The sequence below is a fragment of the Strongylocentrotus purpuratus genome, unplaced genomic scaffold (assembly GCF_000002235.5).
Source record: "Strongylocentrotus purpuratus isolate Spur 01 unplaced genomic scaffold, Spur_5.0 spur5_scaffold_6, whole genome shotgun sequence".
Lineage (NCBI taxonomy): Eukaryota > Metazoa > Echinodermata > Echinoidea > Camarodonta > Strongylocentrotidae > Strongylocentrotus > Strongylocentrotus purpuratus.
The window spans coordinates 60,581,664-60,843,650 of NW_022145612.1; the positions used below are offsets into that span (position 1 = coordinate 60,581,664).

The 261,987-nt window shown below is 37.0% G+C and overlaps 13 protein-coding genes and 1 long non-coding RNA gene across 24 annotated transcripts; 9 read left to right on the plus strand and 5 right to left on the minus strand.

The window, feature by feature from the left end:
• Window positions 1-224: 224 nt before the first annotated feature.
• Window positions 225-46,466, minus strand: LOC115919354 (ras-related protein Rap-1A). 2 transcript variants are annotated; one of them, XM_030972906.1, is made up of 8 exons: window positions 46,338-46,466; window positions 42,291-42,395; window positions 38,159-38,227; window positions 23,980-24,036; window positions 8,742-8,882; window positions 6,852-6,949; window positions 4,556-4,668; window positions 225-2,851 (listed from the first exon to the last, which is right to left on the minus strand). In XM_030972906.1, the coding sequence occupies exons 2-8, from the start codon at window positions 42,345-42,347 to the stop codon at window positions 2,835-2,837; spliced, it is 552 nt and encodes a 183-aa protein (XP_030828766.1). In that variant the 5' UTR covers window positions 42,348-42,395; window positions 46,338-46,466; the 3' UTR covers window positions 225-2,834. The 2 variants fall into 2 exon arrangements, with proteins under 2 accessions (XP_030828766.1, XP_030828765.1); XM_030972905.1 differs by lacking the exon at window positions 225-2,851 and having other exon boundaries at window positions 3,348-4,668.
• Window positions 10,647-22,642, plus strand: LOC105445810 (uncharacterized protein PB18E9.04c-like). 5 transcript variants are annotated; one of them, XM_030972902.1, is made up of 7 exons: window positions 10,647-10,826; window positions 12,241-13,270; window positions 13,688-13,828; window positions 14,085-14,225; window positions 14,482-14,622; window positions 14,879-15,019; window positions 16,055-22,642. In XM_030972902.1, the coding sequence occupies exon 7, from the start codon at window positions 16,216-16,218 to the stop codon at window positions 21,472-21,474; it is 5,259 nt and encodes a 1,752-aa protein (XP_030828762.1). In that variant the 5' UTR covers window positions 10,647-10,826; window positions 12,241-13,270; window positions 13,688-13,828; window positions 14,085-14,225; window positions 14,482-14,622; window positions 14,879-15,019; window positions 16,055-16,215; the 3' UTR covers window positions 21,475-22,642. The 5 variants fall into 5 exon arrangements, with proteins under 5 accessions (XP_030828762.1, XP_030828763.1, XP_030828759.1 ...); XM_030972903.1 differs by having other exon boundaries at window positions 10,650-10,826; XM_030972899.1 differs by lacking the exon at window positions 10,647-10,826 and having other exon boundaries at window positions 12,157-13,270.
• Window positions 46,467-57,568: 11,102 nt separating the features above from the next.
• LOC105439088 (glutamine--tRNA ligase) lies at window positions 57,569-87,225 on the plus strand. The gene is made up of 20 exons (XM_030973586.1): window positions 57,569-57,773; window positions 58,882-59,032; window positions 59,461-59,570; window positions 70,240-70,315; window positions 71,338-71,456; window positions 73,522-73,693; window positions 74,628-74,713; window positions 75,418-75,504; window positions 76,033-76,211; window positions 78,139-78,247; window positions 79,058-79,188; window positions 80,362-80,454; window positions 80,881-81,018; window positions 81,352-81,439; window positions 81,971-82,114; window positions 82,749-82,853; window positions 83,514-83,734; window positions 84,672-84,738; window positions 85,208-85,333; window positions 85,849-87,225. Exons 1-20 carry the CDS (start codon window positions 57,660-57,662, stop codon window positions 85,897-85,899), a joined length of 2,367 nt encoding a protein of 788 aa, XP_030829446.1. The 5' UTR covers window positions 57,569-57,659; the 3' UTR covers window positions 85,900-87,225.
• On the plus strand, window positions 59,733-65,582 carry LOC115919526. The gene is made up of 5 exons (XM_030973588.1): window positions 59,733-60,471; window positions 61,549-61,691; window positions 61,954-62,022; window positions 62,644-62,739; window positions 63,541-65,582. Exons 3-5 carry the CDS (start codon window positions 61,964-61,966, stop codon window positions 63,803-63,805), a joined length of 420 nt encoding a protein of 139 aa, XP_030829448.1. The 5' UTR covers window positions 59,733-60,471; window positions 61,549-61,691; window positions 61,954-61,963; the 3' UTR covers window positions 63,806-65,582.
• Window positions 87,226-92,647: 5,422 nt separating the features above from the next.
• LOC115929959 (dual specificity tyrosine-phosphorylation-regulated kinase 2-like) lies at window positions 92,648-96,860 on the plus strand. Its single transcript, XM_031000155.1, has one exon. It carries the CDS (start codon window positions 92,850-92,852, stop codon window positions 94,533-94,535), a length of 1,686 nt encoding a protein of 561 aa, XP_030856015.1. The 5' UTR covers window positions 92,648-92,849; the 3' UTR covers window positions 94,536-96,860.
• A 21,713-nt stretch (window positions 96,861-118,573) lies between these two features.
• LOC115918277 (F-box/LRR-repeat protein 5-like) lies at window positions 118,574-129,732 on the minus strand. The gene is made up of 9 exons (XM_030972261.1): window positions 129,601-129,732; window positions 128,316-128,462; window positions 127,261-127,455; window positions 126,084-126,207; window positions 124,453-124,701; window positions 123,714-124,006; window positions 123,280-123,362; window positions 122,206-122,730; window positions 118,574-120,622 (listed from the first exon to the last, which is right to left on the minus strand). The coding sequence occupies exons 1-9, from the start codon at window positions 129,694-129,696 to the stop codon at window positions 120,394-120,396; spliced, it is 1,941 nt and encodes a 646-aa protein (XP_030828121.1). The 5' UTR covers window positions 129,697-129,732; the 3' UTR covers window positions 118,574-120,393.
• Window positions 129,733-134,303: 4,571 nt separating this feature from the next.
• LOC115919230 (protein ATP6V1FNB-like) lies at window positions 134,304-136,653 on the plus strand. Its single transcript, XM_030972503.1, has one exon. It carries the CDS (start codon window positions 134,457-134,459, stop codon window positions 135,021-135,023), a length of 567 nt encoding a protein of 188 aa, XP_030828363.1. The 5' UTR covers window positions 134,304-134,456; the 3' UTR covers window positions 135,024-136,653.
• Window positions 136,654-137,586: 933 nt separating this feature from the next.
• On the minus strand, window positions 137,587-192,274 carry LOC594379 (trichohyalin). 6 transcript variants are annotated; one of them, XM_030973084.1, is made up of 55 exons: window positions 191,895-192,084; window positions 190,513-190,717; window positions 189,698-189,844; window positions 188,801-189,073; window positions 188,250-188,335; window positions 187,702-187,874; window positions 187,373-187,462; window positions 186,732-186,935; window positions 185,576-185,816; window positions 184,981-185,167; window positions 184,166-184,377; window positions 183,337-183,460; window positions 181,848-182,005; window positions 180,998-181,169; window positions 180,308-180,437; window positions 179,240-179,489; window positions 178,817-178,935; window positions 178,410-178,613; window positions 177,644-177,843; window positions 176,839-176,964; window positions 176,036-176,192; window positions 175,552-175,692; window positions 174,468-174,756; window positions 173,906-174,050; window positions 172,947-173,121; window positions 172,123-172,310; window positions 171,238-171,432; window positions 170,407-170,644; window positions 169,388-169,503; window positions 168,839-169,011; window positions 168,363-168,570; window positions 167,364-167,525; window positions 166,454-166,612; window positions 165,717-165,899; window positions 165,196-165,358; window positions 164,361-164,551; window positions 163,597-163,817; window positions 162,736-162,923; window positions 160,274-160,303; window positions 159,272-159,411; window positions 158,393-158,585; window positions 157,838-157,980; window positions 156,565-156,693; window positions 155,356-155,575; window positions 154,694-154,767; window positions 154,164-154,293; window positions 152,938-152,943; window positions 151,252-151,334; window positions 150,646-150,831; window positions 149,852-149,989; window positions 149,242-149,259; window positions 144,721-144,867; window positions 143,855-143,959; window positions 143,190-143,417; window positions 137,587-139,729 (listed from the first exon to the last, which is right to left on the minus strand). In XM_030973084.1, the coding sequence occupies exons 2-55, from the start codon at window positions 190,639-190,641 to the stop codon at window positions 139,448-139,450; spliced, it is 8,769 nt and encodes a 2,922-aa protein (XP_030828944.1). In that variant the 5' UTR covers window positions 190,642-190,717; window positions 191,895-192,084; the 3' UTR covers window positions 137,587-139,447. The 6 variants fall into 6 exon arrangements, with proteins under 6 accessions (XP_030828944.1, XP_030828948.1, XP_030828947.1 ...); XM_030973088.1 differs by lacking the exon at window positions 156,565-156,693 and having other exon boundaries at window positions 191,895-192,274; XM_030973087.1 differs by lacking the exon at window positions 160,274-160,303.
• Window positions 192,275-192,414: 140 nt separating this feature from the next.
• Window positions 192,415-193,867, plus strand: LOC105439084 (UPF0739 protein C1orf74 homolog). The gene has a single exon (XM_011667638.2). The coding sequence runs from the start codon at window positions 192,520-192,522 to the stop codon at window positions 193,567-193,569; it is 1,050 nt and encodes a 349-aa protein (XP_011665940.2). The 5' UTR covers window positions 192,415-192,519; the 3' UTR covers window positions 193,570-193,867.
• Window positions 193,868-194,449: 582 nt separating this feature from the next.
• Window positions 194,450-201,052, minus strand: LOC755636 (mesencephalic astrocyte-derived neurotrophic factor homolog). The gene is made up of 4 exons (XM_031000234.1): window positions 200,898-201,052; window positions 199,539-199,663; window positions 198,956-199,097; window positions 194,450-197,068 (listed from the first exon to the last, which is right to left on the minus strand). The coding sequence occupies exons 1-4, from the start codon at window positions 200,998-201,000 to the stop codon at window positions 196,890-196,892; spliced, it is 549 nt and encodes a 182-aa protein (XP_030856094.1). The 5' UTR covers window positions 201,001-201,052; the 3' UTR covers window positions 194,450-196,889.
• Window positions 201,053-201,220: 168 nt separating this feature from the next.
• LOC588149 (heat shock 70 kDa protein 14) lies at window positions 201,221-216,214 on the plus strand. The gene is made up of 13 exons (XM_031000233.1): window positions 201,221-201,317; window positions 204,492-204,572; window positions 205,550-205,787; window positions 206,217-206,307; window positions 207,372-207,476; window positions 207,981-208,142; window positions 208,708-208,863; window positions 209,523-209,625; window positions 210,101-210,229; window positions 211,050-211,139; window positions 211,719-211,892; window positions 212,567-212,637; window positions 213,538-216,214. Exons 1-13 carry the CDS (start codon window positions 201,243-201,245, stop codon window positions 213,644-213,646), a joined length of 1,584 nt encoding a protein of 527 aa, XP_030856093.1. The 5' UTR covers window positions 201,221-201,242; the 3' UTR covers window positions 213,647-216,214.
• A 3,684-nt stretch (window positions 216,215-219,898) lies between these two features.
• Window positions 219,899-231,829, minus strand: LOC105439335 (monocarboxylate transporter 5-like). The gene is made up of 6 exons (XM_031000107.1): window positions 231,655-231,829; window positions 225,371-225,667; window positions 224,553-224,944; window positions 222,268-222,493; window positions 221,001-221,141; window positions 219,899-220,326 (listed from the first exon to the last, which is right to left on the minus strand). Exons 1-6 carry the CDS (start codon window positions 231,827-231,829, stop codon window positions 220,118-220,120), a joined length of 1,440 nt encoding a protein of 479 aa, XP_030855967.1. The 3' UTR covers window positions 219,899-220,117.
• Window positions 227,093-229,680, plus strand: LOC105438463. Its single transcript, XR_970972.2, has 2 exons — window positions 227,093-227,927; window positions 228,988-229,680. It is a non-coding gene; the product is annotated as an uncharacterized LOC105438463 (long non-coding RNA).
• A 9,884-nt stretch (window positions 231,830-241,713) lies between the features above and the next one.
• Window positions 241,714-256,516, plus strand: LOC115918304 (amidase-like). Its single transcript, XM_030972844.1, has 12 exons — window positions 241,714-241,986; window positions 244,314-244,411; window positions 245,340-245,476; window positions 246,310-246,482; window positions 246,975-247,114; window positions 249,966-250,166; window positions 250,548-250,622; window positions 250,955-251,120; window positions 252,934-252,993; window positions 253,527-253,627; window positions 254,260-254,446; window positions 255,047-256,516. Exons 1-12 carry the CDS (start codon window positions 241,845-241,847, stop codon window positions 255,241-255,243), a joined length of 1,677 nt encoding a protein of 558 aa, XP_030828704.1. The 5' UTR covers window positions 241,714-241,844; the 3' UTR covers window positions 255,244-256,516.
• The last annotated feature ends 5,471 nt before the right edge of the window (window positions 256,517-261,987 follow it).

The window sequence follows — 261,987 nt, forward strand, 5'->3', positions numbered from 1 at the left end:
ATAATGCATTTATATTCATAAGTGACATCAATATCAGTATTATTGACAAGAGAGGGTTTTAGAAGGAGACCTAACCCTTGTTCCAGCGATATTTGCTCTTATTTTGTCAAAAATTAGTGAGGTTTAGTGAGGAGTGTTTGGTCTTGGGATGAAGTTGGGAATTTTCAAAATGTGCATGTTGCGAAGAAGTTAATGAAGCATGAATTAAACAAAAGACAAATTTGTATACTGTACAGTAAAGCATATTTTATTGATTTGGGCTTCCTCACAATGCAAGCCCTGACAACCAACATAAAAATTATTTAAATGGCATCACAATTTACAAACATACAAATGCAAGAAAAGCCTACTGCATGATGATCACTAAAATAATTGTAATAACTACTGATAAAACTCATCAAGTAAAGAAATGAAATTACAATAAAATAGAAGAGATATTTATTTATAAAATTTTAACGCAAGGCAATTCTTATCAACATACATGTACAAAATTTGTGTATCTTTTCCTATTGAACTATGAACTGATATCAGAGTATGTTGGATTGAGCTTCATGACAACTTCTCTCTTTTATAAGGGATCATGCATGTCATCAAACATTGAGATTTTTTAAGACAGTGATATTCTGAAGAAGAAAAAAGTAGCTCAGCTATTAAAAGTTTGTGTAAGGTCATTATCTTGGATACAGAGTCACTAGTGCAAGTACAAAATAAAAAACCTTTCAAATATATAACAATAACTGTGTTATTCATGACAGTATTTATATAATATTGGATGGCTTTGAGTGTGATACAAGAATATATTGCTCGAGCTATGACAATATTTGATGAGTCAAAGATGAGTCTAATATTGTCTTAGCGAGAGCAATATATTTTTGTATCACACGAAAACAAAGCCATACAATATTATTATTCTGACTAGCGAAATAACAAAATTTGACTTACCTCGGTAAATATGGCTTTGTTTTCGTATGATATCGATATCAATAGTTGAAGTTCCCGGATGACTGAGCAATACGAAAACGATATTGATCTGTCATCCAGGTACTGCGCTAAAGATATTGAATACACTGATTTATTGTACCACTTGGAAGCCTTATATAAATAATAATGTTATATATTATATGTGTATAAAGAAGAGATGCATCTTCTTGCACATGTTGTATCATCTCGGCTTGTTACAAAGGATATGGAGTATCAGATAGAATTGCTGCAACAAGCAGGCCTACATGGTGTACAGAGATAAAGCTACAACCTTTTAAGACTTTAAGTTGTCACAAAAGACAGCTCTGGTTTTGCAAATGAACCCTTAAACCTCTCCAATATTTACAAGAAATTTTTTCAAAGATAACGCAAGAACATGCACATGAATGAACTCTACATTTTATAGCGAAAATACATGTAGGTACACTGAGATTTGCACTGAGATTTGCACTCAAGTATATGGTAGTTATTTTTTGGGTTTTGAAACCTTCTTTATTTCTATTATTATTCTGCTCCCTGCTCAAGCACTGATGGTTATATCCATGATAAAAACAAAATTTAAACTGATCAAATTACAGCAAAGCTCACAAATCACAGCATTTCAAGTCCTTGCCATATTTCCCTACTCCAAAATACCATGAACCAACTGAGGTGGCTACACAATGAACCAAGTATCACAGTAAAAACACAATTACCCCATATTTTTATTGGCAAGCTTAACATCACAGATTTATCCTCGCATAATTTTTTTAAAGCTGCTCTGCTAGTTCAAGACAATATTTCCATCATTTTCTGAGGTGTTGGCTATTTCTGAACAGTTTGATACCAACAATTTTTTTTCATTATTCCTTGATGCATGAGTGCAAATTCATCATAATTGCCTGACAAACTCTAAGCTCTTTTTTCGTGATAATATTTCTGTTTGTTGAGCTGTGAGAGGTTTGGATAACAGATAAAAATACAATCATATTTTGCAACAATATTGGCTTTTACAATGAATGTTTACCTGTAAAATGTTTGTAAATTATGCAAACAAGTCTAGTATTAGATGTTAAAATATCGATTGCTTATACTACTTGTCTACAAAGTATAATAAAAACAGTTGTAACTGACTTACGTATATCAATAATAATTAAGATTATAACAAAGTATACATATATCACAGTTCCAGATAAATAAGACCTATAGCAATTTAAATAATGCAAAATTCATTAAGAGACATATTTAATTACAATTGGAAGAGCATGCAGACGTATAGGTTTCTAAAATGCACAAACACTGCTACATGTACATCAATTTAGGGATGAGTAAATAGTGTGTTTTATCAACGCTATTGTAAGAGTTATATTGTGATATGCTTTGTGTTGAGCTGCCCAGTAATAAACTAGGAATACCATTTGTTACCATCCCCAAAGTATACATACTTTTGTTAGTACATCAGAGAATTGAATAGACTTCACAGACTTGTGATCATTTGAAAGCTAGAATGTGCTATCGTACCTACACTTTAATCCCTCTTATCTGAATTACAAATAATCATCAATCACCCCTCCTCCCCCCAAAAGAGATTTCTTTTTATAAAGGGGAATATGTGCAGATGGGGATGTGGGGGTTAGTGGGGGTCAGTGGGGGTCAGTGAGGGTCAGTGGATGGCCATGGGGAAAAGAGAATTCCCTCTTTCCTACTCAAAGCTTTTAAAAAAGGGGTGTGTGAAGGGAAAGTTAGTAAACTTCTATTCTACCAGTTGACTATATTACTTGCATATTACCACAGAGGATATAACTGAATGCAGAGATCATCATGCATCATTTATTCTTCATGCAACACTGACAGCCAGCAGATAGAGAAAAAAGTCACAGAATCAAACAAGCTGTTAGAAAAGGAGAAGAAAAGAAATTTATAATTTACCTAAATTGATAGAAATGTATGTGTAAAGTATTGTAATTGTTATGTTAAACAAAAATGTATGTGAGTTTGATTATTTTGTTTTAATGAATACACCTGTTAAGGGTGAAAGAAGAAGAAAAATCAAACAATATGCACACAAATTAGCAAGAACATAGAGTTGACCATAGCATGCCGAGAGATAAAGTTGTGACATACGAACACATACACAGTCATAGGTGAAATCATGGGGTGCCAAACATTTCCATCCTCTATACAATCTGCATGGGAGGGAACTATTTGAGGCTCTGTGAATTGACTGACCAATGAGAAGCAACCTCCTGTGACATAACTACCGCTCCCAACCAGCTATGGAGTTGACTAAAAGCTTATTCAGACATGATGCATAACAAACACCACTGCAGGGAAGCTGAATGAGGTAACGGTAAGCATACTATGCTATGCATTTCTCTATCTTACAACACAGATCAGTGAGAAGTGACTGCGTTAAGGGGCTATTGTTGAGTACCGGTAAAGGCGTTCCCCCCCCCCCCTCCCCATTCCTTCTTAATCCTCTTCCCCGAGATATTGCCACATTAAATTAGTTTACAAAGTTTTGCTGCAGTCATCTTTTTAGGTGGTTTACCAAATCATGTCTGATCAAGGGTTTACAAATGATTGAGCATAAAACACACACTCCTTGATATGTCAATTACAGTTTTGAAAAATGGTCTATCTTGTATCACTTCTATACATCTACAATGTAGTGAACAAGAGATACCGTACATACTATATTCTAAGCAATTACATGTACCAAAATGTGTACAAATTTAACTTTACAAAACACAGCAGAGTTGAAGGCTTTTGCTTGTTTTTGTTTTTTCCGAACATAGAAAAAATTACCCCAGTAATACTGGTCCCATGTACAATAACACATCACTTACGAAAATCTCCTTTACACTTTTTTTTCTTCAGTTCCCTGGGCAATTTCCTCTTTTACTTAATCTACTCTTCCCCCAGCACTCTCCCAATGTCTTCTCTACCTGCTGTTATCAAAGCTTACATCACAAATGCGTGAAAAGTTCATTCCTCTTTACAAGATGAGGGTTATTACACACACATTTCCTCTTGCAGCTCAGCTCAGCTCTTTGCTATCACTTGATCTCTGCTTCCAGCAACATTATAATGGCATTTGAAAAGGGGGAATCTTGTTACATCGTTGTCCCCTAATGTTTGCATCTGCAAGAATATACCCTGGATATCCTTTAGAGATTTCAGAGCTACAAATTTTCAAAAGCCTTTTACGGTTCTACAACAAGTAAGCACCGTTGATTCGTAAATGCCAACTTACAACTACAAAAACATGAGATAAATTTGTTCATTGTGAAGAATTCAGTTTTTATGAAGTAGAATTTGATATCAACTTTTCTGCTCCATACACATATGGAGAGCGAGCATGAATCGCCACAAGGGCTACCTGTAAGATGAAAAGTGTATATTGCATGTTCCATTTTCACAGAGTCACCCTATGAGCTGTACAGAATTTGCCATATCCACAAAGCCAATGGGTCGCTTTAAGCTCTCTAACAAAATCCTCATCTCATTTTAGCCCCTTTCTCATCCCACCAAACATATCTTTTAACCCAAATCAACCTTAATTACACAATTATGCATTTCTTTGACTCCTTGCCTCTTTTGGGCTTCTTCCGCGACTCCGGTGTTAGACGGTTGATCTGTCGGACTAGGTCGTAGAAGAGGTCATTGACGTTGATCTTAGCTTTAGCTGAGGTCTCCAAGAATGTACTGCACATGATTAGGGAAAAGCACAAATTGTAGAAAAAGAACATGATTTAATAATCAAGTACCGGTACTAGTATACTAGACACATTTTAAAATCAATGTTGGACAGAGAGAGAGAGAGATCACACAACAGTAATAGGTATTGTATTGTAAGAAGTTGATGAAAGCCTTCCCTGACATGCCATAATGTCGTGAGTGTCGGGAGTGTCGTGGTCGAGTGGTTTAAGGCGCTTGACTGGGGATGCGAAGGTCGAGAGTTCGAATCCCTACACGGCACTAATATCCTTTGGCAAGACATTAACCTGCACATGCTACTCTCCACCCAGGTGTCAAATGGGTACCCGGTAGGATGCGGCCGTCATTGTTGGTCAAACAGCTCGTGAGCGTCAAGTAACGCCCGGCTGGAATGCTCCCCAGGGAGTGGAGATTGTGCACACATTATGTGCAGGCAAGCACTGAATCCAATGACCGGGGTAATAGTATATTTGTAAAGCGCTTAGAGACATTTGTATTAAGCGCTATATAAAAATTAAATATTATTATTATTATATCATAATATTAAGTCTACTCTAAATCCACAAAGGAGGTTTAATTTTATACTGTGACCAGTCTAAGTCATAGTTTAAACTTCCATTGAGACCTAAACAGTATACTAAGGAGGTTTATCTTAAACCATGGTCCATGGTTTAAGATAAACCTCCTATTGTGAATTTGGCTATTATGCGCATGATTAATGACAAGTATTTTTAGTTGATTCAAATTGTGATATCTTATTGGGCTACGCTAGTAATCGCTGAGAAATTCTGCAAATCAAAAGTGTATCAAGTCATCAGACAACTAGACTTTCTATTCTTCAGGTGTTTGAAAGTCATGTGCCTATTTTGTAAACATACATAACTGGAGGAATGCAGCAAATCAACACCAAGGAGCCTCTGTTTACATCATCATTTTGCACATTGACCTCAAAACCTAATCAGTTCATCTCCCCCCTCTGACGCATAACAGTACTATCGCATCTCAAAATCATCCCTATAATGATTCTAAGATACCGTGAGAAAATGTTAGAGCAATGTTTCAGACCTACATGTACATCCGCGAGTACAACCTGACAACAAATTATGGCACTTCCTATTGCGTAGACTAGATAGTCTTGGATAGGTTTTGTTTCATACATGTATTCGTAGGATCACTGTTATCATTACTCATTACACAACAATAGCATAATGGTTGTGTCATTTACTTGGTTTGCAAAAGGCAAGGACATTAAAATGTACCCCTTCTTTTGTTAAATGACATTGTGTACAGTATTTGTAAAATAGTAGATGCATATTTTCCCTGCATACCCCACCTAGCAGGCATATCCTTGATACAATGATTACCCCATTAAGTCACAGCTGTGGTTTACACCGTGACTTATTACTGTTGGTGAACATAGAACAATCTTTGATTCTGGGCTTGTGCCAATAAGGGTTCAGTGCAATGAGTAGAGGGGTGTACTGCCAACATGCAGAACTTTATAAACCACCCTTGTTAATAGTTTTTTTGAGATATCCTAAAAAGTCTTGTCCTCTGGAGAATGGCAGCTGCATGCAAACATTACCAAAAGCATAATAGAAGTATACTCAAGGCTCTACATGACCAGCAACCCAATGGCAGAAAACCTTTAAAAATTCAACATGACCCCCAAATATTAAACAAGGGTCCATTAAAAAAAAAAAATAGCCACAAAATTGCCCCCCTGACATAAAATTTAAATGTGGAGTATTGGACAACTCAACAGACTTTAGCTGGAGTTTTGTATAACGGAATATATGCATGTTTACTAGAATACAGTATGAACAATACCCAGACTGAGAAATGCAGACAGCCAATCACCAAATAACACATTACTCTCAATGTTGTAGGTTCCTATATGACTATTGGTGAATAAAATGGAAATACATGATTAATGAAAGTTAAAGTGATGTTTGAGTAGACTAGCCAATACCGGTACACCCATATGTGAACACACTACAGTGTAGAACAGAACCAATATCTGACTTGGGTTCTGCGTTGAGGTTTTTAATGCTATCCTTCATTTTCTTCATACTCTTCAACCATTAACCCATACATGTCAGGTGATTTTCTACATGCTAGCTGTACACACTGGTCCAATGATTGTTTTAGATGATGATGAGTCTACTTACCAGCCGTTGAACTGCCTTGCTAAGCTAGCTCCTTGATCCTTGCCTACTACTCTCTCGTCTTCCAAGTCACATTTGTTGCCTACGAGTACCATGGGAACCTGAAAGGGAGGGGGCAGGGAGGGAGAACAAGAGAAGATACGTGTTACAGCACACATCTATCCCAAGAGACCCATGTTTATTTCCCTGGCTTTAGCCAAGCTTTATAAAGCATTTCTCCCTACCTGATACTGACCATTAATTACACTTAGGTTGAGAGTAGCAACCGTACAGTGTAGATTAATGTCTTGACACAGAATATTAGTGCCATAACGCATGCTTGAACCGCAAACAAATCTTAACAAATTATTTCAATCACCTGTAACGGATAATTGTATTTCAATATTCAGAATGCAAATTGCATACCGGTAAATTAATTTTTGTTAGGTAGGACAAACAGTATGGCTTGCCCTACCTAACAACACGCAACATATGCAATTTGCATTCTGACTATTGAAATACAATTATTCGCAACAGGTGAATGAAATAATTTGTAACAAGGCACTTAACAAAGATTTGTGCATTAAAATTTGAGTACATTACAAAATGGCCTATTGCCTTATTGATATAAATGGATATCATAAATGGTTGACCCTTTCAGTGCTATAAAATCAATTGATAAACACAAAAATCTTGCACTTTAAAAAAATTCTTAACAAGTTCATTAATTGTGAAGTTAGATATAGAATACTTCATATCAAGATGAATGGTCGATTTAAAAAAAAAAATCATTCTTGTGAGACAGGTTTGTAAACTTGGTATAGCATGACCTCCATGTATCTCACACGTACATGCATGAGCTAGCAAGTCTTTCCTTCAGCAATGTAATAAAATACTAAAAATACATTCAAATGCTTGATTTGTTTATAATCAAATATTTTCCAGCAGGAGCCAAGCTCTCACATGGCCCTCATAATCTCTTATTACAAGCTTTATATTATAGGATAAGTGCTGTACCTGCATTATTCTCCACAAGGTCATATTGTATAGTGCATCAAAAGTTTAGCCGAATGCATTCAGGTAAACAGCTATTAGTCTGCACAGACAGGCTTTATGCAGGGGCTGTAGAAATGGGGGGGGGGGTGCAACCCACAAGACCCGTACAATACTGCAGCATTACAATAAAATCATGTTCTTTGCATGCTCAGCCCTCTTCTCCCTTTTAAAAATGCTTTGCTAATCCCATTCCCTTTCCACAATCAACATTGATATACCCCGTAAAGGTACCCCAGAAAGGAAGGGTGTATCTCTGCTCCATTGAATCTGTGTTGTACTAAGTCTGCAGAGGGTATTTCTATTACAAAAATATAGGCCTTTATGTTAACTCTACAGTGTCTAGACAAGCATAGGTAATAGTTTTTATATCCCATTCAATTCATAAAAGATTTAATCCTCTTTAATAGCAGTTACAGAGAGGTTTCATAACATAAATAATTTATAAGCTATGTGCCAGATCATTTATTTACACCAAGGTACATGTACACTGTAACTGACAAATTGGAATAACTATACAACAATAAACAGTTACCAGTATTACCATGTTCTAAGAAAACCTTTCTTTTTGCTTACATAACTTTACAATGCTACTATACCAAGGAATAGAGTCCCCTGGTCTCTAGACTGTAGCACACATTTTCTGTCAGCCTGTACAGTAAATCTAGATCATTGTATCAAAAAAATAATAAAAAGCATTAAATATATGATCTTTTGATTCAAGAGGTACATTGTGATTCCTCTGAAAAAGATAACATTTGAGGAAGATAGTAAATATACACTGGGACTTTCTAAAAAAAAGAAAAGATCAACCAATCCCTCAGCTTGAGCACTGCTGAAGAGATACTGTTAGGTACTCACGTTATCTGTGTCTTTGACACGAAGGATCTGCTCTCGTAAATCATGGAGATCATTGAAGGTAGACTGCGCTGTGATGGAGTACACAAGGACGAAGCCCTGGCCATTCTTCATGTACAGATCTCTCATGGCTGTAAATTGTTCCTGGAGAGAAGAAGATGTAAAAAGTAAAAAAAATTATCATAAGGTAAAATGAGCATGGTTTGAGAATAAAAGGGGCTTCCCCCTACTTTTTAATTCAACCTTTAACATGATGTCCAAATCATATACCGTAAGTAATAAAAAAAACAATAGGCTACCAAAATTTACAAATTAGTCAAAGTTCTGAAATGTGAACATTAAAACAAAAATTGATGTATATAATGTGATTACTCACCTAACAACCCCCGTTTTTGTTAATTAATGAAGGGGGGGGGGGGGGAGGGTCATTAAATGTTCACACAAACATGTTTTCTCTATTTTCTACCACATTGTTGATATATTTCTGGAAGCCTGCAAGTACATGTACATGAAATCAGTGACATACGTGGCTTGGGTGCTTTTACAAGGCAATATAAGCCAAGGACCACCAATAGAATCTCTCTCTCATTATACTGTATGAAAGGCAGGCAGGCAGACAGGCAGGCTTGATAAGGACAACATCTATTCATTTCCACAAATTAAAGCATTCAATAAAGAGATTGGGAGACCTTCAGTCCCTATTAGTAATTGTACTTTTTCTTTCTTTCTCAATGCATAATCCTTCAAGCCTTAGTAGCCTTTTTAATATTGATTTATTAGGACAGTTGTCTAAATACAAAAAAAAAGTTGGTTTCTTTGGCTGAGTGATCTGAATTATATTAAGTTCTTGATAGTGTTCCTAGAAGTTGGCCTGTTACGTGTACTAATACAGCTACATGTAGATATAGTTTGTAACCAAGGACCCATGTTGGTTGTTTTCATTGCAAAGTCTGAATGAACTGTTCAGGCTGTAGACTACCACACCATGCATTACAGGTGCGCTTGCCTTTTGTAAACCTAGCTTAGGATTCACTCAAGAGTCAAGACACAAATAGTTTATCTTTTAAACATTGTCTTTTATTTCAAATTTTCAATCGCCCGAGTTACTGTTATTCTGGCTCTGAACAGACAATAAACTTCATATCAAATATGACTCTTTGCTTGCGGATAAACAGCAACATCGGTCAACACTTCAGGGTAAAATCATTGCAAAAATGCTGGTACTTCTATCCATGCACTTTTCATCACATACTTTCAATATGTACTTTTTGTTTTTTGTACATGTAGTTAATACCTATTTTTGGCATGATTTTTGTGGTTGGCAATTCAAAGGTTACTGACAAATACATACCCATCTTCTCCAGAACTATATTTGTTTTAATGATTTGGTACATGTAGTTCAGATGATAATTATTTATTTTGTGTGTGTGTCATTTCCCCCAATGTTTTTTTAAAGCTAAAATTAGAAAAGTATTTGCTTTTGATTAAAATGGTTTCTCAATCACTGCTCAACCATATTCTCACCACCACCAAATAAATAATACAAATACCATGATGAAATAATCTGGTGTGACCAACAATAATACTGATTTCAAGGTTGGCAGCCTTTTATTCATATTTTACTTTTCAACAACCCCCAAAAGTACAAAACAAAAAACAAAGTCAGGAAACGAGTAGCAATATATAGCAATACATGTCCAACACACATCCGCTTGATCTGATGGTGTTCATCCTATATGTACATTACATGTTTGTAGGTCCATGCACCATTGAAGTTGCATGTGGGCGGGTGTGAGTTTGTTACAAGAGGAGAGCCTACGGTTAATGGATATCCGATATCCTTTACTTCCTTTTCATAATAGCCATTTGACTTTCTTTTTCAACAAACAGAAAAAAATATTACCTTAACCAGTCAGGCCGCTGCACGCTCGCTAATGAGCATATCGTGCGAGCGTTATCGTGCGAAGGAAACAGCTCGATGAATAATATCCACAAACGAGAAGTTACGAGATCGTGCGAGAATTCTGGAAGGGATGACGTAGACTCCATTTTCTCGCGCATGCTCAGTTTTTGAGCAGCCATGTTTGGGTAAGTCGAACTCCAGAAAATTTCCTTTCAAATGATATAAAATTTTGATATATTTCCGCGAAATTTACGGTTTTACAGCATCATACAATGAGGTCAAATTTTGAGAAGTTTTCGTTCCTAGTTTTGTAACTAAATTTTGTTTTCGTGAACCTGACCCGTTCGAAAATAGAAAAAGATCATTTGATGTCGATATGTGTTCAGCAATGTCTGAAATTGCCAAATCAGTTGTCCAATTTGAGGTTCCTCAACAGGAAATTAGTGAATTCTGCTTCCAAAATTCACGAGAAAATCATGTTTTCACCGGAAATACGTACTCGAATTTCGGTAAACTGGCGCGAAATGGTCTAAATATAGTAAAACGCGCGAATGTTCCGCGACGTTGGAGCGTTGGGCTCAGTGCATACCGATCATACAGTATTGTCCCACATATAGATTTCCATGGTGTTATTTTGTGCAATTGTTTATCAACTGATCAAAGACCGAAACTATTTAATTTTTTGTTGAATTTCAGTTTCCTCATGTGGTCAGGCATAAAATAGGGCTGGGATTCTTAGTAATAACGTTTTTAGATTGGATTCCAAAAAGAATTTGATCTAGGGAGTAGGGTCTAGACTTCTATGAACTCTTAAAAGCTGCCCCCATACAATTCACCCACAGTGCTAATCCCTATTGTGTCAGCCACTAATCTCCTGTGTGCAAAGTTAATTTAGGGTAGACTCTAGGTTCAATTAGCGTGTGTACTTATGCACGAAAATGTGTCTGTGGCACGCGAGTGAATGAGAGTTTATGTGTGCATGGCAAGCCACCAGAAACCTGATTACCTGAGCGTGGCACGCCAGCGCATGCACAGAACAGTGTTCTTTGCACGATATGAGCAGGGATATGTGAGATCTAGACATCTAGCACTTTTTTTTACTAGGTCTAGATTGGAGTCAATGCATCGTATTGACCTTTAGCATTGCTTTACGTGTTAATAGGCAGCATTTGAATACATGAATAGTCAATACACTCGTAACACACACATGCCCACAATCATGCTGATGCGGCTGATCGGCAAGTTTGGTAGTGGACTCGCATTTTGAATTTTTAAATTATGCTTTCTTACATCGGAAAGTTGACAAAATTGTATTTTCCTGCTATTTATGTGTCATCAATTGTCTCTAAAGTGATGATTTAGAGTGAAAACAGTTTAGTTTTGTACAGTGGTGTTTGAAATGTTGAGAATCAATAGCACAGCTTTTAATACAGAGCCAGCTACATGTATGTGTGTTCTAGACTCTGATCAGTCTATACTCTAGAATTATTGAAAATCCACTGGCAGTTCACATACTTGTGATAACTAGACTAGAATCTAAATTGAACGTACAGGTAGATCTAATAATTTATATATTTTTCTCTTTTTTTTTCATTACAGCTGTTCTCCATCGGGTCATCAAACTCAAAGACAAAGCGTCGTTTTTTTTGGAGATTCAATTCTACGCAATTTGGAGAAGAATTTATTAACATTTGACATACCTTATCGAGCTACAGTTTACTGCTATCCAGGAGCCACAATCGCAAGTTTGAGAGAGAGCATTAGAAAAGAATTCGGGAATACTTTTGAGCATAGTACTTCACATGTTGTAATCCATATTGGAACTAATAATCTATCACGTCTTCTGTGGGAACGAGAACGGAAACATTTGACATATTTATATAGTACACTCACAGAGATATTTCGTTCTGCTTCAATTTGCTTTTCTTGTATTCTACCCCGCTGGGACTCTGATGAACTTCATTCTTTTTCAACTATTTTTAATGCTGGCCTTAAAGAACTTTGCTCGTCATTACCAAACTGTGCTTATTTAGATTCAACCGACGACTTCCTTGATAGTGTTTTGTTTTGTGCAGATGGAATTCATTTGAACGGACCTGGAAAATCTTTATTGTCCTCCATTTTTCATTATTTTTTGTTGAATCGTTTTAATTGTCTCCAGTCATCAAAAGAGAGTTCGCATACAAGAGTTTTTTGGACACCTCCGGAACTGAAGAAGTTGTATACCCCTCAAAAGGAAAAAAAAAAGAATGATCAGTGCCAGTGGAAGGAAACAAATTTAAATCTTGTACTATATTTACGTCGAGAAAAGCGGTCTACCTATTTCAACTTTGACAGACCAAGCAGGAAAAAGAAGAAATGTAAAAGACCTAAGGAAGGAGAGGAGGGTTTCCTGCACCCTAGATACACGGCAAAACGATCTCCAACACCACCCGAGCTGCCACCACATCAATATATCCCAGAAAAAATAAGAACATACATCCCGTATAGAGCCCTCACTTATAACAATGTATTCCAACTATCATCGTGTCATCTACCATCACCTGTAAAACCCTATATTAGGTGGAAACTGAGCAAAAAGCGTGCAAGGAGTGGGAGGAAAACCCAATTAAAAAAACGTAGGAGAAAGGTATGTTTACATGCAATCAACAATTCAAACATAAAAGGATATTATAAACATATGCTAGCGATTGATTGTCACTGACCTAAAAAATGAAAAGAAAGTTCCAGTTCAAGATAGTAAACAAAATATTTGGATGCCAGGTAATTGAAAACAGTAATCAGGTACATGTAATCAGCCAAACACTGATATGCCTCCATGGTACAAATGCATTTAAAAAGTATGTTGTGATTAATTTATTTCTATTTCTTTTACACGAACACATATTTATCTAAATAAAAGTTAATGACAAATGACAATCTGATTTGTGAAATGGGATTCCATGTTTTGCCCAGAGATAGAGTTGAGGAAATCACCTGGAATGTTTGATTTATTTCTTGTATTCATTCTTTGTTAATTGTTTTTGTTTTTGTTTTTTGGTTCCAGGCGCAGAGATGTACACAGGCCCTCATAGAAGTTGTACGAAATCCCCCCACAGGCTTCACAACCAGTCATGTGACCCCTAGCCCTCCTCTTCCAATTGATCGCCCCCCTGATCTTGAACGCAAGATGCAACATGGAAACAAGGTAAGTTGTGATTTAATTTATTCCATTTACATGGAAATTTGTTTCCCTAAAGAGCAGTCAGTGAAATTTCTGATTGGTGAAAAAACTTCCGTTTATGTTCTCCCATAGGATAAAGTAGTAATTACTCTCATTTCCTCTTCTAAGACATGATTAGGATATCTTGATGCATAACTGTTTAATGTCATGTAGATTACTTTGTATATTAAAACTACCAGCATTGTTCATTCACTGTCTAATGTTGATAATTTTGTTCCAGGTGCGGAGCTGTACACAGTCGTCCTTCCTACAACATGTAGAAGATCCCCCCACAGGCTTCACAACCAGTCATGTGACCCCTAGCCCTCCTCCAACTGATCGCCCCCCTGATCTTGAACTCAAGATGCAACCTGGAAACAAAGTAAGTTGTGATTTAATTTATTCCATTTACATGGAAATTTGTTTCCCTAAAGAGCAGTCGGTGAAATTTCTGATTGGTGAAAAAACTTCCGTTTATGTTCTGCCATAGGATAAAGTAGTAATTGCTCTCATTTCCTCTTCTAAGACATGATTAGGATATCTTGATGCATAACTGTTTAATGTCATGTAGATTACTTTGTATATTAAAATAACCAGCATTGTTCATTCACTGTCCAATGTTGATAATTTTGTTCCAGGTGCGGAGCTGTACACAGTCGTCCTTCCTACAACATGTAGAAGATCCCCCCACAGGCTTCACAACCAGTCATGTGACCCCTAGCCCTCCTCCAACTGATCGCCCCCCTGATCTTGACCTCAAGATGCAACCTGGAAACAAAGTAAGTTGTGATTTAATTTATTCCATTTACATGGAAATTTGTTTCCCTAAAGAGCAGTCGGTGAAATTTCTGATTGGTGAAAAAACTTCCGTTTATGTTCTGCCATAGGATAAAGTAGTAATTGCTCTCATTTCCTCTTCTAAGACATGATTAGGATATCTTGATGCATAACTGCTTAATGTCATGTAGATTACTTTGTATATTAAAACAACCAGCATTGTTCATTCACTGTCCAATGTTGATAATTTTGTTCCAGGTGCGGAGCTGTACACAGTCGTCCTTCCTACAACATGTAGAAGATCCCCCCACAGGCTTCACAACCAGTCATGTGACCCCTAGCCCTCCTCCAACTGATCGCCCCCCTGATCTTGAACGCAAGATGCAACCTGGAAAAAAAGTAAGATGTGATTTGATTTATTATATGTACATGTAAATTATAAAGTGATTTCTCAAAGTAAACTCAAATTAAACTCATTTCGAATCACATTTTATTGTTTATTCTCTGAAAAAACAGGATCCTGTTGCATTTAAAGATAAACTCCAGTACTGGTAAAAAAAAAAACAATTAATTCTCACAGAATCAAACGAAACTTACACTGAATGTTCAAGATTACAAATAAATGACATGTGCCAAACAATTTTGGAAGAAAATGTATACTGGCTGAGTAATGAGCATAGAAAGACAAGGAAATCAAGGTAGTACTAGCCCCGACACCATGTGTGTTGTCCCATATATAGCTTTCTATGTTACTTTACCAAGACTCGGTCAAATTTATTATGATTTTGATGACTCCAGAACCTTGCAGTGCACACCAATACTTACATGCTACATCATCAACTGTTTCCGATCCTTTCACACCTTTTCTTTCACAATGCAATCGCATTACCAGTACTAAAGTTTCTCTTTAAGTTACCATTTATTCAGTAATTCTCATCAATGGAAACCACCATTGTAACATTATGGACTTTGTGATAGCATGTTGTTTTGTGAATGTTGACATGACATGAGCAGAGCGAGGGACTGCACATGCTCGAGAACGGCTCAGCTATCGACTTCCCTAGAAATAAATAAATCAAATCAAAAATCAAAACATGTATCGCAGCACCTCACTCCATTTGAGTGACATTATTAAATAGAAATCTTCTTCCTCAAGAACGAATAAGTGAATTCATAACATAAAAATCTTCATTTTGTTCCATCACTGGTATATAAACAGTGTTCCTAGGTTGTAATCTAACCAAAGCATTGTGAAAATACAGGAGAATATTTTTTTTTGAACTGATATTAATCATGCTTCTTGACTTATGAATGTCAACTGTTTGTTAAGTTAACTTTTGAAGTTTCAAGATGATTAATTAACTGCAAGATAATCAATTAACTTTTTAATGATATATTAAGTCAGTTTTCCTTTGACTCTTATCATATTTTCAGGTTAAGCATTGTGATGTTATCACCATGAGGGATGAAGTAAAAACATCAGCCTGTACATCGCTGCTGGGGTGAAGGATAAGTTGTCTCCTTGCCAGAAAGTTTCATGTGGACCTTGTAAAATTTGCAATAAATCATCGCCTCAATATTATCATTTATGTTCTATGAAATCTAATGCCCTTGTGGCTATCATTACGGAACGTAACACCGATATTCAAATGACAGACTGTATTTGTAGTGGTTGCAGAACAAAATATGTTAGAAAATTGAAAAACCCAAAATACACTCCACAAAAGACACGTAAAAAAGAAAGAAGTATATGTTTTCTGTTCCATTATGACCGTTGTGTTGATAAGTCATTAAGAGAAAGTGAATGTGAATTAGAATCATTCAATGCTGCATTTTCTGTAGAATGTACTTCACTTCCACGTACTATACCTTTATGCATGAAACATAGATCTGAATTGACACATTTTGAGCAATCTAGAAGTTATCGTTCCTGTTCTGTCTGTGAAGCATTACTGACTTCTGATGACAAAACATACACCTGTAAAGATATTCCTGAAAGTGAATTGAAAAGATTGTGTGATATAAATGAAGACTTTTCAGGAACACAAGGTCACCATATATGTAGACCATGCTACATGTATCGTATAAAGAAAAGTAGTGCTAATAAAATGTCACTTAAAAGTATGGAAAGTTCGCTTCAGAGCCATGTGCTTGCATCAGATTCGGACGAAGACTTGTTACTCAAAATTCTAAATGATGTTTATTTGTATATATGTAGACTGTGTCTTGAGGATGGTTATTTTTTATTCATAACTGTTTATGAATATTTTTCTGATCTTGTCTTGAAAATATGTTGTGATGCGCTGCAGTATGACCGTGTAAGTAAAAGTCCAATATTTGTAAAGGGTAAGATTATACACCAGTTTGGCGAGCTTTTGATTGTACATAGAGATGCTCGTAGGAGAGGAACATTTTTTTACAGTGCAGAGATGTCTCATGATGATGTTATACGTTCATGGCATATTTTAGTTTCTAAATTGAGATCATTACAAATTGACAAGAATAGTGCCCAAGATGTGCCCGACAGACCATCCTTTTCCTCTCAGTTTAGTTCATCTTCAGAGGTGAACATGCAGCTCCGAAATGTTGTCAATAACGGAAATGAATTTCTCCGTAAACAGGCGAAACACTTTACATCGGAATATATAACTAATCCTTTATCTGTCACTGATTTTAACTTTGAGACTGCCTTATCTAATTTTCATCCATTTTTATGGAACCTAGTTAGCATTATCACAGCAACTTTAGAAGAACTGCAGTATTTTCGACAATCTTCAATTCAGTTAGACACTGAATTCATACAGTTTCCATCTGAAGACACACAAGCAGGTTCCAAAAGAAAGCAGCGTAGAATTGCATGTTTATTTCTTTTACAATTTATAATGAATGATGAGAATTATTATCCACTTCATATCATTGTTGCCAATTGTGTTAAGAAACTGTCCCATTCGTCAAAACTACTTAAAATTCTGAATCATGTAGGTTTTGCATGTTCGGAGAGCACACTTGACAGATTTCTGCAAGTAGTCCATGACAGGCGTGTTGAGAGCGGTCCTCTTTCACATTTAAATCCATATGCAGTCACATTTGTTTCTATTGATAACATAGATGTGCTAACTCCTTTTGCGCCTGTCACCATTGATAAATCAAGGAGTTGGCACGGTACATCTGTAATGGCACAACAACCCAAACCCAGTACTATCCATTGGCACGAGAACGAAAAGCTTTCAGATATTAATCCTGTCAGACCATCCGTTATTGATGAAGCTGGTACCAGTTCTGCTACAAAAAAAAAACCAGTTGTCAGAAGAAGATTAGCACAGCTTGACTCTCTTGATATTCCAGGTCCATCTTTTTTTCAACCCCCTCGTTTCAAAACCTCAATAAGGTCCCAGCTTTCTCTTGAACATTTTTCATTTTCTGCACAAGATTCTAAACAGGAGAAAGATATGTACGAGAAAGCTCTCATATATACTTTGGAAAGATATTTTTATGTCTTAGAGAATAAATCTTCTGACCTACCCAGTTTCAAATGCAAGTTGGCATTGGAAGGCAAACAAGACATAGAACATTCAGAGTTTTCCTACATGTATGTACTAGATGAGAAGGCAGACTGTCCAGACACTTTAAAGCGTACACTTGGCCTTCTGTATGAAACCTTTAAAATCAATCGGTCGTTGAATCATTTAGTCATTGCTGGTGATGGCGCAACTGTACGTCTTCTGTTGAACTTGAAGTTAGAGTATGGAGATACACTTGATTGGGTCATACCCTTTTTGGGAGACTGGCACATCCTTAAGAATTTTCAAGAGGTCCTTATGAAAATCTATTGGGATGCTGGTTTGAAGGATGTGGCCAGGTTAACCCACAAGCAAGCAACATTGAAAAGCCTGGGCAACTGTACAAATTTCAAACGCACTCACAGATTTCTCTTACAAATATATGAGGCTATTTTTATGTTGCAAGTTTCTAGTTTCCTGTCATATAGGAGTGACAATGATATTGATTTTACTAAAGATATCTTTTTGGAGAAAGTGAAAGATGTTCTAGCTCATGTACATATAGATATCAATGCTGGCAAATATGTAGATTGTGATAAGTTTTTGGAAGCACAGCAGGTATTTATCACACAGTTTGTTCAACCAATGCAGGACGAGTTTGTTTTATTTTGTCATGAAATGTCGGAAAAGTTTGAAACATTCAGGTTTTGGAACCAATTTTTAGTTAAAGATTGCCTATGTTATATCAATCAGTGGTTAGCAATACGTACAGGAAACTGGAATTTAAAATTATCAGCGCTTAAATCAATGGTACCGCTATTCACTGCATTTGATAGGCAAAATTATTCAAAATTGATTCCACTTCATTTACGTCAGTTATATTCTTTACCCGAATACATCTTAGATCATTTTGAGAGGGGTGCTTTTGTGTCAAGTCTCACTGGAAAGGAATTTTCTCTGCTTGCATTAGATGAGACTCATGAGACCACAATTAATAAAGATGTTAAGACTTCATTTTCACAACATTTGCCTCAACATGTAGAAAAAATTAGTGCAACATTACAGTGTCAGGCCAAAATGGTGAAAAATCTTGAAGAGCAAACGGGTATTAATAGAAAAGATATGTTTCAACGTGACCTCCAGAAATCTGTCATTAATGCTGAATTTGCCAATGTCAAAGCATACTTTCAAGTTTTGTGCAATACCACAATGTTTTCTCCTGTTCAGGAAAGTAATCTATATCATGTATTTACTAATGTTTCTGCCCAACCAGCACAGCAGAAATGTCTTCTTGAGTTCAGGCAATTAGGACAAGATGCTTATGATGCCCTATGCAAAATTCAAATGCTGAATGACCCGTCAGTCAAGAAAACAGTTATAAGAAAGTTTAGGTTGAAAACTTTTGCGAAAGAAAAAATAAGAGCTAAGAAAATTAATGACTTAGAAAAAGAAAAACGTCTAATTACACTGTGCTACAAAAGAACTATTGCCTTTTCAGAGGAAAGGCGAGTGCCAATATCAAATTTGGGACAGTTCGTTGAAAAGCCTCGTGCAATTTGCTTGCCTAATGGACTTCCCTACAAAGGAGCTAAATCTGTTGTGTATGATCAATTCGAAAAACGGTATTCTTCAAAGTATGAAATAGTCAGCAATTCCTGTGCCTTTCATGACGGTGATATTAGTGCTATAATCGAGGGAATGAATATAATTTATTCTTCCCCATTGAAACAATTCAAAACATTCAAAGAATATGCAAACTTTTTAGCACGTAGGTGGATATACTCTTTTTTTCGAAAGGGGTACAAAGAAGTTCGTATTCTTTTTGATCAATGCAATACCCAGGGTATATCTCCTAAAGGTGTGGAGAGAGGCAGACGTGACGAGGGGAAGGATAGTGGTGATACTGATGCTTATGAAACAATAACTGATGATAGTCCTTTGCCTGGAAACTGGATGAATTTTCTGAAAAATAGACAAAACAAGCATATGCTTTGTAGGTACTTATCTCGTGCATTTGTTGACATTGCTCCTCAGTATTTTCAGGATTCTAAGCAGTCATTCATTACATCAGGAGGGTTCCATGTTGGGCAACAAATTAATCATGAGTGGACTGGGATCATAGTTAATGAAAATGGGGCAGATGTACATGAAATTTTCCATAATCATGAAGAAAGCGATACACAAATTTGGCTTCATGTAGATAATACAACTTGTAACAAAATTCTAATTTATTCGATAGATAGGGACATAGGGATTATCGGTCTTCCTCTTAATTTTGGCGATAAGGAAATAATAATTCAATTCAGGGCTAGGGCAGGTGCAGAGAAGTTCCTTAATCTGAATACATTGAAGTCAGCCTGTTCATTGGATCCAGACCTTGGTCTTGTTGTTACAAATGATATAGACGTTAGTAAATGCATACAAACCCTTTATATTTGTTCAGGCTGTGATTTTGTATCTTACTTTGCACATCTTGGTAAGGGAGCATTTTTTAAGTCATTTTTTCAATATGCCTCTTTCATAACAGGGCATCAAACACCCAGTACACCCGGAAACCTAACTAATACAATATTCGAAACAGATTCCCATTTAGGCCTTTTAAGCTTTTATCGTCTTATCTTGTGTATTTATTTTAATGCAAACAGAGCTTGTCTTCATAATTACAACTCTCCGATTGATCTTTTTAACAGTACGAGTGCTGATTCTGTTGAAGAAGAGCACTCTAAAGCATTAGATATTGTTAGAAAGGCATCGTGGAAAGGTACATATGAAGATCAGCTCTTGCCCTCTGATGAGGCTCTACGGTTACATTGGCTACGAAGCTGTTGGGTGAGCACTGTGTGGAGTACAGTTAGAAAACAAGAATTTGATTACCCTGACATTTCAAAATATGGATTTAAAGTGACTCATAATGATGGAGACGTGGGTGTAGAATTTGAATGGGATTCAATTGAAAATATGCAACGTATAAAAGAAAATGTATTGTACCTCACACGTGGTTGCAATTGTTCTAAAAGTAAATGTAGTAACCGTCAATGTAAATGTAGAAAAGTTAATAATCTTTGTGGTCCAGGGTGTAGATGTAAAAATTGTGAAAACATAACACATATTCCTCCTGTAGATACTGTAGATACTGATGAAGATATAGATGATGAAGATAATGATGACAATGATGATAATGATGATAATGATGATAATGATGATAATGATGTTAATGATGTTAATGATGTTAATGATGTTAATGATGAAGACATGTACATGTATAATGTATATGATAGTGATGATGGCAACGAGAACAACATCTTACCAGAGTCTGAGAATCCAGAAACTGAATATTTGATGCATATAGCATAACCTTGTTTACAATTGTTTTGTAGCGAGGTTTACAGCTCTGAGCTTGTCTCAAGAATTGTATATATAGACTGGAAGGTACTGAATGCCTGTAGAGGTGAGGTCATGTTCTTGTATTTTTGTCATTTATATTTTTTTTATGTAGCAAGTTACTTTTTCTTGCCATGAACGATATGTTTCACAGTATGAATAGATCACTCAGGAATCGTTGACATGTATGATTGTCTTGTAAATAAAAAGGTTTATGGGTTTTTCTCTGAAGTAATGCATGTAGACTCATACTCGATCCTCACAGTGCTAGTAGATATTCATGCATTTATAGGTGAGCTCATGTTGTGTTTTTTTAGTAGTATGATGCCAAATATTATTTTGTTGGTCTTGCCAATATCTGAGCATTATGATCGTTTTGTAGTGCAGAAAAAATGCAATACATACATGTACATAAACAAAGGTCATGAGAGGCTTTCATTTTTACTTAACTGAACCTGTTTCATTAGGTGATACAGCTACAATGTATCGCATGTGTCAGTGATCTTGCTCAAATTATTATTCTTGTGCTTGCCATTGATTTTTGTATCTGTATGTAAAAATGTAATATATGAGTTTATACTTATCTTCTGTAACTTTAACTTTGAATCATGTGTGTGATAAAAAGATTATGCATGAGAATGTTGCTACTACCGGTAGTGATCATGTTCACCTTGCGGCCTGTGTTCTTTCAGCATTTCTTTCTTTTGCTAAATATAGAGTTATTGCTAAGTATAGAAAACCACTTACCAGTATGTATTCATCATATGTATGAATGCAACCATGCAAACAAGTGTTATGCACAATACTTTTTATCTGATTTAATGCTATATTTTGTTTGTATTACATATTATATTCTTGTTTTTGTTATAATGGTTTATGTTGAACACTTACTGTATTCCTTGTACAGTCTTTCTAATATTATGGCAAAATGTAGCATGTACATTCATGTTATAACATTCATTGATAACTCAGGATTTTTGTATTTTCAGTGCATTATTGCCTTAAACTAGCCAGTACTTTGTGTGTGTGGACTAGCTTATGAATAATCATTTCTGTAAACACATGTATTTTTTTTAACCTTGCCAAGCTGTCTCTTGTATTCAAAGAGAAATAAAAAAATAAAAAAATTGTTCAAAAGAAAGATCCTGTTTCATGTTTGTGTATTATGCGTGAACTGTATGACTGATCAGAGGACTGTGTTCCTTTATACTTGAATATTTCTTTGCCCTCCGTTAGACCTTCATTATATGTAGGATAAGAATGAGTCGACACCCTAGCTCATATACAAAATGGATCGACTTTTCCTTCAGACAATTAAGGTATTTGGTCTTCGGTGAAGTCGTATAATTTCGTTACACAAATTTGTATGGGTGGGCGCATACTATTCTTCAAATTGAAATTTCTTGAAACGAACACTAAATTTTCCAAAATCAAACGTATCACTGCCCATAGTTAATCTTAGTAATCGATAAATACCAAGATAATTACATGAAATAGGGTTAAAATGTTGAAATAACGCCATTATTCGTGCCTAGAAAACAAACCGCGAAGTCACAAGTTCGTTCACCTTTGACGAATGGTCGTTCGGTAGGTGATCGGAAATCTTCGTATTCATGTATCTTCTTAATGTGAAACTATTTTTTAAAACCGTGAACTTGACCCGTTCGAATCATCAAATAACCTGATCTTCTCACCATACAAAGAATGATGTCTAAACTCTCCAAAAATATAAAGATTGATGAGGTTCCTACTCGTGTTATACGTTTTTTATGCATTCACTTTCATCATAAACTCGATGAAAATACGGAAAAAGTAAGCTTGTACTTGACAGGAAATATTTCATAAGGTAATGGAGTCCAGTTTATTTCTAATTCAGATTAATGAAAGAGCAGTTTCTTGTCTTCAATTTGACATATCGTTTATGCTAAATGATTAGCAAGAAACCATTTTGTGTAGGTGGAAACAAGTCGGTGTTTTCAAGCTCGTGTGCTCATTACGTATTCATATTGACCGCTGGGCTTGCATACGAGTACGATAAATACGGGCGGTTTTCGGGCAGTGGCGTACTGACTGTAACGTGACTGGATATATGACCTATCTTTCAGAGGGTTTTTTTTCCTTTTAAGGATTTGGAAATGAATGTTATACTAGGAAGCAAAAAGTTTGAAAGTTGTCATAGTCAAATCATGGTTCTTTTTTTTATGGTTGCTTTTTATTAGGATAGAATTATAAAAACAGCTCTAGTACAGTGTATGTATATTAATATACAAAATACATTCGACCTTCGTGAATAGCAGTCAATCTTTCAAATTCCTGACTTCATCCTTGGACCAAACACTAACCCTAATCCTAACCTTAAACCTTCTCCAATCAACAACAATAACTCTAATCCTCTTTGAAAAATAGATTCCATAATGAACATCAGATAACCCTATGGATCATGATTTATTTGCATGTTTGTTGCTACTTTTAACTTACTGTGCCTGCTGTGTCCAAGATCTCCAGCATGCATTGTTGTCCGTCCACCTCAACTTGCTAAAAGATAAAAAGAAGGGGAAAAAAAGGGAAAAAAAATAGGGTAAAATTTTGCATTCTGTACCTGTTAATAATCAAAAGATGTAAGCTGAACTGAGAACATAATAAACTTAAACTTCTATTATTTTGATGAAAAATGTCAAAATATATGCAAAATTTGCACATATTTCATTAAAGGTAAAGACCAGTTATGGTCATGCGATTGCATTGTGAAAGAAACGTTGTGGAATCGATCAGAAAAGGTTGATCATCTAGCATCTAGCATCTGCAAGGTTCTGGAATCATCAAAATGATAAGAAATTTGGCCCATTTTTCGTAAAGTTACAAGCACTATACACAGAAAGATGTATATGGGACTACCCTATATCCCTCACAGACCATGGAGAGAAACAAATTTACCAAATATATGAATTAGTAGGTGGTTTCCCAGCAAATTTTTTATCATCATGTATTAGTCAAAACATATTCTTTCACATGATTGGTAATGAGAGCTTCCATTTCATTTTTTGAAATTGGGGCGTTTCCAGTACTGGTCTTTACCTTTAAATAACTGATAACATCTAAATTGTTGTGATGAAATTAACCTGATAAAACCAGTATTGTGTTATCTGTTGAATCATTACTTCAAAATGAGGAATATGTGTATTCCTATTTCATTAAAAAAATGCACACCTCACTTCTAAACTCATTGACTATGGACTTCCCTCCATTCCATTAGCTTAAACCGGGAATGGGTTCAAATTTAACACAAAATTGATTTCAACCCCCCCCCTTCATTTCTTTTACTGATGATGTATGTGGGACATTTACCTTTATACTATGTACGTATATGTACAGTTAAAAACTGAATTATTCATACCCTTGTTGGTTTTTGTGTTTTTTGTAACTCATGAATGAAAGGTGAACCCACTGAATGAGGGCCTTTGTTGACATCTTGTACATGTAAGCTTTATTATGTAACATTATCAAGAAACATAAATCAATTTTTCACATACTTAAAAAGTTAAAAAATTGCAAAACTTGGTAAGGGCATGAATAATTTAGTTGCTAACTGTATGTATCTTGCTGCGCATAAAACACTGACATTATACTACTGTACAGGGTGTATGCATAAACACAAAATACTTGGAACATGTACCGGTAATACAAAAAAAGGTATTTAAAATTTTGAATCCACAGTTCATAGCACTGGGCCATTGGCGTCGATCCTTACATTTACCTATTGTTCAGGGGGGGGGATGAATGAATAGATCATCCCGATGAACGATAACACATTAATTAGTTGGTCCTTCCTGCTTTGTGACTGCTATACCCTTTTATAAATAAAGATTTATGAGTTTCCCCTTAAACTTCCTTCATCCCTCTCTCTTATCCTTTATATCCCTCTCCACTCTCTTGGCACTAGGGGAAGTTGCATCAATTATCCATTTCCTTTCTGTTCTATCCCCATTCTATGGTTCAACAAAGTGTTGAGATCCTTTCAGTGGAATACATGCCCTCATCTGAGATCAAAGCCTTGAATTATAACATTAACTCCACTCTGTTCTCAAGTAGTCTGGCTTCAAGGCAGAAATAATGTTTCTTATTTTCAGTGATAATGTGATGAGTATGGTGTACTATGGACTGTCTATTAACACAGCATGTACATGTACATTTAAGAAAGGTACATGTAGGCCCTATGATATGTGTATACAGAGAAAGGGGTTCATCTACTAAAAAAGGGGTAAAAAAGGGTAAAAAAAGGATCATTCAGCCTTAAATTCAAGCTAACTCTATGAAAGTGGCTTGATTGTATATGTACAAGTTACAACTGTTATCATTATTATTTGAAAAAGCCACAACAGTGTTTTCAATATGTACGAGTTCTGTCTACCTGCACGTTATCAATCATTACATGTATATGTATACATATTAGTGATTCAGATTCACCCACAAAACAGAATTGCATGATTGCAACATACATGTATTACAGCAACAAAATACATGTACAATGTAGACCCAGTGAAAAAATGCCAACATATGCATCCACATATCTGATACATATCAACTTTCTTTCCAACAACACATTTTATCCAAGTATCACATATCATTTCAGGGAAATCAATATGGTTTCATACATGCATATATGTAGACGGAAAGCACTCAAGTTTATCTTGAATTATAACTTCAACAACTTTACTTCCTTGGAAAAAATCACAAGAACCTGACTATCTTCCGTAATGAAATGGAACCACAAACCACTATGCATGCAGCAAAGGTCCTGCATTTGCTTTCACAGCTCTTATTGATAATTCAATACAGGTACCGGTATATTAAAATTAGAGATAAATTTCTTTAAAGGACAATGTTAAAAAGGAAGGAGAGAGAGAGAGAGAGAGAGAGAGAGAGAGGGAGCGATTCAACAGAATGAATATGTGTTTATATTATAAACACATTATAACCCTTTTGAAACTACACATTTTATTCAATAACTTTTTATTCCTCCACAATCACATTTGATATGAAACCAAATGTACAAGTACTTGTACTTCACAAACTCTAGTTTAGTTTTTACTCGTGGGTATTTTCACTTGATTAAAAATTCACACTCAAGTGCTAAAAGATAGCATCAAATTACATGTTCATCATTCTATCTTACAGTTTCAAAGTATTTTCAAGCAAAACCATTTGTTTAGACAAACACATTAAATTAAAGTACATGAATAATGAAGAAAGTCAGGTGTATGTATGATAACAATATATACAATTTGTATTATCTATTTATTTAATTACTACTTCTCACTTAAAATTAGAGGATATTGAAATGAATAATGGATTCCTCCAGGACCCACTGCAACCCTCATCATTTCATGAGAAGGCACCATGATGTATGGGTGTGGAGTAGGGGATTTCTCTTTTTTTTCCTTGGAATATCAATTCCATACTTGAACAGAAAGAAGAAAGTGTGCAATTGCTTACACTTGTATTTTCCACCCAGCCCCCTTCTCTTGTTTCTATTAATTTTTCCATTTATGGTTGTAGCCTTTCTTTGAAACATAGGCCTTAGAATAGTGGGACGGGGGAGGGGGGGGGGGGTCAAGTTAAATGACTTAAATCTAATAAGGCCCACCTAGTCGGACTATGCAATTTAAACTGAACATAAATCCATTGAAATTCATGTTCACTGTATAAAGCCCCTTTGTCCAATAAACATCACATACAATATATACATGTACATGTACATGTAGTTAGTAACAAAAAAAAAGAGGACTTTATCTATAAATTCAAAAGAAACAGAAATGCACAGTCAGAAGCCAGAGCTGACTGAGCTGAGAGAGCAGGTACATGGAAGTGCAAAATAAACGTAGATCTAAATACCAGCACAAGTACTACTAAGTGCCTAACCAGTAACAAGTAACAAAATATGCACATATGCCATATCCCTATATAAATGCGTACAATGGATACGTGCAGGCTTCCATATACCTGTACTAGGAAACACAAGCAGTACTTTAGCATATCCATGTCCAAGCACTTAGTACATGTATGTACAGTACATGTACATGTAGGCTAAATCCATGTAGGCCTACAATAATAACTTACATGCAATCATACTGTACATGTACGTAATTACATAACTGAAACATATTATGCTTTGGTGTATGTACATGTACAAATCAATGAAATATGAATAAATAGCTGTATGATGTGTGCACATACAGTACAACTGTACATGGAGAAAAACATTCATTGCATATGTAGATAGCAGTACACATGCATGGAGGCTTTTCTATGAAAGTTGTAATCTTCCCAATACAGGGTGTATGAAGTAGCACATGTATAATCAAAGTGAAAATGAAAAATACCACCTTATACAATACATGTATGAGTTCAGGAGAAAGGAGAAGACCTAGGGCGCGTTCATGCTTGATTTTGACGGCCAGAATCAGGCATCTGTTACGCGTTTAGTTTAAAACACGCTTGCGTTCATGCTCACTTTTGTAGAATCACCGAAAAACGGCGATCACGATCGCCGATCGTAAACTCACAAAAAGATGCGTTTACAATTTGTAAACGCGTTTAAATGGGGTCAACGCACTGACCTCTAGTGGGTCTACGTAGCATGCACAGTGAAGGTTTGCGAATCTAGCTGGAAGACCAATTAAGGCCACACACGCAGAATTGCCTGGGGAGCCAGAGAAGTAAGCATGAACACTACATCGTGGAACTGCGATCACGATGAGCGTTTACGATGAGCGTTTCAGATCGCTCATTCTGCCTTCAAAATTTAAGCATGAACGCAGCCCTAGTCAAGTATTTTTCTTGCAGACAAAGCTCAAGTATTTCAGGCATGTGGGGTGGGCTGACCCATAGAGCAATTATTCTGAGTCACACACAAGATGCTATGGCACCAACAACACAACACTCTGACTATTAAATGTCTTGGTCAAGAAAGGCTAAGATATGTTTCAATCACAACTTTAATTCTGAAATTATATCTATATTGCTCCACTAAAGGCACTGAATGAATAAAAAGTACATGTACTGTACATTATTGTTTTCTAGACAAAAAGACAGATTCTGATGGTGTTTTGGTCCAGAAAGACTACAGGTAAATTATGAAAATGACAATGCTTTGAACACCGAATTAAACTAACAATGTACATGTACATGAGCATTGTTTCTGGACAAAGAGACTCTCAGATTTTGACGAAGCAATGTCGCACTTGTTTGACCTAAATGTGTATGCATCATTGCTATCACTTTCGCATGATTAATTACACAGCATGTTACGAGACACACACACACATCCCCAGTGTTGTGTTGTAGTACGCATTTCAATTTGGATAAGTACCGCATGCAAGAATTTTGTGATAACAAACTAATTGAAGTGTATCAACTACGTTAGACAGACTACAAAGAATACTGAGTAAAAATATAAAACACATTAATTACACAGGCGAATAAACAGTAAAAAGAACATCTACTGTTGGAAATTTACATGAAAATTACCAGTGTAAATAAGGCCCTTTTTGTTTATAAGAGCTATTTCATGATTTGAAAAGTCAGATTTTCCTTGTTGCCATTTTCACATATTTATATATAATGCTTGTTGTTTTCTATTGCTTGTTTTTGTTGAAGGTGGGGGTGGTTGTTGTGGTAGCATTATTGTTGTTACAGTATTTAAAATTGAGCTCTTTTACAGCTTTCAGAAGTAAATTGCTCACACCTCCTGAGCATTGTTTTTTCCATTAGGTATCACAAGTCACAATCAATAGATGGGACGGTGATGTTCTGGTGGTCAGTCACTAAGGACTGATTCCACCACAGTTGGGCAATTTCTAAATTACCAAACATTGACATAGTGCTCACTAAAAGTAAATATTTGTTTTATTCAAAATCAACTCCTGATCCTGGCCCCTTGTTGTATTGTAGTGCACAATGACATGTTTAGTTCATTCATGACTAACTCTTGCTACTTTCGCAGAGTGTGAAGGGGGTCCCGTTGCATAATAATCAACACAGGCATGACATTTCAGCACGCTTGGTGGGTCAGATGGTATCATGACTCACCGCAAAGCATGCTTCATTCATCTGTAAAATGACTGTCATCTAAATTGGCAACTTGACAGGGGCTTTAATACCAAGAGATACCAAGGTTACAGCTCAGGCCATCACTGACATGAACAATGGTAGCATACATGTAGTAAACACTACAATATCAATTTGGATTCCGGTATATGATATTCTTGTAGGTAGGCCTACACATGCCACACAGGAAGCAGGATGCTACTGTGGTATATATTATGACAGAGGTTATTTCCAAGAAATACCATATCTTGATGTATACACTGTATATAGCCATATCACTGTTTAAAAGAAGCTATGGTGTACATTACTGTCTCAACACTGTTAAACATATTTGACTAAACGTCACTACATTCATAGAGCCTGTCATGTCAACAATAGGCATATGATCATGAAATACGTAGACCTACAATGTACATTCTTTCTACATGTACATATAGTACAGTATGTACACATCAACATTCACAGAAATTACAAGGTATTTCAAGAGAAATTTGTTCAATGTTACCATTCATTACCAGTAAGAACAAGAATTTTGCTTCAGTTGCTACAAACATCTAGAAGCCTAGGAATATTACATAATTACAAGGAATTCCAGAAGCCATACTTTTGTCAACTAATTGTACCATCTTGCTTAACCATAAGCTTTCGTGGACTGTTTTTTTAAAATGAAATGAAAATATCTTAAAGAAATGCAAGAGAAGAAAAAGAATGCCTTATATAATCATTTTTTTAAATTATGAAACAATATGTCTTTTATGTATATTTTGTTATCTGTATTATACATGTATCTGCATGTGAAATGTGAAACCAATAAACTCAAACTCAAATGCTGTCCTAGGCATTTCTAATTATCTTCTATTCTTCTATTGTTTTTTTAATTTATTTCTATTGCCCTATGAAACCCATGTTCATCTCCATGTACCCTGTGTTGATGGTACGAAGCCCATTGATTCACCATTCCAACTAGTGTACAGTATGCAAGTACTACAACATATAAACACTGCATCGCAGGATATCAGACTTGTACAATAGTGCACTTGAGTCTGGAAGACCAGCTACATGTACATGCAGGCAGGTGCTGTTGCTATTATAAATGATGTCCGCATCCAACATACATTATAAATGCTTGCTAATTAAATGCACTAATTGCTCTGGGACTGCCTGCATGCAGAACCATTAGCGCATTCTACCATAGACAAATTGAATCAGATTGCAAGAGATGGAAAACAGCCATGTGATATGTTTTTCTCCTGTTTTATCAGAATCAATTAGAAAAGATCTTATCTGAGGAGGCTATGAAGCCGCTAAGGAGAAAAGCATCTTTCTTAATGCTCTTGATAGTATCTCCAATTTCCATGGCAAAACATCTACATCTAGGCCTATTTATTTGGGTATATTTTCAGATGTAACATCTACGGACTGATGTATCGGTCAAAATCATAATGAAGAGAGAGATGGAGCATCGTTTTAGTCCAAATATGAAACAGTTTGTATTCACTCAATGAAAAATAGACCTGCCTTAATTTACCTTTTTATTGATAATTTTATTGATAATTCTGGAGCAGTTCTAAACTGTACATTCAAGAAGAAAGAAAGAAGAAAGGGTATGGAATGGATTGATACTTTTTTGTTACTTCAAATTCTTTATATTTATAGCCAATTCATCCTTGAAATACTTCCAAATTGTGATCGAAATCTGCACAAGTCAATTGTTGTTGTATGTATATATCACAAAACCATGACTCACTCACTGACTTCATCCTTTGTGTAATTGATGTGAGCCATTTGAGTATTGCCCTTGTAAAATGGAGAAAAAAATCTTTCATTTGTTGAATTTAATCTATTGTTTGATGACTAATATCAGACAAAGTTTCAAACCATGCTACAATTGTTAAACAATAAAGAGATAAAAATATAATGTAAAATTAGAAGAATGGGGAAATGCAGGTGGGGTTAAAATCAATTCATCAAACTTTATGAGGGAAATTGTATTGTTTTGAGATTTTAGTTGAGTTCCTGATCATGTTATTTCATTCACTTCCTCCTCTTTCCATTAAATTCCATTATATGCATAATTTGAATTTCCAGCATTAATTTCTCTTGTTTTACATCTTTTTCTGCCTCATCCAGTCTCATTACACAAATGTCATAGCGACCCTAAGGGATGAAACGAGGAGAGAAATTAACTCCTTGCCCTGGAGTGAACCAGGCATTTGGTCAACACTCTCCAAACAGCCAGAATTGCGCTAACTTGATGTGTCAATCCAGAGGCTGTTTTGAGAGTGAGTTCATTGATTTTGACCACACATTGGCCGAGAGCATCTTGTCTCCTGACAGACGAGGGCCTGGCTTTTAAATTTTTCTCCGATGTGGATGTGGAGTGCTGACCTGTTGCTCTAAGGTGTTGCTCTAAGGCAATAGAAGGTACAGATAGACCATTCCAAATTTGCATTTTGTCTGGTAAATAAGAGCCAGAAGGGCATGAGCTCGTATCAAAGGGTAACACTCTTCTGGCTCTCAGCAGACCATTTCATGTAATTTCATATATTATAATGTAGAATATCTCTGTACCTATCTTATATTCCTTCCCTCCCTCTCCCCCCCCCCCCCCCCCCCCCCCTTCTCTAATCCTCCATTTAATTTGAATTCGGCGTAAATATTCAAAAATGAATGATACATGCCATAAAAACTAAAACAACAACAACTCTGTCTAAAGTACAGAGCCTATAGCAGTATGCATCAGCATAGTCTCGAAGTGCAGACACTGTTCTGCACAGCGACTAGGGGTTTGTGCCTGCAAACTACAGTAGGACATGTCTATAAATCAGGGACCCAATTTATCATTCCACAAAGGCCTCAAATGATCTTGAAATGAAGGCAAATTACATCTTGATCAGCTGCTCTAATGGGAATCAACAAGGACAAGATCTTGTGAGAGAGATGGGCTTCATGAGCTCATTGAGCTGCATTTACACTGCACACAAAAATCATCAATTTTTCTCACATTCCGGTGTTTCGTAAGGACCAAAAAATGAATTTCAAAAATCCACCTCTTGAGTGTGTTTTTTTTAAAACTCCGGAAGAAATGTTGTCGTTCCAGATTTGCGTCCACTCTCGAAACATCTGTGAATGATTTCTGTTTTTCATCACATGAACCTCCTCGCTTCTGTGCGCTCTCATGCATATTGGACACATAGACTCACACTGATTTGTCAATTTTGGTGACAAAATCTTCATCTTTATCATCAAATAATCTCTACTCAGTCTTGTTTATTATCTCAAGCATACGAGTCTCCCAAGATATACCCGGTAGTCTCCAGCAGGAAGAAACAAAAGGCCACCGGGAAGAGAGACGATTCAGATCCAATATCATCTGCTGGAGCCAGACAGGCATTAACCGTATAGGAATATATGAGTTAACATCCTTCTGGCTCCAAACAGACAATATTGCTTGTCCAAAGCCAGCCTCTCCAATTTCCCTCCCTCCTACGCCTATCCCTAAAACAACCATCTGTCACAGCCCATCCTCTCTCACCTCACAAGAGCCTGCCACCTCAGCAGGCTTCAGAAAGAGAACACAAATGATATTTCATATCAATATTGGATAGGCAGCTATTGGTTACTATCCTCTAGCAGTCTCAACTTTCAGACACGATGGCTTCTGGATTTCTACAAACAAACAACCTGTGAATCTATCACCCAATTTTCAGATATAATTCAAAAGGATATCAGAATTTTCCTCTTTTTGTATTTTTGTTTGTTTGTTGTTGTTGTGGCATGAACTCGGATCCAGAGTTTCATTGCACAAAAATTGCATTTTATTTGAATGTACATGTACAATTTATCTTTATACAAACACAGAATACTTGTAGTTGGGCATAGGCCATTTATTAAAACCGCCCCTCTCATTTCTATTTTAGACTTGCATTTAGGAAGGATGGATATGCACAGAAAGCTGATAAATAATATACTTTCGCAGATTTTTTGCAGAATGGAAAGTGTACCACAGACTACTCGAATAACCTGATCTGTGTGTAGAAAAAAAGAAATTAAGTCATCACTGAAAAAGTCTGATATTTTCAGCGGGTCTTGAAGCACCAGACTAATGGAGGGTGTACATCCCCTGGTGATATTGCATTTTTAGCACAGAGTGTGGGGTGGAGAGAAAGTATACAGCAAAATCCTGTATGTCTGCAAATAACAAAGTTTGTAAACATGCAATAACTGGGTGTGCCCAGTCAAATAGAGGTCAACTCCAAAAATATCAACCAACAAAATAATTCAACATTTGTTTGTTTGCCTTGGGGTACAAACTTGAAATATTTGAAAACCATACTGTAACATGAAACCAAAGGTAGAATGTAAGGCTAATGGTTACTTTCGAAAATACAGAATCCTAAAAAATATCTGTTTTTCAGCGGCCAGCGGCATGGTGCACATTGTAGGACTGCTGCACCCTACAAAAACACCCGCATCAGTCAAGGTGCTAAATAGAGGAGGGGGCATGGGAGGGGGCAAGCCATGAAAAGATAAATACTTCCAGGGATATCCTTCACTTCATCAATTAATTAAGACAAATTTACTCCAATCAGTCTTACAGGGTTGCAGGAGACAAGGAGGCGGAATGAATGACGTCAAAGATTATTTTAAGAGAACATTTATCATCTGCATCGTTCATGATGGAGTGGAAAACACTTGGACAGATTAATCAGTCATCTCCTGAATTAGTAAACTCCAATCTTGGCAGAAATGGATGAAAGTGGCTGATGGCCGGGTTGGCCTTTTGCAAGGAGTGAACATCTCCTTGATATAACTTCAGATGAAGTCAAATACATCAAGGGGGATCATTTCATGATTTTGGAGGAAAACTTTAATAGGAAAACTTTCAGAGGCTCATAAAAGGAAGATCCTTTTGGTAATTACCATAGGGGATCAAAACTTTTGCTTCTAATATAATGTATAGGAGAAAACAAAACTGAACAAAATATTTACGATTAAATGTACCGTACATGCATAAAAGCCAAAGAGTATGCGATGCAATAAATATACAAATTACTCCTATCTTATATGGCAAGATATTACCTATTTTGATAGTTTCCCTTCCCACAATCATTTCAAGAGGTATTTTGCCCTCTGCTTTGTGGACTTTCAACCAATGTACATGTACATGTACATGTACTGTATGTCTGGAAACTGATAATCTTCAGGAAAAAAGGCCCAAAATTAAAGTAGATTCATGTGCAGAGAGTTAAAGGAGCATTCCCTCAGGTACATGCATATACCGGTAATGCCTTTCATATGGTCTGATCAACACATCCATTTTTCTAGTTTATGCAGCTATGCATTTTTGTATTAAATAAGCTTTTATGCTGAAATGTGTGATATGGAATAAATTTCCCCAGACCCTGTATGCTTAAGTGTTATTATCATGAAGCAAACATGTTTATTTGAAAGTAATAAAACATACATATAGACCTACATATTGCTACAAGGAGACAACATGATAGTCTACAAGAGATCTTGCCTGGATGGACAGTCAGTATGACGTGTCCTTCCATATCTCTCTTCTCTCTCAACACCAGCCATGTAATCGATATCACAGCTTTAAATAGTATCTTCGAATAAATTGCATCCACACATGTGTGAGATGCCTCGCGCTTCTCTTTGATGTGATATGCTACATGTAGCTGTACGGTTAAAGTGTTTTTGTTTTTGTTTTTCAAGAAAAAGATGGGTGTAATGGTAGTTTTACATTGTTTACTTAAATTCTAGTGATCACCAAGTAGTTATCAGTCATATAAAAAGTATATGAACTCAGATCTACTAAATACAATGTACATGTAAAGACAATGGGGAGAAAAACCACAGACAAAATAATGTACATGTACCATCTTGAATTTGATCAAGCATATGCCCGCATATGCTGTACATGTAGATGCATGTACAACTGTTCATGTAACTGTTCTACCTTTTATAGATCTGCAAATAACTTTGCAGCATGTCAACAAAAATTATCTGACATACAGTATAAGCCCTAGATATTTCCTAACAATCACTTACTCAATATAATTACTCAATAATATTACTCAATAAAATTGCACCTACTAGTACCGGTACATGTAAGTGCAATAGTGCATGCATGTATATTCTTCCCTTGAACAAATTGTTCAAATGTTGTGGGTCAGGAGCTCAAACACACCTTCTTGTTTCTCCTTTTCCTCTCAAAAGCTGCTCTTTGTTCATTCACGGTCATTTATTTCAATTTTTGACACTCCAGCAACAAAAAAAAACCAAACCAGAATGACCTTGGCAATTGGCATTGTGTCATTATTTGTCAAATGATAACACCTTGGCTTTCAAACTGAGATATACATTTTGGGTGTTTTTTCTTATTAAAATACTTTCCTGGTTGAATTTCCATGACCACCTACATGTACACTGTACATTGAATAATGAATAGCTTCTTAGTGAAAAAGATAGCAACCATAAAAACCTAATGAAAAACAAGAAAATCAGTCTACACTTTAATGGGCCAAAAAAAAAAATTCATTTGGTTGTCCTTCACCGCCCGCTCGTCATTTTCTAGTCGCTCATATTTTTTTTTTTTAAATTCATTTTTTGGGGGGAGGGGGGATCAATTTTAAACGCCTAACATACCATTTTATGCATTTTTACCAATATTTTTGCCGCTCTGATCTTCTGATCCAATCAAAGCCCCAAGCCCAACTTACAGGGTTAACCTCAACAGTATCCAAATATGTAATTCATTTTTTTAGATGTAGTGCAATATTTAAACTACATGTACATGTACTTACATTGTAGGTATGTACATGTAGAGTTATAATAATAATAATAATAATAATAATAATAATAATAATAATAATAAAAACTTTACTTATAAAGCGCTTACCACTGAAGTCTCTAAGCGCTATAACAATGTATTTGCCAACATCTCTTTTTTAGGGTGGCAGTGAGACTGCGGTACAATCACAGGCAACGGGACGGGATTTATTCAACCTCATGATCAATTTTAGATTCTGTTATTGATATTCTCGGGGCTCAGGCAAATGTCTGCTTCAACCGCAATGAATGATGAAATTGATATTACATTTTTTGCTTTGCTGCTGCCTCTTTTCTTTGATGCAACCATGCCATCCAGACGGGCCTTAGGATCTCCTTCACTGGTGGAGTAAACAACCTCAAGTGCTACATGGCACATTTTTATTATAGGCCTGTTTTCATCAGCTCGACTTGGCCAAATAGCCCACTATTTCTGAATCGGGAAAATTAGCCTGATCATGAAATAGCAGGCTATGTGGCAGGTGAAGAGACAAGTAGCGGGCTATTTGCTCAGGAAATCTTCACAAGATATCTTGGGCGAGTTTGCAAAATAGCCTGCTATTTGTCCTGTCTGTCTTTACCAGCCCGAAGATTTGCACTATGCGTGAACACTGAGCAAATTTCTCTAGCTCGAGTTTCGAGCTGATGAAGACACAATTTATAACTTCGAGCTAATTTCCCGAATCAGATATAGCGGGCTATTCGGCCAACTTGAGCTGATGAGGACAGGCTTTATGGGTATTTTATGTTGGTTTTTATGAAAGCACTGATAAAAACATTCACTCTAAGCACTCAAGGCTATATAACAAGCATAAACACAGACTGCCATGACAAAGTCTGTGATGATATATGAAATTTAAGTGAGCAGACATCTACGGTATGTACATGTACATCAATGACCATGTACATATATGTTTTCTAATTGTATTTATGTTTTGTTTAAATTGAACCTAGCTGCTGAACATTCTAAAGAAGAGTTGATTTTAATTTGAATGAGAATATGTTAGACATAATTCAAAATTGTTCATTTACATTTGAAGCAGTGCAAATAGCATAGTGGCACATGTTGATAGACTACCGTAATTAACGTTGTATAAACCGCCCTCGTGTATTAACCGCACCCCTCTTTTTCGCCCTAAAAAAAAAAAAATTAAAAAAAAAAGTTTTTTTTTTTTTTTCTTCTTTTTTTGGCAGACTTTTTTTTTTGCCGACTTTTTTTTTGCTGACTTAAAAAACGGTAGAGGACCTAGGATAGAACCTTGTGGTACGCCGTGTAATAGAAGAAAAATTGGAGGAATTATTTTTATCAACTACATATTGAAATCTATCAGAAAGATTACTTTCAAACCAAGATGACAGACAAATTTGAATGTTGTTCTAGTTTCAGAGTGCCAGGCATAGCACCAGGTGGAGGGCCATAAATCGAAACTTAAAAAAAAAAAAAAAAAAAAAAATTGGTGTACTGTGTATAAACCGCACCCCCGACTTTGAATTTTTTTCGGCGGCAAAAAGGTGCGGTTAATACACCGTTAATTACGGTAGAAACTATCTATCGAGAAAGAAATTGAAAAGTCAAAGATTTATACTTAAATGGCCATTTCAATTTTCAAAGCCTCTTGCTATTTGATGATAGTGGAAATATTTATTTGTACAACACATGCAGATAAATCATTTTAGTAACAACAGAAAACAAACAATGAGTTTGACTTACCTTTCTGTAACTGTCTTCGATTGTGGGGTCATATTTTTCAACAAAGATTCCTTGAACGAATTGTACTGTCTGCAAGAAACAAATAGAAAAATAAAAAAATGTTATTGTAAGGTGATATGATATGTATTATTGTCTTGTTCATCTTCTTGCGTCACTACTCCCTTTTCCAGTGCTGGCCGGGATGGAGGATTTAGCCTTGGCGTTGAATCTTTAAAGTCGACCTGTCACTTTAAGAAGGGGGAAGGATAAGATTACTGCTAAGTTTTGTTGAACAATACCATCAAGAGCTTCAAAACAACCATAAGATTTCCTGTTAAAGTTTGGATTTAGATTTTAGAAGGATACTTTCAAATCTAGGACAGAACAATGCTGCATCAATAATCAGAATTGTTTTTCTCATCCTTTCCGACATATAAATTCTACATGTTTTAATCAATACTAAACTGAAAGTTGTTTGGCATGTATTTGCTGACTGAAGAGCTAGTTTATAAGCACATCAAGTTCTCAAGTTTACTTTTTATTACAAAAATAGAAATCATCACATCAACATAAATTTGGCCAGCATGCCATTCCGTTTCATAACAGATGTCTGTACCAATGCTGCGTGTACAGTAGTGTACTAATTTCTATATTTCAAAATCACATTTTTTATTCCCACTCCACCCATACAAAGCCCCCAATACTTCTTTCTTTTTATTCATAATAATTCTTGGAAAACACCCACTTCATATTTAAGTATACTGGTAAATACATTTTCTCTTTGTAGTAGTTTGTGACAAAACATGAAGTGAATTTACGATCATCATTCAAATTCCAAAGTACATTCCACTGATTCCAGAACCATTACTGCACAATACTTCCCATCAAGCAAGCTGTAGCCAGGCTACATTGTAATCAAATAAATAGTGAGTGGTGAAATATGTTGTATGGACATACAGGTATGGTAGACTGAATCAGTTTACAGGTTCTATGATAGTAGTCCATCTACCAAATGTGACTTTTGGTGTTGGAGATAGGGGTCAACATTGACATGGCACTGTATATGTAATTGTAAACATACATTTATGAAGTAAGCCAACATGTACAAACTGTACACATAAAGGCCTTTTGCTACACTGTGCATGTACAATACATACTGTATGTAAATGGAGCCAATTGAATTTTATTATGTAGGCCTACATGCACAAGTACTACTACAAGTGCATTTTTGTAGCTACATGTACATGTTCATGTACATAAAATGTATACATGTGTGTGTACAGTATGTGTGATTGTGTGGCAGTAAACATGAACAATATACTGTACATGTTTACAATGGAAGGGGGTGGGGTAGTGAGTACTTCAATTTTTTTTCTTCTTTCTTACTCAACACCCCTGCCCCCCCCCCTTCCCTGTTGAGCCAAAAAAAATTGCATGCGATCTCCCTCGTAGCATTTCCCCAAAGTTGACAGCCCTGCATACATGTACATGTACATGTACAATGTATGACGTACTACATGTGTCGGCTAAGCCTTATCTTTGCAACAATAAGACCTCTCCCACACAAAGCCTTTGGAATTACACACAAAACCACTCGGATATCTGAGATTTAACAGATTCAACATGTGATTATAAAAGCTAAAATAAGCAGCTTGAATTATTCATGTGAATTATTCATGTGGATTAGCCCAGTTAATTATAAAATTTACAGTGCTTCTGTTACCTCACAATGTACATGTAAGTAGGTGTCATCTTTTATACCATGTGCATTTCCAATAGGTTTCTATCTACAGAATGAGAATTTAGAGTTAGCCTTCATTTCAATTTGATTTATGTTAATTGTTATTTTTTTTTGGAAAAGACAGATGAGGGTTTCCATCACTTTGCCCCCAGAAACTCTTTAAACAATGCACAAAAATAGAGCCAAATAGGCCTGCAAAAGATGCAGATGATCTAACCATGAATTTTTAATTTTTGGGGGGCCAAATGCAATTGATTGATGACTGATCTAATTTATATGCAAAAACAAATAATATTACTTTATACCCTGTTGATAATGTATATTGAATAACATTCTTAAACACAATACACATGACATGATGCTATATTAAGTCTAAATGTCTATTTTGATTTCTATGAAAAATTAGATACCACATTTTTGTGATGTCATGAACCTACTGTATGTACACATGTAGGCCAATGAGTGCACAAGAGGAAATAAAACAATTGCAGCAACCTATTAATTGCTTATAAACTATATTATGTACAATGTATGAACAGGCTATGATGGTTGATTGCTTGAACATTCTTTATTATCAAAAATACCGGTAGTAGTGCACTTGTACCAATATCCACACATCTTGCATGAATTATATATTATGTAGACCAAACATGACAAAAATCTTGTTTTTTCCAATACCACTGTTTTAATACCAGCACTCCTGTGATTGTGAATACATGCTGTACAGATCTACATACCGGTAGTAGATTTTAGATTACATGTAAGAGAATGAATATGTGAAATGAAAACCTAACAGTCACACAATGCTGTCCCGGTGTTTGGCAGGCTACCGTAATGCTGAGGTGTGATGGACAGGAAAGCTAGGGTAGATTGATTTCGGATTAGTATTTATCAGGGTCACTCACACTACTGTGGATAGGTTGGGTGTGGAAGGTTGATGAAAAGCTTATTCTCTTGGACATGACAAACAAACTTGATGCATTTCTTTGGTTTTGAGAAATCAATGCTGTCAGGGTTAAAGGTACAAATGCTGCCTGGGTCAATGGACTTAATAAAACTCTAGGTCTATGCCCGTATATGCCAGTATGTACATGTAGTAAACAAGTGAAAGCTCCATTGTATAGGCCTACATGTACGTAACGTAACACAATGAATGACCCCTGTTGCATGATTTGGGCTGACCAATTGCATGTAGACTTTCATGACAAAATGTGAACATTTTACAATTACAAAAAACGGCATGGCTTTTTATACCAAATGTAGAGAAAATGAGAAATACATGTAGACGTACATGTAATGTAGGTCATGCAGTCCACATGTATTGACGTTGCCAACTTGTTGGCTGAGCAGGAAACAGAAAATGCACTACGTGTACTGGGCATGCATGTACACAAAGGCCAACCTACATGTACACTTGATACATACAGTATAACACTGCATTTGCACAGTGGGCCAGAAATATGATCTGCCAAACAGGTAAATCTTTTCCACAATGTGAACATGCAAGTAAGATTGTTGCTTGAGCAATAGCTGTTATTTGCCTGAATATGATTCATTGGTTTAACATTATAATAAAAGAAGAAGCATCTCTTTTAAATGTGGGCTGATTGAAAATGAAAGTTAAATATTTAGTAAACCTACTCATCAAAAACAGTTTCTGCACTAAGACCGGCAAAACAAAAGCTCCCACTTTAGCTAAATGGAAAGGATTATGGACATGCGTGAGAGGTTTCTCACTACAAGCCGGTCCTCCCACACACACAAGTAGGTCTTGGAGGGTATGTGTCATTGTGATTCTATGCGCACTCACAGGGGTGATTCACCAGCTTTAGAAATTATACTGGAATGTAGTTGAAAGGGAAAGCATTGTTTATGGGGGCTACTGACAGCATTGTTCACTTTGTGTACTGTCTCCAAGTGTAGTGTCCTCATACGTCATTTGTTATGTTCTTTTTTCAACAGGTATCATATGACAAAATACAAAATTTGCATAAAATACATTGTTCACCAATGAAACCCTAAAATGGCAAATAAGTTTTCAATTCAATTTTAAACGTTTAGCAAGAAGGACGATTTTGAAGAAGGTATGTCCAGTGCCATGCAAGTGCTGAGTAAATAGTTGTCCATGATTGTTAATAAATAGCTAAAATGGAGTGTCTAAAATTGAATTTGCACATCCATGATACAGGATAATGGCTACCAGATGGTACATGTATTAAGCCTATGGGATTAGGAGGATTATATTGTAAATACTGGTAGTTAAAAACAATATCGCTAATTCACTATATGATTTGGAAGAAATGATGAATCCATTGAAATATATTACCATTCTACAAACTCAATGATAAACGTGTAATCTACACGATCCAGTAATAACTGGCAAAGGAGGAAATAATTTCAATTTCAACTTACCAAAGCACTCTTGCCCACACCACCAGAGCCCAAAACCACAAGCTTGTATTCCCTCATTGTGTGTGAAAATTAGATGCTATGTCTAGGAAATTAGACCAATTAGACCTGAAAAGAAAAGAAAAGAAAAATTATGTTAATTAAACAATAAAACATTACATAAATAAATAAATACAGTTTCTGTAGGCCTACAAATAGCTATAAATGGAGCCATCTGAAAGAACATTTCAGAACAGTAAAAAAAATTTAAAAAAATGAAAACCTTGCTCATTGGTAACGGCATTGTTTAACAACGTTTCCAGTTTTACAAATCTGAGACGTATGGCCCTTCGTGTGTATTAGTGTCTGTGATATTGTGTTATAAATATTGAAGCCTTGAAAAAATTGTGCTTCAAAATGATCATGAAGTGCTTCAAAAAAGTAAAAATCTTTGAGGGACAAGTTTTACCATACCGGTACTCATTTACCCCATTAGACTGTAGTGTAATAAATAATAAAAACCGTTAGGAACACAGTTTTTGAAATTTCAAATTTCGATCATAAATATCATGATGATCAGACAGGTGATCTGCTTGTAAAAGTCATGGGATCTCTGACTGAACTAAAGGTTTATAATTATGATTGCAGCATGAGCTAAATCCAAGATTTTAAATAGAATCTGAGATGAAGATACCCAATCCCTTTAAGTATGTACCATATACCGGTACATGTACATACAGTATTACAAGTACATGTAGGTAGGCCTGCATGTACATATATACATTAATTAGTAATCTCTCCAAGACCCTGAAATCCTGTTTTATTGTAATGATGGCCTACTGAACTGCAGCCGCATAAACATGCTGGTATGATATCTGGATAATCTTACAAGCGTGGGCAATGTACCTCTCACACAAAGTATACTTGTTGTTTTTTCCTGTTTACAGGAGCTCTTTTTGAAATTGTAAATTTAAGAGTGATGTTCCCCCATCATGATGTTGTATTCGGTTTTTTTGTATGTGTGTTTGTTTGTTTGTTCTTTGTTTTTCATTACCGGAAGCCTACTGTTATTTTACAAGGACATTTCCACGAAAAGATTATATTTTACTGCTATTTAGGTGTTATCAATTGTCACTTAAGTACCGATTTTGAGTGAACTCAGTTCACTTGAGTTTTGTACAGTGGTGTTTGAAATGTTGAGAATCAACAGAGGTCGTTGTTTCGCCGAGCGATGATTTTTGCTTGGTTTAGATTTTCTCTTTTTTTCTTTTTTTGCTCTTATAAGCTACTATACACCGATTCGGTTTGGGGGTTTTATGTACCTGCCCGCCGGTGGCGGCGCTATAACTGGGGGGCTTCTCCGATCCAGCTGACAGTACAGAGAGCTCGAGAGCGGTTACTAGCTAGCGGAGCAGCGACCCTGGCCGGCCTGGGCGAGGTTCGGTATAGGTATAGCATACCCGTTGCAATGTAAGCTAGCTAGCTGCAGTCAGACGCCCCCCAGTTATGGCGTCACCTTATGAGGGCGCACTTCCACCAGAAGTCGCCCGAATCGGTGTATAGGTTAGGTTCGGCACTGTCGCCATGTTCTTCAGTCAGCACAGAACGCAGTCAGAAATGTAGTCAAGTTTGACTAGTTTCACAGTTAACCCGTCAGTTGTCATAGAAGTATTCCCGACGAAGTTTTGTCCCGCCACAGAAGTGAGTGTTTAGATTAATATAAACGGGAATGTGAACTCTTAAAACGGAAAATAAGATAGATTCAAGTTGAACTGTAAAACGGACTCTAAAGAACTGTAATTAACTCATTTGCATAATGCACGTGTGGCATTAATTCCAAGATTGCTGCACCTAAAATGGCCGCGCTCATGACACGTACTTTTCGTCATGTATTTTTCCAGTTAAATGATAATTGTCAAAACAGAATTACAATATTAGGCAAATATTGTTTTATGTCATTTATAGAGTAAACAGTGTATATATGTAGAAGTCCTAAAGATAAAGGATGTTTATATTTGTGCATGCTAGAATCTTGGATTTTATGCAGTTTGTTTGGGTGACAAAAGTTGGTCTGTGGAATTTGATTTAGCTTGCTTAAAAGTTGCAAGACACCATTTATTGACTTGGTGAAAGGTTAAGCTTTGCACCTCTGGCATGGTATTTAGAGTCAGAATTGAAGACGGTGTTTAATCATTTTTAAGAGTTAATAATGTAACTTGAAAGGCTTGCTGTAGTGATTACAGATTACAGGAGTAGATTACAGATGTAAATTACAGGTGTAAATTACAAGTTATGCCAGATAGTTTACTTTGTATTGAAGTGTAATCTCTAGATTATTACTGGGAAGTTTTATGCAAGTCAGATATTTAAGTTTAATTCATCAAACAGATTTAAATTGTATGAAGTCATTTTATAAGACAGTTTTTCTTAGGCGAGCATAAATATGCAAATTAAGCGCCTGTCAAAGTCAGTCGAAGGTCATATAGTATATTTAAAGTGACAATCCATTGTTGAGGTTTTTAGAAGGAATTTAAACTATGAAGATAGATTAAAATTATCAAGCTTGTGTATGGATGCAAGATAAAGATGTTTACAGTTATTTTGGTTCATGCAAATTGACAGTAATCTGTTTAAAGGGAAGTCAGGTTGGTTTGAGAAACTCTGAAAGTATGAGTATTTGAAAGTAATGCATATTAGAAAATGCATAAGGTTTTGTAACCATTGGTTACTCTGGATTTTTGTTAGTTAAAGGACGAGGTCAAGATTGACAGTTTATAGAACAAAAGCAAATGTGTTTAAATGAATCTTTATAGATACAGTTACTTGGTTTGTTCAGATAATTTGGATTATATATTGCATTCTTGTGTAACATGAATGATACTAAATCTGTCATTGTTATTTTATCTGTCTTTACAGATTGAATAAATAAGCTTCACAGCTTAATATCTCCATTTATGGCTGGACTCTCCGACTTCATTTTTCCCTTTCTTCAACTATTCAGTCGTCTTCAACAGTTCTTAATACACAAAAAGTATACTAATGCTGCTACTTTGTATGAATGTGTGGGCAAATCTGTGGATTAATTTCTTGACCAAAGATGCGAGTGCTGGCTGTATTGTAGGTACATGGATTCTCCACAATAACAAAGACAAAATATATGAAAATGCAATTTCAGAACACTAGATCTAGTGATATGAACAAAGGTAAACTAAAGGTTTAGGATCCCTTCTTTATTGGCATAGACCCCTGCCTGGATTGACTCAGATTTGTCTACACTGTCTCAAATTCAAAATGTGCCAACAAGAAATTAAAAAAAACATTAAAAAAAGTGTTCTAACAATCTACATTTTAATTTTGATTCAATCGTTTGTGTCAAAATCATCCTAGAACGCAAAGTTGGCATTGGCATTGCCATTGGCACACAACTCCACAAGTACAAGACTTAGCTTAATCCCTTACAATTAACCTACTTAATAACACCATAACATTCTGCACCACCACACAATTTCAGAAGATTCACAATGTCGAGGCAAGGTGACAGTCCACACATTTTCAATCAATGTGAACATCAATCAATTTTCTTTGCATCATCATTCATGAAATTTTGAGTTTGACACAATTCACAAGACACGCTTTTTCTGAATTCTGTTCCGATTAGATTTAGACTCTAGAATTTAGATTTCTTATTTCTCTTGTTTTTACTGTGTCCAAATTAAAACTAATCTCCAAACTTAAAAATATCGAGATCATTTTGAAATACAATTGTGATGTGCATGACTGCATGTAATCATATTCTCCAGTCTCAAGAACAAAAAGTCCACATCTGATCATGCACCATATTAAATCGGTCTATCAACATGATCAAAAACGAGCGGAAATGCTTTGCAACTCTCGCCAGAGCTATGGGATATAGATAGCGTGTCGAGGGTGTTCTGCGACTGGAGAGAGCATTTCGGCCCACCATTCAAAATGCAGTCAATAAGAAACAATAATTCAAGCGATTGCAACATATTCTTTAATCATGATTTCATTAAATGTACTACAAATATTAAAATCTACGTAAATACTTACTACTATTAGCACAAAATAGGAAAGATTTGTAACAAAAATCGGTACTTTTCAGGCTAGTTCTGTCGACAGCGCATACATGTACTGGCCAATGCACAGGGCGAGGTCGAAATTATGACCGGCTGAGCTGATGACGTCACATTATTTCGACCGTAAATATTTTTGAAGGCGCTCGTGCTAAAACGGCGACACCCTCTAGTGCTTGAAGATGTATATGCCGACATGACATCGGCAACCATAGTTTTTTCATCTATCAAAAATTTATCAAATTTTTCTTTTTCTTCCGGGGATACTGTCTTGAGATTTTGCCACGAATATAAAATATGAGTGACTTCTCCTCAGCTCAGGGGCGAAAGGTAAAAGTTAACGTTTCGTTCCTTAGGAATTAAAGAGCCCATTTAGAATATAAGGGTCTAGGCCGAATAATATAGGAATATCTGTAGATGACGGTTTTTCATAAATGCGTAGCAGTCTTTGTTTTCCCCTCTCAGGCTCTGAAAAAAAATGTTATCCAAGCAGATCAAAAGCATTTACAATTTTGTTATCACATGCATGACAAAAAAGAAAAGAAAAAAAGAAAGAAAAAAAGAGTAATTTCTTTTTCATTTTGCAATATATCACTGGCGTACTGGTGGGGGGCTAGGGGGGGCGCCAGCCCCCCCTAATAAAATTGAATCATGACTTATTTTCAATTCCATATAGAAGTGATGTATAAATGTTCGTGATATCACATTCTGTTGCAAACTGACACATTCCCAAATGGCCAGGAAGAGCATATGTTTTGTTATAGACACTAAGGGGCCGTGGCCACTAACAGTAACACTAGTAAAAAAAAAATCCTTTCCAGAAGCAACTGTGACAAGCACTGCCGGGCGTTCCATACTTACATCATGTAACACTGCACATGTACCCAGTGGCGGATCTAGCCGGCGGGAAGAGGGGGGGGGGGGCCCAATCCGTGAGAAAATATTAGTTGCGACTCTTTTTTGATGTTGTTGACCCGTCAGCCCCCCCCCCCCTCCGTGGATCCACGCCTGCAGAGGAGCCAGTCGTCGACAAGGGGGGGGGGGTGGGGGAGGGGGAGCCAAATCTTAATACAAAATTTAGCGCCGACTCAGCCGGCCAGCGAATAAGCGGGGGGGGGGGGGAGCGCTTCTTTTTTTTTCTTTTTTTTGATCGAGTATTTGAGGAAAAATTTAGCGCCGAATCAGCCGGTCAGTGAATAATTTTTTTTTTGGGGGGGGAGGGGCGCTTTTGTTTTTTGTTTTAAAAAAGGTTAACTTTACGTTATTATCCTATTTTTTTAATCTTTTTTTTTTGGGGGGGGGGGGGGACTGAATTGAGACAAGAACACGATACAACGAATCGTCTTCTTTCTCTGATAATTTAATGAAACGTGAAAGCTCCCGCGCTTCGCGCGGGATGGGCGAATATGAATTCAGACAAGGATTAAGAGTAATAGTTTAATGAAACGTCAGAGTTTCCGCGCTGCGCGCGAGATGGGCGAAAATGAATTCAGACAAGGATTAAGAGTCGGAACCGGTACAATGAATCGTCTTCTTTCTCTAATAATTTAATGAAGTGTCTAAGCTTCCGCGCTTTGCGCGGGATGGGCGAAGATGAATTCAGACAAGGATTAAGAGTAATAATTTATTAAGACGTCAAAGCTTCCGCGCTTCGCGCGAGATGGGCGAAAATGAATTCAGACAAGGATTAAGAGTAATAGTTTAATGAAACGTTAGAGTTTCCGCGCTTCACGCGAGATGGGCGAAAATGAATTCAGACAAGGATTAAGAGTCGGAACCGGTACAATGAATCGTCTTCTTTCTCTAATAATTTAATGAAGTGTCTAAGCTTCCGCGCTTTGCGCGGGATGGGCGAAGATGAATTCAGACAAGGATTAAGAGTAATAATTTATTAAGACGTCAAAGCTTCCGCGCTTCGCGCGAGATGGGCGAAAATGAATTCAGACAAGGATTAAGAGTAATAGTTTAATGAAACGTTAGAGTTTCCGCGCTTCACGCGAGATGGGCGAAAATGAATTCAGACAAGGATTAAGAGTCGGAACCGGTACAATGAATCGTCTTCTTTCTCTAATAATTTAATGAAGTGTCAAAGCTTCCGCGCTTCGCGCGAGATGGGCGAAAATGATTTCAGACAAGGATTAAGAGTCGGAACCGGTACAATGAATCGTCTTCTTTCTCTAATAATTTAATGAAGTGTCTAAGCTTCCGCGATTCGCGCGGGAGGGGGAAAACTAAATTCAGATAATAACACGATACAACGAATCGTCTTCTTTCTCTAATAATTTAATGAAACGTGGAAGCTTCCGCGCTTCGCGCGGGATGGGCGAAAATGAATTCAGACAAGGATTAAGAGTAATAATTTATTAAGACGTCAAAGCTTCCGCGCTTCGCGCGAGATGGGCGAAAATGAATTCAGACAAGGATTAAGAGTAATAATTTATTGAAACGTTAAAACTACCGCGCTTCGCGCGGTAGGGGGGGGGGACTGGATCCAAACAAGAATTAAGAGTCGAGAACGGTACAACGGATCGTCTTCTTTCTCTAATAATTTAATGAAGTGTCAAAGTTTCCGCGCTTCGCGCGGGAGGGGGGAGATAGAAAAATAACTTAGTTCCTGGCCCCGGGTTTATAGGGTTAAATTTGTAGACATTTGGATATTGGCTATAATATATTTGTCGGTAATTGGTTGCTCGTTTTGTCGGTAATTGGTGGCCTCTACTCCCCTCCCCACTCCCCCATTGATAAAGATCTAGCGACGCCCCTGATAACGACACAGTTTATACACTCGAGAAAATGTTTGCAAATACTACTGATGAAGTACCGGACCACCGTGTTTGTGCATTGTGCGGCATCAATTAAAGCATATACAACGTCTCAAGACGTGACAGATCACTTTTCTCTAACTTCTAACCAATCAGAAGGCCTCGTTTTTTCTCCAAGAAGTGCTGGTGGACATTATGCGCCAAATGTGGTTCTCAAATTGCAAAAGATCCCTACTATTGGAAGGGGTAGGAGAAAGCAATTTTACGTCATATTGCTCCAGGAAGTGCCTGAAAATGCGTCTAATTTGGCTCTAAAATTGCAAATGCTTCTTACTCTGGGAGGGGGCCAGAACCCCCTCCCAGACCCACCCCCGCTTGGTCGCTCCGCTCCCTCGCCGCTAAAGCCCTGTTCTGTCGCTTCATCGTTTTTCATATATTTAACCCCATGCCATTTTATGCCCCCACCCCCCGGTAAGAAATTCCTGGATTCGCCACTGATGCCCATACCCCTTGAGCTTCGGGGGCTCCGCCCCCCTTGACCCCCGCCGGGGCTTTGCCCCTCGACCCCACTTTGCGAAACGTTCAGCGGAGCCTGCATGTTAGAGTGGGGTGCTGCGGATTTTTTTTTTGTCAGCCCCCCCAAACGTTTTTGCTCATTACGCCACTGCAATATATCTTTAACTTTCAGATGCCCCTCATCACTATTTTCATCTAGGTTTGATGAAATGTTGAAAACAATTCTCCGCCCATGGCCCATACCATACCAGGTGCAGGGGCGGTGGAGCGACGGAGCGGAAGACTGAAAGAACCTTTGGTAAATAACAATCATCTATAAATGCGAGTGAGCGTAGCGAGCGAACTTTAGGAAGTTGCTCTTAGTCGCTTGACAGTAGGGGCGCCTTTAATGATAAGAGATGAATATTCAGGGGCCCGTCTTAGGGCCCCTGGTGGGGGTCCAGAGGCCGGAGCCCCCGGAAGCTCAGGGGATTAGGCATTTAATTACGGTCAGAAGAGCATCCAAGAGCTCCCCTTGGGCCCTTGGTGTCCGAAAGTTATACATGTAGGGGTTTTAGATATGACGGTTAAATGAGCATCCATGGGCCTGCCTTGGGGACCTTGCGGCCCAGGGGTGGAACCCCCGTAATTCAGGGGTTTTAGGTATTTAAATACGATTAGATGAGCATTCAGGGGCCGTCTTAAGGCCCCTGGTGTCCAGGGGGCAGAGCTCCGGAAGCTCAGGGGTTTTAGGCATGTCATGTCGGTCAGATGAGCATAATTTATTTGGGTCAATGTCGCTATTCATAAGGACCGCTATTCATAAGGTCCGCTATTCATAAGGTCAACTATTCATAAGGACCGCTATTCATAAGGTCCGCTATTCATAATTGGAGAAAAGGGTCATTATTCATAAGGGTCATTATTCAGAAGGACCGCTATTCATAATCAAAGAAGAGGGTCGGTATTCATAATAGGAGAAGAGGGTCGCTATTCATAATACCACGCGAGGGTCGCTATTCATAAGGGTCCCTATTCATAATATTACAAAAGGGTCGGTATTCATAACACAGAAAGAGGGTCGCTATTCATAATACGAAATGAGGGTCGCTATTCATAATACGATGTGAGGGTCGCTATTCATAACAGGAGAAGAGGGTCGCTATTAATAAAAGAGTAGAGGGTTGCTATTCATAATACAAAATGAGGGTCGCTATTCATAATACGAAATGAGGTTCGCTATTTATAATAGGAGTAGGGGGTCGATATTCATAAAAGGAGTAGAGGGTCGCTATTCATAATAGGAAATGAGGGTCGCTATTCATAATAGGAGAAGAGGGTCGCTATTCATAATAGGAGTAGGGGTCGCTATTCATAATAGGAGAAGAGGGTCGCTATTCATAATAGGAGTACAGGGTTGCTATTCATAATACAAAATGAGGGTCGCTATTCATAATAAGAAATGAGGGTCGCTATTCATAATAGGAGAAGAGGGTCGCTATTAATAAAAGAGTAGAGGGTTGCTATTCATACTACAAAATGAAGGTCGCTATATATTCATAATACGAAATTAGGGTCGCTATTCATAATAGGAGAAGAGGGTCGCTATTCATAATAGGAGTAGGGGATCGCTATTCATAATGGGAAAGGTCTCTATTCATAATACGACATGAGGGTCGCTATTCATAATACCGAAAAAGTCAAAATGACATAAGCAATAAACTAAATGTTAATAAGAAAGCGACATACTGGATAGAGGACACCCCATGGCTACAGCATAGGCCGGGGGGGGGGGGGGGGGTAGGCCACATGGTCCCAAACATTTGAAGAAAATATTTATTGAAAACTCACATTTCTGAAGAAAGAAAGGCATGCCTAAATAATGAACGTTTCCCATCATTTCGGTCACCAGCCCCCCCCCCCCCCCCCTATTGGAAAATTCTTGATCCGCGCTGGGGCGTACTGATGGGGGGGGGGGGGGGCTTGGTAGGTAGATACTAGGCTTATGGTCAGGTCCAATCCCGCTCAATAGTTTGTAGGTCCATAAGTCCTAATACAAATTACTTTCTACAAAAAAATTATTGTCGTATAAACAATTACTAGTTTCTTAAATAGCAAGCTAAAATGGATAATGGGCCTGCTTGGCGTACTTAATATTTCAGTGGCGTAGCCTGGATAAGATCAGTCGGGGGCAGGGTGGTGGGGCAAGATTTCCAACAAGGAGGACAATTTACGATAGGACTACACGTGTGTTAAGTTTTACTTTTATTTTTCCTCACCACATGAGCTCTATATAATTATCAAAGATAACAGATAAAATATAACTACTTTAAAAAGAGACAACTTTTCAGGGTTATATGACGCCCCCCCCCTACAGGACCAGGAACGTAGCCACGGGGGGGGGGGGCAACTATTAAGAATAGCGATCCTATACTTCTATTATGAATAGCGAACCTCATTTCTTTTGATGAATATCGACCTTCATTTCGTATTATGAATAGCGACCCTCTTCTCCTATTATGAAAAGCGACCCTCTTCTCCTATTATGAATAGCGAACCTCATTTCGTATTATGAATAGCGACCCCTTACTCCTATTATGAATAGCGACCCTCTTCTCCTATTATGAATAGCGACCCTCTCCTCCTATAATGAATAACGACCCTCATTTCTTATTATGAATAGCGACCCTCATTTCGTATTATGAATAGCGACCCTCATTTCGTATTATGAATAGCGACCCTCTTCTCCTATTATGAATAGCGACCCTCTTCTCTTATTATGAATAGCGACCCTCTTCTCCTATTATGAATAGCGACCCCTTACTCCTATTATGAATAGCGACCCTCTTCTCCTATTATGAATAGCGACCCTCTCCTCCTATAATGAATAGCGACCCTCATTTCTTATTATGAATAGCGACCCTCATTTCGTATTATGAATAGCGACCCTCATTTCGTATTATGAATAGCGACCCTCTTCTCCTATTATGAATAGCGACCCTCTTCTCCTATTATGAATAGCGACCCTCTTCTCCTATTATGAATAGCGACCCTCTTCTCTTATTATGAATAGCGACCCTCATTTCTTATTATGAATAGCGACCCTCTTCTCCTATTATGAATAGCGACCCTCTTCTCCTATTATGAATAGCGACCCTCATTTCGTATTATGAATAGCGACCCTCTTCCCGTGTTATGAATAGCGACCCTTATAAGTAATGAACCTTATTTCGTATTATGAATAGCGACCCTCTCGTCGTATTATGATTAGTGACCCTGATTTCATATTATGAATAGCGGTCCTTATGATTAATGACCCTTATTATGAATTATGAATAGCGACCCTCATCTCACGTTATGAATAGCGGTCCTTATGATTAACGAACCTTATTTCTTTATGAATAGCGACCCTCTTTTGCCATTATGAATAGCGGACCAGGAAGTACGGGAATTTACACGTTATGAATAACGGTCCTTATGAATAGCGGACCTTATGAATAGCGGTCCTTATGAATAGCGAATAGATCCCATTTATTTTAGCATACGTTATTTGAGACATATATAGGTCACTATAATTGGCGTGGGCTCCATGGGGCTGAGCCCCATGAAGCTCAGGGGTTTTAAGCATGTAATATGGGTCAGATGAGCATATTTTGATACCTTATTTGTGACACTGGCAGGTTACTGATTGGCGAGGATCCAGGGGCTGAGCCCCCGGAAGCTTATGGGTTTTGGGTAGTTTGATTACGGTTAGATGAGCATAATTATGTTAGTACCTCATTTTGTTACACTGGAAGGCCAACCATTCTTTATTTCTCTCTTTCTTCAATTTTCTCCTTAACATACTTTTTCAAGGCTTAAACTCTTCAGTCCTGCTGTTATGCAGGCCCTGACTTGAAGGCTTCTAAATTAGCATATTTTTAGCCTAACTGTAAATTGGGGAATATGTAATTTTCCAACAAACGCATACAAAAGTATAATTTCCAAATGAACTAAGAGAAAAAAATCGGGAAAATCATTAAACAACATTTGTGAATCGTCTTGTATCGAGTTAAAAAGAAAAAACAGGTTTGGTAGCTGACGACTCCCAGCTTAGTTGTTTACAGACTGGAAAGGATAGAATGGGACTGTAGAAAGTGAATAAAACGAGGAAAGTAAAATTGGAAATATAAACCTGGCAATACGGGACTCATAAAGCCCAACTGCACTACCTATAGCTACTTGCGCCCTATATACAGCAAACAATTATTAATCGGTGCCTGTTGGTCCCCCATGATCCCTTTTTCTTTTCTTAATAATACTGAGAGCATATTTGATGAGATAACCACCTGTCAGTGACCTTGCAGGGAGGTCTAATCCCCCAGGCCGAACTAGTGCAAACAAGCATTAAATGTAGTTTTGAAATGGGACATGGCTTAACCAGTATTTGCCATGCCATACACCCTCTTCAAATAACTCGATCAATAACTGAATTTGTAACATGTTTCTAGTTCTTTTAGTGTGATTATAATTTACAAAGAATCGTTACATATTGTAATATTTGTATCGACGTGTGAAATATGGAATCAATAAGCTGAAACTGAAACTTGTTTCCCACTAAAAAGAAGGAAACAATTCGTTTTTCATGTTAACAAATTGCAATTGGTATTAAAAGTCGTATGGCGTAAATTTCTGGTATTTTATTTCCTTCTCTTCCAGGAATTACAAAAAAGTTTATTCCTTTCCAACATTAACAGTCACGCAATGTGATTTTACTGATGTGTTTAGTGAGAAATCATTGAAAGAAATGCCAAGAAAATTATGATATATGTAATATATCATTTTATATAGGCGTGGTCACACGATGTGACCCTTTCAACATAGGTCTATGGATATGTTAAAGTAACTCGTTATGTTATTCAACTTCAGTAGTAACAATTTTAAGAGCATTTAATTCAAATTTTTGTAGTGGTATTTTTATTAAATAATCCGATGAAATTATAGTTTTTCATTTGCTATGCACTACACTGCCATTTTGAAGAGAGGGTCAAAAAAATAGTTGTGGTTGTGGATATGGTTATGTTGTAGTCGTTGGTCAGGTGAATCCGTTTATGAACATCATTCGTTCTGAGCCAAGTATACGCCTGGTACAGGGTAACCTCGCTGGTCATACGGACCGCTATTCGTAAGGACCGCTATTCGTGAGGACCGCTATTCATAAATACTCTTACCGGTATTCATAACACGAAACTATATGCGTTATAGACCGCTTTTCATAAAACGCAAAGGGGGTCTATATGCATAAAAGGAAGGGGGGTATTCATAATTTATACAGGGGTCGTATTGTGAATAGCGACCCTCTTTTTGTGTTATAAATAGGGACCCCTATTAATAAAGACCCCGACTGTGTATTATGAATAGCAACCGTCTTCTCATATTGTGAATAGCACCCTCTTCCCCGGTCCTCTTCTTTGATTAGATGACTGTATAGTTAGATGACCTCTTCTATGAATAGTGGTCCCTATGAATAATGGTCCCAAGGGTCAGCCCCCCCCCACCCCCGCATCGTGTATAATCTAGGTGGTGACATGATGTGTTTTTTTAAAAACATTTTTTTCTCTATGGTTTTCAGTTCAAGTGTTTCAGCATTTCGCCCCTCTATAACTTAAACTCCTTATTTTATAATATTATTCGTTTGACCCTTAGGTAATGCGAAGTTATGAAATCCTATACATATCCATGATTTATTAACCTATACTGCCATTTTCATGTTTCATCTGTCTAATAAACTTCTTTCAAAAATGTGATGATTATTTTATTTTACTTCGAATTGTTCAATTCATAATTACAAAACTAGAATTGCTCAAAATATCCATTTCCCTTTAAACCGCGTATCAACAACTCAGAATTGATTTTTTGATATTTTCGCACAATGTATAATATGTATACTTGTTAAGGGGTCATTTTCAATAAACCAATTAATGCTTTACATCATCCCGCCACAATTATTTATATTTATATGTAATTGATCTGTAATTTGTTTTTAAAGTGGAAATAAATTAAATTGTATTGTTTTCCTAACAGGGCGTACCTATCCTGCCAAATGGACGAATTAACCCCAGGGTTGGGGCAGTTTCACCCTTTTGTCGTAATACTTTATGATTCGTTTTTGTGACCCCAGTAAGAATGGGATATATTTTGACTAGACATTATCTATGCTTGATACATGCAAAAGCTTATGCTTATGAAATGGCGGCTCTAGAAGAGTTGATGGTGAAGGCGGCACCAACATATAAGGAGCATCTACAAAGGAAAACCTATATACACTGTGATTACATTAATCAGGTATCAGGGATGATTTCAATGTTTATTTCTCTCTTTACATGATCTAAGATACTCGTTGATCTTCGGAGTAGTTGCTACAACCGGCCGTGTCAGACACGTTGCCCCGGGTGCGAGATAGGGCTCTTGTAGCGTGCCCCCAATCGAAACAATTATACAATAACAATTAACATTACAAGATCAGTATCTAAGATACTGCACTTATCAGAAGGGTAAGGGGCACTTATTACAAAAGAAAAGGGCACTTGTTAAAGTAAAATGAGCACCTCTACAAATTTGAAAAGTTGGCACCTTTCTTATGTAAACAAAAAAAAAGGGGTGGGGCCCTTTAGGGGTATCTAAAGCAAGCAGGCTAAAAATCGCACTCAACCTGACTAACTTATAAACTCTTGTAACTCTTGGATTTTGTGCACAAATTCGGCTCCTTTTCTAATCTCCCGATGAGGTCCATCCGTGTTTTCCCCCTGATGTATTCAATGCTTAGCCTCAATAATATTTGCTGACAGGCGGGCTATGCGGCGGCCATACCACGCGCGGATGCAGGGGGGCCGAGCGGGTCTTGCCCCCCCCCCCCAGCAAAAAAAAAGAGAAGCGACAGAGAGAGAAGGAAAAGAAGGGGCAGGGGAAAGAGGAGAGAAAGAAAGAAGAGGAAGAAGAAACTGGAAAAGGGGGAAGAAGGAGATCGGGGGGGGGGGGGGAAGGGCCTAATTGTCTCCCAGGCTGTTGCCCCCCCTCCAATCACAAAAAGGGAAGGAAAGGGAAAGGAAGAAAAAAAAGGAAAAGAGGAGATAAAGGGAAGGAAAAAAAAGAGGAAGAAGAAAAGAAAAGAAGGAGGATATCCGTTTTCCCGCCAACAAGTTGTGGATCGGTGGGGGCAAAAGGCCCTTGCCTCCCCCACCCATGTCTCGTGATGTCAACTGCCTATAGGCTACCTCTTCTTCCCCTACGCCCCCCCCCCCCCCCCCACCACCGGCTTTAATTGGCTTTTGATCCATGACTTCATCCCATCCCATGGTCAACATTCACGCGCAAAGGGCCCAACCCCGGCCGCGTTATTTTTTTATGCGGCACAGATTGGGGCATGGTGCGTGTTGAGCCTATGGGAAGTACGTTCTTTCCCTTCTGAATAATGTCTGCACGTACGTGAGACTAGGCATGTTCGCTAGCGCATTAGCGCTGCGAAGAAGTTTGAATATCCATCGCGAACTATGTGTTTAGATAACATTCCTCTTCGTTTAAGTTTATTAAGTTTTATTGACTAATTATTGTGATGTTCTTCTTATTGACGTGCTGCCTCCTCTTCAGATTTCCAATTGCATTTTAATTGTTGATGTAATGATTTTTCATACGGTAGTTGATTACATGTAACACTATTAAAAACAGACCTCTACTACTAGTACGCACACGACCACTATTAGTCTGTAAATCAAGACCCCTTTTTAAAAAAAGCCCCAATCTGTGCCGCATAAAAAAATAACGCACCCCGGCCCCACTAATACTGTCTACGTAGGTAATTAAAAGATCAGTGGCTCCCATAGAGGTATGGTGGCTCCACCCTTAGATGGAGACTGTGCTCTTATCTTTAAAATACATGCCGGCTGGGCGTACACAGTTACGCTATTGAGAAACGAGTTCATTTTTTAATGTACAAACGTGTTGTTTCTTTCTCGTCGAAGATTGCTGATTATGAGTGATCGTGTGCTACGCTTTTAACGATCAGAATGGCAGATGCGTTGATAAATCTCTTTGTTGCTGCTGGCTTAAGTGCTCAAAAGGCAAAGGAAACAGCTAAAAATGAAATTTTGGCGAAAGAGTTTAAGAACAACATTGAAAAGGTAAATGTTTTGGATGAAAATGTGTTTCCAAGAAACGAACACTCCGCATTCAGAGACGTGCGGCAGCACGTTCATAATATATATGCATTGTGTTTAGTCTGTGCACAGTATATTTTGTTTTACACTTGCAGTTGGCAATTTTGTTGCATCATTTTTGTATTTTGATTTTTGTTTCTCTATTTGATCTATTCTTTCTAGATATGCATGAACATTAAACTGCTTGTTTAACCTGTTAGGTATTAGATTTAATAATAGGTGTATGATGAAACTTCACCCCAATCTGAATATGATGCAAGAACAAGTCGAGATAAGAAAATGACAATTGAAGTTTGTTTTCCCAAATGGCCACTCTTTTAACAACTGATGAGCCATGGACAGTGTACGGGATCGTGGAACTGGAGGGAAACATTCTGCAGTTTTCATGGCATGTCAATCCTTTTAGACTGCAGTCATCAATTTTTTTAGATTTTGATATTTTTAAAATCATACTTGCATTGTAGGTCTATTTGTAGTTGCATGTGTACACATTTGCTTTCGGATCATGCCAACTCGGCCTCGCTGTAAAAACGGTGTAAAAACGGTGTAAAAACGGTCAGTTTTTGCAGGTTTAGGTGTAGGGTTAGGGTAAAATGACCACAAAATGATTGTTCTTACAGCGAGGCCGAGTTCGCCCAAGGTCCGATTTAGCCCAGATTCTTTGCATTTTGCTGCATTCCACTCAATATGAAGAAAAAAGATATTGTGAGCAGACTGAAAGCAATTAATTGCTGAAAGTAAATCCTTGTAAATACTGAAGGGAAACTTTCTCCCGATTCTGGTGAAATTTGGCTATTTAATCCCCCACCCCCATGTGCGTGGGGCAAGGGTTGCTGTCTGTGTATGAGGAAGGTTGACATACATGTACATGTATATACCAGAAAGTTATTTGTCTAATTTGTGAGGTAAGCATTGTTTTCTTTGTTATTTTATATGATTCAATAAAGGATATGGATTTGATCTAATTATTTGCCTGAGTTTCTATTCTTCATTATTTGTTATTACTTTCATTATAATTTTTTGATAAAAGACTAAAGACTAGAATATTTTCATACTTCATATTTATTCTCAGGCCAAGCAAGCCAACGGCGGAGGAGAATTAGACAAGACTGTTGGTAATCTACTATACCATGTTAGCACCAGGCTAAAGGATAAGAAGAGAACAGATTTCATCATCGGCTACATTACCTCCAAAAAGATCAACTCAGAACCGCAGCTCACAGGTTGGTTTCATAGCAAAATTTACTTTAAAATCACAATTTTTTGCTAGCTGTGATCTCCTTTTTAATGGGGGAGGGGGCAGGATTATCAGTAAGGCATTGACAATTAAAACACTATTTAATCTTTTTTTTCTGTTAATAAATATATGTTTAATAAGGAATTGAATACACCCAGACTGAGACCGTTATTTCTTTTTGCATTGACTAATTGATTACCATATAAGGATAATAAGGTCAAGGAGAGAGAAAAACAAATAAGAAAGGAGTTCATAATCCTGCAGATGAAAATACGCACACCCAAAACTGTAGGATTATAGGTTATATAAAATGTCTCTTCAAACACTGTTCTGTTTCCATAACTTATACTCTTTGTGTTTTAGATGTTACTGTCTGCACCATGTTTGATGTTATTTATGTGGTTCTCATTACAGCTGCCTTAGAGTATCTGAAGTCTCATCCATTGGACCCTATCAATGTAGCTGAGTTAGAGAAGGCTTGTGGAGTAGGAGTAGTCGTAGACCCAGAGGATATTGAGGATGAGGTAGGCAGCTCATTACTATACATACATTCATTGTTTTGTGTCATGAGAAGCAGAGCCCAATTCGCGTGCAGGAATCTGTCAAAAACATTTTGAAATTGTTACAATTTAATTGTTTTAATAAATGCTTACAAATTTAAACTTTAAAGGTATAGTTGAGTATTGGTAATTTCCAAAGTGCCCCTCCAAAACAAATTTGGTTTATTTCAGTACCATATGAAAGATCATCGAAAAAAACATGGGAGATGATAATAATTCCAAATCAAATGCTCTAATTGTTGTGCAATTTGCTTTCAAAACATTATATAAAAGTGTTTGACGTCCGGACATCACTTTTGACTTTCGACGGTTTATTTTTTGAATTTACGTGTTTAGCTCCCTCTATGTCATTTAACAACCAGCGTATTTACAACGAGTGTTTGAGTTCGTTGGTACTACAGGTAGCTAGCAGGCGGGTATCCGACCGCGCGCTAGTAATACAGTACAGCTGATCAATTCCAATACGCTGCTTTCACGTAAAGTATAACACACACAGCTCATATCAGATTATCACCGGCGCCGATCGAACGCTAGACAGCTACAGACAAGCTTTGATTGAAATACGATAACGAGATCGAGATTGGAAAAGGAGCTCGAGGTCACGGACGATGGCCGACTCGGACTCAGCTAGTGCTAAGCCTAAGGACAAGGCTAAGGCTACGCTAAATCGGAATAAGACTAAGTAAGACGGTAAGAGGAAGGAGAGAAACAAGCAATGGCAGCTCGACCATCCGGCCCAGAGGAGGCGCGGGAGTGGCTGTGAACAAGGCCAGGGTACGGCGGAGAAACTTCGCGAGCTGCAGGCGGCCTTCTCGTTGCCGAGTCTAGACTAGAGGATGCAATAGACATGCCAGCTCACTGAGAGGTAAGTTGAAATGATATACGCCCCACTGCATTGGGTAGGCCTACCGTTTTAATTTGATCTAGTCTAGAGACTAGATGCATGGAATCGGCAAATTTAAGAAATTACGTTTTGTTATCTCTTGCCTTGGATTTTTAATTCAGATTTCATGAATCATATGATATTGATAGTCTAGTCTAGCCTAGGTCTACAGTAGACCGAAAGCTTCAGTCTCTATATCGTCGGTTGTTCCACTGAGACTACGTCTGGCTCCACTAGACCTCCGGATGAATTTGGTTCAAATGAAAATATTGGAAGCATATGCGATCCTACAATATTCAGTGAACGTTGTCGCGTTGAAATCGAGTCTAAAGTGATGAAATTGTAAATAATAATCTCTTTATGGGGTATACTATAACTCTCTCTCAAGGTCAATATATTAATTCAGCTATACAACAAGCTACAATTGACCGATTGGCTATTACCTTTTTGAAATTATATATCACAACTACATATTCCGGGATTTTCATGGTAGCAGCTACCGTTGTACGACCGTAGGCGCTATTTTAAATTTATCAAAATTTACCGGGAGCACAGGTAAATTTTTATATTCAATTTTTTTCGAAAGCAGGAGTGTTTTAGGAGCTAAATTTTGTAGTGCTTATAATACTTCCACAGGGGCATCCAAATATATCAAAATTGTAAAGAATCACTATCCACCCAATTTTCAAAATTTCCCAAAACTTTGTAATAGACCCTACCTTTAATGTCCCTCGTTACAACTGCAGTTTTCTTTGTAATGATGACGTGCAGGGCTAGTCAACCGGGTAAACATCCTGCTCTTTTTAAAAGTCGACAAGGTTATACTATAGCTTGCTTGAGATGTGACTGTCTCATCTATATTTATCTCTACCAAAGAGTGTCTCAACTTCACATACATGACAGAGAACCAATGCATCAGTTATTAGTCATGCAAATTCCAAATCTGGCTAGCTGTGATAATTATTAGAGAATGCCATCTTCAAAATAATTTCTTTTGGTGATTTAAAATCTGAATGTTTTTTACTTTGTGAATGACTTTCGTTTCTTCACTTTTTACAGATATGAAGAACAGACAACACAATCCATCCCCAGCGAAGAAATTCCAAGCAGCAGTAGGGGAATTAGCAGGTGAATAGTACAAGTCACCTTTGACCGCAAATTCATGGAGAACTTGGCCTACTCTGCTGATTTGCTCGCTTCAGGTAGGATTCTGTATACATGTACGAAAGGCTCTGTAAATTGAGAGGAATTTAATGAGAATGCGTTCATTACGTACATGTTTGCAAGATTGAGCTCTTTTTCGGTTATGACCTATAAAATTGGGACATATCAGCAGGTCAAGATAATGCATCTTATTTGCTCATGTGTATGACATGGGATTTTCAATATTGATTTTGTGGTATGAAAATAATGAAATGCCCTATCATTTATATCAGTTTTTATTTTGTTTTCATAATTCCTTAGGCACACCAGCATGCTCGAGTGTTTCCACAACCATATACTGATATATGCTTCCAAGCGGTATTCCTTTGAGTAAGTATTTTTAGTATCATTTTGTATGTTTGAAGTAAGATTGTGGAAAAGTTGAAACATATCATTACAGTACGGTTACAGTTACAATATCATATTTTGAAGCAAATAGCAAAGTTAATGAGAAATTATGAATGACATCTATATAAATGCTGAAATCACTTTTGGATGCATGCAGAGTCTTGAAACAGCAGACTTTGTATCGTACTTGTGTCGGTACCTGATGTTAAGTCAAGTTGGAGTGGTTGTAGCAGGGAAATGTAACTACCTTTAATTAAGAGTCAATAATTTACAACACAAATCCAGAACTGAAGTGAATGGCTCGTATTCACAAAGGAGGTTTGTACAAACCATGGTTTGGCCAAGGTTTACATCTATGGAATGCCATTTGTAAACTGATGGAGAAGGAATGTAAACTCCATACTTGTTAACAATGTTAATTTACAATTTACGGTATGCGAGCAGCATTCCATAGATGTAAACCATCGTCAAACCATGGTTTGTACAAACCTCCTACAAACCTCCTTTGTGACTACGGGCCAATGAGTCTGAGATTTGTCTAAAGCATTTACTATTCATTCATCATGGTAGTGGTAATACCAATTGTTTGTCTTATCCATCCAGCTACCCAGCAAACCGGGCAAGGAATTTGCTTGCGGTCATCGACTACATGGCACACAAGGACAGGCCCGACCAGATTGATGAACAAGGCAATACAAAGTGAGTGGAAATTAGAAAGAAAGAAAAAAAGGTTTTCTTTTCTTTCTTGTTTTTCCTATTTTTATTTGTACATTTTTTTTTAGATGGACAAGGCAATCCAAAGTGGGTGGAGTAAAAAAAAAAAAACATGATTTTTTGTTTTCCCTGTGTAGTTGGACAGGGCAATCCGAATTGGCAGTTCTTTCCCATGAAATTTATCAATTTTGGGGAAATTATTAAATATCTAATTGTCCTTCCTGGGAACGCCCCTTTTAAATCGCCAAAATATGACGTCATCTAAAGAAGTTGTCCCTGTACACGACGCACATCTAAATTATGTAGATGACGGACTGTAAGCTGATGGTTTGTCAATCATGCTGCTGATTTTGGACCCTAAATGCGGACTTGGATTCAGTGTAATAATATACTTGGTGTGTAATGCAAGGTTCTGGAGTCATCAAAATCATCATAAATTTGGCAGAGTTTTGGTAAAGTAACAATCACTTACACAGAAAGATGTATATGGGACAACACACATGGTGTCGGCCTGTCGGGGCTAGTACTACCCTGATTTCCTTATCTTTCTATGCTCATTACTCAGCCAGTATACATTTTCTTCCAAAATTGTTTGGCACATGACATTTATTTGTAATCTTGAACATTCAGTGTAAGTTTCGTTAGATTCTGTGAGAATTCATTTTCTTTTTTTACCAGAACTCAAGTTTATCTTTAAGAGATATGAATCATTTCCAATTGACAAGAATGAGTGTGCATATAATGCAACTTGTTACATTTTGCATGTTCTTTTATTTTATGATACAGATATGTTGCAGTATGGTCAAAGCGTGCCAACAACTACGTGGCCCGGAAGGAGAAGGTCCCCAAGACCTACCCCTACATGTATGTACAAGGACTCATCGGTGCGATACTGGAACGCAGAGAACAGGACCAAGGACCACTGTTCTCGAAGGCTGTTCTGCTCCCTGATGACCCTAGACACACAAGGCCCCGGCTTGCACCATTTCCTCCACCACAAGTTGATGTGATCCTAGCCAGGAGACTAGGCCGATTAGAGAAATCCATGTAATCCTCTGTAGTGAACATTTGGGATTGTCTGACTTGAGAACTGCTTTTTTTCGAGCAGAGACTAAGGGATCCAAATGGCGTCCTTCCGTCCATCCTCCGTGACTGTACACAAATTTGAATGAAGTCTAATGTGAAATCTTACCTGCAAAAATCAATTAGGGTTGCTAACTTTCCAACCCTGCATCTGTTTGTAACCATACTTGATTGGTAGATGCCCTTTATTGGCCTCCATGATATTCTGGAGTTGAAGGTCACATAAGTAGGTCAAAGGTCAAATGAGGTTCATTGTTGCATGATTGCATGCAAGACTCTTAATCGCCTCGATTTAATTTGTCCATGTGGCATGTTTTTAGGCTATCTTGAGGATTGGTTGGAACTTAACATTTTGGACTCATTTGGTTGCTAATGATTTTGTGGTCCGGAGGTGAAAGATTGCATGGCTTAGCATTACGAGCATGTATTCTTGATATGTCAGAGACCCTTTGACAAAATACCACCAAACTTGATACTAGAGTGTCCCTGGGGATCATGGGGATGTGGTTATCTGGAGAAAAAAAATCACATAACACATGATATACATGTACCAGAAATAAATTGTTATTGTTGCTAGATTAGCCACCATGCTTGGCACTTGTATATTGTATTACAATAAGAGGTTGGCAAGTTTACAAATGGAAGAAATGTAGGAATATAAAAGACAAATTGTGACATCAGTGTATAAAAGCTCTATGTGATTTATACAATTCATAATTTGTGATAAAATCAGTGCTTGCTCATGTGGAAATGGTGGATATTTCAATTTGTATCTATTTGGCAACCTATATTCCTTGAAGAAGTTACGGTAGTAATTATAAAATTTACAGCCAAGAGGTCAAACCATGAGTCAACAATGTGTTTGGTTTTAGTGACTGTGCATGTAACTGAGGTGACAGTCGATCATGAAAAAGACTATACTTCGGAACCTGTTGAAAATCAACATGGACAGAAGAAAGATTTGTAGAATATCTTATTGTAAATAGTCTTCATTTTTTGTTTAATGCAATCAATGTGACTAAAATAATGCAAGCGAAAAAGAGAAATGATCACAAGACAGCAAAACAGTTGGTTTCATGCATCATTTGAATCAATGAACGTGAATCAGCTCAACGCCAAAGTATTGCGGTTCAAGGTTATACCATCAAGAGATATGCTGCCTGTAACTACTTTGTAGTTTGAAAGGGTGTATAAAGGAATAAGGATACAGTTGGGCAGGCGAGTCTTTCTGTTGGTCTATTGTAAAAAACTGGGTCAAATTTTTTCCAATTTTTTTGCAAATTGTAATAAAACTTGGTATACCGATTGACCCGAGGGTGTGCAAGACACATTTGTTGTGTCTGTCTGTTAAGGTACCTCCATGGTAACCAAGCTTTGCACAAAGAATACAATTTTGTTTTAATAATCTTGTGGAGCATATTCTTTCCAAGTTTTAGCAATTTTATAGTTTTGGTATCTTTGATGAGGCATTATAATAACAGTATAAAACTCAATGCATGTGCAGTGTGTAAAATAAGTATGTGAGCAAACTATTGGAAGTAGTTTGATCGATTCATATGAAACTCAGTACACACAACGCAGAATTGTCTTTTGTGTGCGTATAGGACATGACCAGTTTTGAAATGTCTGTGCTATTTTTTTGAAAAACCTTATGTTGGATGTTAATCACTTGAGGTGATATTCATAGTCGAGCATTAGGGAAGATGAAAGACATATATGTACCTAACTATACTTAATTTTGTGCTGAAACTGATATGATTCAGGATTTGAGATCGATATGGAGTATGTATACATGTATACTCGTACACATTAAGGAAAAGAATCACTCAGACAATTTTTAAAGCATTTATATATAAAGTAAGATGTGAAACTTAAAAGATAAAACCAGTTATGGTCATGCGACTGCATTGTGAAAGGATTGTTGTGGAATCGATCAGAAAAGGTTGATCATCTAGCATATAAGTCTTGGTGTGTACTGCAAGGTTCTAGAATCATCGAAATGATAAAAAAATTGGCCCAGTCTTGGTAAAGTTACAAGCACTGTACACAGAAAGATGTATATGGGACTACGCACAAGTGCGCGACACATGCGTTATATCTATCAAGTCCAAATAGATATAATAATTTACCAAATATATCAATTAGTAGGCAGTTTCTCGGCAAAATTTGTATGATCACGTACTAGTCAAAACATTATATTTGTCAAGCGCGTAGAAACATTACTGTTATAGATACTTTTCTTTGGTAAACTTATCTACACATTGCCTATAGAGTATGTCAAGTTTTTATGAAAGACACAAGATAAGATGTATATAAATAAGCAGTAACTAATAAGTAACAAGACATGGTGGTATACAAATAAAGTATATTGCTCCTTCTTAATGACGACGGTTAAAGTTGTCATAGCGATAGATGCTAAATAAAAATGTGCCTTTTTTAATACACATGATCTGTTTGTATGCAATGGTTGAAATCAACATCACGTTTAAATATTGCCTTCAGTACAGCAATTATAATTTGTATTCATCTCAATAATGTTGTGTAAATTTAACTGTTAGTTATGGCCGAATAAAGCTTTCAATGTACACCATAAAAATATGTTATGTATCTTCATTTTAGCATTACTATAATTATATTAAAATCTTATGTCTTTACACATTTACAAGTTATCACGTACTGACGTAGGTCATGCAATACACAGGCACTGTAGAACACAACTTATTTACAAGAAGTTACAATCACTTTTTTTTTTAAACTTTACAATTGCATGCAGTACCAAAATAAGAATACTGAAAAACACTGCATTATGGACAAGTATGAATCAAGTAAGATGTTAAATTAATTCACTACTGTTATTCATTATAGTATACTGATGCAACAATTTTTAATATTTTTTTAAATTTATTTCTTTTTATTTCTCCACTTTCCCTTTAGCCATGTAACTTCATGGTGTTATATATGTTAAAGGTGTCGCTCTGGACCTATAACATATGATAAGACAAAAAATCCACCAGTTATTTCTGATTTCTATCAAATTTTTAGATTTTGTGTTGTTGTTGTTGTTTGGTATTATCGGCGTTTCATTCTTTTTTAGAATATTTACGCCTTTCACTTTATTTCTTTTTTTTCTTCTATTTTTGGTACTATTTGTCAATTCATATTCATCTCTTTTTTTTTGGATAATATAATCTCAGATCTACTGGTCCATGAAAACCCCTCACCGCAATTGGCACCTTCCTGCCAGACCGGCGCGGTACATTGCGCAATCTTCTCGGCCATCATTGGCCTAGGCAACTCTGGTGCCGGTGAGAGGATTCTGGGGTAGATCTTTTGAGTCTCTTGTTTGGGGTTTACCGTCCTCAATCCGTCTTTACTCTTTCTTACCTTTTCTCTTCTAGTATTTTTCCATTTTGTAAAACCTTATTTTTCTATCAAAGTGGGTATCAACATCTTAGGGCATTTGGTTGTCGTGCGATATGTGCCAAAAAAAAAATGTGGATTTAGTAATTCCTTTTTGAATGAAACATGGATTTAGCTTCTTTTGGAATTGAATGGATTTAGCTCCTTTTGGAATGAAACTGTAATAATGTTGTTTACTTTCTTTTCGAAAGGTTATATTTATGTGTGATTTCACTATTATTATTTAAAAGGAAATCATATGGAAAACTTACGCGCATCTGCTCTGCGCCTCGTCGCTTATCCTGTTAAGCACGGGGAACGTACACCAAAAAAGCCATGTTTTGATATAATTGCTGGTATTACGGGAAAATGGAATTTTTAAAAAAAAATCTTCGGACGGTTTCTTATAATTTGAAATGTCGTCTTAAAAATGATACTAAATTTGGGATTATTCTTTCAGGGGAAACGGTTGCACTTTTCCCCTAAAAGTTTTGACTTTTTCAGCCTGCCTATGGAGATTGCACTGTTTTTCCCCTTTTTTGTCGGGTTTCGCTCAGTCAACCAGTCGGCAAATCTTACACGAGTGAGGTATAAAAAATCTTCGGACGGATTCAGAAACCTTGACATCCCACCTTTACGTTGGTATAACGATTGTTTTCATTTGTGGAGGGGAAACGGTGGCAATTTTCCAACAAATAAAAGGTAGCTTTTCATAGTAAACCAAGGTGACTGGGATAGTGTAGCGCTATAGCTACTCACAACGAGTGCGCCCGTACCGTACAAACAATGCACAGTTATAGCTTTCGTGCAATCGCTGTAGAGGTCAGTGTGTGTATTTAACGCAGTGCGTACAGAGTGTGTGCGTTGCGCTCAAAATCTCGGAGACCGCATTACGCGCATCATGTCTATACATGCGCACCCGAATGGGTCATTGCACTCCAACTAGAGGGAAGTCAGTATAATCATTGGCAAAGGGAATGAGTTCGATTTCGTCTACGGTGTAATGGCAAGCCTCTGCTGGTGTAGTCTACCGTAATTTTGCATTTATTTAACTATAGGTGAGTTTCATTTCTAATTCTAGTTTGTTAGTGTAAGTAAGTAGTCAACGAGAGCAAGCGCTCGCACCCCTGCTTTGTCGCATTGAACTAGTCCGATCAGTGTACTTTCACGCAAGAGTGCACTTGAGCGCGCTCTCCGAGTTCGTTAAATTAAAGCGGTTGTTTAGTGCTGTATTCTTTTATGCGCGTTTAGGGCTAAAAGTTTTCCATATGTAGGTTTGCTGCTAAATTTGAATAAAATTTCAGTGACTTTATTGAGAAAATATGATTTATTTTTTATTTTTTAGGTACGTCATGTTTCATTCCAAAAGGAGCTAAATCCACGAAAATAAAAAATCAAAAAATTTAGTAAACATCAGAAAAGCCGAAGGGAAGATTTTTTCTTATCATTATTGGCAGATAATCAGGTCCATGCAGGGTGACACCTTTAACATATATAACAACATGAAGGTATACATGGCTAAAGGGAAAGTGGAGAAATAAAAAAGGCAATTTACTCAGAAGTACCCAAAGTGGATTTGGCTCCTTTTGGAATGAAACTCTTCACATATTATAAAAGGAAGACAAGTAATATAAAAGGAAAAACGAAGGCCCACGTCATTTACATAGAAGGTAGGTGGACAGATAACCTCGATGTTTTTAATCTAATTTCATCTGGGAGATCATTCCACAGCTTTGTTCCTACAAACGAAATACAAAATTGCCCTTGCGTTGTCTCACATATTGGTTGATAGATAGAGCATGGACCCTTCTAGTAGGGTCCATGGATAGAGTAAGCCACTTTCTTTACACTGTAGAAGTAATCAACTGGGTCATACGACGTACAATACATACACATACACTACTACTAGGTCGAGCGTACTCGCACTACATACACATACAGTATTCGCATATCGCGCTCAAAAACAATAGCGCTACCAGTACCACAGGCCTCGCATACCATAATGTGTACAATATAAATCAGTCAGCGCGCTATAGACATGGTTCGGATATTACTTGCACGCCCATATCCGATCGTCGTCTTGGCGAAAATTCACGGTGTGCTGCCGCTTGACCGAGAGGTGGCGCTATACAATTACACTGAACACGCCTCGAAAGTAAAATTTTTGATAAATAAAATCATTTGCAGTCGAACAGGTTTTTTGCATATAAATTCACTCTAATGTAATATTTCGGATTTATATCTTCAATGATGCATTCTTAGACATTTATTGTATGTTTTTTATGTTTAGATCATAGTTTCGTTCGCTAATGTGAGTATTGACCAACACTCAACTATTCCTTTAAAGATAGTCACAAAAGTTTTTTTTGGACAAAAAAAAACACGAAACAAACTAAAAAAAAAGCAAAAAAAAACCAGACAAACAAACGAAACAAAACAAAAAGGTCTTGAAAATGATTTTGAATTGAGCTTTAGCCACCATAATTTTTGTTGGTGACAAAAGGGTTTGTATTTGAGTAGACAAATCATACTTGGAATTATTGATAAAGACCAATAAGGGTTTGTGCCACTTGCAATTCCCCAGTCACAGGAGGACTTTTGAACAAATACGTTGCACAGTCCCAGCTCAAAAAATGTAGTATGTGACGATAATAAACAACATACTGCCAGTTTCTTCTGTGATTGTTGTAAAAGCTTTATACTGTCATGCAAAATGTTTACTTTTCCTATTGATATCTTCATAAAATAGGCAAAATGAGATGTTCACTTTTCAAAAGTTACCCTTTCAATTGTATTTTTTTTCAATGATTTAAAAATTATATGAATGTAAAGATGTTTTCATGTGTATCATTTGAAAGTTTGGGTACATTGTTCTGTTCATTTGGGAAGCCCTAAATGTAATGCTTGCATTCATCCTTCCCTTTTCCTCACCCGGCACTCTGCTCATATCCACTCCTCCCCATCTTTCTGTCTCTCACATCATTCAAACCCTTTGTGTTATAGGTAGAACAAGCAATTGGCAACCACAAAGAAGGACTTATGGAGAAGAGGTATCATTACAACATGGGTCCGGTTATCAGTAAGTCATTTTCTTGATAATCTTCTTATTCTTAAATTTTCTTTGAAACTAATCAACCTTATTCCTTCACCCTTCACCCTAAGGCCTCATTCACAATGGTTGCTGTAAACCAAATTGAAAACATAAAAAATAAAAATGAAAGTACATGAGCTTAGCACTTCACATTTCTGTATCCTTTAACTCATGGACAAGTGAGTACACATCACTTAGGGGCTTTTGTTACAAATCATCACATCTCCCAGAGTATATCAAATTTTAGATTTCATTTGAAGCATGAGATTGTATGGTTGTGTACGCTCCAGAGATTAAGAAACTCATACATTCTTTATCAAATATCCAAGTAGGACATAGTTAAACTTGTTTAGGTTATTTAAATATCATTATCGTGATAAGCACTTGAAAAATTGAAAGGTAACCTTATACAATCAGACATTTGTGATAGCAAACATCTCAAACATAAGTGGGCCTTGTCTTATTGAGAGTTGTGATTGATTGAAATCAATCACAACTTGAAATTAATCGCAACTCCTGTCTCTTAGGCCGTAAAAAAAAAAGATGTTGTATTGCCATTTGCGACCGGCCCAAAAATCTTGAAATCTATGGTTGGCTTTTTAAAAAAGTTTTTTGTTTTACCGTGTTTTAGAGAAATAAATGTATTAAAGCATTCAAAACTGAGAAATATCAGCCCTAAGAGGGAATAACAAAAAAAAAATTTCTGACCGACCGACCGACCGACCGACCCATGTTTTGGCACCTAAAAGGCAATATGATTAAGTTTAAAGTCAGAATGATTTGAATCAATCTTGACTCTTTCTAATACAGGGCCCAGTAGTGAAATATTTTGGGTCAGCACCTGGCACTTGTAAAATATTTTGACACTTTGGGGGTCAGGAGTAAAATAATGAGGGGGGGGGGGGGGGGTGTTGTTGTCTATGTGAACCCGACCCATGTCCAACTTTGCACTTACTTTACCCAATGTGTAGGAGCCTTCATTTCATATAATGTATGTTTGTTTATTTCAGGTGAAGTTCGTCAGAAGCTAAAGTGGGCTGATGGCAAGGCCATCAAGACAGAGATGGACATGCAAGTAACCATTCTTCTTGGACCAAAAACAGAGGCAGACATGGTGAAACCAAGCAAGGTAATGACAAAAAAACAACTTAGATTCCTTGAAACTGCATAGAAACTGGTAAACAAGGGGTTTCTCATGTTATGATGTTTAAACTACCCATAGGGCAGTGGCTTGTTGCCCTTTGTTATTTAGTCCTTGAAAGGTTCCATTTTCAAGGACAGAAGAACCGACATTCTGATCAACTGATTGACATGATGTGTGTGTTAACAATATTCATTTCAATATTCAAAATATAAATATGGGTGAATAACAAAAAAGTACAAAAGATGTAATAGTTGAAGATATACCTTATCGGAGAGGGTAAAATAAATGACGTTGAAATCTAATTGCCTATTTTTTCATAAGATTAAAGGCCTGGTCACTCATCAACAATAATGATAATGATAACAATAAACTCAGTCTATGTAGAAAATATATGATGATAATGATAACGATAACAATGAATTAACTGATGTTCACTTATCTATTCTAATAGCCTTCACCATCGTTTTCTCAGACCTAGTACCTGATGAGTGATATGTGACCAGCCTTAAAGAAGCTGAGCGAAGGTTTCAAAAGGCTTTTAACCTTAATAATGTTGGTATCATTGCAAAGTTAATGTTACAATCTTTCTAATGGTTCATATTTAGTTTTCAAAAATTGTCACAGATTTGACTTATCTGCTTTTAAAAGTGGTGAAATTACTACCCGATTTTTCCGCCCTTGATCGGCCCATTATTGTGACGTACGATTTGTGACGTAGGAGGTTGGGCACATGAGCGAGAGTGCGATCCTCAAGCTCTCACACAACTCTCGCCTGCATGCATTATACGTATACAAACGCCACTCAAACGCTAAATATCTGATCAAAATGTCCGAGCTCAAAGAAGAGGTTTTACTCAATTTAGAATTCGAAGTTGATGAGCACAGCTCCACAACAGTGGTACTGGTAGTGATAGTGATGATGATGATGATGGGGATGTAGGAGAGATGGAAGAAAGAGAACAATGCGGAGAAGACGGCGTCGGTGCTGGTGCAGGTCAAGTGATAGCATATCAGCGCGAGCTGCCGCTCAGCTCCCCCCCGGCCCCGCTCAACTGGCGATCGACCTGTCATGACTGGGCGAGACATTTTCTAATTTTTCGGGATGTGTGGGGCTTTTTGGCAAATTTCACGGATAATTAAACAAAGATGATTAGATGTGAGATTATATTTGGCGAAAATCAATTACAAATATGCACCATTCATAAATAGAACTGCAGCTGCAGGACATCATACAAATGCAAAAGGACGCTCGCGATTCACTCATCATGGTCTCCGTTTATAATCAACAGCAATCACTATCACGCCAAGGCATGATGACCAAACAAATACAAAAATCTCAGCAAATTACACGGAAGGGTATTTGGACAAATCGAATTGCACGATTCACCCCTCGTATTTATATATTACATAAATTTGCTTAATATTATATGTAATTACATGATTTCTAGAGATTGTTATTCCACTTTCTGGTCAGGATATGAAGCATGCAAAATCTGGATAATGTATACGTATAGCTATGCAAAATACCGCACGCGAGCTGTGCGAGAGGCGAGCTTGAGGCCTAGAACTGCAATCGTGCCCAACCAGGGACGTCATAATCGGCCTACTGCGGGAACAAAATGTTCAAGCCAGGAATTGAAGTTCTGAGAAGGTTCTTGGAAAAAGCTTCTTACCGCGTTTCATTTATATTTACAAGACTTTAGAGCAGAATGTGTGTCTTCATATTGGTCTACGCAATCCGGACATGTATAATTTGCCCATTTTGAGTGATTATGTGAAATTTCTTCGCCTAGATACTTTAAACAAGATAATTTTGTGATTATTTTCATTGATTAAAGCCGGTCTGCACTAGTTTGGCCAAGAGGGATTAGGCCAACCCAGCGTGGTCACTGACAGGTGGTTATCTCATTGAATCAGCTCTCAATTGACATAAAAAAAAGGGGATCATGGGGGACCAGCAGTCACCAATTAAGAATTGTTTGCTATATAGAGGGCGCAAGTAGCTATAAGTAGTGCAGTGGGGCTTTAAAATCTCTTTACTCCTATGTAGGATGGAAAGAAAGAAAAATCTGGTGGTGAAGCCAAAGGCAAATCCGCCAAGAAGTCCAAAGAGGAACAGAGAAAGTCTGAACCTGAGAAGGATTTAGAATCTCCAGCTGAACCTAAGTCATTCTCCTCTATCAGTCAGCTGATGGGTGATGCTGTCAGGTTTCACAAGCCAGGTGGGTTACTTTCTAGGCATTTCTGCTCCTTAGGAGAACATCTTAAATCTTCTCTTGTTGACTGATCCTTGTGGTGTTGCTTGAAATCTTTGTTCCATCAAAGAACAGAAAATTGATGGAAAGTCAGCATTAATGATCAAACACTGAAATTAAATTGTATGAATATCAGTCTGTACATTTATGTACTGAAATATTTGCAGAGAATAAGATGATATTGTGTATTCTGTAGTAAATCATTCTGTTTTGAAAAATTATAAAAAGTCAAAAGGGGACCCATCATGAAAAAGAAATGAAACTATATTCATTAGTAGAATATATGTTCATAATAAGAAGAAGTTACCCCCTAAAACATCTGTATGAGACATTCATATTGTGAAGGTTTAAGCAGAAAAAAAAAGGGAAAATTGATTCATATCAAGGCCCACATTGTTATTTATTCTGAGCTAACTTCTGTACTTATGCATGTGTACGATTGCATCAACACGTCTACTAGTATTTATAGGTGTAATTTCTCTTTTCCAAAGTAACATTTGAAACTGAAAACAAAAATCAGATCACTTTACTTTCTGGTGCTTATTCATCTCATTTAATTGCTTATTTATTTTCAAATTTACCACTTCAAGATTACTCTCTGTTTTATTGACAAGCCCCCCCCCCCCCCCCCCCTTCCCTCACAAAAAAATTTACTAAGATTATTTGATATTTTCATACATTCAGAGAGTGCTATCAGATTCCAGGTCAATTCAAACAATTTTATTTTGAAAATCATAAAATGATACAACTTAGTGTAACAGGTTCTTCAACATGGGCTCCACCGACAGTTGCTTCATAGTCCATTCCCTGTGCTAACCACAGTCCTAACTTCAACCCTGGACTCGAATGTCGGCTCCGCATCTTTTAACTTGCAATATATTTACATGATTTTGCTTACCAGGAGATAATTACAAGACTGATGGCTATGTGATCACATCCAAGACCATGGAACTACTTCAACAGCACTTGAAACTCACTGGAGGCCAGGTATAGTCATCATTCTCAAGTTTGAAATTTTGGGAAGCACGAATGCCTGTTTGAAACTTTACAACCTGACTAAAACCATTTTGAGTAGGAATGAAAACGGCAAAGCTGTCAACTTGCAGGGTTCTTGCCTGTGCATATTATCCTTGGTTGATTGGTTCAAATCCCAAAATGCAGGGAAGTACAGGGAAAAGATACCCAGAGCAAATTCTCCCAAAAATGGTAAAGGGTAATGAATATGTCAATGCAGAATTTGATCCCCTCAGTTTGCTGCAAGACCTTTCCTTTCCAATTTGATCAAGGGTAAACAACTTCATGTTGAGAAAGCTGCCAACCACTAGGAATTATTCATAGAGAATTAAAACAATATTTGAGGAAGTACATATTTGCCTAAAATGTGGATCGTGGAAATCTGATTTTCATATATTTCATATACATGTACATAAAGCGTTTTGCTATCACTGAGACATTCACATCAATGTTCATGATATCACATTGCTGTTCCTGTACTGTCTATGTATTCATTGCATATAAAAGTGAACTAAAAAGCCTGTGTCCCCATTCTGTACATGGACTGTATCCCTCATTCAGCAGTCCTATCAAGAGCAACCCCTTCATTATATGCTGTATTCAATGCATTTTAACTCAGAGATTTTTAACAAGATATGAGAGGCCATCATGATAACTATGTTGTATTTCTCTTCTAGGTTCGCACTCGCTTTCCTCCAGAACCCAATGGTATTCTTCACATTGGACACGCAAAGGCCATCAACTTCAACTTTGGTTATGCAAGGGTAAGAAAAATATGTATAATTTATATTTCTTTACTACATTTTCCCTCTTTCTCTCTCACCTCTCTCTTTCTATCAAATTATGGAGTCGGTTTCTGTTCATCAGTCATTCTTTGATCTAATGATATGTACGTACTGCTGTGTTAGCATCAGACAGTGTTTTGAATTGCCATATAGCTGATGATATGATTGGATGAAAACAACTCTATTAATCTATAACAAGAAACTTTTGTGACATGACACTTTTCTAAATTGTAAACAACAGCAAGAAACTGCAAAATGACAAAAATTCAGTGTTGTGTCAGTTTTTATTTGATTATTTCATGGTATGATACTTTTAGGAATCTTAACTTCTTGTGAAACTTGCAAATATTTCATGCACATATGCTTCTGGATTTACAGTGATAACTCCCAATCTCTTTGGTATTGACAAGTACATCACTGATTACGAATGACTTATGAGGGATGTATTGCACAAGGTATTTGGAAACCTTAACTATTTCTGGTTGACTTTCTGTTTGGATCCCAAAGGCGATGGGAGGCATCACTTTCCTGCGCTACGATGACACCAACCCCGAGAAAGAGGAGGAGAAGTTCTTCACGGCCATCTACGACATGGTGACCTGGCTTGGTTACACACCTTACAAGGTCACGCATGCATCAGACTACTTCCAGAATCTCTATGAGCTGGCTGTGGAGCTCATCAAAAGGTACTTATCTCAAGCTATTCTTCAACCTTGTTCAGGCAAGATGGAGTAAACTGCCTGAAAACAAAATGGCAAGTGGGGTGAAATTAAGTACTTGAGCACAGCAAGGATCCAAAGTGTTGCAAAAATAGAAGAGTGTGCCACAATACACTCATTTCATTTTTTTCTTCTTTGCTGCACCCTCTTTCTTAGGTAGTCCACTGCATACATGTGAACTAGACTTTTATGTTGAATGTGATGGGTTGCATGTGACATGAGATGCCAAGGATGGTTCTACAGATGGAAATATTTTATAAGAAAATAAGGAATGTAGCATTAATGTGTATTCTTGTCTTTTCTGACAAAAAAAGAAGTCGGGACTTTTTGGAGGATATGAAATCAAATTTGCTCAATATCAACTCTACATGAGACAGAGCCCTGTCTGTCATCTCATATAGAACATGATTTAATAATTCTATTGAAAAAACACCAATTATTTGTATGTAACAGCATTTTATGATTGTAAGGCTTATCAGATACCCCATATCCTGCAGTGATACTTTTCATTGACTTGCAAATTTAATGAAAACTAGGCTAATAGTAAATACACAACATTTATAAGGCACTTAATACGGTTGTTTTGAAGCGCACTATTGTCTGTCTACAAGTTACCAACCAAAACTTATAATGATCACACAAATTATAAATCTGTTCTTTTTTCAAAAAATGATGTATATATAATCATAAAATGAGATCAAACATACAAGGAATTAGAAATAGTATGATGTGCACCTCATTTGACCGACTCTCAACCGAGCCCGTGTAGAATATTATTCATGAATTACAAGGTGCGTTCGCAGCAACTGGTCAAGGGAATGAATATTATGGATATGGGCTGAACCTGGAATGCGGGATAAGTCCTTTGATAAGTCAAAGATGTGTATCCTGTCACAAAGTTGTGTAGGCAACATGATGCCTGGCTTTGATCATGGATAGGTCCATGCTTTGATCACCAAGCATGCCTGAGGAAAGAAGCGCTTTTTGTCTTGTTCTCTCATTACCGGGTTTTGGAGCTTGTTACAAATCCCTATTTCCTGTTGGGTACTTGTTTTAATTAAGGAAATTAATGAAAATGAAACGTTGAACACGGGAAGTCCTTCGTTGATCATACCCACCAACAAGGAAGTATCCTGTCCTGTAGTTATCCTGTAGGTAACAAGGATGTAAGATAACCAAACCCCCTGTAGACAGAAGGGCCTGTGTCTTGTATGTATGTGATGCATTGTATGCCCTGGATGGGATTTCAATTAACATCCTGTTCATTTTCACTGGGTTGACTCATAGGCAGACAAAAGCCTCTTGTGTGTGCCTTTAATGAAGGATTAATCAACTATCCTCACTTTCCTTAATATGGGTCATATTATGTAAATTCCCTGAGATCAATGAAATTTCCTTTAAAGGCTAAATCTTAATCCAACTTAGAACAAGTTTGTGACCTTTAGTGGCTGTATGTTTAGTGGATGCATTTGAACTGAAGCAGTTCTTTACCTTCACTTAAGAATAAATGAATTTATATTAATAATAAATGATTTTCATGAATCAAGTGATTGATTAATATGTTTAAATTAGAAAGATGAAACTTTTGATTGAAATTCATATTTGGAAGATTGATGATGAATTTCATTAAAAAAGAAATTTGAGATAGGCAGAAATTATTATAAGGAAAAAAATGGCTGCATTAATAGTTTCACTACCCATTTGCATTCAGTTCAGAAGTCCACAACAATATTTCAATCATTCAATTGGGATGTCAGTACATGAAATATTGCAGCTAATAAGATTTCATCTCATATGCAATCCTTCTGTGCTGTTTTTGTATTGTTTATTTCAATGTTTGTATTTTATTCAGTTCAAATTCCATTGATGTAATATTATCTTGTCCATTTTGTAGCAATCTTGCGTATGCGTGTCATATGAAGTCAGAGGACTTGAAAGGCTTCAATGTACAAGATTCACCATGGAGGGATAGACCAATAGAAGAAAGCCTGAGACTCTTTGAGGTAAGTTTGATTATATCCCCACATCTTTAGTTTACAGCTGGGATCAATAGAAATAGTGAAATCATAAAAGCTTGAGTTTTCCAAATAAACAATTTATTTGACGCAAATTTCACCCTCCTCATATGTGTTAATAGATTAATTTAGAATATGAAATAAATGAAGTACATGATCTGACTTAAACATAATTGATTTCTGAAGAAGTCTGATGAGGACAAAAGCATAATTAGATAGCCTTCATCATCCTTTGCTTGCATCATAATTTCACACTATGGTCTCTACTTTGCAAAGAAAGCAAATAGGACAAGTAAACCCATATGTTATCATTTGTATATATATTTTATTATGTTGCTAGAAATGCAAAGTAAGAAAATTAGTTAATAAAGATGGGGTATTTAAAAAAAAGATCTCCTTATATTCTTGAACAGAAAAATGCATGCATAAGGGGAAAGCAAATTATGTTTTCCCCATTTAGTACAACAGTCCAGTCCATATCACACATTGACTTCAGTCATAAAACTCTCCATTTAGGTGTACAACATTACTATCCTTGTCCAGTCCTCCATTCCTAAAGTTTGATCACTTACTAACCTTTTCTTCATCTATGACACTGAGACAAACAAAAGTAGCAAAATCCAATCAAATTTATGTATTTAACATTGGTATCAGAATGTAATTTGGTTTTAAACCAAAATTTGGTTGATAAAAAGAAACATGAAGATAAAATGGAAATCTGAATAATTACATGGGGGAGGGAGAATACTAGGAAGCTAAGATATCAGTTCTAAATGTATTTATAAATTATTTCACCAGGATATGAAGAAAGGCAAGTTTGAAGAAGGCGAGGTAACACTTCGCATGAAGACTACTCTAGAGGAGGGTAAGAAGGATCCAGTGGCCTACCGCATCAAGTATACTCCCCATCACAGGTCCAAAGACCAATGGTTAGTACTCTATGGATGTATAAAGGGGAAGTCCACCCTGAAATTAAGTTAATTTTAATAGGAGTAGAAAAATGAGAGAAACAAGTCAGTGAAAGTTTGAGCAAATTCCGATTAAAAATAGGGAAGTTAGGATTTTCGAAGTTGTGATCAATCAAACACAAATTGGCAACTCTATGACGTATCATGCGAGCTCAACTTCCATTTGCTCAGTACTAAAAAAATCTAAAATTTTCATTTTCCCTCAAGAAAAATTTCAACCATACATGCACCCTAAATATAATAATTGCAAATATGTTTCTATACTCCCCCTGCAAGGAACAAATATATATTCCGTCATCAATAACGAAGAAAACATGATTTTATGGAATATTATGCACAAAGCAAATGAAGGAGAGCTCGTATAATAAGTCACAGAGTTGCCAATTTGTATTTGATTGATCACAACTTCAATAATTCATAACTTTCTTATTTTCATTCAGAATTTGCTCAAACTTTCACTCACCTGATTTTCTTATTATTCTGCCTCTATCGAAACAAACTTATTTTGGGGGTGGACTTTCCCTTTAATCATATGAAAGGCTCTTATAGGTCTTAACAACATTCATGTTGTATTATAATTGTGAAAGCCATGTTTGAAATATTTGTGGAATTCAGTACCGGTAAATGTTTTTGAATCGCTACACTAATTTGTTCCCCACTTCCTCCTTTCCTTTCCCCTTCTTATCTTTTTCCCCCACTCTTTCTCTCTCTCTCTCTATCTCTCTTTCATTCTTTCTTTCTCTCTCAGCTTATCTCCCTCTTGAGTAGTTTCATTAGGGATTTTGAGACTAAATCTCTACAAAATCCTGTTCAACAGGAAATTTATCCTATTGTATTTTGAATATTTATTGTGCAATTACGCTATGGACATTTAATAGGTCTTGCTATGTTTCTATTAGTTCATTAATTCTTTATCGCTTTGTAATGCATTACTCTGAACCATCCATCCAATGATTCCACCTGTGAGATGAAAGCAGTCCAGGGAACAGGTCAAAAACATTTATCAATAGCTTTTAACCTCGGGCAAACACGCCAGAATTCTTTTTAAACTGTCTTCTGGAACAATCATTTCAAGCTCTTTGGTCATCTATACCTTTTGAGATCATTAATTTATCATCCGTTGCCTTCTGACAGGTGTATATACCCAACATACGACTACACCCATTGTCTATGCGACTCTATTGAGCACATCACCCATTCACTATGCACTAAGGAGTTTCAGTCCAGGTAAGATCCTCTTTACAATCGGGTCGAGTAGCTCTCTCCTTGGGCAACTTCATTTTGAAAGAGCCGATAAACGTTGGAATATTGAAAAATATTTGAGCTGTCCATTACTTTATAGTCTGGTTAATAATGTTTATTATCTCTCTATATTTGTTTTTGTAAATTTGTATTATTATGTGTAAATATATGGCAAGGATGGATGAAACAAACTAATTGTGTAACAAAGTCCCTAAAGCTTAGTAACAAATATGTGGATGATTATATACAGAAATTTAAAGAGCATTATGATAATTTATTTGCCATGATGTAATTTTTAGGCAATTTGTGGTGTCATGTTCGAATGAGGCAAATGAAAGTTGTCAAATTGAATTCTGTCAGCCCAGTGCTTTTTAATATTGAGCTCTGTTTATGTGCTGCCATTCCTTTCAGACGCTCTTCCTACTACTGGTTATGCAACGCTGTGGATTTGTACTGTCCTGTACAGTGGGAGTATGGTCGGCTTAACATGCACTATACTGTCGTCTCTAAGAGGAAGATTGGCAAGCTTATTTCAGCCGGCATTGTCAGGTTGGTTTCAGAATTCTGTAACTTCATCCAAGATTTTCTTTCAGACACTAGAAGATTGATTAAGAGGCCGAACGAGTGAACTTTCATATTCATTTTCATATTGGCTAAATTTTTCTTTCATTATTTGTAGATCAACAACATTTTTGTCACATATTTCCATGAAATGCATTCACTTGTAAATATTATGCAATATATGATTTCAAGATGTGCATCATTGAATAGAAGTACAAGGTTTTATTATCACCTTGGACATTAGATGAGTAGCAAAATTCATTGGTTTTTATAAAGGAATGAATTAACTGTGTATTCTGATTTCCTTGGTTGTTTTTCCAGAGACTGGGATGATCCAAGGTTGTTCACCCTAACAGCACTCAAACGCAGAGGCTTCCCACCTGAAGCTATCAATATGTTCTGTGCAAAGGTATGTAGCTTGTCATGGGACTTTTTTTTGGGGGGGGGGGTGGGGTGTTACAACCAGATTCTCATGAGCTTAGGCATCATGAGTTTGACCATCTATTCATAGATTTTAACTGTTGAATGTTTGAAGTTGTGATGCATGACTAAGAACATAAGACATTTGTCAAACATGTTTTTGTGTTTTCCTCTTTTCTTCATACAATAGAGTTATGTATAAGGTGATAAAGTGTGCATCTGAGTATACACAAAGTACTTAAAATCTGCAATACCAAATGCATATTTTGACTGTTTATCTCTTTAATACCAATGGCTTTCCTGGAGAGGTAGCCGTTGCTTTCCTAGAGCATTGGTCCACTTTAATCATGTAGTAGACACAGAGATGTACTATTTACATTCCATGATGTAGTTGGTTTCTTTAAAGAGGAGATTGGGTGTTACAATATGAAACAGTTTTATTTTGAGAAATGTCAGAGAAGACGCAATTATACGCATCTACTTGTTACTTACCTGTGATATTTGTCTGCTTGTTCTGTAGATTGGAGTGACCATGTCGAAGGTGGCCTTTGACCCCAGTATGCTGGAGGCCTGTGTGAGGGAGGTTCTGAACAACACTGCTAAGAGGGTGATGGCTGTTCTTGATCCCATCAAAGTCACCATATCAAACTTCCCTGAAGCCAAGGTATGCACTCACTGAAATGCCGTTACATTATTAGCATTGCAAGACACAAAGACTAGACATTTCTGAAGAAGGCTATCTTAACCTACAGTTCAAAAGATGGTTTAAGCCTCCAAAGTGGAATAAAATTAGCAGAACTAAGTCTATATAAGCATGATATTGCTCTCCAATTGGAAACGAGGAAAGGACTTGATGTCCTTTGAAGGCATAAACTGGGGTTAAGATAATACTTGAACTGGTCTCCCTATTTTAGTTTCTCACATTCTGTGATCAAAGTGAGTGACCTTGCTTCTCTGTAGCACATGCAACATTATACCATCAAACTATGATAAATAAAAGCGCAAATGTGAGAATTACCCATTTGCTGTGGAATTTCATGTGAAACATTCTAAAAGTCAACATTTTCTTATTACATGTATTTATGATAGTCAGATGTCACATAGGTAGAAAGAAAAAGAATATTGGGGATTAATGAATCTAGCTTAATATCTGCAAAGTAATTTACTTGTTTCCTCTTATGACTCTTCTATAAATCCATATAAATGTACCGGTAATTCAAAAGACATACCATTCACTTTATTTTGTGGAGTTTGCCAAGCCTTAACAAATTCATGCATTCTCCTTTGTTTACTTGCAGGCTCGCTTACTGGATGTACCCAACATCCCACATGATCCCTCTCAAGGAACTCACTCCATCCCGTTCTCTTCTGTGATCTACATCGAGCGATCAGACTTCCAACAGGTAAGAATCCAACCCCTACATCTCTGCCATTTGTGACAGTCCAAGCAAGACCCATTAAGGCATGTAGCATGAAGTGGTAAACTGCTTCAAGAAAACAGCTGTGGCAAAATAAAAAGATTCAATTTTATGTTGCACTTCATATTTGTGTGAGTCTTACAGCACATAGATGTGTTCAGTAAAGTTTAGTAGAACGGATATCACTCCGTATTTGTTAAAGTTTTTATAAATAATTGGAACTGGTTGTTTTAGACATTACTTGGCATAGTCACTGTCTAATATTTGTCAAGTTTTGTACCATCAACTTTATTTTGGTTATTTCTTACAGAAACAACAATAACAGATGATTATAGAACATTACATGAAACAAAGTGTTACCGGTAGTTATATCAGGAACCTTTTTCAGAAACTGACAATAATTTTGAAATTTTAAAAGCTTTTCATCTTGTTTATGTTTGAAAGTGATTTGTCACAATGAATAAAGGGATCGAATGCGAACTATACAATACTATATATATTGACTTTATTAGTTGCAATATTTTTTCTTCAAATAGAAAGCCAGAAAATCACTAGTTTGCACATGAAATGTCACTTTTATCATAGGGGATGTATGAATTAGCACATTTAAATAATGTAATGTAATTTTTACCTGTTGAAAATCAGAAAGCAGAGAAGGGCTACAGACGGTTGACTCCTTCCCAGCCTGTTGGTCTGAAATACACCGGCAATGTCCTTAGTGTGGAATCAGTGGTGTGTGATAACAGGGGAGAAGTGACTGAGCTCAAGGCTAGGATTACACCCCTTGAAGAGACCAGTAAACCCAAGGCATTCATTCACTGGGTGTCCAATCCCATCCCATGTGAAGTCCGCATCTATGAAAGACTGTAAGTTCAAAAGATAGCTTGTTGCTGAGTGCAGTGTGCCTTGTACATGTAACATTTGCTCTGGCAACATTGTTTCATCAAACAGTTGTCAGGGCTATTTGAACATAGGTTTAAGGTTAAGGTAGGGGTTGGGATCGGGTAAAGCTTTAGTCCAGTGGTGGGGTTTGGAATTTATTAAGTTTTAAAACTTGATCGCCGAGGAATTGTTGAAGCAAGTGCAAGCGTCGTACAATTGTATTCACTATGAACATGACAGACAATGAAAGCGGACAAAATATACAGTTCCTCAGGTAGACAAAGGGACATCCCTTCACTGCTATTATGTAAAAATGTGTAGAACAGGTGTCACATGCATATTCACCTGTTCTACACATTTTTACATAATAGCAGTGAAGGAATGTTCCTTTGTCTATCTGAGGAACTGTATATTTTGTCCGCTTTCATTGTCTGTCATGTTCATAGTGATTTGAGATGTAACTTTGGGTTCTTCTTTTCAATTTAACTGATGATTGGTCAGCCAAACTTATGTTCATCTAGTGTGTGTGTTCTTCAGGAGAGTTTGTATTTAACCATGTCTCACTTTCTCCCTGCATAATGAAATGTATACATGGCAATCTGCAGTTGATAATATTATCTATTGTCCATATCTCTGTTCATGTATGATATCAGGACCCCGTCTTATACTGTGTTGCAATAATCTGAATCAGTCACAACTCTTGTTTATCAGAAATGGGCAATGTAAGTTTGCAATTAATTTGAGAATTACTCATCACTGTGAATCACTTGAAACTCTTGTGTACGATGGCCCGGATCTTCTACTCAATGCTCCTTTTTTTTTTTTATTCAAAGCTGTTATTTTTATTATCTGACTACCTATTCAAAATCGGTGTTGTGTTTTTCTTGCATTTATATTAGATATTTGACTATTAATTTCTAGATTCAGGCATAAGAACCCTGAGGACCCAGAAGAAGTTCCAGGAGGTTTCATCACAGATTGCAATAAGGTAAATATATCTATAGAGAGGAAATGACTTTCGGACTTCAAGTTTTTACAAGTAGTGTATTTGACATATTACCCGGCCTTTGCAATTTACACACATATCATTGTAAATTCTGAATGTGAAAATTTACTAATTCTTGAATTTGACAATTTAAAGACTTTGATAAACATGTTGCATGTATCATATTTTCAATAAATATCCTCGACCACCGAAACCTTGCATGTTAACTGTGTATTTAGGCTGATTTAATGTTAACGGAATCAGTGATGAGATTTGCTTATGTTAACTGTATATCAACGATGAAACAACATGCTTCTATAAAGAAGTGATGTCTGTATGATAAATTAAACAATGAATATTGATATCTTATTGCACTTGTTGGGTTTGCTTATACCAGTGTCTTTGGTAAATGAATCAGTATATGCCACTATACATTTATTCATTTCCCCTAACTTTGATTTGATTTCTAAAGGACACTTTGACTGTGATGAATGAGACCCTTATCGACCAATCAGTGAAAGGCGCAAAGATCTACGATAGGTTTCAGTTTGAAAGGATTGGCTTCTTCTCCATAGATACAGATACCACAGCTAATAAGGTATTCTAACGCTCCTCCCCTATAGCTCAAATATCCCTAAATACTAATACCATTGAGTGTTTATCTGATATGGTACTAAGATGGATGATTTACATTGTTTCTTTATAGTTTATACAACTGAATAGAATACCAGTACATGTTCGACTAAATGTCACAATATCATTTTTGCATGTCTACCAAAAAGGTTGTGATTTTTAATAGAATCATTTATAAGCCTTGTTATGTTTCAGAAAGAAGTTGCTTTTGTTATACAGTATTCCTTCTGATTCATTTTAACTTCACATGCCATATCAATTTTTCTCTACTGTTGCACAAAAATCTGTAATATTAATACTCCCTTATTGAATTTGTGACTGTCATTAGAATAAGATATTTGAAAGCAGATTTCCAAATATTTCAGTTTTTTTTTAATTACTTCAGGGTGATTGCATATTGCACCAAATGCATCACATATCTACACATGTAATTGACTAGGTATTGATAACATTCCATTGTGATTCTAATCTCTCATACAGCTGGTCTTCAACAAAACAGTGGCCTTGAAGGAGGACTCGGGGAAGAACTGATTCATCCTCTACTCAACACTCCTTCCCTATGGGCCTCGTCACCTTGTTTTATTCAATAATATTTTTATCCATCGTTATAAATAATCATTTCTGTACCTTACTGTATTCTCTTTCCTAAGCTTAACCTGTTTGACCTCATTTTTATTTAACATGCAATTCCAATAGTTATTATCCCAAGCTACCTTTGACTGAGTATGCAACTGGGTAAACTAATTTGCGTATTATTATCTTTTGGGACTTCTTTTTAATTCTTAGTGTAGATTATGTGTAGGTTATCCTAGCTGATTGTCAATAGATGTTTCCATGCAACTTAATTTTCCTGAAGGAGATACAAGATATACCTAGCTAAAAAAAAAAAAAATCATGAATGCTTTTATGAAGTCGAATCTAAGACAATTGCAATACCTCACTTGATTTGTTTTTAGAAATTTCCACAGGCAATGAATACTTGGCTTTTGAAATTGCCCATGAATTCCTTTTTTTTTTGCAGTGGTGTTTTTTGCTGCTTTGCATATCTTTTAAATGTTGCATTTGCCAGACTTTAGAATGAACCACTGATATTCTTTTTAACAGTGATGATATTCAGTCATCTGTTAAGCCCTTCTCATATCATCCTTTTAACCTTTCTATGGACATTGTAATTTGTAGATATGAACAGAACTTTAGTAACTGTGTTGAAGTTAATGGCAGTGTAATGCAGGCTGAAGAGTGCGTTTTGTGCGGTCTATTAATATTCTGTTGGAGATTACTATATGCTCTTCCATGTTTATTTGGCAAGGGGGTGGATAACAATCAAGGCAATGTGAGCTGTATGGAGTGGATCATAGACTGTCAAGTGATTTCATACATTTGTTCTCAATCACTTGAACGTCAATGAACATATTCACAGTAAATTCGGTGTAAGATTTCTTTAACTGTCTCAGAAAGTGAAACAAATGAATACCCACTACTACTTTCATTTCATTACTGATACCTCAACAAAAAATGGACATATGTTATGTCCAGCTTAATCTTACATACTCTAACAGTGTGAACTGAATTTGTTTTATTGTCTGAATTCTGTTTGACACTATCTTTAACACTTCGAAACCATATATATCTTCTGTCTCCACATCAATGTACTCACTTTCATGAGACGATTCCTTTTCTTTCATTTCCCCCTTAATTTCAGTAGCCATTTTAGATAATAAAAGATATCATCCTTTATTGAATTGTCAATGTGTCGCTAATATTGCTCTCCTTAGTGGTGTTTACGGTAGTTGAAATGATATGTTATGATTTGATGAATGTTTTATTCAAATATAGACAATTGATATATGACTTTAATTGCTCTTAAGCAATGTGTTCATTCAATCATGATGTCTTTATTAGCTATGACACACCTAATTTTGTTTTCAAAATGAAGTTGAATTGCTTTTATCACTGCAAATTTGCCATTTGATTTTCCTTGATATAATTTTTCTGTTTTACTTGAAGACTTAGACCAATAGAAGATTTCAACAAAGTTGCTCATTCTGTTATTGTTCATTACTAAATAGTTGGTGTCATTGTAACCAAATGTACATGATTATCAAACATACATTGCCTTTATTGCAGAAACAAATATCTTTTATTTATTAAAAATATATAATGAGCTAAAATTAGGGCACAATATCCTATTTGGGTGGAATAGTATACTGGCTATAACTAGATTTTTGCACCAAAAACTTCAAGTTATGGAATTACATCTGTCAGTGTAAAATTTGAATATACTTGTCCAAGACACATATACCTATTTGTTTTATTTATTTCATTTTTATAGCAATTGTGTCTCCTAATTATGAAGGTCTTCTCTTGGTAGTGATGTATCTGAAACAGATTTAAAATGGCTTCAAACATGTTGTTACCAAGTTGTTGACATTTGGCATGCACCTGATGTCAATGAACCAATGCACTGTTTTTGAATAAAATTCAAAACGATATGACAATTTGAATAGTTAGGCTGAATTTTTGACTGTTTTTTCTGTTATATCATAAGGAATTTGAAGTCAATATGGGAAAGGAGACTGGTTGAATCACCAAAACAATTCCCCTTCTTTTTAATCATTATGTGTTGTACCAAATGGAAAAGTTGGAAAGGAGAGAGAAAAAAAGAGAGATGGAGAGAGAGAAAGAGAGAGAGAGAGAGAGAGAGAGAGAGAGGGGGGGGGGGGGGGAGTGAGAGAGAGAGAGAGAGAGAGAGAGAGAGAGAGAGAGAGAGAGAGAGAGAGAGAGAGAGAGAGAGAGAGAGAGAGAGAGCCCTGTTTCATAAAACAAATTACAAATTCCTATGAAAAATTTGCTCTCGGCCAATCAATTGCCACGATTTCACTAGCTTATAATAGTTAATGTAACTTGTTATTGGTAGCAATTTTTATGTAACAGGGCCCATGACGGGGGAGGGGGGGGGGGGGGAGGGGTCTAGTAAGAGTAAAATGTAAAAGAGAAACGGAGATCAGAAAGTCACCATATCAGATTAAAACAAAATTAGAATGACAATTATTAAAATGTCACGCATTACTAATTGAAGACTTGTTGTCAGCAGGATAGATATATCTCGTAAGTTCAACTGAAGGACAATTTTTTTTTCTTCTGAATAGTGTGTTCCGGTATTGTATCTACATGTAGATTATAATCATTTTTCAATATGTTGTTACACTCTTGTAAAATGAGATATCGTGGAAACCAATAAACTATCTATCTATCTATACCCCCTTTATGATACAATAAAACGTGCAAGCATATCAAGTGTTACATTTCTTGTTTAAAACCAGAGGAAAGCATTGTAATCATGCCGGTGTCGATCCCGAGGGTGGGGGGGGGGGGGGGTGGCCTGTACAATCATCCCCCAATAATCCACCATCAAAAAAAAAAAAAAAGTAGTAAGTTACTCGCAAGATGACCATCAATATACACATTTTGCTATCTCATTTTCATAATACATACATATATAAATAGAAAACGAAGTAAATGAGACAACCGTATATGAGACAAGAATAAATTGAATTCTCGCTCATACGGCTTCATCAGGAATTGATCAATTTATTCAATTTATTCACTCAACAGCATCATATAAATGCAGTGCGCCAAATATAACTTATAAGATAGTTCACTTGTTATGTTGTTTCCGTTTACCCTTTTTGAAATTCACGTCATTGTATCTTTATTTGTTTGTTTTTTCACTCATTTTATTTCCTGATATTTCCTAAAACATTTTTCAAAACGCGCTAAAAGTTACAGTCGTTTTACTCTTTTAATTTGGGCATTATTGCCAAGAAAAAAATGTCAACCAATTCCTCAATATAAAGAACTCTTAAAGGTAAAGGAAAGCATCTGAGCAAGAATATCACGTGACTTTTGGCCAGTTCAATCTGAAGTGATTTTTAAAGCTAAGTGGGGTTGATGATGCGTTTTTTTTCTCATAATGCAAGTAAAGTAATAAAATATTGTATCGGTTTTGTCCGAATGGCAGCATGTAGGAGACGAAACTTTCAGTTTGTTCCCTGATTCATACTCATTATCAATTTTGTTTTTATTGATTTTATCCATTTCTTTGTTTATTTATATCTCTACATGTAAAACAATTGAAGAGCAAAATCTTCTGATAGCAATTGGATATAATGATATACATTTTCCTCTATTTACCATGAACAAAATTATTAACCTAAATTTCGAGAGAAATTATGAACACATGCATCTATTTTCCATAGACACCTGAACAAAGTTCATAGATAGTTAAGGTGTTTTTGAAGGTAAGAATGTTATTAAGTTTGAAGTTTTGTTAATAAAAACCCTTCCAATAATAATGCACCTTCTAAGACTGGTTATAGTTTTTGAAGAAAAAAATAGTGCTAGTCTGGTCAGGGCCTTAGGGGAATAATATGCTTATATATAGAGCGTATCTGGTATGATAAGTATATCTGGGTGAAGAAGGAGATAATGGAAGTTCGTTGTTTGGTAGTTGGAACGTAAGTTTTATATTATGTTTTTAAGAAACAGACAGTTTGTATGAGATCAGGAGTGGACATTTTCTGTCATTTTGAGAACCAAATTTTGCATCAGTGATATTCTGTTTCATTGAATTGAGTTTTCCGCAGAGAGGATTCAGTTGAGGAAGAGGGTCAAATGAAAAACAAAAAGCAATATGTTTTTCATTTACTAATGAGGACTATGTTTTTTTTTTTGAGATCTCCTTGCACATAATATTGGAATGGGTTTTTCACGATGAATGTTGTTTGGAGACATCAATATTCATAAAATGTATGTTTCTATCACCAGGAAATAAATAATTTTCTGTCTAGATGATCCTTTCCTGGTTGCTTTTTAATGCATTTGCCCACTGGTAACATAAATTTATTACTTTCACAAGTTGATATCCCTCACCATTGGATTTTGTTTTGGAAATGTCTAAATTTCGTTTAATAATTGATGATATCAGTCTGGTAGGCTTACACTGCAGGCAAGAGTCAGGACTAACATTTAGCATGTTATTACTTTTATTACCACTCTTATATTCTCTGAAATATTATCTGTATTGAGGGTGACTTGGAAAAGTTAATAACTTGGAAGGGAGGGGTGCAACCTGCCACACGCTTCTACCTCTTGGTTGCTTTGATTCATCGCCGAAAATATTTTATTTTAGCACCTATCATCCCCCCCCCCCCAACCACGGATACAAATCGACACCCATGATTGTAATGCATTAGAAAGAAAAGTCTTAATGCTTGAAAAGTCAACATTTCAGTCGGTTGCTATATGGTCCCTCATAGACAAATATTTGAGCTACATTTTAATGGTGCCCTCCAAAATGAAAAAGTGATCCCTTGTGCCCTCCTCCTCACTGCCTTCACAGAATGGAAAACAAATCTAGCTTTCGGGCTTACCGCTGAATTTTATCAATGATTATTCTGACAACTGTTTTTCAGTAATCTTAAAAACTTGTAAATTTGGCATTGACCTGGCGTAGACCTATTTCAGATTTCGTCATGAAGTGGTCACTTTTTCTTTAATGGAGAAATAGTCTTTTCGAACTGTAGGCCCAAGGGTGTCGGAAGTGGAGGGGGGAGGGGTATTTTCGCCCCCCGCAAGAAAAAAAGAGCAGTAAAGGAGTTAAAAAAATGGTTTGTATTTTTTAACCAAAAAGAAAATACTAAAACTAAATAATAATCGATTCACAATAGCAATTATATTCCATTCAAAGAAAAGGGAGAGTTAACAGGAATTAAAATTTCTTAATATTCAGTATGCCCACATTTCAAAAATGGAGAATTTGATAATAACCACTAACGCGCATATCGTGGAAATATTGTGAGAGGATGGGAAAGCGTAAACCGTGTGCGCTTTTTTTGTTTGGGGGGATGGGGGGGGGGGGGGGGTGAGAAGATATGAGCCCCTGAACACTGGCGAACTGATGGGTGGGGGGGGGGGTTGCACTCCCCTCGATACAATTCAAATTTGGGTTATTTTCTAATTCGATACCTCCAGTGATTTACAAATGTCGCTGAAATAACATGATTTTCCGTGATTTTTTTGTGTGAATTATACTCTTGTATGCGTTTGTTGGAAAATACATAAAACCCCTGAGCTTCCGGGGCTCTGTCCCCTGGACCCCACCAAGGGCCCTAAGATGGGCCCTGGATGCTCATCAGTGACCGTTAATAAATGACTAACACCCCTGAGCTTTAAGGGGCTCATCCTCTGGACCCCACGCCAATTAGTGACCTGCCAGTGTCACAAATAAGGTTTTTAAATACGCTTATAATAAAATAGTATTAATAATAGAAAAATAATAAACCTACAAAAGTTACAAAACATACGAAATATACATTACTGTGAACAAAGTTAGTTTCATCAAAAGCAATTTTGAATAAATATGTCTTAATACAGTTTTGAATTGGTACAGTCTGACCATAATTAAATGCCTAAAATTAACCCCTGAGCTTCAGGGGCTCCGGCCCTGGACCCCACTCAAATCTACGCTACGCTCTACTAGCTGATCGTTAATACTCCACTTTGGAAAACGTTTCGAGGGGACATAGGTCTGTTTTGACGATTAGTATAAACTCTTTACAAAATAATGGTGAATTGTACATTATGAATTTCCGACAATATTTTTACCCGTCCAATATTTCTCTCGAACAAACGGCAACCTGTAGGCCTAATATTCGTCATCTTAAAGTTTGCCTTTAGAGCTGTCCAATGAGGATACTGAAATAACTCGCGACACTTATTTTGCTTCTTTTAGTAAACCACTTTTTTGGTCGCGATCTGATCCATATAATTTAAAAAACAAATGTGGCCTATCGGTCAAAATTTCTTGCATATAGTGTGTTTTGCGGCCAATTAATTAAGATGGTAGACTCGACTCTTTAGCAAAATAGCATTAGTTGGAATCCTATTTTTTCAAAATCTGGCCCCCCCCCCCCCCCCGACAAGAAATAAGTTTGAAAAAGAATCAACCATATAGATCCTCTAGGCCCTATTTGATTTTCCTTTTCTTTTATTGAAATGTGATAATGTCAGGGTGGAGTAGCTTTAATTTTCCAATTTTGTCTACAACAGGATATCGTTTTGTGAAAGAGAATGGTTACTTCAGCGCATGTATCGATTTCGTCTCCATCAACAAGAGATGTGAAATCTTCTTCACTTTGTTATGCAAATAAGCTTCGACGGACTTTTTGATTGGCGCTTTGTGATCATGTGTTCTATAGTTGGCAAGAAACGTCACGCTAATGGTGACGTTGTAAACAAGCGAGCTCCAGTACATCTCTATAGCAACAAAGGGCACATTCCATGGTGTCGCTTCCCCGGACTTAATGCAGCCATATTGAATGCCGCACCACAGGAAAACTATCGCTCAAGAAAACGTTGTAAAAATGGATTTTATGCCCGAAATGCAACGCTAATTCATACTTTCTTTTAAGAGGAACGAAATGGTTGACTCGATGGTGGACGCAATTGCAAGAAAGCCTAATTTACAGGCGTCGAGGACGCGATCTTTAACGCAGGGAGACACAGCTACCACGGCGCTCTACCCACACCATGGACATGGCTCGCACGTCGAGCTGCCCCCGATCAAGAGCCACACAATCGGGGCGGTGAAGAAAACCAACGAAAATGTCCCCACCGGTTTGCAAGTTACGCAGCTCTTTGAAACGGACGATAACCACAATTTTAAAAGGCAAGTGCAAAATAAAGTGATAGCGAATGGTCATTTATCACATGATGCAAATGCTTTGCCAGATGTTAAACGTCCAGCAAGTGATGGATCGAAAAATGGATCTGCGAAAGGGAGAGCTTTGCCGATGACACCAGAAGAAAGCATGAAATTATACATGCACAAACTCACTTCATATGAACACCATGAAATATTCAACTATCCTCATATATACTTTACTGGACCAAATGCAAAGAAACGACAAGGTGTGATAGGTGGAGCGAGCAATTGTGGATATGACGATGATCAAGGATCCTACATTCATGTTCAACATGATCATGTCGCGTATCGATACGAAGTGTTGAAAATCCTCGGAAAAGGTAGCTTTGGACAAGTCGTGAAAGTGTATGATCACAAAACAAATCAGCATATTGCTGTGAAAATGGTGCGTAACGAAAAACGCTTCCATCGTCAGGCCCAGGAAGAAATTCGAATCTTAGAACACTTGCGTAAACAAGACAAAGACAATAACATGAATCTCATTCACATGTTTGAGAGCTTCTCATTCCGTAATCACATATGCATCACATTTGAACTTCTAAGCATGAACCTGTATGAACTCATTAAGAAAAATAAGTTCCAGGGTTTCAGTCTGCAACTTGTCAGGAAGTTTGCTCATTCGCTTCTTCAGTGCCTGGAAGGACTTCACCGAAACAAGATCATTCATTGTGATCTTAAGCCTGAGAACATCCTCCTCAAGCAGCAGGGAAGGAGTGGAATCAAAGTGATTGATTTTGGTTCCAGCTGCTATGAGCATCAACGAATTTACACGTACATCCAGAGCCGTTTCTACAGAGCACCGGAGGTGATCCTCGGAGGAAAGTATGGCATGCCCATCGACATGTGGAGCTTAGGCTGCATCTTGGCCGAGCTTCTCACAGGTTACCCACTGCTGCCTGGTGAAGATGAGGGTGATCAGTTAGCCTGCATGATTGAAGTCATGGGCATGCCCTCCCAAAATCTCATTGACACTTCCAAGAGATCTAAGAACTTCATCAACTCCAAAGGCCAGCCACGTTACTGTACGGTGACGACACTTCCCGATGGAACAACGGTACTCAACGGAGGGCGATCTCGCAGAGGGAAGGTACGTGGTCCACCAGGGAGCAAGGATCTTGTGAAAGCACTGAAAGGGTGTGATGACCCGCTCTTCCTGGATTTCCTGAAGCGGTGTCTCGAATGGGATCCATCAAGTCGTATGACTCCAAGTCAAGCCCTCCGCCACTCCTGGCTTCGTCGCCGTCTACCAAAGCCACCTGCAGATGGACATGCAAACACCACCTCAGCCAAGAATAAGCGTCATGGCTCATCTGCAGTGTCTAAGCTTCCTCCCACTGGTGCAGCTGGTAAAGACAGGCAAGATGTATCGCAGCGAACCGTTCTACCAAAAATAGTAACTTAGTCTTAAACATGTCCTGCCTGCAGAAGCTGTAGCGGTGATTCTTCAGCTGTCTGATATGAAGAAATGGAACAACTTGCTTAGGAAGGAAATGAGCAAGTCAAATACTATCCATAACTTGCTGTGTGTGTTGCCTCAGTGCCACAAATGGTTTACAGTGTCATGATAGGAGTTACATTTATGCATCTGATCCTTGCAGATTGTATTGAATTTGATGCCTTACATGTATCTCAATATGAGCTTTTACAAATGTAGTTGAACTACCTTTTGTCAGCACATAATACATGTAGTTCTCAAATGATTTATTATTGCTAAGTGATAGAATTGGTGCCAAAATCAATAGTGTTTATGAGGTTTTTGGGGGGAGGAAATCTATAAAACTCCAATGAAGCATTCAAAACCAAACTGCATTACCTCTTACCAAAAACAAAATGTGTAGTTTGATGATTGTGCAGAGATGGTATAGTATGTCTGTATGTTAAATTGGGTATACACATACATTCCATGTATTCCATGTTGATTTTGCTTTATAAATGTCTTACGATGTGCAAAATTACACTTTTACATGAAGCTGCAAAAACTTCAAGATGGATTAAAGCATTCAAAGAGTTTCCGTCCATGTTATTGATTGAACTGTATGTAAGCTATTAAACATACATGTGAATCAGCTTTTGAGCTGTGGATATAAATGTTGACACAATTCACAAACATTTCTCTTTCTCTAAAATGGTCTTCTAGCTGTAATGGTTGCTGTGCAGTGAAATGTGAAAAAGCTCCGCCCAAATGACTGTATTTGAATTCCAATTTCAACAAAAATTGTCTGTGCTTTCCTTCAAATTTCACTAATGTGCGTTGTTGAAGTGTAATCGCCACAACATACATGTAGTTTTTTAACTTAACCCAAGACTTTCTTTGGTGAACAGTTTACTTGATTGCTTCTTTACATTATGGGGTGTATCAAACTATATTTGATTCATGGCTTGTAAACTAGCCAAGGTTGTCTATACTCACAATGCCAATTGATACTCCGTCTGTGCATTGAATGTCAAGCCTCTGAACAATGTCTGTTTGATTGCACTTCTCTGCATCAATGCATTTCTAAGCAAATAGAGATGAAAGAAAGGAATATCAGAAGTGATTCACTATTCATAAAGATATGGTTCAGTGTGTTTGTTTTCTCTCATTGACCCGTTATCCACCGTGTTTTGAATTGATTTACTCACACATTCAAATTGAATAAATATAATGACTCATGAATGTTGAAAAATTAGTACAATTTTCTTTCCTGTTTGAGGGAAAGACGGGTTGCATAAATAGAAAAATACAATGCAATGACAAGTACCAGAAATGTTGAGAGTATCCTATATATATTTAATACAAAACTAGATCAATGTGTGATATCGAACCTTGTACTTCTGGAGTTATGAATGACAATGCAAGAGTTTTACTAGGGAATCAATAATTTGAGTTTCTGAGACAATTGGCCATATTAGGCAATGTAACATACAAGTATTAATATGGGACTTCCCCTTGTGCCCCAGTGCAAGACAATGCGTTTTTCCCTCTTTCCACCAATTTCAGGAAGAGAATCAGTGTCATTGTGTATAAATGCCTGTCCGCCTGCAGTGCCTGCCTGGCGTTTGTTAGTATAGGGAATGGCATATGTTACAGTATGTGTAGTGTACAAAGATTCCTAGTTGTGAGGCTTAGAAGGTGTGATGCAAGTTTCATGTGCCAAGTTGATCTTGGCTTGCACAACATGTACATGATATTGGCAGTCACAAAGCTAGAATAATGTAGTGTGTAGCTACATGTACTAGCTAGACGGCACATGCCATGTAATGTGTCTTTTTTGTGAGAGAAATTAAACTACATTTGGTACTGGCACAAGGGCATTTTGAAATACACAGGCCTACATGCATAATACACTGTTTATATCCATGATTTAGCTCATGTTATCTGTACAATGACAGTTAGGAGTAGCTAATTGTATACTGGTACTTGTGATTGAGTCAAATCTGATTTTTCTGTTAGTGGATTAGTCATTGTTTGAAGATTGCCACTACCGTGTTTTAAATGTCATTTGTGTACAAATCCATGGGTGGATTTATAGTCTTGTCTTATAGTATAATCAGAGTTGCACTGGTGATAAATTACCCTCATTAATAATGACCTTAGTACTATATGATTATAATGAAAACTATGTGGCCCACATCAATACAATTGCCATGACTGCATATTACATCATCTGCCTAGAAATTCATTTCCATTCCCCATAGCCAACACACGTATTGTGTGCAGTCCTATTGTGTAGCCCGTCTGCCTGCCCGCCCGCACAGCAGTACATGTACGGTATGTCAACGTTGCACATGCCTACACCATTAGTCCTTGTATACACAGAGTCATGAGTAATAGGCATTGATCAAGTTGATATGACTTTAGTGGGTGATAGTGAGCCTGATGACAGTGCCAGACTGGAATGAATGCATTGACCTTTGGGATATTCTAGCTTCTAGGCTAGCTCTGTCCACCTGTCTGTCTTAACCCTGATCTTTAGTATAAGCTCCAAACACCAATCAACAATTAACTTTCTTTCAATGCAGCCAGGTGTTGCTTTCAAATTAGTAACATCTGTTACTTCAAGCATTCTATAGGAAAACTCACAGGTGTACTTAACACTTCTAGTGATAGATGTTCAGCACGCACGAGTATTTAAATTTTACCCTTGATATTAAATATTCCCTTTTCACACTTATGATGTCAAATCATCCAGCATCTGGTTGCTGCAATTGATTTCTCACATTTCTATATTTGAATTTGTTCAGACTTTGATGTTGATAATGTGTGAATTAGTTGGATTGTCACCTTGATGTACACATTTTGAGAATGGTTTTATTTACACATTAACATTGCTGCTTTTTTGCTTTGCATATTTCGGGGTATGTCAGGTGCATACTGAAAATGCAGATGCTCTTTTTCAAAGCCATGCAAAATTCACTTGATAAAATCGCACCTCTTTTATCTTCAGTATTTGGTTCATGTACATGAACATGTTTTTGTATGTATGTATTACCGTATTTGCCGGCGTAAAGGCCGCACCCCCGCATAGGCCGCACCCCCGATTTTGACATTAAAAAAAAAAAAAAAAAAAAAAAAACGATTTTTTTTTTTTTTTTTTTTTTTTTTTTTTTTTTTTTTTCGTGTTTTTGTTTTGTTGTTGTTGTTTTGCTGCCGAAAACCCACGCGTGGAAGGACCTTCATTTAACATCGAGGTGCAGTTAAAGGCGCTGATTTGTGCTTGTAAACTTGTCACAAATAATAGTAACAATGTCGTTTTTAGAAGAATGTGTAAGATCATTAATGTGAATTAAAAACAATAAAGTACCTATGGTACCAGTGGTGTACCTTGTGGTACACCATTTGTTATAGAAAAAATTTGAGGAACTATTATTATAAACTACATATTGATATCTATTAGAAAGATTACTTTCAAACCAAGATGACAGTCAAATTTTAGTGTTGTTGTAGTTTCCGAGTGGTGAGTCAACACACTGATTACTGAGCTGGGAGACATTGCCAGGCATAGCGCCATAAATCGAAACTAAAAAAAAAAAAAAAAAAAAAAAAAAAAAAAAAAAAAAAAAAATTTACTCTTTCGCCGCATAGGCCGCACCCCGACTTTTTGATATTTTCTCTTCCAAAAATACTGCGGCCTATACGCCGGCAAATACGGTACTCTTTTTTGAAGTATTCTGCAAGTCTTCACTGCTACAAACCAAGTTGTTTTTGTATCAATATAATTTGTCAAGTGATAGAGTAATGGATACGGCACATGTTAGTGAATGCAGTGATCTTTTCATGTACAAATTTTCTTCATGCTATTGGCTTGTGTTATTTTATCAAACATCACTTGACTGTGTACTCGGCTTTCTTATCACTGATGTTTATATTTTTAATAAAACATGAGAAGAAACTATGGTAAAAATACATAATTTCTTATTTTTACGATGATGAAAACAAAAAGCTGCGGGACAGCGTGATATTTTATACCATTACAATTCCACTGCATATATTCAACACCTCTGTATATGTAGTTTTTAATTCGCCAGAGTACTTTTATGGATTTTAGCAGAGGAACATTTCTCGCTTTTATTTTATATCAATAGTTTTTACGGAAACCCAGACAGACAATATGAAACAGCATTGATTGTAATAGGGCCCCAAATGTGTGGTCCCCCTATCACTTTATGAGGAGTCCCAATTGTAGAAAAGACTAATTGAAAGATATTTTAACACAAAGCATTTATAGCTTTGAGAAAATTGTCATAGCACTGTAAAAGGCATTATTTTTGGGATGAGTCACATGTCTATTTACATGACTTTAATATGTGGTTTGTTGTCGGGTTGCAAAATAAGCAAAACACAAAAATTAGTTGTTTAACTTGTATTTACAATGCATTGTGTGAGCATGAATTGTAAGTAGCATGTATTAATTATTGTGAAAACATCAACTCGCAAAAAAGGTCTTTATTTCCCTAGTCATCTGTGAAAGTGAAAATGTACATGAAAATATAGGCTTATACAAAAACTGATATAGATATGTGTAGTGTTACCAGTGTATCCACTGATGTTGTTGACCAATACTTGAACCATGAGTAAATTGTTTGAAGGCTGAAATTGTCCTTAGCTTGTTCTCTCTCGCTGAAATGTATTAGTGAAGTTTTTGTTACAACTCTGTCCCTATCTTTTTAGAAAATGGTGTTTTCAAAGCATTGCCTATCTGACCTGCATTTAAAGGTCAGAAATAATGAAAGACCCCCCCCCCCCCCACCCCCTCAAGATAATTATTTCATCCAAGAATCAACTTTTTGGCTTTTCAATACCAGCAGGCTGTAAATTAGCATTCGGCTATGCAATGTACTGAAGGTGTAGCTATTCATTTGTCTTTTCATTCTTTAGAGCCATCAGGTGTTAAAGTACAAGTGCACCTGTACATGCATTGCATTAATGCCCTTCCGGCTAGGCTCCATACAGATCATATGATAGTGGTATGGTTACTACTGTTTGAAGGCTATATACTTTTACCAATCCACTTTTGCATAATATTTCACTTTTGAAATGTTTAACAGAGGAAGGCGATGGTATCTTTTACATGTTTTTATTAATATGCGCTGCCTTCATATTTTATGTACCAAAGCATGTTTTGTACTGATATGAAAACAGTTGCCAATTTAATGAGTGAAAAGAGAAAGCTGCTTACCGGTACATATTTAGCCTTCATTGTTTAATGGAGATTGGATATCTACAGGTAGCGTATGTATCTTGTCTGAGCTGAAGGTCTGGAGCTAGATGGTACCTGTCCATTACATGTACCATGTATTAACAGATATTATCAGCTGATATTTAACCTTTTGCATAAATGGCCCATATTATATACCTATGAATTGTACAGAACCTGATTGCACATTATGTGGCCTTTGTACAGTACCAGAATTTTACAAGTGTGTATAAAGATATAAAGATTGTTATTTAAATATTTGTGTATTCATGCAAATGCCACTACAATTTTCAGTGAATTTCATATTTTACTCACTACTTTGTGAAATGCATTGATGTGATGACTATTATAAATTGTTTTTTTTTCCTTTTGTACTTATGTAGAAAGAATGTAGGCAAAGCATGAATGTATGCTAATCCTACAATTTTTTTCTGACTCAAGGTCTTTTGAAGATCTTGGAATTAAAGAAATGGGAAAACAAAAGCTGGTCAGAATAATGTGGATATTCATTTTGTTCTCATTTTTTATAATTTATTTTTTTAACCCATAGTTTTGAAAGTGATATGTGTTGGATGTATGGTTGCAAAAGGGTTGAGAAGAGAGTTGCGTACACAGTATGTCATGCCTGAAGAAGTGTATTGTATGCTCTAATTCAAGTTCTTTATTTTGGAATATGGTGGAGTTTGGGAGAGGGTGCAAGAAAAAAAGATGAAGAGAGAGAGAGAGAGAGAGCATGAGAAAGAGAGAGCGAGAGAGATGATGATGACTCACATTTATTGGTTGTTGGGTGGGGCAAGTAAGGGAGGCTTAGCTAGAATACATACATACATGTATATACATCATGTACATATTGATATTTATCTGCTTATTCAACCCGGCTAGTCTACTAATACAAATATACAATTGTGTTTTCTAAAAAAGAATATGTATTACATGGAAAGCTTATTATCAAGAATCAAGATGGCATTTCAATTTTTGTCTTAAATCGAGTTTTATGAATTTAATACTACCAAGGAATCTGCCCGATAACTAATTGATCTATAAAAAAAGAAAACCAAGTAATAACTCCTTGATAACACCTGTATTACAGGAGTGAGAAGCCCCATCTTAGTGTGCACTTCATATGACTATACAAATTGTGCTCACTAATTTGTAAGGCTTCTTCCGGTATATCCGGTTGTCTTCTCTGATGAGCTGTCTACTTGTAAGGAGAGCTCACTCGAGAGCCTGTTTTCCATTCTCAGAGCAATTACCATTGTTGCCATGGTAACAGACCATTATCCGGAAAGACGTTCGGGAGATAAGAGATTCTTATAAATGGGAGCTGTTTCTTAACGTGTCGTACATGTAGGGCTCCTCTGTAAATTGCCGTACAGTTGTTGGATAATCATGTAATGGGCAATTTGGGAGAAATTTGAGTGCGATGAATATATATTATTCGTCTTCCACTCATTTTCTTCCATCGTTTACAAGTTATATCCACCGCTTACAAGTTATATCCACCGTTTACAAGTTATATCAACGAACCTTTAACAAAAAACAAATCCCTTATTTCATGTATTTAATAATGTTTATTTCTCGCTAGGGAAAAATAGCGGATTTTTCTTTCTTTCTCTCCCCCCCCCCCCCCATGTTTTACTTTATACAAGTTCAGGGGAGTCGCGTGTTCCTTTTCATCCCTTCAATCTTTTCACCGTTTCTTTTTGGTAGATAGGTAGAAGTTTAGTTTAAATTATTCACGATTATCAGTAAGATTAACTTGCATTATAAATGATTCAATTTCTATCCTTTTCACCTCTCAATGATAAATTTCAATGGACCCCCCCCCCCCCCTCCTTCATATTTGATTGCGTCAGTGGGGCGGGCACCAGGTAACCATACGGATCAACAAACCCTTTCTTTGGGGCTTGCTAACAATAAACGTGGGGGCATGGGTAACAAAGGAACACCACTCGAGTGGTGGTCTGTATTTGCCAAAAGTATCAATAGGCCGATTTTCATGCATGCGAGCAAGATTGCTAATGATTAATATTACGTACACTGTGAGTTGCTTACTTATAAATTCTGGACTCGGGACAGATCTATAGTCTTCATCTTTATGGGAAATTATTTCGTAATCTTTTCCAGAACCCCCTTGGATTTCGCTCGCTTTACATTTTCTTAATGATAGTTTGGAGTGGGGCGAATAAAGAATTGTGGTACTATTGACTCTATTTATAGCCACATGCAGAGCACCAAATTGCGTAGAGAATAATAGAGGCGCCGGCTGGAGTATTGAACAGGCATCGTTACTGCCCCATTTGACCCCACTACATGGTTGCTAGGTGCCGTATAAACAACCGTGTTTTGTATACAGATTGCCGTCCGCCGTATGTGCGATTGCACTGTGCACTTTTGTATGATAGATTGCAAGGACCATGGAGTAAACTCCATGCGAGGACTGCACTTGCATACATTGTGATTCTCCTTTCTCCCTCGCAAAGGCTCTGGCCTGGTGGCTCTACCCCCCCCCCCCTCTCGCTTTTGCTCGCAAGTTAGAGATAACCTCTACTCTTATTTTAAATTCTTGTTTATGACTTGCTCGTCATGATCAGTATTTTTTGTTACGATCACTATAATAAATAATTTTCCTCGAATATTTTATTCATCCCTCGTTGATAATCTTACGTCTACCATTCTATTGATAGGCTTCTACCTCATTGTAGCCAGCATCTTATTTCTTTCCACCGAAAGTATTCGTTTCTTATCCCAATCCTGTTATCCATCATCTCATAGAAATGATCACCTCCTTTATAAATCATGACAGATTATTATCATCATAGCCATAACCGTAATTTACACTTTGTTGCCCAACATTATCATCGATAGATAATTAGACATATTTTATTTATCAACAATAATAATTGAAGTAGATAATGAACCATTAAAATGAGCTGTCTTTGTTGGAAGAATGAGGAGGATGATGATGATGATGATGGTGATTATGATGATGGTGATGATGATAATTATAATAAAAGTAAAATGGTAAACTAATACAAGTAATAAATACAAATGAAAAGGTCATTATCCTTTCTTTTGTTTAATTAATATATTTCTGTAAAGCGCTTTGAGAGGGCCTGTGGTCCTGAAAAGCGCTAGAACGAGCCATTATTATTGATGTGGTGATGATGATGGTGGTGGTGATGATGATGATGATGACGATGGTGATGATGATGATGATGATAAAAATGACAGTAATAATACTACTACTAATAAAGATGATAATTATAACAAAAGTAAAACAGTATCCTAGTAAAAGTAATAAATAAAATAAAATACAAAATAAATAAAAGGTCGTTATCCTTTCTTTTGTTTATTAATTAGTAACGTTTTATCCATCCAAATCTACAACTTTCTCCGCAATAAGATTCTGCGTTTGGTCAACCAGAACAATCCTGTTGTAACAATGTCTTTGAGCTATAACCAGATACAGGTACACAACTTCCTATCGATCACATAGGCCTGCTTATGAACTACAACAAAACCCAAGTCCCAAGCTAACGGAGAAAAGCAGGCTGGCGTGGAATTTCTTTTCACTGCCTTGTTCCAAAGTGAGAAGAAAAGAGAGGCGCAATTACATTAGTCTTGTGGACAGTCACGAGTAGATCGAATATCGATTTTGGAATTGGTTTTACAGGCTGGACATGGCTTTCGGCCAAGATGTATTTGTTAAAAGTACATGAATATCAACGCGAGTGGACTTGATTTTTACAATATACAAGCAATGTTCGCCCTTGGAGCTTTGCAAGTATTGTTTACACGTGGGAGAGGCAAGAGTTAAAACCGCATTTCATTGATTTCGAAGACCAATTCAATGGCTTAGATCGAAATTGACAAACAAGGTTTTTCGCTAATGAGTATATTTCAATTTGTGCTCTGAAGGATATTATGAACAAAAATCTTACGTGGTGCGTTTTATTTCTAAGAATATTACAAGCCTGTCCATGCATACACGTATGAGGCGATGGGGGTGGGGGGGAGGGGGGCTGCAGTCCCTATACTAGCCGCCCCTCCCACCATTACGAAATTTGCGTCACCTCATACATTCGGACAGCTATAGGTGGTCTATTAATTGTTTCCAGTATGTTATGTACTTATGTGACAATATCAATATTCTATAGGTATAGAAAATGTTTAAAAAAATAGCCTGAGCAATCGAACATAATTTATTATCAATAACACAGTATACATCGTATATATATATATATATATATATATATTTCAAATTTGTATACAGTAAACCATGTCGTATACCTTACTGGTAAAAGGACATTTTAAACATCGACAAAACATGATGATACTGGTAGTGCCTTTTTATCTCTCAGAAAGACAATATTTCAATACTGCGAGAGTGTTAATACAAATTGGTAGACGTCACATTCGCGAATTCCACCAAAGCGAAAAATATGATTTGTTACCATGGTGATTTTTGCTTTGATAAGATTGAAGTGTCCCTGGCATTTGAAAAACTATTTATATATACCAAAGGAAGCGCAAGTCGTCATTGTTGTGTATACCTGAGATATTGTTTAATGATTTTATGTGCGATGCTAAAATTATCGAACCACACCAACCACAACTCTTTTAAAACAGCGCAAGGTTTTAGGATTTTGCAAAATCATATATGTTTTATATTAAGTCATACACTTTCATTACTGCCAGTTGCACATTCATATAAAATATATATAATGTACATATACATCAGTACTGTTACGAGGCAAGTTTGAATAATTAAAACAAAACATGAATTTAAACCAAACCTGATGTAATACCGAAAAACGGGAAGATATGCGGGTACGGGGGTCATAGATGATATCCCATCTATGTTATCTCATCAGATGGCGAGGGAGGGGGGGGGGATCCACCCTCACACCCTTACACTCCCTGTCTTACAACCATGGATCCAGAGCAAAAACACTTCTTTGTAAAATACATACTGTTTGTGCCCAACTTTTATCTATATTTCCCCCCCGGAATGGAGCGATTATTGTATACGTCGTGCTATATTTTTATTCATTTATTATGAGATGTCTGGCGCTAGCAGAATGTGTTCATTTCTCACACACACTTTATATAAATAATAATGAGTTGCAGTCTTCATAGTTATGCTTCTGAAACACATATCTCCATGACAACAGTGGCGTTTGTTAGCGATCGTCATCTAGTTTCTCTCGCATGTATTCAAGTGTAAGTGCTGCAATATAGGCCTAATGGCAATTAATGGACATGTTATAAAAAGGCAAGAAAAGGAGGAAAAGGAGAAGAAGTAGAAGAAGAAGAAGAAGAAGAAGAAGAAGAAGAAGAGAAGAAGAAGAAGAAGAAGAAGAAGAAGAGAAGAAGAAGAAGAAGGAGAGAAGAAGAAAAAGGTAAAGAATAAGGAGATGAAAGAGAAGAAGAAGAAGAAGGAAAAAAAGAAGAAGAAGGAGAAGAAAGAGAAGAAGAAGAAGAAAAGGGAGAGGAGGGGAGGGGGAGGAAGCCTCGGGAGAAGAAAAAACGAAAATTGTTGTGTGTCAACGCGTTAATTTTTTATTTAATAGAAAAGCTTTTGTTCTGCTATTATGTGCAGAACATTATTATTTAAAATATTAAACATTTCACAGGTGAAGGAGAACTTGCCTCCAAAAATGAGAGTAATGTATAGGTCTACTCAATCCCTTCCGTTTTCTCTCATCTGGCCTTAGATGATAAAGCTTCTTGAAAGGAATCAAATAAAAAGAAGAAGCCATTAAAATTTGAATTGAAAAAAAGTGAATTTTTTAACGTTCTTACTCTTCATGAATGGCACCTATTCAGCTGGTCATGGCCAAAATGATGATCATTACAAGGATCTTGGGTTTACAATATTACGAGACCATGCATGCCATAACACATTCCATTAGTAACGTAAGTCAATTGATTAAACAGAAACGAATCTGCTAAGTCTTAGCACCTAGAAATGCAAACTTAGAGTAAACGTTGAAATTATTTGTATTCAATGAAAGCTTTATATCTGTACAACAAACAAGACCATAATAAGTAGAGTCTGGTTTAGATCATAACAACCACCATCCACCACCAGTATCACCCCTACAACCATAACAACCACCATCCATCACCATCATCACCACTACCACCATAACACCACCACCATCATCACCACTACCACCATAACACCCACCATCCATCACCATCATCATCACCACTACCACCATAACACCCACCATCCATCACCATCATCATCACCACTACCACCATAACACCCACCATCCATCACCATCATCATCACCACTACCACCATAACACCCACCATCCATCACCATCATCACCACTTCCACCATAACACCCACCATCCATCACCATCATCACCACTACCACCATAACACCCACCATCCATCACCATCATCACCACCACTACCACCATAACACCCACCATCCATCACCATCATCACCACCACTACCACCATAACACCCACCATCCATCACCATCATCATCACCACTACCACCATAACACCCACCATCCATCACCATCATCATCACCACTACCACCATAACACCCACCATCCATCACCATCATCATCACCACTACCACCATAACACCCACCATCCATCACCATCATCATCACCACTACCACCATAACACCCACCATCCATCACCATCATCATCACCACTACCACCATAACACCCACCATCCATCACCATCATCACCACTTCCACCATAACACCCACCATCCATCACCATCATCACCACTACCACCATAACACCCACCATCCATCACCATCATCACCACCACTACCACCATAACACCCACCATCCATCACCATCATCACCACCACTACCACCATAACACCCACCATCCATCACCATCATCATCACCACTACCACCATAACACCCACCATCCATCACCATCATCATCACCACTACCACCATAACACCCACCATCCATCACCATCATCATCACCACTACCACCATAACACCCACCATCCATCACCATCATCATCACCACTACCACCATAACACCCACCATCCATCACCATCATCACCACCACTACCACCATAACACCCACCATCCATCACCATCATCATCACCACTACCACCATAACACCCACCATCCATCACCATCATCATCACCACTACCACCATAACACCCACCATCCATCACCATCATCATCACCACTACCACCATAACACCCACCATCCATCACCATCATCATCACCACTACCACCATAACAACCACCATCTATCACCATCATCATCACCACTACCACCATAACCATTATCCACCACCATCATCACCACTACCACCATAACACCCACCATCCATCACCATCATCACCACTTCCACCATAACACCCACCATCCATCACCATCATCATCACTACCACCATAACACCCACCATCCATCACCATCATCACTACTACCACCATAACACCCACCATCCATCACCATCATCACCACTACCACCATAACACCACCACCATCCATCACCATCATCACCACTACCACCATCCTCGCCATCACCACCAACAACTTCACCCCTATCACCATCAGCATCATCATCATCATCATCATCATCATCATCATCATCATCATCATCATCATCATCATCCGATCATTATCATCATCATCATCATCATCATCCGATTTTGAGTGAAATCAGTTGAGTTTTGTACAGTGGTGTTTGAAATGTTGAGAATTAATAGAATAATTATGTTCAATACACAATGACACAGCCAGAATAGTAATGCAGCTGTGTGTGAATTAGGGTAGACTACAGTACAAAACTAGTCTACATCAATCCCGGGATTTGATCAATTTTTCTATGTTCAAGATATTTTATAATCCCCTTTTTTAATTTCCCAGGAGTCCAAAGAGATATGAGAAAAAGAAAAAAGACACCTTTTTAAAGAAATATCCGGGTGAAAAGTCAAATACACCCCTTTTTTTAAAAGAATTCTCGGGCCGGACTTTGTCGCGCGGAAAGTACCCCTTTACCGGATATTTTGGTAACACGTGGTATCCCTCCGTTCTCGGAGTGGGAGGGGGGGGGGGGGGCAACATCATAAGTTACTTCATCTTCGGCATTACCCTCAATAGTGTCATTTTCTTCCACCTACATATTCATCATCTCGATTTGCTCTTTTCGTTCTTTTTTCTATTACCAAGAGATACACAGGCCTATAATTAATTTCGTACTTAACCTTGCTGTCACCGCATCTTGATATTTTGTTTAATTATCAATTCTAATTTTGATTGTCACTTTCTAAACGTATTCCGTTTCCTGTCTCAAAATGAGCATTTTGACAGAAATGATTGACTGATGACCTGAAACCTCTCAAGGTTCGAGGAAGGCTTATGAAATTTACGCTATCTTGATAATGTACGCTTCCGACTCACCTTGGTAGTTTTATTTTCAATTCTAATTTTAATAATTATTTTCTTGTCATTTTCTAAACGTATTCCGTTTCCTGTCCAGGTCAGACAATGATTTTACAAAAATAACTTGATGAATTGAAACATTTAAAGGTTAGAGAAGGGTTATAATTATTATTATTTACGCTATATTCATATCTCTATTATATTCCATCATGATTATATACCATTTTCCTTATAGTAACTATATGGTTTGTCATTCACGTATCACTATAAATCTACCTTAAACCTTGACAAGTTAACCCTAGACTTTAAACTTTAACCTCAAACTCTGTAAATTATGTAAGTACCGGTAAGTAATTTTGGCTGGGCCTTCAAACGGTGAAAAGAAGGGAGTGCGCTAGCCTCGCACTAAAGAAGAACTAGAAGAACTCGTGAGAACAAGAAAAAAAAAGAAGAGAGAAGAAGGAGAAGAAAGAAGGAAGAAGAAGATGAAGAAGAAGAAGACGAAGAAGAAGAAGAACAACAACAACAGGAATAACGCTAACAACAACAAAAGTCCAGAAAAGGGAGCACAACTAGCTCGACTTAAGCTTTTCCTACCCTGAGTATCGCGTGAAAATGCAACTCGCATTAATACTGGGCTCAACACCTAACAATCGATAACTCTCGTCGATGAGTGCACTCTACACCGAGTTTGATGAGCGATCAGACGGTAACAAAGACCATATTGATCAGTTGGGCCCTCGTGGAAAGTTGGAAAAAAGCAAAGCAAATAGAGGACTACAACCTTGCAATTTGCCATAATTGACGCGAGTCGCCAATAGGAACCAAACAAACCCATGTTGGAATATCTGCACATGTGCATATTGGTGTGACAGAAATCTTAAGTGATTATCTAAAAAGGAGGAAATTATCCTTTTCTATTTTTTTCCTATTGCACGTTGGTAGAATAAACAAATTGTGTATTATTATTTTTTTTACCCTTGTCATCTAAAGTTATATTCATGCCATCAACACTTACCGAAGTTGTGACATCATACAAATCTATTTTTTAGAATTTCTAAATGTTTTATTTATTTTCCAAAAGAGCATAAAAAATAATGTCCGAGTGTCAAAAACCAATTGAATTAAGTATTGGCTGAGATATGACTATCTGAATATAAAGATGTCCTATGGGAACTCAGTGTTATAGTGATCTGGTGCCTAATGTTATGAACCATAACACTAAGTTCACATAGGACATCTTTTTATTCAGATGGTCATATCTCAGCCAATACTTAAAGGTACTATGTCCCTTTTGCAGCCAACCTCAAAAATTCTGTAGAACTTTGCAGGAATTATGAATATGTCATGTATGTCCTATCTGTGAAATTTAAATGTTAGCAGTGTCCTAATATTCAAATAATGCAAGGAAACCCGTTCACTTGCTAGACTTCACTGTCAGACACTATTGAGTGACTGACTGGCTTTTTTTCTTCTTTGGTAATAACATACATAAAATGAGCTAACAAGGGTAAATGAGCATTTGTCTACATCAATAACCCACTTCTTGTGATGGCCAAAATTAAACTGATTGAATCTTTGCGCAGCATAAAACGTATGACCATTCGGTACAATGGTCTGAAAATCAAGACTATTAACTTATTAGCTCTATAGCTCCTATTAAGTCGATTTGATAACTAATAGTCATTATTTTTCCCACTTGAAGACATTTTCAAGCCCCACCTTTTTTAGGAAAGTTCGAAATTAGTATCATTTTTCAAATGCCGTTGGAATTTAACCTTTTCATTTTTTGGACCTGCAAATGGGACATAGTACCTTTAATATATTCAATTGGTTTTCGACATTCGGACATTATTTTTGATGCTCTTTCGGAAAATGAAGAAAACAAATTGGGAAATTCTAAAAATAGATTTTTTTTGATGACGTCACACTTCACCGCTGTTATAAGTCCAGCCATGGGGGTGGAAGAAGAAGAGGGGGGGGGGGGGGGGGGGGGGGGGCTTTGGTCATCGGGGCTTGGTCACTGGTCCTACTAGCTGGAATGAATGCGGGGGAACTCATGAGGGGAGGGGTGGGAAGGGTTGTATAATTTTCTTTTCAAACTGTCTTCGCCTCTCACTTTCTCTAATGCTCCGTCTTACACATTTTCCATCTGATAGAAGACGCGATAGCTCAGTCGGTAGAGCAGTCGTCTTGTAATCCGGTGACCCGGGTTCGAAACCAAGGTGATGCGCTAGTGCCCTTTGTAAGGCATTAATCCTCATTACCAGGTCCTTCGGAGAGGACTTAAAGCCGTCGGCCGTGTGGTTGCTTACTTACAAGCATTTAAGATTTCTTAGCAGTCAGGTAAAATAATCACCACCACCACGGGCGACGACTTGATTTGTAAAACTTTCATCCTTTCATTGGCATTTCAGGGGGCATGCAGAAGCGGTTCTTAAGGGGGCTGTCCTCCCTCAAATGTATAGAAGCCCTGTAAATCGTCATAAGGCACGTGTACAAAAAAAAGTGAATGCATGCAAGACCCCAAAGCTCCCCCTAAAATAAAACGAACCGCTACATGTACATGCAGGGAAAGGGTGCTGAATGCATTTTTGTAAGGATCCGTTTTCATATTTTAAAGACTTTAAATCATACCTTAAGAATATATTTAATTTGGGCTTTAATGCAGCCCCAACATCGTTTTGCATAAGCAACCAAACAAAAAATAATAATAATCGCCATGAACTAATTTTACAGTCCATTTATAAATAAGGGCTCACAGTTCTATCACAATACGTTGAAGGTTAAGAAAAATTAAAATAAGTTTTTTAATCAAAACGAAGTGTTAATAAATCTGCAAGGATACAGAACTTCCGTCTTCAACGTAAAAAACAAGAAACGTAGGTTGGATTCGTGTCAGTCTCTGCTCTAAGAATAGAAATACCTTTTCTCTGGCTTCATGCCAACCGTCCAAACTATAGAGGGAGCTATGCAAATCTACTGGATTGTGAGAAAGGACACGACTCTTTCAGGTGTTAGCAGGCGCGTACGCAGGATTTTTTCAAGGGGGGGGGGGGGGGGGGGGGGGGGAGGGGTTTTAACATTTATAAATCGGGCCTAAAATAGTAAGAGGGTAAGAGGTCACTTTTTTGGCGTTGTTTGGTCCCAAAAAAATCGCAACGACTCAGCCGACCGCTGAATAAGGGGGGGGGGGGGGGGGGGGGGGGGGGGGGGGGGGGGGGGGGGGGGGGGGGTAAGAGGACACTTTTTCTTTTTTTTGGTCTCGAAATTTGAAAATTTAATTTGACATTTTGCTCCGTTGGGGGGAGAGTAAGGTCAGCTTTTTTAGGTCAACCATGGTAATATTTATTTATTTTTTATTTATTTAAAAAAAAAATTTATAAAAAAAAATAAAAAAAAATATCCAAAAGGGGGGGGGGGGGGGGGGTTAGAGAAATTTAGGGGGGGGGGGGTTACACACAAAAAATTACCTAAAAAAGCTGACCTTACTCTCCCCCAACGGAGCAAAATGTCAAATTAAATTTTCAAATTTCGAGACCAAAAAAAACATTTGGTAAGAGGACACTTTTTTTTTTTTTTTTGGTCTCGAAATTTGAAAATTTAATTTGACATTTTGCTCCGTTGGGGGGAGAGTAAGGTCAGCTTTTTTAGGTCAACCATGGTAATATTTATTTATTTTTTATTTAATTAAAAAAAAAAAATTATAAAAAAAAAAAAAAAAAAAAATCCAAAAGGGGGGGGGGGGGGGGGGGTTTACACACAAAAAATTACCGTAGGGGGGGGGGTGTAACCCCCCAAGCCCCCCCCCCCTGTGTACGCGCCTGGGTGTTGGGGATACAATAATTTATGAACTCTATCTAATTTTGTTTGTTTGTTTGTTTAACTATCAAAACGTGGCGTAGAGCCTATACGTGTATCTCTTTCTTTTCTTTTTCCGGAACAACAAAACATAAAAAATGAAAACATGTACCTATCGGTCATTATCTTGTAATCATGTTTGTCGATCCCGGGGGATGGGGGCGGGGGGGGGGGGGTATATATCCCCCAATATTTCAGGTTGGGGGGGGGTGGCCTGTACAATCATCCCCCCAATAATTCACCACCAAAAAAAAAATGAACAGAAAAATTAATAATAGCCCGATGAGAGTAGTTAATGGCTATACTCTCAGGATGACCATCAATATACACATTTTGCTATCTCATTTTCATAATACATACATATATAAATAGAAAACGAACTAAATGAGACAACTGTATATGAGACAAGAATAAATTGAATTCTTGCTCATATGGCTTTATCAGGAATTGATGAATTTATTTAATTTATTCAATCAACAGCATCATAGAAATGCAGTACGCCAAATGCAAAGCAGCAGCGTTAAAAAGAAAGGAGCTAAATAAGCGCAATTGCGCAAAAGTGCAAAAAAGAAGTAGAGAGTGGGAGAGAGAGATAATGAGAGACAGAGAGGAGAATAACCAAGGTAGCAAGCCCATATGGGACCCACATGGGTCCCATATTCTCTGAAACATGGGCCCCATAAGGAAAACCATCTGGGCCCTAAGGCATCTGCATCCAAGAAGCATGGGACCCAGATGGGACCCATACCAAACTGGGCCCAAATGGGTATGTCCAGCTTAATCACATCTGGTACCCATATTGGTTAACCCAGATAATAATATCCCATGTGGGTTAACTCAGATTTTCCCCATGTGTTACCCATAATGGCATATTCATATTTTACCCATACGTGTACGCCCAGCTCAGTCCCATCTGGGACCCATAAGGGCTGGCCCAGATGGATCCCATATGGGTTATTAAATATTGGCACCATATGGGATACATAAAATATGGGTTCCATTTAGCCCAGATGGCACAAGTGAACCAGATCATCCCAATATGGGCCCCATATGGGTTTGCTACCTGGGAAAAGGGAAAAGAAGATGAAACGGGCAGAAGAAAAAGGAAACGGGGAAGAGAAAAGGAAGAAAGACAAGAGAAAGACGGTTTTGTCCAAATGGCAGCATGTAGGAGACGAAACTTTCAGTTTGTTCCCTGATTCATACTCATTATCTATTTGTTTTATTGATTTCATCCATTTCTTTGTTTATTTATATCTCTACATGTAAAACATTTGAAGAGCTATTTTCCGAAAGGAGCAAAATCTTTTGATAGCAAATGGAGTTAATGATATACATTTTCTTCTATTTACCTTGAACAAAATTATTAACCTAAAATTACGAGAGAAATTATGAACACATGCATTTTTTAATAACAATTTTCCATAGACACCTGAACAAAATCGGGTAAACAAAGAGTTCTTTCTCAAGTTACACACACGGATCTAGTGCCTCTTGAAAATAAGCTGTTTGTATGTACATAAACAAGCAATACAACAGAATACTCCAGTTCGATATTTTGGAGAAAGATTGTTATGTCACAACTTATTTTTGTTTATTAAGAAGCTGATGTAGGCCTATGTATTGTATTCAAACGTAACAGGCAAAAGATAGTTAAGGTGTTTTTGAAGGTTAGATTGTTATTAAGTTTGAAGTTTTGTTTATAACACCCTTCCAATAATAATGCACTTTCTAAGACTGGTTATAGTTTTTGAAGAAAAAAATAGTGCTCTGGTCAGGGCCTTAGGGGAATATTATGCTTATATTTTAGAGCGTATCTGGTATGATAAGTATATCTGGGTGAAGAAGGAGATAATGGAAGTTTGTTGTTTGGTATTTGGAACGTAAGTTTTATATTATGTTTTTAAGAAACAGATAGTATATGAGATCAGGAGTGGAAATTTTCTGTCATTTTGAGAACCAAATCAGTGATATTCTGTTTCATTGAATTGAGTTAGAGAAACTATGTTTTTTGAGATCTGCTTACACAGAATATTGGAATGGGTTTTTCACGATGAATGTTGTTTGGAGACATCAATATTCATAAATGTATGTTTCTATCACCAGGAAATAAAGAATTTTCTGTCTACATGAACCTTTCCTGGTTGCTTATTAATACATTTGCCCACTGGTAACATAACACTTTCACCAGTTGATATCCGTCACCATTGTATTTTTTTTTGGTAATGTCTAAATTTCGTTTAAAAATAGATGATATCAGTCTGGTAGACCTACACTGCAGGCAAGAGTTAGGACTAACATTTAGCATGTTATTAATGTTATTACCATCCTTATATTCTCTGAAATGTTATCTTTATTGAGGGAGACTTAAAAAAGTTAATAACTTGGAAGGGAGGGGGTGCAACCTGCCACACGCGAACTCTTGGTTGCTTTGATCCATTGTCGAAAATATTTTGGCACCTATCATCCCCCCCCCCCAACCACGGATACAAATCGACACCCCTGCTTGTAATATTTCTTACTTAACATTTAAATCTACATATATGTTACGACTTAATGCTCATTACAGCTTTATCTTTTGTTTTACATTGTAAAAGATTATAATGATTCTTATTCATGGACATTGAAATACATTTTATTCATTTGACCTTCCTGACGAGTTTGAACCAAATCACGAAATTAGTAAGTTACCGATTGTTTATATACAGCATGCAGTTCATTTCTTTTTTGAGATATTGTACGATTTCCTTGAAGACGGGGACAAAAATAGTAGTTGCGTGCTCCATTTTTGAAAACATATGTACAGGAATAGCTGTTAACTACGTCAGATCTGCTTATCAGAAGCCTTATTTTGACCGTAAACTACTATGACGAGCACGTTTTTAAACGCGAATAGTATACTAAAATGTGCAAAAATACTATATTATCAGATGGACGAATGTTATCATGATATGACTTTACGATGGCTTTATTTCGTGTGCGACATGGATCCCCAACCGCCTGTCTCGGAGAACCTTTCAACAACCGAGAGTGGGCACAAAGAGACGTGCATCCTTCTTGATAAATGCATGCGTAAGGTTGCATAGGCCCGTCTATCTTAGAGAACACGTACTTGACCAGCAGCTGTTTTGTCCGACCTAGCAACAAAAGAAAACAAAGTGTGACCAGAAATTTACCTTTATTTTGTTGCTCAAAGGGGGGGGGGGGGGGGGGGGGAGAATCGGCCGACGCGATTTCCAAACTCCCGAGTGAAAAAAAGAAACAAAAAATAGTGCCCCCCCCCCCCCAGCGAAATATCGGCCGGCGCGATTTCTAAATTTCAGTACACTAAATTTCAAACTGATTTCTAATTTTGGCCCCCCTAAAAAACCTGGATCCGCGCCGGGACCATCCAGCTGGTGGATCGGGGGGTGGGGCGGAGACGATGGACACCGTATCACCCCATCCCCGGCAAACCCTATCTCTCATGCCCTCAAGATAATTTCGCCCCTCTTATTTTCTTTATTTAAAAAAATGGTCACAAAACTGAGGAATAAACATAATTTTATACACCTAGAAATTTGGTCATACCCACTTTTCCCTGTTACTCTATTTGTCAGAAAATGTTCGGATGTGTGCCCTTCTGACCCCCCCCCCCTCCCTAGCTTACTCGCCCAGATAATCCGGGATTCGCCACTGAAATCCATTAATATACATTTAGTATATCTTTGGTATGTCTGAGCTTTTATTCGAATCGGTGGGTGTGATGCAGTTGGATTAGTGGGTTCAGGCGACCCACGTTATGGTAACCGGAAGCGTTCTGCTCTCCGGAACAATCCGCGTCATACTCATAGCCGACAGGAAGGCGGTGCAGGTGGCAACCTCGAACTGGACATTTATCCATCTATAATGTGGAAAAACTGGAAAGGGGCAGCTAGTGGCGTAGCTATGCGGGGTAGGGGTGTATGGGTAGTTCCATCCTCCACATCGAGTGGCGAAATAAAATAATCAGAGAAAATAGGAGCAAATGCAAGAGAGTGGGGAAAATGACGAGAGAAGAAAAGGACCCTTCCCACACCCGCCCCTATAAACGATACGTGATCTTCCTAATTCGAATCTTATATTCACCGAGTAAGATCGGTGCCCCATCAATGGTCGGTCCCACACTACGCCAATGACAGCTACTATATTTAGAGATATTAAGGCTCCATACCACTGGCATATACTGATGATGGGGGGGGGGGGGGAGTTGACCCCAAGATAAAATTCAAAGTGGTTTATTTCAAATTCGATACCAGTGATTTACAAATGTTGCTAAAATGACATGAAATTCCGTTGTCTCCCCCTCATGCCAGAGGCGGAACTCCGGCCGTGGTGAGAGGAGGGGGCACTAGCTGTGCCCACACTTTTGTAAGTACCCCCAGAAGCCCCTTTTACATAGGACAAGAGCCCTTTTTCTTTTTTAATAACTGTCATTTTCCTCTCTTTTCATCTCTGATGAGTACGTTTTTTCGGGTGCATATGCGAGATATTCCCCTTTTCACCTCTGATATTTTGCCCTTTCAATAACCTATTGTATATAATTTGTCCTGAAGAAATTAATTTTGATTACGTAACTTTATTTATCCCTATGTGTGTGTGCGCGTGAGGAACAAGGCTATTATTGCGCCGGGTTGATTTTTTGAAAAAGTCTTTGCGATCGTGATATAGAAGTATAATGGAAAGAGCGTTAATTGTCTACGCTTTCGATGTGTTATGTCAGTATTAAAGGCACGTGACGGTACATGTATTTCCCAATCGGAAATCGTGGTTTGTATATGACCATATTTGGTGTAGGATTCACTGCCTCTCGCTCGCTATACCGAGTTCCGTTTGTTTACAGTTATGAACCTGTGTCACTAATTAAGACAGATAATATTCAATGACGTTTTTGAGTTCAGTTCTTCTCTTTAGTGAGCTTTGTTATTTTGTGGTTACAGAAACGCATTGTAAACAACTTACACAGATTTTTAATGTATTTGATGACTTGAAAGTTCAGCAATCGGTTCAGACAACTTGTAATTTTGTTGTCTTTTTTTTGGGGGGGGGGGGGGGGGTGTAGTTACAGCAATAAATTAGGCAGGTGGTATGTTAGTACTTTGATGATCGTAACATTTGTCCCGGCGACCATTACTCTTCGACTTCAAGTATATGTCGTCACAAATTGTATAAAGGTTAAGATTAATCATTATCGCAACGGGGTTTAAGGTTAGATTTAGGGTAAGGTATACTATAGTGTTCGGTCAAAGGTTGAAATTAAGAATTCCGTTTCCCCCTCATGCCAGAGGCGGAACCGGACAGCAATAATTTATTAATTCAACCGTCATTACTACAGTCAATAAATTCAGTTCACTTTAAAGTTGGCTTCCATATCAAGGGGGCGTGCCATGTGTCAAGACAATAAGAGTTCATTATTTTAACCGATTTCATTTCATTTGTGAGGGTTATTTTCGTCAAAAGCCCTAATGATGTAATGAACTATAATGCTTTAAAATCGAATAGATATAAACAGATGGACAATCATGAAATGGCAAATTAAGGCGAGTCCATGATTCTGCAAGTGGTGGGAGGGGCACACACGTCCAAAAGTATCCTACAGGAATTAACAAAAAAAACAACACTAAAACCCCAGATATAGGAAAAGATAAATAAATCAAATTGGTGACTCTAACTGATCGGTGTGACACTGGTGGAGTGCACTCATTACCATGTTTTGTGAAAATATAGCTTCTTTTTTTTTGGGGGGGGGGGGGGGTTAGATGATGTAAGTAAAGTTCATCATATTCTTAGAGTTGCATCAATTTGTAAGACCCATTCATAATAATTTAAATATCCGATACAGAGGAAGCAATTACAACAATACAGCAGTTTCACCATGTAATGTAGGATGATGATAAGTGCAATGGCAATATCGTGTTGCACCAAATTTTGAAGAAAAAAACACTACAAGAAGTTTTTAAAAATACATTTTTGTACACCTTTGTTTACTTTCACCCAACCACCTTATGATCTGATATATAGCCACAAACCAACCAAGGACATACAGCTAACATCACCATTGGCTAATAAAGCCTCCTACACAATGTTCTTGCTGCTTAATTAATCAACATTACCACTGATGTTTACCACACACACCACACCACACACCAAATGTTGAAATACAACGTGCCTGCATAACATCCTAGTTCAATGTGTATTTGCCTACCCCCCCCCCCCCCACCCGAATATGATTTTAAAAGGTATTGGGATGGATAGGCACACAATACCTTAGTCCAGCCGCAATCTGACTGAAAAGTTGAGAAAATCTTCAATTCAGGGTAATTTGTTTAGTCTCAAGTATTTGTCAGTCACGTCTGTGTGACCGAGGTATTACAGAACAAAAGAACATGAATACTTTTATAAGAAACACACTCTACACCACATTTTTGTGTGGAAACAGTATTAGAACACATATTTACAAATGAATTCAAATCTCAAATCACTTGTCCTTTCAAACTTTTATTTATTGTAATAATATATTTTTTATTTACATGCTCTTCTTCTCTTCCTCCTGTTATGATAATATATTGTGCACCCTACACAATTCCATGGTGCCATAATCAATCTTTCTTCATCTCCTGCTGTCTGCTTACATTCCCTTCATAATATGTCGTTAAAGGATTATCTGAAATTACATGTACATGTATATCATGTCATTTTGGACTGATCTTTTTCTTTTAACAAGTGATTTCAATCGTATCTATACTTTACCTTACTAAACTGGATGATGTAATGGAATAAATATATGTTCTTTTCAAAATATTACATGTCATACATAACAAAACTATATTTGTAAAACATTAAATTAACACAAAACTGTGGAAAAAGAATGTATAATACAAAAGCAAGTTTACATTGATTCTTTTCTTTAAATTGTCCTGAACCTCTTTCGCTAATTGATACAAATATGATGGAACACTTTGTAAATGTTGGTCTAAAAATGAACCTATTGAGATAATTCTAAAGTATAAAACTTGAGTTGATCTCAAAAAATCAAAAGAAATGAATCTACACAAGCATGGGCTACACTAGAAAAGGTCTGTTTGTAATCAAATACAATATACAATCCTAACAGTGTTTTAAAATGCATATGAGTCTTTGCTGTTGATGACAACTAAAAAGTATGCATGTATCGTGTAGTGTAATATGATGTTTTTATAGTATACTGACATAACATTTGTGATCTTTCTAAGAAACATTAGATATATTCCATTCCTGTAAATTGCACAGTGACATGACCATCATATTAATATATCAGTTCAAATGTCAACTTGTGAATTCTAAACAGTAAACACTTTATTGTGAATTTCGACTGTATGCTACAAGACATAGACTATGGGAAGATAATATTTTTGTATCACTGCGGCTCAACAAACATCAGTTACTTTTTGGTATATAATTTAATATTGCTTGAATAAATACATGTAGCAGGAGTAGAACTTTGGATTCTAAGTTCAACTGAACATTGTGATGACTTTAGTAGAAAATGTACTGATGACAATGGAAAGAAAGAGTACAGCTGCAAAAGACAGAAATATCACATCAATATTAGGCTCTTCAAGATGTCTAATAGAAAGCATATTAATGATAACATTCTAATTCATATTCAGACACATGACCATAAATGAAATGTTGCTACACAAGATTGGATTACATCTTTGAATTTAAAGCATGCGAGTTGGCTCAGTTGATAAAGCGTCTGACTATTGAACCAAAGATCGTGGTTAAGAAATCAACTCAAGCGGATGACTGAAGCCTGCATTGTGTGTTAACATGCCCCTCTCCTGTTTCATAGACGCACGCTATGTTACAGTGGAAAACACTGTTCCTCGGATAGGACATTAAAAGGGTAGTCTAAAATCTGCAGCATGAAGAAATTTATGCATTGTACAATAGCATTCTGCTAGAAAAAAAATCTAACAACGTTTGAACAACTGAGGGCAAGTCCAAGCTATTCTGTCCCATACGTATCCAACCATCAGCTTGGAGCATACCTGACCATTGTATTACATTAATAGCCCTACTAGAGATTGGATCTGAACAAAAAATGATGTGATGTGATACATTTGACATGAATTTTGTCTGTTGGAGCAACAGTGGCATTAACTTCTGTATTTTAACACAGACTTATCATGTGGTTCCAAATAGAAGATATATCCTCAGAACTCCTTGATAATTTGTAAGAAAGACACACCAAATGACAACGTAGATAAGACTTGCCCTAGAATTATGTAACATCATTTTCTGCAGTATCAAAAGTTCTCTACTCTCCCAGACGGCAGCATACCCTATTACCGCACTGAAGATTCTGGCAGCCACTGGCAGTGTCAGCGTACGGTCCCTCCTCGATATTATCACAGTAGTAGAATGTCTCGTGGTTGAGGGTGGGGCATATGTCTGCCAGGAGAGACAGCCCCGCCCCGCTGACATTGAGGCATCCAGAGAGATCAAGATGGGCGAGGTTGGGCCAGCCCCCTCCTTGAGACAGTAATCTAGTGTAGAAGAGAGAGAAAGAGGTTGAAAAACACGCTTTAAGTATGAAAACAATGGCCCGACTTCACAAAGGAGGTTTAGATTTAACCCATGGTTTAAATCCTCATTTACATAACCCATGGTTTAAAAATGTGCGCAAAATAAGCGTAACCTAAATCTAAAACTCCTTTGTGAATTTGGGCCTTTAAGTATGAATTACCATCTCTTACTCTTGTTAACAATGAAATAAATAAAATTAAACCATACAATGCCAAAGATGGTATAAGCTGCTAATACACAAATACAACTGTACTAAAGTCAAACTTGTCTTCATTCTTAAAATTAAAACCAGTTCATGACTGGTAATGCTAGATAGGTTGAAACACTGTTTGTACCATAGCTATAACTAAAAGTAAAACTGGGACTAAATATGTCTTCCTTGTGTTCACAATTGTCTTAGAGAAAAAGTTGCACCAAGATAACATTTCAAAACCAAATCAATGGCCTGGAAAACTACATTAAATATAAGGCTGACTTATTTCATCAAATGATATACATGTAAGAGTAAATAATATTTAAAACTTCTTGAAATCATTCATGGTATTCATTAGGCATATCTGCCACAAGTATTTGAAAATGAAATGAACTTAAATTTAAATTATTTCCTTAGACTAAATACATTTTAATGTACAAATGCAAAAAGTATAATTCACTTACCTGTCGTACCAAAATCACACATCACAATTACATGATGAGATAATGAAGTGGTACTCGTTAATTCCACAGCATACACTGTAATGTTGGTAACATCTTGAATTGAATATAATTACCATATGTACCAATTCTACGACTACTTCTACTACATCGTCTACATGTACTTCTAAAATTCCCAAATACTAAGAGTACTATCAACTATTCTGTCCTTTTTAGCCAATTCATCCCTTCCATGGATGTAGTCACAGCTGGCAGGTTATCAAGGTACAATCCCCTATTCGACTAAAGAACTGAATACAGTACTAACCATATGCACTGTGATATCAAAATAGAAGGTTACATAGTGGTCACACTATTACTGACACAAAAATGTTGCCATGTATTAGACAAAAGGTCGAGATATCATATCGCCCCCATTCCCATCATAGATATAAGATTTAATGTCAGGGACATGACTGCTTATTGCATGAATGTTGAAAATCAGTCATCCTTTGATTTGAGGAAGACAAGGTGTTATAAATCAGAATTTGATGTTATTAAAAAGCAGTACAAAGAAAAGAGTAATCTTAAGTTTTCATCCTCACTAAATGCCTTTTTTGATTTTAAGAATATGATAGTGAACAGACAGTACTTCACTAGATTTCTTCAAAAACAACTGAAAACATACCAGTACAACTCCTCTTAAATTGTTAATAGTCTAAGAGACAGCGCCTTGTATCCTTTGAAAAGGCGCTATATAAATTTAATTATTATTTATTTTATTATTATCTTAACTTCCTCCCTTTTTACTGAACCCAGTGACTTTTATATTCTTGATTATCGATTCATCCCAAAGGCTCAATGAGGTGACAACTTGCTTTCTATAGGCATCGGTATATATTATATTTACCCTAATCCAACATCAGTGATCCTGTAGCATCCTGACAGACTCAAGAATTGCAGTCGTCTTGATAAATTGCCTCCATCCGCATGCTCATACTCTCCTGTCCCATGGTAACTGCTCCTATCATGCCTGCCATCATGGTGGCTCTTAGTCCTTGGAGCAGTATCCATAGATAGTCTTTGAGAGTGTGAAACACTGTTGTTTCCATGACAACCACCGTCACAGGACCCTTGTTGCCTTCTGTTGACAATGTCTGTATCATGTTGTGTTTCATTATGTCTCCTTGAGCAACACCCCTGATCTCTGTTACTAACCATAGGATCAACATTCAGCGGTCTGCCATTTTTATCGTTGACGCCGTGCTGGTAATCTGGTTTGGAGTAGTTGGAAGTGTCCATCATCTGATTGTCAGGTATGGTTTGCAGGGGTTGTCGGATAGATGCCAGTCTCTGGAGGGTTGTGTCCGTGATGTTCACACAGCCAGAGAGATCCAGGTGCCTTAGCTTACTACCAACACCATTCTTTCCAAGACTGTTATGAAAGCAAATATTATAGTCATGTTAGTATATATATATATATATAACCCATTCAAATTCATTTATACTCATATCTGTACATACAGCCACCACAAGAAAAACAAAGATCCTCTTTGTGAGTAGGTGGTCTAATAGGAATCATTTCATACAGATAAGCACTCTTTGGGGGAAACAAAATTTCACATTAAAGCATGTTTCTCTACATGCCAATGTAAACAAAAAAGAAAGGATCTTATGTTCTACTTGGTACACCTAGTCAAGAACTCTTTTTTAATACGATATCTACATTTTTAAACAGGTAATGGAAAACAAGCTCAACTCTAAAAAATCAGTGGAAAATGAAAGAAGAAAAAGAATAAGAAACACTAAGAAATATTGTGATCTTTTAGATCCCTTGTTGACCATATTTCGAGACAAACGAATATCACTAGCTATAGTATTTTCAATAAGAATGATGTTCTATACATATTCTGCCCACTGGAGCATGGTATATTTGATCCACTACAATAGGTTTATTGTAACCTCCTTCAATGGAATAACTTACCCTTTGAATGCAATGTCAGATATCTTGGTTTCTGACAAATTGAGATATTGCAGGTTGGGACATTGGATTAGTAACTTGTAGACCTGTAAATAAACAGAAAGAACAAAAAACAAATTCTCATTAACAATTTGAATACCACTGTCCTTAAGAACACGTAATGAAAATACAAAACCATATTCAACCAATATGCATGAGAATCAAAGTTAGATACATTATCTGCTTGAAAGAAGGAAGTCTTCAACTTATGATTTGAGTTAGTTCCTTTCTGCACTTCACTAGACAATGTATCCTTCACACCAATGGAGATTATTGCAAGAGCTTTAACAATAGGGTCACAAAGCTGTATAGCACTGCATGTGAAACTAGGTAACTTTCCCAAACCATGACAAATGATAGTCAATGAATATAATGGAATCAAGAGCAAATTGACATACCAAGCCATTAGTGACACCTTTGCTGTTTGAGAGAATGATTGTCTCTACACCATCTCCAACATGAGGAATTAGGTACTTCGCCATGGCAACCAGCATGCGTGCTTCCCGGCGAATGCATTCAGCCCTGTAGCTAGCTACACTGGCATTACTGGCATCACTTTCAATGGCAGAAGATGCGGATTCATCAAAATCTGCATCCTCATCAACCACGACATAGACATCATTGTCTTGTTCCAAGGACTCCATGTCGATGTCTTCAGGCAGATGAACAGATGCACCAAACTGCCAGTTACCTACATCATTGGAAATAGATAAAATACACGTTCATGATGGATTTCTGATCAAACTTTACTTGTCAAATTTAAAATCTGACAAACGTCCAGTTGGTGTTTCAACATGCCCCTTAATTATTCTAGGAATGTTTGAGTGATATTCCTTTCACATATACATGTAGTTTTCAATTTCCACCTATTTGATCCGTTGCATGTCCAAAATAATCTACATGCTAGGACATTCTGGATTTACATCAAGTTTAATTCTCGACCAAGAATTCAGTGATAGGTTTTTACAGACATACATAAATGATATCTGATGAAATATGCCAACATCCAAAAGACAAGACTTCATTTTAAACCAGACTCCATCAGAATCAGATTATTTGCACAACAAATATCAGATCACCCTCAAGAAGAGTAGTTTGAGTGTACTACTACTGGCATCTAATCAAGTAACCCCTTACCTTTGGCCCAGCGTGATGGATATAGATGCTTCCAGACAGACGGGTCTCTGGCTAGTCCTGCCCACCGGGTACACACCATGCTGCACTGGCTCAGGTCCAAGGGGTTCAGGTGAGAGAAGATATGCAGTAGCAGTTCAGCAGGCAGTCCTTGAATCTTACTCAGGGTGTTGTCCTCCTCCTCCACCTCCTCGTTGTATGCCTCTTCATCATCTGGTGCAGTTCTGGAGGCATCAATTGTTTCTTTGTCATCTGATTTGAGAAATCAATAAAAGAAAACAAGCAATCATACACTGCTCACCAAAATTTTGGGTACATCTTTAACTAGAACTGATTTTTCAGTCACCCACATTTTATTTGTCAGTCTTTATCAAGCTTTTAAAGGGTAATACCCAAGTCACACTGACGAGATCAACGCAAGGCTGACAATAGGGTAAACAGTAACATTAATTCACCAGAAATGGTCAAAATTTTGTCAATCATTGATTGCTTTTAAGTTGATTTTGCGTTAGTTTTGAGTTTGTTTGGCAATGTGACTGGGGTTTAAAGAATGTTCTTGTACCTTCTGACTCTATTAGTTTGGAGTTTGTTTGGCAATGTGACTGGGGGTTTAAAGAATGTTCTTGTACCTTCTGACTCTATTAGTTTGGAGTTTGTTTGGCAATGTGACTGGGGGTTTAAAGAATGTTCTTGTACCTTCTGACTCTATTAGTTTGGAGTTTGTTTGGCAATGTGACTGGGGGTTTAAAGAATGTTCTTGTACCTTCTGACTCTATTAGTTTGGAGTTTGTTTGGCAATGTGACTGGGGGTTTAAAGAATGTTCTTGTACCTTCTGACTCTATTAGTTTGGAGTTTGTTTGGCAATGTGACTGGGGGTTTAAAGAATGTTCTTGTACCTTCTGACTCTATTAGTTTGGAGTTTGTTTGGCAATGTGACTGGGGGTTTAAAGAATGTTCTTGTACCTTCTGACTCTATTAGTTTGGAGTTTGTTTGGCAATGTGACTGGGGGTTTAAAGAATGTTCTTGTACCTTCTGACTCTATTAGTTTGGAGTTTGTTTGGCAATGTGACTGGGGGTTTAAAGAATGTTCTTGTACCTTCTGACTCTATTAGTTTGGAGTTTGTTTGGCAATGTGACTGGGGGTTTAAAGAATGTTCTTGTACCTTCTGACTCTATTAGTTTGGAGTTTGTTTGGCAATGTGACTGGGGGTTTAAAGAATGTTCTTGTACCTTCTGACTCTATTAGTTTGGAGTTTGTTTGGCAATGTGACTGGGGGTTTAAAGAATGTTCTTGTACCTTCTGACTCTATTAGTTTGGAGTTTGTTTGGCAATGTGACTGGGGGTTTAAAGAATGTTCTTGTACCTTCTGACTCTATTAGTTTGGAGTTTGTTTGGCAATGTGACTGGGGGTTTAAAGAATGTTCTTGTACCTTCTGACTCTATTAGTTTGGAGTTTGTTTGGCAATGTGACTGGGGGTTTAAAGAATGTTCTTGTACCTTCTGACTCTATTAGTTTGGAGTTTGTTTGGCAATGTGACTGGGGGTTTAAAGAATGTTCTTGTACCTTCTGACTCTATTAGTTTTGAGTTTGTTTGGCAATGTGACTGGGGGTTTAAAGAATGTTCTTGTACCTTCTGACTCTTCTTTTTCCTCTGGGCAGTACTTGGTGAGCTTCTGGTGTTTCTCAATCACATTGGACTTGATCTCTTTCAACTCATTGTAGCTGAAGTATTCCATCAACAGAGGCTGGAAAATCTATTATTGATCATTAAAAGGCATGGATGGTATTATCAATGGTAATGGCAATGCCAATCAGGCTCTCATAGAGAGTTCTGGAGTACTAATATGTCAGTAACAGAGATACCAACCTCTTGACACAAAAAACAGACAGAGTAACCTAAAAAACGAGATTTTCACGAAAACTTGACACTACCACTGGCCCATCGGTCCCAGGCCAGTAAAATTTCAGAAAAATGTTTTACTGCTCAAGTAGAATGCTTGCTCTTTCATTAAAATTTGATGAGAAAAATTAAAAAGAAAATTCTGTGATTCAGCTGTTTTTATGGGTTTAAAAAAAAAAAAAAAAATTGTTTAAAAAAGAAAGAAAGATGAAAAATTGATTTTGATATTTGTGATATCGTATTTCGTGTTCACTCTTATTATTGTACTGGTTGGAACCTCTGCAGTAATCATTGAATCTACTGGATGAGTTAAAAAGATATGATTCGTCTCTATCATAAATGAGATCACTTTGTTGAAAGTTTTTTTCCCAAAACCTTTGACAGTATTTGAAATCACATGCACAGTCTACTTCTGTAATTTTCTTTTCTAAAATGAATGCATGATTTTAAAGAGAATCATTGTGATTTGCTTTTGTTAAAGGTCTACTGCACTACTTGTAGCTACTTGCTCCCTCTATATAGAAAACAATGCCTAATCGGTGACCATTGGTCCCCCGTGATCCTCTTTTTCTTATGTTATTTGAGAGCTGAGTTGATGAGATAACCACCTGTTCAGTGACCTTGCAGTGTGATCTAATCCCTCCTGTAAACTAGTACTGATAAGCTTTAGTATACAAATGACATATTACTGTTAAAATGTTGCACTTCAGATTTCTGTACCTCACAGTACATAAATAGACAGGTTTTTATTAGGGGCTTTTGTTAAATGGCTTTTTATTTCCACTCCCCCTAGCCAAATTTGCCATTTATAAAAATATAATTTTGCCGTAGCATTTTCCTTTAAGTGTCATACATCAATACGGTAATGCTTAAGAAATAGTCCTCAAGTTATGGCATGGAAACCAACCTCTTCTTCCTCTTGCATGTGAGGCAAGAAATCCTCTGTGAAGTTACGGAGTGCCAAGATAAGATTGTGACCTATCTGGGCTGCTTGCTTGGGGCAGGTGCACTTGTCTGCTTGGCAGCAGGCATCTTCTACCAGCTGTACCATCTCACTTAGTTTGTTGTCTGAGTGAACCTCAGACACAGCTGCTATCTCAACCTGAAAACACAACATGACAACATTTTTATTGAAGTTCAGTATGTGTAAAGTAGGCCTGAGTTTGGAAGAATCAAGACCATGCGTTTATACAAGCAATTTTTCCATGATTTCAATGATTTCAATGATTTCAAGGTTAAGTGAGGTTCTGATATGAGCTTTTAGAAAAATTATGAAGACATAAATTTCTGCTAACAATTTCGAGAACTATCATACAATTCTGTAGACGGTGCCCCTAAAATTTAAATCTGGACCCCCACATTTAAAAAAAAAAAAAAGGGCTCATGCATTCAGACTGTGAATAGTTGAATCTGGACCTCCTCCAAAAAATGTTAGTGTGTAGCCCTGCTGTAGATAAGTATAACTGTAAGCAAAACAGATTATTGAATTATATGTGAAGAATTCCAGTTCAAGAGGATGTTAACAAATATGGAAAGCTACAAGCAGCTCTGCAGCTCTTGATGACTTATTGTATGATATGATAATTCTTTAACCCTTTGACAAGTCCCTACTCATTTCTGTCATCCCAAATGGGCAAGGAACTAGTTCAAGAGGTTCAATTCAACATGTGACATGGGTAGCTTATTACACTTAAAATAAAATGTAATTCAGTTTTCAATTCAATTCCTTTAGTGTTTGAAGAATAACCCCTTGTACATTAACCTTGAACTGTTAGAAAAAGAAAATGCTCAACACTATACCCTTGTACTAGCACATTAAATAGTGATACCAGTTACATTATGGGAATATGCTTGTAAACTTCTTAAAATTACTGTTATCAATAATTGTGCTGACACACAACGTCTGGGTATACAATTCTCTGCTCCAAACACAAGAAAACTTTGGGTGAAAGTATTAGTTACCTTGAGAAATTGTAATCTATTTTTGAGTCTCCACATAATGCATTCATTCTCGATGTGTTCATGAGTCTTGAATTCTGAGAAAGTTGCCTTCAGGATCCACAGCAATGAACGAAGGTCAGAACAGCTAGACAGGTCAACTTCTGATAACTGCAAGTCACAATGACAGGAAAATATAAATAATTAAAGATAAACTCCAGTACTGGTAAAAAAAAAAAAAAATTCTCACAGAATCAAACGAAACTTACACTGAATGTTCAAGATTACAAATAAATGACATGTGCCAAACAATTTTGGAAGAAAATGTATACTGGCTGAGTAATGAGCATAGAAAGACAAGGAAATCAAGGTAGTACTAGCCCCGACACCATGTGTGTTGTCCCATATATAGCTTTCTATGTGAGTGCTTGTTACTTTACCAAGACTCGGTCAAATTTATTATGATTTTGATGACTCCAGAACCTTGCAGTGCACACCAATACTTACATGCTACATGATCAACTGTTTCTGATCCTTTCCACACCTTTTCTTTCACAATGCAATCGCATTACCAGTACTAAAGTTTATCTTTAAGTTAAGGTCTGTATCCTACAAAGGGACACTAGCTTTCAAATTTGGTATTTATAATTAGAATTTGATCACGGTAGTCTTAATTTTCCCTACATTAAACATAGCCATAGTCTAGGTCTATAGTCTGTGCATTGATTTTTTAGATGAAATGACAGCATAGGCGCAAATGGCGCGCGCCTGTGTGAAGTTATCTACCGTAATGTCTCAGATCCTCATTAAGGTCGGTAACTTCACACAGGCGCGCGCCCGCTCGCTTAGTTTAGAAGTATAGATTCTAGATCTAGATCCAGCTCTAGAGGTCTAGACTTAGGACTAGGTCTAGACTCTTCTTTTTCTAGACCAAATTTTTTGTCTCTTTCGTTCGTTAAGCCTCTTAATTCTTATGCTTATTTGGTCTAATCTAGACTAGACCTATCATCATTTATGCATAAATGATCACACCACAATGACCAATGCAGCATGCAGCTGCACTACACAGCAATCGAGTTGTCTTCTGCAATGTCAATATAAAACAAACGTGCAAGAATTGTCGTGGGTGTGTGTACAGTGTTGTGGCGCCGCGCCAGGCAAGATCCTCCTAAAGACATAGCCATAGACGGACAGACATATCACATCACGGAAATATCGAGCACAAACATTACAATAACATAATAATACGTGCAAGGAGAATTATTTGAAATACACATTTCCGGTATAATAATCATTCAAAGAATGTTACCTTCTCGGAATATAACTGGACCAGTCGTTTCATGCGGCTATGTGGTCCAGAAAACACATCAACTTCGGAAGGCGCTGGAGCTGGAGAAGGAGCCATTTTGCTTCGCAGTATTATGCATAAAAATACGTAATACGTAAGGACGGTACGTACATTAATTATGTACGTCGCGCGCGCGCGCGCGTGCGCGTCATATTTCTTCCACCTTTCGTATAGTAGTCTTTCATCCAGTCTGGTTTATTACGTTTTAGCTTAACATTTTCTACTCCGAAAAATAAGGTTCTTTAATTTTGAATTTGACTGAGTTTGGAATCATTGCAATCGTAAACTTACACTGAGTAAGAAGACCTCATTTGTTTAACCTGTAAATTCGAGCGATAATGATAACGTTTGATTAAAATTGACGAAAAATCAAATTATTTTTAAAAAATTCGTCGCTAGATTGACATATTTTTTATTTGTTTTAATATTTTTATTTATGCATGCATGCTGATCACAATTTTACAATTTATTGGAGTTAGCATCAAATGAAAGAGAATATAATATATCAAATCATTTTCATTTTTACAATCCATTTGAATTGACTTCACATTATCAAAGACAAGTTGCAACTATTATTATACAGTATAAAGAATGAACACACAAAGGTGATGAAACTCAATCAAACAGAGCTTGACTCGTTTAACTGTTAACACCTTTCAAATATATAATATATGACAAATAAAATTCCTAAAGGATTGTGAACTATTTATACCATTTAAAAAGAACCGTAAGAAAAAAGAAGTCTATAGACTTCTATAGATATAGTCTATAGATTTTACTATAGTAAAATGTCTTAAATATAGATCATAAGAGAATTAAATTCATGTTCGATATAATTCAATTAAATTTAGTTTATTCATTTCCATTAACATCACATTGCAAGAACACAGGCGCGTACACAGGGGGAGGGTTTGGGGGGTTAAACCCCCCCCTTTGGTATTTTTTTTTGTGTAAACCCCCCTAAATTTCCCTAACCCCCCCCCCCCCCTTTTGGATTTTTTTTTTTTTTATTAAAAAAAAAAAAAAAAAAAAATTCCCATGGCTGACCTAAAAAAGCTGACCTTACCCCCCCCCAACGGAGCAAAATGTCAAATTTTCAAATTTCGATACAAAAAAAAAAAGTGTCCTCTTACCCCCCCCCCCCCCCCCCCCCCCCCCCCCCCCCGCTTATTCAGCGTGCTGAGTCGTTGCGAAATTTTCGGCCCGATTTATAAATGTTAAACCCCCCCCCCCCCTTGAAAAAATCCTGCGTACGTGCCTGCAAGAACACATACATTTGCAAGCAGAGTACTGTAAATAACATACTCAATCTTTCACAGGAATAAACATAAGCACATTACAATACTAAACAATAATGGGAAAAGGGAAAAAACCCAAATAAATGAGTTTGGCGAGATATCTATCCATAAAGTAGTTGAAAAAAATGTGGTGAACACAATAAAGATTTGAATTTACATAAACTTATTTGCCCCAAAGAAAACTCGTATACAACAGAAACAAACAAAAACCCATATACTTATATTTATATTTCCAATATTGTTAGGTAGAGAATTCCATACATCTGGATTCCGGGTACTGTGGTCCCTCCATTGACGACAGGTTGATGGAGTGCCTCATCACATGGTCCCCGGGAAGGAATTTTGTTTGGGTGCGTGAGCTGGTTTGTTACAGGATCCAGGGCACATGATCTTATCTCCTTTAGGGTGTAATTTATTCTTTTGAAAATCTGTTCAAATGTACCGTTATTCATTAATTATACCTATACATACATGTACCAAAATATGGTATAAAACGAAAAAGTTCTTTTCTTGTTTTTTTTAAAGATAATTATGTAAAGTGAAGTTATACAACATTAGAAGCTTATACTGTAGGTGTTTTATTCAACTTCATTCCATATGTCGTCGTTTATGTTTATTTTGTAATATTTGCTGAATATAGCATAAAATTTTGTAATATATTAATAATGAAAAAGATTAAATTTCTATACTCCTGTTTTCATAAATTTAGTTCTCAATTTTTTGTTACTTTACGTTTTACAAATTTGCAATTTCAGGCCATGCATAGAATCATTCTCTGTTTATTTGAATAACATGTTATTATCAAGGCATCAAATACGTTTTCATAAGTGAAGTGATTCCGGAACAAAGTGTTTCATCAAATGTTCCGTAATTTTAAATGTATTTCATGGTTGAGATGCTCAAAATTAGTGAGCTCATCATTATGAAAGTTAATCTTTTAGTAATCATCAATCATTCTTATTGTATGTATTTCATGTTCACTTATCATTATTTTTTCATTCCATTCTCGTTTCATCCCATCACATCATAGTACGACACAGAAACTTTGCGTGCAAAGCATTTATTATACCTATAATAAAAATAAATTAGTAAAATTAATCAATGTTCAATAATAATGATTTAGACTATCCTCTGATAGTATAAGTCCACAGGGGCGGATCTAGCTTTTTGCTAAGGGGGGGGGGGGTTGACCAAAATAATGACGATGCGGAGCATCGTCCACGAGCCGCGAAGCGGCGAGCCGATTTTTTTGGGGGGTGTTTATTTGAACCCCGTAAGTGATGTTTTCCTGGCATCTATTAACACAATGGAGACCATAAAAAGCTGTAAAAAAAGATGCGAGACTGGATTGCCGCAACTTCTTTGCCCTGTTTGCTTCCATATTGCTTGTCACTACACTCAGACCAGACTGATAAAAAAGTGAGCAACTTGAACAAGTAATCCAGGAAATGAGCAGCCCAGCTCAGCGTGCGTTGCCAGGTTAAATCTTCACAAAATCCCCACCCAAACGACACTTAAAATATCCCCAAAGTTGCCAAATTTTGACAGAAAATCCCCAAATTCGTTTTTCATAAAACTCAATATTATTTTCATTCCCAAATATTTATTTTTCATCCCCAAAGACTTCAACAATCCCCCAATTTTTTTTTTTTTTTTTAATGTGGGGATTTTGGGGATGAGAATCGGCAACGCTGGCCTAGCTTGTCACTTCGGCGGTGGCCCGTGTCCTCAAAAAAGCTGATGGGGGGGGGGGGGGGGCAAGGGACTCTGTGACATTTGTTCGCCCACCCCCCCCCCCTCCCCCCAAAAAGAAATAATAATAATAATAATAATAATAATAATAATAATAATAATAATAAATGAAATAAATACATAGAAATAGAATAAAATAAGATAAGATTTAAAAAAAATGGTCCCCGGAATTTTTTTTTGGGGGGGTTGCAACCCCCCAACCCCCCCTCTAGATCCGCTTCTGGTCCAATATATATACAAACTGAAAACCCTAACAGTATTCGACCTAAATTCGCTACAAAGTTTACTGATCATGTTTAAGTATTTAAATAATATGCTCCCTCTTTCATGTCAAAACATTTACGGGGTAACAGGACACTTTTTTTTCTTTTTTTTTTGGTCTCGAAATTTGAAAATTTGACATTTTGTTCCGTTCGGGGGGGGGGGGGTAGGGTCACCTTTTTTAGGTCAGCCATATGCATAATTTCTTTAAAATAATTTTTGTATTAAAAAACAAAAAACAAAAACAAAAACTCAAAGGGGGGGGGGGGTTTCACAAAAAACATACACAAAACATACACATAGCAAAAACTCGAGGGGAGGTTTAACCCCCCCCCCCCCCCCCCCCTGCGTACGCGCCTGACTTGGAGAGGAATTTACGAATTTTACGAATTTTTCCCAGGGCGAAGGATGCTTTATTACAAATACTATCGACATGGAAGGTTTTTGATCAAACGTAACATCTAAGTTAACAACTGTTTTGGAGGAATTGATAGAGCCATTGGCTTTTTTAATCGGAGGGAGTTCGATCTGTTATATTTCTTCTTCGGTGAAAAAACAGGTGTAGCACTTCCTTCTTGTTGTCGTTCAAGAGCAGAAAGTTTTCAGTTAACCCGGGAGCGAATGGCATGTAGACAACCTTCCAGTTTCTGTAACATTTGAAGAATTTGTCCAGACTTTTGTAACAGTAATATATAGTTGGGTTTTGTCGGCATTATCGAGGAAAAACCGTGGGAATGAATGATGCGTACCCTAAATAACTGAGTGGGGGGGGGGGGGGGGGGGGGGGGGGTTAATTTGGTACATGTCTGTCCCGATATTAGCTCTCGAGCTTTCGTGGGTTATCCTGTTCAAGCTGAATTGATTTTTGATCTGTTATTCTTGTATATTGTTGTATATTGGAAGCTTGGCGAATACAAATCAATCAATCAATCAATTTGTATGAAATATACATGTAGCCTACTGCCTATATATACATCAAACTGTTAAGTTCTAATTGTTCGTCCCTCCTTTTGTTCACAGTACCGATGGTACACACACCCGAAGACGGCTTAAGTTGGTCTGGTCCGTCGATAGGGGTGATACAAGCACAGGATCAATAGTTCACATAATATGGTTATTGATATTGATATTTTCACGAACTTAAACGAGGATATAATGCAAAAACGACAAACAAATCTTTTCATTTATCATATTTAAGATTAGTTTTGGTTTCATAAGCTGCTATATCGTAATAAAAACTACATCACTTGATGCCACTTTATCGTTCTAAAAAGTATAACCCCTATTTTGCTAGTGGTATATGCCCAAACCGGCGTATCCATAACAACCCACCCGCAATTCACGTGTAGTGTTTACACTCTTATGATCCACCTACCTACGACGCTGCACTGCGGATCCCGAGACCACGTAAACATAAATGTTAATTTAACATTGTTTTGTGCTTCGCCTTGCCATTTCTAGCGTCAGTTCTTTTTCCAGATCAAAGAACAGTTAAGACATAGCAGAATGGGTGAATTATTTGACGTACAACGGCAGAATTTCTGGACTGAATCCATCCACAAAGAAGCCTACACAAGATTGGCTTGGCATGAGAAGTACAGCAAGGAATTCGCCCGTGAGTCTCGCGAGGGAGGCCAGGCAGCGGTCGCTAGGAAGAAGCGACCTGATATGGTGCCCAAGGTGAAACTTATTCCTGTCCAGTCTTTGAAAACCAAGAAAACCAAGAAAGCAGCTGACAAGACCGACGCCTCTAAAGCTCAGGAAAATTCCAAGAAAGAACTAGAAAAAATTGCCGGCAAAGATCCTAATGCTCTGTTGGTTGAAATGAGACCCGTCACATCGGATGTTAGGGAGCAGTTGTTCAAGGGATTCAGCAAAGAAGGAACAGGACGCTATGCCTATCTACAGATGCGTAAACTAAAGAAGCCTGAGATGAAGTATGAGGTTCCGCTGACCAGTTCTTGGGAGTATGGATGGAGGCTAAATGATGTCGTCAAGGAATTCCGTGCACCTACATATGGCCGTTCACGTATCGTCAAAGACTCATTTTTCCGTACAAATGGAATATTCTAATTTCTAGAAGAATGAGCAATCAGACTGACAGTTTGAACAATTAATCTAAATACTACTAACAAGATAGGTTCCATTTCCATTTTTCAAGCCTGGTGCTTGATGTGCACATGTGCAGTGAGAGAGACGTTCCAGTTTTCATCAAAAAAAGAAAAAGCAAGAAAGAAATACAAAGTGCTGGACATTTGCATCATAACATAACCGTCGTCCGGAGACAGCAGTTCTAAGTCTGAGATGTCTTTGAATTGTTTCACAAGAACGAGTGTCATTATGCCAAAGCAACTGAGGGTTTTGTCACATCTGGTTCATCAGATTTTCATCTATTGACTACTCACTGCATTTCAAGATCATCTAAAGTCTAACCAAAGTCTTAGGGTTCTATTTCCTTTGTAACCATATTATCAGATAATCAACATTCTCTACTTGGTTTAATGTATTTCTAGAATTTCTGGATTTCAAGATTGTGAAGGTTCACTTCATCACATGCCAAATTTCACCCATGTAAAAGGCAGATGAGAGTGCTTCTTTTTTAAATGTCATTCTTCCATCCATACTAAAGCTTAGTTTGTGATATCAGTGCTACATTTATGTGTGTATCATATAAATATTTTTTTCATAATTGAAACAGTATTCTTGAAATCTCAAAATCTATGCATTCATTTTCATTATTTTTGGTTTTGTTTTGTAAAATTTGGCAAAAAAGTTGTGTGACAAAGTTTAATTGTATATCTAAAATGTCTACAATAAATGACTTTGTTAATACATCATAATGTTAACAATATATTTGATGTTTGAGATGAGTACCATCGTTGAGTAGAGATCATGCAATAACTTAAATGTTGTATAAAACTTCTATATCAAATTGAATTGAATAATTATTTTAGATATGCACCTCTAATTTATTGTTTCCATTTGTTTGTTCTTTACACATTGCAATTAAGTTGAACAAGGCCAACATTTCTTGTTAGCAATATCTTTATTGTACATTCCTGTGCCTATCATCCCTCCCCCAAAATGTCTTTACAATCTAATATTACTTCTCACATTTCAAGCTTCTTAAAGTTTTTTTTGATCGATGCCAAATTGGACTACCTTAAAAAGTAGTTCATATACATTATATTGGTAGAATCAGTTTTCCTTTGGCACAGCTTTCGCATGAGAGGGTATGTTTTTGAAGGGAATGTAGCAACTAAAATTGCCTAATACTTATTACGCAGATATTTTTGATGTATTTCTTTGACCAGCATTCCTTGAATACTCAACAGTAGGATTGTTAAGAAAATTGAGAAGATGTAAAAAAAGAATTTATTCAATCCGTTTTCAGGTGCATCTTTCTACAGCCATTGCTGCGCTGTTTAATCATCCATTCTGTAATTATTTGATATGCTGGTTTACAACAGATAGCAACTCGGGTGACGGGATGAATCTATCTATCAATCTATTTTGCTTCATTGACATTCCTTCTCAAGTTTTTTTTTATCTTACATGTGAATGTTTGTTTCATTTGGAACAAATAGCATGGAACAAACTATTGGATTTTCACTTATGTATAAAGTTTTGAAGTATTGTGAAATCAAATCACTTTCTTATTCCTCTTTTTGGAATTTGCCATTAAAATTATATTGTTCTCTAATTGCTTGGATTATGCTCGATTATTTTATATAAAAAAGAAGCTATTAGCAATACAGGAGTAGAGACTTACTAGGAGAGGAAGAGAGTGAACAAAAACAGCTAACAGGGAGAAAGTGATGTGGATAGTAAGAAAAAAAGAAGATTGAGGAAGAGGAAAGGAGAGAAATGAAAAAGAAAATGGAGAGAAAGAGAGTAGGGAAAAAGGGGAGAGAGAAAATGAGACGGATGGAGAAAAAAAATGAAAGGGGATGATCAGCATGAAGATGTGCAAGAGAACAAATGAGAGACGGGGAGAAATAGAGATCAGGAAAGAGAGAGAGAGAGAGAGAGAAAGTGAGGAGATGGAGAATAAGAGACTTTAAAAATGATATCTGAGGGGATGGGGCAAGGAGATGGGAGAGAAAGTGAGGGAATGAGAGCTAGAGAGAGAGAGAGAGAGAGAGAGAGAGAGAGAGAGAGTGAAGCCAGAAAGGAAGGTGAATAGATTGTTCCAGAAGAATGACAAATATTAACATAGCTTTGAGTGATGAAGGTGGGGACATAAAAATGAACTGTTGGATTGTTCATACAATTCTTAAAGGGCATCTGCAGATAAGAAAAATACTTGTTCTTTTCATCTTACATGAACTGATGATACTGATAGACCGAATTATGTACTTGTGTTATCCTTAATGTTGACTTTTCTTTAGAATCTGTTTATTTAATTTACGTTGGCAACAGCTATACAGGGTGAAATATCAACTAATTTCTTTGAAACATTATTATACGAATCAGGATGGAGGGGGGGTCAAATTGGACATAAACATAAACGACAAAATGGTCCATTTGAAACAATATTTATTCTGTTTCCCTGTTTCCATTCTGAACTTTTTTCTATATAGGGTTAATTTCCATTGAAGTACAAATCAATAAATACATTTAACACACATTAAAATTTCTGTAAGTGGATTAAAAGATATTTATTGAACAGCAAACAAACTATCACACACAAAATAAAATACAGGTGATAAAACACACTACATGTATATAAGTGAGATGTATTACATTTTATGACTCATTTCTAAATATCTCTCAATAATAATTTATATCAAATGCCTGAAAAAATGCCTGATTAGAAAATAAGTGATGCTACTAATTACGATATGAATCACAATAAAGTACATGTATTAATGAATAGAAAATGGACGGATGCACACCTTCATGAAAGACATGGACATATATACAATAAATTGAATTGATAAAAAAATAGTATATGTATATTGATTACATTTCAATTTGTGAATAAAGGTGATTTGAATTTAAGGCATCAAGGCATTATAGAGTAAAAGATTGCTATAAAAACTATATATCTATATCTCTTGATTTTGATAACAAAGTCTATATATTAATATACTGAAACATTCCGTTGCCATACTACTATGGACAAAGTACATTTAGAAGTATCAACTAAAGATTAAGTATATTCTGTCAAGTAGAGAACATAAATCATTATAATTATCTTGGTTAATATTTCATTGTTTTTATGCTTTTACATCTTATCTATGAATCCAAGCTGGATATGTTAGACACCTGGTTTGTCTAAATACATGTACAGGTAAATGCACTTGAATATGATTATATATTCTTTTTCCCTCTTTTGTTATACTACTGCACATTCAAATTTATCAAATGTGTGTATTACTAGAATGTATACCCACATGTAAGAATCATAAAGAATACATTTCAAGTCATTGCTAAATCTATTAACAATTCTAATTTGCAAGATAAATTAAAGTGTGATTTATTGAAACATATATTATACAATGTTAATTTCAGTTTCAATCAATGAATTTTCAAGTCTGCAAACATCTAGGTGAGGAAGTATGAAAATTAATTATCAAAAACTAACTTAATAAAGTAACCTGAAATGTCATGGAGTAGACAAGCACAAATCTTTATTCTCCAATAATGAGTTACATTGCTGCTAGTCTAGACTGAAATTGAGAATAAATATTATATCCACATTGAAGTACATGTACACAACTACATATTTTACATAACAATTAAACAGTTACAGAGAAACTCATCAACCACAAATACATAATAATTACTGAATTAATGATAAAAAGTATAAAAAAAAAGGAATATGTCAATGCATAGGGAAATTACTAGAATTATATTACAATACATAACGGAACAGAAATCATTTCTATCTTGAGTATGCCATTGCACAATATATTTTTCTCACAATTGTAACATTCGAATGCTGAATTCAGTCTTTAAAGAATATTCATTAACATGCAATAAATATCTACATAATAAATTCTTTAAAATCTGATTTTCTTTTCCTTTCTCTTTTCAATAAAGGCATACCTAAACAGCAATGATTGTCATGATATCAGTATCTTGGAATCATAGAAGTAATATTCTATTCTATTCATGATGCAACATCTTTTTTAAGGAAAATATCAAGAATATAGATCATATTTATGGCTTAAAGATTTATTTATTTTGCCCTTCCATACTGTTGGGGGCAGGAAATCCTGCCCCCAAAATTCATGAGTGCACCATAAATTTGGACCAAGCATACATAGCTTAAAATATCTTCCTTCTAAACACTAACATGGGAACATTTGTTGTTTGATTAAATGAAAGAAAAAGTTTGGAAATTGTCTGAACTCAAAGCTATGGATAACCCTTGTTTTTTGGTCAACCAAGCACACCACATGTCTCAAATGTTGAGTTCTTTCAAATGAAACCAAAATTTGAAAAATGCTCATCACCAAATTTTCCTCCTCACAAGTATCTCTTTCTCTTTAAACCTCACTTCCATTATCCTCCTCCTCCTCCTCCTGCTGCATACCGGCTTTCTTGCGGTCCTCAATCATCTTGGCGAGGGAGTCCATGTCGGGTGCGGCTGAGATACTGTTGTTGACCTTCTTGATCTCTCTCCTCTTGGCCTGGCGAGACTTGATCAATTGCTCTCTTTCCTTCTGGCCCAGGAGACGCCCTGTTTTGGGTCGGGCGGAGCCCTGGGGCGTGGCGGGCTTGGAACCGGAGGAATTTGATGCAAGTTCATCCTCATCAGGTTCAAAGGCCTGTGAGATCCATCAAATAAATAAAGAAACAAAACAAAGAAATATAAATAAAAATAATCACTTTCAAATAAAAGAAGATGGATGCACAGGATCGATCACCCACTATCATCAGTCATGCTGAGTCAAGACTACTTCTCTTATTCTTAACCTTGGGTGATGTTTGCTCTTTTTGCTCAAATTAGATTATATCAGTTTGGATACAAGACTCAGATAAAGCCAGTGGAATCTGTTGGTAGAATCTTTATAGAAATAATAATAATAATAATCTTTTATTTCTTTATTTTTTTTTTCTTTATATGATCATGCTTCCTGAAGGTAAACAAACAGCTTTTATTGTACATGGTATAATTCTTCCAGGGAGAAAACACATCATCACTATATAGTTGCAATGACTGTAAAATTTACACCAGCTTGACATTTCATATTTTAATGTGAAGATATTTTCTACATCTTTTCAACAACATCCATGAAGCACAGATCCAACCGACAACACAGCATGCAAAGTAAACACAATATGAAGGGGCCCTTCATGGTAGGATGGAAGTAGAAAAATCTAGAAAAAATGTTAGTAAAAGTTTAAGTTTCAGAAAAATAAAACCAAGAATGAGTGCAAAATATTTGAAAGTCAAGATCAATATTTGTATGGAGAGTCTTATCTGCAATTCATTCAATCATAGAGAACTCTCTTTTACACTCCCAAAACATATATTTGTATCTGTTTTCAACTAAAATCTTAACATTTTTATGCTTTCAAAATTCCACTATTTGTTCAATCTGATTCCTGTTTCTACTCAAGACAACACTTCAAAGGAGGGTTTCTTCATTTAAAAAAATAAAAATAAATAAATAAATAAAAATCCAGTTTGGTTGTAACTAAATTCATGTAGAGGAACAGATATACAGGAACATTCATTTGCACGTGGGCACAATTAATAGAGTGATTTTCATGTGATATTAAAAATCAAAATAAAGATGAAACATATCTACATAAAAGATGTCATGAACAAAAATACACATGTACACAGTCAACTTGATGTGGATACTGTAATACATGCCTACATGTAGTTGATTGGAGAAAAATAATGTCAGTGTATATTTCATTTATGACTGAGAAACGTTATTAAACAAGTAAGGTTTGAGGTAAAAGAGTGGATACGAATGAAACACTGAACTCATTTATCTTTTACAGATTATAGTGTCATTTGGAGAAAAAGGGAAATAAAGATGCTTTCTACAGCCATTGCTGCGCTGTTTTATCATCCATTCTGTAATTATCTGATATGCTGGTTTACAACTTATTAAGGTAACAGTGAAGGAAAAACAAAATCAAGAAGATCACTTTTCTCTCATCTTACTGGATGAAATGTTTGATGGTGTAGTGATTACAAACAATGGATGACACAAATTCAAAACTATAAGACACAAGTTTTTTGTGACATCAACCCAAACTTACTACTGTGGTGTAATTGGCATGTGTAGGGGAGTGCTAGATGAAAATTGGATTTTGAAAGTGAGTACCTTATTGTACCACTAAGAATGATGTAATTCAACATGTGCAGTGGCATACATTAAAATTAAAAGCAATTTGATTAGCCTATGAAATATAAAAGAATGAAATTATCAGGTACTGAACATGTAAGAATACTTCAGAGACTGGTATGAAGATTGATCATCCATAAATTGTATTAGCTGTAGGTGAAGTGCTAATTAATGATTTAATTTAAATAATTATTTCTTTAATAAAATGAAATGTGCATGGTTCATTTCAAGGAAAGAAAGAGGTGGTTTAAGGATCAATCCAACTTTAGGAAGTGATTCACAGCAGAGTTGATGCTGGGTAACAATCTTAACCCCTTCAAAATCAAATCTACCGGTAAATGAAATACTGCAAATTCTCACTAAAACCTCAAAATGAAAGACTGACCTGTGCAACTGATCTTTCACTGCTCAGACAAAATAAGAACAGAGCAATCAAAATGATTATCCTTTTTACCTCTAAATATGCTTTACAGATTTAAAGATATGATAGGGCGGCTTATATTATCATTCTTCCATATTTATACCAAGGCCAGGGTATATAAATCAGACTTGAATCAATTCATTATGATAATATACATGGTATAGAATGGATTTTGTATCTTGCTATAAGAATTTTTAAAAATTGACCAAGACAGACTTCATATTTGACATGCAGTGAAAAATCAGTTTTTCTGAAATTAAGATAATTTAACCAGTATCAAATGATGAGGCATTTTGAGCTCCAGAGTACGTAGGAGGTGGTGAAAACTAAAAGTTTATCTTTTTTAAAATATAAATAAATAACTTGAAAAGTTGTTGATAAAACACAGAAAAAAGTAACTAAAAATTGTAATCATAAAATATAATGCAATTAACAATAATTCAAACTTAAATGAGATATATAAAATTAACTAAAAATTCAAAGTGAAAGTAATAAATAAAATGGGTGCACCAAAAAAAATTGGTGAATCTTTGGAAATTCTTGCAAAGTTCTCTATTTTACATACAAATTTCTTCCTTTCTTCCTCCAAATAATGGAGACAAGCATGACAGCGTGGGTTGATGCTCTTGCTGAGCATTCCGCCCTAAAAATACAAGATTAATGATGTACAGATACCTAAAGGTGATACAAATTTTTAGGACCCTATCTGAAAATTTTTCTGTTCCTTAAATTTGATCAAGCTAGGATGTTCAGAAAGTAAATTTGTCCACAGATCCATGTTACCTATGGCTTTACTTCCTATCAAAGGAGACTGTGTAATGATTTCTTTATGCAAGTGGAAATTAACTTGGATTTAAAACCAGAATCTATATTTTGACTGCAGCTCTTTTTATGCTATTGAATGGAGTTAACTAATTGCCACGTATCAAAAAAGATAAGGGATACTTAAAGACAAACACTTATGATGATTGATAGGGATAAATATGTTGCCTACCTGTTTGATTATCATAATAAAACTTAAGACATCAGACAACCAGAAAAAAGATAGGTACATGTCTAATACCATAAGGAACACATGGATTAAAATAATTAAAGTTAGTACATGAACACCTTGGTTAATTTGAAAAATACAATGCATGTTATATGTTGACAATCAATGAAGAAACTTAAAAAAAAACTTGACTTTCCCTAAGGAAAATAGATTTAACAAGGACACATACAATTCAGCTCTATAGTGTTAATCAAATTCTTAAAGAAAATCCACAATTTCGGTAGGTGATGATGTGTCAAAAAGTCTTAGCATGTTGTCCAATAAACTATTTTATACATGGATATTCCACTTCCACTGATAGATCAGTAAAGTGTAATTAGAAGGGAGAATAAATTATTTCCTTATAATCTACCTGAAAGTGAACTTTGTCCCCGTCAAAATTAATGAATGTATGTATATTCCACTGGATTCCATGAAGAATCAAGCAATGTATCATAATGGTAACTTACACTCTTGTGTCCTGCCCTATAGCTGGACTCATGCCTCTTAAACTGGCTATTAATCCGGTCAGCTATCTTCGTCATCTTCTCATCCTCTGACAGACCAGAATCCTCCTTCTCTAGGTAGTCCTTGAACCGTTTCTTGTCGTCACCTTTGAACTTCATGGTCTGGGTGCGTTCATACCGTACACGCTGCACACGTTCCTTCACCAGCGCTATCTGACGCTCCCTTTCATCCTAGATAGGAACAAGAATGATTTGATGGATGTTTCATTTCTAGTTTGCATTACCATACAAATTGTTGATATTGAAAGAGTATGAAAAAGCAAGATTGATTTGATAAACATTTCATCTCTGTTCGAAGCCAATATACAAAGTATTAATATGAAAAATGTTATAATTTCTTTCGAGCAAGCACTGTTTCAGTAGTTTGCCACAATTCTATAGTGTGTTTACACTGCATATCTAGTATATGATAGTGAGTGTAATTTCAGAACTGTTAGTCTATTGAGATAGGATTTGATGGCTAGGTTGGTGAACTGCTCTCTTTCCTTCTGGCCCAGGAGACGCCCTGTTTTGGAGTGGGCGGAGCCCTGGGGTGTGGAGGGCTCTTTGATTTTGGTTGGGTAGTAGCTTGGAGGGGGGGGGGGGGACATGCCGGAACCATCTCTTACCTTCTTTTTATTCTCCACCATAGTTTTCTGTCTCTCTCCCAGTCCCAAGATGGTGGTTGCAGCATCCTGGATACGAGTCTTGCGCATTTCCAGTCGTTCTTTAAGCTGTGGAATGATAAAGAATGAGCAGAGTCAAGCCATCAAAATATTGTTACTAAAGAAAATAGCAATAAAGGTACATGTACACAACCAGTGTCAATTTGCAGAAATTTGAAATGTCCATATTATTACTGAAAACATTCTATTTCCCTAAAAGTATACTGCACATCTCTAAATTGACCCTGAAGAAAGGGAAGTGCGTTCAACTAATTACACAGTACTCAAATTTGCCAAGACACAAATTTAATGGGATTTCCAATTGCCAATTTGTGTTTGATTTAAATGATCTTTGGAAATGTTCTCATCTTTTTAATCACGGTGGGTTTCTGGTTTTTTTCTTCAATTGTGAAAGTTAGAGTTATGCCTATTGTCATGACAACTTGATACTACCTATCCTTTATATGCAAATGTCTCTCTGAAATATCTGCAAACACAACCAGCTACATTTATGCACATAAATTTACCAATCATTAGACATGATTTATATTGTTTATACCTCTCGCCGCTAACATAGTATTAAGAATATATTCCAGATTTTTCCACTAGTAACGGCTGCCGGAGCTAAAGCTAGGGTAATAATTTCCTAAGCTCTTTGGAAGGGCATAGAGACTTTATATCATTATGTGTTATTCGTTTTACAGGAACGGACTATTATTATTATCATTAGTTTGAAAATCCTAAATCTCCTATCTTCCCGATTTTATTCAAATCATTGATGTCAGGGTGTACTTCTATTTCAATAAATGCTAGCATTGGTATATATTCACCTCATTTGCCCTTTTCTCTCGCTCCTTCTCCATCTTCCATTGTGCGTTGCTATGGTGAGAGAGGAGCATCTTAGACAGGTTTTGCTTCTCATCCTCGGACATGTCCACATCCAGCACCGTCTTCTCTCGCATCAGACCAGGACCAGCCTAAAACAAGAGAGGCACAAGCAAAGTTAACATAAGAACATACTTGATGATCTGTTTTCATCTGTTACCTATAGCAGGTAACTAAGGTATGTTTCAGGTGACTTGTCAAATGATCAGACCAGGAAAAGCTGCACACAATTATTAGGACCAGAAGAAAAGTCATAAACCAAGACCAGAGTAGGACAAGAAAAGGAACCAAGGCATACAACTCTTTTGAAAGAATAAAATAAGACTGTGCTAAAAGAAGGGGCTGTTTTTTATGTCCATATGAGCAGGAGCAGCTAGAGAGAGAGAGAGAGAGAGAGAGAGAGAAAACAAGGGGAAAACTGCGACATAAGAAACAAACACACAAACAAATGCAAAAAGTTGTGAGGCTTGCAGTCCAGACTAGGTCCACACCAGACCAGAGGCAAGATGAGGAACAATGGTATACAACAACACTGATAGGTCAACAGGAAGAATGCCTGGCAACCTTATGTTTCTTGAGATGTACAGAATCCTCACCTATGACGGGGAAGCTAGGTGACCAATAATGTTCACCTTATTTTTCTGGCTCAGCACACCCAGTATACCAAGATAACAGAAGTCCAGAAGATATAAAGATAAAATCTTGCTTTTTTCTTGCTTGAATTAGCACACACAAGTTTCTTGTTAGTATAAAGTGCAATTTAGTACCAATATAATATATCTTAATTCTTTCATGCATATTGTGGGTATTAAGTTCAGCTTCATATATTTGAGGAATTTCAGGTATAGAATCCCATTTTTTAGTTTAACAGCTCTATTTTATATGTAAAGAATTACATATACAGCTAGAGTTAGGTGAGACAGAGAGGGGAAGGAGAGAAGCTAACATAAACATTATTATTATCACTACATGCTGTACTTGAGCTTCACTTGGCAATGTATGAATGGTTAATCTTGACATCTTTAAAACCAGTGGGTATAAATTGCATAACATGCGTACAATTTAACATAAAAAAGGAATATACAAATATATGAGGAAACTTTAATATAAATTGACAGTGTTCACATGAAATTTATTCTACTTACAAAATTACAGTGTTAAAAATAAACATGATATTACCTAGGAATGCAATAGTTCAGGTTTCAAGTGAAATTGATGTGATATTGGTAAAAAGTTAGTAAAACCGCATTTTGCTTTTATTTATTCCCTCTGACTTAATTACTGCATACCTTCATGCAATTAGGGGTTTCTAATCCATGCAAGAACATGAACAAAAATCCATGATGTAAAATATTAGCTTCCCAGACAATTTTCACTCTTATTTACTAATTTTTTTAGCTAGCATGGCTCTGTTTTTATTAATGTTTGGATGACTTCAAATAACAGCAACAGTAAAAACCAGTTACTCTCCAAATTCACCTTTATTTAGATGTATTATTTTTTCACTTATAATCTTTCATGTTTTTAAGTGTTTGCATTTCAATGGTCATGCTGTTGTAATGAAAACTAATTCAATGTAAAACATTTCCTTGGCTGTAATGATTATTCAAATACATTCCACACACGCAACACACAACCACCCCCACAATTACATAACAAATAGCAAATCAAAGTGAAGAAAACAATCACGGCGAACAACATAGCAGGTACATCTGCATTCTTTTATAATGGGAATTATTAAAAACACTGCTAAAGACATGCATATACATTTTACATTCTGTTTATCATCTCAATATTCTGATGAGAGTACAAGCAATCATAACATGAACCTACATGTACATATTGCCACATAGCTTGCCCAAGTCATAACAGAAATAATGATGAACATTCTATGAGCGCTATGTAAAACTGCAGCAACACATCCACATCCATACCAAAACCTACTGGTATTCAGATTGGTTTGAGTGATGAAGTGTTAGCTAACTGTGCATTCTTTTTAAATGGCAAATCCCAGCATACCATAAATTTAAGAACAGTTTTTGTTTTGTTTCACAAATGAAGATGATTTGGACTTGTGGATATGCAATTCATGTACAGGTCAGTTGAAGACTGGAATGGCATGTGCATACAGGCAACAATTTCTTTCATTTTAAGTCTTTAATTATACAGGGAAAAAACACCACCTCTAAAGCATAAATTTAACCTTGTGTGCAGTCTTCAATTTTTCAAAAACCAAGGGTGTGATCCCTCAAATAAAGTTGTTCACAAAATGTATCAGCAATGTTCAACACATGGAACATAGTTTTTTTTTCCATTGTAGAGATAACATGGTCTAACAAGGCTGACATACGTATGCTCTGATGACATTTACTAACGATCATCTCATCAAAGCTACATGCATAAGGTTTTAGGTTGTTAAGAGTTAAGGTGAGCGTATTAAATTACTCATCAATCAATAATGTTCAAATTAGGTATGACCAAGGGGCTAAAATTCCCTTTCACGATTGATAACCCCCCCCCCCCAAAAAAAAAAAAAAAACAAAAAACAAACAAAAACACCAATAACAGCATTTTTAGGCCAGGAATCATTGCATTCACTACATATTACACAACATTATTTTACAACATAGATTATGCAAGGCTTTCCTGCACTTTAACAGATATAATATGATTCATCAGCATACATGATTTCAAATTGATACCGCGATGATCCAAAATCTCAACCAGATCCATAAAAAAACAAAAAAACAATAGCATATTCAGACAAAAAAAAAATGTACTTTGACACATACAAGAACTGCAATTGAGACTGCCGACACTGATAATGGTTTACTCTGCCTTGCACATGCATGCATTCACTGCAGTTTCATATAGATTAGGGGTGTGGGGAGGGAACTACATGTTCAGTGTTCATATACATGTTGATCTTAGTACAACCGTTTCTTAATTAGCATCCATCTTTAGATACAGCTTTAAGTAAGCACATCATTTGACTGCTATTTTTACAAATACAATCTATTAATCATTTTTAAAAATAAGAGTGTGTTAAAAAAAATGATATGATTTTTCACACAGTACTGCAGCCAATCAATCTAAATTTGAGAGTGTTCTTTGCCCTTGTTATGGAGCCCTTATAGTTTGAGCTTTGCATTAGGGCTTGTTCTATGCTCCCAGATATCAACACTGAACATGCAAAGATGTTTGCGCCATCTTGATAGGGTTTGAAGACTTGCACTCTTGTGATTTTATTGCCTGACATTACATGTCTACAGACTTATAGAGATAGTAACTCTCACAAATAATGAGACTGCATGTCCCAGAATCTTTTATAGCATTTTCAATGAGCTTAAACAGGTGTAAAATGCACCAGAAAGTTGAAAGTCAAATTTTAAAGACATAATTATTAACTCCCAAGTAGTTTGAACACAACACTGCTTGTTTTAACAAGAACAGAAAGTGCTTCTATAAAAACCTGGCAAATTTAATCACCACATTCTTCTTTTTTATCTTCTTAATATATAGACATTATTATTAGTTACATCCAAAGTGTTAATCTTTAATATTTTAGCATATGCATCTGCTTAATAATCAATATAAGGGATTATATCATTGTAATAATTATGGCAATGTTAAAATTGAAAGAATAAACCTCTGTCTGCCAGGCAATACAAATCATTAGAATGGGGAGGGGAGGGGGAGGGGGGGGGGGGCATGGTTCTACAAAGCCTTGCCTTGCTTTTGCATGTATGTGGCTGTTTTCTGCAACAACTTCAAGCAAACCTCATCAACTCACCACTTTGTCAGCTTTGGGTGGTTCCCCAAAACTCACCCCTTTCTTGCCCTTTTTCTTGGGCTTCCGGGGTGAGGGGTCAGTGATGACAGGCTAAAAACAGGTACACATGCAGTCAGTTTTACATATAAGTTCCTATTTATAGTGCTGCATAAATTGCACACAAAAAGTGCATCTGTCCACACTTAAAAGTTATTCACTCTGTGGGTCATTTAACATGTTAGATAGCATACTTAAAGACAAATCTGAATTCATCCACACACAACAACATTATGCAGTCAAAAGACTTCCAGGAGATTTATAAACTGTGGGAGTATTGAACAAATTAGGGATAAAATATGATATATTTTGGTAGTGTTGTTGATAGGAATGATAACTTGCCTTCCCATTCCATATTCTCAAATGTTAAAGTTCAATGTTAACAGACATTTAGTATTAGGAAACTTGTAACTGAAATGACTATCATTGTTAATTAATATAAGGACAGTACTACATACAGGACATTACAGGTACATGGTACTGTTGTTGATACACTGTTTACAAAGAAAATCCCTATTTTTTTTCCAATGAGAAAATGAATGTTAGGAAGTTCAGTCTTTAAACATAACAGACGATTGATATTGTTATTGTGCTATGAACAAAAAAAGTGAAAGATTTGACATAAATTAAAGCTTACCTCGGCTTCAAAGTTCACCTAATTGGTTCCAGGAATTGATTGAATGAAATAGGATTGATGTATAAGATGATCAAGTTATAAGGTGTGAAGGAATACAAGATACAAGATTCATGCACAAAATTAAGAAACAGGTATACAGGGGTGTAGTTGTTTAAATCATTGATTGGTTCATTTCTCATTATCTCAAATTAATTCCTAAAAGCCAATAATTGATGAGAGCTAGAAGGGTGTTAATTCATTTTATTTCAAATAGAGTTAAATCCTTCTGCCTCTCAACAGATAAACTGGTATCTTGATTACTCTTGTATCTTATGTTAAATGGTACATGCAAATTTCATCAAAAGAGTTTTAGTTATGGAGAATCTAATTCTTTAAGCTAACTATACATACAGTATTCAATATGATCTGCTGAGAGACAAAAGGATGTTAACACTATGTACAATGATACGAGTTAATGCCTTGCTGAGAACTAGAAGGGCATAACTATCATCTGTTATAATTATAACATTGAATTAATGTCTTCTGACTTTCATTAGATACTGAAAATTGAAATCAGAAAGAATAGACATACCATCATGAAATCAAGAGATCATAATGCATTTCCTCATACCTTCTTCCTCTTCTCCTTCTCTCTTTCAAAAGAGACCTCTCTCTTCTTCTGTTCTTCTTGGGCCAGTCTCTCTGTTTCTGCCCGTTCCTCCGCCGCCTTGCGTCTCTGCTCTCGCCGGGCAGCCAAGCGGTCTTGCATCTTGATATTGGAATAGATTACAAATATTTGTTGATTCCTGGCAGTGGCTCATATTAACATTACACTCTTTTAATCAACATTTGGAATGAATATAAGTCTTTAAAGGCAGGCTTTACTACTTCAGCCAGAAGGGATTAGACCACACAGCGAGCCAGCGAGGTCACTGTGACATGTGGCTATCTCATAAACTCAGCTCTCATTTAACATAAGAACAAGAGGATCATGGGGGACCAACAGGCACCGATTGGGGAAGTTTTCTATATAGAGGGAGCAAGTAGCTACAAGTAGGACAGTGTGCCTTTAAGATGCATATGAGATTTAGGAAATTAAATTAAATTAAAAAATGTAAAGATTAGTAAACACAATCTGATGATTTTTAAGGGACCCACAGCATTTTACAATACCATAATTTCTTTCCACTCCTCATCATATTTGTGTTTGATTCCATTTATCAAAGTAATCTCAATAAAAAAATGTTATACACAACACAACACAAAATATAAACTTAAATTCTGCATAAGGTATTTCTATCATTAAAAATGCATGTTAAATTGTCATGCTGTACATACATTCAGTATATACACTTTAATCATATCCCCGACAAATGTTCATGACACAGAGAGACTGTTTTGTGAAGAGATGAGGAGATGACTTACCAGCTGATTCTGTTTGTTCTTCTGCTCCACTGCTGCCTCTTCCTTCTGAGTTTTACTCTTCTCTGCAGCATGAATCAGAGCCACAGCCATCTCATCTTCATAGTTTCTATCTTCCATTCTCTGCTTCCTGGCGGCTATCTTCTCCATCGCCTGACGACGCTGCTTCTCAAGCTGAACTTGCATTGCCTAACAAGCAAGGATGAAAAGAAAACACATCTACATTTCATTTCATGATCATTTGTTTGAAAGGATTTTGACCTGATGAAATAATTTGGTATATCTCACACTTTGTGAAAGAGTACCTCAAGGACCATGCAATAATATTTTGCTATCTCTTGGTTTCCTTGCGTGAGAGCATTCAAAAGTGAAAATCTGTTTGAATGTGTAAGGGCTCACGTAATGCACTGCATACCATACAGAATGCTTAAATAAGGACAAATCAAAATTCTTTCACCCTGCAATCAAAGTGAAATTTAGATCAAAATGACGTTATATATACATTCTAATAATGATATAGAATGGATTTCATAGAACACAAGGATACGTCATACTAACTTTGAAAATATTTCACTTAGTTACACATTTGTATCTTTATAAATGAATTACCCTTTTCTTAGCAGCAAACTGAGCCTCAATTTCTGCCATCATAGCCTCTGCATCAAACTCCTCATTTGGACGACGTTTACGCTCTGAATATGGAGAGATAGAAAAATAAGAATTGAGCCCAGTCTACAGAGAGGGTGGTCCCTATCAAATATATGGCCATGTTGACACATACATGTAGGTGATGAAGCATTAGAAGCATTACTGTCTGTTTACACAAACAACACCAACATAATCGAATCTTACTACCCCTCCCCCTGGGTTATCATTTTCGATGCCAATTTCAATTTTTCTAATAACACAAGTTTCAATAATCTTTCTATTCTTTGTAACGTCTGCCTTACATACTTTCCTCTCCTTTTCTCCATCTCTCCATTTCTCTCTTTAACTTTCCTTATGACTACATCCCTCTGTATTTCTCTTTCATCTACACCCATTACCTCACATTTCCTCGCAATACCAGACAGTTTGTACAGAATATAACCAAACAACCCCTCAACTGACAGATGAACAACATGATTTACACAAAAAATGTGGGAAACTGGGTGGGGACGATCAAAAGAGTTTTATGACTGCACATCTTAAAATACTATTATCATTCCCCATTCTTACTAAAACACATAATTCTGGGCCCAAGAAAATCTTGTTTCAATAAAAGCACAACATTCAGAGGATTTTTTTTTTAGAAAACTAAAAGCAAGGCTGTGATTTTTTTTGGTAAATGATATGAAGATTACTATCTCATGAAGACAAATTGGCAATACATTGCAGTCATGACATGTCATATAAAAGAAAACTGAAAACCGGTAGTAATAACATCACAATATCATGACTGAGCTGCCAATTTGTCTAAATCAGGTATTAATCTCCATATTACCAAAAGATTCACAGATTTAAAATAAATTCTTGTCTGATTTTCCTAATTTTTTTTTGGAGGAGTTCTGCATATCTGTCTGCTTTTATCAAAAGCAATTATTTGGTTCCAAAGATGTCTTTTAAGTTTCTCCTTCCATTTTCCATGTTTCACATCAAATAGTCACTGACAAGTGCTTCCACAAACAGCACTGCCCATAGGACACTTCCCAAATAAATGTAAGAGTGTTTTGATGTTATACATCTTTCAACATAGTTTGAAAGAAATACTAAAATATTACTTCAAAACATAGAGCCTCATTACTTTTAAAGGGGCAATATTTCAAGAGTAAAGGAAATTATTTCTTTTGGTTCAATCTGAAAGGAAATCACAACAATCCTAAATCATTTTATTTTTACCATTAGGAAGTTTGAACTTAGCATAGCCCTAAATCTCAATTTTCAGCCAATACCCTAACATTGGTTACCACATCAACCAACTACTCATCTACACCTTTGGCAAGACACATCAAACCTGACCAAGACATAAAATATCACACACTCTATACAATTTTGGAGGTGAGAGAGAGAAGTACTTGAACAACACTAAAAGGCTTGCAGATATCAAATAGAGTGAATGGGAGAAAAACAAGGAGAAATTAAAGATTAGGGAACAAATATAGAATACTAAAACTTTTTTTATCCCAACTTCAAAACCACATTCATCATCATCATCCATGCAGTTGTTAGTCATACTGTACACAATGGACATAGGGGAATAAAACAAAAACACACTTTGAATTAGTAAACTTTCACATTGTCATGACTGGTACTTACTTTTGTCTGTAAAATAATGGAAGTGACAAAGTATAAATTAATTAGTGATGCACAAACTGACCAGTATGTTTTGGACATTAACAAACGGCACAATCCCTCCCTCCCCCCAAAAAAAGAAAGAAAAAGAGAGTGAACGAAAGAGTCAAGGTGAAGATTATACTACTATTCGCAAAGAGGTTTTCTAATATGACTTAATGATAAATCTAACAGCCTTGGACATGAATTGAGTTGAGATGGCAAGTCTAGTAATGTATCATTTAAGATGTGAGTTGAGACTGAATCAAGTCATTGCAGTTTTGATATAGTGTTAAAAGTTACCTCTTACTTTATAGTCAAGTCAAAAGGTGGTGGAAGATTATTCTAGCTGCCTCTTAATCTTAAGTCAAGTCAGCTCAAGAACTAACTTAACCCTAACAACACTGGGTACTATTAATACCCCACTTCAAGAGTGTGTGTCTCTTTACTGGGCCATTGTAAAATTGTACTAATGTCAGTAATTGATGCAAAGTGAATTAGTTTAGATCAGGCCTTCTCAATTGGCAGCGCGCGCGCCACTCGTGCCGCTTGCGGTCAGTCAGAGTGGCGCGCGGCTGTACCAAAAAATCAATTAAAAATAAATAAAAATTAAAAATTAAAGAAAGAACAAATTAAAAAATTATATTTTGAAATAAAAAACTCAGCAAAATCAAAAAGTCGCAGTCGAAGTTGAGCCCAAAATGTAAGCAAGCCATTTTGTTTGTTTGATTTTCACTTCATTTTGACATTTTCCGTGCTTATTGCACCAAAATAACTACATATAAATTAACTTCCAGTGTAGATTTTAGCCAGGAATTGTAGTAATTATTTCACATCAATATGAAATTATGATTGATGTTTTATGGAACAAAAAGGTGTTAAAAATGCCACATCTGGGCCTTAAAAACGCCCTAAAATCCACTAGCTTCCGGGGGCTTCGCCCCTGGACCCCACCCAGTATCGGCTCGGTTGCTATGCTCCCTCGCATTCACCAAACATACAGGTTGGCACTTCAACCTCAATAAATTTTTGTTTCGGCGCTTCTAATAATCTAGTTGAGAAGGCCTGGTTTAGATCATACAATATAAAAACATACATTATAGTTTGACCGAGGTAGCTTTATGTATCATAAAATCATTTTTACTTATAACAAAAGCGCTTGTTAATCAGACTAAATTCTTCAAGTAAGACTGTACATTTCTGATTCTCACCGTTCTCAATGGCTTCCTGCATTTCCTGTTCCAGGTTCTGAAGATCTTGCTCCTTCTGCTCCAGCTCCTGGTTGACATCTTTCATCTCTGCCTCCTGCCTCCTCTCCCTGGTCTGCTCCTCTTCAAGAGCCTGTAGTACGAGCAGAAATCACAAATGCAAATCTGTTACAAAGGGCTTTCAAGATTCTAAGAATTACACACAAAGAAGTCAAGTTGTACGTATGTCAGTAATACACATATAGATGTGTTCTGAGAAGAAACAGGACTGGAAGTTAAAGACATAGAGAATTCCATGTTAGAAAGAAGTCCTGGTCCATCATATTACAAGAAACTGGAAGGACTTGACTAGAGTAAAAATAATTAAGCACTGTGCACCTTGTTGCCAACGACACCTTTGGTCATTTATACCCCCTACCCCCTGACAATTACCCCCTTGTTCACTAATAATTAAATAATAATAATATCACACTATTTATACGGCATAAATGTAAAACATGATTCATATTATTTGATGAACATGGAGGTATTACCTTCTTTCTATCTGCATACTCCTTCTCTAGCTTGGCAATCATTGCATCTAGTTCCTCTGCAGTTCTGCCACTCTCTGCAAAAACACAAAATGACAAAATAAAACATAACTCTTGCATATTAATAAGTATTTCAATGGTTAATCAATTCCACAAATCAAAATATGTTTGAGTATATTGAAGACCTTGTTTTTGAATGATTAACAAGAGAAAAAAATCTATAGTGAAATTTAAACATCACTTCGCTTGTTATTTTGACATGTAACTGCTCTGGTTAGGTAATCAAGTTGATCGAACTGTAAACTTCTATTTGATTTGATGCATATGGGACTTTTCCTTCAACTTACCCATAACATAAAAGTCACTTCATTTGTCCAAAGATCTTAAATCTGGGTAAAACCCTTAGGCAAGAGCTGCTCAACGCGGTCAATTACCAACACCAAAACAAATCCTAGCTTCAACTTTGAACCAAAAACTATACCTAACCCTAATCCTAAATCCAAAACCTAACCTAAACCTGATTCAAACTTCAACCTCAAAGCTATATCTTTGATGAAATTGAAAACCTTGGCAAATAATCACAGCAGCAAATGTTGATGCAACAACAAAATGCTGGGTCATCGGCTTTACAACTGCCTTTCCTTTTGACCCAATATTGCACTCACCATTCTTCATAACCTCTGCCTTCTTCTCCTCAAGCTCTTTGTCCATGGTCAGCAGGGCGCCCTCTCTAGCCTGGATCCTTCTAGTCATCTCCTCGATCTCTGTGGTCATCTCAAGGGTGACCGTAGTGTGGTCAAACACAGTGACCGCCACATTGTCCAGCCATCCCTCCCGCCGAGCTCTGCGCTGGGTGACCTTCATCTGGTGAAGGAACTCTTCATTCTATGATGAATGATTGAAAGGGAGGTAAAGGTATGGACTTAGTGTAAATGGGGAAGTCTTCAGTAATCCATCCTGAATGTTACTGTCATGCATCCAGGACATCATCAGAGTTGTAAGTATACCTAAGTAATGTTGACAGTCCTAATAGGGCTTGGATCAGGCCTAATAACAAGGAAATTACAATTGTGACCTATAATGTTAGTTTATGTTTCTTTCTCTTGGGAAGGTATATGGGATACCTTGGACTTGCCCAAACATGCCATTCCTGCATGGTGTGACTATCCAGTCTTAAGAAAATGAAGAGAACTTACTTCGATCAAATCTGGTCCAGAAATCACCAATAGACTCTTATAGCCTAAAGTATCTGATTTATCAGTGATGTCTAAAAAAATACATTATCCATTTTAACTGTGTCAAACTCTTTCAATAGACTTTACAAGAGCTGCATTTGAGATTCAGTCGTGTGCAAAGAATTCATTTTGGGAAGGCTGAGTTCAGAAATGCTTGAATCCTTGAGATATGCAGACTTGAATGAATTAGCTGTGACTAAAGACAAAGCTTTATTGGATCATAAAAACAAATGCATTTGAAAACAACCTCTTTTGTACTATCCTCCTTTGTGTGTCAAACAACTTTTCTATATTCTGCAAACAACTTGACTTCCCGGATACCATATTTATAAGCTTATTTACATGAAATAAAATAAAATAACAGGGCCATTAGAATACCTACCCCTACACAAATCTGAATAACTATGAAATCTGTAAAATGAAATAAAAGTATTGGAAGAATTCTAAGGCTTTTCTAAAGCATTCTAAGGCATAATGCTACAATATGTATTTTGGATGCAAGAGGTGATAGCTTTTCTAATATGATGCAATATGGATAATGAAAATAAGAGAAGCATATATATGACATGGAGAGAAGTGAATGTAGAATATGTAGAGGACAGGCCCTAGCTCACATCATTGGTCTGATGTGCACGTTACCTTTATGACTTCAGTGGATTCTGAGAAGAATAATTCTTTGAATGAGTGTCCCACACCAGACGCTATCGATGCCATACTATGTCGCTTATCCAGGCCACCTGGATGGCCCTGGGGTTTGCTATTATCCCCCTGATGGATGGAATGTGAAGAGGATGGTGGAGATCGAGGCAGGGGTGTGAATCGCAGAGGAAAGTAATGGTGATTAGAGATATAGTTTGATTATAATGCTGCATGAGAATAGCTACTCCCCTCTGAGAAGTAATGAGTGCTATAATAAACTTCTGCAAATACTGTATCATGATTGACAGAAAAGACATATTATTTGCAGAGGCTATTAGGCACTACAGTTACTCTCAGAAGGGTCTGTGAAAGAGCTAAGCTGAACATGAATATTCCATTTATATTGTGGAGGGGGGGGGGGGATATTTTATATACAATCATTTGAGAGAATAGAAATCTCACAATGGGACATAATTATATCACAATTCTTTTGTTTTATTATTTTTGTTTTATTACAAAGATTTAAGAAGTAAAGTCAATTTTGAAGAAAAAACACTCTTGCTTTCATTTCAAACATATCAATTGACATATTTTGCGTCATTACATATTGTTTAAAAAAGGTAATTTCTCCTAAATGGAATATTCATGTTCATCATATTGAGCAAAGATTTATATGTGAAAAGTTATAAACAAGTGAGGCAAACTTATAATGTATAATGCTTAAATGGCTGGCAATAGTGAAGTAAATAATACATGCAAGTTTATTATCTACTTTGCAAACAGATACCTGCCTTCAGCTTATAAAAACTACAGGTAAGTTGTGAATGAGATATACATTTATATGAGGATATGCACTTTTATTAAACTTCAGGAAAATTCCATTAATATGCAATAAGTATGGCAAAGTAGGAGCACTATGAAAGCATCTGTAACTGCATGTATATATATTTATAGGGAAAGCATTGAAAGAACTATGTAGTAATACATATCTAAGAAAACAAGCAAGAAGCATGATAAAAATGTTTGACTGTGTTGCATTGCAAAAAATGGGGATAATCTTGCTCAACAATTTTTGACAATGAATTCAAAGCAAAGCAGCTGATAAAAAAAGGATATGAATAACAAAAACATAATGCAACAGAATATGATAATGCATTACAAAAAAAAGATTTTTAAACATTTACTAACAAATGAGAGAACTAGCTTTGCTGGTGTGCAAGTGAGATCTAAATAAGGGTAGAAGTGAAGTATGATAATAGATGGGATAACTAACCGGGAAGCCTTCTAGAACATGATGAAGAGCATTGACCTCTACACTCTGTTTCTGTTGAAGCTCTGATAACATCATGACAGCAAGCTCCTCCTCAATCTCTTCTAGTGATAAACGCTTCTCCTCAATCAAGGAACGCCGCATCACTGGTGGGTAGAAGAACAATTTGGGAGAGGATAGGAGATTTTATAATTTTGGTCTTTGTCCTGGGAGATAAGATTTTTAATGACATTTAAGAAGCTGTGGAATCTTGTTTCTTCTATGTCTGTTCATATGTCTGTCTATCTATCCGACGGTCTGTCATTCTCTGTCCCTCTCTCTCTCTCTCTCTCTTTCATTCGGTGATCATTAAAGTAATGTAATATCTATGTGTACATAAAACTTTCACAAGTTCCAAGAATGGTCTACGTATGTACACTTCAATTCTCTACATCATTAACACACTGAATTTATCCAAATTGTAAAAAAAGAGAAAATTCTTGCAGTGACAATGGCCATTGTGAACGATTCATGACAGTTGTCTGTGTTTACAATGTTCAGATGCTATAATATGCTTACTTTCTATCTTGATGTTTATAGCGCTCTTGAGGAGTCGATGCTGCTGCTCCTGATACTCAGAGACCTGTGTGAGATGTCTGGATAGCTCCTCCTCACTAAGCCCACTCACGTCTACATCACCAAACTCCAGATCAGAATCCTCACGCAGCTGACGTCTCTCCTCTTTCAGGGCTTCCAGCTGGGCTAACAGGTCCTGGGTCAACACATGCATAATTTGGTTTTAGCATTATTGATTACTCCTTCTATTTTGTGCTTTGCTCGCAGGTAACGATCCAGTTAAAAACAATGAAAAAATTACCTAACAAACAACATGAAATACCTTTAAACATGTGGACGACATGTATGCACCTTTTCTATGATATGGTGGTAGCCTAGTCTTGGATATTACATTTAACACATATCTTGATAAAATAAGATATAATTTTAATAATATGATAATAATTATAATACTAATAATTTTGTTTACCAAGGGAAGTCGTATCACCTTCAACGCTGTTCTTCCTGAGAGCCCTGCAACTACTATTACCCTAGCGATTGCCAAATACCCATTCACACCTGGGTGGAGAGTGCTTAATGTTGGTTAATGTTGGTTAATGTCTCGCCAAAGGACATTAGTGTTAAGCTTAGATTCAAACCCTCAACCCTTGGATTAACAATGTTTTAATAGGTTCCTCACATTTCACCCTGTACCCTTCTATTCAATACAATTAATTTCGACTTCTTTTCAAAGAATTAATTATATAATGTGACACTTTTAGTATATTTCATATTATGTTCTAATTTTGTCAATTATGTGAATACTTTTTTTGTGAAATGTGAAACAAATAAACTTGAAACTTGAAACAATGTTTGGATTTTGAAGCATGCAAGCTAGCCTACCTTGAGAGCTAGTTCCTCCAGCCTTGTGCGTTCCTTGGAGTTAGCCATGGCACCATCTATGAGAGTGACCAGGACATCTCGCTCACTGCTCTGCTTCTTATCTACCTCATCCATCACCGTAGAAACCAGGGATACCGGATCTTAGGTGCAAACAGAGTCGTGATAAGATGATTAGTTTCAAATCATTGCAATACATGGTCCCATACATTACGGACCACATCTATGAAGTTAGTGTAACTAATCAGTGTATTAAGATGATGGCCTTCCTACAGCAGGGTATAAGACCACATATCCAGTAAAATATTAATGCTGATATCAATAAATGTTCGAGCCACCCTTATACCTTGTAACGTATGGGATATTAACTAACCTTGGACTTTCCCTCATACATACACATAGATAATGTATGCATGGCTGTGTTAGTACATACTGAAGGGAATGACAAACTATTATACATTTTGGCATCAAGAATTAAGAAACTCTAAGAACAACACACAAAAACCCTTGCTCTGATATATGACTAGAAAGTAAAAAAGGGGAAAGTGATGGGCAAAATGCATTTCATCACAAGTCACTTTGTAAAATTTAAAGGATCTGGACATATGTTTACCTACTATAATGTTTACAATTAAGTTTTTACCAAATCTTGATGATGTATTTTAACATGTGTTTGTGAATTTAATTTTTTTTTTTACACAAAATTGAAATGGAACCAATTTTGCAGAAGAAATTTACTACATAATATCGTTTGTTAGCATACATCCAAAATTATCATATTTCTTTTAAATGAAATGCATAATTCATAACTTCATTACCATTCCAGTAAAATGTTCACACAAAAAAGAGGTGAAAACAGACAAGGCAAAGCCAGGCATTAAAATCCAATCTGTGAACATACCTTGGACAAGCATTACACTAAACTTAATTTATGCAATAAAAATAATAACTAATGGAAGTGTCAAATGAATTGGTGCTTATCATCTTGCCTTCAATTTGAATTACCTTGATTCATAACAAGAACATCTCCCTTGGCTGATGTAGTTGATCATAAGGTAGATGGAGATGGTGCACACATGATGGAAGCAATGCACATGAGGTGATACAATGAAATAAGTTCTCCCACTGAATGGATCTTATTAGAAGGTTAAAGTGTTATAGAGGTCATGTCTATCTAGTGAGCTATCTAGCATTCTGTCTAAATGCAGCTTTAATATGGTGTTAATATATCTATATATATAGAAAAGGTTACGTCATGCAAGATTGAATTCTTGTTAGTTAGAATGGGTCAATGTTATCAAATGCAAGTGTTAGATTCAAATTGAGATGTCTTTATTATGACGTATCAAAAAGATTCATTTAGGACTTTTATAATCTTATCGTTATATGTGTTCAAATTATAAACAAACAACTAATTCAGGATAAAGGAAGAAAATAATATAGTATTAATGACTGCTTTGAGAGAAATAGTTGTTTTATACGCTCAAGGGAAGATTAGAATTGTGCTATTGCCCAAGGCGTGCCGAGGGCAATAGCCCAATTGTAACCTTCCCGAGAGCGTATAAAAAGCAACTATTTCTCGAATATTAAAGCAGTCATCAATACTTTTATATGCCGAAAACAAAAGAGTCAACTAATGACACCGCCTTGGCCTTTTTCTAGTTTATCTGCACGGTTGTTTTTTATGAGTGTATCTTTGAGAGTAGACTAGATCTAGATTCTAGTCTAAGCAAGATATTTTTACAATTTTGGGGGTGGGCCGGCCCTGTGGGTAATAGGGAGAAGAACCTGCGCTTTCATATCACACCTCACTTATTGAGTATCACCTTCAGGATCACAACAGATAAAGGTTTGAATCTCGAATTGAAAAAAAAAACTTGACTTTTTTTGCATGGTCGCGCAATGCACGTAGACTGTATAAAGACTGCATTGCGTGCAATCTCTATGGGAAGAATTTTAACACACAACATCGGGTGCGCGATCAGACACCCTGACTACTAGACTCTAGATCTATTTTTGTCTACGTCTATGCTTTTTCAGCAACTAAACGAACATGTTTATGGATAATTTCACGTACCCTTTTTGTTGTTCTTGCTATCAGCGAGTCTTGCATTTGATAAGTTGAAATCTTGGAAGAGTTTCTTTAGCCATTTTTGTCTTGTTTGGAATTGTCTTGTCTTGTATGAAAATACCGACCAATTCTTCGCACACGTACGGTATCCTTGATCGCTCAAACCATTTTAAACATGTAAAGCTATGGGTAACCATGGTTACTGGGATTTTAAAACTATTTTTTAAAACTATTACATGCATGGGTTTGGAATTTTACCGGGAATTTTACCGGGAATTTTACCGGGAATTTTACAGGAATAGTTAAAGTTTATGAATGCAATTTTGACCAATCAGATGGCTGGATTTCTTAAGTGAGGTATATAATGAAAAATAATGTGACACAATTGACTCAGTTATCGTCAACATAATTGCAACTATCACATGGGCAAGCATTAGTATCAATAAATGAATAGTAGATTACTAGAAAAATGTGGTAATAATTACTAAGCAATATATAATACAGGCAAAAAACAACTAATTCACATGCACCTAAATATGAATAAGCAGCCGTCTACAAATTGGCACAATCCTTGCCTCTAACGAAGGTTTCAATTTCTTCAGTTTCACCCTTGCAGGAACAATTACCCCTAGCTCATATTTGATCTAAAACTCTTATATCAGCCACAACAAAGATGGTAGGTATAGCATTTAATAAAGTGCATTCTTGCCTTCAACATTTGTTTAATGCAAATGTAGATGATGCAAATGTAGATGAAGTAAAAATCTTTTCTGAACTTTAAGCAACTTTAAGTAGATGTAAATGAGGTGAGTATGAGGATATGAAAGTGCAAACTATTCTATCAAAAAGGAAACCATGTAAATGAAGTGAATAAAACAATATTGATCAGTCAAAAAGAATGCAACTTTCTGATGTATAAGTTGGTGCATTAGTAAATTGTATATAGAAATAAATAAATGGCTTATTAGAATCAGTTAGTGTTGACAAATGCAAAAGTCTTGAATTCATATGAAAAGTTCTACTTTATAAAATGAATTATTTACCCTGGATTACTTTTATTTATTTCCTTAGTAAATAATTAAAACTAAAAAAACACAATATTTTCATTCTTGCTCTTTGGACAAAATTAAAAAAAATATAGTATAAAGGTCATGAAGTTCAGAGTAGATTGAAAGTCATTCAAAGAAATAACTGAAATTTTACATAACTCTCCCAAATGCTCTAATGAAAGACAGATTAGTTTGCAAGTAATTGTAGAGCAATTCTAAAAGTAAATCTTAAATAAATCTCCTTACTCCTAAGAAAAACCTCCACTAAAGTATTATGAGATAGTGAATTATGATCACATTCCCACCACCGCATGTATACATGTAAGCTTGAGAGGAATGCCTCTTACCTGACTTGGTGGCATGTGCTGCATCCGCTTTGGCATTCTCCTTCTCCTCCAGCAAGAGCTGTTCTTGGATGTCAGACCTAGTAAGATGCTTGGCCTGCTCCCCTTTCTCATCACCAGCCATCTTGGCTCTCCTAGCTGCCAGCCTCTCCCTAGCAAGCTGCTTTTGACGCTCCTTGTCCTTCTCGTAGCTACGGATGGAGGTGGAGTAATAGCAAAACAGGATTAAGTCGAGGTGAAAGCAAGGGGGAGCAATTCACATTCAAGGACACATATAAACTCTTTCTGCACTGCTTTACATACCATATCGTCTGGAGCCAGAAAGGCATTCATCGTATAGTTTAGCAGACTTTAACGCCCTTCTGGCTCTCGATTAACTGACAATTGAAGTTGAAGAAATTCCCTCTGGTGAGATTTGAGAAAATTTATGGAAGAATAAAGTATATTTCCCTACATTTGTAATGCCTTTATAAATCATGCTTATATAATTAGATAATTGTTGCGAAAAATGTAAAAAATGCAATTATTTATAGTTTATCCAATAAGTTTGATCAATGACCAATTACTGCTACATACATGTATTGGTCTAGATTTACATACATGTACGAGTGATGCATGTATACATGTTTGTACACTATGTGCTACTACCAGATCCATGGTTCATGTATATCAATGTACAAATGAATCAAATTTGTATTTTTCTTGCTATTGTACCTTTTTTACTTCTGGAAAATCCCAGTAAGAGTGATAGATATGATGACAATGACAATTACAACATGCTAAATACTACATGTACATTTCTAGCGATCTATATACTTGTGTATTTACAGACATGTCTCACAAATTCTATTTCTGTGGACTTACTTGGCCTCTCTGGTCTTCTCATGCTGCTGTGCCAATCCAAAGAGGGCAGCAGCTGCCTCAAACTTCTCTTCATCCTGCAGCTTGCGTTGGTCCCTCCTGAGCTTAGCCAGGGCCAGCTGTCTCTCCTTCTCACTCTGCAGGGTATCGTCCTGACTCCTCAACGCAGCCAGCAGAGCATTCTTCTCATCCTCAAAGTGGTTGTTTAGTCCTTCAAGAATGTTCTAGCATCACAAGAGAGAAAGATATTATATACTTACATGTAGCTCAATATTTATGAGATGTCAGCTCATAAACTACCATGCATAGAGCTTGTCTGTCATGTCGATGTTTGAAAATGAGAAAAAAAAAGGCCGTAGACTACTGTACATTTGCTTGGGACATTTACTTTGTATGCTTAAGTTTGGAGAAAAAAATATAAAAAGGAGCATGATATTACTCCAAGATGAAAACAGACCGGATATTTCATATATTACTACTCAAAATACAATGATGAACATGGGAAAGAGATAGATCAAAAGAAAGACAAAAGCAGAAGAAAGCAAGAGAGAGAGAGAGAGAGAGAGAGAGAGAAAGAGAGGGAGAGAAGAGCTAGAGAGGGGAAAAAAAGAAAGATAAAGAGGCAGAGATAGAAAGAAGAAAGAAATGAAGAGAAAGAGTGAAAAAAAGAGAAAGAGAAAAAAACAACATTGAACCGTTGTCAGAGAACATGAGAAAGAGAGAGAGAGAGAGAGAGAGAGAGAGAGAGAGAGTAATGAGCCACTTACATGTCTCTTCTTTCTGTCTTCCAAGATTTCTTTTCGAGACATCTCATGTTGAACGATCTCATCCAACACCTCATCATTGGCCTCCAATCCTTGGGCCTCACGTTCCTCCTTCAACTGCTTCTTTCTCTCAAGACGCTGCTTCAACTTCTCCTCCTGCTCTGTCTTGGTTGCCCCTAGCAACCGAGCCAGTTCTGAAAAATCAATTCCAAATTTTATGTATGATGGGAAGATGTTAACAAGTTTTTAAGTCACGAAAGAATTCAACATTTTTTTGCAAACTTTCTTTGTTATATTAATGAACCTTCATAGATTGATTACCAATACATTACAATGTCAATAAATGTGGATGAAGTTAACAGTGCTACTTAGCATTTAGATATAAAAGCAATCATGAAAGGAATTGAAATGTTTGTCATAATATCTTGGAACACCCTTCCTGAAAGTTTATCATTAACATACAGAAAGAGAAATAATATTGCTAATTTCTAATAGGAATAATAATAATTTTTCACACCGCAGTATGAATAACCTGAAAATTATAACTTGAGGAGAACGCTAAGTAAAATAACCTACCATTGTCGCTTTACACTTAATCCCAATCGCCTTTTGGACTAATTTTTATTACAAAAAATTAATTGAAATTTAGAACTGCAGTTTTGTGAATGTTTGATTGACTGTTGATTGACTGTTTGATTGTTTGAGTGAGGGTTTGAATGATGTTATTGTCATTATCATCATCATCATCATCATCATCATCATCATCATCATCATCATCATCATCATCATCATCATCATCATCATCATCATCATCATCATCATCATCAAAGTCCCCTACCTGCTTGATCCTTGATGCCCTGACTGAGTAGGGAGTTGGCCTCATCAAACTTATTCTCCTGTCTCATCTTACGTTCCTGGAGCTTGAGTTTCATAAGACGAGCCTGACGCTCACGTTCAGTGAGCTTGGCCCACTCTGCTTCGCCTGTCTGCTTGATCAAAGCCTACAGATACAAGATTAATAGAAATAAAAACAATAAACATTGTAAGTTTGAAAGTAATCTATCAACGGAAGGCTCTCAGAATTAGTAGGACTGGACAAAGTCACTGCCTGCAAAGAACTAGCAATAGGGACTTTTAGATTCGCACGAAGACAATGGGGATGGCTACGGTTGACATCCTTTTAATGCACTGCCTTGAATGGACGTCACACGTATCAGTCCACGCAAATCTAAAAGTCCCTAATAATGAGTCTCCAATATGGACTTGAGGTTGCTGTCCACCCCCCCCCCCCACCCAAAATAACAAAAAGACATAAACAATTCCCTAGTCCTACCAACAACAGAATTGCAGTGGTCTCACCTCTGCCAGTAGTTTATCTCTCATCACATCATATTTGCTCTCCAAAGCTTTCAAGAGTTGTTCCTCAGTCACCATCTCTGTATCAGACTTGGTCACCAGGACGGTGGCAGCCACATTGTCATTCCATCCGTTGGCTCGGGCGATGAACTGCACCTGCTTCAACTGCTTTAAGGTCATTGCACTCTGAGGGAAGAGGTCAAGAAAGGTCAGAGGTTAAGAGAATATTGGAGAAAAACATTAAGTTTGTTTCACAGCGACTTTCAAGAGATAAAATTCCAGTGTACATACAACTCATATTCTTAATCATATGTTCTATGCATCATTCATGGCACATTCAAATACATAACATCACATTTGCTTGTTGGATATAAACCTGAAGAAATATCAATGCACTTTTTTGTGACATCCTATATCAGTAGATGTATATATCTTCAAAAATATACTGTAAAATCTGGGGTTAAATGAGTAACAACTTAATGTTTGAAGCACCTTCAGTTTCCCTCTTCCTTTATCTTCACATGATCTGTACACTGTATGTAGACACCTCACATTGATCAGGATCAAGGATTCTACTATAACGATGGAGATGAATAAATGACAGGTGCAGTATAGGCCCAGGATATATGGCTTCATTGATCTATGCATGCACTCTTCAATTACAAGTTCTACTAATCCAAGTCTCCCTTTAAATCCTGATTTTGCTAATCTTCTGTGGCTCTTAGGAGGCCATTTCTTACCTTGCTCTCAAGATCATCCATGAGATAGCCAGCCTCTTTGTCCTGTTTCTCTTGAAGGTCAGCGATGAGACTGACCTCTACGTCCCCGTCAGTGGCCTCTCCACCCTGGATAGCTTTCATCCCAATGAGACGACTTTCAAGCAAGACAGCTACTCCTTTCTGCGTGTTAGAATCCAAAATCAAAATAAATTCAAATGTTATAAATGAAGATCTGGGCCCCGTCTTATGCACAATGGCATCTATATACATATCAAATAGGAGACTGTAAACTTGAGATTGATTCAGATCAATTGCAACTCTTTATAAGATGGGGCCATGGTCTAAGTAAAAAAAAAAGAAATAATAAAAAATGAAAGAAGACAAAAAGAAGATGAAAGACAGAAGAAAAGAAAGAAAAGGAGTTTGCTTATTAGTGAGTTAAGGCTTCTGGAAATGTATCAATCAGATCTGATTATTTTCCAGGTACTGAACAATAATGTCACTATGTGAAAGACACAAAAAGGTTTGAACCTGTTTAACGTTTAGCACAACCAGAGAGATCAATACCTGCTCAACTCACATCTCTATATGAAATCTGAAGACTTCTTTTTTATAATCAGGGTTCTTTTTTTTCTCTTTTATGTCGCTTTTTATTTAGTAATATTGTATACTTTCATTACATGGTGTAATACATCAGATTTAACCCTAAAAGATTTCAAAATCATATTTCAGCTTCTCAAAAACTTGTTATCAGTACCTTCTATAATTTACCAAATCATTAATTGGGAGAAAAGAAATGGAACAGAACAGAAAAGAGAAGGAAAGTGAGAGAATAGCGTTATGAGAGAGAGCAAGCAGGCATGAGAAAGAAGTCAACTGGGGGAGAAAGAGAAAACGGAAGGCGAGATAGATAGAGAAAGAGATGACTGACCCGGAGAATATCTGTCTGTTCGTCCTCAGTCTCCTTGGTGGGTCCACTTTCCCTCCACTGTCGACGCTGCTCCTTCAGTTCACCAAGTTTCTGTTGACGTTTGTCCTCAGACATAAGCCCTGCTGTTTTCCTGAGATCTCCCTGGCTCTCATCTTGCACCAGCTGCAAAGGAACATAAGATGAAAGCATGAGAGCTTACATTTTCTCAATCATCAATTTTTTTAAAAAGTTTAAAATGTTTAAATGATTGCTGATTAATATTACAACAAATTTCAAATTCAGATTTAGAGCCCTTGAACTGTTATGCTTCATTAAAACTGAACTAAAATGTCCATGGACTAAATGGGATTCATTAGACACCTGCACGGTGTAGGCCTTTTTGCACATTCATTTTCAAAGAGTTAAAATATCTGGTTCCTTTCAACTTAGTTGGATATTTCTTTGTTCTACTTAAGATTCTGGACAAAATAATATCATCATCACATGCTTAATCACCAACGTCACCTCTTCATCATCACCACTATATCCATCTAAATCACCATAATAAACATCATTATAAACATCATTAGCACCATCATAATCTTGCTCCTCCTCCTCCTCCTCCTTTTATCATCATCACCACCATCTATCATCATCACAAACCACGATCTATCATCCTCCTCCTCACCACCACCTCTCACCTGCATGAGGAAATCTCTCTCAGTAGCATGTTTCATCTTCATTTCCTGGATCACAGCCTCCTGCAAAGCCTGCTTGTCACAAATGATCACTGTCATCATCATCATCATCATCATCATCATCATCATCATCATCATCATCATCATCATCATCATCATCATCATTATCATCATCATCATCATCATCACCATCCTCCTAACCGTTATTACCATCATCATCCTCCTAACCGTTATCACCATCATAATCATCACCATCATCATGATCACCACCACCAGCACCACCACTACAAATACCACCAATCAAACCCCCATCACATCTCACCTGCATGAGGAAATCTCTCTCAGTTGAGTGTTTCATCTCCATCTCTTGGATAACAGCCTCCTGCAAACCCTGCTTGTCATTCTCATTCTCTGGCAGCATCACAGGGGTCACAGTCTCCTTGGTCTCTGTGGCAGCTGCCTTCAGGCGACGTCTCTGAGCCAGACGCTCCTTGGCCAGCTGCTCTTGTCGCTTACGGTCTTTCTCCTTCCTATAAAGGCCATATGACAAGATTATCATGCTGTTATCATACAGGAAACAGAGGACATAACTGCAATTTCTGACAAAAAGACCATTCCAAATAGCAGCAATGAAAATATTGAGATTTGTTTGACTCTGACTAAATAGTGCATTTGTGAATAACCAGTATAAAATAATGATGATAAGGTACATAACTGGTGACTTGTGAAACAAAGTTGAAAATAAGGCTTATGCCACCATCTCGGGTTGACTGGTAGTTTCATTCCTATGTAACTTACGCATCATCTGCTTTCTGTGCTAGCCCCATGACAAGAGCAGCAGCTTCAAACTTATCCTCCTGCCTTGCTTTTCTCTGTTCTCTTCTCAGCCTGGCTAGCTCTGCTTGTCTCTCCTTCTCACTCTGAAGTCTGTCGCCCTGACCTCGCAGAGCGGCCAACAGGGCTGCTTTCTCCTGCAATGCAAATTAATAAAAAGCACCACTGTCATCTATGTCATCTTCATATCATCTTCATCATTGAAATCATCATTGAAATCACCATTCTTTTGATCATCAACATCATAATCATCATCACCATGACTGTCTACATTTACATCATCTTCAGTATCCTCCTGCCTGTCAGCCTGTCACCATGTCCTTTTGATACTTTACAAACAAAAGGTATACAGCCTTTCTATCAAATTATCAAAATAATACTGGCATTTAGTCATCTAGTCATCAAAACAAGACTGACACTCCATTTGTTGGTACTTTGTACTTTAAAGGCAGTGGCTTTGAAAGTTGAAAACTAATTTAGGCTTTAAAAATTTCCTTATTAAAGTCAACTTACATCTTCTAATCTGTTGTCAAGGTCCAGAAGGATATTTCTTCGTTGTTTCTTCAGTTCTTCCTCCTCCTGTTTGATCTCCTCTTCCTCCAGATGATCTATATCTTCCTCACTCATTCCTAAACGATTGAAAAACAAGGACAGTGGTGTGATCAGATCTTAGGTCTAAATTTCATTGTACAACAAGAATTCCATATTGATTGCCGAGAGCCAAAATAGTGTTAACTCTATGATGTATGTTGCACTTTGATGCTTTGATAGTAACAGTGAATATGACTTAATGTATATAATCCTTTTGAGTTACAAAATTATTTGCATTGTACTTGGATGTGTTGTGGGATTGGCATAACTTTACTCTTTTGACTTAAACAAATTTTTAAAATGACGTTGATATATTATATATTCAAACAGTTTTTTAATATTTTTAAATCTTATATTTTAACTTTTTAAATCATATTTCAACTTGAGGTGCACTTGGCAGAGGCTCGCTTTTCTTTTTTCCGGTTTTGATGAAAACATACCTCAAGACTGTACGATTCTCCTCTCTTTCTATTTTTCTTGTTCTACTCTGTCCTTCTCTACCCCTCTCCTCTAATCTTTTGTATATTCTCTGATCAACTTGTTTTCTTTATTCTTCTTCCTTCTATTCCTCTTTCTATTAACATCACTCTTGGACTCTTCTCATGTAATCAAAATCAGTAACTGTGCTTCTGATTAACATATTTCACACAATCTCTAATTCCCTTTGCAAAACTTAGCCATGGCTTCAGCCTTCAGCTTGAAAGCTATCAACAAAAGGCAGCTATTCAACATCCATGGATTGAGAGGGGCAGTCTCATATAACATCCATGGGTTGAGGGGGGCAGTCTCATATAACATGCCATTATCTTGCAAATTAAGGATGGATCTAACAACCACCTAACAGTGACGCAAGGGCATCTTTTTGGCTCAAAGCAAGTTAATGCGATAGTGTCTTTAAGATTGACAAACACCAACTAGCATCATATGAATATATGTAATACCTTGAGCAAGTCTTTGCTTGCGTTTCTCAAGCCTCAACCTTAGCTTCTCTTCCTGTGCCTTCTTAGATTCTCCCATGAGAGCCTCGAGGGCGTTCTGTGATTTGAGAGCATCTCCCAGGAGGGCAGCTGCTTCATCCATCTTGCCCTCCTGTCTCAGTCGCCGCTCCTCTAGCTTGAGCTTCATCAGACGTAGCTGACGTTCTTTCTCTGATAGACGAGCCCATTCACCTTCACCCATCTTGGTTATAGGAAACAACATTAATGATAGAGTAAGATCATTGATCTTCATCTATATATCTCTTACTTAATGTAATCTGCCTATCAATTTATCTATCCATCTATCAACCTATCTATTGATCTATGATCTACCTATCTATTCATCTATCAATTGAGTGATCTGTCTCTCTACATTACTATCTACTTTTCTGTCCATAGCAATAAATCACTCATGAATATTCTGCTGTAATAATGTAATGCTGTTTGACATATTACAGTTTGCACCATCACCATATTTATTACAATGTTTTGCAAAGGTTTCGAAAAATGTTTACATGTATTTAAGAACAAACATTGTGGATGGGGCTATTTTAAAAACTAACAAATTTAAATTTCAGTGAGAGAGAAAAAAATTTAATGTCTAGCTTATTAACAAAGGTACTGACGATCTTCCTTATACATCTGGCATTTTTGAAGAATATTATCCTTTATATTTTTTTTTATCAGAACATCAAATAAACTCTAAGCAATAACATCATTTCTTGAAAAGCCAGAAATTGAGTAAGGAGATTTCATAATCCCATCGATGATAAGTGTCATATGTGTGATGCATACCTGTTTCATGAGTGCATCAGCAAGTAGCTTATCCTTGAGAGCATCATATTTAGCTTCTAGAGCTTCCACCAGCTGACTTTCATCAGCCTGAGTACCAAGGTCTGTACTGGTGATCACCACGGCAACGTTCTCGTGTTTCTCCAGTCTGATGGCCTCCAGGGACTCCTTCTGAAGCTTCTTCAGCGCTCCAAGCTCCTGCAGGAGAAAACAAGAGATCATCAATAAGCAAACTATTATTTCATTTTATTTATTGCTTTTAAGCTATTGAACGTGTTGAGTAATTACACTGAGTTAGACAGTACCACCTGTGTGCTTAGAAACGCCTGTATTAAGCGCCCTATAAATGTAATTATTATTAATTATTATTACTAGAGCAGTCTATGGTTTACAACTGCCCGAGGGTAAGATATCAATCTGCTTTTTGCTTCAATCAATTAATAAATGTCATTTGGTTTATCAATATCTTAAACAATATGCTTGCTTTCCCAGCATCCTAATTAATAAGCACTATTATCACTCATCAGTTTCAATCAGTTTCACTCAGCCAGTGAAACAGCCAGTGAAACAGAAAAAGAAATCCAAATTTGAAATTATAGTTTTCCTTTTACTAAATTTGAGTCATACAGAATCCCTGAGTGATAAACATCAAAAATTCACCCACTTTTCTTAAGTTATGTGATATACAAAAAGCAAATTATTAATTTTTGGGAAGAAATAAGAAAAAGCAGTTGCCCATTATATATTCAAAATGTCAAATCTTTCTCTTCTCAATTTTCACAACTGAAAATGAGTACCCTGGTGAGATTACTGGTAACATACGATACATTGCACAAAACGATCCCATTAATTTAAGTACTTTCCTGACATTTTGCTGAAAGTTCTCACCTTATCAGGAAGGGTCTGCATGATTGCCTCGCTCTCTTTGTCTTGATGAAGCTGTAGATCAGCCATAATGGACACAATGACCTCATCTGCAGTGACCTCTGAACTTGTGGACTGTAGCAGCTTACGACGAGACACTAGCTTCAGGATGGCTGCTTCCAAGAGGAGCTTAAAATGCTCCTCTTTGTCATCTAAAAGAAATATTAGAATAAAAGAATAATCAAGGGGAACAAATTCATACGTAAATTATCATATTATTTGTAATTGCATAATATTTGTTAAAATTGTTGTATCCTTCAGATTTGTACTCACACCTAAAATGGGTAGGTCCAAGGAGAACTTGTATAACTCTGTTTGTGGGATAAATTCAGTATTAAATATCACATAATGCCCTCTAGACAAAACCCATTCATGCTTAAATGTGTCTCCGTAAAAGCAAGCAGTAACAATACTATGAAATACCCTCCTGACTATTATAAATCATCAATGGTTGTCAATACGTGTATTCTCTGGCATAGTCTGCAAAAGGTTGCACATGTATTTTGTGGTTGTTCATTAGAAAAGTGGTTCCTCTATTTGGGTCTAAAAATCACCAGTTTGTGGTTTTCAACTTTGCTTTGTGTGCAGAACCTGAGATCAAAGCCTTTTATCTAAAGTTGACTCTCTCGACCTTGGTGTAGAAATTGGATCCTTGGTAAGAATAATCTGCTGTGTAAGCTACAGGTGTATGATGCAGCTTAGTTTAATCAAGGGTAGAAGTAAAATATTTTCTACAAGGCAATACATTCTTACTATCATTATTCTTATTATTTATTCAGAGCACTCACTCAAGTCGAGTTGCTTTCTCTGTTTCCAGATCTCTTGTTGTTTGTCAGCTCTAGACTCATTCATGAGATTCTCTGCAATAAATCTCTCCTCTTCACTGAACTCATGCTGGAGGAGACGAAGCAGAGCTGCTCTCTCTTTCTCATGCTTGATCTCAAACATCTTCAGTACAGCATCCTAATCGCAGAATACAGGATGATTGTTTAAAGGTAAAATATATTCATGAATAAATGGTATAGAAGGATGCAACATATAACTACCAGAGAAAGATTAACAGATTACTTTGATCTTCATCTTCTATGAAACATAGGAGACTTAGGTCCTACAACATATCTCAGGGAATATTAACATGGAGGACAATTTCCTGTATATACCAAATTCCTAACTTCAACTCTGTACCAGACACTATACCTGAACCCAATCTTAACCCCAAACCTAATCCAAAACCCAATTGTGATCTTAAGCTTAATACTGTACCTTGGGCAAAATAATGACCGGAGTAATTAGCGGAGTGAATGTTGGGTAGTTCTTAATCACAAACATAAATGCTAATTAGATGCTTTATAATATTCATGTGCATTTTTTTCCATTCTGTCTCACTACATACTTCTCAAAAACATTTACCCCACATACAAAATAACTTCTCATACATCTTTACTTAATTTGACGGATACAAGAAATAAAAGTGGGGGAAGGTAGTCTATGCAACATGTTAAGGCACGTACACTATTTGGATCAGTAATCCAATCAGAATTTATGCTTCATGTAATATCCCTGTTACACTACTAAGACAGACATACGACCTACATGAGACTGAAAATTGTGTGAAAAAATGAGATAACTGTAAATGGCCCAAATGTTGTTGGTTAGTTAAGGGTCGGTCTGGTAGTGTGACTAGAGTATTATGAATTAGTTTACTTATCACTCAAGATGAACGATAAATCTTGTTCCCGTAACTAACCTGCATGGCAGCCTTGTCCCCATTGTCCACCACATCAAGCTCTTCCTCCTCTTCTTCCTGGATGGTTCCAAGTTTCTTCTTCTTCCTCGCAGCTTCCAAACGCTCCTTGGCTAACTGCTCCTGACGTCTACGATCCTGCTTTAGTCTGTACAGTGTTCAGAAAGCATTCATTATTATTCAATCCTACAAATACTTCAATCAATTGATAATCACCGGTTTATGTATTTGAAAATGGAATGAACTTTTCCCCTCTCTCTGTTTACCTTTACAACTGTTCTGGGCATCCCCCATCCTGGTTGGTCGAAACATTTCAGTATTTAAGAATAAAGATATTTCTTTTCAAAAGCTATATTACAGGTTTCATGCTACAGCCTTTAGCATTTTTAACAAAAGTGTCAAAGTAACTTTTCTTGTTCTGTCTGTCATGTCTGTCCTTGTTTTGCCTTATTTGTCTGATTTTTAAATGTTTTTTTTTTCTCTGCCTGGCTTCACTATGCTTTTTTATCTGTATGAATGTCTATATATATATTTCTTTGGTTATCCTTCCTTATAAATCACTAACCTCTCATCAGCAGCAGCCTGATGTCTCTCTGCCAGACCTAGCACCAACGCCGCAGCATGGAACCCATCTTCCATCCTTGCCTTACGCACCTCCCTCTTCAGCCGAGCAAGCTCCGCCTGACGCTCTCGCTCAGTGAGGTACTGGGCATCCACTCCCCGGAGTTGAGCAATGAGGGCGTCCCGCTCGGCATCCTGACGCTTCTGAATCTGAGTCAGAATATCAATGTCTCCTTCATCCTCCTCGTCTTCAGAGATGCCTTCATCGTCACCTTCTTGAATGGGGTCTAAACCTGAAGTGAATGAGACGGACAGAAAGAAACATTATTCCTTATTGGGGTCTACACATTTGAGAACAATTTAAAATAAGAAAGAATATCTGATATCCATTTATACCAGTCTTACCTTCTTGAATGGTAAACATACTTATAACAAAATATAAATTACATATTCATGATAAATATAAATATTTCCTACTGCCTTCACTTATAACCAATTCAATTGAATAAATATTGTTTACACTCATAAGTCTTAACATCAGGCATTCACAGTGTTTCCATTTGTTCTCACATAAAAACAACTGCTTGGCAGTCAATTTCCTACACTTAAAGGGAGTGGGTAGTCAGTTTCCATGTGCAGAAGGCCGTAATTCGCTGACACCAGACTTGGTGGAAATGCCATTAATGGGAGTACAAATCTGAACACAGAAAACCTGTTGGCAAGTCAAGAATTACCCCCTAGTCTCTCGGAGCATGCTCAGAGATTCTTCGGGCGAAGGAAAAGCAAAGCATTACATAATGGTCATAAAATCCAAGGCTATAACCCTGGTGATTGACAACACCTGTTATTGGGTAAACACCCGAACGGTATCAAATTCCCCATGAGAGCTGACTTCTACGTGACTTTAAGAACTGAATTCCCAACTTCAAACCAGGGCCCAATGTAATACCTATTACCCTAATTCAAAACCCAAACCCTACTCGTAACTTGATATGCATGACAAAATAAAGCCTGGAGTAAATGTTGCCAGAAGGAATGTTGGACAACTATACAGACATTAGAAATGTTGATAAAAACATAGAACGAACCTTGTGACAACCTTCTTTTTCTCAGTTCCATCTTGTGCCTTCTCTTCTCTTCATATTGGGTTCTCTCTGTACCCATCAACCTTTTGATACCTTCTGATGAGACTACGATTCCTAGCTGCTCGGAGATCTCGGATGTCTTCCCTGTTTTCAGAAACAAACAAAAAAGTACCTGTAGAAATGTTGTCTGCATTGAAAGATATATAGCGTAGGCATGTGTATTAAATGTATGTATTAAATCCACCAGGTGGGTTTATTGCCTTCCCAAACGACAGGAAAGGAAAATAATGTAGACGGCTTGGTTACTTCATGTATCCAACATCTTGAATGTGTTCTTGTAATCATGTGATATCTTTACAAAATGAATGTTAATGCCTTGTTAGAAGATTCTATCCCCATTTATTCATGCTTCATGTCCTCATTTTCGTTCATTTACAATCAGGAATTAAGAGAATGCAAGTTGAAAACAGAAGTAGAAAAACTTTACCATCGGCTCTCAGCCTTCGTTCTTGTTGTTTGAGCTCATAGAGCATCTTATGTCTCTCCTCTTCACTCATCTCGTCCCATATCTCTTCTCCAACCTTCTTTATAAGGGCAGCTTTCAGGATCTTTTCTCGCAGGGTGTCATACTTCTTGTCCAAGGCCTACACAAGCGAATAGAAAATAAACGATTCATGATATTGAGTGAATTTTCAAAGGGAAAGGTTATTAGCTGTCTAGGGGACATTGATTGACTACACATGAATGCTCAGAAAGCAACCACACATATACACTTGTTTGTATGCAACCAGGGGATCTACAGCTTCAAGTCCAATGTGAAAATGTGTCACCATGTTATGTTTCAACTGGTCCTCCTTTAAATTCTAAACATAGCATCATCATCATCGTCTCCAGCAAAATTAGAATTCCATTCAGTGAAATGGTAGACAAAGAACTCGTCATGTATTCACACTTTTAAAATATAAAATTCAATGTGACGAGGATCGTACCTCTGAAAGGCAGATTTCACAATCAGACTCGAAGAGTAGGTCCATTTAAAAGAAAAGAAAAACTCAGCTGCAAAATGAAATATGACATAGTTGCAGTGCACTTTACAATCATACCACACTCAGCTAAACAAGTACACTTAGGGGGCATTTTGGGCACTAAATTACTTTGTTTTCACTGCCTCTTGCTGTTCATATAAAAAAGTTTCATTTTACAACAGCACTGTTTTTCAAGATTATGATTCACAGTCTCATGTATAAACGAAGCATCCCCAGGGTGAAAGCAATCAAAGATGGACTTTACCTTTAAGAGACTGTCTTCATCTCCTACACCTTCATACTGTGTGAGTACAACCAAGGCATTGCTCCCCTGTTCGTTGTGACGAGACCAGATCTGATCCATTCGAAGACGAGAAAGCTGCTCCTCGTTCTATAAAAATGAAACCAAATTTCTTTCTTCAGTCATGTGGATATTAAAACAACAAAATCAGCATTAATTGCTAAAACTACGCAAAGTATTATTTAACCTCCTCCTTACATTCCTTCAGTAGCGTTGCATTGGGAAAGTATGAAATGTAGAAACCTTTTGCTTGTTTTATGAAAGTTTTCATTAGCTGGAATAAATAGCCATGTGATATTGAGATTAAATCTGGGCCTCATATGTGGGTACAGAAAAAGGAATTAAATACACAACCAAAACCACATAACAGATTTTGTGATATTAGAACTGATTAATCAGCATCAGTTTATAAGTCAATACTTCTTCCCTAAAATCATCCAATTATATTTGAATGAATTCCAACAGCTGATATATATATTGTACATTACATACAAAACTTACTAGGCAATGTTATATTATATTTTCTATGATTTGTATAAATGTACATTTTCCATCCACTTACAGAAAGAGCTGTGTTGAAGACTACAAGTGAACTGTAGTAACACTTTAAACTTTTAAAATGATAATTCCTTTAAAATTTATTTTACATAAATGTTATATATTGTATTAAACTGAACAGGCTACTCTGGATAAACATGTGAAATGAATAAATCAACAAATACCAACTGAGTTTCAAAGTGAATTTGAATCTATTAGGAAGAAAACTGACCATGGTGAAGATAGTTGCCATGATGACTTCACTCTCCTTTTCTTGCTCCTCCTGGAGATCAGCCAGGAGAGTGGTAGTCACCTCCTCCTGCTCCACCTCCTGGCTCTCTGCTTTGAGCTGCTCCTGCAGGGTCCGATGACGCAGGATACTCTTGATGGCTCCAGCCTCCTCCAGGATGTCACGGTTCTCCTCTTTCTCTTCTGCAAGGCAAAGGAGGAGATCATTACATTACATTATATTAGATTGAATTACATTTTGTTGATGGATGCAAGTGATGGCTCCTGCCTTCTCCAGGACGTCACGGTTCTCCTCTCTCTCTTCTGCAAGGCAAAGGATTAGATCATTACATTACATTATATTTATAGATTGAATTATATTTTGTTGATGGATGCAAGTGACGGCTCCAGCCTCCTCCAGGATGTCACAGTTCTCCTCTCTCTCTTCTGCAAGGCACAGGAGGAGATCATTACATTACATTATATTAGATCGAATTAGATTTCGTTGATGGATGCTTGTGACGGCTCCAGGTGCCTCTATAAAATATAAAATATTACAATCAAACCAGTCATATCCAAATATCTGTATGAAAGGGCAGTGAAATGCAAAAATAAACAAGTTGAATTCAATCATAGGACCTGCCCTATCCCAACCCATAAAGATTTTGAAGTACAAAGCAAATTCCTAATCTTCGTTCCTGCCCTCCCTTGTGAACAAGAGGCGTCCCAATTCAAATTATAGCCCTCTCCCTCCTGCTCAAAGTACATACCTTTCTTCTCCAAGTTAAGTCCCTCGGCCTGGGACCGTAGATATAAGAGACGCTTCTGGCGACCCTCTTTGCCCATCTTCCTGGCAGCATCTCGAACATCCTCACTGCCTTCATCCATCACTATGGTAACAAGGAGTTCCTGCTCTGCTCGATGCTTGTGATCCATCTCGCGAAGGACAGCATCTCTCCAAGCCTCCACATCACCTGATAAATGATGGCAAGAAAGGGCAAATACATTGACGTTATCTTCTTGTAGTATAGTAGGATAATACCATTACTTGGGTATTTAAATCTTCTAAGTATTGGAAATGTCACCAGCTACAGAGTTGCTAAATATGGAAGAGTTTTATATTTTGGTCAAACAAAAATTGGCGGTATTGTGAATGAAAAACAAATTCGGAGCAAACCTTTTGGAGGTAAGCTGGGATCATCAAAGTCATCATCCATAACCTGGCCTGATTTCCTCTTCCTTGCTGCAATTCTTTCTCTGGCTAGCTTCAGTTGACGTTCCCGTTCTGCCTTCAGTCTATAAGATACAAGTTAAGTAACAGGACATATGCTTTTAAGAGCTATCGATTTAAAATATGTCAATTCAATAATGTCACATTCGTATTAAAGTACTGTTTCAATCAAATACATAAAAAAGAGAAAAATTTCGGCTGAAAAATCAATTCCATTTTGAGTAGATGTGATGAATCATATGAAACCTTCCCCTTCAAAAAAATGAATGAATTATACATTATACACATCCAATGATTTTTTTTTCCCTGTACCATAAATGGTTGTATGGCTTGCGCAAATTTGTTGACAAAATAATTAATGGATCTCACTTTTCCTCCATGTTTGCTTTGTTCCTTTCAGCCAGCCCAAGCAAGATGGCTGCCTCATCAAAGTTGGATTCCTTGGCTGCTCTTCGTTTCTCTCTCCTTAGTCTCAGCAGCAGCTCCTGACGTTCCCTCTCACTCAGGTACTGGTTCTGTTGTTGTCGTAGCAACATCATGATGGCATTCAGTTCCTCATCATGTCTCTGCTGTAGGTCCTTGAGGATGTTGCCTCGCTTTGCATTTTCCTCTTCCACTTCTGTTAGGAAATATGAACATTTGCATCTATTACGCACAGAAGTCATCACTTGCATATCAGAAATATTTACAATAAAACCTCTGCACCTTAATGCTCACCAATCTATGTACAGTATGATGGTTTCAATTGTATGAATAAAGAGCACAACGTAATTAATGCAGTTAATCATACAGCTTTCATCTCAGAGTAAATCCAGAGGGTGGGGGAGGGGGGGGGGGGGTGACATAATGATCTCAAAATCCTTGCAACAACAAGTTCAAGTTCACTTTATTCAATATTTTCATCAAAAATATACAAAGGTAAACAAACATACACAAGTTAAAAAATAATATCAATTTATAACAGGAGAATAACACAAGCAGAGAAGACAAAAAGAACAAGGGGAACAAATTTAAACATTTTCATTAATGAAAGTATTAGGAGACAAGACAGGAAAGCTGGGCCTTATGTTAAAGTCTATGTAAACAACACATTGTGTTCACTACAAAGTGTAGACAGTGGTTAAAAGGAGAATTATTTTACCAAGATTAAAGATGAATCTGGATCTTTATTCTCAATAAAAATATCAACATATCAAATTCTCCTTCAGTTTACCAGATGAAATGAAAGAAGAAAACAAAAATGAGTATTATAGCTATGCATCATTGTAGAATCATTATTTAAGTATCATTACAGTGTCTCTGATGCTTGTATACTTCATCTAGCAACATAAAGATAGCCTCCTATAGCCATGAAATGCCGGGCAAAACCACCACTGTCACTGTCACTTTTCAACAACTGCAAGGGGTATTTGAAGCAATAACAATTAATGGCTGTACCTGCATCACTCTCTGTATCAGAGTCTAGTCCCATGGCCTTACGCTTCTCTCTCTCCATCAATCGCTGCTGGAGTTTCTTCTGGAATTCCTCACGATTCTTTCCCATCAACTGCTGAAGCGCTTCCTTGTCCTACAAAACATGATTTTAATTATTACTTGATGAATTTTTTTGGGGGGATTTTTACATTAAAATTTCAAGAAAATATAGTGAAGGTTTCCCCCTTGGTAATGGGAAGGGAATTATATAGCATCTTTTGGTTGCTGGTTTAATTTGGAATATAAAAAAGGGATTTGCAACAATGAACGCAGTTGGCATTGAATATCTTCTTTTGAATGACTGTGACAATTCATCCATGAGTTCATGTCTCTACTTCTTGAAATTACAGAATAGTAACTCTTTGTCTTTGCTACAAAAAAGGTTATATGTGAAAAAGAAACTTAATATAATGGACTGAACCATTTCATCTTTACAAACATGAAAATATCTCTTATGATGACTGTGACAATTCATTCATGAGCTAATTTAAAGAAGAAAGGTGTAGAATAGTTTGAATTTCTGACTTTTAAATCATAAACCCAATAGCTTGTCAGCCAATCAGTAAATGGCATCACTATCTACCCACCAACCAATCCCTCCCCCTATCCACAAAGACCAAAAGGATTGTTTTATCTTTGTCCAAGACAGCTTACCTTAATGCTATCTCCGAGAAGTTTGGCTGCCTGTTCAAACTTGCCCTCCTGCCTGAGACGTCTCTCCTCAAGCCTGAGCTTGATCAGAAGGCGCTGTCTCTCCCCTTCAGACATCTTCTTCCATTCTGCCTCTCCGTACTGCTTCATCAGGGCATCCATCAACAACTTGTCCCTGTTGAACAATGGTAGATGGAGATGATGGTGATGAAAAGAGTCAATTCACAGCTTAAAATTATCTTTGTAAGCGGCACCGTAATTGTAAAAGTGAAAAGAAGAAAGAATGGATTTGCCTCATAATAAATTAGAATCCCTGTCAACGTAGCTATTTTAGCGTTTTTAAAAAGCTGAATTGCTCACTGCTCCTGTGTATCTCGATCTTTCACTGGTTGAGACGAGAGCATCACAGGTTTTCAATTAACACCACTAAAAACCTTCCTTTCTAGGCAATGCTGGTAAAGATTTGTCTGTAATAATAATAAAAATAATAATATTAAATTTTTATATGGCGCTTAATACAAATGTCTCTAAGCACTTTACAAATATACTATTACCCTGGTCATTGGATTCATTGCTTGCCCGCACACACTGTGTGCACAATCTTTACTCCCTGGAGAGCATTCCAGCCAGGCGTTACTTGACGCTCAAAAACTATTTGACCAACAATGACATCCGCATCCTACCGGGTACCCATTTGACACCTGGGTGGAGAGTAGCAAGTGCAGGTTCATTTTTTGCCAAAGGATATTAATGCAGTGTTCCTTCTTCAGGCATGACAGTTTTCATGTTTACAACTCTGCAACAAAACAAATCGAAATGGACCAAAAAATCGAAAGAATGTTTGGTGAATTACCTGAGGACATCATATTTTGCTTCCAGAGCTGCTACAATCTCCAGCTCTTCAAATGAGAGCTCAAAGGTGCCAAGGATGACAGCTGAGATGCCATCCAGGAACTCTTCATTCAATGCACTGTACTCACGACGCCAGATAGCTAGCAGATCCTTGCAGTTCTATAGGAGTGTATACATGTACTAAGTTATAGATGATGAACTCTGGGATAAATCATCAAAGGGAAATGTCAATGGGTCATGCAGATTTCAGTGTAAACATGAACATTTTTAAGATTTGAAAGAGTTGCATCTTTCGGATGGTGATGTTAAAGGTAGGTCTCCATATAATCTTATTTGATTGATACATGTGTGTAAAGACTAAATCACACATACACACATTATTAGTGGGGAGTATACTAGTTGAAAGTAGGGGCAGGAGGGGTGTCACTAAAGTTTGATATAATAATAATAATAGTGAACATCTATAATGCACCATGTCTGTCAAAAATGACACTCCTGGCGAAGTTGTGTGGAAATTGTATAATTGAGGCATAACACCTCCAATAACCTCCAATTATAAATCACAGCTGGCAAATTTTAAATTGTTCAAGCCTTGTCTGCAAATTGCATAATTGTAGGTCTTTCCTTTTTGTATACTGAAAACACTGTTGAAGCTTGGCAAAAACTGGCAAAAATGAAATCTTACAACCAGCCTTGGCTTTCATATTAACAAAATATGTCCATCAACAGTTTAAATGGTGTAGCAATAACCCTGGTTGTAATGGAGTGCTTAACATGTGCGGTATCTCTAGCTGGATTCTCTCCAGTTATCTGGAATGATGAAGGATGAAGATCTGTCATGAGATTGGCAGAGAACTCTCCCCCCCCCCCACCCTGCACCTCTTCTCAGCCCCAAGACAATTTGGCTATGTCACTGGTTTTGCTATAGAATTCTCACCTTGTGTTGCATCTCTAGCAGGATTCTCTCCAGCTCTCTGGAATGATGCTGCTGAAGATCAGCCATTACATTGGCAGAGACCCCTCCCCCCTCTCATTAAAATGATCTAACATTACCCCTGGTTGTAATAGAGTTCCTACCTTGTGTTGCATCTCTAGCAGGATTCTCTCCAGCTCTCTGGAATAATGCTGCTGAAGATCAGCCATGACATTGACAGAGACCCCTCCCCCTCTCATTAAAATGATCTAACATTATCCCTGGTTGTAATAGAGTTCCTACCTTGTGTTGCATCTCTAGCAGGATTCTCTCCAGCTCTCTGGAGTGATGCTGCTGAAGATCAGCCATTACATTGGCAGAGACCCCCCCTCATTAAAATGATCTAACATTATCCCTGGTTGTAATAGAGTTCCTACCTTGTGTTGCATCTCTAGCAGGATTCTCTCCAGCTCTCTGGAATGATGCTGCTGAAGATCAGCCATGACATTGACAGAGACCCCTCCCCCCTCTCATTAAAATGATCTAACATTATCCCTGGTTGTAATAGAGTTCCTACCTTGTGTTGCATCTCTAGCAGGATTCTCTCCAGCTCTCTGGAATGATGCTGCTGAAGATCAGCCATCACATTGGCAGAGACCTGGGTCAGGGTCAGGTTGTGACCCCCACGGATGTCAAGCTGTCTGTGGTAAGAACAATCAGAATGATTTACTGTCAGCTAGAGCACCTGTCTATTTCAGAACATGCAGGTAGAGTAGGGGGTGGAGGGGAGTACAAGTTTAAAGGATATTTTGATATTTCATTACTTTTTCTTCTCTTTGATGCTTAAAAATACATCAGCTCATAAGTGGAGTTCCTCGCAATATGAATAAGACTTAGTTGCATATGATTGGCTTAGAGACAACGTTCAGGGTGACTTAAGTGGAAAATGAACATTACAAATTCAAATTACATTTTCAATGCCACGTACACATAACTACAAATAAATTATTTAAATAAAATTATGTTGAAAGTCTGAAATACGCACAAAATAATATATTGATATTGATAGCTTTCATTGTCACTTTAATCAACTTAAATTTAATTCAACTTAAATCACGGTCATCATCATCACCCCCATCACCCCCACCATCATCATGGCCATCAATATCATCATTACAGGGGCGATAGTGAGCAATAAAAAACAAATGACATCCATCAACATTCCCCCCTTTTGAGTAAGAAAATTGAGAAAAATCGGGAACAATTGGGGTAAAATCAGGAAGAAGAAGAAGAAGAAAAAAATAATAATCAGGAAACCCGATTTAAATCAGGTAGTTATCAGGCCTGCATCATCATTGCCTATCATCATCTCTTAGAAAAAAAGTACACATTTCAACATTACATACTTGTTGGCATGGTACAACCATGTCCCCTCCAGCAGCATCTTCACATGGGCATTCTGTTTGGTCCTAATGTACTCAATAGGGCTTTGTCTCCAGTTTGAGCAGAGTGTCCTCAGCTCGTTGATGCGCATTTCCTTGGCCTCTCTGCTAGGTCTCCTGTTAGCTGCTGCTCTCCATGCAGTGCTCTCTTTGCCCTGTAGCATGTAACTCATCATCTATCAATCAAACAACAATCAAAGCATAGGCAAATGTTATCTTTTGATATCTTTACAACTGATTTAAGGCTTTTTCAGATATCACACAGTAAATGAATAGCAGCAGCGTGCAGCAAAGGTTTTGCATATTTCCTGGACTATGTGATGTAAGATACAGGATTTGAAGCATATTACACTTTACATCATTATTTAAAAAAAAAATGAAAAAATGATGTGGTTTTTATATCTGAGTGGGGCTCTATGATTATATATTTTTCCCGCACCATAATGCTGAACAAAAGGTTTTCTGACAATATAGTGAAGAAGTGCTGTCCAGTATTTCTTTATTTTGGGGGGTCTAAAAAAGTAAAATATGAAAATAAAGAGTAAACAACATCATAATGATTATTGAAACACAAACCAAATCAAGAAATTTTTACCTATTCTTGAATTTCATTGAAAACAGAATATTTCTTATAAATTGCTTTAAGATTCTTGATTTCTGCCACCCCCAAAAATACAAGCCACAAAACTTAATGAATATATGGAAGAATTTTTGTTTGAAATCAACAAAACAAGCATGTCTCCTGATCTTGTTGCCACAATAACGACATATGAACTCACACTCCTCTCATGGATTTGTTTGCGGAGTACTGCCCTCATGATCTCAACCTGCAGGTCCACAATGCCACGGTTCCTGCCTTCCATGGGGAAATGCTCCCCTGAGGGCTTCTCTGGGCGCTTGGACGCACCATCCAGATGAAGTCTGTGCAGACCAAGCAGCTCATGCAAGTCACGGTCATAGTCATAACTGTGGTTTGGCAAGATATAGATGCAGAAAGGAAAATAAAGACCAATAATAATCATTTAAGTGGATTCTTACCAATATAGTTTTCAACCATTGGCCTGATTTTTGAAGTTCAGTCCCACTTAAGATAAATTTATTAATTGTTCAAATACAAAAAATATAATTATACATGTTTTTACCCTTCCTTCTAATACAAATACTAAAATGTGTATGAAGTAGACTGCAAAAAGTTGATGGCATAAGAATGCGATAATGGAAACGATCGACTGACAGGAATGACATCTGACAGTTAATTTTGATAATACCAAGGGTGCATTCAATATAGCTCATACAGCCACTGTAATGTCCCAAAGCTTGTTGATATTGAACTTGCAATAAATTTAGTTAATATAAACAGATTGAGATGATTACCAGGATGATTTGAGGTCCTGAGTCCTCTCAGAGATGCCCATGGCCATGGCCGAGTACTCCAGCTGAGCCGGCTCTAAGGCAGCGATGAGTTGCTGGGTCACATAGAAGACATACTCCGTCACCATCTCGGCTGCAAACAATGGACGACCTTGACTGCCCTTCAGCAAGGAGAGGACAAAGTCTCTCTCAGTCACATGGCGCTTGTGAAGGTCGATCAAAAGTTGGCCTGCTGTGGCTCTCCCTGTAAACATCATGCAGAAGAGACTCCACTCAATCCAATTTACAATGAAATTTATGGATTTTTGTAAGATAGGTTCTAAGTAAATTTTTGTATAGCTTCAAGTCAAAAAGCATAATTCTTAACTACATAACATTTACTGACAGGCAGAACTGATATTTGCACAATAGGAGAACATGGATGGTTGGGACTAATAACTTGGTGTCCTTATCATCATTTTATGTTGTTGCTAATTACTCAGTGATTACACATTCTCTACCAAATCCTTTGGCAGGAATCTTTCACTCGTGGTCTGGAATCCACAGTCTAAGTTGTATTTAATTCTGTGAACATTTATTTTCTGTCAATACAATAATTCATTTTCTAAACTAAAAAACATATGAGCTACAGAAAAGTTTTTAACTCTCATCTCTTATTAGTGATTTGACACCTAGCTGATATGTGGATATCTACTCCATGTCATTAGAGATTTAGGGCTTAGATAGCATTGCAATTTGGTTTTAGGATAGGTTTAGAGTAATGGCAAGTCCAGGGGTGTTTCACAAAGATCCTTAGGTGAACTTAACTCTAAGTTGGACTTAAAAAAAATGTGGAGAGCCATTTGTAGTCTTAAAATGAAATATATTCAAAAGCGAAAAATCAAGTATTTTAGATTTTTTATAAATTCCACATCAAGAACATGAAATATCCTTGATAATAGAAAATATGAATATTTGAATCAACATGTTATGCCTTTTAAAAGAACTTTTACAAAATATTTTCATAGATGGTAACAGCTTTCCATTTAAGTCCAACTTAGAGATAAGTTCAACTCTGGATCTTTGTGAAACACCCCCCCCCCCCGGATTGTGAGAGAGACATTGACCAGGGAGCAATGACAGAGCATACATGTGTCATAAAACCTTTCTCTCATCTAACCTTGCATCTTCTGCATGTGTTCCTCTACAAAGACCTGGTACATCTCATCAGATGTCTTGCCGTCAGCTTTCATCTTCTTCTCCCGATCTTGGAGTTCCTTGAGGTACTTGAGATGGGCTAATCGTTCATACCCCATCATGGAGATCAGAGTGCTGGGGTAGAGCTGGTAGGAGACAGACAGCTGAGTGATCTTCTCAAAGTCACCTTCAAATAAAAAGAAATTGATTTCATGCATTAACATTTTTTTTGTTACCATCATGAAACAATACTAGCTACTCTAGCTCTTCAGTTCAAGAAACTTTTCAGGTCCAAAATATCAACTACATGCATTTTTCACTACTATCATAGGAAGGAACTTAAGGATTGTTTAGGTTGTGGAGTTTTTTAACATGTATGCACAGTATAAATATGACTAATGTTGATGATATTAAAAAATGATTAGTTATAACCAAAGACACATTTTCAAAAGGTAGAGTGAACAACCCTTACAAAGCTAGTTGTGAGCAATTTGAATACCGGTATGCTAAATTTATCAATGAAATTTCAATATCTGAACCTCTACAAAAAAGACACAAGACCATGGCTCTTGCAAACAAAATACTACAAGATTAATATTATATTGTTGTATATTTGTAGTATACCTTTGACTCTATATTCAGCTTCTTTGGTCTTCACTCTCAAGACCTGTTCTTCATGCTCACTCTCTCTCATAGATGACCAGATGCTCTCACCTACAAGTTAAAACATTTCATAGAATGATTACACACAATTTTCTTTTTACGAAAGATATATACTTCAATAATTTCATTATACATAATAATTGCTTATCCAATTCTAATGATTTCATTTTATTAAAAAACCAGGAGTTATAAAAGAATAAATTGTATGTCCTCATGGGGAAGCATCTCAAAGAAATATTATTCATCTTGTAGAAGCACTTTAATGTTCTGTTAATCTATCTTTAACTTACCGACATGTTTCTGAGTGGCTTCCCATAGAAGTTTCTCTCTCAGAATGTCATATTTCTCTTCCATAGCTTCCATGAGATCCTGGACTGAGACTGTATTTCTCTGTGTACCATCTCCTTCAAAGGCATCGTATCCATCATCAAACAACAGTGACTCTACTCCAAGCTGGACCCACCTGTGAAATAATAGGTTATGGGTTAACAAATGATGAAGACAGACAGTGAATGTAATTGAACTATATTCAATATTCAAGAAAGCTCAACATTGTTGAAGGATCAATTTATCAAGAAAATTTTTCCATCTTCCACATCATGCAATAAGCAGGCCATTACTGTGCATTAGAACTTTCACTACAGAATTAAGATGAAATGACCACATATGTGGCAAGAAAACATACTCTTCTCCTATAGAGTATTAAACATCATTTTAAGTTGACCATCATACGTTCAAAATACTTTACTAACAGTCTCTGCTCACTTATCCACCTTTACTGAAAGACTAGGTTATGTGACACATGGTAATGTTCAGGAAATGTATAGTGTAATGGTACCTGTTCAATTTCCGCTTGGCTTCATTCCTGAACTTGTTACTGTATTGCTGCTTTTCCTGAGCTTCAATAGCCTTGATGAAATCATCCTAAGAAAATAAAAAGCAGATTGAGAATGCATATAAATGTAGATTATATGTACAGTAAGTTATATTTCCATGCATTATCTGGTCATAATCTGGCCGAGTAATATGTACTGCACCCAGAAAACAAATTACTGTACACATGACTGGTGAAATCAATGTTAATTAGTCTTGACATGACCACACATGAAATATACTCACAACTCAAATAACATACCCTTGTATCACTTTTATGACCATTCAACATTACATAAGCATTGTCTAAATTCATGACTTTAATGGATGCAGACCATGGGACGCCCTCCAAAGAGATGGAAGGACCAGGTTCAATGCAATGTGGGACTATCCACACAAGAGGCAGAGCAACGAGCCCAGGACAGATCAGACTGGAGCATGATTTCTCGTAGGGGAGCAAGGGGACACACCATCCTATGCACCTAAGTCAAGTCAGGTGTCTAAATTCTACACTACCTCTAGATTCATGACTTTCTTTCTCCTCTGCATATCCTGTCTCTTCTTCTCCTTATCCAGCTTCTCTCCCATCGCAATGACTTCATCGTATCCACAGCTTGTCCCATGAAGCGGCCAGTTGCAGAGCCACATGCGGATCTCATCATAGCTGATGTCCTCGTGATGGTGGGAGCGGGATTCAAGGAAGGTTTGCCATGTGATGGTAGTGAAGTGCTCCTGGTGAGTGGCTTTCATCAGAAACAGACCTTCCTTTACTGAAATTCTATCTGCATCCTGGAAGATAAATTTAGGTATAAAGTAAGTTGAGAAACTACATATTTTCTTTCACTAATGCATCCATGATATCAATAACTCCTTGTTAACAACAACTTTTTTCCTTCCTCCTGTTGTATTCAATCTGCATCATTTGAACTGTGTCTTCCGTTACTTTTTAACCTCTGACTGTACATGTAGAATGGTGCATGAACAAAGAACAGCTAGGCCTCATATACAAGCAATGGTATTTTGCTATACATAGCATGCGTTTCAATTCTTTTCCTAGCTGCTGATGTAGATAACACCTTGATAATGATTTATGGATTTAATGGTAAATAATATCAATGTATTCACGTCTATCATTTCTTGTGAGATAGTTTTCCAATTGCTGTTTGCAAAATAACAGTGTCTTATTAAGCCAAAAACTTGACAATACACAAACCTGTCAAGAGCTAAAACTACTTCATAAAATCAAATACACTGGCTAAGATCTATATGACTAAAACATAGTTACAGTAACAAAATCAAAATTAATTAGAATCCAATCAAATTGTTCTCACTTTACAAATGTTTTTCGCTGCTCAAATTACTTGCACAATGTCCCTGTTTAATTAATATGCACACTACATGTCAGAGGCTAACCTTTGTATCTAGAGCTTTGAAGTCCCACCATGATCCCTGCACAACCTGACGTCTACGCTCCAGTTCAACCACAACATCTACAAACTTACGCTTCCTACATCTCCCATCAGCTTCTTTGCCACATACATGCTTTATGGCCTCATGTACCTGAAAAAAAGGAAAGAGAAAAAGAATGGAGCATAAGCATGGATCCATGCTATATTTTTTTTCACAAAGGGTCATGACCAAATATTTAGGGTTGGTATGCATGGACCCTAGCTATCACAATTTAAGATTATGGGGGTCCAAAGTTAGAATTTGGGGGCTAATGTGTTTTGGGCACCAGTAAGTGGTGAGTAATGGCATAATAACATATGGGCAACGTTTCAAAAACTTTTGTAAGTACAAGTTTATGGACATTTCATTGAAACGTTTAAATCAAGTTAAAACTCGGAAATTAGAATCTAATACAGTTCAATGGGCTCTCAGTGAACTTGTACTTATGATGGTTTGATTAAATGATACCCTGTTATTACTCATAGTGATCAATGTTTTGAAATTCTCTCTTGAAGTATTATTTTGTATTAAATATTCATCTAAAACATTCTAAATTAGAAGATTTTGAAGAGAAATACCTTGGAGAGGCTTATTAAGATACCCAGAACAATTGAGACAACTTCTCTGGCCCTGAACAGGTATATCATAAATAATAATAATAATAATAATAATAATAATAATAAAAATGGTACTTATAAAGTGCTTTCCACCAAAATCTCTAAGCGCTACATATCATCAACTAATCACTTTTCCTCAAAATGTATCAAGGGTATACTTACTTGATCTCTTGCCACAGGCATAAAATAGAATGCCTGGTAAAAGTCGAGAATCTCATTGTATTCAATGTAGCCTTTCTGTCTCGCATCAAGAAGGTCAAATATGGTGTCAAATTCAGATTCCACTCCCATCTTGATGATAAAATGTTATTGAGAGATCAACAACTTCAAAGAGGTCTCTTTTTCACTGCTAGTTTATCCTTTGCATCTGAGGGAAACCCAAACAAAAAGAAATGAATATTATATTTCAAATTTATACCTGTAGACCTGTTCCTCTTTCACTCTTGTATTACATCAGACTGCATTCTGAATTTCAAATAACATTTTTTATCATGAATCAAATGTAAAAACTTACTAAAACTATCACGACATATATACTATAAAAACAGTTTGTTGAATAACAACTGATTGTTTTCTTTCTTTAATCAGAAGAAAATTGGTGATTTCGTATTTTTTCAGAAGACTCTATAATCAAATTCAAGCTTTACTACCCTAGATCATAACAATTTACATAACTTGTTGTCTTATGTCATAAGGCACAGAATTCTATTAGTTTTAGATCATCAATCAATACTCTTTTTGTTTTTACTCTAGTCAAACTTCTAAGTGTATAGACTAAACCAGTAGGGGCGCTGGTACAAGAATGAGGATTGTACGCATAAACGAGAATATATTCTTGTAAACTGGGACAAATTGCGCTCTGGGGATCTTGCGTTACAAAAGCGCCCGCTTGCGATGCGAGAAATGGATTCCCCTTGAGAAAATAACCAAGTTCACTGTCTATACTTTTATGGGTTGTCCGTCTTCCAAGAATTGATCGCTCATAATGTGAAAGTCTCTGTACAAAGTCAATGTCAAATGCATCAAGAAAATCTGTTTTTCGCATCGCCAACGCGCCGATCTAAAAAATTAAACTTCTGCGAACGACCCTTATTTTTGAGGACGCATCGGTCCACGTTTACGAAGACGATCCTCGTTTATGAAGACGATCCTTATTTTCAGGCCAGCGCCCCTACTGCTAATGATCTTGTGACTTCAATTCAATTCAATTTTATTTCGTCCAATAATGACATGGAAATTCATTATGGGATTTTACATGTTGCGTTTACATTAAAATCTTAAAAAGACATCAAGAGCATGATTGAAATTAGACAGAAATATACCATCTGATTTGGGTCATTTCTTTAATAAAACTGACATTTGTTGTCATTCCCCAATGGTCTAGTGGAGCCAGACGTAGTCTCAGTGGAACAACCGACGATTAGAGAGACTGCAGCTTTCGGTCTAGGTCTAGGCCTAGATTGAAATAGGAAATGATACAGTCTAAATTCACTAGACTAATACAGTTTGTAAAGTCGCATAATCTGCAATTTTTCCAACCTTACCTTGATTTCACGTCACACCTGCGCTGGCCTCGCTAAGCACGTAGCACTGCAGTTCCAGTGCAGTTCAAACTTCAGAGCAGAGGGCTGGAATTGGAGTTAGTCTATGCTGCACAGCTCCAGACGACGCATGTACCGTGACCGGGCCAGAGACGGGTCGCTGTCTAAGAGTGAGGGCCTCAGCCTTGCTCGATCGGCTAAAAACAGGACTGGAGCTCGAGCTCCTGTCAGACTCGATTCAATGAAATCTGTTGTAAATTTGCGTAGATCTTGACCTAGACTTTTGTTAATCTTAAAGTCATGATAGTTCGACAATTCTGATATCAATATCAATCAACTGCCCACAGGCCTCACTCATGACGGATATTTTTATTGATTGACACCATCACTCAATGGCGAGCGCTGGGGTATGACGTCATTGTCGCAAAGGCAACCGAATAGATTAAGCTGCCAATCAAATGATTAGTAAACATATGTTAACATAGTTTTAAGCCGTCATTTCTTTTCAAATTATTTAAAAATAATGTATTTAAAAAACAATATTATTTTAGTTTTAAAAAAAGAAAAGAAATTGAAATCTTTGATTTTTTAGAATATCTAAGTGACTACTTATGCAAGAAATCCTAATATGGCTGCGCCCATAGATTATGTCTACTTTGGTTACCCTATCATACAGTGTGGTCCCACTAACTTACATTTACAAAAACATATTTCCATGTTTAGAATGGATTTTCGGAAGCAGGTTTCATTCTACTTGGGGAAAACAGCTGGTAGACGATGGAAGGATATAATAAGTGATATCATCGCGGTAATTGGAGGGATAAAACCATGTTTTCTGTATGATTATTCAACATGCGATTCAAAATCACTGGACAAACTTGCTGCTGAACTGGAATCCATGTGCAACTCGAAGTGCCAACCAAAGAAAGTCGAGCATTCCACATCAGTTGAAATTGATAATGGTCGTGTTGATAAACAGGATAGTACGGTAAATTCGGGGATTAGAACAACTGGTGTATTGAATGTTAAGGACGACATATTTGTCATCAACAAGCAAATTATGAGAAGGAAACTTGCGCAGTTTGTTTCAAAACTGACTGATGAATATGCAAGGTCAGAACAAAATAACCTAAGTGAACGAGTTTGTACCTTCATAGATGTTAGTGGGAAACTACCAAATCCGACCTTGGCAGACAGAAAGATTACTGAGGAGATGATGATAATATCTAAGGACATTTTAAGACAAGTTGAAGCTGGATTTGCTGACCCTAGGCATAGCTCTGGAGATCTGATATTGACGCTTCAACTTGAAGACGATTGGAATGTCTCTACAATTTTTGGCCTTCTCCTTGGATATCCAGTATTGTACTGGTATCAAGTTGATATTCAGGACAACTGCCTAGCTCACACTCCTCTCCATGTGTTCAAATGTAAATGTGACTGTGTGGTAAAACCGTTTACATCCGATTCTGTGAATGTTGGCACATCTTGTACCATTTTTGAAAACGGCAATCATGTTATTTACTCTTTCAGTATTCCCAGCAGCTTACTGGACTATGCAAGCAAGCTTATTTCAGAATGGAAAGATTATATTTATCATGTCGTAGGTCTGTGTGAATACTTCACTTCTGTTTCTTTTGAATGTTCCACAGTAACTTTACCAGCAGTTGCATTGTGAATGACACGTTTTGAGTGCAAAAGTGTGGTCACATTTCGAGAATAACATATATTGAATCGATCAAATCATTTGTTCATTGTAAGTTCAGTAGGCCACTTGTAGACTGATTACTGACTTTACTTAGTACAGGTTTAATTGAAATGGCCTCTGAATCTTTCAATTACATGTACCGGTATATAATTTATACCAATGTCAAAGTTGTGGAGTTGGTAAAACAAATAATGGTTTGTTAAAGCTTATCTGCCCTAGTTTACAGGAGGGATTAGAGCGCCCAGCAAGGTCACTGGACAGGTGGTTATCTCATCAACTCAGCTCTCAGTTAACATAAGAAAAAGAGGATCATGGGGGACCAATGGTCACCGATTAGACATTGTTTGTTAGATAGAGGGCGCAAGTAGCTACAAGTAGTGCAGTGGGCCTTTAAAGCCATCACTAACATTTGAGAAAATATGAATACATAGTGTAGGTAGTCAAATATCATGCAGTTGTCATCTATGAATTGAAGCTATTGCAGGAAGCAATTACCTCTTATTCTCTACGATAGTTTTGTCAATCACTTTGATCTTCCACCACCATTTTCTTTTCAGACTGATTTGTAATTGTAGAAGTGATGAGGAAAAATAAAAACATTATCTCATTTCCAGCCTGATTTGTTGATTGTAGAAAATATGGCATGAATGTTTCATGTATTGTCATCATTTGTGTTATTGAATGAATTTATTATAATTTTTTTTTTTTTTTGGGGGGGGGGGGGGGGGGTTAATATCTAAAATTGTGCAAGTACAGTTGTACACATATATGCAGAATTGTTCTTTTGATGTGTTTTCCATGTATTCAATATAAATATTTTACAATGAACTCAAATACAAATACATGTAAGTAGTTTTTTTTTGTAGTTTAATTGTCAGTTGCAAAATGCAAGTTCCGATAACACATTAATTTTCATTCTTAGCTCAGGAAAAGTACAAGGACACTTTTTAAATATTACACATTAAATACCATGTAGTAATGTACAAGACAATAATTTCTCTTATCACTAAAAAGATTAAACTTATTGAAAAGATTAAGGCCAAGTATAAATGATTCCTAGTTTTTTTTTCTATCTCTTTCTATTTCCTTGGTTCTGCCTTCCTCCTTTGATTTATTTCTCATTTTGGGGTTTGAAAAAATGGAAATTAAAGTGTAACAGTCAATAAAATATAGTGATACAACTACATGTACAAGTAATGTACATGTAGTTCCAATGCAATTTTATGTCTTGGAAATGACAAAAACTAGGAACCGTGTTACTTGGCTTCGAAACATTCATTTTACACAATCGGTGAGAGAAATTATTATTATACGATTGTGTTGAAAAAGAAAATTTCTGAATAAAAACTTTTCTCTTTCACCTCCACAAATATGTAATTCTGCTGTCATTTTCACAATGTACATGTACATGTAAATGATTCTGAATGATTCAAGGTAATTCAAATATGAGCTAGTCTGGTTAAATTCCCTCTGGTATCTACAAATTGTGTACATTAAAGTTTTGATTTCTGTTATCCGATGTTAAATTTAACAATTTAATTTATTGTATGTGTATACTGTATAGTCTTAAAACTTGCACATCAATGCTTAAACAATATTATTTCCTTTGTAAAAAGTCTTCTCTTGAACCAAATTAAATGCTCCGGAATAAAGAAAGCAGAAACCCCACATTTAAATAAAATAACATTTAAATGCAATACATGTAAAACATACAAACCCAACAAGATGGATGCCCTGAGCTACATTTAAGAATAAAGCTCTATAGATTACATGTATTTTAGGAAACAAAATTCAAATGTATCCATAACATAATGCAACATGAAGTACATGTACCATATACCGGTAATTACATTTATTTACATCATCATCCGTTTGTGCAATTGAAATATAAAAAAGTGGTTAAACAAGTAAAATTCACATTTTTATAGCTTTATGCCATTAATTCCCATTCCTATATAATCTATTAATCTATCTTCTTGTTTTTCTTCATCTGATAATTGTAAAGATCAGTGGTAATACCACAAAAGGCTGAAGTCTTGTAGGAGTTGTGTTGTTAGATAATTCTGAACGTATTTGTCCATCAGAACAGACAAAGTGAACCTTACATGTATGAATAAAAGTAAGAATACAGTGAAAAGTGTACTTAAATTGAAAAGTATGTCAAAAATCTTGGGAATCAAAGTTGAAAATGCAAGTATAAATAATTCTAAAAAAGAAAGACAAAATCTAATACAATATCTTTTTACATCAAGCTTGTCTGACATGCAACTTGCTTGCAGTTATCTTGAAAAACATGTCAAAAACCAGCTCTCAATTCCATGAGTAAAATTTAGAGACAAAGTCTCAGAAGTTTGGGCTCAAGTAAAAGAATTATTACACAGTACATGTACCAAAATAAACCAAACCCTTATCTTTCAAGTAACAACATAAACTCTTACTCAACAAATGCTCACAAAAGTAAGGTCATTCCGTTGAAAGCATAAATAATGATACACTCACTCTTTGATTATGTCTCCTTTTATTCTGAACAAGATTTTGGAAGATAATCAAAACCTTCAAATATGTATCATAAAAGAAGTACTCGTAGCCAATAAATTACGATAAGAAATCATATTCCATTACAGCTCATTACAGGTTTCTCATGCAGGGCTCTACACTAACAGGGTTCTAATGCATGCACGTATGCCCCCCACCAAAAAAAAATCCTCTGGATCCCAAAGCTTTTTTTTTTTGGAAACAAAAAGTTGTCGTTAGGAGGCATATCCATACAGATTATAAAAACTTCAATCTTAACCCCCCTTCCCCCCAGAAAAATGTTAGTGTAGAGCCTGGCCTAATGAATAAGTTTGAATCCAAAACTTCACATCTGTATTAAAAAAAAAAACACATTCAAGATTTACCCTTCATGTGATTTTCACACACAAAAATAAGATTACATTGATCCTCCTGCAGATAAGAGAGATGCATGTACATTTAGAGATAAGAATTTATTTTCATGTTGTAAATTAAAACAGATTCGTATGTATTTTTTGGTGCTTGATTTTACAACAACGACTCACATTTACAGTTGTGAGATGAATGGAACATCAGTTATAGTTCCTCTCAAAAAGAGTCACTAAAAGAGTAAATCTTGAATGTGCGTGTGAAGAAATGCCAATATCCATCTTGAATATAATACAAACAGTTACTCAACATCTGTATGGTACTCAACAGGAATGAATAATTAATGTATAACAAATACACAATACAAATTTTTCAAATAAATAACCTAAACCCATTTACAGCCTAAGTTATAAATCTTCCTTTGGTTGCTTTTTCGCATACTTAGGTTTGAGTTCCTCGATACGCTTTACAAAGTCATTCTTTTCTATGCACGATTTGCAGTCTTCTCCCCAATCATTCAGAACCTTCTTCAGATCCTTCACTTTGAGTTTCTTCAGATCGACAGCATCCAAGTCAATTTGTTTCTCTGAAAAAGTGAAATGAAAAAGAATAAAATATGGGTTATTATATTACTTCCAGCAAACATGATTTACTATGCTTAAAATAGACCCTCAATTATGGAAAAGGAAGGATCGGGGGGGGGGGGGTGTATGACACATTCTCCTAGTTTGCAGGCTTAATTCCTTGTCAGACGTTGTACGTAACAATGTCTGCAATGAGAGACTATGCATGGGCTCTGTACTCTATTTGTCACAGCAAGGGACTGACAGAGCTAGACTACTCTAGGCTTAAAGATAAATTTGAGTTCTGGTCATGCGATTGCATTGTGAAAGAAACGGTGTGGAATTGATAAAAAAAAGTTGATCATGTAGCATATAAGTATTGGTGTGTACTGCAAGGTTCTGGAATCATCAAAATGACAAGAAATTTGGCTCAGTCTTGGTAAAAGAAACAAGCACTGTACACAGAAAGATGTAAATGGGACTACACAAACATGTGGCATAAAAATGAGGCCAACATTTTTAAGCTGTTACATGCAGGCCAATTCGTGAGAAAATATTTTGCAGTGAATCAGCTGGTAAATAAGCAGGGGTTATGAGCAATAGTTTATTTCTGATTTTTTAGCCAGGGGTGGGGGCCCATGCCCCCTGGATCCGCTGCTGGTAACATAATATGAAGGCATTTGAAGAGCCATGATTTTTAGGGAAGAATTTTTTGGGGAGGGGGACGCTATCTATCAGGAAATAAACTTGATAACGATCTAAGAAACAAGCACAACTCATGTTTGTCAGAATATTGGATATTAATGTGAATCTGATTTGTTCTTTGCAACATCTTTGCGGCGATCAGGAAACTGACATATGATACAGTACTTCCTCATACAAAAAAAGTAGAAAAAACTACTATGATAGAAATAAGCAATAAATACATGTAAAACATTTAGTGTTCAATATCCTTCTTAACCCCAAATTACAAACTGGTTAATACTGTCTTAATTCATCCTAATATTGCATTATTCATTATGGTATACATGTTGTAAGCATAATCAAAACTAATCAGACAATAGTGATTTGCTTGTGTGTGTTTAGAATTTTATTCTTATCCATCCCTTTCATGTTCTAACCAAACCAATATCAAATTGATCATTTATTTTACCCGGTAAGCTGAACCATTCATAGTGTGAGATAAATTTTCTCCTCTAAAGGGACAAAATTGGGCAGAGTTTTGAACTACATTGTAACCTCCGTTCTCACACTCTCTTTGTACTACAATGGTAAGAAACACTTGACATCTATAATATAGTACATGTACAATTACACTATTCACAGATGAGAATGGAGGTGAAAGCAAAGGAAGGGAGGGGGGGGGGGGTGCTGGCTCTCTTAGATAGAGATGGCAAGGTATTGAATTGTGTTTTTTTTTAAACACAACAAGACATGCAGTTCAAGGCTGATAGTGTATTTTGTACACAGTATTAAGAGATTTACAATATAATAATACCATCATCAAAAATACAAAAGCAATATATTAAAAAACAATTGTAACATCACACAGCAATATCATAAAAGATCAAGATTTCACATTTACTGAATGATCACACTTCAGCTCACATGTAGCTGTTTTTCTTGTTGAGTTTATCACATATAAGTTCTATGGTGGAAGAGCATGGGGTGGTGGGGGTAGGTAGAGACCCCCTATCTTGTGATTAAGATTTTATAATTGGCTTTTGGTCATCTTATTCATTTATAAAAAAGCCGAAACTCGCCATACTTCAGCCCACACATCTAACTGTCTTGTTAAGTTCATCACATATCATCTAAGGTGGGAGAGAATATTGGGTGGGGTAGGTGACTCCATTTCTTATGATCCAGACTTTATAATGAGTTTTTATTTATTAAAAGCCCAAACTCACCATACTTCAGCTCACAGATCTGACTATCTTTCTTGTTGAGTTTATCACATATTCTCTCTGGTGGTAGAGGTACTGATAGTGGCTTGACAAGGTCATTTAACATGCCTGTTGCAGCATCTTCAGTTCCTCCCATGTAGTAACACTGGCAGGAAAGAAAAAAGATTTAAATTAACATTCACAAATTTTCTTGCAATTGTCATGATGCACTAAAGATTATCCAGCAGGAAAATATATACTGGAAGAAGCAGATTCAGCTCTGGTAAGTTAACAAATATATATAAACAAGAAGTATGAAAAAAACTGGAAAAATTATTAAATGAAAGTAGCCTAATATTACTTTTTATTCAAAGAAAATTATTCAAAGGCCTATATCTCAGATTCGTAACATATAACATTGGCTGAGACAAAAGCGAACTGGGTTACACAGCTCAAAAGAGACAAAGGAAGAGATTAAAGAAAGGGAGAAGGGGGGGGGGGGGAGGCAGAGACAGGCATGAATAGAGCTACAAATCTGATGCATCTGAGCAAATGCTTTCAGATACCGGTAGAGTACATACATAAGATATCTTTTTCAAGTACTTACAAATCGGTTTTCTTTTCCTTTGGCATCCTTGCAGTACTTTCGAATCTTCTTCTCTATCTTGTCTTCACTTTTTCTGTCTTCATTTGTCATCAGGCTTTCAAGGTGTTTGACAACAGAAATACACACTGCGTATGAAAAGAAACATAAGACAAATGTGAAATGTTGAGCATTTTTAGATTTAGTTTCCTCTCATAATTATTACTACAGTGGATTAGGTCTATTACCTGATTTAAACAGTCTGTCCTCTGCATTACCTACAACTAGTACAAGCATACACAGTCTTGGTACTTGGTTGGGTGGTCTTCCAAAATACTTGTCTGAGTTTTAACTGGAGGTTTGAAGTTTGAAGTTTATTTATTCCACATTTTACATAAAAAAACAGTTTAATTTTTTTTTTATACATGCGTATAAGAATAGATTTCACACAAGCAAATTAAAAAATTAAAGATTTCAATCAAGTATAATGTACGGAAAATAAGTATGAAATTTCGAAATATCAGGCAAGGTAAAAACGATTGTAAAATGTGGGGAGCCTTAATAAAAAGCATAGCTTGTATGTGAATAGGCTACCGTACTGAGTAACACAATATAGGTCTAGGCCCAGTAGGTCTGAATTTAAAAGGTATTATAGGAGTGTTATAGAAGTATAGTATGAGATTCTAGAGACGTACATGGAGAGTGAATTTGAGAAGAAAAGAAAAATAGAATAAAGAGTAAAGAAAAAAATATGATAAAGATAATAGGAGAAGGTAAAGAAGAAGAAGAAGAAGAGGAAGAAGAAAAAGAAGTGAAAGAAGAGGAAGAAGAAAAAGAAGAAGAAGGAAAGCGAATTGATGAAATCAATGGCATTTTAAAGTAACAAAAAACTAAGTCTGTATAACCACCTGTACGATTGGGGGGACATCAGGGAAGTCAGTTAGCATAGAAAAAAACCCAATCCAAACCCTATATCTTAAACTGCAGACACTCATCGATCTGTAATCAACATCCCCTTCAGGACTACCTCACTCCCTTATATCGATGATGATGATGAAGATGATGATGATACCCTACCAATTCCCTCTTTGTTACATAGGGTCTATCTCAATAGCAAAACAACAGCGAATAGTAGACGTTCAATGGCAGGTCATCTTTTATTTTTTATTTTGTCCTCGAGTCCATAGTCTAGGCCTATAGTAGCCTATTACTTTTAGAGCACAGGGAGCATGGTCATGATAGACATTAGCTATTATAAAGTCATAGACACCAGTTAAAAAAGTAGTCAACAAATTACAATACTTTTCTTGACTAGGATCTAGATCCCTATTCCTACTTGGAATAGCAGTCAGAAATAGATCTAGATCTACACCCTATACTCACCATCACATTCTCCTTTCTTTATTTTGGCTTCTGCAAGAAAGTTCATCAGTATAACTGATAGAAAGACAAGTGCTGAGCACATTGCCTGTGGAGAGCACTTCATGATTTCGGGATACTTGTTCCACTGGCACTAAAATAATGCGATTATGTCAAGCTCACGGTTTACTTCAATTTCTTGAACGGCTTCTGGTCACTTCTAGCCCGGTGAGCTCGGGGTTTTCTGATTGTCAGAATACGGTGAAGACGTACCGGTGAGCAGCTGACGACTGTTTACACGTGTACATTTCTCGTACATTTGGCGATCCTTGATTGGTGAACAGCTCTGACGTAATATATAGGTCATTTATGTCGCTCAACAAAATGGCAGCCTCCATAGGAATTTACTTTGGCGGAACAACTTCTTGTGTCGCCATTCACAAGGTATGACTTTTAATAAAATGACTTATTTAAAATAAAATCGAGTATTTGCATGGAAGTATTGGCTATTTGATGTGATACTGTTGTAGTGATGATTTAGAAAAGGTAGTCGGTTCAGTTTGTCTAGATGCACGTGTGTAGATCTATATCTCAGTCCCGTACGTCTAAAACTGTGTAGGCCTAGAATAGATCTAGATCTATTGTACTAGCCATCTACATGTACATGTAGATCACACATAGACTCTAGCTGCATTACTATCCTGGCTATGTATAAAAAGCTGTGCTATTGATTCTCATCATTACAAACACTACTGTACAAAACTCGGCGGCTGTTTAGAAGTCTATCCAAAATTTGACCCATCATATTAACTAGATCTAGAGTAAAGGAGGGGATAGAGTCTAATCGACCAGCTTCAGTTTTTGGCCGATTGATTGGATGCATGGTAAAATCCCTTTAAAATACATTACATAATAGCATATCACATATCCCACACATACCATACCATGCCAGAGTCACTGAAGAACCACATTTGCAATGGAAAATATATCCTAAAATATCACATTTTAGCGATGTATTCGACGGTCCCGCTACCCGAATCTGAAAAATCGAGTATCTTACCCGTGTCTGTAAGAAATATGGGTACCATAAAATGAGCTTTATTCCAAGTATTTTTCAGATTAAGAGCCCGATTTCGAGCTGGTCGCAAGCTCTAAAGTATCTCACGGCATGTATTAAATCAATGCAGCCGGACACCGCAACTCACACACGATATCTCTGTCTAATTCAGATTCCAATGTCCGATCACTGCAGTACTAGTGGGATACCTGCTCCGCCCGCTAGTACTATAGATCAGCGCGGAAACGCATGGCGCGCGTGCGCGCTTCCTGAAAAGGGGGTTTTCGGCCACTTAAGACAAAATCCTATTTTTTGGACTCTTTACTTCCTATTTATTATCATTCTTGTTCAAATCAAGAAGCAAATATTATTATTATTTAAACAAAAAAAGAATCCCAGAAAAAAATCACGAATTGCCATGACAATATTCATTTAAATTTTCACTGTTTTGGAGCCAGTTATCAACCTAGCGATTCAGTTTACGACTGCATGTACAAAGTCAATGGGAAGCGCGCGCGCCGTACATTTCCGCGCTGATCTATAGCACATGTGGGCGGAGCAGGTATCCCACGCCGGAGCTCCCGGGTGCTCGCCTGGTCGAAGACTAGCACTGCAGTGATCGGAAGTTGGAATCTGAATTAGACAGACATATTGTGTGTGCGTTGCGGAGTCCGGCTGCATTGATTTAATACATGCGATGAGATACTTTTGAGCTTGCAACTAACACAAAATCGGGCTCCAAATCTGAAAAATACTTGAAATAAAGCTCATTTTATGGTACCCATATTTCTAACATACACGCGTAAGAAACTCGATTTTTCAGATTTGGGTAGCGGGACCGCCGATTACATCGCTAAAATGTGATATTTTAGGATATATTTTCCATTGCAAATGTGGTTCTTCAGTGACTCTGGCATGGTATGGTATGTGTGGGATATGTGATATGCTATTATGCGATGTATTTTAAAGGGATTTTACCATGCATCCAACGGATCGGCCAAAAACTGGAGCTGGTCGTTTACCCCCTCCTTTACTCTAGGCAAATTCATGCAAAAAATTCAATTGACTTGAAAACACATCAGGCAATTAGTCTGAACCGAGTCAGGAGCAAATTTGAAGAAATTATATTTTTAATTGTTGTAAACCAAAGATATAAGAAAAAAACTGACCAAGTATCTGTCCTAAAAATCGTAAATGTAAAAATGTTCTTAGACATTCGACAGCTGAAAATGATGTGCACGGTTGCGTTCCGTGCGTTCTCGAATACCACGAATGGTCCGTGGTGGGAAGCTAGTGGGCTGAGGGTGTTGACGAGACCACAGGTCATTCAGAGATTCGAAGCGTACTATTTACAGGGACTCAAAAGGTCCACAGGGGAAGGTAACGGGCTAGCTTTTTGCCAAAACGACGCTAGATTGGCGGCTGGCAAAATGAAAGTAACTACGATCAAGAACATCGTCAGTGTTCTTGACTTTTCAGTGAGCTAATTCTGAAACATTGACCAATTTTGCATGATCCCGCAATGCACGTAGACTGCATAGGGATGCGTGTAATCTCTATGGGAAGGATTTTAGTACACAAAATCAAGTGCGCGATCAGACACCCTACCCATAGAGTCCTACTCCCAGGCCAAATTTTTATATAGGTAAAATCACTAAAAAGTAAAATGGGTGAGAAATGATATCAATATCATTTTGTAGGGTTAATAATGCCAAAAGTATATTTTATTTTAATCGTTTTACTTCAAGGGGGTGAGGTGCCGTATTTTCATGACTTGCTTGAAGGCCTCGTGTGCTAGCGCTGGGCACCTCGCTTTCTAAAACATTTTTTTGTTTGTACTCTCACTGCCAACCCAGATTTTCAGCATGTTTCTGTTAAAACCAAAAGGTTTTAAACAATCAGAATAGAAACACCAAAGTTTTTTATTATCACAACCTTGGTGCTTAGTAGGGAAATCCAACCCAAATAGACAACTACTCTAAAAGAAAGCAGAAAAATTAGGAAAGCAAACTGATGAAAGTTTCAATTAAATCTGACTAAATATAAGAAAGTTATGAATTTTTGAAAGTTGTAATCATTATACTGTATGTATGGGCACTTCAAATTGGCTGAAGCAGTAATGTCAATGTGATGTAGTGCCAGACTACTTTCTCATCTGTTCCAACATCATTTCATTGCTCAGGAGGGTCCATTCTTTTTAGAGGACCTATAATATATTAATAATTTGCTATCTATAATATATTTTGAGTAGTGCCCCAAGTAAGAAGGAACTTACGAGAAAAACAGAAATTAATGATATTCTTGTACCATTACACAGAAAATGGGAGAGTTATATCCACATCCTACGTCACAATCCTCTGACCCAACTACTAATTTGAGATTTGTGATCTCATATTTTAAACATTCTCAACTTACTTCCTTACGATTGGTCCAATTCATTTCAAACTTATGCTATTCTGCTTCTGTTATTTTTCTGCTTTCATACAAATCAACTTATAGTATTAGTATAAATTCAATGTAAAGTTAAATCTATAATTATGATTTGTTTGTTTGGTTTGCAGGATGGAAAGACAGAAGTAGTTGCCAATGATGCTGGAGACAGAACAACACCTACTGCTGTTGCATTTACCGATAATGAAAAGGTAAATTACAGGTGACTTTGCACTACCAGAAGCTGCACAAGTGTAATTTTTCTTAAGTGGAATCAATCTATTGGACCAAGCTATGCAAAAAGTGTGTTATTTACACTTTCTAATTCAAATTTTGAATAAAAGTCAAACAATGTAAGGGTTAAAGGTAAAGACCAGTATTGGAAACGCCCCAATTTCAAAAAATGAAATGGAAGCTCTTATTACCAATCATGTGAAAGAATATGTTTTGAATATTACATGACGATAACAATTTTGACGGGAAACTGCCTACTAATTGATATATTTGGTAAATTAGTATATCTCTTGCCTGTTGAGAGATACAAATGCATGTGTCGCGCATGTATGTGTAGTCCCATATACATCTTTCTGTGTACAGTGCTTTTAACTTTATGAAGACTTGGCCAAATTTCTTATAATTTTGATGATTCCAGAACCTTGCAGTACATCTATGCTAGATGATCAACCTTTTCTGATCGATTTCACAATGTTTCTTTCACTATGCAATTGCATGACCATAACTGGTCTTTAGCTTTAAGCAACTGTTTAAAATTTTATCAAGATCATTATCAGGGCTTTGTTCAATGCAGTCAGTAAAATATTCTTTAAGGATAAACCAACTACTAATTTGGACGATATCATACATTTTCTTTAGTATAGAAATGAAACTATGCTGCAGTTTGTGGAATGACCATTGTATTGTGACCCTTTTTTAAACTCACATTTCAATATTTGCGACCCTATATTAGCTTTGGTGACATTCGGTCCAGATTTGTAATACCTTCGGTATGTCAAAAATATAAGATTAGGGTTGCAATTGGTTTTAGGGCTAGCATTAGGGTTAGGTTTTGGGTGTAGTCCAAGTTTGAAGATCTGAACTTGGTTAGTATAAGAAATTAACTGTGGAGCAATTGTCAGATTTATGTGTCATGGAATTTTTGATGTGATATGTTTTTATTTGTCTTTGTCAGATTGTTGGCTTGTCTGCCAAGCAAGGGAGAATGCGCAACCCAGTCAACACAGTCATGCAAGTCAAGCATATCGTCGGCAGGAAGTTTGAGGATCAGGTTATTCAGGACTTGAAGAGACAGTCTCCATTCAAGGTTGTAGAGAGCAAGGGACTAGCTGGATTTGAAATTGAAGCCAACAATAAGAAGAACATTGTGTCTTCCTTGGAAGTGGCTGGGCTCGTCTTCAGGAAGCTAAAAGGTTTGAAGCTCTCTTTCTTCTGTGTTCTCTATCAAGTTCTCTAAAGGCAGGAATAGATAATAAATTATTTCTGAGGAATTGCTACATGCATTCTTTAAAAAACCCATTTACAATGAACAACAGAGATGATTGTGTAATTAACATTTTCATGTGACTACATTTTCAAACTTGATCTCTGTGCTGAAGTTGATAATAAAGCTTAGTTCCTGTTTTGTTGCAAATTATTAAAATGCAGTGATTCTGAATGTAGAGCATTCGTATTCAGCAGATTATAATTCACATGTCAATGAACTTTAGTAAGTTGCACTCACTGCATTGTACATATACTTGACAATGCATATGAAGTATCACAGATTAGATTTGCAAGTGAGTGTGTGGACTGTGGAGGAGTGTTGATTTTTCTCTTGTTTTTGTTTTCTTATTTGACAGAAATTGCAGAGCACCAGGGTGGAAAAGACATGAAGAACACAGTACTGACGTGTCCTGTTGACTTCTCTGATGGCCAGAGGGCAGCAGTCAGGTAAAGTGCTTCTTGTTTAAAAATAAACTCCAGTTCTGGTTAAAAAAAAAGAAAATTAATTCTCACAGAATCAAACGAAACTTACACTGAATGTTCAAGATTACAAATAAATGACATGTGCCGAAAAATTTTGGAAGAAAATGTATACTGGCTGAGTAATGAGCATAGAAAGAGAAAGACAAGGACATCAAGGTAGTACTAGCCCCGACACCATGTATGTTGTCCCATATATAGTTTTCTGTGTACAGTGCTTGTTACTTTACCAAGACTCGGCCAAATTTATTATGATTTTGATGACTCCAGAACCTTGCAGTGCACACCAATACTTACATGCTACATGATCAACTGTTTCTGATCCATTCCACACCTTTTCTTTCACAATGCAATCGCATTACCAGAACTGGAGTTTATCTTTAATATTCTGAAAATACTTGTGGGTTGAGCAAAGTCCAAGAGATAGAGGTTCATCTTTCATCACAGCACTGATGTACATATACATATTTCACTCTGTACCCAAGAAGGCAGCAAGGAATTTGGAGTTGAATCTCTAAGGACATTTATGTCTCAAGTTGATCCCAAATGCTGGTTTTTAGCTTGGTCCAAGTCTTGTACCTGTAGATCGCTAATGAGCGAAACCCCAGTTGCATGAAGAGCTACATCCAAAGTGCATAGGGCATAGTTATTGAAAATATATAATTTCAGTACATTGTGACAGAGTCATATTATAGTACGATCTGGAGCAGGTAGTCACCGTACTGCCACATTTTGGTGAGACATTACCACTAGATATGTTGGATTACAAATTAAATGCACACTAATTCATACCGGCAATTAATTGCATGTCTGTACATGAACTTTTGTGCTACTAGGTTTTGTTACATACTAATAAGAAAAGAATATTCTTTCTTTCCAGTTTTGAGTTTACCCTTCTTGCACTAAAATGAAAGCTATTATTAGGTTTGAATTGTAGCAGAAGGTAAGAAGGCCAAGGTGTTTCAGTGGAGTTGCTTTAGATACCTAAAGTGCTCATCTTGTTTGTATTACATTTCTTTCATTGATTACAGGAAAGCAGCTGAAGCTGCAGGTTTCAAAATACTCCGCCTCATCAGCGATCCATCAGCAGCTGTATTAGCTTATGAAATTGGAGTGACAAAACCACATGATCCATGGTGAGAGCACAGATACATTTTTTCCTCCTGTTTGTTGATGTTTATATTACGTTAAATGCTAATATCCCAGCCACACAGCAAAATTGACCAACGATTGACAAAATCATGAACCATAATAGGACATTGGATTTTTTTGTTGATGGTTTGTTCTCGATGTGGTATCAGCATTGTAAATGTGATTGGGGTACTAACAATAAATGAATTGCTCAGCCAGAGCTGCGGTGCTAGTTTTAAACACAGAGACTGGGTCAAAGGTTACTATATGAAAGTCTCTACTATTATATTTCAAATGTATTAAAAGGGACCAATAACATATGAACAAAGAATACATTTATACTGTTTAAGTCATTCCCCTTCCTCTCAGTCCTATAAGACATTCACATTACCATAAGTATGAAAATAAGAATAGGTTTAGTGCTTGAAGGGTTTTAAAAAAGCAAACCTTTTGTGCTTCTCTTTTAAATGAGTAAATGATTACCACCAGTCAATCCTTTTCCTTTGCAGCAATGTATTAGTATACAGGTTAGGTGGGTCATCAGTCAGTGTGTCAGTGATCAACGTCACAAATGGGCTGCAGAGGATCATAGCTTCTAAGACAAGTAGAGAATGTGCCGGTGATGACTTCACAAAGGCTTTAGCTGACTCCTGTGCTATTGAATTCAAAAGGTATTGTGGTTTTGTATATTTGAAAATGACCTTGAATCTGTAAAGACAGATAATTACTACCCTTTCTTTCTTTGTTTAGTGCCTGTGCTTAATTTTTTAAAAGAAATTTATGCACATAGAATAAAAATGAGGTGGTCTCTATTGTATTAAGTATTACTATTTATGACCTTGGATATGCTTGCCATGAATATGTCAAAATTTCCTGTTTTTCACATTAAATGTTCACCCCCTTGTTCTATCACCCAGCCATTCATGTTTTGTAAAATCAGAATCACTTGGTTTGACAACATGAAACCTATGAAAAGGTGAGAGCAAACTCCCATGATGGAAGACAATGGATGTGCATATAGCCTCCAAACCCAGACCTTGGATGGCACCAGAAACTTTGTGGCAAAAAACTTTCAAGGATTGCAAAAATTTATCGTTGTATCAATTGTGTCTCGATTTTTTTGTGACTCCCAAAAGTTCTGGTATTACAGTAATCTATGGAATATTTCCATTTGATTTGGGTTAGAATAAAGCTTGTTTGTAATCGCTAATATTTGCCTGTCCTTCTTTTATATAGACAATCACGCATGGACATCACTGATAACAAGAGGGCAAAGGGAAAACTCTACAATGCCTGTGAGAGCGGTAAACATGTACTCTCCACCATCAATTCTGCAACTATATCGGTAGATTCACTCTATGAAGGAATGGACTTCCATAGTAATGTAACCAGGTGAGAACCTTTCTCACTCATAGATTAATGGAAAATTTAGTCATGTTTAGAATTAGACTTGCATGAATTTTTGAGGTTTGTTATGTAGTTGATTTAATATATCATTTGATCAACTACTGATACAAAACCAGTTTAGTAATGTATGAATCAAATTTATGGATGTTTCTCCCAGAACTTCTAGTAATGAAATATGTAATTGACATGACATGTACTTTGTCTATGGATGGAATCTACATGGCAAGCAGTATGTTTTAATGTATATGCACGGCCCTACGGAAGAACAGTCCGCGGGCTGAGGTAGGCCTCCGTGTTTAAATAAATAAATGAAATGAAATGAAAAATTATCTGGTGCTATGCTGAGTAAGCAGTAGAGCTCCTTAGTTCGGACATAGACCACTTTACTCTTTTTTTCAGATTCAAGCAGCATAATTCTTAGGAAACAGAAGTTGCATATGCTAGATGGAGTTTATTTTTCAGTAGACTCAAGAGATGACATCATTCATACTAAATGAAATCAATTTATCACAAGGGTTTCTAGGAAGATAATTTAGATACGTCTATAAATTTTAGTACATTAGTTACATAGTCTGTTTAATATCTTTCTCATAAAAAAAAATCTTTGAATAACAGTTGTTTTCATGTATCCCTCCTCTTTCAAGGGCCAAGTTTGAATCTGTCATAAATACACCACTTCAGAGATGTTTGCAGGTGATAGGAACAACACTCGAAGAGAATGGTATGACTGCAGCTGATATACAAAAGGTACTTACTCATTTACATAAATAATGATCTTAATATATCAATTATGGGGAATATTTTGAAATTCAATGTGTATTTTTATTAGCAACACTTTTTGTACCTCTGTTGTTCGTAGGTTGGACAAACTGATAAGCTTTTGAGGCTGTAAATAGAAACCTTGTACCAGGAAGTATGCACAAAAGTAGTAACAGTTTCATAATCTAAGTATCCAATGGATTAATGTCCAGACCCAAACTTAATAATAATAATGATAAAAACGTTACCTATAAAGCGCTTACCACCGAAGTATCTAACTTAACTTTAACTTATATGTTTAGCCTGAATTATGAATATTTTAGACATTATTTTAAACATTAGACAAGACTAAATTTAATGAATTGAATTAAATAATATGAAATTTATTGAATTGAATATATTACACAAAATAAGTAATGAATTAGATTATGACTAATATAACCAACGTTTTCTAAAATTTCAGGTGATAGTTATAGGAGGATCAACTCGCATTCCAAAGCTTCAGAATGTTTTGAAGGGAAGATTCCCAGAATCAGAGCTTCTCTCCTCCATCTCACCAGATGAGGTGGTAGCCATTGGTGCTGCAGTGCAGGTATGGCAAATGGCACACAAAGCAATGAACATTTTTACTTTCTTCATGATTTCTTGCTTCATGATTTTATGTAGAAAGTCTCAATTAAAAAAAAAATTCTCACAACAAGACGGGTTCATTTTGCCGGTGCCCAAAGTCGATTTACATTATTGCGTGTTCCTTGTTATAAAACAATTGGTATGTTTCTTCAGAAACATGTGAAAAAAAGAATATTTGGAGTAGTTTTGTGTAAAATCTTAAAATGAATAACATGACAATACAGTTGTATAGCAACAGTTGTCAACTTTAGATTTACTTATTTGATGTTTATGACTTATTTGTGTATACTATTTGTTTACGGTTTACACATTTGACGCCTTTAAAGTTAAAGAAAATGTCTGCTACAATGCTTTTAAATATCTAGTGTGTTGTATAAACCTATTCAATGATAAGGCTAGATTGAGGATAGATCTGTATATTTCATCTCTATGTGCATTGTTTCCAATTTACAAATTTGATGCCTGAATAGTCCAACTAAGGAATTGTTTGCCATTGCTTAATGTACAATGTATAATTGAAAACCTATCTAATGTCTGAATTCCTTATTTAAGACGTAGTGTATTTCACAATCTGATGTAATTAACGTTGTTGAATTATATTTAATTATGTCATATTATTTTCGTTCAATGTACTTACCTTGTTAGGCGCCTTGAGCATCTCTTGGGGTGGATATGTGCGCATTATAAATGTTGTTATTATTATTATTAATATCTTATCAATTTAAATTGATAATGTGGCTTTACTGCATTCTGATCCACATGTTTTATTTTCCTTTGTTCAGGCTGCTTTGCTATCATCTAGAGAGGACAATATAGCTTGTAGTCCATCTGATTTGCAGACACCCTGCACGGCAAAGTCCATATTCATTAAGGTAGGTACCACAAGTGTACTGGACAAATACAACTATCTTTTCATCAGATATCAAACTACAATACAGCTTCTTTTCCGATTGTGTGAAAATTTAAGATTCTGTAGTCATTAATACTAAATAACAGAAGTAATTGTAAAGTTGGTATAAAGTTATTCGTCTTCATATTTCCTGTGGACCATCTAAATACTTAATTATGATTATTTTTGTATTATATTTGAGTGTCGTGGGAGGGAGGGGGGGGGGGGATGGCTTTTTTGTATACCGGTATATATATATATTATTTTATAGATAACATGTACTGTTGGGTTAGGCACGCTTTTCCTAGCTTGTTTTAGTGTGGCATTGAGTGGAGAAGAGATCAGAGCTCATATTTGTAAAACCTTCATATCATTTGCCTACTATCTAGTATCTACGCACTAGGATACACCAACAACAATTCTCTGAGTGAATAATAATTTGTTGTGAAACGAAGTATGATTAATGAATATGAGCCTAGGTCATTTGACTCCTTAGCCCATTATAAAATATTATAAAATTATGCACCAATGATCATATGCACTTGTTATTGATCCTTGTTAGGTTGTGAACGAGGACGGCACATCACTTCTCCATCCCATCGTACCCAAGCATAGCTACATCCCTCTCAGACAGCAGCATTATTTCACAGTCCCCAAGGACCAAGACTCCTTGTCTCTCCAGCTTGTTGAAGGAGAGCCTGCCAGCTCGCCAGATGAGACAACCAAATTAGGCAAAGTGAGTCTTACAGTAATACTGTAGGCCTAGCCTAGCCAACCCTCATAGCATAAAATGGTTTATCTTTGGTCCAAATTAAAAAAGAATAAAATGATATTTGTTTGCAGCATCCCAGGGGGTGATTTGAGAGGGCCAAAGCAATTTCCAGGTTCAGAGTATGCATGGCATATTTTTTCCCCAATTGGTAAAATGACCTGATAATTACCAGATTAAATCGGTTTTATGATTTTTTCCTGATTTTTTTTTCAGATTTTTTTTCTTCCGGTTTTACCCTGATATTTCCTGATATTTCCCCAATTTTTTTACTTAATAGGGGGGAATGTTGTTAGATCCCATGTAAAAAAACACCTATTTTTTTTCCTGTATCATTGACATCTGTATTAGCAATATGTTATTTCCCATGCTTGCACCCTTTGCATATATTTTTTTCCTGAAGTTTGCCATGCTTTGTGATAGCACCAAGGGTGTATTGCATTGGTGTTATCCCTGGGTATAGTCTTTGTTATTAGAGTGATAGCCTGGCTTTACTTTGTGTAAGATTTTACAGCTAGTGTTCACCTTGGGGGTTTCTTAAAAGTTGAAAATGTAGATGGATCCCCTCTCCAAAAATGTACCATTTGGTCATTTGTCTGAGAAGAGTATGTGAAAGAGCTTTTTTTCTTTCTTCTCTTCAGATAATCCTCAGAGATCTTGCGTCTGAAGAACCACAAGAAGGCAAGGTCACTCTAGATGTTCATTTAAAAAGGTGAGATAAATTTTATCTTGATTAGACTCTGTGTTTTATACTCAGTTTAAAAAGATAAACTTCAGGTGTTTTTAAGGTGCAGTTTGTCACATGTAACTCAAATTGGACTGTTGGAATTACTAGTTAGTGCATGTACAAATCTTGAAGGAAGTGAAAACAGGTTTAACATCATCACATTCAGAATTGCTTGGAGTATGGCCTACCAGAGATCGATTTGGTTTTGGTTAAGAATTGATGATGACGTATGTAACGTCTGTTATTGAGTGCCTACACTATTGATGTCAAGTTTCCAAGCCCAAGATATAATGATCTTAATCCTTCCTGTGCAACAAGCAGGAAATCCTAATAACATAAATGTTATTGGAACGTCTTTCCTGTGGCATTTTTTGAAACTTCAACATGTACATGAAGCTATGGAATACTTTTGATACAGAATTATGGACCAAGGAATTAAAACTAAAATATTTATATTTCTATGATGACGAATGTGACAATGAAAATTCAGCATATTTTCTCTCTTGTTTTTGTTTTAAAGCCCAAATAGTATCTTGAAATTGATAGCAATTTCTTTAGAAGTGTTATTATATGAACTCTCAAAACGATCAAACTGTTTCAAATGAAAGTATCTCTGGAAAAATTAAATATCTCCTAATACAGCCAATATTCTCTTTTTAGAAATCATATACAGTGGTTCATATACTTGACTTACAATCCAAGGGTTGAGGGTGTAAATCGCAGACTGGCACAATCGTCCAGTCCACTCTCCACCCGGGTGTAAATGGGCTCCTGGGGTACAAATAATTGCAGGATCCTCAGGAAGAAGAGTATTGATGTTAATGAGGCTTCTCTGGGTAAATATCATTAGTAGTATTTATCATTTTTGTTTTCATATTATGACAGGGATGGGACTGTAGAGATCACATGTAGTGAGAGTGTATCAGGGAGTATGGATAGCCTTGTCATATCACCTTCTGCCAAGAACTCAGAAGACAAAACAACCAAGGAATAGACTGTGATGGACTACACTATGATGATTTGTTCAAGTTGTATTAGAAATTTGATATGGAGAGTACTGCGCACGGATTGTTGCCCTTTGAAGTTCCAGTTGAAACGCCTGAAGATCCATGAACACCTATGAACATTTCGTGTGCCAGAAGTTCCACATTGGTCACAGCTTTAAGATTGTGTGAGCACAGACTTCTGCAAAGGGTTCAGCATGGGTGAGAGTTTCAAGATCTTGTGAACAGTAGAGTCTTACAGGGGTTTAACATTGGTCATAGCTTTGAGAATGTATGAAGATTGGTGCCTGCAAAGGGTTCACCATGAGTTGAGAGCTTTATGATCCTGTAAACATATGTGTCTTCCAGGAGTTCTGCTCTAGTCACCCTGTATGGGTGGGTAGGTGCTAACGTTCTTGAGCTGATTTATGCTTCTTTCTTGGAAGAATATTTCATTACATATGGTGATATGTGTTTATGATGTCCCATCTAGAATGCCACCCCAGCAATCCCCAAAGGGAGTCATGACCATAGGTTCTGTGATCCTGTGAACATGAGGGTCTGCCAGAAGTTCTGCCATGGTTCCCATGCAAGGATTGCCAATATCCTAGAGATGACTGTGGGTATGCTTAAATAAGGTGCTTTTATTTACCCTTGTAGAGTGGCACATTAACAGGTATTTTCCACTTAATGGATGTCATGACCAGTTGAGTAAATTATTCTCAGAATACTTCTACTTCTACTTCTAAGACGATACTCAGCAGGATCCATAAGTCAGGATGTATAGTGCTGAGGAATAAACTATCTAGTTCTTGGTCTAGATGCTGGGTGGAAGTGCTCCCTTGAAGCCCTCCACCAATAGTAACACCATATGATAAAAAAATCCCTGATATGTGTAGTGGGTGAAGAAGTATTGAATTAAATCTATGCAACTATGCTTTTATTATAATTTGAAACTAAAAAATCGTGTTGATAATCTGTTGGGTGGCCACAAGAAGGACGTAAGAGTTGTGAAATCTCAATGGCAGTGATGGGTTTCTTGTGGGCAGCCAATGATTTGTAAGTCTGTACGAGTTATTTAAAAAAAAAGAGTTCATGAACAGCTTAATTTTTTTTTAATAGATTAAATAGATGAACAGAAACCAAACATATAATACAATTTATAAATCATTTCCATTGTGTTTATCTTTCTCAACCTTGAGAATGTATTTTTAAGGAAAAATAGCATTGACCTATAAAAAGTGCTCTTATCGTCTAACAAGCAATTTTCACTGTGCATGCATGTAAGGACTTTTTACGCTTGGCTGCCCAGTTGAAAAGTGTATTCTGGGACACAACTACACTAATTAATATTCAATGAAAAATGATTAGATTCTTCCTGGTTCTCCAAATAAATCTCAAGTCTCCTACAAAATTATTTGTCGTGTTTGTACATTATGAAAATGAAAAGGAGACATCCAAGCTACACTGTTATTATAGTAACAAAAGAAGTGTTTTTTGTTAAAAAAAAACATGTTTAGAAGATTCATGGCTCCTTTACATAATATGTTCTCATTTACAAGAATATTTTCTAATGTTAGTACTGTTTTCTATCTGTTCAGCTTGTTCATACAATATGCATTATGCACAGATGCAACGGCATTCCACTGGTATTTTTTTGAGGACTTAATGTTGATGGAATACATACAGAGTCTTTATTTTCAGACTTTGTATTTGTCATACCCAGACATCAGAATTCAATTAGATGATAAGTTTGCTATCACAGAAATAAGTATTGTAAAAGAATTTATGTAATTTTACATACCTGTATTTGAAAATCTTTGGTTGCCTTTTTTATGAAGAGGATTGTTCTTGAGATTAAACTAGAGCAAATATGTCCGGTCGTTTATGATAAATGAAGACTACCTACAAACGCTACTTGAGTTGGTGTGCCGTCTACAGAATGAGAGACAGGTTTAGTTCATATGAACAGCATGGAACCAAATCACCGAAGAGGTTCATCTGACTTGGGATGTCACCTGAAAATAAGTTCTTTCTTCACAAAAAGTTATCAGTTTGGGTAAGTTTTCGCTTGCTGTTGCTGATGCTGTATGATGATATGGTAAAATAGGATTTTACGTTGAAGGAAGAGTATATTAGCATAAATCTCTATTCTTGGATGTATTTCGTTCAGACTTGGGCATATATTCTTCCTTGTATTCAACCATACAGCATCAGCAACAGCACCAGCTCTGTCACTGTATTGAAGAAGCCTACAACATGGCAAGCGAAAGCTTATTCTAATAGTGGAACAGGTATTTTTTCTTCTGATTGTGAAGAAAAAAAACTAATTTTCAAGCATGAACCAAGAAATGAATAAACAAGGACATAGCACATTTTGTAAAGATTCTGGCACAACAGATGTAACCAGTAGTAGTAATACTGAATACAATGAGCAAGCCCTCCTATCAATGACTACCAAAAATACAATAAGAAAGGGTCTCAGCTCTTGTCTTCAGGTTTTTATATACATTCTTCTTTAAAACAATCACTTGTATGCTATATTAGGAAATAAAACATAATGAGCTTAGAAACATAAATTTCTTTTAACTGTTGTATTTCTTTGAAGAGTGAAGATGGGCTAGTGCTGGAAGTAGTTTTAGTCTAAATAATGGAAGGATGTGAAAGAATGGTCTTTTTAAAGGGGAATTCAACCTTCATGGAAAGTTTGCCAGAATGAAAACACAGTTAACACTGTAAAAACAGTTAGTGACTGTTTTAGAAAAATCAGACAAATAATTAGTTCCTCTTGAACTGAAGAATGCATAAGATGAAAACCGAAAATGAGAATTGTGATGATGATGATGATCATAGTAATGATGTGATCACATGGATAATAACTTTAGTGAATGTTACTTTCACAAACATTTTGAATGGCTGAATTTGTAAGAGCTTAGTAGCATGATATCCATAATACTGATAAAGATGAGATTGAGGAGGTAGACAGAAAAGGAGCACACTCATTCATATAATGATAATATTGTTGATGTCACCAATACTGAAATGTAATGCCGCTTACGATGGCATTGATGATAACACATATTGCACAAACATAAGATGTTACAAGCTCTAAACCTAGCTTGTAGAATGGGTTTCCGCTGGTTTCTTGGACACAGTATGGAGAAGATAGACTAATTGATTGAGAGACTGGACTCTGGAGTAGAGAGGAATTGGTTAACATGCTCCTGAATCTTGTAAGCCTAGGGGTACAAACATGTTTGGATGGAAGTTGGGGCAACATAGTTAAATAGAGAAAAGGAAAAAATAAATTAGAGCTTCAGAGAACTTAACTTACATATTGGTCTATTTAAAAGCACATTACTGATAATGATATTGATGTTGATGATGGTGGTGGTGAGGTTGATGCAGATGATGATGGTGGTGAGGTTGATGCAGATGATGATTGTGGTGGTGAAGTTGATGCAGATGATGGTGGTGGTGGTGAGCTTGATGCAGATAATGGTGGTGGTGAGGTTGATGCAGATGATGATTGTGGTGGTGAGCTTGATGCAGAAGATGATTGTGGTGGTGAGCTTGATGCAGATGATGATTGTGGTGAGGTTGATGAAGATGATGATTGTGGTGGTGAGCTTGATGCAGATGATTGTGGTTGTGAGGTTGATGCAGATGATGGTGGTGGTGAGGTTGATGCAGATGATGATTGTGGTGGTGAGGTTGATGCAGATGATGGTGGTGGTGAGGTTGATGCAGATGATGGTGGTGGTGGTGATGGTGAGCTTGATGCAGATGATGGTGGTGGTGAGGTTGATGCAGATGATGATTGTGGTGGTGAGCTTGATGCAGATAATGATTGTGGTGGTGAGCTTGATGCAGATGATGGTGGTGGTGAGGTTGATGCAGATGATGATTGTGGTGGTGAGCTTGATGCAGATGATTGTGGTGGTGAGGTTGATGCAGATGATGATTGTGGTGAGGTTGATGAAGATGATGATTGTGGTGGTGAGCTTGATGCAGATGATTGTGGTGGTGAGGTTGATGCAGATGAAAGTGGTTGTGAGGTTGATGCAGATGATGATTGTGGTGGTGAGCTTGATGCAGATGATGGTGGTGGTGAGGTTGATGCAGATGATGGTGGTGGTGAGGTTGATGCAGATGATGATTGTGGTGGTGAGCTTGATGCAGATGATGGTGGTGGTGAGGTTGATGCAGATGATGGTGGTGGTGGTGAGGTTGATGCAGATGATGGTGGGGGTGAGGTTGATGCAGATGATGATTGTGGTGGTGAGCTTGATGCAGATGATGATTGTGGGGGTGAGCTTGATGCAGATGATGATTGTGGTGAGGTTGATGAAGATAATGGTGGTGGTGGTGAGCTTGATGCAGATGATGGTGGTGGTGAGCTTGATGCAGATAATGATTGTGGTGGTGAGCTTGATGCAGATGATGGTGGTGGTGAGGTTGATGCAGATGATGATTGTGGTGGTGAGCTTGATGCAGATGATTGTGGTGGTGAGGTTGATGCAGATGATGGTGGTGGTGAGGTTGATGCAGATGATGATTGTGGTGGTATGTAGATGATTGTGGTGGTGAGCTTGATGCAGATGATTGTGGTGGTGAGGTTGATGCAGATGATGATTGTGGTGGCGAGGTTGATGCAGATGATGATTGTAGTGGTGAGCTTGATGCAGATGATGGTGGTGGTGGTGAGCTTGATGCAGATGATGATTGTGGTGGTGAGCTTGATGCAGATGATGGTGGTGGTGAGTTTGATGCAGATGATGATTGTGGCGGTGAGCTTGATGCAGATGATGATTGTGGTGGTGAGCTTGATGCAGAAGATGATTGTGGTGGTGAGCTTGATGCAGATGATGATTGTGGTGAGGTTGATGAAGATGATGATTGTGGTGGTGAGCTTGATGCAGATGATTGTGGTTGTGAGGTTGATGCAGATGATGGTGGTGGTGAGGTTGATGCAGATGATGATTGTGGTGGTGAGGTTGATGCAGATGATGGTGGTGGTGAGGATGATGCAGATGATGGTGGTGGTGGTGATGGTGAGCTTGATGCAGATGATGGTGGTGGTGAGGTTGATGCAGATGATGATTGTGGTGGTGAGCTTGATGCAGATAATGATTGTGGTGGTGAGCTTGATGCAGATGATGGTGGTGGTGAGGTTGATGCAGATGATGATTGTGGTGGTGAGCTTGATGCAGATGATTGTGGTGGTGAGGTTGATGCAGATGATGATTGTGGTGAGGTTGATGAAGATGATGATTGTGGTGGTGAGCTTGATGCAGATGATTGTGGTGGTGAGGTTGATGCAGATGAAAGTGGTTGTGAGGTTGATGCAGATGATGATTGTGGTGGTGAGCTTGATGCAGATGATGGTGGTGGTGAGGTTGATGCAGATGATGGTGGTGGTGAGGTTGATGCAGATGATGATTGTGGTGGTGAGCTTGATGCAGATGATGGTGGTGGTGAGGTTGATGCAGATGATGGTGGTGGTGGTGAGGTTGATGCAGATGATGGTGGGGGTGAGGTTGATGCAGATGATGATTGTGGTGGTGAGCTTGATGCAGATGATGATTGTGGGGGTGAGCTTGATGCAGATGATGATTGTGGTGAGGTTGATGAAGATAATGGTGGTGGTGGTGAGCTTGATGCAGATGATGGTGGTGGTGAGCTTGATGCAGATAATGATTGTGGTGGTGAGCTTGATGCAGATGATGGTGGTGGTGAGGTTGATGCAGATGATGATTGTGGTGGTGAGCTTGATGCAGATGATTGTGGTGGTGAGGTTGATGCAGATGATGGTGGTGGTGAGGTTGATGCAGATGATGATTGTGGTGGTATGTAGATGATTGTGGTGGTGAGCTTGATGCAGATGATTGTGGTGGTGAGGTTGATGCAGATGATGATTGTGGTGGCGAGGTTGATGCAGATGATGATTGTAGTGGTGAGCTTGATGCAGATGATGGTGGTGGTGGTGAGCTTGATGCAGATGATGATTGTGGTGGTGAGCTTGATGCAGATGATGGTGGTGGTGAGTTTGATGCAGATGATGATTGTGGCGGTGAGCTTGATGCAGATGATGATTGTGGTGGTGAGCTTGATGCAGATGATGATTGTGGTGGTGAGCTTGATGCAGATGATGATTGTGGTGGTAAGGTTGATGCAGATGATGGTGGTGGTGGTGAGGTTGATGCAGATGATGATTGTGGTGGTGAGCTTGATGCAGATGATGATTGTGGTGGTGAGCTGCAGATGATGATTGTGGTGGTAAGGTTGATGCAGATGATGGTGGTGGTGGTGAGGTTGATGCAGATGATGATTGTGGTGATGTCGGTACTCCTGCTGCTGTTGCTGATAATCACAGTATCCTCCAGTTCATCTCGAAATACTTCTCACACCTCGCTGTGAGATTTCAAAGTGCACCTATTTTCAGTCTATTATCATTTCCATTCCCATTTAAAAAAAGATGTTCAGTGCAAGTCCTTCTTTCTTTGTATGCTTCCACGGCTACCGTTGTCACCTCTGTATCTGTACACATCATCCCACATGACGTACCTCTCTGAAGCAAATAACTTCTGGTACAGAGGTACAGAGGAGAAAAGGAGTATTGCAAGTGCATATGCTCCCATACAGCCGTAGAGCGTTCCATCAAAAGAGCCTGTTTGGTCCACACTGGTGCCTGATAAAATGATTAAAACATTCAATGTAAACAAAAATATTAGAGAAAACACATGTATAAGACATAGATATATATATATACATCATAACTTTGCCACTTTAGTAGTTAACACATATGTAATTCATAAAGCAATTTGTAAACAAGAAACATGATTGTAAGAATAAACTGGAAATTGAGGTCCCTAATGACGATAGGAATTTCTACTCATTTGCCTCTAAAACTAATACGGGGAATTATTATTTTGATACATTGCAACGTATAGGAGTCGTTAGCGATTTAAGCTGAAAGTGTGGGGGAACAGACGTTACGAAAAAGGCCATGTGTATTTACCGGTACAGTTATACCAATATACCTAATTGGTTTAATAGAAAAAAAAAAAGAAAAAAAAAAAATTGTGCAAAAGGGTGACCCCCCAAAAGTGACCTTACCCCCCTCTCACTGAACGAAGTATCGGTCGGCCAAAATTTGAAATTTGCAGGCCCCCCCCCCAAAAAAGTGCTCTTACCCCCCCCCCCCCCCCGCTTATTCAAGGGCTTGCTGAGGCGTTGCAAAATTTTCGGCGCGATTTAAAAATGTAAACCCCCCCCCCCCTTGAAAAAATCCTGCGTATGCCACTGGTTGTGATCATGTTATATCTAAAAGACATTTATTCTTCAAATTGTGGTTTTAATTACCGTAAACAGTTCCCAGAATGGTCCCAATTCCAGGGGCGATGAGGGACGTCGTCATGGGCGTGGCGCCACGTCCGGGGAAGACTTGAGCCGACACGATGTACGGTGAGGAATTGATGAGAGAGAGGACAAATACACCAATTGCTGATGGGCACCATGTAGTTACAGAATAAAAGTAGATAAGAGAACGGGGTAGTTAGGGCGGCACAGAGGCACCATAGCGGTTCTAGAGGGGGAGGGGGGGGGGGACACTCAATCCCCCCACTTGATTCACCCCCAATAAAATCTTGATAATAAATGAATTTAAGCGAGTCATATCAGTCTGAAGACTGAAGGTCCATAGTTCCGATAATGCATTGAGATAGGGTTCATTATTATGAAGGTAACTTATTTCATTTATGGAAACCCTGTAATTTTCATTTTTAAAATGAGCCCTCTTTCATATTTGGAGTGACGAACCATCCGAATAACGAACCTTCGGTTGAACGTACCTCTGGTTTAATGATCTTTGTAAAAACGACATGTAAATCATTAGTACAGGGGAACCACGTTTTCCCAAAATGAATAAAGCATACTGAATGTCGGAATAAAGCAATATAAAATGGAAAGGAGTCCTGTCGAAAATATAATTGAAATTAGGAACATGTTCTAGCATACAAATAAATCTATATCAGATAGGCCTATGCATAACTTTCGACTGATATATCGAACATCTTGCAATGAGTGATGATGGCATCGTTCGCCTGCGATTGCGCTCTGGATAATGATATATGGTCAATGAACAGAATAGTATCTGGTGAATTCTATCATTATTTATCCTGAAGACGTAGGTTCTCAAGCATTCCATCTCGTCCATTACATCGCTCTAATCTTGAAATAAAGAAAATGTCTCCAATCCCCCCTAAAGTACTCGGAACAGGGCCATTAGTGTAATTCCATCTGAAATACACTGTTACCCATGAAGTTGGAAGAATTTTTCTTTCTCTCTATTTATGAAATTATTGTGATAATATGATATATTGTTGGCAGATAAAGTTTATAATCCTCCCAGAACTGTATTGATCAGTCTCTACGACTCTTTAAGTTGTTCAAATAAAGAGTTATCAAGAATAAATCATATTTTCACAATCACTTCATGAAAAGAGAAATTCCAACTTTTTCGGCAACTGCATGAATCACCTGTTTTATCCAAAGTCTAAGGCATGGATACGCCACTAATGATGGCATATAATGATGATGAATTCCAATTAAAATTACGTATTGCTCTTACCGACAGAAGTGATGAAAACGGCTACAACAGTTTTAATGTTTAGCACAGCAAACATCAGTCCGATTCCACTAACGGAGGCGATGTGGAACAGAAAGAGCTTCGGGAATGGGAGGTAATCTGCGAATCCTGAAACGAGAAGTTTTCCTACCAGGTCCGATGCTCCAAGAGCTGTCATGGCAAGCGCAGCTGTCGATTCGCGGAACCCTAATGTCAGTATCAGCTTAACCTGCGTGCACGAAAATAAAGTAGATATAGTTTGCTTCGTTAGTATTACGTTGCATTCATCTGGGCCCCGTTTTACAAAGTGTTGCGATTGATCCAAATCCAAATCAATCGCAAGTCCTCCAAACAGGGACGGCGATTTCTTTTCATGACCGGGGGGGGGGGGGGGGGGGGGGGGGGGGGACGGACGAAATGCGACCAAAATCTTGGGGAGGGGGAGAAGAAAAAAAAATCCGCATCAACACCACTCTTACATGTAACATGCAGGCCCCGTGGAACGTTTTTCAAAGTGGGGGGGGGGGGGGCTAAAGTATTTACGATCAGCCTAGAGCAAAGCGAGCGAAGCAAGTGGAGCATAAATTGGCGTGGGGTCCAGGGGCAAAGCCCCTGCGGGGGTCAAGGAGCGGAACCCCATGAAGCTCAGGGGTTTTATGCATTTAAGTATGGTCAGATGAGCATCCCGGGGCCCGCCTTAGGGTCCTGGTGCCGTCCAGGAAGCTCAGGGAGAAATCATGCCATTTAATTTTTTTTTGTTTTTGTTGTTGTAAATCACTGGTATCGAATTAGAAATAAACTACGTTTGAATTTTATTGGGGGGGGGGGGGGGGGAGGGGGCAACTGCCCCAAGGCCCCCCTATCAGTACGCCAGAGCGAGGGAGCATAGTGAACTAGAGGGGTGAAGGTGACGGAAGTGACTACCCTCCACAGGTTTTTTTAAAGTTTTGTTGTATTAAATAATTACATTCCTAAGCAAAACTATAGTATAAAACAAGCAATATACTTTTTAAACACTTCACTTTTCCACAATTTACTTGTACATGGCTACCGAGCGAGAAGATTTTTGCATTTTTATTTGTCTATATAAACGCTGCACTCTTGGGCCCTCCAGAGACTAAAAGTGTGTTACAGTCTTTAGTCAGTACAATTTACGGGGGGGGGGGGGAGATCCCCCTAAAAAATGAGGGGGGGGGCGTGTCCCCCTGTCCCCCCGGGATCGCCGCCCCTGCCTCCAAAGCTCCAACCAATTGCAAGTTTGCAGTCTCCTATCTCTTATATACATAGTTGCGATTGATATCAACTCTTTGTGAGACGGGGCCCAGGTCTCACTCTCCAGGTACATCTCAAGGAATATGAAGACCTTGCCTTTTCATGCCTCAAAACTTACCTATTTCAGCAAAAATGTGGAAATACTGACCTCATTGGATGAGCATATGTGCCCTTTCAGGTTTTATTTCAAACAGAAATATAGCACCATGCATATAAACCCTGTGGATCATCATCATTCGTTCGTTTCGTTTCGTTTGACATTTTGTATTTCCGTCATATAAAAAAGAATTCCCAATGAAAAGAAAGTAACAAAAAAAAAATATAATTCTATGAACTTATACATAATATACAGTTTACATGCATAAGCAAGACCCCCCCCCCCCCTCAAAAAAAAAAAAAAAAAAATATGGTCACGAGGGAAAATATAACTCCCTTCAGGTCCAAAGAATGTTATATTCCCCCTGCCAGTCAATAACTGTCATATTAGATAGCCTTGGTTTGATTTTTTTTTGAACAATCACAATCAAAATCAATCAAAATTTTAGAAAAAGAAGTAAGAAAAAAAAATTGACTGAAAAATAATATTTCGAGATAATTCTTATAAAAAAAAAATTGGGAAAAAAAATAATTTCAAGGGACAAAAAAAAAAAAATTCAAGGGGAAAAAATAAATAATCATGAAACAAAAAATGACCCTCGGTAGTGGTGTAATGTGTGTAATTGGTGACATACGGTCCTCAAGAGGGCGACATGCATTGATTAAAAATATAATCATTTCACCAGCTGGTTAATATAACACTGAAAAGTGACCGGCCACGAAAATATAACAATTTGGATCCTCACAATTGATATCATGTGACGAGCTCTGGACCAATCACATCTCAGTATCTGTCTAAGCTATCTAATATCATAATATATTCATGTCTTTAACTATAAAATAATGAAGATTTTAATGATTGGTCATGATAATAACAGGAAGGTGGATCGGTTCAATTTATACAAGTCTCTGCAGCTTACCCAATAAAAAAAGAAGAGAGTGGTGGACATTGCCGAGATGATCATGCCAAAGAACATCATCCAAAATTCAGGAAATAGCAATAGGTCATAAGAGTTCCTTGAACGGTCCGCTACATCAGATAGACTGGATGACTTTGTTGTCCCATCGCAAATCGGACTTTCAATAGCTCCTTCAGCCGTTCCGAGGAAAGATACTGTCGTCTCAATCGAGTCCATCCCGGATGGTTTATCATCAGCTGATGTCGGTGTACCAGACTTCCTGACGGGTTTGGAGAAAGTGGCACTCGCTGCATAGCCAACGAGAAGGAGAACTGAGCCCATGATTCTTAAAGCGTTACGCCATCCCACTCCTGACACCAGCTTGTACATGACCGGGTTCAGCACCAGCATACCTTTAGAGAGAGAGAGAGAGAGAGATAGAGATAGATGGAAAGAGAGAGAGAGAGAGAGAGAGAAAGGGGGGGGGGGGTGACAAAGAGAGACATTTGATCTTGTCCACATTTGTTTGGCTTCTTTCACTGCCGCCTCCTCCTTTTCCCGAAAATCCGAAGTATTACCCCTGAGTTACCAGACACTACACATTGGCTATTGGTTATCATTTATTTTATATATAATATATATAAACGACCAAGACTTGCATAACCATCCACATATCCCCCAACAAACTATTTGAAAAGCGTAAGTTACCATATGACTTGAAGTCGACAAATTGACCTCGATCAAAAGAAAATCTGAGTGCCCACTGTTAAGCCAAAGGTGGGGCCTTTCACTACATATTAAAAGTAGTCTACGCGAATATAATAATTAAATGCATTTACCTGTGGAGGTCCCAGCCACTGCAAATGCAAGTGCTCTCGCACAAGAGGTTTTTGGGAACCATTCAACTATGGTGATCATTCCTGTAATAGTGGACAAGGCCAAACCAATCCCGTACGTAATCCCGAAGGTAAAGATTATCGGGAAAAACCTCGGCATGAACGACGTGATGAGGCAGGCACAGAAGCAGAAAGAGATGCCCAAGACGGCCACCAGGCGATGACTAGTCTTCTTCACAATCTCAGCGGTCAACACACCCCCGATGAGGTTGAGTCCTGTTGCGATGGTGGGAATCCAACCTTTAGAAATTATCAGAAAACACTAAAGATAAAATTATGAAAGGAACTTATTTCTACTTGGCAAAATCAAGGACACCGTCCCTGGACTGCTCAGGGTTTGTGGAAGAGCATGTCCAATGTGTCTAGGATGAGATACGATTCAAACTTCCCAGGTCGAGTTCGAACCATGTGATCTCCTTGAAAGACCTCCGTAGAATCGGACAGAAATGATAACGAAACAATACATAATTAACATCGATGACTGGCACACAGCATTCGGTCTGATCACATGCAAGTTGCCGGATTGACAGCTTTTTATATTTAACGGTCCAGAAATGATTTCTATGAAAGTTGTAAGGTCCGAAACATAGGATGCCATTCGCCAAAAAGTTTGTATGGTCGATCGCGAACTAAATTTAATTTTTCGTTTTTTTCTTAAGAATGCCTTGAGTTCTTCTTACATCAGACTTACGAGTTGTTGTTCTCGCAAGATTGTCTTACGTGTAACTGACGGCATTCTCAAGTCATTCGTAAGAAGATCTTACGATTTGTTTATATATTTTGTCGGGTTGCAAAAAAGCACTGCATAAATTGTGTACGTACACCTTACGAGCGCCTTACGAACGCCATGAGTCGTTCGTACGAAGACGATACGAATTTTCCGTTCGTAAGGCGTTCTTATGAACGCGTTAAGAGCCCTCTATGAACAACTTAATAAGTTGTTCTTACGATTATCGTAAGAATTTGAGGCTTCTAGAATTGTCTCTCGACTCCACGAAATGTACGAAGATCTTGCGTGGTTCTTACAATGTTCTTACGACGTTCTTACGGCCGCCTTAAGAAGAGAGGGTTTCGTACGAGGTTAAAAGATCTTGAACAAGACCATCGACCAGTCTGCAAACTTACGAACGGTCTACGAACGCTGGTTTCCTACGGCCTTCTTAAGAAGATCTTACGAAATAGTCTGAAAATCGTTAGTACGGCGTTCGTAGTAGTTCGTAATGGTATTTGTGACCGAGGCTTTAGATTTTTTCAACCTCGTACGAAACAAACATGGCTCTACAAAACGTGCAAAAATTATGACTTTTAAACTGGTTTGTGCTTCGAAAATGTTGAACAAAATAAAAAGAATATATTCCTTCAATAATACAAAGGAAAATAAACAGATGAAACTAAACCATTTTATCGAAAATAATATTGTTATATAAACAGATGAAACTAAACCATTTTATCGAAAATAATATTGTTATATAAACAGATGAAACTAAACCATTTTATCGAAAATAATATTGCTAGTGATATTCGTTTGTCTCGCAATGTGGTCAATAAGGAATCTAAAAGATCACGACGTTTCGTGCGCTGCTGCAACACTTCGTCAGGTGATAAAAACTAATGTAAGCAAGCGTGTTTTATACTCTACGGGAAGACCGGCGCGGCGGTCAATAATTCGATCGATAAGGGTCATTCCATCGGGTTGGGTCTTTTCAGCATTTTCACGTGTTTGAATGTTTAGAAGCTATTTACTCAAATTTGAATGTATTTTTAGAAAAATAAAAGTATGTTATATTGAAGAGTAATGTAGTACAGAATAAATAAACATGAAAACAGAAACTTCTTCATCATATTTTTTTTTGGTGAGAGTTTTACTACCGATGTCTCAGCGATTTTGAGGGTGAAAGTTGTGACATGAAAACATGTCATTTTCATGAACTTATTTCTGGAAAAAAGTTCATCATAATGCAATGTTTCCTACTTAAAACATGTCACCTTTAGTACCTCTACTATGTCTGAGAAGCTCAAGTGAAATGTGCAAAAAATCGGCAAGTTATTTCATATTGAAAAAACACAATACCTACGTTACCAACGATGTCCTAGGCACTTTTTTCGTAACGGCGGTAATTCTAGCATTTTACACAAATTTAGCAGGATATTTTCTCAGAAAGTTTCATCCTATTAGGAAGGTACAACCCCTCAAGAACATATGTAGAAAGAATGATGATTAAATCGGTCGGTAAATATAAGAAAACAATTAATTTACCGCGAAAATCGGGCGCGATGTCCTTCGTAATTTGGTAACGTAGGTGTGAAATTACGGTGTTTGAGATATAAACCAGCCCGCTAGCTTCAGTTTTCGGTGTTAAAATGACCTGCTAGTTATTCGCGAATGCGCAGAACATGTTTTTTGCCGGACTGCGACGACCTACCCCTACAGTGCAACCACAAACGTGAAGATGTCTTTGTAACGTGGTGCAGCCATTTTCGCCCGTCAGCGCCCAAATTGGTACGTAATATGTTTTTAAAGTTATTTTTATGGCCCGAATTATTATCATGGACAATGAAATTCCATGTTTTAAAAATGTAATTCCGTTTTAAATTGTGTTATTTTCAACTTAAACCGGTTTTCAAACCATCACATGTGAGTGAATATTTTACTGTTGTCCCACATACTGATATATGTGTTATAACGAAACATGCAAAATCAATGCCGGACTTTTACCCTTAAAAAGCTAGTTTCTTAAACAGAAATTGAATTTAGTTATAAGAATCCCGTAAATAATGATATTCATGATGTTCCTACACCTCAGATTTTTTCTGACAAGTTTTAAATTAATTAATATTATTTATATGGTGCCATTAATTGTCATTGAACAATGATGGCTAAGCCTAACGAAAAACACAAGTTATTGAACATTGCTTCCTTCAAGTTAGGAAGTTCAATCTGAGACCCAAAATACACAACTTTTTGGGCAAAAAAGGGGGTTGAGGGTTGGGGTTGAGATAGAGAAGAATGGGTTAAAGGGGGAGGGCACCCCCCCCCCCTCCGATTCAATGATGTAATGAGCCTTTTTTTTTTGTTAATATAATTTTTTTTTTTTTTTTTTAAATAAATTAAATAATCATTGATCTGGCTCCCCTTCCCCCTCATCCAAAGGTTGAAGTGAGGGATAAGGGGCTTCAACACCTTCCCTCCCCTCCAAATAATGATAAATAACAAATATAATTTTTTAACAAAAATTTATAATTCAACACAAATATTAAACTTAAAAGAAAAATCAAAATGAACAACCAATAATAATACCTACTTCTATTTGGGCATGCAACAAGCCAAAAGTGAGGAACTCCCTATCCATCTTGCAATCCTCTGTCTAGTTGTTCCATCCTTAATTCTTACAATTTGATTTTACAACAGATCTAGATAGAAGTACTTGATAATTGCAAACACAACACACGTTTGAAATGAAAAATCACAGAAACAGTTTACAGTTTTGTTTTATTTTTATCTCATTTAATATTCTTTAATCATTGGTTTTTATTTATTTCTTTTCATGCATATTTATTAGATTGCTGCATCCATTTCATTCATGGCTCCTATACCTCCCTTGAGGATTCAGCTCCGGCAGAGAGAGATCAAGAGAGCAGGCAAAATGACCAGTCATCGAAACCTTCCTGGAAAACAAAGATCTTTCCAATCTAATCACTATTTTGAAGAAGATATAAAGTTGATCATTGATATCTATCAATATACCTCTTGTATGAATACTGTTTTTTAATTTACTGATCAAGGGATAAAATATATTTCAGATGACATTTGATGTAGTCTGTCATTTTTTAATGAGTATAAGAGGATAGTTACTCTAATATCATACTGATGTTACTCGGACATGATGTCCGTGTAACATAGGTAACTGGAGGTGTTGAGGTGAATATAGACCATAAATCTTGCAGGTTTCCTTTCAATTGTGTTATCATCTCATTAAATATGTTTCATGCATCAATTAATTGGCACATTTCATGGAATGTAGCCAAGATTTTCTATGCAAGAGAAAAGATTGCCCTTTAGAAAAAAACATGATCTGAAGATTGCTAGTTCCTCATTTGTTTCATGTTTATAAATTGATATAATGTTGCTGTGTTCAAGTTTTAAGTATTCTAAACTATTGCTCCCATCATCTAAATGTTTTCCACACACAAAAAAGTGGAGTACAGACTGTGACAAAGTTTCAGATCAGAAAATAAATGAGCAAGTAAAAAAAGATGTCCTTGTAACGTTGGTTTTTTGGTGTGTCTGTTTTTTCATTTTAAATGAAAGTGTACGAAGGAATACACACAATTCCAGTGGAATCTATTGAAGAATGAGTGTTAAAAACAGGATATAACAATAAACAAATTATTCAACAACTCTGAATTTTGAACCTTCATGTCACAATTTATGACCCAACCCGATGGAATGACCCATAACTGGAACAATAACGCACAAGGCCTATTGGTCGCAGTGGCGGATCCAGGGGGGGGGGGGGGGGGGGGTGGAAGGGATGGCTCAGGGGGCACGTGCCCCCCCCCCCCCCGGCCAAAAAAATATGTTAAAATTATCCCTAAATTCGCCCAAAATGTACTGAAAAACAGGGACGTGCCCCCCGGCCAAAACAAAAAATTATTAAAAACTTTATTAAAAATAAATAAATAATAAAATAAAAAATATGGCAATGGCTGACATAAAAAGACCTTACTCCCCCCCCCCCCCCAACGGAGCAAATTTAAAAATTTAAAAATTTCGTGACCAAAAAACTATTTTTTTGGCCGTCGGAAATTTGAAAAATTGCCCCCCCCCCCTGGATCCGCCACTGAGCAACACAGTCATGCAAGTGATTATCGGGGGTCATTGTGCTTACTGATGTACTTCACAGATCCCCTGTCTATTTAGTCTAGATGGAACAATTGCTTAATCTGGTCTAAATTAAACAAGCAGGTCACGGTCAACCGAGGACAGATCATAACCATGCATTGACTGCCGATTATATGGTGTGTCTTCTAAACTTTGACGGAATAACATCATGCATAATCTAATAGCTCCTTTGATTAAGAGCGTGACAGTGGCTCGCAAACAAACTAAGAGGTTAATATAACCGCCTTACTTGACCTTGTTTAATAACAATAAGGCTACATGAAGATAAGCAGCTTCTCGCCCACTCCTCCTTTTTTCATTCCAACTTCTTTCTTTGTTATTTGAAATTTTTGTTCTGAAATTAATTCAACAACAATCTCAGGATAAATAGACAATGGGGGTACTAGTCAAAATATCATGACAAAAAAAAATAATTTCACCTTGTTTTAACCTTTGCAGTGCAGGTACAAATAACGTTTTAATTGAAGTTGTCCCAATAAAATGTTTATGTACAGAACAAAACATCGAATATCAAATAACATTAAATTCCCTCCTCCTCATTTTCAAAAAATCTGGACGAGAAACTGTTGTAACTGATATATATAATATCTTGGCAAGTGAGTAAGTACTCGATAAATATTTAGAAAGTGCTATTGATCTAAGCCATTATATTAATTAATCGTCACTATATTCATGTTTGTGTACAATACGTGAATGCACTGTACATACATTCAACTGTAAACGTAGCTAATGTAGATACCAATAAGTCATTTAGCCTCCTTGGGTAAACAAAAACCAGAGTAATAAGTAATGATATGAACAAGATAGCTGTATAGATAGGGTCGGGAGTCACAGTCGGGAAACAAATAGTATAGTAAATTTGTGCATTACACGTACGAATTCAATAATAACAATTTAATATGTTTTTTGAAGCTGTCACAGTTTTTAAGCTGTTAGAGATACAGATCAATGTTGCTCCAGTAGTTTGGTTTTGTGTATGAAATTGTTTTTTGGGCGAAAACTGTCCTGGTTAGAGAAAGATGATAGTTTGCACTTCGTGTTTTGGTATGTGTGTATAGCGTCATTTTGTGTAAGGAGTTCAATTATAGTTGATGGGAGTTCTTGGCGAGACATACTGAAAAATGAATAGGTATAAATCTCTAATTTTAAAACTTTGTCTTCCGAAAGTAAAGGGTGTTAGGTAAAATGTTAGGTCCATGGTTGAAATTAAGAATTCGGGTAGTGCAGGAAAGTGACGCAGAGCAATTGTCGAATAGTGTCGTATAAGTTTATAACCAAACCGGGAGAGACTGCGACAATAATCCAACATACTAATGAACATTACCTGCGGTTGTTACTCCTACTTCAAACTCTTCCTGCATGGCTATAGTAACGACCCCGAAAGAATAGAGAAGACCAACTCCCAAGAGCTGGATCAGAAATGTTGGTATGGTAACGATCCATCCCCATCGTCTACGACGGAAAGAGAAACATCGAGGACCGTGTTCGTCATCGTCCATGGTCTTTATAACGCGCTGTCCTACAGTCAGTGTGACAGCTAGCTAGCTTAATGAAGTCCAGAATCTGTCTGGTTCTTCATATTATATTTCCTACAATGATTCAAGCCGCCGAAGATGGCGTTATCAACAAACCCATTATACGCGCGGCGTCTTTTTTTCTTCCCGTAACACTACTACGCCGGCGGGCGTCCTAATTTCATGATCACGCCATATTCGGCTGGTAGCAAGTAAGAAGGGGAGGTAGCGTTAGTGTGGTGGAGATCAAAATTAGATAGGCCAGATTCTAGACTAGGGGTAAGGTGGAACACGATAGATGATCGAGCTAGGTTAGCAGTATATCCAGACTTTAAAAAAGGGGGTTGGGTGACTTGGGTCACATATCCTAAGCATATTTGACAAATCTCCCGCCCCCCAAAAAAAAATAAAAGGGAAAGAAATAACAGAAGGAATTGGAGAAAAAGAAAAGATAAAAGTGAAGTTTCTAAAGGAGGTACATTTTTTCTCTTGTGTGCTTGATGTTTAGATCAATGCATTGATGTGAAAGGGGAAACAGGCTGGTTGTGACCCGCCCCCCTGAATCCACTAGTGGTTGGCAGTAATCTGCCCCCTTTGACCAAAGGTTTCTTGACTTACCACTGGAACGATAGCTGATTAGCATCTGTTAGCTGTTATTTACATTTCAGCGGTTGTATTTTATTCAGAGTACAATTAAGTTCACAATAAAAATACATGTAAATACGAGTATATTCGGGTCTTTTATTTAAACATATTTGTGGCTTACACCCAGTAAATAAGATCGATTGATCGATCTGTATTGAAAAACAAGTCAGAAAAAAATCTTGGAACCAGCGGGATTTGAACCTGCATCTACTGCTTGCCGGGCAGCGACTCTTCCACCAGGCCATCACTGGTCCATGGCACGGTCACGATGAACTAGAACCAGGCACGTACACGGGGGGGGGGGGGGGGGGGGGTAAACCCCCCCTTTGGTATTTTTTTCTTGGGTATAGTGTCCTCTTACCCCCCTGCTTATTTAGCGGCTGGCTGAGTCGTTTTTTTTCGGCCAGATTTAAAAATGTTAACCCCCCCCTGAAAAAATCCTGTGTACGCGCCCGACTAGAACAAATACCTAAGCTTTCCTGATTCATTCCAGTGATGGCCTGGTGGTAAAGTCGCTGCCGGCAAGCAGTAGATGCAGGTTCAAATCCCGCTGGTTCCATGATTTTTTCTGACTTATTTTTCAATACAGATCGATCAATCGATCTTATTTACTGGGTGTAAGCCACAAATATGTTTAAATAATTGAAATTTCTCCCAGGAACCATTACATTTATAAACATTGGGTCTTTGTACTCACTTTTTATGGTGGCCATGAAGGGACATCGCGACTCTTTGTTGTAAAATTCACGACGTAATGTGCGACGTCGCGTATTTCGTCGCGGATGTTATCGTAAATTTATTTTTTTAAAGTTTTGTCAAGATCGCCTTTTAGCGAAAATCATCCAACGACGATGGAAAACGCCATAAAAACCACCGCCACCAGCAACAACAACAACAGCCTTGCTTCAAGTTTGGGCTTGAGGAGCCAATGTGTGTCAGGCCATAATTATGCGTGTGCTTACTTGATCTTAAATCCTTTTAAAAGATGAAGTTTGCCTCGTACTTAATCGTTTTATTCTTCAAAGCTATTTTAACTCATGTTTTGAATTTAATCCTGTTACAGATGATGATGTTAAAAAGATTATCTCAGGATGAATAATAATGAAAAGCATATAGGTGTTGATAATATTTCTATGATTATGTTGAAAATAGCAATTCCTACTATTTTACCATCACTGACACTCATATTTAATAGATCATTATCTGAACACGTGTTTCCCACTAGATGGAAGAGATCTAAGATAGTATCTGTTCATAAATCGAGTGATAAACATCACCAAATAAATACAGACCGATATCTATTCTACCTTCCATATCCGATATCCTCAAATACAGTTAGCTGATTATTTGAGATGCAATAGTTTGTCCGAAGCTCAATCGGGTTTTAGAAAAAATTATTCGACCATTACCCCCCTGGTAAAAGTTACCGATGATTGGCTGACTGGTCTGTACACTGACGCGATCTTTATAGACTTGAAAGGCGTTTGAAACCCGGCCCCCCACTCCTAAAACGGACGGACCCCATGCGTGTTGCCAAAATGTCCTTTTCGTAACAAAAGAAAAATGTCGACCCGTATTGACTTTACACACCGGACTTTTGCTGAAAGGGGGGGGGGGGGGGTGCTGAAAAAGGCTCGTATACAAAAGAAAAAGGTCGAGCCGTATTGACTTTACACACCGGACTTTTGCTGAAAAGGGGGGGGGGGGGGGGTCGGTTGGAACACGCATATGCGTACCCTAAATAACACTGAGTGGGGGGGGGGGGCGGGGTTTGAAACCATTGATCCTGATATTCTTTTGAACAAGCTATCTATGATTGGTGTATCGTCTGATCAAGGAGACTTAAGAGCTGGAGATTCAACTGGCAACAAATTATTCCAAGCAGCTGCCGTTTTCTATGGTTGCTCAATAGAATCTACTGGTGTGCCAGGTGTGCTGTTACCGTTGATGTCCGAGGTTCGAAGTCGCCAATATCGTTGAAAAGCTTGAGTTGTGATTTTTGTCTTCACAGTCCTGTTGGTTTGCAGTCCTGTATACATCTAATATTTTGATATGTAAACTTCCGAATTTGCTTCATAGATTTTTAAATATTTTTTGAAATATTTGTTTTACAAACTTGCTATAAGCTCCACCCCAAAAACTTCAAGATCTCATTCCCCTTGTGACATCAATGAGCTAACTTGAGAAAGTGGCATGTAACTTTGCCAAAGTTGACCACCTATTACAATACCACAAACAATAGCAACATATAAGTTGCTATGTCAGACATGTCAGACTAAACTAATATTCTAGAATAGACAATGGTATGGAATTCCCCCCAGCGTAGCACACGTTCATAATATAATTGCATGCTTCCATACATATGTACAATACATCATCATTGCCTTTGTCTTCCTGGTGATACTACAGCATGTCTGACATAGCAACTTATATGTTGCTATTTTATTACGTATTGTAACAGGTGGTCGACTTCGGCAAAGTCAAAAAATATTTAAAAATCTATGAAACAAATTCAGAAGTTTACATATCAAAATATAAGATGTATGCAGGACTGCACACCAACAGGAATACACTTGTATTTCGATGCCATCGGCCTTTTAATATTTCACTTTTGTTTTGAACTAACAAGGGGAAATCGAACAGATGATAAAAGATGAATACAAAAGCCTAATTGTGTCAAGAAATTTGCTTACATTGTATGATAGCAGCTGTAGTTTATGAAAAATAGTAAAATTTTACAGTCCTAAAACCTGCAATTTAACACTTTACCGACTACTTCCGGCTCACGAAAATAAAAAGTGAATTTGTTCATGTATAGTTGTTTATGATGTTATATGTCAGATTAGTGCCCAAACATGCCCAGTCGAGTAATTTTGATTAATATTTCAGGAAATTTTGCTCCATTTCCTTTCCCTTGCCTCCTGTAAAGGTAAGCAGTGTGTATACTGCTCGTATTATCAGACGAGAGTGGTAGCGAAAAGTAATTATCATTACAAAAGCATATTTCCCTTTGAAAGTGGTCCGTTAGTTTGCAGCTAGGCAGGAATCTTTTGTCTACGTATCTGCAAGTAAGATCCAGTTAAGCACATGCCTGACATATTTCTCCTGGCGGCATCGAAGATGGTACAAAAGGAATGAGCTAGATAGAACTCCATCTCTTAAAACTCTTTGATTTGATTGTTTATCATGGTGTGCTAGTTACTTAAAAGGTCGTCGTATATATACCCTATTTAACTCATCTACATCATAGTCGAATATACAGTGCGCCCCAGAAGAAACGAAACCGAGATTTATCGATGTTTTATCATAACTTAATCACAATTGTAATTGATAAATGATACATATTTGTCAAGCTTAGATCCTCCTTTTTCCTTTGATGCAACTCATATAATGCATATTTCACGCATGAGTGATTAAAATGAATTGAAGAGAAGAAACCAAAAAGTCATTTGGCGGACGGTATTTGAATTTCAAAGAGAAAAATCACATTTCTAGAAAGTTGAGTTTCTGCCCTTTCATATGACACCTCAGTCAGAAAAAAATAAGCTAGGAATAACAAAGTTCTGTTTGTTTAAAGTAGTGATTGCATTTCCATAATTTCATTAAACGAATTCGTTTTCATTGGCTGCCTGGCCTAGCAACAAACGGAATTAACAAAATAAACTCCGTTTTGTTGACAATCAGCCATGCATGAAGTCTTTCGTCTACGGCTGATTGTCAACGAAACGGAGTTAAGTCTTTTGTTAATTCCGTTTGTTGCTAGGGCAGACAGCCAATGAAAACGAATTCGTTTGATAAAATTATGGAAATGCAAGCACTACTTTAAACAAACAGAACTTTGTCACTCCTTGCTCATTTTTTCTGATTGTTGGCAAAACCCAGAACAGTATATTGTAAACGTACGTTCTCTTACTAGAGGTGCTATTCAATTCAATAATCTCCCCGCAAACCTAAAACTCCCATGTAGTCTTAAAGTATTTAAAAAAAGGCAATTTGCCTTCGTCCCTGATCTCATGTAAGCTGTTACTTGGATTTAGGATATATTTTTTCAGGATAATTGTTTGTTTAGTCAGTCTTGTTCCTCACTACACAATTTATAGTTAATATCATAACAATCATCTTGGAGCCCATGGAAGACTGTCAGTCTTGTCTCTATGGCTTGACTGAAATGGGTGTCCTTCCGACTTCATTATTGTCTCCTTCTTGTCTCTTTTACATGGTATATTATGTTTGTTTTATATGCCTATTTACATTATGTTGTAAATGTTCTGAATATATATCATGTTTTAATTGTAAATTCGGAGAATAAATAAATCAAATCAAAATCCAAATCAAGGTATCTAGGCTTTCACAGCTACACCTTGTTTCAATCATTCTAGGATAACTTGTCTCATGATATCTAAGTTCTCTCTGCTCACATGTCCACTGCGCTATTTCACATGCACACGTAAGGGGCATAAAGTGTTTATCTCGAATGGCGAATGAAAACATAAAGTTCAAGAAGAACACATATGATGACAAGTATCAAAGAAATTGACAGCGGAATTTCATTAAAAAAAAAAAAATCCGATATAAACTTTGATGAGGTTACCTTAAACACGGGATGCGAATGAAGTCAAGATTGTAATCATCATAACGAAGAGAATATCATACATTGTGCTTGTAGTAAGCATTTCCCTGAGTTTGAGTTGATATTAACACCTTTTTTTTCAAGTGCCTAATAGTCAATGTAAATAAATGAACAATTTTTTTTGGATTGAGATAACAAACAGATAATGGCTTTTGACCCACATTTATTGCCCAAACTTGGTGCAAGAGGATTTTGACAATACTTTTTGAAAAGCCTGCTGTTCAGTCATCCTTGGCAGCAAAATTATAAAAATGGTATCATTAGAAAGGCTATTAGTTCTCCTCCTTTAAAATGAAGTATGGTTCAATGTCCCGTAAGTTATAACTCTTTAATTGGAAGCTACCAAAGTTGAGTTCACTTTTTTGGGTAAGCACTGTCCATATTCTATACGAAAACATGTTCAAAATACGACAAAATCGTATGAGTACAGTAGAAAAATACGATAATCAATCATCAACGTCATATTTATGTTTAACGCTTTCCCTTACATTTTTCTAAAGTTTATTGATTTACATCAAAGTTTTGTTTAAATATTCACTATTCATTTTATATTCGATGCTCACTTTAATGACGCTTATTCGTTTACTTAAAAAAAAATCAAATATTCCTTGTTCTTTCCCTCAACTTTATTAAACTTTCAATATTGTATAACCCTCTGGATCCTACAACTAACAATCTCAAGTTTGCTCTTCCCTAAGACTGCTTAATGTCCTCATTTCCAATTTCCTTAATTTACAAGTAACCACAAGCAGACCAAAATTGATTAATTTCAAGATACAATCATTTCCCTCTTCCGTCTGCTCATATAGTGTTTTTGAGAGGAACTGTAGTGGTGCCATTTCCAACTAGATTCTAACACAAACTCGCGTTTAAGTTCTAAGGCCTACCTTTCTCTGTATGATATGGAAGCTGTATATATATAAATTTGCGCACCATGTAACATTTTAGTATGGCTTAGAATTGCGACGTAGCGATGTGACATTGCTACCATGGTATTCCTCAATTTAGGAACAGGATCACTTTTCTAATTTTTACCCTCACTATAAGCAACTTCTCTATAAGATCATTGTTAATTTATCATCGTCATCTTTATCACATGGTCACACCAATGACCAGGGGCTTACTTCGAATCATCTGGCTATCGCGTCTGGTCAGGTGGTCGCGTTACACGACCTTTCATGAAACGAAAACGGAACGTGACGCGACCTGCCGTAGATTTGACGTAGGGATTTCGCATTCTCGGACCAGACCATTCGTAGATAAGAGTGGTTTATTTCAAGAACATTACCCCCGAAATTTCGAGAATAAAGGGGCATGTTTCATAGAAGGTCGGGTAACGCACTATCCGACTCGACGCGATGATCTGATGATTTGAAGTAATCACGGGCGTATTGATGGGGGTGGGGGGGGGGGGGGGGGGCAGTTACCCCCAAATAAAATTCAAAGTCGTGGTTTATTTCTAATTCAATACCAGTATTGTCCGGGATGTTTTCACTTTTTTTTGTAAATTATACTTTTTTATGCGTTTGTTTGAAAAACTACAAATTCCCAAATTCAAAGTCAGGCAAAAAATATACTTATTCAGAAGCCTACATGTCAGGGCCCGCGAAACGTTGGGGCTCAGGTGGCTCATGCCCCCCTCAATTTTTGAAAAAATTATGTTAAAGAGAAATAGAAAGAAATAGAATAGTGACCTGCCAGTGTCACAAATGGGGTATCAACTTAATTATGCTCGTCTGACCATATTTAAAAGCCTAATACAAATGAGCTTCAGGGGCTCTGGCCCCTGGATCCCTCTAAGGGCCCTAAGGTTGCCCCTGGATGCTTATCCGTAGTTTAAGGCCTTAAACCCTTGAGGTTTTGGGGGCTCCGACCTGCCAGTGTCACAAATAAGGTATACAAATAATTATGCTCATCTGACCGAAATCAAATGCTTAAAACCCCTGAGCTTCCGGAGGCTCAATCCTCCCCTTGACGACAGTCGGGGCTTTTCTCCTGGACCCACGCCAATTTACGCTCCACCCGCTTCACTCGCTACGCTCTACCTGATTGTAAATCCTTTAGCCCCCCCCCCCCCACTTTAAAAAAAGTTCCGCGGGGCCTTTATGTAACATGTAAGAGTGGTGGCTATGCGGGTTGTTGTTCTGCCCCCCTCAACGTTTTTGCACATTGCGCCACTGGAAGTATTAAGCTATGGCCAGGGCATGTTTAAACCAAACCCTGGTAAATAAAACTAAAGTCACCGATATCAAATTGAAAAACGTGTTAAATGTATTCAAAGGGCTGTCGGCGAACTTCTACTTAAAGCCCCACTATACTACTTACATGTATAGCTACTTGCGCCCTCTAAATAGCAATTAATGCCTAATCCGTTGGTTCCCCATGATCCCCTTTTTCTTACGTTTATTGAGAGCTGATTTGGTGAGATAACCACCTGTCAGTGACCTTACAGGGAGGTCTAATCCCCCTGGTCAAACTCCAGCTTGTCAATTTGGAATCGACTTGGAGTTGGTTTGGAGGTGTGACTTGGTTATTACAATGTACAATGTTGCCAATAAAGTTGGAATAAATTTTCTTGCCTCTTTTCATGAAGTGATAGTGAGTATAATCGTTTATCCTGAACTTTATTGAACAAGCTCTTTGACTCTTGGATTGATCAATACAGTTGTGAGAAGATATAAACTTTATCTATTAAGAACAAACTATATTGGCACAATCATGTCCTGAACAAAAAAAACTATAGCAAATTTATTGGGAGCAGCTAGTGTACACCTCAACAAGGATGTCACCATATATACTTGTGAAATGGTCATATTTTTCAGGGCTCCATCAAAAAAATTGCTCCTCCCCCCCCGCTTATTCAGCGGCTGGCTGATTCGTTTTCGGCCCGATTTAAAAATGTTAGCCCCCCCCCCCCTTAAAAAAATCCTGCGTACGTTACTGGCGTGTATCATTAGGGACTTTTAGATTCTGCACGACGAGAACGCGGACAGCCCTTTTAAGGCAATGTGACGTCACTGCCAGTGCCTTAAAAGGACGTCACATTACCTTAAAAGGGCAGTCCACGTTCTCGTTGTGCAGAATCTAAAAGTCCGTATTCATTTACGCCGTGATGCATTAATTAGTCGCATTTCCTGATGTTTTGTAGTTTATAATTTATTGTACTCAACTTATTGTATATACAATTCTTTTATCAAGTTGGTGTTAATTTGCAGACTTAAAGAGAAGGTTGAGTTCTGGGAAGAGGTGACAAATAATTTGTGAACTTTATCATTCTTATTATGCAAGTGTGGAAGAACATCAGATAAGACATGTTCCCTGAAAAGCATGGCTCTTCAAATGCCTTCATATTCTAAATATGTCATGTAAATCGTAAAACTCGGGGGGTAGGTTTTTTACGCCACGTGTTCGTGTAGTCCCATATACATCTTTCTGTGTACAGTGTTTGTAACTTTACCAAGACTTGGCCAAATTTCTTATCATTTTGATGATTCCAGAACCTTGCAATACACACAAATTCTTATATGCTAGATGATCAACCTTTTTTTGGTCGATTCCACACCGTTTCTTTCACAACGCAATCACATTACCAGAACTCAACTTCATCTTTAATGACTACGGATGTACAAAGAATATGTGTCTTAGAGTGCATTCAAGCGGCTATTAGAACCACTGTTTTCAAAGACGTTTGGTTTAAAGATACTATGTCCCTTTTGCAGCCAACATTAAATTCTGTAGAACTTTGCAGGATTCATGTATGTCCTATCTGTGAAATTAAACCGTCAGCATTGTCCTAATATTCAAATTATGCAAAGAAACCCGTTTACTTGCTAGACTTCACTATCAGACACTATTGAGTGACTGACTGTTTTTTTCTTCTTCTTTGGTAAAAACATACATAACATTTTGTCTACATCAATAACCCGCTTCTTGTAATGGCCGCCAAAAAAGGATTGAATCTTTGCGCAGCACAAAACGTACGACCATTCGGTACAATGGTCTGAAAATCAGACTATTACTTACTGACTTGGTAGCACTTAAGTCGATTCGACAACTTATAGTCGTTATACAGTAGGCTTGCGGGTGCACCATGTGTGAGAGATAGAGAGAGGATTGAGGAGTCCTGAAAATTAAAGGACTCTGACTCGGTAATCTTTCTTGGGGGTGTGTAGTCCTGGAAAGGACTGTTTGTTATCTTTCTTAGCTTATAGTTTTAAGAACTATAGCGCTTGGAGAGGATGAGTGGCTCGACGTTTCGAACAGATTGACTATCCGTTGTTATTTTCCCACTTAGAGACATTTTCAAGCCCCCCTTTTTTTAGCCGTTCGAATTTAACCTTTTCATTTTTTGGCCTGCAAATGGGACATAGTACCTTTAAAACATGGTTTTCATAGCTTCAAAAAATCGCTTGAACGCACCCTAATAAAACCGACCTTCCTTCAAAGCGAATTATAGCCATCAATACGTAATCCTGTTTACTTCGGGTCTTTTGTGACTGCATGTGTGAGTTTGCCTGTGTGGGCGTGTGTGTGTGAATGTGAATTGTTTGTTTTTATAGTGTATCAATCATAATTATTGCATAGTATCATTTACATTTATCAGGTACAACGTGACCCAGGCTTGAACCGGACAGGTTCCGTCTGAACATGATCTGCAGTCATTTTGTAATGTAACAGAGATCGACGCGCGTATCTCGTATCTCCATATAAACATTTCTATCGACAATGGCAATGTCGACAATAAAAGAGATTACGGACAATAACCTGTCCTTTGTGCCGTGTTTACAATATAACGGCATGAAGCAATTCATTGGCGTTCAGTCTATACATAGAATGGCATCACATAGTAGTGGTCGTGCAGCTAATGGTGAGTTCAGAACATTGTGAGGTTGTAATTTCTTGTAATGGGCGAATACATCAGTTAGCGTGGAGTTAATATCCAGCATTGTATTTATCTCTGACAACATGAATTCCAAAGGATAGCATTACATTACAGTTTGGAGGCAGTAGGCCTACGAAAGTTGTTATATATCCAGTCGAGTGTGTCATTATGATCGAAAATTCTTCTACCATGGGATATGTTTGACGTTACATAAGTTATACTGTAGGATCTCGCCCTAGCTACTAGGTTTGAAACGCCAATATGAACATTATAAATGGCTTAAGAATATAAATGACAACGAACCTTGTATAAAGCCTAAGGGAGTTCTTGGTGAAGTGGGACACAATCTTGATTTTAGGCTTTATACGATCTACGTGTAACTCTGTAAATATTTATTGCATATATGATAGTGGGTGAAATAGCACAAAGTTTCCCGGTTCACCTCAACATTTACAAAAAAATCCCCACCCCCCAATACTAAAGATTACAGAAAATGTGGGGATTGTGCCAGGGGGTCTCAGTCAAATATAAATACTGTAAGCATGCGTGACCAGGAAAACACGTATAAAGGGTGTTTTTTTTTATAGATTGGACGCGGTCCGCGCGGTTTAAAAACGTCTATTTCGGGCCATTTTCAAGAAAAAGGGAACTTTTTCAAAATGGTTCAAAATCCTGCTGTACGCGCTGGTATTAGCGCTCAGCGGTATTTTTCTAGTCTCAGGGCCAGACCCGGGCCGGTGGAAAATAAGGGGTAATAATGTCCATTGGTGAGACTACCGGCCGCCGTCTGTGCCTGCCGGTCTTTAGATCTTCAGTAGATCAAGATTGATGCCCGTGATGCAAACCCAGACCTACCAAGTCTCACGCCTATAGCTGGTCCCTTATATTTTGTTTTGCATGGTAGCATTATAGTAAATGTTCATCGTAAATTGTGTAGTTTTTGTAAACACTACATGTACTTTACATAAAATAGATCAAATTTAAAATGATTTTTTTTCTTCTTCAAAGAAAGGACTTATAATAGTTGTGCATTAAACCCATTTGGAAGTGTATAGGTTGATGTTATTGCTTCTCTATTGAAAAAAAATGTTTATACATTGTGAATTTTTCATCATAAGCGCATTTTGATTTATTTCAAGTTCAAGTTCAGTTTATTACATAGTCAACAACTTGAATGGTAATCCCTTCCAGGCTTCAAAATGCTCAAGGGGTTTCAATTTTACAATACTTGTTTAGGAGTACACTTTAAACACCAAAAACCGTTTAGGATGTGAATCCGGGAAAAACCACGCGAAAAACATCATTTAGGGTGTGCTTTGGCTTCCAATTAAGAAGAAATCCTCGTTTATGGGGGTGACTGGGAAACCTGTGGTCATGCACGCATGCATACAGTAGGGCGCTTTAGTAACGAGACGGAAGGCAAAGAGGACCGCATAATTCACTCAACCGAGATCAAATTATGTATGCAGTTCGGATTCTGTCTATTGAAATACTATTATTCTTATCAGGCGAATGAAATAATTTGTATTGAGGCACTTCACAAAGACTTTAGGGAGTTTAGGGAACGAACGCTTTTGTGGCTGAGAACGGTCGTGAAAATCAACAAGACGGAGAAAATTCTGGTTCGCACATGCACAGATTTATTTTCGTAATGTAACCAAATTTCTTTGTGAAGTGCCTCAATACAAATGATTTCATTCACCTGATAAGAATAATAGTATTTCAATAGACAGAATCCGAACTGCATACATTATTTGATCTCGGTTGAGAGAATTCTCCAGTCCTCTTTGCCTTCCGCGCCCTAGTATTTCTACTTGACTGAGACCCCCGGGGGATTGGGTGACACGCACAGACACACATCCCTCCAGCGATGCCACCATGATCATCTGATTATGCCTTTGTTTAGTATTCTTTAGTATGTCATTTTTGATGGGGTGTTCGTGTCTCGATCACTCACCACACGATGAGGATGATGACGATAATTATAGTAATAAGGTTAAGAATTATGCTAATAATAATAATGATAATTACAATCATAATCATAATAATAATAATAATAATAATAATAATAATAATAATAATATAATAATAATAATAATAATAATAATAATAATAATAACAATAATAATAATAATATTATTGACAAATGACAATAATGATAATAATAATGTTAACAATAATGATAATGACAAAACACTTTTCTATAGACGCCATTGTGATTTTCCCCTTGCAGCCATCAGCCAAAATATAATCCTAGAGAGCTAGGACAATATGGAATACTGTTTTAAAAACACATTTTTGTAATTCTTTAGATCTGTACAACTGTCCTGCAGTGAGAAAACCCACCCTAGCCCAGGTGAAAGATATCGCAAAAGATCTTGGCTTCCAATACGAAGATGATGATATTCAGGTATGACCAACTGCTTATTCACAAGAAGAACCGATACAAGCTACTTGGGTACAGAGCCACCTTTATACAGAATTTGGCCAACTTGGTTTCAGTTGGTCACAACATGGTGTATATTCTTTTGTTTTGTGCCTGTCCAACAAAGCAGTATACACCACATATACCAACTAGAACCGGGTCGGCAAAACCTTTTATATTGATGGGTCGGCTTGGGCAGTGAAACGTGTGCCTACATAGTGGAACAAAAGAAAAGAGAGAGAGAGAGAGAGAGAGAGAGAGAGAGAGGGAGGGAGAGAGAGGGTGTGGAAATGGGAAGGCGGAGTGAACCTAAACTTTCCACTCTCCCTAAATATTCATTCACTGAGTAAACCTTGTGCAGACCATGGCCCTGGGAAGCGGGGGTGCTGGGGGTGCTGCAGCACCCCCGGAATTTTTTCAGGGGGGCACATATATATATATATATATATATCGAAAAAATCGTTCCCAGGGACCTGCAGCACCTTCGGTGACAAAATCGTTCCCAGAGCCCTGGTGCAGCCCCCTCCCTCGTGACACCGATACCCCAGCAAAAGCGTGACTCACACTACGATATTTTATTACGAATACAAGGTTACACATGATCATTCGGTGATATAACACAGTGGACATAAAGAGACTGGTATAGTTCACACTCATGTATTTTTAAAAAATACACCCCAAAAAATGATGAGAAAAAAAACCAGCAACATACAACAGGAAACAATACCACACAGAACAAAACGAATGAATAAAAGTCATAGGCTACCGATATTTTAGATCTTAATTTTTGCAGGCAATGGAAATAAGATTGTTAACTGTTTGAAGAATATCATCCTTATTGCACATTAACTATTGCTGCCGCGTTGTGTCAATATTACCAGTTTTTGTTTGCTTTTTTTCTGGAATCTTTCAGAAATACAAAGCGATTATCGGAGAAAGCATTGACAGCATAAACAGTGTAGAGCATCTGGTTGAACCGAGACTGCCTACCAGATATCCAAGACTTCCAGGGTACAGACCAAAACAACAGGACAATCCTTATAATGCATGGTATGTACACATAATGTAGTAGCTAAAAAAAGGAGGGGCGGGGGGGGGGGGGGTTTACTGTACAGAATTAGTTTTTGCCGCAAGGGCACATACCCTTTACCCTTGGCACGAAAAGGGGACACATTTGGTTTTGCGGAGGGAGGTGGTGGTGGTGGGGGGGGGGGGGGGGGGTCATGTGCCACATATGCTCCTAGATCCACCAATGGGGCTGTGATGTGTAGGGTAGGGGGGTTTCGAGTCCCCATCGCTCTCATAAGGTCTACACATTCACTATGTAAGAGGTGAAGCTGATCTGGCGACATTTCTTATTTACCGAATGAACAAGTGCACGAAAACAAAAGTCGAAGAACTAAGATTAGAACTCGTAATCGTATTGTACAAAAACCGTTCAACCAGCGGTATTTTCATAAATCTACAAGACTAATTACTTTTTAGCATAGACTTTATTCATTTTTTGGGGGGAGGGTCGAGTAGATTTCAGTCCAAAGTGTTTTATGATAACGAATATTTTTAAAACAAACACCGACTGAAAGTTTGGTTGTAAAATGTGATCTTCATATTTGAAGATAATGTTTGAAACGAATGATGTCAGATGTTGCATACATTTCCTTTCCAATTGTAATCGGTATAATTCCCTTTGCCCCCTTTCCCGACCCTATATACATGATCTCAAGAAATGGAGATGCGAGGGAGCCAGTTGAGGTAAATTGTTAGGGACACGAATCTTTTCTTAGGTCCATGATATAACCGTGGTAGTCGGCATTTCGTACGCAGGCGTTATACTGAAGAACCGATTTACTTTATTATTCCTTCTGTCTGCCCCGTAAGATCAGGTACTGGAGGTGCGAGATCCAGGGAGCCAGCGGTGGTAAATTGGCGGGAAAACGAGTCGCAATCAAGGACAATGCAGCAGTAGCAGGGGTTCCTATGATGAATGGATGCCACGCTCTGGAAGGATTCACACCCGACTTTGATGCAACGGTCGTAACCAGAATACTAGACGAAGGTTGGTGTTCAAACAAGTTACCTCTGTCACATCGAAAAACCAAGTCCACTGATCCCACGCCGACTCTAAGGCTGCCCGATTCTAAACTGGTCATTCTAAACTACATAGCCATTTGCTTGTTCGGACTGTTGTCATCCTGGTGTCGGTCTGATTAACCTGTTAAGATAGAAACATCTTAATTGTAGAATTTTGTTAAAAGAATCTACTTCAAAAGCAAAAACATCGTTACTCACGGGGTTATTGTGAAAAGTACTCATAAGTTGGTTCTTGCAGGGAATTCCTTATGAGCATATAATCATTTGGTAGAGAAAAATCTAAAATTACAATGTCTTTTCAAATACCAATTAATACAGAACAAAACACTTTCAAAGAACGCACATTGTAAATGCAAATACAAGAGAAAGGTTTCTTGAATTCGTTCTGCTTGGAACGAGTGTCACTTTCCCTCAAAGAAAAATTCCATCTTAACATTTAGAACATTTGCACCAACAGGAGGGTCTATTGCCGGTAAAACAGTATGTGAAAACTTGTGTTTATCTGGGAGCAGTTATACAGCAGCCAAAGGTCCTGTGATGAACCCTCACGATACTACAAGATCGTCTGGTGGATCCAGCTCGGGCAGTGCTGTGGTGGTACGTCTTCACACCTGCGTCAAACCACCAAACCGATTCCACACCGATTCCACACCGACTCCACAACGACCCATTGACAATGTGGGGTACAGCGATTTGTTGTTCAGACTGTTGTCGGTCTCGTTGTTGTGACTGGGGTATTCTAGAATTTACATGAATTATACCAAAGGCACATCGACTAAACGGACGCCAGACCGACATCAATCCTATTTTTTTTTTTACCTGCAATGGCAGGGAATCAGTCGGTTTGGAATCGATGAGGCGGTGTGGCTGAGGTATTGCAATATTTACTATTAAGTTGTCAGAGGTGAAAAGATGTCTCTTGTCAATCAACTTTCTATTTAGGCCGTATACTTTTTGTGAGCTATAGTGCATATTGTTTACTATATACCTCTCTTATTAAATATGATAGGGTCATGAACTGTTGATGAAGTGTAAGTAAATAATAGTCTCTTACTGTCATTTAGTCAAAATATACTAGATATGAAAATTACAAAAAACAACATTGCTGCCCGAATGTGAGGTGACAGTTTTTGTGGTTTCTCAAATGTTTATAATTAAGAACATTCTTAGGGTCAACATCTTCTAGAGCCCGGCACACCCACATCACATTGGTTAATGATCTTGATCCATCCACTATACTGGCCACACCCACATTACATTGGTTAATGATCTTGATCCATCCACTATACTGGCCACATCCACATCACATTGGTTAATGATCTTGATCCATCCACTATACTGGCCACATCCACATCACATTGGTTAATGATCTTGATCCATCCACTATACTGGCCACACCCACATCACATTGGTTAATGATATTGATCCATCCACTATACTGGCCACACCCACATTACATTGGTTAATGATCTTGATCCATCCACTATACTGGCCACACCCACATTACATTGGTAAATGATCTTGATCCATCCACTATACTGGCCACACCCACATCACATTGGTTAATGATCTTGATCCATCCACTATACTGGCCACACCCACATTACATTGGTAAATGATCTTGATCCATCCACTATACTGGCCACACCCACATCACATTGGTTAATGATCTTGATCCATCCACTATACTGGCCACACCCACATCACATTGGTTAATGATATTGATCCATCCACTATACTGGCCACACCCACATTACATTGGTTAATGATCTTGATCCATCCACTATACTGGCCACACCCACATTACATTGGTAAATGATCTTGATCCATCCACTATACTGGCCACACCCACATTACATTGGTAAATGATCTTGATCCATCCACTATACTTTTTCGTAATAACTGCATGCTCAGCTACCCAGTCTTGTCGAATTACCACTCGTAATCCTTATTTGTCATCATTTCTCTAGAACAGGGGAGTCGCTAGACCTTTTTAGGGGGGGGGGGAGGGGTAGAGGTCACCGATAACCGACAAAACTAGCAACCAATTACCGAACAATATATTAATGCCAACGTGCCAATGTCTCCAAATTTATAAACCCGGAGCCTGGGGCTAATTTCCCTATACCTGCGCAAAGGCGCGTACGCAGGGGGGGGGGGGGGGGTTTGAACCCCCCTTTAACTCTTTGTATGTGTGTGTTTTAGAGGACCCCCCTTTAGTTTCCTTTTTTAATAAAAAATAATAATAATAACAAAAAAAAAAAATTGTGTTAATAGGTGACCCCAAAAAGCAGACCTAACCCCCCCCCCCCACGAAACGAAATATCGATCGGCCAAATTTTTCCCCCGCTTATTCAGCGGCTAGCTGAGTCGTTGCGAAATTTTTGGGACCAAAACAAAATAAAAAATGTGTCCTCTTACCCCATCCCCCCCCCCCCCCGCTTATTCAGCTGCTGGCTGAGTCGTTGCGAAATTTCGGCGTGATTTTCAAATTTTAAAACCCCCCCCCCCTCAAAAAATCCTGCGTACGCGCCTGGCTGCGCATGTACCCATTGTCATTTACCTCGACCTTATAAATATACGGTGTATTTCGTCAAAACTAGTCAGCATCGTGGCTTTATAAAATAAATTTTCTTTGTTTTTTTGTATTTGTGGGGGCGGCCCCGTACCCTAGCCCCCGCTGCGTCCAGTCACGATTCAGTGGCTAAGCAATGGCCCCCTTACTGTTAGGCCCCAGGATCAAAACCATGTCGATGTGCTATATTAGTGCCCTTTTGTGAGGCATTAATTCTCATTAATGTCAGTTATGACTTAAAGACGTAGGTATCCTAGTTGATTAGCATAGTAGCACACACATGATTCAGCAGTCACGCAAAACAATCACTCGCAAATTATTATTCAATAAAATCTGAGAATGTATACTATTATCTAGATCTATTAGGAATAAATAATTGTCAAAATCATTCCATAATTTTGGGATAAAAATAATTATTCCACTATTATGACCAACAGTGTATTAAGGTTGACAATGACATTTGACACTGGTTTTTAATGATTGCTGGTGAAACTTCGGGAAAATACAAGTATTATAGTTGTAGTCTCTCTCGAAGTCGTCACAGCGGATAACAAGTCGCAGTTCGTAAGACTTAAAAAAAAACACTTATTTTCTGTTATATGTTACTATGTAATGCTGTTTTCGATGATGTTCATATTGTTTATATTGCTCAAGTAATTTGTATCTTTCTTGCTCCCTCGACGAGACAACTCTACCCAACCCCCTCCCCTCTCTCTCTTACTCACACCCTCATATCTCATGTATTTTATCTATCTGTAACATAAACTTAATCGTAGAATTGTAAGTTATTGATTCAAGGAGATTCGATTAATTGTAACTTTCTATACTACAGAAACCCGGCATTTTTTTTCAACTTCTTTATTTCTTGTTCAGGTTTTGGCTGGTGACGTTGATATGGCCATCGGAAGTGATCAAGGCGGTTCGATTCGCATGCCTGCAGCATGGACTGGCATTGTTGGTCTAAAACCAACCTATGGGCTTGTCCCTTACACAGGCGTCTGGTCTATAGAGCCTTCTTTTGACCACATTGGCCCAATGGCAAGAACGGTTCATGATTGCGCCCAGCTTCTCGAGGTATGAAGTCTAAATAATCCCTATCCCTTTTATTCGGCTTTTCAGAGCCTTAAAAAAATAAATATATATAAGTCTTCTTCTAATCATTTCTTCTCCTTCTTCTTCATCCTCTTCTTCTCCTTCTTTTTCTTCTTTCTCGTCTTCTTCTTCTTCTTCTCCTCCTTATCCTTCATCCTTCTTCTACTTCTTCTTCTTCTTCTTCTTCTTCTTCTTCTTCTTCTTCTTCTTCTTCCTCTTTGTCCTCTCCTATTATTTGGAGTGCTTCTATTAATAATAGTAAAGTTGTGTACTATAAGTATTCACTTGTATTGGTAAGTCTGATGTCGATAAAATAGAGCTACTCTGTAAAGTGATTCTTTTATTTTGCAATTTAACTTTCAGGTGATTGCTGGATACGACCATGGAAACGATCATAGACAGTGCCAACACATTACAGTACCGGAATATATAAAAGAGGTGAGTAAACGACTACAGCCCACGAGACCGACAGGCAGCCTAAGAGACCGATAATAACCTTCTGAAAAGAACATTGGTCTCTTTGGCATTTTGACAACTTTTTTTTAGGGTTCCGCCAAACCGACAATTCCGGTCCGGCGGACTGTCGCTTTACAGGGATGTCTCGGAGTAAACGCATGCTTTCGGATATACAGAAATGACGAACTGTGGACAAAATAACCTTACATGCTATAGAATTCTTTATTTCCAACTCTAGTCAAGGGGAAAGATTCTATGAAGTGTAATATGTTCATCGTGCTAATTGGTAATTATTTTCCTCCTCCTTTATTTAGCTTGAAGGTTCAAGTGTATCCGGGATTCGTATCGGTCTATTAGAAGAAGGATTGAATAACCCAAAAGCAGATTCAGCAGTCAGTGGTATCGTGGAGAATCTTGTCAACAAGTTATCAATGTTTGGAGCTAGCATAGGGAGAATATCAGTTCCTCTTCATTTGAAAGGTACAGAAATGACTTTCAGTCAGTCAAATGAAATACCGTCTGCCCAAAGTCATTAATGTCTTGTATTTGTGTGCATCGGTTTCATCGCAAATCGATAATCACCAGTCTACATTAAAATTTGAAAGCTCCTTAAAGTCTCTTAAAGGTAATGCAAAATTTGGGAAATTTTGAAAATTGGATTGATAATAATTTTATTAATGTTGATATATTTGGATGCCCCTGTGGATGATAAGCACAATAAAATTTAGCCCCTAAAACACTTCTGCTTTCGAGAAATTGAATAATCAAAAATTTACCGGTGCTCCCGGTAAATTTTAAATATTTTAAATAGCGCCTAAGGCCATTCCATGGTAGCTGCGACCATGACAATCTCAGAATATGCAGTTCGATATATAATTTCCAAACGGAAATAGCAAATCGGTAGATTGTAGTAAAAAAAAACAAAAAAAAACAGTTTTTGTTTGTTTTCAATGATATTTTATTTTCTCCATTGCTTTTCACAAATAATAACAAAATCAATACATAAAATAATCTGCATGTTAATATTATTATATAGAATATGATTTTACATTCACATCTAAATAATACAAATGAACTTTTACTATTTACATCAAATAAAGCATGAAACATGCATGCATGAAGAAGGCATGAACATAAAAAGACATTTAAGAGAAGAAAGAAAAAGAAAAAAAGAAAAAAAAATACTTACATACACACATACACACACGTGCACAGACACCCACACAAACCCCCACATGCCTACATTTTGTGGGAATCTCGACCATTATATCAGCCATGTCCATTTCATTGCTTCTATTCGCCTTCCTTATTTTATTTATTCTGCACGAAGCTATTCTAAATTGTCCCACTTTCTAAAATGATATGTGAGTGTACCTCGGTCCCCAGCTAATTTCTTCTCCTCCTTTCTATTTTCTAATAATCTTTTCTTAATCTCCAAATAAGTTGGTGGTTTTTGTCTATTTTTACTATCTATAAATATCATATATTTTATCAAAATTATGATATGATTTAATAACTGTTCTTTCCCTATGTTAAACTCAACTTTCCCTGTATGGATACCTTTCCAATTTATATTTGTAATTTCTACTAAATTAAATAAATTCCCACACTCTTCCCAAATTGGTTTTACTTTCTCACAAAGACAAAATAAATGCTCGTAAGTTTCCTCATATTTACCACAAAAAGAACATAAATTACTATTAACCATTTTAAATTTATATAAATGTAATTTAGTATATATAATATTATAAAGCATTTTAAATTGAAATTCTCTAAGCTTACTATTCAATGTGCACTTTCTAAGTCTTAAAAATATTAATTGTATATCTTTTTAAAGTAAAATTTTAAAGTAAAAGTAATATCAGTCTTGAGAGGGCGCTATTCAATATAAAGAGTTTATTATTTACAATTTCATCACTTTGGACTCGATTTCAACCGCAACAACGATCATTGAATATTGTAATATCGCTTATGCTTCTAATATGTTCATTTGCACCAAAGTCATGACCCCATAGCAAAACTTTGTAATACCTTAAGACCTTTTGCAAGTCAAACTGTACATGTTCTTTTATCTTTTTGGATAGATAGAAATCAATGTTACATGAAATGGCGCAAAAAAATGTTCTTTTTCGAGGAATTTCGTAATTGGTAAAAATTTGTTACTGGAGATATCACTTCAATTTGTATATGGAACATCGAAATAATGGAGTACAAAAAAAAAACCTAAATTATTGGAAGCACTAATTGTGTGGCCGTGAGAACGATAACATCAGAATTTCATTTTTCTTTATAGCTCCTGGTATATGGAACTGCATTGCAGAAGGGGTTTTTGAAACAACTGTGCGTCATGGAGGTATTATACTTTAAAGAGTTTTTTTTAATTGTCATTAGAGGTTGAGGTTTTAAAGTAATATAATAAATAATCAGCATTGATCTGTGAGTAACCTAGGTATATGGAGGCGTTGTCGTTTAGTGGATAATAATAAATTTAAACAAGGGGGCGGGGGGGGGGGGAGGGGGCACGTGCCCCAGTACCCACCGTACCTATGCCCTTGACACTCGACCCAGGTGAGATAAAGGAGTACATAAGAGAACCAATTACCCAGTATCTTACCAATGCAGCGAGGCAATAAAGCCGGGCTGAGGATAATGATGTTCTTAATAGAGGCTAAATATATAATAGGTGTATGTGCATGTGTGTGTGTGTGTGTGTGTGTAGGGTGGGGGGGGGGGGAGGTGTCAGTCTGAGTAAATGATATGTGGGAGGGGAGGCTCTGGGAGGGGGTATCCAATTCCTAGGGTGGTAACAGTCATCTTATTTTACCTATGTTCTGCATTGGTTTATTCTTTGTGAACTTAAGTTTCATTATGTCATATATCTCGAAGGTGTTGGGAGTGGTCATCCTGGTTTTTATCCTTCTGGATTCATCAACGAGTCTGGGAAAATGTTTAAATCTCGTCCGAACGACATCTCAGATCATATGAAGGTAAAGAAGTTTTAGAAATTAGTGTGCCGCGGCGACGACATTTTGGATTTGTCTACAATCTCAACAACTTGTAATAAACGATTTTAGTGGGCTTTTAAAATCAAATGATGATTTAATTTGTAACAAAGATGATTATATTTTGACATTTGTGAAGAAGCCTATTTGTAAATTAGTCCACCACAAATACTCCGTCTGATAAAACAATTGCCCTTAATCCGTCACCAATCAATCGCAAGTCACTGCACTGAATCAGAGGTTTTCAGATTAATACAATATTTTTTAAGGTTATAAAATGGGACCCTGATTTTCATCAATTTCAATGTTTGCAAAATTTAGGGCCTAATGAATATTCACATTGTAAGAAAGTAATATTAGTCCTTTTCAGGACTCCCCAATCTTCACCACTCTTTCTGACATGGTGCAACCGTAAACCTACTGTATAAAATAATATTAGTTCTCAAGAATGACCGAATGTGGTCCGCTCTCGTGAAAACGTTGTTTAAGCAGGGACCTGGGGCAGGGACATGTACATTTACAATTTACAAGACTCAATGTCGATGAATCCTGCGACCTGCGTACTCTATTTTAAGGTTGGTTGAAGCTTGATTGTCGGTGAATTTATATATTTTCAGCTCGCCCTAATGAAAGCAGAGTATCTGAAGAAGAATTACCATGGCCAAGTGTATGGAAGGGGCCGCAATCTTACTATCCTGCTTCGTGAGGCCTACGAGAAAGCTCTTGAAGAGGTTGACATCATTGCCATGCCTACCATACCTTTCACTGCAACCAAACTGCTGTCAAAGGATGATCCTATTTGTGGTAAATATTGAAATTCACTTCATGAGAATAATAATAAGAAGAAAAAGGACCTCACTCCACCAAAATAATTTTTGGATTATCAAGAAAAATTATTGCGGGATATGACAGATGGGATAGTAAAACAAAACAAAAATAATTTATTCATCGGTTTCAAAATCAAGCGACACATACTTGTGGTTTGCTTGATTCTTTGCAAATAAACGCGTACTCGGGTTAAACTGAATACACTCTTGCAGAAAATGCCTCCTTATTATACTGAAAACACTGGCACTATTACATCTTTAGCCTGCATTATTATTTTATATATAGGAATTTCGAAAAAAATTAATTTGATATTTCTTCAAAATATGCAAATGTAATTTATCTCCATACAACGTAATTATGAAATAATTACTTCAACTTCTTTATTTCATATCATTCATTCACCTAGTTTCATACATGAATTAAAAAACAAAATATTCTTGATTTATGACCAGTTTTGTGTTACCCACTGGTTAAGGTGTAATTGACTAGAATAATCACGTGAATCTGTACTTCCCGATGTAAGAATAACATAAGTCTTTTCCGATCCCACATCCTGTGCCATCATTATTCCTACAGAGTACCACAGACGAGCTTCCGAGGTGAATGTTAACACGCATCCTTTCAACTTGACTGGTCATCCCGCCCTCAGCGTCAATGCAGGCTTTTTAGAAGGCTTACCAGTCGGCCTTATGTTGGTAGGAAGACACAACGATGAGCTCACCATCTTCAAAGTCGCTCAGGCTGTAGAGAAAATCAGGGATGAGACAAACTAGAAACCATATATGGACAGAATTCTAACCTCTTTATCTTATGTTGGTAGGAAGACACAACGATGAGCTCACCATCTTCAAAGTCGCTCAGGCTGTAGAGAAAATCAGGGATGAGACAAACTAGAAACCATATATGAACATAATTCTGACCTCTTTGTCTTATGTTGGTAGGAAGACACAACGATGAGCTCACCATCTTCAAAGTCGCTCAGGCTGTAGAGAAAATCAGGGATGAGACAAACTAGAAACCATATATGAACATAATTCTGACCTCTTTGTCTTATGTTGGTAGGAAGACACAACGATGAGCTCACCATCTTCAAAGTCGCTCAGGCTGTAGAGAAAATCAGGGATGAGACAAACTAGAAACCATATATGAACAGAATTCTGACCTCTTTATCTTATGTTGGTAGGAAGACACAACGATGAGCTCACCATCTTCAAAGTCGCTCAGGCTGTAGAGAAAATCAGGGATGAGACAAACTAGAAACCATATATGAACAGAATTCTGATCTCTTTGTCTTATGTTGGTAGGAAGACACAACGATGAGCTCACCATCTTCAAAGTCGCTCAGGCTGTAGAGAAAATCAGGGATGAGACAAACTAGAAACCATATATGAACAGAATTCTGATCTCTTTGTCTTATGTTGGTAGGAAGACACAACGATGAGCTCACCATCTTCAAAGTCGCTCAGGCTGTAGAGAAAATCAGGGATGAGACAAACTAGAAACCATATATGAACATAATTCTGACCTCTTTGTCTTATGTTGGTAGGAAGACACAACGATGAGCTCACCATCTTCAAAGTCGCTCAGGCTGTAGAGAAAATCAGGGATGAGACGAACTAGAAACCATATATGAACAGAATGCTGACCTCTTTGTCTCATGTTGTTGGTAGGAAAACACTACAATGAGATCAACGTCAGACTCAGGATAACAAAGTATTTAAAGTAATCCTTGCATTTCCATAATTTGATTAAACGAATTCGTTTTCACTGGAAGCCTGCCGTAGCAACAAACAGATTTAACAAAAGACTTAACTCCATTTCGTTGACGATCAGCCATGCATGAAGTCTTTCGTCTTTTTTGAGCATGGCTGATCGCCAACGAAACCGATTTAAATCCGTTTTCAACTCTGGTTGTTGCTACAGCAGGCAGCCAGTGAAAACGAACTCGTTTAATCAAATTGTGGAAATGCAAACTTTACTTGAAACAAACAGAACTTTGTTATTCCTGGCTCATTTTTCCTGATTGAGGTGTAATATGAAAGGGCAGAAAATGACCTTTGTAGAAATGTGATTTTCCCTTTGAAATTCAGATACCGTTCGCCAAATGACCTTTTGGTACCCCCTCTTTAAATTGTTTTGAATCACTCATGCGTGAACTATGCATCAAATGAAAGAGGAGGAACTAAGCTTCACAAATATGTGCTATTCATTAATTAAAAATTGTGATTAAGTTATGATAAAACATCGATAATACTGGGTTTCGTTTTTTCTGGGACGCACTGTATATACACATGTATATATTTTACCACAAAAAGTAATGTATACAGCATATATATATATATATATTTGTTAATAAATAACAACAATTGGAATTGTCAGCATGATGTACTGATCATAAATTGCGTCCTATCTTTTTATCTTGACTACTTTAATGAACCAAACACGTGGACTCTTTATCATGTTTATCGAATATAAATCTGCACATGTAATTTATAGATCTACTTTCAATTATACATTTATTACATGACAATTGTCTAAATTTCATCGAACATCAAAGAGATTTGACAAGCAACATATAGATATATATAAGAGATTCATTGGAGGCGGTGTGGCGATCGTCGTCTGGCTCTCATGAGTTTCGAGTTGGGTTCGAGTCCTGCGCTGAGCAGTCAAAAATGCAACGATGATTGTCCCTGCGTTGTGTGTAAGCGCTCTCTTTAAGAATTTTAGCTGAGTTCTGGTGATGGCAAAAGATACATTATCACAGAATTCAACAAAACTTACACTGAATGTTCAAGATTACAAATAAATGACGTTTGCCGTACACATTTTGTAGAAAATGTATAGTTGCTGAGTAATGAGCATAGAAAGATAAGGAAATCAAGGTAATTAGGCCCGACATCATGTACTTTAATAACTCAGGTCACTAAGTGCAAATGAGAGTTGTGGTTTTTATTGAAGATGATTTCCATCAAGTTTTTGTGATTTTTTATTTTATTTTACTGGTTCAAACAGTCTATCTACTGCAGGGTACGTAAACAGTTGAATACTAGCCATATTCTCTCTGCATACGATTCCGAAACCAGTTCTCTAGATCAGCTTTAACGCAGGCCCGGGTTCAGGGGAAAATACTCCTTAAATCGGACAGAACATTAACTGGAGGGCCCCATGTGGAGCACAGTCACACCCTATGCACGTTAATATGCTACACTTCCGGCAATGAGTGAAGTGTAGGGTGTAAGCCCGATGTTTAGTGTGCCTGCATACACAACTGGTAATCTTCCTACGGATCTTCGTGTTATGCTGCACAGCCCTTTGAACATTAAGAGAAGAAGAAGAAGAAGAAGAAGAAGAAGAAGAAGAAGAAGAAGAAGAAGAAGAAGAAGAAGCAGCAGCAGCAGAAGAACAACAACAACAACAAGAAGAAGAAGAACAACAACAACAAGAAGAAGAAGGAGAAGAAGAAGAAAAAGAAGAGGAAAAAGAAGGAGAAGAAGAAAAAAAGGAAGGAGAAGAAGAAAAAGAAGATGATGAAGAAGGAGAAGACTTGTTACCCTAGTTATGTATTTACATTGTGTAAACTATATGTTACCTGATATTTTACGATTATATACACACGATCTGTTTCGATGAAAACGCTCTTGCATTTCATGCCATCGTAACCACGGTGAAGAATTAAAGGTTAACCTAGTCATTATAATAATAACGAAGAAAATGTAACTTGACTTTGTATTTTACATATACATTTTAACATATGTTTAATCTAAAGTTAATGAAATCAAATTATTTACAACAGATTACAATCGGGAGAGAACATCACTTTAAAACATATACTATTAGTGTATGCTTATTTTCAAATTATTACAACTCGACTATCTCGACGTGACTTAAAGTAGTCACCCGAAGAAAATTCACGATAATTGGTAATCATAGACAGTGACACATAGTATATGGATGGAAAGCTTTTCTCTTGAAAATACGAATAATTTGCTGAAAATCATATAAATATCATGGAAAGGCGTAAAATCCTTTGTGGCTAGCTGTGTCTCGCATGGGCCGTCTCACAAATATTGACGCTCTACGGAGGACCGCGGCTGAAGGCAGAAAATCTGGATAACAAAATTAATATTTTTGAGAGATGATTACTGCAGGCCCCAAACATATTATAAAGATGGAAGCTGTTATATTTGATCAGTAAGGTCTCCTTCGCAATTATATGAATTTTGCATCAATTAAAAACACTTTTGATCCTTCGATCGGGTGACTACTTTAAAGGCCCACTGCACTACTTGTAGCTACTTGCGCCCTCTATATAACAAACAATGCATAATCGGTGACCATTGGTCCCCCATCATCCTCTTTTTCTTATGTTAACTGAGAGCTGAGTTGATGAGATAACCATCTGTCCAGTGACCTTGTAGGGCGCTCTAATCCCTCCTGTAAACTATGGCAGATAAGCTTTAAGAACTAGACGTACTGTGCGTAAAAAGTCAAATTTGACTGAACGCGAAAAATACAACCAACGACGCCATATTATCAAATGCTGTGTCCATCTGCTCTCATGAAACACTTTAGATAATGGAATGCTGTGAGAACGGCTAATTCATGAAGATTAAAGAATCACAAATTACAGATCAAAAAATTAATATCAAGTCGATGTCCATGCTGCTAATTGAAAATATTTCGGCATGTAAACAAATACACGGAAAGTTGCGTGAGAAATTGAACATGTAAACAGCAAATCATTATGATTAAGGGTTGTTAGGTTCGAGGCTTTATCATCAACCGTCAACGTCTCGCAATTCGGCGTCGGACGTATTCCAAGCACAAATTCCTGGCTTCTTCGTTCGTCAGCAAATATACCAAGGGCTGAGTCCATGCATTGGTTGCAGAGATCATGTCAAGTATGAGTGGGTTCAAGGTCGTTGTCAGGTGAATGACTGAAGTAAGCCAAACGGCACAGAATGAACCCCACAGCAGGAGAACAGTGATGAGTCCTTTGAAGCGTTTGTAGAACCCAACGTATATCCGTTGCTCAAGTTGTCCCCTCAACTCATCAACGTCGACGTTTGGAGTACGAGGCGGTGGTAATTTCAAGTGGGCAACGGCACGGTTCTTTTGATAAGCAATCACGAGAAGTTTTACGTAAATAAACAAGGTTAAGACCAGCGTCAAGCAGACGGGAATGATTGTGATGAAAGAATTTACAAATGAAATCCAACTTAATCCAATACTTTGATCCCGAGTTAGGCAACGCGTGATCAGTAGATTTGTAAACAGGGAAAAGGGAAAGCATGGTATCGGCAGGAGGATTGCAGAGATCAAGACAACTGCAATTAACGTACACACCGCGATGGTAAAGAATCTTCTTTTTGTCACAATAATGGGGTAACGTAGTGGTCTTGCGATCAGGAGATAGAGATTAAAGCTAATCCCACACAGCAACGCCATAACTACCAAAATCATGACACGTTCTATGAAAGGAAAAACTCGACTTATCACAGAGCAAGTTTGAGAATTGTGGAAAAAATAGAAAGTCGTAGACCATGTGCTCCAGACGACCCCTAGAAGCAAGTCGGTTGTTGCTAAGGCCTGGTAAAGAAATCGCATGTATTCTTGAAGTTCCCTCTGATGGTGAATCGCCACCAAAACGACTATATTCAAAGTTGATGATAGTAAAGTATTTAGAATATAAAATACAATCAACTCTGGTTTTGTATCTGCTGCATTAAATGATGCCAATGTGGTGTTTGTGATATATGCAACTTCCGTTGACATTGGCGTTGGTGACATTGTAATGGTATATAGGTCTCATCAAAGTCATAAGAATTCCGGTTAAACTTGTTGGTCAAGCTATAATCGGGAATAGCTCTTTTAAGAAAAGCAAATGAGTCACTAATAGGGGTATAGACATACTGGCAGCGACTCGATGAAAAACGTTCGTTTTATTGAACTGAATCAGATCTTCACGGCCATATCCTGTGGCGTCCGAGAGATGTTCCTGTACAGAAGTTCATAGATGAGTATACTTCAGAAGGGAGTCGGGCTTGGAAACCTAGAGAAGACACCCTCGTACCTCCCTACCACTAGTGCTTGATGATGACATGAAGACCTTAGTCCAGCGCTACAGAACACAGATGACTTAATTAAAGCGTATATAGCTTCTGGCAAAAGAGGAGTGGAAAGAGATATACACAATAAAGACTGTCGAGACGGCAAAAGTAAAATAGAAGTAAATGTCAAAAATTCGAAACCTGCTTCACACACACACATAACCAAACACCTAATCGCACAAAATACACACACACATGGACACACACACGCACACACACACACACACGTATTTTCATTATTACAAAATGACGCTGTGGGTTTGACGTACTACATTATTAGTCTGTCATTTTAGCAGTTAACTACTCATTCAATATAGGTCTGATACCCATTGCCCCTTGACAGATTTGGAGTAGAGCCCTCCTTTAAAGGGGAAGTCCACCCTGTTTTTAAGTAGGTTTTGATAAGAATTAAGAAGTTTAAACTAATTAGAGAAACAGATCAATGAAAGTTATGATTTTTTGAAGTTGCATTCAATTAAACACAAATTGGCAACTCTGTGACTTATCATGTGAGGTTCCCTCCAATTCGCTCTGTACTTGAAAAAAAGAAGAAGTATTTTTTCCCTAAAGAAAATGTTCAATAATACCCTTCATCCTTTATATATTTGTTGCAAATATGTTGCTATACAACCCCTGTATAAAACAAATCTTTTCCGTCATCAATATCTAAGCAAATGAAAGTTTAACAATTTCTGTACTGAGCAAATTGGAGATAGCCTCGCATGATACGTAACAGTGTTTCCATTTTGCATTTCACTGATGACAACTGAAAAAAATGTCCTACCCTTAATCGGATATTGCTCAAAATTTAACTTATTTGTTTTTCCTGCTTTGACTAATATCAGCTAATTAAAAGGATAGACTTCCCCGTCAAAGATAAAGTTGACAACTTGCCATGTAATTGCATTGCGAAAAAAGATGTCTAGCACTCGATATTGAAATTAAGAGAAATGTCACAATCTTGCTTGAAATCACATACATTGAAAACCAATGCACACAGAAGTGGAAATTCTAAACTTAATCTATACATGTAACAAGGGATTTCTAATCATACGTGAAATAGGACGGCATTTGACGAAAAAATCTAATTTGTAAGCGATTTCTAATTCTACTTTATTATTCTTCCGCATAATACTATAAGAAGACAAGACAAGCTCTTTAATCCAATACAAATTGATTGATGGTGTAGTAATTATGAAAAAATCTGTATTTTCTACATCGTGACTGTAATATGATGACGGACTGACGTAGGAACTTCTGCAAGAGATTGACTTGTGTTTGCGTATTAGATATTGTGTTTGAGACGAAGCAGTTTGATGAATCTAATTAGGGTTTGTCATTTGCAAATAGGCTCATTAAAGGCCTTCGTGAAGGAAATTAACGATTTCATATAAAAGGTTCATT

Coding starts and splice junctions, on each gene's coding strand:
- LOC105445810 (XM_030972902.1), top strand. CDS start 16,216: ATGAAATCTAATGCCCTTGTGGCTATCATTACGGAACGTAACACCGAT.
- LOC115919354 (XM_030972905.1), bottom strand. CDS start 42,347: ATGAGGGAATACAAGCTTGTGGTTTTGGGCTCTGGTGGTGTGGGCAAG. Junction 38,228..42,290: donor GTGTGGGCAAGAGTGCTTTG/GTAAGTTGAAAT, acceptor TGTTTCTTGCAG/ACAGTACAATTCGTTCAAGG. Junction 6,950..8,741: donor GTGTCAAAGACACAGATAAC/GTGAGTACCTAA, acceptor CCTCCCTTTCAG/GTTCCCATGGTACTCGTAGG.
- LOC105439088 (XM_030973586.1), top strand. CDS start 57,660: ATGGCAGATGCGTTGATAAATCTCTTTGTTGCTGCTGGCTTAAGTGCT. Junction 74,714..75,417: donor TGAAACTCACTGGAGGCCAG/GTATAGTCATCA, acceptor TTTCTCTTCTAG/GTTCGCACTCGCTTTCCTCC. Junction 81,440..81,970: donor TCAATATGTTCTGTGCAAAG/GTATGTAGCTTG, acceptor CTTGTTCTGTAG/ATTGGAGTGACCATGTCGAA.
- LOC115919526 (XM_030973588.1), top strand. CDS start 61,964: ATGCTCGAGTGTTTCCACAACCATATACTGATATATGCTTCCAAGCGG. Junction 62,023..62,643: donor TCCAAGCGGTATTCCTTTGA/GTAAGTATTTTT, acceptor TTATCCATCCAG/CTACCCAGCAAACCGGGCAA. Junction 62,740..63,540: donor GATGAACAAGGCAATACAAA/GTGAGTGGAAAT, acceptor TTTATGATACAG/ATATGTTGCAGTATGGTCAA.
- LOC115929959 (XM_031000155.1), top strand. CDS start 92,850: ATGGTTGACTCGATGGTGGACGCAATTGCAAGAAAGCCTAATTTACAG.
- LOC115918277 (XM_030972261.1), bottom strand. CDS start 129,696: ATGGCTCCTTCTCCAGCTCCAGCGCCTTCCGAAGTTGATGTGTTTTCT. Junction 124,007..124,452: donor TCCATCACGCTGGGCCAAAG/GTAAGGGGTTAC, acceptor CCAATGATGTAG/GTAACTGGCAGTTTGGTGCA. Junction 123,363..123,713: donor AAGGTGTCACTAATGGCTTG/GTATGTCAATTT, acceptor GTTTATTTACAG/GTCTACAAGTTACTAATCCA.
- LOC115919230 (XM_030972503.1), top strand. CDS start 134,457: ATGGGTGAATTATTTGACGTACAACGGCAGAATTTCTGGACTGAATCC.
- LOC594379 (XM_030973084.1), bottom strand. CDS start 190,641: ATGGGAGTGGAATCTGAATTTGACACCATATTTGACCTTCTTGATGCG. Junction 181,170..181,847: donor GCAAAATATGATGTCCTCAG/GTAATTCACCAA, acceptor ATTGTTCAACAG/GGACAAGTTGTTGATGGATG. Junction 169,012..169,387: donor TTGACAACAGATTAGAAGAT/GTAAGTTGACTT, acceptor TTTGCATTGCAG/GAGAAAGCAGCCCTGTTGGC.
- LOC105439084 (XM_011667638.2), top strand. CDS start 192,520: ATGGCTGCGCCCATAGATTATGTCTACTTTGGTTACCCTATCATACAG.
- LOC755636 (XM_031000234.1), bottom strand. CDS start 201,000: ATGAAGTGCTCTCCACAGGCAATGTGCTCAGCACTTGTCTTTCTATCA. Junction 199,664..200,897: donor AAAGAAAGGAGAATGTGATG/GTGAGTATAGGG, acceptor TTTCATACGCAG/TGTGTATTTCTGTTGTCAAA. Junction 199,098..199,538: donor AAGGAAAAGAAAACCGATTT/GTAAGTACTTGA, acceptor CTTTCCTGCCAG/TGTTACTACATGGGAGGAAC.
- LOC588149 (XM_031000233.1), top strand. CDS start 201,243: ATGTCGCTCAACAAAATGGCAGCCTCCATAGGAATTTACTTTGGCGGA. Junction 205,788..206,216: donor CGTCTTCAGGAAGCTAAAAG/GTTTGAAGCTCT, acceptor CTTATTTGACAG/AAATTGCAGAGCACCAGGGT. Junction 209,626..210,100: donor CTGCAGCTGATATACAAAAG/GTACTTACTCAT, acceptor CTAAAATTTCAG/GTGATAGTTATAGGAGGATC.
- LOC105439335 (XM_031000107.1), bottom strand. CDS start 231,829: ATGGACGATGACGAACACGGTCCTCGATGTTTCTCTTTCCGTCGTAGA. Junction 225,668..231,654: donor AGTAGGAGTAACAACCGCAG/GTAATGTTCATT, acceptor TAATTTCTAAAG/GTTGGATTCCCACCATCGCA. Junction 220,327..221,000: donor CATTCTGGGAACTGTTTACG/GTAATTAAAACC, acceptor TCATTTTATCAG/GCACCAGTGTGGACCAAACA.
- LOC115918304 (XM_030972844.1), top strand. CDS start 241,845: ATGGCAATGTCGACAATAAAAGAGATTACGGACAATAACCTGTCCTTT. Junction 252,994..253,526: donor AACAACTGTGCGTCATGGAG/GTATTATACTTT, acceptor TATATCTCGAAG/GTGTTGGGAGTGGTCATCCT. Junction 254,447..255,046: donor AAAGGATGATCCTATTTGTG/GTAAATATTGAA, acceptor TTATTCCTACAG/AGTACCACAGACGAGCTTCC.